The sequence below is a fragment of the Nuphar pumila genome, chromosome 9 (assembly GCF_984573655.1).
Source record: "Nuphar pumila chromosome 9, dmNupPumi1.hap1.1, whole genome shotgun sequence".
Classification (NCBI taxonomy): Eukaryota; Viridiplantae; Streptophyta; class Magnoliopsida; order Nymphaeales; family Nymphaeaceae; genus Nuphar; species Nuphar pumila.
The window spans coordinates 112925757-113214114 of NC_143257.1; the positions used below are offsets into that span (position 1 = coordinate 112925757).

Below are 288358 nucleotides of genomic sequence, written 5' to 3' on the forward strand. Positions count from 1 at the left end.
GGAGTTGGGATTAATGGGTCCTATTAATTATTTGATTTTAAATATCACTTTATTATTGTTACTACTATATCTTACATCCGAGAGGGTTAGGCAAAAAGGAAAGTGGGGGGATGGGATTGATGAAGACTACCAACAACCCAGATTCGTCCCAACAATCAGAAAAAAAAATCTTTGGAGTTAGGTTTCTCCTTTTCTAGGGTTTGTATTTTTTTTGTTCTTTTTTGGGGAAATAGTCTCTCTCTCTCTCCTGAGTTTTTATTAATCAAGTTAAACTTGGCTGCCCGAGATGGTAGCTTGAAGTTTTTTCCCACCTTTTTATTTTTGTTGTTTCGACCAGGTCCACATGAAGAGAAGGGGCTCTGATTGTATGTCAAAGGGCATATATGGAAACTGAAAAATATTGGCTCTCACTTTTGATCAGAAAATGATGTAATATTGGATTAGAAGTTTATTATTATTTCATTACCTTCACTTGTTTTTTCCTTCATTAGTTATATTTGTAGAGATTTTTTCTCGTTGCGTTTTTTTTTTTAATCTCGTTAATTGCTATCCGACTCCTGCATTGGTTTTTATTTATTTACTTGATTATTGGTGCTAAATGGATGTCGAATCTGGTGCTGATTCGTGCGTTACGATAAAGCGCGGGTGTGGTCCGTCTTGGGTCGAGCATCCTTTTTGACTCCTTGACATTTTCTGGATCCAGGGTACAACTTGGAGTCCTTAACCAATCCATTGCGACCCGGCCCATAATGGTCAACCATTCACTGCTTTCGTTTTTCGGGGTCCACCATTTATGGTTGGGTCGACCCATAGCTTTGCGTCCCTAGATGAGGGTAAACCTGATATTATTAGAAAATGGCCAACGGTGTCCCTTTTCACGGGTGGGCCCAGCAATGTCCTGTCCTGGGATGCCGGGACCATTTTCTTTTGTCAGGCTAGTGCCTAATATTTGGGTCCAGTGGGTTCGATTCATACCGGGCTAATTTTTGTGTGTCAGGCCCCGGGACTGTTTGTAAGGCTGTGGACGTGGCTGACCAACTTTGGTTCGATCTGTGGGTTCAGGGTCAGGACCAATAAAGTCAGGTACATTGGGCCAGCTGGTGTTTCTGTCCCATTGGTTAAGCCTCGTGTTGAAACTTCTGAGTTCTGCCGAAAGTTAGGCTCACGTGGGCCTTGGTCCGGTTCGAACTAGTCGAACACTTTTCTTTCGTTTTAGTTTATTGGCAAATCTTTGCTTCTTCTTCATTGTGTGTGTGGGTGGTCTACATTATGAAAGTCTGAGTTATTATTTATCAGACCTGATCCGGTCTGGCTAATGTTTAGAATCCCAATTTGACCCTGATTCACGCCTAGGACAATTGGACCTCGTTCCTGTTTCTGATCCATATGAGCAGATCATAATCCAACAGTCCTCCAACCTTATGTTGTAGGGTTTAGTTACTGTCATTTTTTGTACGAGTCTACTTGCGGTGGAGTCGGACACGTGACCATGTGACACAAGCTCAGGCTTGAGAATAAGCATAGTGAAAAAAAGTTTAAGATAATTATGTGGTTATTAATGTATCACAAGAAATTGAATTGTTTCACATTGTTTTTTTTTTTTTTGAATTTATAACCCGAAGAAATCACACTCCGCAGAAAGACCTGGTTGTGCTGGCTCAGCCTGCCATACCTACAGTCTTCGTGCCAGCAGCATAAAACTTCGAGGCTTGGACTCCGGCCTCGGGGCCTATGTTAGTTGGCTTGTGCAGAGGGACGATGCTCATGAGAATCGAACCTTGATTGCCTGTCTAGCAGCCCAAAGCCTTGTTTTACATTGGTTGCAATATTATTAAAGAAGTAAATAAAGTTTTAAAAATATAAATAAAATATGACATCTTTTACCTATAAAAAGTAAATATCATTTAATTTACAATTAACAAAAATATAGCGGTATTTTAAGATATCATGATATTTTGGTCGTTTAAAGTCGGTGAAAACAGGTTGCAACTAGGGATGCAAATGGGTCGGACCCAGGATAAAGGATTTGTAAGTTTAGCCAGTTCGGGATCTAATCCAGATCCAACTTTCCATATTATTTAGCTATCCCGTTTGCATCCCTAATTTTTACATTTTCATGGTATTATTTGAAACTTATCGTGATATTTGTTACTGTGGGTATGACTAGGATGCGGATATTTTAAATGGGTTTGACAATGCTATAAAACCAACTTGGGATGGTCTACGACCCGATTAGTCCCGAACCAGATCAGACCCGACATTGACAATTGCCTGAATAAGGATCCTGAATAGGGACACTTTTGTCATGTTCCCGAAAGATGTGTACCCCTTTCCCGAGCATGGCTCGTTGCCGTAGGTGAGGCAGAGATGGTGACCTTTTTTGTAGGGTTAGCGTTTTGGTCAAACGCCAGATCCGTCATTTTCCCATACCGTACGTTTGGTCCCAGATGAAAATTTGAACGTTAGTGTGTGGTTAAAACCCTAACCCTGGTTAGCAGTTTAGTGAGGTTTGTAGGGGATGGTCAGTAGACGTCAGTCACGCCACAGTTGCCCCCTTCCCATGTTGCCTAACCTAATCTGTACGGTATTATATCCACAGTGGATAGTGGACACCAAGATGGTCCAACTATGGTTGGACCACTTACCCGACCCGTTTAGACAAATCTTGCTGTACAGTACTGGAGAGGAGAGGACAGTGAAGGGGTGGGTCCTTCCACCGTCAGATGGCTCAAGACAGGTCCTTCCACCGCTAGATACCGTTAGACCGGTCGACGCCGCGAAGATCAGTTCCGAAGCCGAGTCCAGTGTTTCTGCTCGGGTCTGCTGGGACGACGACCTGACGACCCCCAAATCGCTCGATGACGATCGACGACTATCCTTCCATCAGAGATGATGATCTTCAGGCCTCTTTTCCCATTTTTGGTTTTCTAGACTTATTTTCGGGTTATGAAACCCTAGATTCAGATTTTTTCAGTTTTGGATTTCCTGATTTCGAGCAATTAAGAGTGAATCCTAAAAAGTATTTATGAATCCATCAAATTTACCTCTTCAAACCATAAGGCTAGGCATAACAAGAAAAATCTAACATATATATTTCTCTCTCTCTCTATCTCTCTCTCTCTCTCTCTCTCTCTATATATATATATATATATATATATATATATATATATATATAAGTGCTATCCTAGTACCACTCCATTTAAATGGATTTATACCACAAATGCAAAATCTAACATTTGAATCTATGATGTTTTTATACCAAAAGATCACCATCATTTTCATATTTACTATTTGCATGTGTATTATATATATCCTTGATTTTCAAAGTCTTAAAAGTAGGATTGTACAAGACATGATAACAATTTTGTAGCATTTGGTAGTTGGATCCATACAAACATGACGTGTATCATTATAAAGTGTTATGGTACAAAACCATCACATATTTTTCCTATATATATAAAAATATATATAATATATACAATAAATGTGCAAAACATATGTAATAAAACAAGCCTATACAAACCGAGTTGAGCTGAGCTTGCCATGTTCGTGCTCAGCTCATTTAACTAAATGAGCTGGCTTGTAGGTCGGCTCACTGAGCTCAATTTCTGAGCCAAGTGAGCTTCACATGAGCCGACCTGAACAGTGAGCTGCTCGTTTCGTTTTCCAGCCCTAGCCAGGGGTGCATCTGACCGGACCCTGTCTCTTGAGCAATTCATGTTGAATGATGGTAACATGTGAGGTCCGGTTTTCCTAGCTACCAAGTTGGACTCTTCGTTGGGTCACCTATCATTGTTTTTAAAATTAAAGGTTTTCTTTATAATTGCCTTTATCTTTTGAGCAATTAACAAATTCATCCCTGCCTTATTGCCATTCATTCCAACAAGCCATCTCACCAACATCTTTTTGGTTAATTTTCTCTTTTTTTAATGACGAAAAACCCTTTTTGAGAATTAGTCCACTTAATGGATCCGCCCTCTATCCAGCCGGACCAGAGACCATTTATTTTTTTTAAAGGCAAGCTGCGGTTAGGCAGACCCCTACCAGTCATACAACTATATCATTCTGTTTTGAACCAGCAACGTCCCAACACAAGGTGACATTCACTAGCTGCTCCTACCATACAAGCGGAGCCCCACCCCCGCCCCGCCTCAAGATTTTATCCTCCATCTCCGGCGGGGAATGGATTTTATCCTCCATCCCCGCCTTCATCCCCGTTTCATGTCCTTCATCCCTGGTTCAAACGGGGATGAGGCGGGGCGAGGCGGGGATATTGCGGGGAAAAGTGGTCGGGGCGAGGTTGAGGCGGGGACGGGGCGGGGCGAGGAAAAGTGCACGTCCATCCCCGCCTCCACCCCCGGACGGGGATGGATTTTAACCTTCGTCCCCGCCTCCATCCCCGTTTCATACCCTTCATCCCCGGTCCAAACGGGGCGAGGCGGGGCGGGCCCCGCTTTCCCCCGGTCCACTGCCATCCCTAACGTCACCTTGTGTTGCGACATTGCAAGTTCAAATCCCAATGGTATAGTTGTATAACTGGGAAGGGGTCTGCCTAACCCAGTTTGCCTTTCAAAATAAATCTATGCTTGCTGAATATATCCATCTTTAAAGATGATTTTGAAGAAGAAAAACCTTCAAAATGGCGACCAATGTGGGAGAAGAGATATAGCAGGGGCTGTTTTGTCTATCATTCATAAGACATGACATAATTATTAAAAAGAGTTCGCATCTATGATTATGAAAAAGGGTCCTTGAAAGATAAGGACGAATTTGAGAAAAGAGATGTGACAAGAACATATTTGTCTATTTTCCCATTAGATAGGGACATGTATGTAAAACCCTTTTATTTGTTTTATTTTCTTATTTTTAATTTATTTTTGTTAAGAAACCAAGGATCATAGACTCAAATGCTATAAATCAATGCAACCAACCAAGTAGATGTTCAAGAATCAAGACTCTTGTCAAACTTGGCTTTATGATCAGGCTGCCTTCTGCCAAATCACACCATGAGATAGGTCAAGTCAAATGACACAGTCTAGTCCATGATTTTATGGGTAACCAGTCAAGTGTGTGGGGGAAGAGAAGAATGAGGAGAGAGTTTTGCAGGTCAATGGAGAGTTTATCTGGGTAAGCCCACATATACAGAAAAATGGGATAAGCCAGGGTTTTGTGCTGTGATCCATACTGCAAATTCCCAGATTTTCAAGTTATCCTGGATACCTAGATATATATGAACATCTCCTAAGGTTTCATGCACATGTGTTTAAATAATCTTGGTTCTGACCTTGATGCGTCTGGTGACGACGGTTGTAAAATATAATAAAATATTAGTATAAAATTAAAATATAATAAAATATTAGTATAAATTATTAAAATAATGATACGAATGTTGGTGCCCATGTTGGCATGTCTGCTCGTACCAACAGGGTGCAATAGTCCTCAGTAGGAAATGAAATGGGAATGTCGTTGTGATATTTAATCCCAACATAAGATGTAATATAAGAGGAGTCTCTCTTAGCAAGGAGAGTTCTATTGGGCTTGTAACATGGGTTGATTATACAACGAACTTCTCTATCCCTTTGAAAAAATGTTGAGAAAGAGACAGTGAGCAGTTCATCGTGGATGTAGGTTCACCGGAACCTAACCATGTAAAATTGTGAGCCATGTGTGTGTGTGCATGTGTTTGAGAGTTTCTAACTTTTACATGGTATATGAGCCATCGGGTCCTAGATGGTGAGATATTTTGCGAAAGCTCACATTTTGTTCACACTACAAGAAAACCGTGGATTAGCGACGGACGCTATCCATCGTTAATCCATCACTAAACTGTTTAGCGACGGAATGACAATAGATTAGCAATGGATAGCGTTCATCACAAATTTTTGGTCGCTAATAAGCGATAGAACTTATTTGTTGCTAATTTCGTCGCTAATTTATGACAGATTAGCGACGAACATGATCCATCGTGAATCCGTTGCTAAATAAGTATAGATTTGGTTTTACGGCGGACATTATCCATCGCTAATTCAATGCTAAATTTAAAAAAATAAATAAAAAAAAAAATTTGCTCCCTGCCGAGCAGTATTCCGGCAGTAATAGGCCAGACTTGTACCGCACCATACAGCCACTACGGGGTCTTCTGCACAGAACCAGTGTGCTCTCTAGTGCCCTCTCAACCTGGTTCCCCACTTGTTCGGCTCGGCCCACCACTGCAAAGAAAAGCAAAAGTCGTATCTCATTCATAACGATACATAAAAAGAGAGAGAGAGAGAGAGAGAGAGAGAGAGAGAGAGAGAGAGAGAGAGAGAGAGAGAGAGAGAGAGAGAGAGGCGCACACACCTTTCAGCATCGACATCAGAGAGGACGTATCCGGTGATCTCGCCCACCTCGCTCATCGCCTCCCTCTAGCCCTTCACCTCCTTCCCTTCGGATCAGACCTCATGCACCTGAAACGTCGTTTCAAAGGGTCTGTTCTGGCATCGAACGTGGGAAGTATCGACGCGGTAGAAGACGAAAAGGATCTTGACAACATTTTTGCACTGTGCGACCACAGCCAGACCCACAAGGCGCCGCTTCGAATCTGTGTAGGATCCGGTGATGATGGGGATGCAGACGACCAATCCCTTCGCCCTCTCCCCGCCACCATCCGATTCCTCTGCGAGTGTGCGGACGCCCTTGAGATGGAGGGCGTCACATAGATGCACCGTAAAGCTCCTGCCGCCACGGCGCCCCTCCTCCTCCCCCCTGCTGAAGCTGAGGAACACTCGTGGCTCCGGTGATGAGCCCATGGAGAGCTGCGGATCGTCGATTATTCTGGCGAGAGTTCTCTCGTCTAGCGGACCTCGGCGACCTCAGATTCCATCTGTCACCTGCGAGGCTTCTCTGGGAAGCCAGACGATCTGAAAGAGAAGCACGTCATCCAACGCTTTAATCAAACAATTAGTTTAAATTTTGCATTGGGAGAGAGATAAAATTTCGTGCCCTAGATGGGTCGATTTAAATCGAAAAGTAGCGACAAATTAATTCCGTCGCTAATTAGGGATGGATTAAAGATGAAAAAATTTTCTCGCTAATTAGCATTTTTTCTTGTAATGTTTGGCGATGGAAAAATGCCATCGCTACTTAGCGACGGACAGTTTTTCGTCGCTAAGTTGTCATAGAGTTTGAGACATAATTTTTCCGCCTGAATCCATCGCTAATTAGCGATGGATTCATGGCATAATGTTTTTCATCGCTAATTTCACAAATATTTTGAATGTTAGCGACAGAGAGTTTTCTCTGGCTAATCTGTCGCTAAGTCGTGATGAAAAAAATATGTGGCAATTTTTTGTCGCTAATTAGCATTTTCTTGTAGTGTCAATACTAGTTTGATGAGGTTCTCTTATTGTGGTTGTTGCTATGATATCTTTGTCCTCTTTGCCTGTTGTTCCCAGTGCATTCCGTCTAGTGGAATGCCTTCTCAAGTCATGTGTTTTTATCAAGTTGAACATAAGCAATTATCAATTATGCAGCTTCTCCACGGTATGTTCGGTGCTCAAAGAAAGGAGAGCTTACCATGAATCCTGAGTTTCTTATATAGATGAGATCAAATCAGCTGGTGATAAGCTGGATCAAAGCCACTGTGACTGAGTCTGTACTAAGTTAAATCATATACGTCACTACAACTAGAGAGGAATGGGTTGCCCTTTGGATAATGCAATTGAAAAAAGAGATTCAAGATGTCGTCAAAGGCAACATGTCTATGATTAATAATCTAAACCATGTCAAATTTTTAGTTGATTCCCTATAAGTTATGATTGAACCAATTTCAAAAAACAGCCTCATTCAATACACGCCCAATGAAATCTCTCATGAGTATGAGAGATTTGTCATCAGTCACCACCCTAAAGAGCCTTCTCTTGTTATCTGAAATATTTGATATACTGATAAATAAGGAGAAACACAACCAACTTAAGAAATAGTGGTTTGCAACTAGTGAGATTGCAGTCTTAACCTTTTTTGCCCAGAAAGGTCATGGTAGAGGTAGCAACTTTCCTAGAGGGGGTCGTGGTAGAGGTGGCTTAAATGGTGGGCATTTTTAAGGTGGTGGTAATAATCTGGTGAACGACCCATCACCTAATAATCAAGGTGGCAATCAAAGTGTTATCGGCCAATTTTGCACGGGGAAGGAATCACACTGCCTAAGAATATACTAAAGGCTTTCATGGCAGCACTAAACATGAATTTGAGAGACCCGAATTAGTATCATGACATAGGATTTGCTCATCATAAGACATTATCTGATGCTTCCATGTAGAATAAAGTTGAGATTCATGACTCAGATTATGTTGTGGTCAGCAATGGAGCATGTGTGCTAATGCTCAATATAGATAAATATGGTTCTGACTTTAAGTGGTAAGTTGTTTTCTTTAAGGAATGTCTTTCATGTTTCACATATAGGGCATGTTTGGAAGCAAGAAAAATTCTCACATGATATTTTTTTTGCTTATAAGAAGTTTTAATATGATAAAATTTTAAATGATTTTTTTACTTATTTGTGTAGCATGAGAAAAACAAAATGAAAAATATGAGAAAAATGAGAGGAGGTTGATCAACATAAATTCACATAATTCATGTTCAGTAGGATGACCATACATGTATTCTACATAAATTCACATAAATCATGTGCACGAATGCACAAACAATCACATGCATGTATCCACCCATTCAACAAGAAGAATGCTGTGATCAGACCTAAGATCATGATTGTCCCCTTAAATCGATGCCTACTTGCATGTGGCTTTGTCCCTAAGGAGTTAACCCTGAGAATCGTGCCTCCAATTTGCGACCAAAACCTCCATCGCCCCTGCAGAATTGAGTCTATAAACCACTAGGCCGTGGCAAAATCAAGCTTTGGGAAGACGATTGTCAGCTCCTTGACATCGAGGTGATAGTTATGGCATTAAAGGAAGAGGACACCCTAACATGGCTGAATTGAGGATCCACGTCCTCTAGTTCGACTTCATCCGCGCCAAGATGATCAGAGGGCTGATGGAGATTGATGGTTCCATATGAGAGAGAGAGAGAGAGAGAGAGAGAGAGAGAGAGCTTTTGATAGGAAAAATTCCTTCACCCCACAAAGTGGAGGAATTTTTCTTATAGAAAAATATACTTTATAGAAAAACTTTTTTTTTGAAAAATTTTCTCTCGTTTGAAACGACTGAAAAAGATGTACATTTTTTCTTTCCTACTTTCATTTTTTATACCATTTTCTCACTTCCAAACATTCCCATAAAAAAAATCATCTGTCTTTTGGTCGGTTTATCAAGAATAATCAGCGCATGTTTGAGTTTTATTCTTTCCATTTTTGTGTTAAGGATTTGAAGAATGAAACAATGCTCTTGAGGGAAAGAAAGAAATATGGTATATATACGTAGCTAGTTATTGATAGGAAAGCAAGAGCTAACATGGTGTGACATGGAGCTCAGGACTCTTTTGAAAAGTGGCACTGCCATTTTGGAGTCTTGGACACGTTAATAAAGATATTTTAATATTTATGCATGAGAAACATAATTTAGTATTTGACGATAAACCTATGTTTAATATTTGTTCTAGTTTCATAGTTGGTAAAGCTTATAAGTTGCCATTTGAAAATTCTTCTTTTTTTGCTAATGCTCCATTATAAGTTATACATGCAGACTTGTGGGGATCAGCCCTAACTTTGTCCAATGAAGGATGCTTCTTGTTGATGATTACTCTTGTTTTTTTGTCTTTTTTTTGTGAAAAAGTACGACACTTACAAATATTTTGAAAATTTCAAAAAATATTGTTGAAAACAAGCTTGAAAAATTCATCATGATTTTTCTTAGTTATGAAGGAAGAGAATTTATGAGTGGCATTTTTCTCATAATTTTTGGACCAGTGGCATAAAGCAGTGGATTTCTTGTCCACACATTCCTCAACAACAATATATTGTTGAGATTAAGGATAGACATGTGGTTGAGGCCAGCCTCAACATGTTTGCCTATGCTTTATTAGATATAAAGTTTCGAGTAGATAGCTTCAGAATTACTGTATATTGGATCAACAAGGTTCCTAGTTCAAAACTTGGTTACAAGTCAACTTACATTTTTCTTTTGAGTAAGACTCCCAACAATAAGGATCTTGGCTATGTATGCAAGCACCATGTATGGATTAAAGCAAGCTCCGAGAGGTTGGTTTGAATGTCTAAATATTTATCTTATTCAGTTGGACTTTGTTGAATTTCAAGCAAATAGTTCTGTGTTCATTAACCGTCTGAAAAAAATATGATTTTTGTGCTTATCTATGTTGATATTAACATTGAACTCTATCGATGAAGTTCAGAAGTTAATTGGTGATTTTGAAAATGAAATTTTCATTAAAGACCTCGAGTCATTATGATATTTCCTAGGTGTAGAAGTTTGTTTCTACCGATAATAACATAATTCTATCACAACATAAATATATTGTTGACATTTTGAACAGGTCCTATATGATAGCAGCTAAACCTATGGTGATAACGTGTCCCTCTCAAAATACATGAGAGAACCTTTTGAAGATGCCATTCATTATCACAATATTATCGATTCTCTGTAATATATTATATTCACATGGCCAAACATAGCATATTCAGTTAACCAAGCTTGTCAGTTTATGCATAAGCCAACTCATGATCATTGGAGTCACGTGGAACAAATTTTAAGGTATCTCAAGGAAACGGTTATGTATGAGCTGCACATACAAAGGTTGGACTTGGTTTAGCTTGCTGGGAAAGCAAATGCAAATTGGGCTGGATGCCAAGATGACAGATGGTCAACTAGTGGTTATCTCATGCTTCTTGAGCCAAACTTATTGTCCTGAATTTTTTTTCAAACATAAAATGGATAAATCTAGTATAGAAGCATAATATAAAACACTAGCTAACATTGCTTAGGAACTCATTTGGCTAAGCTCTTTGTTGAAAGAACTTAAGGTTCCACAACACAGTACACCTATCATTTGGTGCAATAATTTGGGTCCCAATATTTCATGCTCATACAAAGCATATAAAGATTGACTTTCATTTTGTTTGAGAACAAGTCAGAAGGAATGAGTTAAAAGTTCAATTTATATTTTTTAAGGAGCAACTGATTGACATTTTGACAAAACCTCTTTCACGTCCACAATTCAACGATATCGGGTCTAAGCTCAATCAGATTGGCTGAGAGTTGAGTTTGAGAAGGAGCGTTGATGAGGGCCATGGTAGTCTCTCACACGAAGATGAAGTCTCAATGAGATGTCTAAGAGGCCTACGTAAAAAGGAAAACCTATATCAATTAGCAGTGCAGTGTGGTAGTCTCACGTGAAAAAGAAAACCCATATCAATTAGGAGGGCAACATGGTAGTCTCCCGCATGAAGAAGGAGCTTCATTGGGACACCCATGATGCCTATGTGAAGAGGGAGACCAGGAGAAGATGTGCCCAGCTCACCAGAGGTCTAAGAGTCCTATCTGTTGGCGATACCCTATAAAATCAACATGGTCAGGGAGCGTACCTGAATTCGCCATTGTTCGTGTAGGAAGTTCGGCGTTCTCCTCAGCCGGTCGACGCCCACAATGAGCTTAGGCCTTAGGTCGACGGTGAGCAGGACCCTATTCCGCTAAGTCTGAATGCGGAACCGAATTTGGGCAGGATAATGGCTATGAACACTCATCATCTTCGTAGCCCCTAACCCCTTATTTGTAATGGGAGATTAGGCAGTTACGTGAATGTGGTCTCTCCATATTCACGTAACTCCCACCCACTATCTCCATTACTTGGCCACTTACGTGACCCACTAGTAGGTGTCAAACCAGGTCAGACTGTGGGTTGGACCCGTAACCTAAAATGTCCAATATTCTCCCACTTGACCCATTGACACCAAAAGTGTACTAAATCGAGGTATATACTGTTATCTCGATTTAATTCTTCATGTGGGTTCACATGCCACCCTTTATCACAAGGATGAATCGTATGAGTCAAGGATATGAACACTCCTTTATGAAATGTCATATTTCCTTGTACTACACTACAATTCACCTTCAATGCTTAGGCATGTAAAGAAATTACCTTTATGAATAGGTTGGTCTCTCACCTATTCTATTGGTCCTTTAATATTGTTATTCTGCTATTCTCTCTAACCCATATGAGAGATTCTTTATGCAAAATCAACAATAACACAAAACCTTAGAGAATCAAAACATAAACACAAATGTGATCACATAATGTATTGTCATACATCAGAAGGAATAAAAAAGACCCATCCCCTTTACATGTTGGGAATACAATCCCGGTGCTAGCCCTTTAGTAAGGGGATTCACAGTCATTTCCTTCATGCCAATTGTATAAATACATACCAGATGATTCTCAGTCTTTTCTTTAATAACAAAATATTTTAACTCCATGTGTCGACACGGTGTTGAGCTCTTGTTGTTATTTGAAAAGCACACAACTGCTTCATTGTCACAAAAGATCTTTAGTGGTCTCTCAATAGAGTCCACTATACCAAGACCCATAATGAAGTTTCTTATCCAAATGGCCTGTGACATAGTCTCGTATAGAGCAATAAATTCTGCCTCCATGGTATGAGCAGCAGTGGTAGACTGCTTTTCACTTCTTCATGAGACAACACCACCCGCTAGAAGAAAAATGTATCCAATAGTGGATTTTCTACCGTCAATGCACCCTCCTAAGTCTGCATCAGAGTATCCAACGATCTCTAGGTGGTTAGCTTTCCTGTAGGTCAACATATAGTCTTTCGTTCCTTGTAAATAGTGCATGACCTTCTTCGCTGCCTTCCAGTGCGCAATGCCTGTATTTGACTGATATCTACCAAGCATTCCCACAACAAATGCTATATCAGGTCGAGTGCAGGTCTGTAAGGTCCCAACTGCTGAAGCATATGGGACAACATCCATCTGAGCCTTCACAATATCATCCTGAGGACAGTCCTTCAAGCTCAATTTATCCCCTTTCACTATAGGTGCCGAACTAGGAGAACAATTCTCCATCCCATATCTTTTAAGAACCTTAAGAATATAGGATTTCTGAGATAGGCCAAGGACACCCTTAGTTCTGTTACGACAGATCTCGATTCCAAGGACATAAGTGGCCTCACCCATGTCTTTCATATCGAAATGAGAGGAAAGAAAGTCTTTTGTTTTATGTAAAAGACTCAAATCATTAGTTGCAAGAAGAATATCATCAACATATAAAACCAAAATTATGAACTTACTCCCACTAGTCTTAATGTAAATACACTGATCAACAATGTTTTCAGTGAATCCAAAGTTCATTATTACCTGATTGAACTTCTTATACCACTCGCAGGAGGCCTGTTTAAGTCCATAAATTGACTTATTCAATTTGCAAACTAAGTTATTTGAGTCATCTATACTGAAACCAGGAGGTTGTTGCATGTATACCTCCTCATCCAGATCTCCATTCAGGAAGACAGTTTTCACATCCATCTGATGCAGCTTTAAATCAAAATGAGCTACGAGGGCCATGATTATTCTCAATGAATCCTTAGTTGAGATAGGAGAAAAAGTTTCATTATAATCAATGCCCTCTATCTATGTGAAACCTTTTGCAACAAGCCTAGCCTTGTACCTCTCCATATGACCTTTAGGGTCTGTTTTGGTTTTATAAACCCATTTACAACCAACAGGTCTAACTCCATCACGTCGAGGTACACGATCCCACACTTGGTTCTTTGCCATAGAGTCAAGCTCTTCTTTCATGGCATTAATCCAATGTGTTGATCTTTCACTTTCAATGGCTTCTGCAAATGTGAAGGGATCTTCATCAATGTCTATGAAATCATTTGACTCTTGTAAATGCACCACATAGTCCGGATGTATAGCAAATTTCCTAATTTTGGTGGACCTCCATACAGGTGCTACAGGTGGTTCAAAATGATCCTCTGTATCCTGTTGTTGTTGTATATCCTCATCAACAACCAGATCTAGTTGGGATTGATATTCATTGACTGGACTTTCTCTTACATTACTCGAAGGAACAATGATAGAGAAAATCGGGTCTTTATCCTTAGCAGGTGAGAAACTTGAATCCTGCATTTTCTCAAAATTAATATTTTGAGACGCATCTATCCCAACAAAACCATTTTCAAGAAATCTTGCTTTATCTGTTTCTACTATCTGTGGTGTATGAGATGGACAATAAAACCTAAAGCCTTTCGATCTTTCTGGATAACCAATGAAGAAACCACTAGTTGTTCTAGGATCAAAAGCTTTTATATATGGGTTATACCATTTAGCTTCTGCTGGACATCCCCATATGTGCATATATGATAAAGAAGGTTTTCTACCTATCCATAACTTGTAAGGAGTCTTTTGAACAACCTTCGTAGGAACCTTATTCAAAATATGCACTAATGTCCTAAGAGCTTCACCCCACAAGGTCAAAGGAAGGTTTGAGTGATTCAACATTGCTCAAACCATTTCTTTAAGCGTACAGTTTCTCCTTTCAGCTACACCATTCTGGTAAGCACTACCAGGCATGGTATACTAAGGTACAATGCCTTCCTCTTTTAGAAACCGTGCTAATGGACCTTTCTTTTGTCCCATCTCAGTGAAACGACCATAATATTCACCACCTCTATCTGACCTGACAACCTTAATAACTTCACCGATTTGTTTCTCTACTTCTTTCTTGAAGTCCTTAAAAACCCGAAAGACCTCTGATTTTTTAGATAATAAGTAAAGATACATATACCGTGAGTAATAGTCTATAAAGATGATAAAATATTTTTCACCCGTATAACACGGTGAAAAAGGACCGCAGACATCCGTATGCACTATTTCTAACTTTTCATTGCTGCGTTTGGTATCTTTCTTATATGTGTTAGACTGCTTAGCCTTTTTGTAGTCAACACATGGCTCTATATTTATAAAATCAAGGGATCCAAGGATTTCCTCTTTCACGAGTCTTTGGACTCTCTCTTTCGAGATATGTCCTAATCTTCGATGCCAAATCAAATAGGATTGATCATTCTTTAGACCATGTTTATTGCCAATCATTGTGTTCTCAATGGAGTAAGATTCCTGAATTTGGAGTTTGGTTCTTAATCGATACAAACCATCACACATATATGCAGAACCTATATTCATTGAATTTTTCATAGTAATAAGTTCAGATTTTTCAAATTTAAATACAAAGTCAAACTTATCAAGTTTTGAAATTGAAATTAGGTTCCGACTATAAGATGAAACATAAAAAGTATCAACCAAATCCAATATAAATCCCGACTCCAACACAATTTTGCAGGTCCCAACGCTCTTAACATGCGAACACATCTTATTTCCTGAGAAGATGCTTCTTTCATGCTCCGTTGGTTCCTTTTTGTTCAGAAATGACTGCAAAGAGTTGACAATGTGCACCGTGGCACCAGAATCAATCCACCAACTATGCAATGAAACATGAATTAGATTGCACTCATGAGAAACGAATGACCTATTACCTTTATTTTTGAGCCACTTCTTGAACTTCAAACAGTCCACCTTCTTATGCCCTTTCTTTTTGCAGAAGAAACACTTTATAGAAGGGCCTTCTAACTGGGATCTAGCTTTTGTCTGAGAGTTTGAACTCTCCCTAGTGGCTCTCTTCTGATTCTACCTTTTGAAGGAGCTTTTCTTTAGCCTCGACCTCTGTTTATCTTTATGAGAGGCCATATGTGCACTTGGCACCCTCTCACCCTTCAATCGCTCCTCTTCCTCAACACACTTAGCCAATAGGTCAATAAAAGACCACTCATCATTATGTGTGTTGTAGGAGATTTTAAAAGGTCCATACTCAGTAGGTAACAAGGTTAAGATCAGATGGACTAAAAAGGAGTCAGAGATGACGAACTTCATGTCATTCAGTTGACCCGCAATATTCCTTATTTCCAAAATGTACTGTCAGATGTGACTATCACCAACATATTTCATAGACACTAATTTGGACATGAGCGTACTGGCCCTTGCCTTATTAGAAGTGGCAAACTGAGCCTCAATGGCTCCCAGAAATTCCTTAACCATCCTACAATGAGGAATGACACCTCGAATGTTCTTAGCCACCCGAGATTGCAAAAGCAACATGCTAAGTTTGTTCGAGCGCTCCCACTTCTCAAGGGCAGCCTTCTGATCGACTATGCTCTGCTCTGTAAGAGCAGGAGGTTCGTCAATTCTAAGGGCCAGATTTAAATCCATATAGCCCAAAGTGAATAACACGATTTCTTTCCAATTAGAAAAATTTGATTCGTCTAAGATAAGAATACTACTTGAACCGTCGATATGGAAGGAACCTGATAAATCAAGGAACAAAAATGGAAAGACATTACTATTATTGCTCAGACGAGACTCGTGTTGAAAAGGTAAAAGTGAGACCCTTTATTTTCACCTTTTCTGAGACAAGCATAGTTGAGCCATTATTGTTTCACTTTGGTGAAAACGACAATACTCATAATTGCTCCGTCTCTTCAATTCTCAAGGAATTGACTTCAGTTGGTGAAACTAGTAGATCATGAATCCAGAGACAATTCAACACTGTACCTTTGGGTACAAACATTCTTCATGGGCTAGAATACACATCTATTATCACACCCTGTGTAAATTTGGAACACAACGACCTACCTTTGGGTAGAATCGATGTTTCATAAATTCACACACAATCATAATTATGAATCTTAATACGGTCCAAAGAATCCTTAATTAACACGATTCAGATCACTTTGGTGATTACAAGAATCAATCAATCAAGATCTTTTACCGAAAATCCTATTCGTATTATGGAGCACGCCCATGCACACATTTTAATGCATGTATATTCATGACATAATATAAGTTCATACTTCAACAAAAATGTATAAACTAATTGTCATAAATTTAGTTACAATTCATGCTTAAAATCATCATGCATAACTTAACCAACGCAACAACAACAACAACAACAACAACTACGCCTTCATCCCAAAACAATTGGGGTCAGCGATATGAACCAAAAAAGAAATTCATTTTGGGTCTTCCACATGAATCCTTTTCCTCCAATCATTTCTATCCAACGCCATGTCCTCGGTGAGGTTCAAAGCATTCATATCCTTTCCTATCATCTCCATCCAAGTCTTCCTAGGCCTACCCCGACCTCTTTTAACTAATATATTTTCCCATTTCTCCAACCTTCTAACTGGAGCATCATTAGGCCTTCGCCGAATATGTCCAAACCACCGTAAACGATTCTCTCGCATCTTATTTTCAATGGGTGCAACACCTACCTTCTTACGTATCTCTTCGTTCCGAATCTTATCTTTTATTGTATTTCCACACATCCATCTAAGCATCCGCATCTCAGCTACACTCATTTTTTGAATATGATGTCTCTTGGCAGCCCAACATTCCGTACCATAAAGTAAAGCGGGTCTAATAGTCGTCCTATAAAACTTTCCCTTCAACCGTAATGGCATTCTACGATCGCACAGCACTCCAGTAGCACTTTTCCATTTCATCCACCCAACCTTTATCCTATGATTTACATCTCCATCAATTTCTCCATACTTTTGAATGATGGATCCCAAATATTTGAAATAATCATTCACCGGTATATCTTGCTCACCAAGCTTCACTACACTCCCATCACTACTTCGTTGCTTACTAAACCGACATTTCATATATTCAGTCTTACTCTTACTCAACTTAAAACCTCTAGCTTCCAATGTCTGTCTCCATAATTCTAACTTAGCATTAACCCCAGCTCTAGACTCATCAATCAAAACAATATCATCAGCAAACAACATACACCACGGTACATTTTCTTGAATTGATCTCGTAAGCTCATCCATCACTATCGCAAATAGGAAAGGGCTTAAAGCAGATCCTTGATGTAACCCAACCGTTATCGGAAAATTGGTTGTCACCCCTCCACAAGTGCGGACATTGGTTACTACTCCTTCATACATATCTTTAATTATACTAATGTACTTGAGAGAAACACCTTTCTTCATCATTGTCCACCAGAGAACGTCCCTAGGTACTCTATCGTATGCCTTCTCTAAATCAATAAAAACCATATGCAAATCTTTGTTCCTCTCTCTGTATCTTTCAATAAGTTGTGTAAGAAGATGTATAGCTTCCATAGTTGATCTTCCAGGCATAAAACCAAATTGATTCTCCGATATCATGACAACCTTCCTCAACCTAGACTCAATCACCCTCTCCCAAAGTTTCATAGTATGACTCATGAGTTTTATACCACGATAGTTTGTGCAATCTTGTATATCACCCTTATTCTTATATAAAGGCACCAAAGTACTCTTTCTCCACTCATTAGGCATCTTATTTGTTCGCCAAATTAAGTTAAAAAGATTTGTCAACCATTCTAAACCTTTCTCTCCCAAGCATTTCCAAGCCTCGATAGGTATACCATCTGGGCCAACTGCCCTTCTTGATTTCATTTTCTTCAAAGCCTCTGCAATTTCTTTCTTTTGAATCTTGCGCATGAAGTCACGATTTATCTCATGAAAAGGAATGGAGAAGTCTCCAAGATCTTGAGCATGACTATCATTAAATAGCTTATCAAAATAATCTTTCCATCTCTCCTTAATCTCCTCATCTTTGACTAAAACCCTTTGCGTTTCATCTTTGATACATCTAACCATACCCAAATCCTTCGATTTCCTATCTCTCATCTTTGCAAGCCTATAAATATCCTTCTCGCCTTCTTTGGTATCCAACTTGTCATAAACCTCCTTATATACCTTAGCCCTCGCGTTTCGAACAACTTTTTTAGCTTCCTTCTTTGCTATCATATACTTCTCCAAATTCTCATTATCACGACTCTTACTTAGATTTCTATAACACTCTCTTTTAACCTTAATAGCTAATTTGACATCCTCGTTCCACCATGATGTATCCTTACCTAGTGGTGCACCGCCTTTAGACTCACCCAATACCTCCTTAGCTACTTTTCTCATACCACCCGCTATCTTATTGCACATTGATTCTGAATCCTCCTCGAGACACCAATCAACTTCCTTAACTACCTGCTCTACAAACATTCCTTGTTTAACTCCTTTCAGTGCCCACCACTTAATTCTAGGATCTATCCTATGTCTATGCCTTTTGCGGCATTGTCTAATTCTAAGATCTAAAATTAAGACTCTATGTTGTGTAGCTACACTTTCTCCTGGTATAACCTTACAATCGATGCAACAACCCCTATCTCTCTTTCTAAGTAGGAAAAAATCTATCTGACTCGTATTAACCCCACTTTTAAATGTTACTAGGTGAGACTCCCTCTTCCTAAACCAAGTGTTTGCTAAGATCATATCATAGGATAAACAAAAATCTAAAATCCTTTCTCCACTTTCATTTCTTTCTCCTATACCATAGCCTCCATGGATATTCTCAAATCCATCCCTACTAATGCCTACATGTCCATTAAGGTCACCGCCGATGAAAAGCTTTTCTCCATAAGATGTCTCTTGTACTACTCCATCTAAATCTTCCCAAAATTGATGCTTAATGGAATCATCTTAACCTACTTGAGGTGCATAAACACTAATAATATTAATAATATCCGTACCTAATACTAATTTAATAAGTAAAATTCTATCACCCTTCCTACGGACCTCAACTACATTATCTATAAACTGACGACTCATAACAATCCCTACTCCATTCCTATTCCTATTTATTCCTGTATACCAAATCTTATATCCCCAAGGTTCTATCACTTTAGCTTTCTCACCTACCCATTTGGTCTCTTGAAGACATAAAATATCAATCTTTCTCCTACACATAACATCTACTAACTCTACCAACTTACCAGTTAAAGACCCTATGTTCCAAGTGGCTAACCTAATTTTATGGTCTTGGACTAACTTCTTTACCCCCACCCGTCCAACAAAGCGAGGGAACCCTTGCCTATTTGACACCACACCCGGGCGCCGGTGTGACGCGTCGCTTCTGGGCGACGACCTAGCAACCCTTGCACATTTATCACTGCCTCCGGGCCTAGAGAGTACAGCGCGTCGCTCAGTAGGGAACACCCCAACGAAATTCTCATATTGGTTCATTTTCATAGGATATGACAAAGTTTTTATGCTGGCTGTCACAGGCCTACCGCAACCCTCCTCCTTTATCCGGGCTTGGGACCGGCAGTGTATAACTTAACCAACGCAAAATACATGAATTAACATGCATAAGTCATGCATTATTCAAAATAAATACTTTATAAAGCATGAAAAAATAACAAAAACATGCTCATATGGGTAAAACTCAGGGTCCACAAGTAGGAACCAGTCTAAAAAACACTCTGAACCGGTCTGAAACCGCCCTGAACCGGTCATCTAAGGGTCCGAACCGGTTCTAAACCTTATAAACCGATACTTAATATGAACAAAAGTTCATAAAACCCTATAACCGTATGCAAAAATCCTTGTATCTCTTTATATTTATGAAAACAAGGTCTCAGCATCTCGGAACCGGTGAAAAACTGAAAAGAACCGGTCAAAAACGGCTCCGAACCGGTTCCAGAAGGGGTCGGATTAGGTTCCTCATCCGATTCAGTCTTAATAGTGTTTGGATCATCTTACATTGATCCGACCCGGTTTAAATGGGATCCGAGTCTGACCCAACCCATAATTAATATGGGTCGAACCCAGCCCGAACAGAACCCGGGTTAGACCCGGTCCGAAACAGGCCCGGGTCGGACCCGGTCCGAAACAGGCCCGGGTCGGACCCAGTCCGAAACAGGCTCGGGTCGGACCCGGTCCGAAACAGGCCCGGGTCGGACCCGGTCCGAAACAGGCCCGGGTCGGACCCGGTCCAAAACAGACCCGGGTCAGACCTGGTCCAAAACAAACCCCGGTCGAACCTGGTCCAAAACAAACCCGGGTCGGACCCGGTCCAAAAACGGACCCCGGGTACGACCCAATCCATACCGGATACCGGGTTCGACCCGGTCCATAACAGAGCCGGGTTAGACCCGGTGCTAAATGGACCCGGGTTCGACCCAACTCTTAATGGGTCCGGATCGGACCCGATCCAAAACAGAACCAGGTTAGACCCGGTTCTAAATGGATTTGGGTCAAACCCGATCCGAGAGAAAGACCCGAATCAGACCCAGACCCGGTACCATTATGGATCCGGGTCAGATCCAAAAAATGAAAAGCAGACCCGATCCACCCAAAAGGGTTTGGATCGGGTCTCCTCGCCGGACCCGATCCGGTCCCTTTACAAAAAAAATAAAAATAAACAGAAACCCGATGGTTTCTGTTTCATTTTTAGGGAAACCGAAAAGGGGGTTTCTACCCTTTTCGGTTCCACGGCGACCCACGTCGCCGTCACGGCAACTGAGCCCAATGGCCGGCGACCTGCGTCACCCCACGGTGACGCCGATCCGGCGACAGCCCCCGTCAGAATACGTCGCCCCACGACGACGATAGTGGCTTCGCCGTCCGATGGCAGAAGACCGGCATCGCCTGCCAGTCCGGCGGCAGCCCCGGTGACATCAGCAAGGATGCCGCCGACCAATGGCCACCCTTGCCGGCAAAATGCCTCACGTCGAACCCCGGCGAACCCACCCCTTCGGTGACAGGTAAGGGTTAAACATTTTTTTTTATTGTTGTCGTCGGTTTTGCAGGTTACTCCGGCGATGGGGTGTGTAATCCGTGGCGTCGGCAAGACCGCCGCTGTCACCTGCAGTTTTCCGGCAAAAGCCCCTTGCCCGATGACTGAAATGGAAAACAAAGAGAAAAGGGGTTTTTAAACCCCTTTCGACATATGTCGGTCACATTATCAGGCGACGGCTCCGGCGATGATCCCGGCGACGGCAAAAACCTCCATGCAGCCCAACGTCCACATGTATAAAACGATATTTTTTTATGAGGTTTGCCTGAACCGGGAATTAGAAGTCGCCCTTTTCGGTGATAGTAGCCGGTGAAGACTGTCGCCTTACGACGACAATCTGCAGCTTACCGGTGGTTGTCGCCCCACGGCGACTCCACCGACCCCAAATCGCCGAAACGGCCTACACAGCCACACCCAGCGGAAATGCGTGGCAGAGTGGGTCCATAACCCAATGTTGGCGATACCCTATAAAATCAACATGGTCAGGGAGCGTACCTGAATTCACCATTGTTCGTGTAGGAAGTTTGGCGTTCTCCTCAGCCGATCGACGCCCACAATGAGCCCAGGCCTTAGGTCGACGGTGAGCAGGACCCTATTTCGCTAAGTCTGAATGCGGAACTGAATTTGGGCAGAATAATGGCTATGAACACTCATCATCTTCGTAGCCCCTAACCCCTTATTTGTAATGGGAGATTAGGCAGTTACGTGAATGTGGTCTCTCCACATTCACGTAACTCTCACCCACTATCTCCATTACTTGACCACTTACGTGACCCATTAGTAGGTGTCAAACCGGGTCAGACTGTGGGTTGGACCCGTAACCCAAATAGTCCAACACTATCAGCTTATCTTCTTTGAGTCTCAACATAAGATGCAATTTAAAATAATTTTCTCATAAAGAGGGTCTTATTGGGCATATAATATGTGGATTATATAAGAAACCTCTCTCTACCTTTGGGAAAAAACATTGAGAGAGAGAGAGAGAGAGAGAGAGAGAGAGAGAGAGAGAGAGAGTAATTCACCCTAGGTTCACCCCGAAACATAAAATCATGAGCCGTGTGTGCATGTGTTTGAGAGTTTCTAGCATTTACGTAACATACCCTAATAAGTCTTCCACAACCAAGGACAAATTCCTACAGTTGCCAAAGAGATTGAACATCACCAATTCATCCAACTAGTGGTGGACATTGGGCCGGCAGGCTCGACCCACTTATAATCGGGCTTGGGTCGAGCTGAGCCCTTTTAGCCCAACGCAATTAACAGGCTGGGCCTGTCGTGGGCCCGATCTGAATCAGTCCCTAGCCTGACCTGAACTAGGCTGGGTACCAGACAGCCTGCGGGCTACCCGTTCCGGTGTCCACCCTACATCCAAGTAATTGTCCCACCCTATTTAGTCCATCAGCTGCACAAGTGGCAAATAAAAATAAAAGGAAGCTCTTAAAAGTCCAACAAATTGCAGAAACAAAGTGGCAGTAGCAGAGGTACAGAAAATTTATTGTGGTTTTGAATCGCGATACTGTACGGTGGTGCTAGCGGGATCTAATCATACATATGTGTTTATCATGATTTATTTACTATGTTAGATGCTTTATTTATTTTCTGTATATTATAAGATTTGACAATGGACATCATAAGCAACTTGATTTTGATTTTTAAAACGATAAAATCTTAAAAATCATGATATCTTTTTTTTCTTTTTGCGAGGCAAGCTGTGGTTAGGCAGACACCCATCAGTTATTATTCAATCTTAGCACCGGGGTTTTGAACCTGCAACGTCCCACGATAGGTGGAGACGTTCACTGACAACTCCCATTGGTAAAATCATGATATCTTTTAATATCACTTATTTTTAAAATATTTAAATAACATCATCACCATATTAACACTTTTTAGCTTTTAGTTTTTATACTATATAATCGCGGCTTTTTATTTTTTATATGCTAATACTTTTCAAAACACACATATTTTAGATTTTTAGTATTTACCAAGTCTAAGCTTAAGATCATGCTTGATGAAGTAGAGCTCTAATACAGTCAATTAGAGACCTAATGTAAGCGCTCTGCACACTGGGCTAGGTGGGTCAGTTTAAGTGGTTCAAGCTGAAGGATGCCAAGAGTTGGATACCCGGGGTATGTGTTCCTTGCCGCAAAAATGAATCCATTTCCATCAACCATTTATGATAGTATGCCACCCCCCAAATTGGTCTTTTCTTACTCCCTACCAACAACACTAATAGCTCATTAACCTTTAGGTTAAGGAACAACTCAATTACGAGGACCCTCATTTATCTCTGATTCTCCTAAGGGGGTTTCAATCTCCGGTATGGTTGTTTTCTCTTTAAAAAAATCACCAACCCTTTTTTTGAGGGAGGATCAGGTGCAATCACGTTGCAGGCTTTGAGTGTGCTGCTGCATTTGACTGCCCTCCATCTCTGGGTACAACTTGTCAACTGTGAGACCTAATGAAAGATGAAAGGGTTGACAGGCGGGCGCAGTCAAGTGCAACATCACACTAAAGTGTCCCCCACATATAATGTTTTTGCTGTTGTCAAGTGCACATCTCCTTGCGGTGGAACATTGCACGTTCAAAATAACAGTGACACGTTGAATAACAGGTTTAGATTTTTTTTAGGCTAATCCAACAGTAAACCCCAACACGATCCTTATATTGGCTGGCCTTTGGTTGGTAAAACCCTTGAGGTCTCTCCTGCCCTCTGAGTAGTACACCCAACTTTGACCTTCCAAGGGATACCACCCCTGAGTTTCAAACTTTCGACATCCCATCAACTTGGTGACATTCACAAGTCGCCCCTACCAGATGAGTAGAGCCCTGTGGGGGTATGAGTTTTGATATATGTTAGGCCCCATATCACTAAATCTTAGGATTGCAAATGGGTCAGATTCAGGAAGAGGATTTTGTAAATTTTATACGCCCTGGATCTAAACCGACCGGACATTCTGATGTATTTTGGAATCCCAAATCCTGACCGTTTGCATCCCTATTGAGTCTGCTCTGCCATTCTCTGCATGCAAAATAAAATATAGTCTCTCTCTCTCTCTCTCAGACACGCACAGAGAAGGATAAGATCATAAGAAAGCCCTGTTTGCTTGCTTTATTTTATTCTCCTTTACCTCTGCAGTCATCATTGATTTTTTTTTCTTCTAACACTTTAGGTTCTGCTTTCCCCTCTAACACTTTCGTGGGTAGATTCTCCCCTTTAAATAGATCTATGAGTGAAGTATGCTACTGGCTCTCTTTTGATGTCCTCCTTACACTTTATTTTAATATCATCTTTCCTTATAATAACGAAGAACATTTACTAAAGCATGAAAATACCACATGTTTTAACCTCCATCCTTAAGTCACTTCCATCTTGACTTTTTTTTTTCACATGTCCTCTTCCATTTGATGCAAAAGTTATTAGTATAAATCTTTCCTAATATTTTTTGCATCTCTTGCTTTAACTTCTATTTGGTATTTTTCTAATTCTTCCTTGATAGCCTTGATTTTGGATGGAATATGACCAATATTTTTCTTAGCCCATTTCCTAAGACCATTTTCACTATCTTTAACTTGGGTATCAGTTTGTATATTAGGCATCCCACCACTCTCCTTTCCCATCATGATTTCACAATCTCTTTGCATCCAACTTTCATGGTCTAAAATCTGAAAAATTTGAATGATGATGCCACTTGATGTCTAGTGGAGCTACTTAGCAGAAGCCCATTATGATATGAAATAGTATAAGGCATGATTCTCATTGTAGTGTTGGGAAATCTATTGATCCAACAGTCGTTCACCAAGGGCCTTATCCAAGCGGCCTGCTTAAAATGGATTACCTTCTTGCCCATTTTGCAATGTAAACTGAGGCCTTGAGTCCTTCACCTATGCTAGCCAACATTTACAGATCATCTCATTAAATTGCTTAAGAGTCCAAATGTCCTGTGTGAGATCACTATCTTTTCTCTATCGCCCTGATGAAATTCCAATCACCAAGAACTACCTATGAATCCTCTTTAGGGTGTTGTTCGAACAAGTTCCACAAAGACTTTCTCTGACTAGCTTCATTTTGTCCATATACACCCATGATAAATATATTATCATTTTCCTGCTCCACCAGTATCGAAAGAATCTGGTCTGTGATACCACTTCCACTGAGACTTTCCTCGTGTTCTACATGCAAATTATCCTACTATTTGCCATAGCTTCAAAATTATATATCATGCGATCTTCTAAAAATTGTTTTTGTATTCCAGGCAAGGTTTCTAATGTAATTTTGGTTTCCAACATGAAGATGAGATCAACATCATGGTCCTTGACTATGCTTGCTATGTGCTTACGATCCCACCTTCTCCCCAAGCCTCTAACATTCCATACCACAATCTTCATAGATAGGGGTCTAGGGGGTGTTCATTGTCTTAAGGTTGACCATAAAGTCCCCCCTTCTCCTCTGACTTGTCCTTCATTCATATACTTTATTCATCTTCCAAGGCCCTCTTCTTCTTCCACATTAGGTATGCCAGTTGTGAGTGACATGGCATTTTTTTCATGCATATTACTCATATCTTTCAAGACTTCTTACCGATTCAACAAGGATTTCTTTTTGGAACTTGGTTTAAACCCTTAAAAAGAAAAACCTATACTTTCTTTTCCCACCGCCATTTTTTTTCTTTTGTTTCTGAAAAGTAAAACCTGAGGGTAGTTATAGTATTTTTGTCCCCGTCTTGGTTTAGTTGGGGATCACAGTTACTTGATTTGGTTGCCTTGGGATTCCACCATGGTGACATTAGCAGCCAACCCTCTGGCTTGAGTCCTGAGTTTCATGCCTTCTCCTTGCTGAGAGCTGACGGATAAGAATACGGTACCGTCTACCATAAGAACTCGTGGACTCTCTTTGGATAACAATACAGTTTGTGGACTCTCTCTGGATAACCCAAATGAGACATCAAGAACTCGTGGACTCTCTTTGAATAACAATACAGTTCGTGGACTCTCTCTGAATAACTCAAATGAGACATCAAGAAGTCATGAACTTTCTTTGAACAACCTAAATGCGACTTCACATGTTCAAACCAAATTAGGACACTTATGAGTCCACTGAATTCTTGGTGATTATCATTTTTTTATAAGAACTATAAAAAATGATAAACCGATATTATCATTTTTGGTAGTTCTACCAAAAGAAATAATTGAAGTTTATCTTTGCTTATCTTCAAGCTGTTTGTAACCGTGTACAACTGTACGTATGTGACTATAAATAGAATACTCAACCTCTCGGTGAACAAGAGAGAAAAATCTCAAGTTTATTATTCTTTAGCTATTCTTTCATGGTATAAGAGCCTAATCACTCCAATGAGTTTGCAATGGTTTTCTCATCGTCTCTTTCCTCCTCTATGACTCAATGGAATGCTATTGCCAACCTTGTCTCGATAAAACTAAATCGAGACAACCATTTGTTATGGAGATCTCAACTCGAATCGGTCATGATCAACCAGGATCTTCCCAAGTTTGTTGATGGCTCCTCTCTTCAATCAGATTTTTTCATTACCACAACTAATGAAGGTAAGATAGAGAATCTAAATTATCTTATTTGGATTTGCTCCGATCAACTGACCCTCAGCTGGATCAAAGCTATTGTATCTAAAATGGTTCATGGTTAAATCATAAGAACAAAAACAACCCGTGAAGCCTGACTTGTTCAAGAAAAATCATACGAGTCTCAATCTCCTTTGAGACTCATGTTTCTGAAGAAAGACTTGATTTTATTAAGAAGAAAAGTATGGATATGTTGTCTTATCTTGACCGCATAAAGTTCTTAGTCAACTCACTTGCAGTTGCCAATCACCCTGTAGAAGATGAAAAACTAGTTTAAAACAATTTTTCTCTTGAATACAAAAGCTTTGTGACCTCTGTCACCACTAATTCAGTATCATATACCTTCACAAATCTATATGATCTGCTTCTTAATCAGAAAAAACATGTGCTTCTAATTATGCCAAGCTTCCTGAAACATCAGAATCTCAACAAACTGCCTTCAAGGGTCGTGGCCATGGCCGCAGTTTTAATCGAGGTTGTGGTAGGCGATAAGGAAGAAATTTCTCTCCAAACACGACCAATAGTAACCTTGCATACCAACCTCAAGGTGGTCGTGGGGTAGTTACTTGTCAATATTGTAGAAAATGCAGACATACTGATAAAACATGCTGAGATATTTTTAAAGCTTTCTATGCCATGTCTCTTCAACAATGTACTGATGACTATTGGTATCCTGACACTGGCGCTATGAATCATCTTATCATGGATAACCAACAGTTCTCCCAAAAATCATAATATCATGGGAGTGAACTCCCCATCCTAGATCCAAAATTTCATTGTTATATTGTTTAACTATAATTTTCTACCTTATTACAATTTCTAAACTCTTTGTTTACTTGTTTATGATGTAATTATTTTGATTCTCTTGTGATGGGTGTATATAAATTTTAAACTCCGTTTGTTTACTTGTTTATGTAAATATTAGAAGTGTATATATTTATTGCAAGCTTGAAGAAAATGTAAGGAGTGTAGGGAGTTTGTATTTGAAATGTGTTTCTTATAGGCTTGAAAATGATACAATTTCTAAACTCTCATTGTTTACTTATGTGAATATTAGAAGTGTATATGTTTGTTGCAGGCTTGGAGAGAGGATGCAGGGGGTTTGTATTTGAAGTGTATTTGTTTCAAGCTTAGAGATGATACAATTTCTAAACTCTATATCTTTACTTGTTTATGTGAATATTAGAAGTATATATGTTTGTTGCAAGCTTGGAGATATGTAGGAGGCCTATAGGATTTGTCTTTTAAGTATGTTTGTTGTAGGCTTGGAGAGGATACAATTTTTAAACACTCTTTGTTTACTTGTTTATGTGAATAATAAAAGTGTATATGTTTGTTGTATGCTTGAAGATGATATAGGAGGTATAGGGGATTTGTATTTTAAGTGTATTTGTTGCAGGATTAGAGAGAATATAATTTTTAAACTCTCTTTGTTTACTTGTTTATGTGAATATTAGAAGTGCATATGTTTGTTGCAGGCTTGAAAAGGATGTAGGAGGTATAACAAGTTTGTATTTGAAGTGTGTTTGTTGTAGGCTTGAAGAAGATACAATTTATAAACTCTCTTTGTTTACTTGTTTATCTAAATATTAAAAGTGTATATGCTTGTTGCATGTTTAGAGATGATGTAGGGGGTGTAGCGGGTTTGTATTTGAAGTGTGTTTCTAAATTCTCTTTGTTTACTTGTTTTTGTTGAATGAAAGAGAAAATTTTGAAACTAATTTTTTATTTTTTGATTGTAGGTTTATAGCCTATAACAACAAGATCCCTGTCTTACCATTATAAGTAAGATTCTTGTTTTGCCAACCTATAACAAAGAGTTAATTCACCCCATTATAGCCTATAACATGACTTAATTCACCCCATTGTATCTTATAACGATGAGAGTACCTCACAGTTATAACCTATAGATAGCCTATAATGGATCTCTCCGTTAAAACAATCGCATCGTTAAAGATTGTCATACCATTATTGGTGTTCTCAGTTCTGACGAGATTATTCACTATTGTTGGTTCACCCTTTAACGATGAGTTATAAATGTTGCCATTATTACTAAACAAGGACTATTTTTTTTGTGTGACTTACCTGCAAGAATTCTCGCCATTATAGGCCTATAGCAATGATAAATAGGACAATAGAGGTGAGATATGTCGCTGCTATTGACCTGCACCCTTTGGATTATATTTTTATGACATAAAATATATATAATAATTTGATGCTTGAAATTTTGGCACATTGTGAGGCCATTGATTTTTATGCCCTTGGAAAATCTGCTTGCATGTTGCAAATACATGATCAAAATCATATTTTTTTACAAAACAAACTATGTAGATAATTTGCAAGGTTAGATCCATAAAAAAGTTGAAAAAAAGTAATGTTTTCTACTTACATTGTATATACAAACTACATATATAAAGGAAAACCCATATTTTTGACGTGGTGTAATACTGCATGACTTTTAAAAAAAAAACAGATTTAGCGGTGGTTTTGAACCACTGCTAACACAAAAAAATAATGCAGCAACGCCATTTGATCGCGCGCGATCAATGGTGACACTTATTCCAAAGTATCTTCAAACACTTTACATGTTAATTACCCTCTCTCTCTCTCTCTCTCTCTCTATATATATATATATATATATATATATATATATATATATATATATATAAGCACTTCTTTAGAAGAACAAGAAGGCTACATGGCTGACGTGTGGCCTGCCCTCCTAGATCAAGGTCTTGGCCCTCAGCTCAGCTTATTGGTGGGCCAGCCTTGACCGAGACTGACCTATCGCGCAGCCCTATTTCACGGTGATTAGAAATATTATGATTTTGTATCTTAGTAGGAGTAGGACCATGTCTTAGTTAAATACTTAATTTTTTTCATAATCATCCCTACCTTATCGGCAATGCCTAAATGCGTCCCTCCCTCAAAATCATCCTTACATTTCAAAATATTAGGACAAATGCACTTTCCTTATATAACATCTAGTTACCTCAAAGATCGTTTTGCCATGGTTGACAAAAAGGAGGAATGGTTTTGGGAAATGGGATGATTATGAAAAAAAAAATCTAAACTAAAACATGTTCATACCCACAAGTATTTCTTCTTACAAGATGTTAAGTAATAGGCTTTTAGGTGTGAGAGCTGCTAACGGTCTTCACCATAAACTGCCATATTCCCTCACAAATTCAAATTAACATTGTTATTTAATGCGTTAATGGCCACCAGTCTAGTTGCGTTAAGAATTATTAAAATGTCAGGCCAGACCCATTATTGAGTTAAATACAAAATTCAACTAAAATAAGTAAAATTAAAATATAATTGAGGACACTAACATTAGTACCCTAACATCAAACGGATTAGAACCATATTGAAACTATTAACTTTGCTTTTGCTATTCAAATACATATATAGAAATCCATGTTTGCTAAAGTTCTCTATCGCTCTTATATGTATATCCTAGTGATTACATAGAGCGATCTGTATATTTCAGACCATTTATCTCTCCAACAAACATACTTGCATGTGTTTTTTGTTTAATTTAAACTCATAGATGCGATCTCTATGTTTTATTTAGTAAAAAAAACATGCATTAGTTTAAGCATTTTTTATGTTTAGATGTGTTTTTGGCTCAATGACAAAATCAATGGTATATATTGCACCATAAACTTTATTAACTAAAATTAAATAATTTTTGTTAAATTGATTCAATCTAAAGCATGGTTTTTACTAAATAAGCAATGATAAACACATTTACAGGTTTCGATTACACAAAAGACTTGTGCAAATATGTTTTTCAAAGAGGTCTGTGACAATATGGGAGATCAAATGGTCTGAAATATACACATTACTCAATTTTATATATATATACAATATCAAATTTGAGTAATTCTTCATTCTTCTTTTAAGTGAAAATGAAAAAACAGCCAGTATTTGTGAATTTGAGAATGAAAGTAGGTGAGGCATCCTTGAAAAGTAGGAAAGCTTGTTTGTCATTTGTGCCATTGGCAGGATTACACCAAGAAAGGTCAATAAGAAAAAGACTGCACCAAGAAATGATATTGCTATTGCCATTATTTAATTGATAAATAAAATGTATGTTGGTGAGCTGGTTTGGTTATATTTATAGTATACATTACGTGTTCTCATATTAAGGAAACAAGTCCCTTTTAAACATTTATTCGGGCAACAGAATGCATCTTAGGACAATGTTATTTTATTAAAGATGTGACCTTTTTATTATTTGATAAAGACAAATGTCAATACCTAACCTAACATAAGAGGCATTATATGGCTATATCTTAATGACAAATTCTATTTGGACAGTCAACTTGTGGAGTAAAAAAAATATCAATATAAGAAACAGCATCTTAATTAAATTTTGTCAACATATTCGTACAGGAAAAGACAACCCTCAGCAATACTTTTTTATTGAAATCCTACCCCTACCTAGTTTTCTTATATATGTATAAAAAAAATGTAATAAACCATTTATCTTCATATTGAAAAATGTGGTACACAAGGGGGTTGAACAAGAGGTTTCGGGTTCAAATCTCATGAGGCTAATTCACACGGTTTGCTTATTAGAAAAAAAAGAGAGTGGGTGAACACCTCTCCAACTTTGCTTCACCACGCTAGCTGAGAAAGAATCTAATGTAATATATATATATATGGTTAATATTTGGTGCATTTGAAAACACTAAATTATATAGAATTATTGAGCTAAAAATCATAGGTTCAAGCTTTATCAACTCAATCTGACCACATAGATATGTTCAGGAAGGTCTAAAGATCAAGCCTTGGATTATGTTATTTTGATCCAAAAAATATATTTTTTTGAATCATAAAATTTTAGTGCATTGTATGCCGTTCATTTTTTAAGCCCTTAAAAAACCTGCTTGTGTTACAAAACATATGATTCAAAACTCATTTCTCACTAAAGAGACATTTAGATCACATCTATAAGCTTTAATTTATAAAAAAAACAAAAATGTATGATTTTCAGCTCAATAGTTTTATATAATTTGGTGCCTTCAAAGCACCAAATATTAACCCATATATATATATACTAGATTGTACCCACGATCTAGTTTGAATCTCACGATGAGAGTTGTGTTTTGACATAGCCACTCTCTCTCTATATATATACATAAAGAGAGAAATGTGTAAGTTTCATACCATTTGTCCCAAACCATCTCAGAACCCTTTAAAAAAAATGCTTTCACGTGTTTAATGTTTAATCCAAAACTGTAGATGTGTTTATCTTTACTCATTCACTAAGAACCAAACTTTGGATCGAATCAATTCAAGAAGAATTCTTGATTTTCTAGTTAATCAAGTTTTTTGTTTAATATAAACCATTGATTTTGTTTGTTCAGCTAAAAATACATTTAAATAAGAAAAATGTTTACATCAATACATGTTTTATACTAAATAAAACATAGATATCACATCTACACATTTAGATTAAGTAAAACACACACAAAAATATGTTTTCTAAAGCGGTCTGAGAGATAAAGGGTCAGAAACTCACACATTACTCTCTCTCTCTCTCTCTCTCTCTCTCTCTCTCTCTCTATATATATATATATATATATATATATATATATATATATATATATATATATATATATATATATATATATATATATATAATGACAAAGTTTTCTGCCAGATAATCTCCGGGTGGGGGTCACCAACAACCAGGCATTTATGAAGTCCACAAGTTAAAGGCACAAGCATACCCGGTGAGAGTTAAACCTGGGATAAAGGGTCAGTCCCTTCTCCCAAAGCCCGGCCGCTTTCACTCGAGTGACCCAGGCTGGTGTAGATCTAGTGCAATATTATTGCACATAAAAGTATGCCACTTCATAGCCTCACATGTATCCCCGTCAGATGTGGTCCCTACAAGGTTTAAATCAGTGCTGACATGTTTTCTTATCTGAATCAGACATGTGGCAAGCAAAGAGATGAGGCAGCACACTTGTTTGTACAATCACATGCTGCTGATCCCTAGTCATGCCTTTCCATGTGGAGATGGGAATCTGGGTTAATCACTCTGGAAAATGAAGTCATTTATCTGAAAGACAAGATTAGTTGCTCTAAGCTGCTGTTGCATCTTCTACCCTTAAACGATTGATGTCTGCAAAAATAGGGTTCAAACTCTGCTGCATGCATGCATGTGTAGAGGAGTTTTAACATTGAAGGGGCATGTTTTTTCAAGATTTGTGGATAACCATGTCACTGCTCTCTTCTCTTGAGGAAAAAGAACCAATGAGGATAAATAGATGGATAACATAACTCTACCGTGAACTCGAAATTTTATCTTGGTACACCTTTAACATAACATAACGTAGCTGATTACTGAATCAAGTCGCTCGTAAGTCGGCTAGATTTAGCTTGGGAAAAAGTGCCATAAGGTGGGATGATCCCTGCTCTTATATGCATATATATACACCATTGAGCCTACTAGTGGATGCCCAATCATCAGACGCTGTTATATACATATACACAGAAAAGGGTGATGTAGGGGTTCTTGAACAACGTTAAAGACTTGTTTTCCACTCAGGTCTTTAGCAGCGGTCAAGATCGCTGCTAAAACAAGTATTTGCGCAAAAAAAAGGAGCACCGCTAATCATGTGCACTATCAGCAGCACTCCTTCATCTGCCTCTGGTGCTTCTCCGGTGCTTCTTTTGCAAATCCAACCAACCGTGTAGATGGATTCGACATGATAAATTTGCTAGGAATCAACTGTTAGATCATGTATTTTGGTTGAAAATATGATTTTTGAATCCTTGAATATTTATGAATAATATGAACCATTGATTTTAAAGCCTTTTCGTTTATGCATCATAATCGTCCGATTAAAGAGCTGGTTCTTATAAAATCAAGCATATAGATTTAAGAGAAAAGAAAAAAATCATGAAAAAAAGGTTCACATGGTAGTTCTCATATTCTGGTGACTCTCTCTCTCTATATATATATCTATCTATATCTATATATATATAGATAGATAGATAGATATATATATATATAGAGAGAGAGAGCCTAAAGAAATTCAACATTACCACTCATGAAGATCAACAAAATGTTGAACCCATGAACTGAACAAGAGCAAAGTCAAAACAAATAAAGAAAGCAGAATAGAAAAAGAACATCAGATAGATAAAACGGGCTCACGCCGGAGCCGCTTGCCCAGATTGCGGCAAAAGAGCGGTAGCGTCAGCAGGAGGGAGCGGAAGATCACTAAGATGTATATGCAAGATCGCATAAACATCTACCAAGATTTTATGCACCAGGTTTTGAATGTTAACCAAAATTTGACGAAAATGAGCATTGTTTCGTGCCATCCAAACAAACCACCAAGAAGTAAACAATCATGTTCGTCAGATGAACCTCCACCTCGTGCTACGCCTAATACAATCCGGGCCCAAGATCAGATCTAGCGCAAAAAACTCCTCCTTAACAAACACTTCTGGATGCCTCCAGGTCCTGCTAAAGAGTTCCACAAATATTGGGCAAGACCAGAACAAGTGAAACGTAGATTCTTCTGCAGCTTGACAATAGCATTTTTCATTTAGCACCATGCCCATTTAGCATGTTCCCATCTCCCATCTCTCTCTCTCTCTCTCTCTCTCTCTATATATATATATATATATATATATATATATATATATATATAGAGAGAGAGAGAGAGAGAGAGAAACCCATATCCTCAAACGAGTTTTCCTTTGAACCATTCAAACGTGCTGTGTAACGTCACATCTTTTTTTTTTCAAAAAAAACTTTTAGCAGCGGTTTTGAACCGCTCTTAAATGTCAATTTTTTTCCTAGACTTTTAGCAGCAGTCAGGACCGCCGCTAAAAAATCTAACACAATCAACGACGACGCTGCGTTCAAAGTATCTTTAAACACTTTACATGTTTGAAGATACAAGTTATTAATATATATATATATATATATATATATATATATATATATAGAGAGAGAGAGAGAGAGAGAGAGAGAGAGAGGATGAGCGAATTGTCCACTATCAATGGACAAACGTTTATCACTAATCACACGTGGATCAGTGATGTACATTTTTTTACGTGAAAAACAAGAATTAGAGCTGCTCGCAAGCACCGTTAATTCTAGTTTCTCCTCTCAGACAATTAGTGTCGATAATTGTTGTGAATTAGTGCTGAACGCATGTCTAGCATTAAGCCCATCCACTCTTATGGGTTTTGTTATATATATATATATATATATATATATATATATATATATATATATATATATATATATATATATATATAGAGAGAGAGAGAGAGAGAGAGACACTACAAGAAAAATGTTAATTAGCGACGGAAATTTGCGACGGATTTTTTCCGTCGCAAATTAGCGACAGATTAGCTAGAGAAAACTTTCTTAATGAATCCGTCGCTAAGTAGCGACGGATTAGCGATGAAAGTTGTTTCATCGCTAATCCGTCGCTAATTAGCGACGAATTAACGACAACAAGTATTTCGTCGCTAATTCTCAATACAAGAAAAACATTTTAGCGAGGGATTTAGCGAGGGAAATTTTCCGTCGCTAATCCGTCGCTAATTAGCGACGGATTAGCGAGGGAAAATTTCCGTCGCTAATCCGTCGCTAATTTTCGATTTAAACCAAGCGCGAAATTTTCCCTCTCTCCCTGTTTGAAATTTAAATCGACCGCGCTCGATTTAAATCGACCGCGCTCGATTTAAACCGAGCGACGTCGGAGAGCTTATTGGAGAGCATGTACATGAGAGTGGAGGACGGTGACGCCGGAGGACAGTCGGCGATCGCTGGAGGACGTCGGCGCCGGTTGACGGAGGACGACAATGCTGATTCACGGAGGACGGCGACGCCGGAGGACGGTCGGCAATCGTTGGATGATGTCGGCGCCGGTTCACGGAGGACAACAACGTCGATTCACGGAGGACGGTCGGCGATCGCTGGAGGACGTTGGCGCCGGTTCATGGAGGACGATGACGCCGGTCCACAGAAGATGACGGCGACGCCGGTTTACGGAAGATGACGGTGCCAGTTCATGGAGGACGGCGACGCCGGAGAGCACCGGTTCATGGAGGACGGCGACGCCGGTTCGCGATGAGGCAGAGCGATCGTTATGTGCATGCAATGCCTGTCGGGTGCGGTATAAGTCCGGCTTAGTGCTGCCGGAATACCGCCTGACAAGGATCAATTTTTTTTTATTTTTTTTTTAAAATTTAGCGACAGATTAGCGACGGATAATGTCCGTCGCTAATCTGTCGCAAATTAGCGACGGAATTAACGACAGATAATTTTTTTCGCTAATTAGCGAGCAAAAAATCGCGATGGCCTCTATCCATCGCTAATCCGTCGCTAAGCCGTCGCTAAACAGTTTAGCGACGGCTTAGTGACGGATTAGCGATGGATAGAGGCCGTCGCTAATCCACGGTTTTCTTGTAGTGAGAGAGAGAGAGAGAGGGGTAGGTGCCTGATGTTTTTTTGTGCCTACCAAGCTTTGGAAAGATTGTTTTTATTTTTTCTAAAATCTGACCATACAGATGTGATTTACAAGATTTATTTTGTAAGAATCTACTTTTGGACCGTGTCCAATTCCAACACCAAGTTAGGTTTTTATAAGATTAAAAAATCAACAGTCTACAATTTAAAAAAATATTCAATGCTTACAAATCATTTTTTTCTCAAAAAAAACATGATCCAAATTTAATTTCCTAGTAAATCGATAGTGCAGAACACATATGCAGGGTCAGATTTTTGAAAAACAACCTGAAAACCTATCCAATCTCGATAGGCATGAAGTAGGCACAAAAAGCATCAGACACCTACCCTTTTCTCTTTCTCTATATATAAGGTTTTTCCTATGTATTACTTAAATCTGACCATTAAAATGTATTCGGCATGATGGATTAATTAGAAAATGACATTTGGATCATGTTTTTTGATGAAAAACATGATTTTAAGCCTTGAATATTTAAGAAAATAATAGACCATTAATTTTTTAAACCTTATAAAAATCTACCTAAGTATTAGAATCAGATCATCCAAGAGTTGATTCCTATAAAATTAAGCATGCAGAACACATTTGTATATGGTCAGATTTAAGAAAAACAAGAACCTTCAAAAACCCGGTTAACATGGCAGTTAGCTAGAAAACTGGTTAGCTGCTACTCTCTCTCTCTCTCTCTCTCTCTCTCTATATATATATATATATATATATATATATATATATATATATATAGAGAGAGAGAGAGAGAGAGAGAGAGAGAAGGTGGTAGCTGCTAACCACTTGTCTACGTAGCCACCGTGCTAACCGGGCTTTTGAAGGGGGTTCTCCTTGTATTTCTTAAATGTAAACAGACATATGTATTCGGCATGTTGATTTAATTGGAAAGGACACTTGGATTATGTTTTTTCAATGAAAAACATGATTTTTTTAAAGCCTTAAATATTTAGGAAATTCTTAGGCTGTTGATTTTTTAAACCTCATAAAAATATACCTGCGTATCAAAATTGGATGATCCAAGAGCTGATTCCTATAACATCAAGAATGTAGAATGCATCTATGTGGCCAAATTTAAGGAAAACATGAAAAAATCATTCAAAATCTGTTAGCATAGCGGTTAGCTAAAAAAGTGGATAGTAGCTACTCTCTCTCTCTCTCTCTCTCTCTCTCTCTCTCTATATATATATATATATATATATATATATATAGGAAAACCCATATCTTCAAATGAGTTTTCCTTCAAACTCATTCGAACACATGGTGGAATGCCACATGATTTTTTAAAAAACCAAAATTAACAGTGGTTTTTTAACTGCTGCTAATTCTCTATTTTCCCCTTAGAGATTAAGTGGCGATCAAGACACTACAAGAAATCTGTGGATTAGCGACGACCTCAATTCCTCGCTAATCCATCGCCAAACAGTTAGCGACAGATAACTTTCATCACAAAATTCCAGTCGCTAATTAGCGACAGAAACTATCTATCACAAGTTCCATCGCTAATTTATGACAAATTAGCGAATGCCATGATTCATCTTAAGGTCGTCGTTAATATGCAAAGATTTGGTTTGGCGACAGATTTTAATCCGTCGCTATTATAGCGACGGATTAAAATTCATCGCAAAAATATTGGCCGATTCACTTTTGCGATGTATAAATATTTGTCCCTAATCCGTCGCTAAATTAGACGTCGATACTAAATAGCGACGAATAATATCCATCGCTAATCTGTCGCAAACAATAAAAAAATTATTTTTTTTTAAAACATAAATACCGAGAAAAAAATTCTCGTGATATAATTTATATTTTCTGTGTATAAAAAATAAAATACGCATAATATATATATATATATATATATATATATATATATATATATATATATATATATATATAAAGCAACTAAAACAATTTATCGATCTACTATAATCCTGTCCAAGTTCTAATTATTTACAAGTGAACATTTACAAAGATTTTCTTTTGAAACAACAAGAAGGTACAAAAAATTCAACACATGAATCTAATCATTGCTAAGATTTTGTGCGTCATATTTTTCATTGTCTCGATCTGGCCCTTCAGCTCCTCTACACTAATTATCTCCAGCATTCTACAAGAGAAAAGAAAGGTTAGTATTGATAAACAAAATATAATGAAATAAATTATATGCAATGCACCTAAGTTAAGGCAATCAAAGTAACATGAGTGAATTACACATAATCTAGCTAACAATAAAGTGAAGGATATTAACAAAATTCAAATGTGTTCTAAGGCTGACATAAAAATTCATAATGATTCAATCATGCAAATATGTATTATAATCATGCATATACTAGCTTAAAATGTAACAACATGAAACAAATCACATAAAACTTTCATACCTGAGAGGCACCTGCAGACGAAGTTCTCCTATCCCGAAAAAAGCTGCATAACTCATTAGGGACAATGTCGGAAATTGTTTCATGTAAATAGTCACGCATTGTGTCCTTAACAAGCTGGCGGACATCATCCCAAGAATTAGGTGGGTCAGTCGGATGTTTGGAGCTGATGCTGACGGAAGAAGTCTGAGAGTCATGACTGGAGGAGGCAACGACTGGTGAGGTGTTCATATTACTCCCAAATTCGAACACATGACCCTTTTTGGGTTCACCTGTTGCAGTCACCCATGTTGTAGAATCAAAAGACGGATGTTGAGTGGAGTCATCACCATATTGCTCTACCATCTGTTGCTCGTATGACTCCTACAAAGTAATGATTACAATGTGGATTAATAATTAAGAATTATAATATTTATGATAACTTGTATATTATAATATTTATTAATACAATAAATACATATCGTTGTCGTTCTCACCTTCTCTGATACGAACTCCCCCGTGGTCTTACGTTTATGTGTTTCAACATAGGGGTGGCAATCGGGTCGGGTTGGCGGGTTGGCGTGTCAGCATACCTCAACCCGAACCCGACCCATTTATTAAACGGGTCAGCTGTGGCAAACACGAACCCGACCCGTTTAATAAACGGGTAACCCGACACGACCCGCCAACCCATTTAATAAATGGATTGGGTCGGGTAAACGGGTTTTCAGGTTCGCGGGTCGGGTTGGCGGGTCGATGGATCGGGTTGGCAGGTAGGCAGGTTGGCGGGTCGGGTTGACGGGTCGGGTTGACGGGTCGGGCAGACGGGTTGGCGGGTTGACCCACCCGCCTAACCCGTTTATTAAATGGGTCAGCCGGGTTGGCGGGTTGGCATACCCCCAACCCGAACCCGACCTGTTTAATAAACGGGTTACGCGGGTCGACCCGTTTATTAAACGGGTTGGCTTAAGCCCAACCCGAACCCGCCTAAGAGGCGGGTTGGCGGGTCGGGTTGGCGGGTCGTGTCAGAAATTGCCACCCCTATTTCAACAAATACATCCTTGTATGACACAATGCCTCTTTTTTCTGCTTCCTACGAAGTTAATGATAAAAAAATTATTTAACAAGTATGCAACAATACTTATAAAATTGACAATATATATATTGATGAGTTACCATTTTCTTCAGGTGGCTCCCAAAAGTCCTAGATCCACTTCAACAACACAACACAAATACCAACAAAGCTATTAAATGTCCATATCTATAAAATAAAAGTTCATAATGAAATAAAATAATATGCATATATATATAACTCACCTTTTGACCTAGCCTAGAAAGCTGATGCAAAAGATACCATAACCTCGTTGAAATACAATAAATTTTTTTAATGAGAATCACCGCAAGGAGAGAAAAAAATGTTGAGGGTTCTAGAGAAAAAGGGTTCAGATTCTTTTCAGAAATAAATGAAAAAAAGAAACAAAATAAACAAAAATGACTATATATATGATTCAAAAAACATGCAAATATAAAAAAAATTGCACACCAAAAAATTACACAGATCGTCCCATATTTGTGGATCTCGTTGAGGATCAATTACGAAGGAGATCCGCACAATTCTATGCAAATTTTGTACTATATATGCAAATTTAGTAGAATATTTATGAAGTTTTGACATATTTCATTTACAACTTCATTCTATATATGTGAATTTAGTAAAATATTTGTAAAGTTTTGATAGGTTTTAGTTACAGAAAGTTCATAGATTCAGTTACGCGAACTTCGTACTGTATATGCGAATTTAGTAGAATATTTGTGAGTTACAAAAAGTTAACAGATATGGTTATGCAAACTTCATACTATATATGCAAATTTAGTAAAATATTTGTGAAGTTACGATAGGTTTTAGTTACAGAAAGTTCATAGATTCAGTTATGCAAACTTCATGTTATATATGCAAATTTAGTAGAATATTTGTGAAGTTTCGATAGGTTTCAATTACATAAAGTTCATAGATTCACTTATGCAAATTTCATGTTATATATGCAAATTTAGTAGAATATTTGTGAAGTTTCGATAGGTTTCAATTACAGAAAGTTCATAGATTTGGTCATGCAAACTTCATGCTATATATATGAATTTAGTGAAATATTTGTAAAGTTTAGACAAGTTTCAATTATAAAAAGTTCACAGATTTGGTTATGTGGATTTCATAAGGTCTGCAAAAAAACATGAGAATCTACCTTTTCGTAAGAGTTTGTGATACCTGAAGAGCATACCGATATATCGTACAAACTTCAGGTGGTTTGCTTGTGCGAAGGCTAAAATGATCCTAAAAAAGTCGGACATTTGTGAATTTGAACATAGGGCAAATTTTAAAAATTATAAGACATTTCGAAAAATGTGTCATTTTGTCATACAATCCTAAAAAAATCAGACATTTGTGAATTTGAACATAGGGCAAATTTTAAAAATTATAAGGCATTTCGAAAAATGTGTCATTTTGTCATACAATACAATCATTTTCCGTATATATTGTGCCCATAGCAAAAGTGCAAATGTCAACAATATCCATGAAGAATATTATAAGGTTTATATAATTTTCCTTTTTTACTAATATTATGATGAACAATAAGAATTAATAATTATTACAAACGCAGCATTGAAAGGAAGGTCTTCCCATTTTCACATCAGGAATGTACTTAGTCTGCCAGGTGCAACAATTTCATAGCATATAATTTGGCTAGAATCCAGTGTTCGTGGTCAGCCAGGTGCAACAATTTCATAGCATATAATTTGGCTAACCTTGGATCAGTTACGTATTTGGAAGGATAAGCCACCTGAGTGGTTTCGTTCCTTGTTGGATATGTAATCTATCACTTCTTTTGTACTGGTAGGAGTCTACCTAACCCTAGATTGTCTATAAAAAAAAGGTATATATTCTTTACAGAATACATGATTACAACTAAAATAAGTAATACAAATTTTGAATAACATATATCTCAACTTTTCATTGGAAAAAAAATCCTATTTAAGAAAAACTTGCAAAAACTTTCTTATTCTGTCCACAAGGTCTTTGCTCGTCTAGTAGGGGTGACTTGTGAATGTCATCAAGTTGATAGGATGTCACCAGTTCAAAACCTATGTAGCATATCATTTGCAGCTAGATAAAATTTTGTTATATTCCGCAATGGGTAGGGGGGGGGGGCTCAAGGGTTTTACTAACCAGAGGTCTGCCAATGTGTGGTCAGAAATTGGGGGGTTTTCCCTTGGCCTAACCCAAAAAAAAAAAAAGAAATCAGTTCCACAAATTGAAATGCTAGTACAACTTAGCAACAGTGGCCTATACCGACATTGTTGTGGCATTTACGTTACTGCTGCTAAGCGCTTTTACCGACAGTTTAGTGGCAGATATTAATTAATGCGATTAAAGTCTATATTTTTTGTAGTGTGAAGATTTGTCTTTTTTTTTTTTCATACCCTTTGGTATGTGCGGTGTCCTAAAAATGATGAAGTTAAATCAAGATCTTTTAAATTTTGAGAACCAGATTACTGACTTTCTAGGTGATGTACAAGTGTATGCCTACTGACTTCCAGGTGAGAAAAGTAATATCCACATAACTTACCAAGTGCTTGGGTATTTAATATTTTCAGTTGAATCACTTGCCAACTGCAACTTTCAGTTATTGCCAACTTATTTCTGATGTTTTCCTGGGGTTGTTATTTAGGGAAGTTGGGGAGAGGTTTTTGGCCAATACAAGATATGGCAACAAAGATAGCTATTGATGTAGTGGCTAGAGTCATGATTTTCAAGAGGGCAGATCAGGTGCAACGTGATTGCACACTTTTGATGTGCTGCTGTACCTGATCAACCACCATCTGCTGTTGGGCCCCACAGCTGACATGCTGTATGGAGGGTGAGCAGCAGCACATTAAAAGTGTGCAATCACATTGCACCTGTTCCTCGTCTTTTTTTAATCTGGTATCTCATGTGCTACTCGCTTAAACCGGCCTCCAACTCATTTGAATCTTATCAGTATGATCCCCAAGTCAAAAACTCGCAAAAAACAAGAAAACACAAAAACACAATTTTAATGCAGTTGAAGGATAAGGAACCCACTTGGCCAAATGTCGCTGATATTTTGAAATATCATAATCTTTTTAATTTTTTTAATCCAAGAAATTGCCCAGGCCAGGCGCTGAGACCTAGCTGCGCTGGCTCAGCCTGCCGTACTTACGGTCTCTGTCCTGTCGGCGTAAAACTTTGATGGCTTACTCCTCGGCCCCAGGCAGTCGCCAAGCTTCAGCTTACACAAGGGGTGATCCCCATAGGATTTGAACCTAGACTGCCTGTCAAACGGCCAAGGCCCCATCCCACTACGCCAAACTCCTTGGATCATAAAGTATCATGATCTTAACAGTGATATTTTCAAAGAACAACATAATACCGAAAGAACACAACGTTTTTAAAAATATCACTTATTTCCAAAAATGTAAAGTCTTTAATTAATGCCATAAAATACTTTTTATCATTTTTGTATTATTTATACTTTTACTCATATTTTTATGTAATTATATACGCTGATATTTCCTCAAGAAAAATCAGTTTTTTCAAAGTACATGAACTGTAACAGTGTTTAGAGCTAAAAGATACTTTTGCATTTTTGCCATCTTGTCACCATTTTTATTCAATACAAGAATTCTACATTTTACTGGCGCACACTGACGGTAGTGCCATTATAAAAATGACTTGCGTCAAAGAAAAGGCTTACACTGGCACAGGAAAATCCAACGCCAGTGAAAAAATCTTTTCTGGCGAAACCCTACACTGCCCCAGAAAAAATAGTATTTCTCAAGCTGGAGTTTACACCTGCTTAGTTAATTGCGATCAATACATGTAGCATCAATAGAAAGGCACACAAATCATCATAAAAAATTGTCTAAAACTGAGAAAAGGAAAGAATTTCTAGCCTATGCCTTCTTTGGTTCAAACTATGTTAACCGGGACTTCACCGTCTTAACAATGTTGTTATATTTCCCGGTTACCTAGGCAACCACAAAATCTTCATAGAAATGTGGTTCTTTGAGCCTTTTCAGGTATGCAAGTTATCTAGTTAGTTTGCATTGTCTTGGATTCTGAAACATTTTAATCTTGATTTATTTGTTGATTATACAAACACTGCCTCCATTAGAAAAAAAGCCTTGCACTTGTTCCATTAAAAATATGACAAAAACAAACTTCAGTAATAGTCTTTTTGAAGCCATTGTTGGGTCCAACGGGGTTTTTCCGGCGACGGCAAACTATCCGGCCTCCCTGTAGCGATGGCCCTGCAAAACAAACAAAAGAAAAACAGAGCGACAGCGTACCTGAGGCTGCCATCGAAGATGCTGATCTTGCCGGAGAGGAGGTTTTCTTCAACTTAGCCGGTATGCAGCCACCAAGAGCGCAGACCTCCGAATGCTACCGGTAAGTCGACCTTTTTTCTCTCTTGTAATTTCTGTATTGCGCTCATGGAAAGGGTTGCTCATGAAACCCTTTTATAAGCAACGAAATGGGAACGATTGAGTAATCATTCCCTCTGATTTCAGGTTTAACGGAAGGAACACTTCATGTGGGGAAGCGTTACCCACATCGTGGGTAACCACCACCAACGTAGTGGTTTAACCCAACATTCTCCCACTTGTTCCGACGATAAACCCTTTAATCAGAAAACCTTATGGGAATAACTTGATGAATAGAATGACCTTTATATTCTATTCTAAAGGTCCTTAGTTGAATCTCTAATCCTTAGGAGATTAACAACAACCATAATGAGAATAAAAAAAACTGAAAGTGATCACTTTATTTATAAGCATATGTCAAAAAGAGTTTAATAATCTCATCCTCATTACATGTTCGGAATATAATCCCGGTGCTAGCCCTTTAGTAAGAGGATCAGCGATCATCTCTTTGGTACCAATATTGACAATATGCACTAGATGATTCTCCGTCCTTTCTTTAACAACAAAATACTTCAATTCCATATGCTTGCATGACGTAGTACTTTTGTTGTTGTTTGAAAAGGACACCGCAGCTTCATTATCACAGTAAACCTTCAGTGGCTTCCCAATGGAACCAACCACCTTTAACTGTGATATGAAGTTCTTTAACTATATAGCCTGCGAAGTAGCCTCATACAATGCAATGAATTCTGCCTCCATGGTGTGGGCAACAATGGTCGTCTGCTTTCCACTCCTCCAAGAGATCGCTCCCCCAGCAAGTAAGAAGACGTACCCAGTAGTAGACTTTCTACTATCAAAGCATCCTCCTAAATCCGCATATGAGTAGCCAATGACCTCGAGGTGGTCAACTTTATGATACGTTAACATATAGTCTTTTGTCCCTTACAAATACCAAAGACTTTCTTGGCAGCCTTCCAATGGGGTAAACCTGGATTAGACTGAAATCTGCCAAGTACCCCTACTGCAAAAGAAATATCTGGACGAGAACATGTCTGCGCATACTGCAAACTGCCAACAACTGATGCATATGGATAAGCACTCATCTGTGCTTTGTCAATATCGTTCTGTGGACAATCCTTTAGGCTCAGTTTGTCACCTTTTGATATGGGTGTAGAAGTAGGAGAACAATTCTCCATCCCATATCGCTTTAACACCTTTTCTATATAGGATCTTTGGGAGAGGCCTAGAAACCCTTTTGCTCGGTCTCGACGAATCTCAATGCCAAGAACATAAGCAGCCTCACCCATATCTTTCATATCAAAATGTGATGCAAGAAACTGTTTTGTCTCTGAAAGCAACTTTATATCGTTGGTTGCAAGTAAAATGTCATCCACATACAACATCAATATAATGAACTTACTCCCACTTTCCTTAAGGTATATACATTGATCAATAATGTTTTCTGTAAACCCGAAAGTCACAATGACTTGGGAAAATTTAATATACCACTGTCGGGAGGCCTATTTAAGTTCATATATTGATTTGTTAAGCTTACAAACCAAACGATCATTTTCAGAGAAACCAAGAGGTTGTTCCATGTATACTTCTTCATTCAGATCGCCGTTGAGGAACGTTGTTTTCACATCCATCTGATGTAGCTCTAAATCATAATGAGCTACGAGGGCCAAAATAATCCTCATTGACTCCTTAGTTGAGACATGAGAAAATGTCTCATTATAGTCAATGCCCTCCATTTGGGTGAATCCTTTAGCAACCAATCTTGCTTTATGTCTCTCTATGTTACCTTTGGAGTCCTTCTTTGTCTTAAAGACCCATTTACACCCTACAGGCTTTACTCCTTTAGGTAACGTGACAAGATCCCACACTTGATTTTTAGCCATAGAGTCTAACTCTTCTTTCATGGCTTCAATCCAGTGCAAAGATTGTTTGCTTTCAACAGCTTCCATAAAATTCAACGGGTCATCATTCATATCTATGAAATCACCAGGCTTATGAAGGTACACCACATAATCAGGATGTATGGCAGATCTCCTAATCCTTGTGGATCTCCAAACAGGTCGTTCCTCAGGCTCAGATGGAACCTGATCATCCTGTTTGTGCTCTTCCGCATTGTCCACAATAAGTTCACTTTGGATTTGTGCATTAACAATCGAATGATCAACCACACCATCATTAGGAATAACAATGTGGTATCTTTCGATGTTTTCCTTAACAGGTGATAAAACTGGATCCTGTATTTCCTCAAAACCAATGCTTTGAAGTGCACTTAATCCTACTGAACCATCTTCTAGGAATTTAGCCTTATTCGTTTCAACAATCTGTGGTGAGTGAGATGGGCAATAAAACCTGTACCCTTTTGATCTTTTTGGATAACCAATGAAATATTCACTGGTTGTTCTTGGATCAAAGGCTTTAATGTGAGGGTTATACAGTTTAGCCTCTGCAGGACATCCCCATATGTGCATATAAGACAGTGATGGTTTCCTACCTGTCCACAACTCGTAAGGAGTTTTAGGCACAGATTTTGTAGGAACCTTATTCAAAATATGCACAGAAGTCCTTAAGGCTTCACCCCACAACTTTATGGAAAGTGTTGAATAATTCAACATAGCCTTGACCATTTCTTTAAGTGTACGATTTCTCCTTTCAGCTACACCATTCTGATAGGCACTACCAGGCATGGTATATTGAGGCACAATGCCTTCCTCTTTAAGAAATCACACTAATGGTTCTTCCCTTTGCCCCATCTCAGTAAATCTACCATAATATTCGCCACCTCTATCAGACATGACTATTTTAATAACCTTATCGGTTTGTTTCTCTACTTCTTTCTTAAATTCCTTAAACATCTGAAAAACATCAGATTTTTCGAAAATCAAGTAGAGATACATATACCGAGAATAGTCATCAATAAAGGTGACAAAATATTTTTCGCCTGTGTAACAGGGGAAAACGGTCCACATACATCCGTATGGACTATTTCTAATATCTCACTACTGTGTTTGGCACCTTCTTTATATGTGTTTGTATGCTTAGCCTTTATGCAATCAACACATGGGTCATTGTCAGTAAAATCTAGAGATTGCAAGATCCCTTCATTTACCAGTCTCTTTATTCTCTTTTCAGAGATATGACCCAACCTTCGATGCCAAAGCATGTAAGATTTATCATTCATCATGCTACGTTTATTTCCAACTAATGCGTATTGAGAAGTCAAAGACTTCTGAGTTTGGATCTTCACATTCAATCTATATAAACCATCATAAACTGATGCAGAACCAATTTCAATTGAATTTCTGAATATGAACAATTTGGAATTTTCAAACTTAAAACAATATCCAAATTTATCCAACTTTGAAATTGAAATTAAGTTTCTACTATACGATGGAATATAAAAGACATCATGAAGATCTAAAACTACGCCCGTATCTAGAGTAATCCTGCAAGTTCCAACACCCTTCACATGTGAACGCATCTTGTTTCCCGAATAGATGTTTTTCTCATGCATTGTTGGTTCCCTTCTACTCAGGAACAATTGTAGACAGTTGGAAATATGAACAATAGCACCAGAATCAATCCACCAGCTATTTTCAGGAATTTGTAATAAATTACATTCATGAGAAACAAATGACAAATTACCTCTCTTTTCCAACCACTTCTTGTACTTTATGCAATCTATCTTTATGTGTCCCTTCTTCTTGCAAAAGAAGCACTTTATGAGAGCAGAGTTGGATTGCTTATCTTGGGATAACTTATTCCCAGTTGGCTTCTTCCTAGCATTTCTCTTAAATGCATTCTTCCTTGGTCCTACTTTGGACGTATGGGAAGCCATATGTGCACTTTGCACATTCTCACCTTTCATCCTCTCTTCTTCTTCAACACACTTGGACATGAGTTCATTAAATGTTCATTCATCATTATGTGTGTTGTACGAGATTTTGAAAGGTCCGTATTCCAAAGGTAAGGACGTTAGAACTAAATGCACTAGGAAAGAATCAGAGATAGTGAGCTTCATGTCATTCAGCTGAGACGCTATGTTTCTCATCTTCAAAATATGCTGGCGAATGTTTCCCCCTCCAGTATATTTCATAGATATCAGTTTTGACATCAGGGTACTGGCTCTGGCCTTGTTTGAACTCACAAACTGTGCCTCAATGACATTCATGAATTCCCTCGCTGTTCTGCATTGTGGGATAGCACTTCGAATGTTCTTAGCTACTTTAGATTGCAAAAGCAACAAGCTAAGCCTATTTGAGCGCTCTCACTTCTCAAAAGCAATCTTTTGATCAGCAGTACTCTGATCAGTGAGGGCAGCGAGTTCATCTATCCTTAGGGCCAGATCTAGATCCATATACCCTAATGCAAAAGAAACAGTTTCTTTCCAATCACTAAAATTGGATCCATCTAGAAAAGGTATAGTGCTAGAGCCATCTAAAATCACAGAACTAGAAACTGCATGACAAAAGACACGTATCAGGAAGCATTCATACGAGACTAAAAATTTAGTGGAAAAAGCAAAAAAATAATAAAGACCCTTGATATGCTTCTTTCCAGGCGAGTGAAGGGGGTCATCGAAGTCCTACTTTGGTAAGAGCTCCGACACACGAAACCACTTCGCCTACCGACCATATTCAATAAAACTAAGGTTCTTGTGAAGATATACCATCAACACAAGGTATCTCCGGATACACATGTGTGATGTATCTCGACACATTTACCTTATTCTACCCTACTTAAATTCCAAACACGATAAAACTACCTTTGGGTCGTCTATCATTTCATGAATATAAGTACAATGTGCATATCGGCTTAGGAACTGGATAATAGTATAAAATTCATTTATAACTCACGTGTATTCAGTCACTTTGGTGACATGAAAACACTGATTCATTTAACTATCCTTAATGCTAATATGCAAAATTATATCTTAAAATGGTCCGTAAACCGAATGAACCAGACATATGACTCTCGAAATGGTTCTTAAACTGAATGAATCTGTCATATATTCCACGAACCGGTCTTAAAGCACTCTGAACGGGTCTGAAATAGCCTTAAACCGGTCATCCAAGGGTCCGAACCGCTTCTGAACCTTATGAACCGGGTCAAATATGAACAAAAGTTCATTAAAACCCTATAACTGTATGCCAAAACCCCTATATTTTCTTATATTTAAGAAAACAGGGTCTTAACATCTCGGAACTAGTGAAAAACTGGAAGGAACCAGCCAAAAACGACTCCGAACCGGTCCCGAAAAGGGACTGGGTCAGTCCCTGATCCGGTTCAGGCCAAATAGTGCCTGGACCCTCCTGGATCCGGGTCAGATCCGACTGATCATTGGATCCGGGTCAGACCCGGGGTTATCTGGATCCGGATCAGACCCGATACAGTCCTGATCTGGGTCAGACCCGATTGCAACTGGATCTGGGTCAGACCTGGTACTGACCGGATCTGGGTCGGACCTGGTACTGACCGGTTTCAGGTCGGACCCGGTACTGACCGGATTCGGGTCAGACTCGGTACTTCTGGATCCGGGTCAGACCCAATATTTCTGGATCTGGGTCAGACCCGGTACTGACCGGATCCGGGTCGGACCCGGTACTCGCTGGATCCGGGTCTGACCCGGGGTTTACCTTATCCGGGTCGGACCCGAGTGGGTCCCCACCCGAATCCCTGATCCGATCTGAATCACCTTTTGGATCGGTTTCGAGTGGGCGGGTCCGGTTCAGAAAATGAACCCGACCCGAAAAAACAAAATGATAAGGGTCGAATTAGGGTTTTCTGAATCCTATTTCGCCCTTTTTAAAAAAATTGCAGGGTGTTGCCGCCGCATGCCGACAACCAACGTCGGCTCCTGCCGACGATCAACGCCGGCGCCAGCCGGCGACCAATGCCGCCGTCCGCCGGTGACCAACGCCGCCATCTGATGGCGCTACTTTTCCGGCGAAAGCGTCCATCCGCCGGCCATATCCGATGCCGCAGAAGATTTTAGAAATCCGGCTACTCAAAAGTCGTCGGCGACGGCTCCCGCAGCTATCTAATGGTGGATGAAGAAGTAGACGCCGGCGGGAGACCTCGCCGACAGGAAAAAACCCTAAAAAAAAAACAAAGGTAAGTATTTTTTTTTTAATCTGTCGCCCAACGGCGACAGGCGCCGGCGACCAGCAGCAGGGTCACCCTACGGTGACCTACGTTGCTGGTCAAACCGGAGCACACCCCGCAGCGAAAGCGGGGTGTGGGCCCATAACCCATTGTTGGGTCCAACGGGTTTTTTCCGGCGACGGCAAACTATCCGGCCTCCCTGTAGCGGTGGCCCTGCAAAACAAACAAAAGAAAAACAAAGCAACAGCGTACCTGAGGCTGCCATCGAAGATGCTGAGCTTGCCGGAGAGGAGGTTTCCTTCAACTTAGCCGGTATGCAGCTACCAAGAGCGCAGGCCTCCGAATACTACCGGTAAGTCGACCTTTTTCCCCTCTTGTAATTTCTGTATTGCGCTCATGGAAAGGGTTGCTCATGAAACCCTTTTATAAGCCACGAAATGGGAACGGTTGAGTAACCGTTCCCTCTTATTTCAGGTTTAACGGAAGGAACACTTCATGTGGGGAAGCGTTACCCACATCGTGGGTAACCACCACCAACGTGGTGGTTTAACCCAACAACTACAAGTTCTGAGCACAATTTGCATGATTTCATGCATTCCTGTTATTAATTTTTCATTTAGTTCTTTTCATATCACAGAAAACAAGTCATTTACTATGTTTGCCATCTGTAGAACAACAAAGAGAAGGGTCGTTTAAAGTATCTTTTACAACAGAGAAATTTTTGCACATTTTGCCAAAGGCGCACAAACTGCATCTGAGAAGGAACCAAGCGGCAGGTAATGTAGTTCATATATCACAAACTAGGCATTGACAGAGCAAATGGTCTGTTTGATTTTTTATGAGTCAATGAGGAACTTTTGTTGTCTGTAGTGAAAACCATCACCTATGAATGGATCAAAGTTTATCCTTGTATATTTTTTATTGTCACTGGCAAGCTCGGTATGTAACCTTATTATCGCTTTATTGATGCATTGACTAGAAGCTTACAAATTGTTAGCGACATGCCAACCATAGTATTTGGTGCTGACATGACACATCCTTCTCCTGGTGAAGATTCCAGTCCTTCAATTGCAGCGGTGAGAGTTAGCTATATGTCTTGATTTAGTTTTAAAAGCAAAAGAATTTGGTTTTTCATGCATGCCTTCTCACACTTCTATGCTTTAATGTGAGCTTGGTTGTGTCTTCCCTGAAAGTAGGCAAGTTGTGATTGCCCTCTTTTGATGTAAATATCTTTATCAATATGTTTGGTCACCGCTCATCAAAGAGAAATGATTAAAGATCTTTACAAAGAATGGGTTGACCCTGGTGGTTGGAGGCATGGACCATCTTGGTAAGACCTATTGCTGCTGATGCGGAGGTATTGCTATTTCTATAGTAGTTATTGTTATTGTTGTGATTGTTATTCACTCCATTTCAACAAATTGGAGCTTAACAACATTTCTGTAATTTGAAATTTTATTTGTGTTTTCTTCAAGCCTAATTGTACACAATTTTGGAGCTTTATCATGTGTTTGATCGTATTTTTAAAGATCATCTTGACGGCGGGTGGGGCACCGACTTTTCTTTTGTTATTTCTCTTTGATAATAATAGAGCCAAAATAAGGGAGATAACTTTTAATCTTTGCATGTGCATGTGTTAGAATGGGCTGGGCTGCTCTCTCTCTCTCTCATGCTTCCTTTAGAGTTTGTAATACTTATCTTAATATTAGTATGCAATATGATTAACAGTTACTAACATGTACATGAAATGCCTAGTGATACTTCTCTATGACATTTGTGTTTTGTTGGCTTACCCCATTTCAATAAATTAATTCTTGACTTTTGGTGCCATTTTTTCTTCTCAATTACTGTACTTTTTAATCTTTTCTTCCCAAGGTCAATACCTACATGTGAAGTGGCTCTTGTTCTGATGACACTACAAAGGTCAGTACCTGCATTTCTGTTACTAATGTTTCTAATTATGGCCAGGTGCATCGTCCTGAAGGAACTTGTTAGAAAGTCAATAAGTGAAACTCAGATAGTTTTTTTTGTCTTATCAATACCTTGTTTTTTTTTGTTGCTGCTATCATATACACATGCATTTTACATGATGTTTGGTACTGTAGAAATCAATTTTGGGTTCCATCCTTGAAAATTGCTGCCTATATCATAATATCATCCTGTCTGAATGCATATGGAAAAGTTCAAGTTCATAAAAAACTAATTTAAGGCTATAATTTGTGGTGGTTTTATTTCTGGTAATATGTTTAATAACTTCTGAAGATGATACTTGTTCATGAATAAGAAATATTATTTCTGATTTCCTAAAAAGTTTACCTTGTACTTTGGGCTTTTCGTTTGGATCAACTGTAAAAGCTTGGTCAGATCCACATGATACTGTCTTCATTTTATTTTCATGCAAAATTTTCACATTCTCTCTTTTGTTTTAAGATATTTCTTTCTATCTTATGAAGTTACCATAATGCTAATATTGATATGTAATACCTTTACTTTGTACGGCCATTGAACTTGGTTAACTTTGGTGGAGTTGGAGATGCCAAGTGCAACAGGTTTTAGAGAGAAATTACTTCCCAAAAGGTGAAGTTGGAGATGCCAATTGTCCCTAGTCTTCATTGGGATAATCTTTCGTAGATGAGTTGCTTGTTTTCCCAAGGATAAATTACTTCCCAATAGCTTTCTTCTCAAAAACTTTCCCTTTGTATTGTTATTTCTGCAGGTTCTTTTCTCCAAAGTTAAATATCTTAATAAAAATAGATGAAAATGTAATTTTAGGTTTCGTAGCTTATGCGCTCAAGTGTTTTTTGGTTGTGTATTTCATTTCACTTGATACTGATATACCATCTGGTTTGTTTTCTTATTTGGGAATTTTGAATCAGTTCCATGCTGATGCAGACTATGTTATTGAAAGCAATCACATCAGTCACTCGTATGATGAAAGAGGTAGAGATACATTAGAGTGAAGCAGAATCTGCCAAAGAGGAAGCAATCCTTGTCGGGGCTGAGGCTCTCCATAAGGTTGAAGACCTCAAAACAATGTTGGAAATGCGAATGAAGCAGATGACATGGTTGTGTAATAATTCTTCTTAAGCTGTAAGGATTCTTGGTAATAACAATAAACAGAAATGTTGAGGTTTTTCCTTTTTATGTTTTTTCTTTCCTTACTAACAGCATGCTGGAGAAGTTTATGGAGAGAAATCTATTTTGGCAACGGAAACACGGGAACTACAGTCACGGTTGTTGCATCTGTCTGAGGAAAGAGAGAAATTTCTCTCCATAATTGATGTGGTAGAAAGTTTGATCTTATCATAGCTAGGAACTATTTATGTTCTGCAGAACATGTTTGGTTTACTCTTCTTAATGCTTGTACTGGTGCATATTCTACCTTGAGAGGTTTCATCATTTTAGCCCTTAAAAAGATGGAAATTGTGACCACTATTATATTTATTTGGTAGTTTCTGAGCTCCTGTTATAATTTGAAGGTAATTTATGTTCTTTATATGCTTATCATTTCCAATATTGTATCATGTTATACTTAAATTTATGAAAATTCAAGTATAGGTTAAGGTCTATACCAAGAATACTTCTGAAAGATTGGAGAGAGTTACAAATTTTGGACTTATTGTTGCTGCATTTTCTACCTTTTTTGTTATAATTCTGCAACCTTTCATGTGTAAACATCCTGAGTATTAAGTTGCTATTCTATGCTTGTTTTCTGCTCTTTTTCTGTTCTTTTTAAGTTTTTTTCCCAACTTGGAGTTTCTGATACTGTCTAATATAGTATGTTTGTTTATTACCTTTTTCATTTCTTCTCAAGTTCTGTTCCCTACTTGGTGTTTCTGATACTGTCAACCATGACTTTCTGCAATTTTCGTGAAGACTAAAGCTGATTGGTTTATGCCAGAAAATGTTTTCATTGTCTGATTTATACATGGCCAACACACATTACAGATGAGCAGAGATCTTCAAGCCAGAATAGCTGCAGAAAATGCAGTAAAAGCAATAGCAGATCAAGTGAAATTAAAGGAGGAATCTACACGTAAAGCTCTAACTGAACAGGAACTGATGATGGGAAAAGTAGTTGCAGAGTCAAAGAAACTTTAGCAACAGGCGGAGGAGAATTCTAAGGTGATATATATATTTTTTACTATTTTCCATTTTTACTGGCGCTAAATTAGCGCCAATAAATGAATTTAAAAGATTCAGATTTTCACAGGTGCTAGGATTGCGCCAGTGAAAAAGATTTTCACTGGCGAATGTAAATTGCACTAAAAAAACCTTTACTGGTGCATTGATAGCGCTAGTAAAGACTTTTACTAGTGCAAAAGTTGTGCCAGTAAAAGTCAAATTTCTTGTAGTGATTGTTGAGAGAGAGAGTTTTGGGGATTTCACATCCAAAACAATTAGAATTGAATTTGGGTCTTTTTTCTGACGTTTAAAAATGGTTTGATATTGAGAAAATCTCAAATATCCGCCAAACTTATTTTTATGTACATTTCAATGCTTGTTACTATTGAAAACCTCAAATAGTCAGCTGATTTTTTAATGAAATTGCTTAAACAGGTCAAGGCTGTTACTTTACTATACTTATCAACTAAATAGCCCTAGCTAACTAATAAAAATGGTATTTCCTTATGTTCCCTCCAAACCATGGATAACCAAAGTCGCTTGTCATTTGTCATTGGGTAAAATCTACCCTCTCTCTCTCCATCGAAGTGGTTGCTCAAATACCAACATTCTGCACTTTTAGTTGTCGACTTTTTGGACATGTTGGTTGCCAATACGAGTAGGCGTAGAAAAAAAAAACAATTATGATACCAAATCCATCTTTCATAATCACATTGTCATCGTGTTTTGGTATTTGTAATCATGGTTGGTGGTGGTGGTGGTGATGGTTATGATTTACGATGCTAATATTTTATGTTAATGTTGTCAGTATGGTATCGGCCCTGTATCATTTGGCCATGATTCAGGTCAAGTGAATAGTTCTGAATCAGTCATAAAATAATTAAAAAATATTACATGTCAATCAGACACGTGTTAAAACCATTAAAATAATTTTAAGTAGTTTTTTTACATTTATTAAAAAATAGCCAATTCAGGGGGCGAAGTGTATCGATTTGATACTGACAACACTGGTTTTGCATGCATGCCATTCAACCTCATTGGTTACTGCTGTTTCTGTTGCAACCAACGTACTGTCCATATTGATGCTAATATTCCGGTGGGCACCTTGATAGTCAAGGTAGGTTTATAGGAATAGTTTAGGTTTGCTGTTGAAACATGTGTAGGATTTGCTTTGAAGTATTTGGTTGAGTTGAGAGACACGATACTAATATCATACCATGTGTAGCAAAAAGTTTCAGACTTTTTCTATACACTTGACATTCTTTTGAATAATAATATCATGGCAACCAAAATTTGCAGATTTCCACTCTTTACAAGGAATATTATCAATTATCTTGTCACCTTAACTAGGGATGCGAACAGTTTGGATTTAGCCATTACTGAGTCCAACCTAGTCGGATTCAGAATTTGTCCAATTCAGTTTAGGACTTGAATGCAAAACTTAATACTGAATCCAGATCCGATTATTAATCTGTTCCAAATTTGGCTACCAAATCCAACTAGTCGGATTTGGATTTGGGTCAGATGTCCGTTGTCATCCCTGGCCTTAACTGTGTCTTTCAGTTGTTTTCTATTTTTTCCACTTTTTTTTGAGATTTTTCTTTTTTGAGATTATACTTTGTTGGTTGACCCAAATTCACATAGCTCTATTCTATTTGACATACAGTATTTAGATTACGGCTTTTAATTCTGTTCAGAGTGGCAAATAATCTGAACTAAACCATGCTTGTTAGATCCATAGTTTGTCTCTTGACTATGGCGGCTAATTTCTACTCACTTGAACTTAAGAATATCTCTAAGTTTTCAACCAATTCCATGCAACTAGAGATGTTTCATTCCACGGTTTTGAATGGCAATTTGTTAACATGGGTCTAAAAGCTATTGACTCTTATACATGGACTATTTGTTATTTAGTGTGTTTAAGATGACACTGCAACATGCTAGAATAAAGTGTTGGGAAATTCAATCAGTTGGTATGGCAACTAAGCTTGAAGTAGGTAGGCTTGGAGGCACACGTTGAACAAACTATTTTAAACTATTTTTTAAGTGATAGTTGACCCACTTTGGATCAAGTCCTTAGTGCAATGGGTATTCGTACAACTTCACTCTTGAACCAGGTAAACCCTAGGCTCAACTAAGGTAAACTACTTCAATACCTAAATTTACTATATATATATATATAGATATATATATATATATATAGGGCTTAGAACGAGCTGAAGTGCTTGAGGGAGCTTGAGAGTTCAAGAAAAGAGAACTCATGAGAGAAGAGCTTGAGAGGTGATTGTGATGAAAAGAATGGGAAAGTACTTGAGTTTATATAGGCCCAGGCACAATGGCTAGAAATAAATCTCTAACGACTAGTAATAAAACTATAATGGTAAGCAATAAAGCTACAATAGCTAGCAAGAAGTAGCCTTAAATGGGTTGAATGGCTAAAAATATATGATTTTAGTGGATCAAATGACTTGTTAAATAGACTAGGTGCACTCAATGGACTAAAAGGACAGTCATTGTGGTGCAGATCGACCACAAGTCAGTTCGCTACCAAGATGTGGTACCTACTATTATATTGCAGAAGCTTTCAAATTGAGATTTCAGAAATATGACAGAGACTATCACGACCAGAATTCAACATAGTAGATCATGGGTTTTGAAAAAATATAGAACTGAGAAAATGCAGACGACAGAATGATCTTTCCAACTCACCAAAAATCAAAATTTTTTTATGTCGGGGTACGGAGATACGAAACGATTATCAGACCTAACTATCGAGCCAGTAAGACAGTCTCTCGAAAAACTGCTTGTTTTGTTCGGGTCCATTTTCAAAGACTGTAAGAATAGAATCTGTCAACCAACAAAACACGAAATTTTAAGATATATTCATTATATTTCTAACAAATCTGAGAATGCAAATTTTTAATGCTAAGGTAATGAGATATCACACAAACACCGAGATTGGCTGATAAACTAGAACACAGGCATGGAAATGACCGCGCTTTTTGTTCGGGTCTATTTTGAGAGACTATAGGTATAGAATATGCTGATAGACAATACATAAAAGTTGTTGAAATTTTTTTCAGCTTTTCAATGAATCCAATAACGCACAGATCTGATTCAAAATGAGAGAGATATATCCAAAATACTGTGATTGGATCAAACGTACCAGAATTCTGAAAAATCAAATAGTGAATACACACCAAATTATGGTATGATTTTATCTTTAGGTATTTAAAGTTCAACTTGCATCAAACACACTTCCAAAAGTGATTTCTACAATGTCAATATCCCTTCTTGATTAACCCAACTCTGGTTAGATTGAAAAAAATATAGACAACACACGAGAGATGATCAACCACACAAGCTTTCATAAAAATTATAACTTCATAAATTCAAATTATTTCAAAAGATGATCAAGTTTTAAATATTACAAACACATAAGAACTCAACAATAATTTGATGTATTCAAAAAACAATAACACTCAACACAAGTTCAGCAAAATAAACAAGTTTTTCTAGTCAAACAAAAAATGATGAAGATTGGTCGATTCAAGCACGACGTTCTTCCAGAATAATGGCAACAATGGAAAGGATACAGCCCACGACTGTCACAAGTTAACACCAACAACATAAGGGTTCATGGCAGCAATAAGGGTTCACCACGAATTTCTATAGCAGCAATCTCCACCACCTTTCAACTCATGCCAAACATTCCCTACAAGTTCCTCAAGAACCCATGATTTCCTCACTCATGATAAGACCAAACTCTCAAGGATTCAAGTTCACGTCACCTTCAATGTTAGCATTTCAACCATTTTTAGAGCTTCAAAAAATTACAAACAAGAGGCAAAAATCCCTCGGCATTTTTTTCAACATACTTTTATAGAGAAGTCAAAACTAGCATAATCGTTCATTGGCCATGTGGAAGGCAGCCACTCTTAAGGCCAATAAGAGACCTCAATTCAAAATATGCACTCTCATTGTACCACTCAATTGCCCAATAGAAAATCATCCTGCAAAAGAAGAGAAGGAAGTTGTGCGGCACCTCAGGAGGGGCCAATGGATGATTGGTGAGGTGGCTCAAGAGGGATTGGCTATAAAAGAGAACATCTCACCTCACATCCAATGAAACAAGACCACATGTAATAAACCTTACAACACAATGGATTCGGATCCACATTAGCCCAATAAATGCATCCTCTCAAGGTGGCCAATATAGATCCAAAGTTTGAATTTTGGATCCCTCTCAAAATCCAACTTGGAAATTGGACCTTTAACAAAAGAATGGATCTAAGGTTCAGATCAAAATTGGATAAAAAAATAAAAACTACCCATATTCTCCGCACACCTTCTAGTACCCAAAGTTAAGCTTAATTGATACTAGAACTATTCAGATCTATAGAATTCAGCACCTAAAAATAAAATAACAAAAAAATATAAACGAATGATTCCAAAAGATAGAAATGGAACTACATAATAACATTAATTTTATGAGATGGATGAAAAAAATCTTAGAAAATTTAAGCATGCAAAATGACCAAAAATTCCCTTGGACCCCTTTTTAGATCCAAATGGATCGTTTTGGCTTAGGGGGTCGCAAGGATGCCTTCCAGATTGGGTCCCGCTCCTTGTGTACAATCAGATTGGTCCAGATGCTCTACATCACATTGAGTCCAAAATGACTCTGAAAAGATTAAAAAGTCCACCAAAAGGGGTGGTCAATGGTCAACTACAAAGTTAAACACTAGGATATATTTTAGACCATTATGACAATTAAAAGGTGCATGCAAGGGTGTTGGATAAGTTATGACCTGGTTAAATAGTTAAAGTTGAAGTCAAAGTTCTAAAATTGTCAATCAAAGACTTAAGTCAAAATCATCCCAAGATAACTAAGACTAGGTTTCTTATAATTTTGAGACAACTATTCAGCAATCCTCCATGTGGATCAAAATTATAGAAAAACTCAAGAGGCTATTCGTGAAGATCCATTGCATAAATGAAAGTAACTTTTGGGTTTGAACCTCTATATTAGCGTTACTTAATTATAGCTAGTATGACACCCCAATAACATTAACTTTGAATTGAGAATCCCAATTTACTTTGCACACACATTTACACACACTTTCACTTTAGGTGATCATAGTGTGTATACTAGTATATAAAAATTGCACATTAAGAGTCTTATGTTGTATTCTAGTTTTATGAGTACTTTATAGAGAATACCCAAGTCTCATAAAATGTGACCCCACCTTCACACTCACATAGGTGAGTCCATTAAGGGTGTAAATATGTTTGAAGCATCCTAGCCATAAGGTTTATGGATCTCATTAAGAGTTTTGTTTGAACTTAACCTCCATACACAGGTTTTAAACACTTGAATCAGAAATGGGAAAATTATAAGGGTTTAAACCAATCACTTAGTGACTTGTTCTTCTCATTGAACCACTAGACTTGGTTTGACTCATATGATGTGGTTAGGTTCCTATCATAAGTGATTGTTTTTATAGGCTTTAGCATTTTCCCCTCGATGTCTTATAATCATTTTCTTGAAAAATTCCTTCCAACAAATATGCTATGTTTTGGTAAGATTTCAAGGAACACTCCACATGTGCATGCCATGTAGGTGCTTCCTTATTTGGGTTCTACCCAACCCATTTAGAAATGGGTTGTCCCAAAAATCCAAAACCCAATATTCCCTTGATCCCTTTTTGGGATCTCATTCAAGAAGGTCGAAATCCAAAATCCAATTAAAAATGTTGAGTTTCCTTATTTATTATTATTATTATTATTTTATTTTTTATCAATGCATTTAAATTTTCAACTTAACTTAATTTCCAAAATTTGTTTGTTAAATTAAGTGTAATAATCCACTAAATGGAAATTAAGCATAGTTTACAATTAGATGCATGCTAATTGGCAAATAACTACTAATTAATTATGATTAATAAATAAAAGCTTAAATCAATAAATAAATGTTTATTAATTAACAAATAAATACTAATTAACTCTAATTAGAAAATAAATACTAAATCACTATAATTGACCAATATTTGTCAATTAAATGTAAATCGAAATTGGCATAAAAAATTCTCTTTATATTTATTAAAAATTCAAAATTTACTTTTTTACAGATCTTAGAGCCCTGGTTTATGAACCAGTTTTGGTGGATAGAAAACTAGAAGAGTAGATAGAGCAATATGTGGGACATTATCTGCCATCAGGAAGAACGAATATCGATTATATGCAGTTTGATACTATTCAATTGTTAAGAACTTATCGCAGTAATCCTCTGGTAGATTGCCCTCATATAAAATGCATATGATCACATGTTCGTAAGGAATCCCACTAACTTGTCACTCTTCACAAGAACACAAGTGCTTCTAAAGATCAACATTATTGTTGTGTGATCGATCATGGGCTTGGTAATGATATCATAGCCAATGCAATACTTGCACATGTATTTATTGTGTCTTTTTCTTCAGCTCCACTACCTTTTCTTTTACATTGGGCACCACAACATCTATCATCTGTGAGTTCTTCCTCGTACATATGACAATAACTCTGTTATTGCAACTCTTTAAGAATTTTGCTTTATAGTTATTGTTGATTACATGATCTTTCAAAAACTCATGTCAGTGTTAGAAATCAGTAAACCTTTTGTTGAAAGCAATTTCTTGATTGTTTGAGTCTGGTGTTAGCCATTGAAATTATTAATAATCATTAAGCTTTTCATTATGCAATTGGTCATACAAATGAGATGTCTTTGCTTCAATAATTTTTAATTTTTATTTATTGTATGAGAATCTATTGAGCAAGAACATATTTAACCATGTTACATTAGTGTAAAAACATAAACAAGTTATATTGCCTAACAAATGTTCATATAATTATATAACATACCAAGGGTTCAACTTCTCCAATGTCATTGGTGAATCGCTTTCACCCACCATTATTTGCCTCATGTCATTATTGTCTTCATACTCTCCTATTGACATGGTATACTTATCATCATTGATATCATCTGATTCTTCGTTGTCAACTTGATTGTTGCTACCGCTAATTGATTGTTCAGTTGTACAAACTAAATTAAAATTCATTGTATCTATCACTTTATTTTCTTCTTGCATGCAATATTCTTGCATTTTCAACATTCAAGATTAACCATCAAAATATCACATTCATCATTACACCTACATCTCAATTATAAATTATATTAAAATTATAACTTGTACTTAGCTTTGTGTATGCCCAGAAAGGCTGCATATCATTCAAATTACTACGATAATGATTACTAACACTGGTTTGCCCACATGGTTTCACATACTTTACAGTGATCCTTTAATCATGTACAACATCAATATCATTCACTTTTTCAAGTAGTTGGATGATCAGCAAAGGATTCAGCTTGATAGATGGTGTCTCAGATAGACACACATTTTCCACTTTTTCTTTGGCTTTGCGAGCAACTAAGTAAACATCACTATGAAATAATATTGATTTCACATCATCATAGTCCAACATAACCATCCATATATGTTGGATATCTAGGTTCAAAGAAAACTATGAGGATTATTGACTCTTCCACATATCTAATTTTATGATACATCAAAGTCATAAATTCTATATAGCTATTATTTTTTGAGACAAATAGATATTGTCAAGTAGAGTAATCAGTGTTATGGTAATGTACTCTAACTATTTCAGAGTCCATCATTAACTGCCTACATCAACCACACAACATGTAACGCCCCAAAATTTCGACTTGTGATTTCGAAAACTTTATCGAAAAACCTTTCAAAGATTTGAAGTTTTAACTTTTAAAAATGGCAGCGGAAGACATTTAGAAAGGAACACAAGTCAACAATTCTGGGTACGTTAGCTGAAAAACCATCATTCACATGTACAACAACTTAAAGGAATTTAAAAAATAAGGCAATCGATTAAAATATGCAGTTTATTACAAAATGAGCATTTTATTCCAAAGTTCAATAAATCTAAGAAAACTCCAAAAAGTCCCAGAGCCAAGTCGCCAGCAGAAAGAAGATGAATCTTGATCCACGTTGCACCACGCCATCGGCCGCCAGTGAAGTCTTACTCCTCACCTGCCCATGAAATGGGTCAGTTTCATAACAAACCAGTAGGTGCACGAACAGATAGTTAGAATGAAATTAAAACAAGACATTCATGAGATAAACAGTTATGATATTTAAGCAATTAAAGCAATTGTAGTCTATTCTAACAAATGTAATAAGTGCAAAGAGTGGTTAGTTGAAGCAGTGTAAGTTTCAGTCATCTACATCTATTCATGAATATATTCTTTAAGTTCTGATATTAACTGGCTTGTGGGTACGCACAGACGCGAAACGTAGAAACAGCCGAGACCGATCCGAGGGTTTATTATGTTAGGTGTTTTCATTAACCCGGATGGCTGACTGAGTCCGCTCCTAAGGGGACGGTCAGTGACCAAGAGAGTAAATCCCCAAAGGCATTTGTGGCCCATGGATGCATCCAACTTTTGCAGAAGTGCCTGGGAGTTACCACCTAGGATAATTTATGGTAATTTCAATTCCCCTAACTCCGATGACTGGGGAAAACCGAGTCTTTTGCCCGTGGGGTGGTTGTTAACAACCTGTCCATCGGAGTCTTTGTACCATCCATCCTCTCCCTTGATGAACCGTGAAGATCGAATGGGTACGACGGGGGTTTCTTAACTGCCGCCCCATCCTACATGCTCTGGTCCATTAGACCCACTCGAGCATCTTGCCTGTGAAGGCGAATAGTCACCTTTTTATGTGATCTCAGCATTTTGCTAATTTTACTCATCGAGGTTGCCACAACCTTATCATCCCACCATCGTAACCCACATGGGACGTACTTGTCCAAAAGTACGATCGTACCTTCCTAAAGGTACAACTACGATGAGAGGGCAACATAATGGTTTATGATTCTTTTGGTTCCTACATGACATGTTTTGCTTTTCTGAGCAATTGGCCTGTGGAGGCCGATATTACCACATCAAAATCAGTAAAGTATAGATTTCACACTTCAATACCCTCCATGATCTTACATAAAATTCATACCGTACCTGCCTTAAGGTTCGGTTATAATAGCAATTACAGTGGTTTTGAGTCTCTTCACAAAGTCTATCTTAAGTATGCAATTTCAAAGGAATAAGCATGCATAATAGACAATTATGAGTTAAGTAATCGTACACGTAAACAGGCATGCCAAGTAAACTACTTGATTCTTTCTAGAATGAGTCTACCCAAATAATTTACATTATGCAATTTCAAAAGAATCACAAAGAGTAAAACATTGATCAACCAATACTTCTTCAGATACGCAAATATGCAAAAATAATTATTCTATCTCAGAAGTCTTATTTTATTTTGTTCATACACACTATTCGTGCGACTTTCCCCTACCTCGGGATGTCGTGCAGCTGCGTGCGTCTACGCGTGTAGATGATACGAGGCTCGGGCCGCGGAGCCAGTGCGGGGGTCCGATGCGAGGTCTGCAACAGTGTTATGTTAATTATAATGCGGAGAAAAAGAAAAACAAGCCTGCCTATAGGAAAAAGAGAGGCAGGAGGGGTGTGCCCCTGCTGGCCGAAAACCGAAAAACGACAAGGGGCGAGCCCTTGCCTGCAGACAGCCACGGGGTGACAGGGCTGAGCCCTTTGTCAAAAACAAATAGCGTGGCGGCAGGGGGGCAACCCCTGCCGACAGCCACCAAGTGGCAGGGGCTGAGCCCCTGCCGACAGCAATGAGATGGCAGGGGGCCAGCCCCTGCCGAAAGCACAGGACGACAGAGCCAACCCCTGCCGACAGCAAGAAGTGGCAGGGGCCGAGCCCCTACCAACAGCACACAGTGGCAGGGGCTGAGCCCCTGCCGACAGCAATGGATGGCAGGGGGCCAGCCCCTGCCGAAAGCACAAGACGGCAGGGGCCAACCCCTGCTGACAACAAGAAGTGGCAGGGGCTGAGCCCTTGCCGACAGCACGAAGTGGCAGGGGTTGAGCCCCTGCCGACAGCAAGAAGTGGCAGGGGCTAAGCCCCTGCCGACAGCAATAAGATGGCAGGGGGGCCAGCCCCTGCCAAAAGCACAGGACGACAGGGGCCAACCTCTGCCGACAGCAAGAAGTGGCAGAGGTTGAGCCCCTGCCGACAGCAATAAGATGGCAGGGGGGCCAGCCTCTGCCAAAAGCACAAGACGGCAGGGGCCAACCCCTGCCGACAACAATGAGATGGCAGGGGGCCAGCCCCTGCCGAAAGCACAAGACGGCAGGGGCAAACCCCTGTCGACCGCAAGAAGTGCCAGAGGCTGAGCCCCTGCCGACAGCACTGGACGGCAGGGGGGCCAATCCCTGCCAAATGCCACAAGGTGGCAGCAAAGAAAAGGGGGGTGTCCCAGGGGCCTTAGGTCCCCTGCCGGCACTCCGGCGAATCCCAGCGAGAGAAGGGGACGACAGGGGGCGCGTAGGCCACCTGTCGGGGCTCGGTGGCACAGGGAGGCGGTGGAAGGCCGCGGTAGTGGCTGTGAGCCGCCTGCCGGCCTCCCGGCGAGGTGACAGGGAGGGGGTGAGGAAGAGAAGAGGGAGGAGAAGAGAAGAGAAGAGGGAGGATGGCGTACCTGGGAGCGGTGGCCGGCGTCGGCGACGCGCGCAGCAGGGAGGAGACCGGCGTGAGGGGGAGGAAGCTCGAGAGGGGAGGCGTGCCTCCCCTCGCCCTCCAGCAATGCTCATAAAGGGGGGGGGGGGGGGGGGGGGGGCGATGAAAGGGGAAACCTCGGTGGGTTTCCCCAATCAACCCGAAAACGAAGGGGGAGAAGAGGGGTGGGTGCGGCGCTCGGGATCCTGCGTCGGGTTACTTAAAACCCTAAAATAAAAAGGGGCCTGTGTCGGGTCCGGACTCGACCCGGCCCGGGTCCAAACAGATATTTTTTTTAAAATGGGGTTTTACATCCTACCCTTCTTAAAAGAATTTCGTCTGCGAAATATTTATTACCTTGAAGAATCAAAATACAGGTCAGGATATTTTTCCCTAATATCGTTTTCAGGTTCCCAAGTACATTCGTCAATTCCATGATGTTGCCACCGAACCTTTACAAAGGAAATGGTTTTTGATCTTAGCACTTGGTCACGACGGTCGACGATCTCCACTGGTCTTTCTTCGAATGTCAGGTCCCCTCTAATGTCCACATCATCATAATGAATGATGTGCGATGGATCGTGAACATACTTCCTCAACATGGATACGTGAAAAACATTATGGATCTAAGCATACTGCGGAGGTAACGCCACGCGGTAAGCTGCTTCTCCAATCCGCTCCAGGATTTCAAACGGTCCGACGTATCTAGGACTCAACTTTCCCTTTTTCCCGAACCGAAATACGCTCTTCGTCGGAGATACTTTAACAAAAACCATCTCACCAATATCAAAGGTAAGCTCTCGTCGGCGTCTATCTGCATAGCTCTTCTGCCGACTCTGAGCGGTACGGAGTCGTTCCCGAATCATCTGCACTTGCTGAGTATAGTGTTGCAAGACTATAGGTGCCTCCAAACTTCGTTCGCCAACCTCGTCCCAGTAAACAGGTGATCGACATGGCCTCCCATATAAAGCTTCGTATGGGGCCATCCCGATGCTCGCATGATAGCTGTTGTTATACGCGAACTCCGCCAAACTGATGTGGGAATCCCACTCTCCCTTTCAGTCCATCATACAGGCTAGAAGCATGTCTTCCAAGGTTTGAATCGTACGCTCCGACTGCCCGTCCGTCTGAGGGTGAAACGCAGTACTAAACTTTAACTTTGTGCCCAACGCCAACTGAAGTTGTCCCCAAAACCTTGAAGTGAATCTAGGATCACGATCGGAGATAATCGAGACTGGAACACCGTGCAATCTCACAATCTCTCTAACATAGAGATCAGCGAGACTATCCAACGATTGGTTGAGACGGATAGGTAGGAAGTGAGCCGACTTGGTGAGTCTATCGACGATCACCCAAATCGCATCATGCTTCCTCCGCGTTCTCGGAAGACCGACTATGAAGTCCATGGTAACATCTTCCCACTTCCATAGAGGGATTTCTATCTGCTGCATGACCCCACCGGGTCTCTGGTGCTCGATCTTGATCTGCTGACACGTTAAACACTTTGAGACATACTCAGCCACGTCTCGCTTCATACCGTTCCACCAATAATTGCGTTGAAGGTCCTTGAACATCTTCGTGCTACCCGGGTGAATAGTGTACCTAGACTTGTGGGCCTCCGCCAAAATTTCATATTGAAGGATTGGGTCGTCAGGAACCCAAAGGCGCTCCTTCAACCATATACTTCTTCCATCCTCCTTCAGACAAAAAGGTGTCTCTGCCAATATCGCTTGAGCCTTCAACTTCTCGTAGCGTGCATCAGCTTTCTGCCCATTGATGATCCTCGCAAGCAGCTCAGGTTGAGCAACAAGGTGAGATAAGCCGATTAAACCTTGAGTGATCGCGAAAGGTTCCCATGAGGCTAGGTCTTCGACCAACCTCCATCCAGCAAATAAAGCATTAATCAAAACTTTCGGTGCTTTGCGGCTGAGGGCGTCCGCTACTACGTTCGCCTTTCCTGGGTGGTAGGAGAGGGTGAAGTCGTAATCCTTGAGGAATTCAAGCCAACGTCGTTGTCTCATGTTCAATTCTTTCTGCGAAAATAGGTACTTAAGGCTCTTATGATCGGTGAATGCCTCAAATTGCTCCCCATACAAGTAATGACGCCAAATCTTCAGTGCGAACACCACCGTAGCTAACTCTAAATCGTGAGTTGGGTAGTTCTTCTCATGAATTTTAAGTTGTCGAGAAGCGTAAGCGATCACCTTCCCAATCTGCATCAGCACAGCCCCTAGGCCTGACCCAGAGGCATTAGTATAAATCACGAATCCGCCTTTACCAAAAGGTAAGGTCAAAATAGGAGCATTGGTAAGTCGCTCCTTCAACAACTGAAAACTCGCCTCGCACTTCTCATCCCATAAGAATTTAGCCTCTTTCTTCAGTAACTTCGTCAGGAGTAACACAATTTTAGAAAAATCTTGAATGAATCTTCTGTAGTAACCTGCTAGTCCCAGGAAACTTCTGATATCACGTGCATTCTTTGGTTGTTGTCAACCAAGTACAGCCTCCACCTTTGCAGGGTCCACGGACACTCCTTCCTTAGAAATAACGTGTCCCAAAAACATGACTTCCTCGAGCCAGAATTCACATTTAGAGAACTTGGCATACAAACGGTCCTTTCGCAAGGTCTCCAACACAACTGTTAGGTGCTCTCGATGTTGCTCTCGACTTTCTGAGTACACCAAGATGTCGTCGATGAACACGATCACGAAGGTGTCCAAAAATGGCTTGAACACCCTATTCATTAAGTCCATAAAGGCTGCGGGGGCATTGGTCAGTCCGAACGGCATGACTGTGAACTCGTAATGTCCGTATCTCGTCCGAAAGGCCGTCTTAGGAATATCCTCATTCCTAATTCTGAGCTGATGGTATCCAGACCTAAGATCAATTTTCGAGAAAACCTTGGCCTTCTGCAACTGATCGAACAAGTCTTTGATACGCGGCAAAGGGTACTTGTTTTTTATTGTGGCCTGGTTGAGCATTCGATAGTCGATGCACAACCGCAAGGTCCCGTCCTTCTTCTTCACGAAGAGCACAGGAGCTCCCCAAGGAAAAACGCTGGGGCGAATGAATCCCTGATCTAACAACTCCTGCAACTGTTTCTTCAGCTCCTCAAGCTCAGCTGGCGCCATTCTGTAGGGTGCTTTGGAGATTGGTGTCGTACCTGGTAGCAATTCAATATTGAATTCTACCTCACGAGACGGGGGAAGTCCCGACAGCTCTTTAGAAAAAACGTTGAGATAATCGCGAACAACATCTAGCTCACCGATGAGAATAGGCATTGGATCCGACTGGATAACACTAACCAAAAAGGCAGTGCATCTCTTCCGCAAAAAGTTCTGTGCCTTAAGCGCCGAGATCATCCGGCTTGCTCGAACAGGTCTGGGAATTCTGAATTCTACTCTCGAAGAGCCTGGAGGTGATAAAACGACCTTGCCATCACGGCAAAAGATCTTGGCATGATACTTGTGCAACCAATCCATGCCTAGGATGATGTCGAATTCGGTCATCTCCAACAGGATAGCACAAGCAGGCAAGTGCCTCTCTGCCACAACTACGTCCAATTCAGGTATGAAAGTGGTGCAAACTGTGTTCTTCCCAACGGGGTTATACACGTCTAAAGCATTATCAAGTGTTTTTACCGTTATATGCAATTGTTTTACGAATTTTTCTGACACAAACGAGTGTGTAGCACCACAATCAAAGAGTGCAAAAGTTGCTTGATCAGCAACAAGAATGGTACCTTGAACGAGATCCCCTTTGGTCAATTGATCGACCGTGGCTGCACAAACTCGACCCGGCTCCCTGCCACTGCTTGGTTGTGCTCGTTGTTGCTGCTGATGAGGTGGTCGAGGAGGCTGAGATACGTTGCCGGTTCACTTGAGGTCATCTGTTGCTTTCTTCCGGCAGTCGCGTATGAAATGACTCATCTTGCCACAGTACATGCATCCGCCAGTGTCCCGCGGACAAGATTGTCCCACATGAGGTCTCTTGCACCTGGGGCAGTTATCTCCCGACGGTTGTCTGGGCGGTGGGTGGCCCTGCTGTCGTTGGCGCTTTGCTAGAGGAAACTGTTTCTTCCCTCCTTCAGTCTTCACTGGAAAAGGTGGTTGTTGCTCTGGGCCACCGGAAAAGGTCTTCTTCTGCTCACCACCTGACGCGGTTGACTTCTTGGCTTGCACACTTTTTGAACGCTCCCAATCCTCGTTCAGTAGGGTGGCTGTTGCTACTGCCGCAGAAAAAGTCGCGGGCATACTGGTGAGAACCCTATGCCTGAGTCCTTCCTTCAGTCCGCGAATAAACTTTCCGGCCCGCTCATGATCATCCTCGAATAGGTGAGGACAATAGCGCTCCAACCGTTGAAATTTTGTGATATATTCGTTCAAACTTAAGCTGCCTTGGCACAGCTCCAGAAATTCCACCTTCTTCTTTTCCCTCGCATGAGGAGGGAAATAGTTTCTGAGAAAAACCCTTCGGAAGGCCTCCCACGGAATCACCTCAGCACCTGGAAACTGCACCTCTCGCGTAGTGTCCCACCATTCGCGAGCGTCGTCCTTCAAACGAAAGGAACCGAACATCGTCTTCTTATCATCAGGAACGGACAACACTTGGAACACCCGTTCCACCTCTTTAACCCAACTCTCCGCCAAGTCAGGATCAACCTTGCCAGAGAAAGTAGGAGGGTCCAGCTTCAAAAAAATTTCATAGGTGGCAGTTGGTGCATTCCCAACAAGGGCACCCGGATCTTGATGGGGGCGACCCTGGTTACGAATCGCCTCAGCTAAGGAGTTGAGGGTATCCATCATGAATCCCCTCTGCTCACGCAACTCATCGACCATGCTGTGGCTTGAGTTTCCCGCCATCCTTAAAAAGCAACCAAGATTAACGTCAAAAATACGGAAGACGTACAAGTAGGCATAAGTATAGGAGCGAAAGCAAAAACATAGATTTTTATTACAGTTGTGCTGGTACATGAGCAAAAGTTCTATTCCATAATTATAAATGAGTTCACAGACTCCAACAAAACTGGGTAAGTGCTACCTCCCCTTAGGGACGGTTAGAGTACTTCCTAAGATATTCCCTTCTATTGCCTGTGCGCCTAAATCTGCGCTTAGGGGTGAAGGGAAGTGGCTCCTCGTAGGAGGGCTCCTGCCCGTAAAGGGGCGTCGCCGGAGTATATTCCGGTGAGCCAAGACTATAATCTGAAGAATCCGTCGCAGGTGTGTATGTGGGTGATACACCGCCCACTGGGTCTGCCGGAGGTGGTGGTTGCTCGCCTGCAGTCGAAAATGCGATCTTATCGTCATGCTCGGCCTTGTGGAGGCAAGCATCCACGGTGTGCCCAGTTTCTCCGCAGAAACCGCACTCCTCTGCTAACTCAGGGGGAACAAAATCTCCCGATGACTCCTGTGGTGTCTGATGGTGCACCCGAATGTGTGAAGGCGCGAAACCACCTTCTCGAGCATGCACTTCAACCCACGCTGCTGCCAAGGGTATCTGGTAGGCGATCGGTAGTGAGAAGCCTTGCTCATCCGTAAAAATGGGTAGAGGAGGGCGGTTAGCCCAGTAACCAGCCCCAAACATCTCATGTCCGCCCCTCTCCCTTACGAAACGGCCACGTACACTACGCGTGCTCCTACCGCGACTACCATTAGAACCAGTAAACGGATCCATATATCCAACGGTACTATGAATAAAATAAGAATATAATTTAGTCTAAACATGCTATGAAATATCAAAGACTTACTTACAGCGGGATGGGATACCAAGTTGTAACGCCCCAAAATTTTGACTTGTGATTTCGAAAACTTTATCGAAAAACCTTTCAAAGATTTGAAGTTTTAACTTTTAAAAATGACAGCGGAAGACATTTAGAAAGGAACACAAGTCAACAATTCTGGGTACGTTAGCTGAAAAACCATCATTCACATGTACAACAACTTAAAGGAATTTAAGAAATAAGGCAATCGATTAAAATATGCAGTTTATTACAAAATGAGCATTTTATTCCAAAGTTCAATAAATCTAAGAAAACTCCAAAAAGTCCCAGAGCCAAGCCGCCAGCAGAAAGAAGATGAATCTTGATCCACGTTGCACCACGCCATCGGCCGCCAGTGAAGTCCTACTCCTCACCTGCCCATGAAATGGGTCAGTTTCATAACAAACCAGTAGGTGCACGAACAGATAGGTAGAATGAAATTAAAACAAGACATTCATGAGATAAGCAGTTATGATATTTAAGCAATTAAAGCAATTGTAGTCTATTCTAACAAATGTAATAAGTGCAAAGAGTGGTTAGTTGAAGCAGTGTAAGTTTCAGTCATCTACATCTATTCATGAATATATTCTTTAAGTTCTGATATTAACTGGCTTGTGGGTACGCACAGACGCGAAACGTAGAAACAGCCGAGACCGATCCGGGGGTTTATTATGTTAGGTGTTTCCATTAACCCGGATGGCTGACTGAGTCCGCTCCTAAGGGGACGGTCAGTGACCAAGAGAGTAAATCCCCAAAGGCATTTGTGGCCCATGGATGCATCCAACTTCTGCAGAAGTGCCTGGGAGTTACCACCTAGGATAATTTATGGTAATTTCAATTCCCCTAACTCCGATGACTGGGGAAAACCGAGTCTTTTGCCCATGGGGTGGTTGTTAACAACCTGTCCATCGGAGTCTTTGTACCATCCATCCTCTCCCTTGATGAACCGTGAAGATCGGATGGGTACGACGGGGGTTTCTTAACTGCCGCCCCATCCTACATGCTCTGGTCCATTAGACCCACTCGAGCATCTTGCCTGTGAAGGCGAATAGTCACCTTTTTATGTGATCTTAGCATTTTGCTAATTTCACTCATCGAGGTTGCCACAACCTTATCATCCCACCATCGTAACCCACATGGGACGTACTTGTCCAAAAGTACGATCGTACCGTCCTAGAGGTACAACTACAATGAGAGGGCAACATAATGGTTTATGATTCTTTTGGTTCCTACATGACATGTTTTGCTTTTCTGAGCAATTGGCCTGTGGAGGCCGATATTACCACATCAAAGTCAGTAAAGTATAGATTTCACACTTCAATACCCTCCATGATCTTACATAAAATTCATACCGTACCTCCCTTAAGGTTCGGTTATAATAGCAATTGCAGTGGTTTTGAGTCTCTTCACAAAGTCTATCTTAAGTATGCAGTTTCAAAGGAATAAGCATGCATAATAGACAATTATGAGGTAAGTAATCGTACATGTAAACAGGCATGCCAAGTAAACTACTTGATTCTTTCTAGAATGAGTCTACCCAAAGAATTTACATTATGCAATTTCAAAAGAATCACAAAGAGTAAAACATTGATCAACCAATACTTCTTCAGATACGCAAATATGCAAAACTAATTATTCTATCTCAGAAGTCTTATTTTATTTTGTTCATACACACTATTCGTGCGACTTTCCCCTACCTCGGGATGTCGTGCGTCTACGCGTGTAGATGATACGAGGCTCGGGCCGCGGAGCCAGTGCGGGTGTCCGCTGCGAGGTCTGCAACAGTGCTATGTTAATTATAATGCGGAGAAAAAGAAAAACAAGCCTGCCTATAGGAAAAAGAGAGGCAACAGGGGTGTGCCCCTGCTGGCCGAAAACCGAAAAACGACAAGGGGCGAGCCCTTGCCTGCAGACAGCCGCGGGGTGACAGGGCTGAGCCCTCTGTCAAAAACAAATAGCGTGGCGGCATGGGGGCAACCCCTGCCGACAGCCACCAAGTGGCAGGGGCTGAGCCCCTGCCGACAGCAATGAGATGGTAGGGGGCCAGCCCCTGCCGAAAGCACAGGACGGTAGGGCCAACCCCTGCCGACAACAAGAAGTGGCAGGGGCAGAGCCCCTGCCGACAACAAGAAGTGGCAGGGGTCGATCCCCCTGCCAACAGCACACAGTGGCAGGGGCTGAGCCCCTACCGACAACAATGGATGGCAGGGGGCCAGCCCCTGCCGAAAGCACAAGATGGCAGGGGCCAACCCCTGCTAACAGCAAGAAGTGGCAGGGGCTGAGCCTCTGCCAACAGCACACAGTGGCAGGGGCTGAGCCCCTGCCGACAGCAATAAGATGGCAGGGGGGCCAGCCCCTGCCAAAAGCACAGGACGACAGGGGCCAACCTTTGCCGACAGCAATGAGATGGCAGGGGGCCAGCCCCTGCCGAAAGCACAAGACGGCAGGGGCAAACCCCTGCCGACCGCAAGAAGTGCCAGGGGCTGAGCCCCTGCCGACAGCACTGGACGGTAGGGGGGCCAGTCCCTGCCAAATGCCATAAGGTGGCAGCAAAGAAAAGGGGGGTGTCGCAGGGGCCTTAGGTCCCCTGCCGGCACTTCGGCGAATCCCAGTGAGAGAAGGGGACGACAGGGGCCGCGTAGGCCACCTGTCGGGGCCCCGGTGGCATAGGGAGGCGGTGGGAGGCCGCGGCAGTGGCTGTGAGCCGCCTGCCGGCCTCCCGGCGAGGTGACAGGGAGGGGTGAGGAAGAGAAGAGGGAGGAGAAGAGAAGAGGGAGGATGGCGTACCTGGGAGCAGTGGCCGGCGTCAGCGACGCACGCAGCAGGGAGGAGACCGGCGTGAGGGGGGAGGAAGCTCGAGAGGGGAGGCGTGCCTCCTCTCGCCCTCCAGCAATGCTCATAAAGAGCTCGGGGGGGGGGGATGAAACGGGAAACCTCGGTGGGTTTCCCCAATCAACCCGAAAACGAAGGGGGAGAAGAGGGGGGGGGGGTGCGGTGCTCGGGATCCTGCGTCGGGTTACTTAAAACCCTAAAATAAAAAGGGGCTCGGGTCGGGTCCGGACCCGACCCGACCCGGCCCGGGTCCAAACATATTTTGTTTTTTTTTAAATGGGGTTTTACACAACATATAATTCATCCAATGGTTGTGCATTTCATACATTCAATTGACATAACTACCTACAACAATCACTTTGAAAACCAACTACCAACAATAAACTCTTAACTTATTCAATGGTTGTGCACAGTAAACCCTAGCCCCATTATACCAATACACAAACATCAAATATTAACTAAAGGTCAAGAAAATAAATATAAATTATTTACAACAAACATAGTAAAACAAATATATATATCTATGAAAAAAACTATAAATATAGTAAATCCAATGGTTGAGAAAGTTGATGACAACACAGGGAAATATACAAAAAGCATCCATAGCAATAACCAAACACAAATACACAAGGGGCTACTAAATAAACAATATATATATATATATTGTAAAAATTGAAGTCACCTTTTGAACCTATAGATGGAGAAGTTGATGACAAGGATGATACCACAACCTCCTCGAAATGCAATGCTAAATTACAAAGAAATTGCCGCAAGAAAAGAGGAACATGCAAAGAATTCTAAAGGGAAGTTCTTTGCAAACAAACAAAAATAAAAATCCCTAGGTACAAAAACCAGTTTATATATGATTCACAAACTTTGCAAATAATAAGAAAACTCATATATTTGTAATAAATTTATAAATATTTATTACAAATATTTGCAATGTTGCGACGTTCAGTCTAACAGGAAGTTCGTACATATGTTTATGTGAATTTGTGAAGTATATGCGAATAAATAGGATATTTATGATTTTAGTCGTTTCAGTTTAACCGGAGGTTCACACAATATTTATGTGAATTCGTGAAGTATATGTGAATAAGTAGGATATTTATGATTTTAGTGGTTTCAGTTTCACATAATGTTCGTAAATAAATTTATGCGATTTTGTGAGGTTCACATAAGAAAATGTGTGGTTCTAAATTTAAGTGAGAGTTTGCACTAACCGACAAGTAGTACAATTTTATCGCAATAACACATCAATTCACAATTGCAAAAGGTAAAAAGATTCTAACGAGGTTGGGTATTTACGATTTTGGACATCAAAAGAATAGCGAAAATTGTAGAGTTTTTAGGAAAATGTGTCAAATTAGGTTTGACAAACAAGCTGAACAGTTAAACCAAGCTCAACCTCTAGCAGAGCCACGAGTTGGCTTATGTAAAAAATTTCCATATATTTTTTTTAAATTGTGAATGGCGGGATTTAAACATGAAATCTCTCTCTCACATGCATTCTATGTAAGCTGTTTTTTGTGATAATTATTACGCTTAAATACTATATGTTGCATTTTTACAACTTACATTAGCCAAACCAAGCCAGATACCCTCTTTTCATGTTCAACTCATTTATGCTTAACGAGCTGTCATGGCTCGGCTCTTCAGCTACGTACATTGACTGATCACGAACAAGTTCATGGGAAGTTGAGCCATGAGCTACTCGGTTTGTTTCCAATCCCTAGATGTGAACTTGTATTTTACATGCAACCATAAAAAATGGATCGGATTAATTGATCCAGATCGAACAGAAAATCTTGGCATGAATTAAGTCCGGGACTAAAAAGAGTCCAAACCAAAAAACACATTCAACGTCGATCCCTATCCCAAAATAATAGATTGGGTTTGGATCAGAGTTTTTTCATAAAACTGATCCGCGTGTACCCCTACAACAGGGAAGAACAAGGTTGTTAAATGCGATGAGGCGAAGCGAGGCGTTGAGCATGTTATGAAGCGAGACGTAAGCCTCGAGGCGTTGAAGCATAAGCTTCATGATCAAAATAATAAAATATATAATATTAATAAAATAGCACTGGTAAATAGTTTTTTAATATAAATATACATATATGAGTTTGTTATATACATATATGAATTTGTTTGATGGTTGATTTAGTAAATATAAGGTTTTTGAAGGACTTGAAAAATAAATAGCTCCCAATTTTTTTTAAATTCCATCAAAAATGACCTAAACAAAAAAAAAATCTTAGTGATGCATATAAATATTTTTTTCTTGGATATATCAAATGCATACATGCAATAGAACTATCATGAAACTATAGTTTTTCAGCAATGAACTATCATGGTCCATGTGCATCTGCCCCAATATAAGCAATAATTAATATATGAAACGTAGATTCACAAGGCACCTGCCCACGGTTTACAATGTCATCAAACAACTCTCGACACTTTGAATATTTCCGTTCCTTGCCCAGGTAATATGCTAGCTTGGTAACGACAGCAAAATCAAATTGAAACCAATGTTGCTGGACCATCCACTTATACACCTGCACAAGTTGCAGCATAGTTTCTTGTTAGTAAATGGTAAACCTCTGTACAGTGGAATTATGCATCGATTAGTAGAACTTCAGGAGAAAGAAATTAAGAAAAAGCATTCCCAGTTACTATGTATCACATATAAAAATTGGCCACGAAAACTAAAGAATATCATTTTGGCCTTTCAATTAGTTCAAAGGACGAAAAAAGCTCGATTATTTTCTCCTCCATCATAGAATACATTTTTATCATACTATCACAACCAGTATTTACCTTTAACTAACAAGTTTCAGCGCAAAACTAATACTATAAAACTTGCACAACAGAAAGCAACTATTTTTTTTCAGTGCTGCTATTGTCTACTCAAGTAATTTATAATGCAAATATGACTTAGAAGTCTTCAACTTGATTGCAAGAGGCCTATATTTTTGGTCAATACAACATCAATCATACCCCTCAAGTGAGTGCGTGCTCTCTCACATTTCTTTTCCATTTAGTATAGTTTATACCTGACTAGAAGCTTCCTACCTAATAGCGTCTGAAAAGCTTTCTCATCTTTTTGAGGTCGACCTCAAGGCAACTGTTCTTGTGTCTGCCTTATAACCTTAGTCAGGAAAACCTGTTTTGATAATACTCTGCACCTTGACTTACATACTTATGCAGAACAGGGAAGTTCCTAAGCCATGGGCTTATTCAGAATAGAGTGACAATTCATAAAACATTGTATTTCAAAGAATCCAATTGATGGTGTTCTAGATCAAATTATAACATCTCATAACGCATAAAGAAAGCTCAGAAGCTTTAAGGGTATGTCCTAACATCCACTGAAATCTTCAACCAGGCTAAGTAAATTACATTTTTACTAAAACCTGTGCCATTTAAATAAGTCAGATAGATTACATCTCGAACTCGAAAGCAAGCTGCACAAGAAAATTTAAGAAAGAAAGAACTAAAGAATTAGAAAAACATTAAAACACATAAATTCAACTTACTCTAACTCATAATGCTAAAACCCCAAAAGGCCTTTTTTCTTCTGAAAAGGTATAACATCTTTTTTGAATTCAACCAACTTAGATCATACCAACCAACCAAATTGAGATTGGGAAGTAAACCAAACGATGAATTTTTCCGCTTTAGTTAGCTCAGACTGCTTAAGCCATGAAATCAACAAATGGGAATTCAGACCATAAAAGGAAAGCAAGAAACCAACCCTAAAACTGGCATCGTTCTCACGAATCCTCAAGAAATGGACGATGATATACGTTGCATCCTCTTGGGTCATCCACTTTCGTTGAGAATTGAGGATCCTAATAAGCGTGGCGGGCTTGTGGGAGGGCAAAATCTTACAGAGCCAGACAACTTTCGACTGCCTCCATTGCTCGGGAAGCTCCTCCAGGTCCTTCACCTTCAACGGAGGGCCTGCCGGCGTCCAAACGTCTTCGTCCAAACCCGAAGGGTCAGCTCCGACGAACCTCTCACCCTCAACCTCATCCTCGGCGGTTCTTTGGTCCTGTAATTTGAGGGAAGAGGCGGGCAGAGTGCCGTGGAGGAGGAGGTGGCGGCGGTGTCGCCGGGAGGTGAGGTGGATTCTGTTGTGGTGGTGAATGTGGGCATGGGGAGGATCCCATTGACAATGGCGCCAACCTGCTCGTCACTGTCCCCGACGGTGGATTTTGGCAGAAAAGGGGCGGTTTGTAGAGACTACACAGATGTGTACGCTTTAGAAGCGAAGCACGTTTCGACTTGAGGCGCTTTACATGAGTGAAGTGTGTGTTTCAAGCTTGAAACGCCTCAATGCAACACCTCAATACCTTGAGTGTGCGCTTCGCCTATGAAGCGTACACTTCAGGTATTGAGGCGTACGCCTCTCACAACACTGGGGAAGAAGTTCAATTTTTAATACAATTTAAGGTAAAATGTGTGGACTCTTGGTCAGATTCAGTCCGGGTTAGTTGTACCAAAACCAGACCTGGAAACTGATAGCTTTGATTCAACTTGCCTTATCTAATTGGATAGTAGGCCAAACACCATGTAGGCTCCAAGCTGGCTCCATCCGAGACTTGTCAGGTTTGGATCTGATACAGTGACAGTAAGAGAGGGCTGTGAAATGGTCCTGGATCTGATTTTGACAAGAACCCGATACTGGCTATTATTTGGACAGGACAAGGCTTGCTCAGTGAACCAACTTGAAATCAACGACTTGCAACTCTTCAGAATTACGTTACATCTGGAACTAGCAAATTGCCAAGCTTAGGATTTTATCTATTTTACTTATTTTAGAAATGAAAAACCCAAGCATTTTATTGGACAATTTTTTATAAATTAAGGTTTCCTAAATATTTTCTCATTTTAGATTATGTTATGTTTATATTTAAAAAATCATGATGGTTGAACACCTATTTGAAAGTTTTAAGCTTAAGATTTTACTATTTTTTACTAATTCTGAAAAACACAATATTACTTCCAAGGTTTTTTTTTTCAGGTAATATATTGTAAAATAAGCCTTACTAACAGTTTCTCATTTTAGATTATGTTTTCTTGTGCTTCGTATCTACAGTCACAAACTCAATAACTGGCCAAACTGCCAATCTGCAAAACTCCTGATTTTGTTTGATCATGACACAAGGGTGGCTACTAGGGGTGGCAAAACCTGACATGACCTGCCAACCCGCCTCTTAGGCGGGTTTGGGTTGCGCAAAAATGAACCTGTTTAATAAACGGGTCGACCCGCCTAACCCGTTTATTAAACGGGTCGGGTTCGTGTTAGGGGTATGCCAACCCACCAACCCGACTGACCCCGTTAATAAATGGGTTAGGCAGGCGGGTCAACCCACCAACCCGACCCGCCAACCCGTTTACCCTACCCAACCAGTTTATTAAGCGGGTTGGCGGGTCGTGTCGGGTTACCCGTTTAATAAACGGGTCGGGTTCGTGTTTGCCACAGCCGACCCGTTTAATAAACGGGTCGGGTTCGGGTTGAGGTATGCTGACCTGCCAACCCGCCAACCCGACCCGATTGCCACCCCTAGTGGCTACCAACGGGGGCTCCACTTGTCTGGTAGGAGCAGCTAGTGCATGTCGCCTTCTGTTGGGACGTTGCAGGTTCAAAACCTAATGGTTTTGTTGTATAATTGGTAGGGGGTCTGCCTATCCCCAGCTTGCCTTTGAAAAAAAAATCACAAGGGTGGCTAGGTGGGTCTGCTTAGAGTACTGTTCAAGCCAAGAACCTCAAGAGTTTGATACCTGGGGGTGACCGATCCTTGCCAATTGAGATCAGATGCAATGTGATTGCACACTTTACGTGTTCTGCCTTACCTGATCACCCACCATCTGCTGTTGGGCCCCACAGCTGACAGGCTATATATATCTCAAAGATGGTGGGTGATCAGATACAGCAGCATACTAAAAAGTGTGCAATCACATTGTACTTGATCCTCCCTCAGGGGGAGGTGGTGGTATATATATATGGCAACAAAATTCTATCACCATCATAGAAAATTAAACAATTCTTCAATTAAGCAAATTTGTCTTTATTTACCTATGGGCCATAAAAATTTTATGCAAGTTTCCTTGTTCATACATAGGACCAATATCTCATTGCCATCATACAAGTTAAATAACCATCCAATTGGTATTAAAAAAAATTAATTTTATGGACTTGGTCAAATTTCACTTCATGACAATAATGATCCAAGAGCAATCTTGCTTTTAATTATGGGGCTTGGTGGAACATAAGTTTTGGTTTATTCCATTGGTATTGCAAATGTTTGAGATATAAAATCCGATCCAAATGGAGAACCCGATCCAATCTCAACTAATGAAGCAAATGGCGCCAAGAAGATAACCATCCACACAAGTCGTGAATCCAAGACTAGAAAGAGATCTTAAAGATTTCAAACTGTTGTAACTTCATCTAAATCTAAGGGACGCTTTGTAGAAACTATAGGTGGAGATGTTCCATTTAAAGTATAAAGAAATCCTTCCATTCATTTGAACTTCTTTCTCTGAGATTGGTGAGAGAGGAAGATATAAACTTACCTTCCATGGGCGTAGGCCTCACCAGCCGAACCACGTATGAGTGTTTTTGTTCCTGTGTGCTCTTTTGATGTATTCTCATATTTGTTATGGTATCAGAGCACAACTCTAATCCATTGGCATTTCGTTGCTAAGCTCTCTGCAACTCAATATTCTTGTTTTCTTGGTTCATTCTGATATTGTTCAACCTATTGGTTGTTGTAACGTTCTGCAATATTGTTTTTCAGAAGAAAATTATATGCATTAAAATCAAAGAGTTATGTTAGACTTTAGTGAGTATGATGAGGTATCACACTCAAACCTAAAGATGGGGCAAAACAAAGTAAGACTTGAAGGAGAACCCAAGGTTGCCAGACTAGGAGTGATGCATTTTAAAATGTATAGGAAGCGGAAAGCGAGGAATAAAAAAATATATATATAATAATTGAATGTGAATCATAATGAAACACAAATAAAAACTAAAATAAAATAATTTTTTAGTGTAAGAATTAAATTTTTAACAAAATCTAAAAATGATGATTACCAGTTTAGATAGAGAAAGGACATTGAAGTGAGTGAGAAGAGTGAGAGAAAACACAAAAAAATATGAAAAGTTGAGTAAGAGAACATATAAAATGAATAAATGAAGTGTGTGGAAAGTATAGAAGAAGCGTGGGGGAATCGAGGTTCTCATCAAGTTTCGGAAGCGAGGAGTATCGCGCTTCCGAAGCGAGTGTCCGGAAAGCTCACTTCCCACCTATCTAAGAAGCTTCCGGTAACTTTGGGAGAACCCCAAAGAAGAAATGAAAAGCATCAATAAAAATAAGAGAAACAACTGATCTAATAGAAAACTTTGTTCTAACCAATCCAGAGAATGGGTTGATCATGCTACTTCCTACGTGCCCTGCAAGAGAGTTCGTCTTCTGCAGATGTTTTCGAAAATCCGTTGACTCTGCTCCATCCACACTAGCTTCCAAGTCGTCAACACCGCCACAAAAATTTTCAGTTTTCCTTTTGAGTGAAGATGGCTAGCAACAAGTACCGTGTTAGGAAATAAAATGTTAGCCCAACTGAAAGACATCTAAAGGATCCCTTCTTAATACAATCTCTCATTCATTCGAGGTTTGAGACCAGTTTTCATGCACCCTACCATACTTTGTACATGCATGCTGCCTAGTACAAATGAGGATATACGTCCCATAAAGGTCACTCTCCCATCCACACATCATGCCAAAAGAGGGTGTTGCCCCCATCACCAACAACAATCTTTGAAAAGAAACAAAACTCTTCAATAACCAGCGTCCAACCCTTTCATATTCACAAACACCCTTTCCATCTATATGTTTTCACACAATTCCATGGCCAATCTACTAAACCATATTTTTCTGAGAAGATAATGGACAAGCTTCCTTCCTTCTTGTAAAATACTCATAACCATTTGGCAAGAAGGGCCTTGTTGAATCGGCCAAGGTGATGCAACCTGAGGCCACGCACGTACACACATTGAGAGATGATTTCCCAATGCACTAATGGCCTTGACCTCCCTTCCATGCTTCCCCTCCAAATAAAATTTTGAAAAATCAAAACCAACCTCTTTTCCACTATTTTTGGTATGACAAATATTTGCAAAAAATGAGTAATCATAGTGGAGATATTGTGATGTACCAAACTTATGTGTCCTACCTTAAATAAAACCCGAACTGCCTATGATTGGATCTTCACGCAAACATGAGTTTTTACCTTACCTTAATGCAACTCATGGGAGACGCCCTAATGGAGTGGGAGGCCTAAGAAGTCGAACAGGAAAGAACCAATCCCGCATTTGAAAATATATGAAGCCCTTGTTTGCACCTTACTAGTAAAGTCATTCTTGATTAAGACTTACTCTTCACCTCATTCATATGCAGCCCCAAAATTTCCCTGGAACCCTTTAAGATAGTCCATAATGTCCACATGTTGTCATTTGTATCCTCCTCAAACAACAAATGATCATCTGCATCCTTTGTCCAGGTGTTGGAGCAGCCAACATTTGTGTTGGACTATCTGATGTGGATCCGACAAGGGGCCGATTCACGATCCAAATGAATGGTTTGGACTGATAGTTTTCAATGCACAGTTCTTTGGACCCTGTTGTACACCAAATTAAAGAACAGTGCCAAAGCAGATTCTGTAGGCGACATAATCTTCTTTCTAACGATTTTGAAAACACAAAAATTTAACCATTGATGGTCGAGATACAGACCGGACACCAGACCAACTGATTGGTGTTCACAGATGGGTCTGCTAGAACTGTTCAGTATGAACATGCCAGAATGAGACTATTTCAAATGGATTCAGACAACAACCCAAACATCAAAGTTGTAGAAAATTTAGTTTTGAACTCAGAGAAACTGAAATCATTCTAATCGAACTTCGTATGACTCTGATACTATTCAAGTAATATGGCAGACTGATACAATTTTAAATAGTCACCCATGGGACTGTTCTGTCCATTCTATAACACTTTTGACCATACAGACGATTGATTCAACAAGTTTGTCAAACAAAAAAGTTGAAGAAAATTTAATTATGAATTAGAGAAACAAAAATCACTTGAATTGGAGTCTGTATGACTCTGATACAAACAAAACAATCACCCGAATGAATCAGAAAATATATTAAAAACATAAGTTGTAACCATAGATGTTAGCCTTTCAACAAGCTATCATACATAATTTTTTATAGAATAGAATGAGAGTTATGCTTCAAATGGTGTGACTGTGTCTAACACACAGACAGTCATAGAACCAAGTTATGTTTACACGGTTTAACATTATTTTAGTTTTCTCTAATTTTAATATTTGGGGTTTATTGTTCAACTTGTACACAGGAATACTTCTAATCGTATATTCTCTAATGTCAAAAGCTCTTCCACCTTATCCCCAACTTTGGTTAGTCTAATAGAAATTAACACAGTTCAAGTTCTAAAAGCTAACAAGCAGAAATTTTTTACATGATTCAAATTCTGGAAATGTAATTTTTTTATCAAACTAGATGCTAGATCTACTGAAAAATGAGTGAATATATTTTCAAACCATATTTGAAAAGAGTTTGTCAAGATCCTTAAACAGGCCATGGTTCATCGTAGCAATCACACGCAACATTCAAGAGAACTTGCCCAAGTGAAAGAAGACACAAGAGGTCAACAACTTTGGCAAGGATTTGCACAGGGCTTGGATAAAATGTGGTACAATCCAGCAACTCGATGGAGAGGTCTTCAAACGAATCTTCAACAGTTCAGGGATGGTTCTTAGCAGCAATACAAGATTTCCAGCAACACAGAAGCACAATCATAAGTTAGTTATGCTCCTTTTCAACAACACAAGACACAATTTTGTAACTTTCTTCTTTAGCTTCAAAGGCTTCACATGACCCAAGCTGAACCTTCACAGCAGTTGGTCCTTTATAGAAGATGTAGCAACAATGTTCACGCAAGGAGTGGACTCCAGTTTCTTGATAAAAATCATCTAAAAGAGGAAGCCTTCCTTTCTTCTTTCCTTTTTTTGTTTCAAATTTTTTTTAATCAAGAGATAATGGGTTCACGATTTTTTTGGGCTCTTTTATAACATGAAGAAGGTAGCATGGCTTATTATTGGTCACATTGGAGGCCACCTACCCTTGTCCAATGCATGCCTTATTTTTAAAGGGGTCATGAATGCTCCCAAGACCATCCTTTGAAGGGCCGATGAGAGAACATATTTTGAATGAAGTTTTGTTCTTTTCTCAACAACCACAAAAATGTAGCCATAGCTCTACATGACTTTTGTGGACTCCCTCAAGCCTTCACATGGTCACCTCTCAGACCAATGAGAGGGCTTTATTTGAAAATTTTAAAAAAAAAACCCTCATTTTGAAAAATTCATAAAGCCTCATTATGACTATATCAACCACTTCTCTTGAGTCCATATTGGTCCTTTTATAAGGGTGCTAATATGGACCCATATCCGAAGAATTGAATTTTGGGTAAGATTCGATGCTTCAAATGGATCTCAAAATTATCTAATATTGTTTTAGATAAAAAATAAATTTATAAAAAATAAAAATCTACCTGATAACCTCATACACTCTCTAGTGCCCTAAAATAATCCTACTGGACACCAAAACTATTTGGATCCGTAAGATTCGGCACCTAAAAATAAATAAATAAATAAAATACGCCAACAATTCCAATATTCACAAAAATTGAAATTACCACAAAAGGTAATTTTTAAGAAGCTAAAAATAAATTTCTCAGAAATTAAGATGTGCCAGAAAAATGGATTTACCTAAGAGATCCATTTGGAATCGAATGGGCTTGAGTGGAATTGGATCTTCTAGGGTATCATATCCTGAATCGGGTCTAGTGAGTTGGATTTGCATTCAACTCGTCTTCAATGCTCTGGTTATCTAGATGCTCTGCATTATCTCCCCCAAGTTGAAAAGGCTCCATCCACAGAGCTGGATCCTTGTCAAGCATGCCGCTATGGTATTGCTCCAAATGCTTGACATTGAATACATTAAAAGTCTTGAAATGTGCTGGCAGCTTCACCCTGTAAGCATTATCATTTATAACATTAGTAATTTCATGCATATCAATTGGCAATCTTTCTTTTGTTAAATTAACCCACACAAGATTTTTTGTTTTAAAAATTACCTGTCGGCACTTCTTATCATAGCTAAATTTGTACTTATCGATGCTTTCTTGTAGCCTTTGATGTATCTGCTTATGAATATCTTGCAGAAAAGAAATATGATCTTGTACAAAATTTAAAACGGGTTAATTTACAGAAATAGGAGCTAAATCTACAGGAAAACATGGGTTACAACTATATAAAACAACAAATGGACTAAAACCAATTAATTGAGTCACAGACTTATTAAATGCAAATTCAGCTTGCACAAGAATACATAGCCAAGACTTAGGTTTGTCATTTATTAAAGCTCACAATAAATTTCCTAATGACCTATTAACAAATTCAATCTGACCATCCGTTTGGGGGTGATGCACAATGCTAAAATGCAAAGAAGTGCCTAGCTTTTTCCAAAGTTGTCTCCAAAAATGACCTATGAACTTAACATTTCTATATGATGTGATAGTTTTAGAAAAGCCATGTAACTTATATATTTTCTTGAAAAATAAGTTTGCTATATGAGATGCATCCATGGTCTTCCTAAAAGGTATGAATCTAGCCATTTTTTAAAACCTATCTACTACAACAAAAATTGAATCTAATCCATGCAAAGTTTTAGGCAGTCCTAATACAAAATCCATGGTTATATCATGTTAGGGCTTCTCTGTAATAGGTATAGATAAATATAAACCTACATTGGTAACATTATCTTTTTCTATATGACATGTATGATACTTTGTTATAAATCTATATATATCTTTTTGCATGTGGGGCCAAAAATAAGTTAGAAAGCTAATTTCATAGTTTTTTCTCTACCAAAATGTTCCTTATGTAATTTTAAAATTAATCTAAGCCTAATAGAACAATCAGGTATACGAAGCAAATTTTCTTAAAAAAAATATCAACCAAAAAGAATTCATCATGATTATTTTCATTTACTTCATTAATAATTTTTGAAAAATAGTTATCATTGGCATATATTGAAGTAAATTCTTCAAAACCTCAGACAGTTAATTTCATGGTAGAAAGTAACATATTTTTTCTACTTAGTGCATCAGCTACCACATTGTCCTTCCATACCTTATGTTTCAAAAGAAATGTGAATTCTTATAAATATTCGACCCACTTGGCTCTACGTGCATTCAATTTGTATTGACCATTGATATACTTTAATGCTTCATGATCAGTATGTAGGATAAATTCTTTATGTGCTACATATTATCGTCAATGCACTAACGCCCTAACTATAATATAGAAGTCTTTATCATAGGTGTTATATTTGAGCTTGGCATCATTCAACTTTTCGCTAAAGTAGGCAATAGGTTTTCCTTCTTAACTCAACACAACTTCTATGCACACGCCAGATGCATCACAAGATAATTCGAAAGTAAGTTCAAAACTCGGTAAGGTGAAGTCAAACATGGAACAAAGATAAGATTTCAAAAGCTGGAAAGACTTTTGGACTTCAGGATTCCATTGAAAGGTTTTCCCTTTTATGCAATCCGTCAAAAGGGCAACAATACTGATAATCAATGGAAGCTCCTAACCGTAGTGATAGAGTTTAGCATGGGTCAATCTTTAATAGATTCAACTTTTGATGGGTCGATAGAAATTCTTAATGTCGACACCACATATCCTAGAAATAAGACTTCAGTGGCGAGGAACACACACTTATCCGCAGAGGCATAAAATTGTTCCTTCCTAAGCATGTCAAAGACTAATCTTAGGTGTTGTAGGTGCTCAGGTTCACTCTGGCTATAGATAAAAATATTGTCAAAGTAGACAACCAAGAATTTTCTTATATAGGGTCTAAAAATTTGGTTCATTATTCTCATGAAAGTAGATGGGGCATTTGAAAATCCAAAAGACATCATAAGCCACTCATAAAGACTATCACGAGTCTTAAAAGTTGTTTTCCACTAATCCCTGGGTCTAACTCTTATTTGGTGGTATCCGCTTCTTAAATCTAATTTAGAGAATATCTTGGATTTTGTCAATTGGTCTAATAAATCATCTAATCTAGGAATTAAAAAGCTATACTTGACAATGATAAAATTGATAACTCGGCTATCAATACACATTCTTCAGGTACCATTTTTCTTAGGTACCAACAGGGCACAGATAACACATGGGCTAAGACTTTCTCGCACATGTTCCTTCGCTCAAAGTTTTTCTACCTGTGCACAAAGTTCTTCATACTTTGTAGGACTCATTTTATAATGTAGGGCACGAGGTAGGACAACTCCTAGATGAAAGTCTATATGGTGTTGGACATCCCTAAGTGGGGGTAGTCCAATTGAAAGTTCTTCAAAAAAATTATCTTGAAATTCTTTCAATAAAGGTGACACTTTAGAGTCAATGGCAGGAGGGCTAGGCTCACTATGATATGCATCTATAGACAATAAAATATAAGACACTGGTCTATTCTAAGGCTTCTTGAAGTTTGTGTCTCACCATTAATGCACTAGACAGTTTAACCTTTAGTGCAAGCTTCTTACTAAAAGTATGGTGGGATTTGCGGGTGGCAGATGAAACTAAAGAAGTAGAAGTAGATGGTATAGAGAAAGATGAGGATAAACTCAAGAGAGGTAAATCCTTAAAGGGCAACAACTGGATTTTCTTTTCCACAAAGGTGAAAGAATATGTATTAGTTTGACCATTATAAATGATCGATCTATCATATAGACATGGTCTTCTTAAAATGACATGGCTCGCATCCATGGAAAGCACATCACACCAATCTTAGTCAAAATAATTATTTTCTATTGAGAATTTGACTAAACACTGTCGGTAAATAAGGACATCTACGCTCTTTTGGAGCCACGACATTTTATAGGGTATGGGATGAATCCTAGTGCCCAACTTTAATTTTGATATGGCTTCTACAGAGTTAACATTTTTGTAGTATCCCGAGTCTATGATGAACCTATAAACCTTACTATCAATAGTACAGGTAAACTCAAAGATATGTGTCCTACTTATCTCGAGATGAGAGCCACTCCTCTATGAGAGCCTATCCTCTATCGGGCCACATCAAATCTTCTTCCTTGTCCTCCACGACTCTTTCTTTAAACTCCTCATTTTTTGGATCATAAACATGATCAGATTTGGGATCAAATCCCAAGTCTTCTTTCTCATGAATGCCTTCAGTAAATAGAGCTTTTTCATGGAACTCTATGAACTTATGATCGGGCTTCCCACAAGTATAACACTTAATGGGGACACTGGAGCTAGTAGACCTAGAGTGTGATGCCACTGGTGCATTTTGGCTGGCCATACTAGGCTGGGTAGTGGCTTAAGGTGCCGGTAGGGTGGGATTGTTCTACTATTTGGGGCCACTAGCGCCCGGATAGTTATCTTAACTGGCTGACCAACCCTAGTCAAAGCCTTTGTTTGGGAAAACTTCTCCTATTGTCGCGCTCTCTAATGAGGCTCTGACATAGTCCAACACTTAATGAAGTTCAACATATCTTATAAATAAAAGTTTAATCCTCATATATATTTGGACACTAACTGTTCTTCGCTTTCTTGAATATCATTTCGAGCGACCAAATCATGAAACTCTTTAGTGTACTGGTCGATAGACTTCATACCCTACTTTAAGTTTTGATATTTCTGACAGAGCTCACGATGATAGTTGAGAGGTAGGAATTGAGCACACAGTTTATGTTATATATGCTCCCAATACTTGATTGATATGCGACCTTGATGCCTACATGTTTGTTTGAATTGTTGCCACCAGGTTACAGCTCGTCCCTTTAAGCTAAGGGCAACTAACCTGACTCGCTTTTCTTCGTTGACTTCCTTAAATTCAAGAATTTTTTTTAATCTAGTTTATCCAGTCCAAGAATTTTTTAGGGGTACCCGATCCCTTGATTTTTGGAATTTTAAACTTTAGGCTGGATTTCCAATTCGACCTCCTAGGCTGGTTTGTATTTCTATTGACATTTGTTTGCCTATATGCATAAAACTCACTATCTGAATCATACATGCTAGTTTCATGGCTTCCTTTGGATCCGTGCATGCTTTGCTTATATTCTTCTCTTAATCTAGTGAGTTCTTCCATTCTCCTATTCAATTCTTCGACTTGACGTTACAAGTCATAGTTTTCATATCTAAGGTCATCGTTCTCATTTTTGAGGTTGGTTTCACCTCAACCACACCCATTCATTCACCAAGATATGGCAAAAACACTTCCAGGGTTATTTTAGGATTAGAATAAACCCTAAATCTGACTTTGATACTAAAATGATATGAATCCGACAAGGGGTCAATCCACGATCCAAGATTCAAATGAATTCTGAGGTGCGAAAGCTGGACTGACAATTTTCAATACAGAGTCTTTTGGACCTTATTGCGCTCTAAATTGAAGAACAATACCAAAGTTGATTCTGTAGGTGAAAAAATCTCCTTTCTAACGATTCTAAAAACAAGAAAATCTGACCACTAATGGTCGAGATACGGACCGGACACCAGACCAACTGATCGGTGTTCACAGATGGGTCTACTAAAACTGTCCAGTATGGACATGCCATAATGAGACTGTTATGAATGGATTCAAGCAACAACTCAAATATGAAAGTTATAAAAAAATTAGTTTTTAACAAATAAAAACTAAAATCACTCTAATCAGACATTGTATGACTTAGATACAACTCGAGCAAGATGGCAGACTGATACAGTCCTGAACAGTCACCTATAAGATTGTTTCATATGTTTCATGATACTTTTGACCATACAGACGATCGATTCAGTAAGTTTGTCAAACATAAAAGTTAAAGAAAATTTAATTATTGAATCTAAGAAACAAAAAATCACTTAAATCAGAGTTTGTATGACTCTGATACAAACCAAGCAAGGAGTCGAGTTGGACTGTTACAGTCCTGACAATCACCTAAATAACTATTTTCTCGATTCTAGATCAATTTTAACAATCAAAATGAATGCATCAGAAAATCTTCTAAATATATAAGTTATAGCAATCGATATTAGTTTTCCAACAAGCTATCATACGCAAATTTACATAGAATCGAATGAGAGTTATGCCTCGAATGGTGTAATTGTGTTTGATGCACAGACAGTCACAGAACTGTGTTATATATACACAGTTTAACATTATATTAGTTTTGTCCTATTTTAATCTTTGGGGTTTGTTGTTCAACCTGTACATATAAAAACTTCTAATCGTATATTCTCCAATGTTAAAATCCCTTTCACCTTATCCTCAACTCCGGTTAGTTTAATAGAAATTAACACAATTCAAGTTCTAAAAACTAAGTAGCAGTCATTTTCACATGATTCAAATTCAAGAAATGCAATTTTTTTATTAGTCTAAATGCTAGATCTACTGAAAAATGAGTGAATATATTTTAAAAACATATTCAAAGAGAGTTTGTCAAGATCCTTAAATAGACCACGGTTCACGGCAACAATCACACGCAACATCCAAAAGAACTCGCCCCAGTGAAAGGCGACACAAGAGGACAGCAACTCTGGCAAGGATTTGCACAGGGCTTAGACAAAACATGGTACAATCCATCAACTCAATGAAGAGGTCTTCAAATGAATCTTCAACAGTTCAGGAACAGTTCTCAATAGCAATACAAGATTTCCGGCAATACAAAAGCATAGTCACAAGTTAGCTATGCTCCTTTTCAACAACTCACAAGACACGATTTTGTAACTTTCATCTTCAGCTTCAAAGGCTTCACACGTCCAAGATGAACCTTCACATCAGCTGGTCCTTCATAGAGGATGCAGCAACAATGTTCATGCAGGGAGTGGACTCCAGTTTCTTCAGAAAAATCATCCAAGAGAGGAAGCCTTCCTTTCTTCTTCTTTTTTTTGTTCCAAAAAAATTTTAATCAAGAAAGAATGGGTTTCACAATTTTTTGGGGCTCTTTTATTGGATAAAGAAGGTAGCATGGCCTCCCATTGGTCACATTGGAGGCCACCTCTCATTGTCCAATGCAAGCCTTCTTTTGAAAAGGGCCATGAATGCTCCCAAGACCACCCTTTGAAGGGCCAATGAGAGAACATATTTTGAATGAAGTTTTGTCCTTTTCTCAACGGCCAAAATATGTAGCCATAGCCCTACACGACTTTTGTGGACTCCTGCCGGCCTTCACATGGTCACCTCTCACGTGACCAATGAGAGGGATTTATTTAAAAGACTTTAAAAAATCCTCCTCATGTTTTGAAAAATTCATAAAGCCTCATTTTGACTATGTCAACAACCACTTCTCTTGAGGTTCATATTGGTCCTTTCATAGGGGCGCAAATATGAACCCATATCTGAAGAATTGGATCTTGGGTACAATTCAATTTTTCAAATGGATCTCAAAATTATCTAATATTGTTTTAGATAAAAAATTAAATTGTGAAAAATAAAAATCTACTTGATAATCCCATACACCCTCTAGTGCCCTAAAATAATTCTATCGGACACCAGAACTATCCATATCTGTAAGATTCAACACCTAAAAAAATAAATAACAATACATCAATTATTTCAATATTCGCAAAAATTAGAATCACCACAATAGGTAATTTTTGAGAAGCTAAAAACAAAATTCTCAAAAATTAAGATGTGCCTAAAAAATGGATTTGCCCCAAAGATCCATTTGGTCCCAAATGGGCCTGAGTGAAGTTGAATCTTCTAAGGTATCATATCCTGGATCGGGTTTGGAGAGTTGGATTCGCATCCAACTCATCTTCAAATGCTTTGTTCATCTAGATCCTCTGCATCACTATCCAATTGAGGTATCACCTCTTGCAAAGCCACATAGATGGTAATGTTCAATTCAAAATCCAAGATGGCTTCTCGACTAGTCAAATGGCTTCCTATTACTTTTGTTGTGACTGATTTTCCTGCATGCTTCCAAATTTTTGTTTTTCATGTGTTTGATATTGCCACCAATCACATATACCATATTAACAAGTTCCTTTTTATTTTTTCAAGGCTATGAATTTGGGTTGATCCAAGGGAACAATCTTTTTTATTGTAATTTGATGGGTGCTTGAACGTGTTTGGTTCACTTGAAGTATAATGGACTGTTTGGCAAAAAAAAAAACTCTTCCAATTCAGACATGTGAGGTATTAGTATGTTGATTTTGGGCCTACTAGTGCTTTGACATTGAAACCTTTCTTTTCCTTATATGCTTTATTAATCACAAAAGTTCTGCACTTAAAATTGATGTGCTTGTGTGCATCCATGTGTCTATAATTCTGTCATATTTCTGTATGATCTTTGGTGTCAGAGATCAGCTTTATATCCTTGTATGTTCTTTGTTGTTTTGGTGCTGCAAGGTTTGCTAGGTTCTTTTCCTTGCATTTTCAGCTTAAATATGGGCTTTTATGTCAACTAGTTCTTCTCTGGCTTCATGGTGGATGCTAAGGGTGTTAGTAACATTATCAGAAAACCAGAAACACAAATACCAACAAACAAGTTTTGCTTTTTTATCATATTCTAATTTTTTGTTCCTTTTTTTTCCTGTTGATTGAAAGTAACATTTGGCTATCATGCTTGGCATATCTACTTCTAATTTTAGCTGTTAACTGTAGGCCAGTGTCACTGATATTGAATACCTGAAGTCAGTCTGCTTTGGACAAGAACAACGTTGGTAAACAATGTCATATTTTGTGCCATAGCTTAATGACGACTATTAGTAGTATATGAATGTCTTGTATTATGCAGGTATCTCTTTTCTTTACAGAGTCTTCATCTAATCCTTAACTTCGTTATATGTGTGTCATTACTGGTGCTGCTGCAATTCTGTTCACTAGGATTTATGTGATGGTCAGTCCTCACTTGTATTTATGTCCTGTTGTACTTCGATCAGTGTTAGAAAAGATTGGAGTTTCTCCTACTACAGGATTTTGATCGTGTTACACAAAAATTGAACAATATGAGATGCAGTGATTCACATATCTCGTTTATGTGTAATATGTTATTGATGGAGATTTCAGACATTTAATCCTACTACAGTATATTAATGTCTTGTATTATGCAGGTATCTTTTTTCTTTACAGAGTCTTCATCTAATCCTTAACTTCGTTATATGTGTGTCACTGCTGGTGCTACTGCAATTCTGTTCACTGGGATTTATGTGATGGTCAGTCCTCACTTGTATTTATGTCCTGTTGTACTTCGGTCAGTGTTAGAAAAGATTGGAGTTTCTCCTACTACAGTATTTTGATCGTGTTACACAAAAATTGAACAATATGAGATGCAGTGATTCACATATCTTGTTTATGTGTAATATGTTATTGATGGAGATTTCAGACATTTTCAAATTTATTTTTTGTTTGCAAGAGTATATACTTGTTTGTTCTATATTGCTATGTTCTACTTGAATGTCTACTTCTCATCAACTTGTTTCATCTTAAGTTCAGTCCCTACCTATTATACTTGTTCACAGTATCACTTTTGTTGAATTATGACTGAAAACCATGCCCTCCCACATTACTTTTATATTGCTGGTGACTATAATGATGACAGTTCATGGCTTTGAGAGTAAAATCATTGCTTGAGGCTTAGTACTTAACAAACTAATCAGCCCATGCAAGCAATAAAAACTTGCTATACGTGACTCACACGAAACATAGAAAATCTCTATGTGAAATTGTTGTGAACCATGAGCATCTGTTCTGTTTGGTGTGGCAATTTTTGGTGTTTGGAGTAGCTGCGCATATTGATTTTCTATTGCTTGTGTAGGTCGCAATGTTGTGCACAATATTTTTCTATTGTTTATATGGATCACAATGGTTTTCTATGTTTCTTATGAATTGTGTAGTGATTTTCTATTGTTTGTGTAGGTCGAGTACTTTGTTAAGCACTTGGCCCCCGAATGCTAGATCTACTTTCTATGGATATAGTGATCATGTGATGCACATTTCTCATAACAATTTCTTTTCTATTGTTTGTATGGATCACAATGATTTTCTATGTTTCTTATTGTGTGTAGTGATTTTCTATTGTTTGTGTAGGTTGAGTACTTTGTTAAGCACTTTGCCCCGAATGCTAGATCTACTTTCCATGGATATTGTGATCATGTGATGCATATTTCTCATAATTTATGATGATTATTATATGAAATGAGAACGTTCATATACCTAAGCTTTTTCTTATTGAATTTGATAGCATTACAATAACCATGTGCACCGAGGCGCAATATACCGAAGTGATAGAGGAGATATTAGGAGGGATGTTGATATTTCATTGTGATGATAAAAATTGCATGTCAACATTCTATTGTAAAACTAAAAATCACTTGTTGATATTCTATTGTGAAGGTAAAAATCATTTGCTGATATTCTATTGTGAGAGCAAAAATCATCTCTCGATATTTGATGCAATGCATATGGGCGAGCCGGAAAGCATGTGCGTGCCCAGCTTGAACCAAGCCACTAGGCGTAGTTTTGAGATTCCAGAATTTATTTTGAGCATGTGCAATATTAATTTTGTTCGAAAACAGGTTTTTGAATATTTAGATATTATTCTATAATTTTTGTAACTTAAAATTTTATGTTTTAAGTTTTTTTGAAATTCACCTTGTAGATTTGGATTTAGATCCAGTAGCCCGTTAAAATCTATTTAAGATTAATAGAATGTGTTTGGGGTTTTGGGTAGAATTTTTATTTTTATTTGGATTTTTCTCTTTACACTTTTGTTTTGGATCTTAATTTCTTGATGTCAAATATAGTTATTGTGAACCTATAAGGCCTATTGGGTCCCCACTGGACCTCTATAATTGGGTTCATGGGTAGTGATGGCATTGGACTGGGGCGGGGGCAGGGGACAAGGTTTCCACCCCCGCCCCGTTTCAAAATTTGAACCTTCAACCCCGCCTCCATCCCCGCACGAGGATGGATTTTAACCTCCACCCCCGCCTCCATCCCCGTTTCATGTCCTCCATCCCCGCTCCAAACAGGGGCGAGGCGGGGTGGGTCCCCGTTTCGCCTTAGTCTATAGTCATCCCTTAAAGGATTGGGGATAGGATGGGATGGGATGGGGTGGGGCGGGGATTGGGATGGGGATGGGGCGGGGCAGGGAAAAGCGTAAGTCCATCCCCGCACCAGGATAGATTTTAACCTTCATTCCCGCCTCCATCCCTGTTTCATGCCCTTCATCCCCGGTCCAAATAGGGCGAGGTGAGGCGGAGCCCCGTTGTCCCTCGGTCCACTGCCATCCCTATTCATGGGGCAGCGACCCTGGGGCTCCTCCTTGAGATAATGTTGGGGTCTCTCTCTATTTGAAGCCCCCACACATGAACAACAACAGCTGTATGTTTTTTTAAGAAAAGAATCCCTCTAAAGTGTACGTGAGAATCGAGTTCTCCCTCCCACTCGTATTTCATAGTGACCGTCCTGAATGTGTGCCTACTGTGAAGTTGTTCGGCTGGGCATTGACCGTCCACGATAATTTTTTGTGTGGAACCAAACTAGATTCCCACCATTTGTCTGTCACTTGTTGGACGCTCACCAACCATTCGATGAAACGCCCCAAAGAAATGTTTAGGATTCTAGCAGCCAGATTTACATAGGGTGTGTGATATTGGGTATGAATGAGAAAACAGTCCATTAGTATCCCTTTGAGATGCCCTTCAATTGCGATATGGTGGAGTTTGCGTGAAACTCCCAAACCGGCCTCCATTGTGATGCCGCTTCCGCGATCCTTTGGTTCAATATAACAACAATATTTAAAGTTATTAACAATTCTATTTTGAGGTGTTGTTATATACGTAATTTTGTCATACACAGTGGGCATCACTTGGTGTCCCACCTTGTAGGCGCCATCAGGTTGGTATCAAATCTCAATTTAGCACGGTTTAACATATTTTGATGCTTAGAGGAATAGAAGCAGATCAGGTCATGCTGAACATGAGCGTTTTTGCTTATATGGCCCAAGTTGTGATCCATTGTCATGCTGCAGCTCGGATAAACATAAATGCTTTAGGAAATAACAGTTTCAGACCAATTGGAGGTTCTGCTTGTTTGGTAGGAGAAGCTGGATCAAGTCACCTTGTGTTGGGAAGTTGCAAGTTTGAATCCCAATGGTATCATTGTATAACTGGTAAGGGTCTGCCTAACTCCTTACCTGTCAAAAAAAAAAAGTCATGTTGATAAGAGTCACCTTTTTGGCACGGCAACAGCTGAGCAGCTCATGACTTGGCTTGGTTTGGTTCATCTGAAACTCATTCCTGATCATCAAGTTGGCTCAGCAAGCTGAGCTGTGAGCAACTCGTTCATTGTAAATTAATGGAGTACACCCAGCTCACAAAGTTCATTGGTATAAAACCCAATGTCTTCCTTGCTAACAAACAATCAAGGGATTACACCCAGCTTCAGCCTTGAGGACGTGCCTACTACACTGGTTTCAAACTTGAAATGCTTCTTGCCTCTTCAACTTAGTGATATTCACAAGTCACTCCTACCAGATGAGTGCAGCCTTCACGGCTATATGCCTTTTTGTTAATACTTCAAAAATGACAACTAGCGCCTAGCAACCAATAGGGATGGTAGTGGATAGGGGAAAACGGGGCCCGCCTCGCCTCGTTTGGACTGGGTATGGAGGACATAAAACGGGAATAGAGGCGGGGATAGAGGTTAAAATCAAAACCCATGTGGGGATGTACTTACGCTTTCTCAGCCCCTCCCCGTCCTCATTCCCACCTTGCCCCATCCCATCCTCAATCCTTCTTTAAATATGGCAATGGACCGAGAGGAAACGAGGTCTCTCCCCGCCTTGCCCCGTTTGGACCAGGGATGGAGGATATGAGATGGGAATGAAAGCGGGGATAGAGGTTAAAATCAAAACCCATGCGAGAATGGAGGTGGGGATGAAGGGCAGGATTTTGAGACAAGATGAGGGTGGAGACCTTATCTCCTGCCCCGGTGCACTGCTAGCAACCAATTTAGACACATATATAGTATCAAAAATCACAAACTCAATAATTTGGCAAATAGCTGATCGGACAAACAAAAAAAAAAATGACTCATTTTTGTTTAATTAAGAAATAATCAATTATATACTTATTTTTTATATGAGGAAACTAACACCGTGAGCTGAAAAGTCCTGCCTAACTATAGCCACCTCTAGGGGTGGCAATCGGGTCGGGTCGGGTCGGCGGGTTGATGGGTCGGGTTAACATGTTGGCAGGTCAGAATACCTCAACACGAACACGACCAGTTTATTAAACGGGTCGGATGTGGCAAACACGAACACGACCCATTTATTAAACGGGTAACCTGACACGACACGATTAACCCGTTTAATAAACGGGTCGGGTCAACACGATTACACGCCACGGTGACCCGTTTATTAAACGGGTCGACCGATAACATAGACACGATAACCGTTTCGAGTAACCCGAATAACCTGTCTAACCCGAATAACACAATTAGAAACACACAAAAAAATACATATTATACTTTTTTTCTGCAAATCTCAATATGGAATTGTACTACCAACATTAACATAAAACTTCAACATAAAGTCATATATATAAACGGGTTGACGGGTTCGTACCAACGGGTTGACCCGCCCGCATAACCCATTTATTAAACGGATTGGCAGGTTGGCATACCCCTAACACGAACACGACCCGTTTAATAAACGGGTTAGGCGGGTCAACCCGTTTATGACATGAACCCGTTTAAGCCAAACCCTAACCCGGCTAAGAAAGCGGGTTGGTGGGTCGAGTCAGATTTTGCCACCCCTAGCCACCACGTCCGATGGGGTAAAACCCTGAGGCGACCTTGAGAACAAATAAGGTGATTTGACAAAACCTAATTTTTTGTGATTTGAAACCTCCACCGTTAATCACCACCATCTGTTGTGAAATAATGACATCAGCATTTTTGGTGGGCCCCACTGCACAAAAAAAATTATGTTTTTGTCTCACCCACCATGGAGTGCTGCTTGTGCCTTGCAGCAAGAGATGCCCAACCCGGGTTATCGACACCTCAACGGTCCTTGTTTAATATGGAACAAAATCACATCACCATCATACAAAATTAAATAATCACTCAATAGGCAGAGAAACATGAACTCGGCCAAGTTTCACTAGATGCCAATCATGACCTAGAAAATAATTTTGATTCTAGTTTCAGCATTAGTAGTTTCTTGGGGACAATATCTCATTACCAGCATGAGAATTAAATAATCACCTAATTCGGTATTTAATCACATTTTCAGCTTAGCTAACAAAAACACATTTTCATCAATTTCATTTGGGTTATCATTTACTCAAGTTGAATTAATAGAATAATATTACTGATTAACCATCAAAACAAATTTTTTTTCTTGAAATTTTTTTTCCATAACATACCTAAAGTTTTCATAATAATAGAAAACACACCTAAAATTTGGCAGTTGTGGCGCATATTTAGAAGCAACTCTGATGGAAGTAAACCCTGAACTTTTTTAATTAACCATGAAAAAATTTAGGTATTTTTTTAACAAAGTGAAAATTTAGGTATTTTTTTAACAAAGTGAAAATTTAGGTATTTTTTAACAAAGTGAAAACTTATGCGTGGTTTTTATTAAAGTTTAGGTATGTTTTTGAAAATGTCTCAAAATAAAAAAAGGGATTGTCTCACTATTGCAGTAATGTAATCACTGATGATGAACACTATTGGGATAATTGGTAACATAATCGTTAGAGATTAAACGATATAACGCCTAAGCTGGCCCTCCATGACGCAAGATGCGATTTAAATGCTCTGATATTAAAGAAAAAAGCCCCAAGGGCGCCAGTTAAAGCTAGAATATTAAAAAAAAGCCACACTTAAGATCAAGTCCTTTTGGATCTAATCCACTGTTTGGTAAAATATCAAAAAGTAAGCAACACATACGTCTTGGAACAATATTGAATGGTTATTTCAACAGATATTGTAAGATATAGTTTTTTTACTCGGAGAAACCGCCCCAGGCGCAGAGACCTAGCTGTGCTGGCTCAGCCAGACGCACTTATGGTCACTATCCTGTCAGCGTAAAACTCTGAGGGCTTACCTCTGACCCCAGGGAGTCGCCAAGCTTCGACTTGTGCAGGGGCTGATGCCCATGAGATTTGAACCTACACTGCCGGTCAAACGGTCTAGGCCCAATCCCACTACGCCAAACCCCTTGGGTCTACTCAACAACCCAAATTTGACCGTCAACCTAGATATTGTAAGATATTGTGACTATGCATAATTGGCAAAATCATGCACCTTTGCATTATAATATTCATGAAATTATCTACTCAACAACCCAATTTTGAATCACTTGATGATGTTTCCGTTGTGGCTGCTGAAGATTATGAAAGTAATTGATGATTAATTTTTGGAAAACGATCGTATTATCCTTGTAAAATGTTACGACTTGGGAAATGCTTCAAAATTTGCCAAAATTTTGATTTCTGAATTTTTAGGATATTTTTACCCTTTGTACAAGTGAACATGCTGATGTTCATGCAATAGATATGTACGTCGTCCAAAGGTCGTAACATCTCAATAAAAATGAGATTTCAATAAACATTTTGCAAGCCTGATGCAATTTGCATAAAGTATTTGCGAGCATGGCTTACTTGAATCCTAACACAAGAGATTTGCATCTGAAATGTGTGGATCTTTTAAGATTTGCAAGCCCAATGTAAACCTTCTAAAATTTAAAAGTTTGAGCTCGAAAGGTTTGCTTCATACATTTGCAGTAGTCTTGACTTCGCATAAATGTCATGCAAACCTTATTTAACTAAAAACTTGGTTAAAGTTAAGGTGTACATCCGCAAATGTATGTCCAACCTTCGCAAATATCTATTGTGAACACCTTATCTTTACATATTTTCTTATTCGAGCTCGGCAAGTCCACATCACATATTTGTGAATGTCATGACCTTCGCATAGATACCATTTAAACCCCCTTTATCTTAAAAACTTACATAAAGTCTGGACATATGTTCACAAAAATGTGGGTCTGACATTCACAAATATGTGTTATAAATGTCATTACCTTTATATATTTTCTGATTCGAGCTCGGCAGGTTCACGTCATACATTTGTGGATGTCACGACCTTCGTGCACATAACATGTCAACCACCTTTAACTAAAATCACATAAAATCTGTATGTTCATCCTCAAAATTCAAACATTTACAAATGCTCTTACCTTCATATAATTGCATCATGCATTTGTAGAGTCCTCCTGACATTCAAACAAAGGACTCGCGAGCATGCTTCATGCATGAGAAACTTCTTACCTCAGTTGTAGACATTGAACATTCTCATATTCAACATGTGATTCACAAATATTCTTATGAGGTTTCTGCGAATCCTCTAACCTTATGCATAATGTTTGTAAACCTCAGTATGTACATTAAGTGTGACTTTGCATTCTCTCTTTCACATTTGAGGACTATTTTAAATAACATTAGGGTTCCTTAGCAAGAGTTTCATGGTCCCCTACATGTTTTCCCTAATAAGTTTTTCCAGTGAAGTGCCATTGTTTTGCCTGATCTCCATTACGTGGCGACACATCATCGACAACGAGATTTTTTGGTAAACACAAGTTTCACTCCTAATGGTTGAATCAGTTATTTTTTGAAATAGTAGCATGAATCAATTATTTTATGAAACAATGTTATGGTTCTCAAGTTCTTTTTGCATATTCAATAGCTTATTCTATTTTTTGTTTAATTCAATTTTATGTGAGTCTCCTTTGCTCATTTTTTTTTATTTGGTATGCCTCTATTCTTGAATTTGGTTGTTTATCTTGTATTATAAAGATGGTGAAGGAACAATCACACGATTCTCATGTAATTTTTTATTTCACTAGTTTATTCTATTTTTTTGTAATTCGATTTCATGTATGTCTCATTTGCTTGTCGGTTTACCTCTATCATCAAACTTGGTTGTATAGAAATTTGTTGTTCTCGTATTATAAAGATGATGAGTCAAAAAAGTGTCATGAAAGCACCAACACTTACTTGTCTATCACGAAAACAAGTAGGATGTTGGGTATGTACATGCTACAAATAGACCTAATGAAATTTTTTTCTCTACTATAAACCTTATGTAATATGTTGAAGTTACTCTCTTGAATACTATATTTTTTAAAAATAATACTCACAGACTAATGGTTCATATTATGATGTACGGGAGAAACTTGATAAGTGGACTAGGTCAAAATTGTTGTAATCAAATAAGAAGCCTCATACCACACTAAAAAATGAGTCTTTTGTACAAAAATTTAAAAAAAAAAAAAGGTTGATGAGTTTGTGTTCACATTCATATCTCTCATCCAAGAAATATCTAAAGAGAAAAATATTAGTGAGTAGTGGATAAAAAGTGTAAGGATCTTATAAATTTTGATTCACCAATTATTGTTAACCTATAGGTTGGATTGGAAGAAGCAGAAAATATAACCACTTGAAGTGGTAATCATGTGATAAAGAGGGAGAGAGTGGACACCTTAAGGGTAGAGAGGGCGAAGGAGAAACCTTAGCAAAGGGAGAAGGCCAAAGCTGAGGTGAAAGATAAGGCTAAGAAGAGAGAAGATCTGACTCAAGCAAATAAAGAGGTCAATGTTGAGGTGGAGAGTGAGAATGGGTGATAAAAGGATAAAGGAAGAACCACAACAAAAGGAGGAGGCAAAGGCTAAGATAGAGAGTGAGAGTGTAGGTAGTGATAGGGCAAAGGAAAATCCTTAGCAAAAGCATGAGGAGGCTGAGGTGGAGGAGAGGGTGGAGAAGGGTGAGGGAAAAGATTATCCTATGGAGGAGGAAGTGCATGCTCCCATGAAGAGGTTGCAGCGGGTTCAATACTCATGAACAAGTACTTTCTAAATTTGTTGATGTGTATGCAATAGTAGATCAATTATTTATTAATGTGTGCAGTTATAATTAGTAAACTAAAATAAATTAATTTTAATGTTATATTCAATGATTAAATTATGATATATGAGTTTGTTTGAAGCATGCCAGTTATATATTATAATTCATGATCATTTATTCAATAATTGATGTGTATGCAATAGGGGATCAGTTATTTGTTTATGTGTAACTAGTAACTAAAATGAATCGATTTTAATGCTATATTTAATAATTAAATTATAATATGTGAGTATGTATGAAGCATATTTGTGAGAGAACTAGTTATATATTACAATTCATGATCATGTATTCAATAAGTGATGTGTATGCAATATTTGATCAGTTATTTATTTATGTATGCAATTATAGCTAGTAAACTAAAATAAATCAATTTTAATGTCATATTCAATTATTAAATTATGATGTGTGACTGATTTTATGCAAATTCTATTATCATTACAAGATCCACAACCACAAATAACATAGAATCCATAATGTTTGACACATCAGATCTATTGGTTGTAAGCACACAAGTGGTTTGTAATGCTACTGGAGGAGAAAAAGAACTGACTGGATCAAATGCACTTTTGATGATTCCTGAAAGTTGAAACATAGACTATTGGTTCTAGTCTTGTAGATTCCATGATGCAGTTTTAGAATCCTACTATGAATAATTTTCAATTGTTTAGATTTGAGCTCACCATAACCTTGGAACACATGGCATGCATCACATAATTAAAGTGCAATAGAGATCTAGTAAATGCACCAAGGTTTAAAAATTTTAAGTATGAATATAAAAGTTTATTGGGAGAAATCGATAATGCATTTAAATGTGAAAGATTCAATTTGTCATGGTTGTGGAGGACATATAACAACAACAAAGTGATGAGGCTAAAGGGTAAGATGCCTTGTGTGAGAGGGAAGGTCGGGCACACACTAGACAGGGAGTTAAGGGTATTCTTGTTGTATTTCTTTGGCACATGTGTATTTATCGATATTTGTGGGAAGACGGTTCATGAATCTTATATGCAACTTGTGCATGACCTAAATCGTGTTGATGACTTTGCATGGGGGTAGCTTTACTTGCACACCTATATGCAAGTTAGACTAAGGTGAAGCAAGGCAGAAAAAACTTACCTGACATGTTAGTTTTGTTGGAAGTATGAAAAGTAATATCTTGATTTGATTTGATTTATATGAAAACATGAATTTGTGATCATTGTTATAATCTATGTAGCACAATTTATTCACTTTGCATGTTTTGATATGGGTGCACATATCCATTGAAAGGCCCTTTAGATGTGACCCAATCTAGGAGTTTTCACGTATGAAAATGTAAAGCAGGTCATGTAAGGGAGAGAACGAAGACTAAAAGAAAGAAGGTGAGGGAAAGGATTGGAAAGTGAAAGGTCATTTGGTGTGCGAAGTTGTGCTTACTAATTAAAACTTGAGTGAGTATATATAAAAGAAGGGGTTCTTGATTTTATAAATAATGCAATATACTTATTAATGAATGGGACTTCATTATGTAGGTAACATGGTTTCCCTACAGAGAAAATGAAGATAATGTGGTTGTGGTTGTCCATGCAATGAAGCTCGCTAAAAAGGATATATAGTTGCACAACATGAATGAAGTCAAACAACAATTGGCGAGATGAGTGGTTTAGTAATTTGGCTATGGTCAACCACCACCCAGTCACCCTCCCTCTATGAGTAAAAGTGTTTTATGTTGTTTAAAGAATTTGTTGAATGTACTATATAGCACTTTCTTTGTATGTTTTTGTATACGTCATGCTTGTTTGTAACTAATCTCCATACCTTCCTTACGATTTATATCATTAATGATTTCTCTTAGTCATCTTCAGGATATCATGCAGGTGTTTGAGAATATCTACAATCCATATATGAGGGACTTTTTTCACTCGAAGGTTGCCTAATGAACCACCAGATATATGCACTTTTTTTGTACGTTCTCACTTGAAAGAACATTGCTCCATACACCTTTGTGCAATGGATCTTTGTGAGAAAATAAGACAGTTTGTGGGTTTTTTCTCATTCATACAATAATCACTCTATTACTAGAATTATAATATCCAAAACGGTATAGTCAATATTATCATTCGATCCTCCATTGTCTACATGACTACTGGTACCACCAATTAGTTATTCGGATACACAAACTAAATCACAATGCATCATATTTATCTCTTCATTTGATTTCATGGATGCATCATTACTGTATTTTCAAATTTTATAATTAAACATAAAAATAACAATACATATATCATAACACTTACATCTCAAGCATAAATTACGTCATCCGCCTTGAAAGGCTAGATGTTATCTGCAGTTAACATCAATAGCACTAATTTGTTAATGTAGTTGTACATTCTCTGCACACATTTTTTAATCATGTATAACATTAATTATTTATGCAAGTTGTTAGTTTCCTGCACGTAAACATCTATATCCTTAATTGGTTAGGAAATTGCATGCCCTCTATATGCTTGTTATGAATATCTATATTGTCAACTATTTAGAAGAGTTTGATGGGTTTCATGATTGCCCTTAATAGGTATTGTTTGAAGCATTGTTTCTTCGATGGTTATTTTGTTCATCAACTGTTGCTTGAATATCACTTTCAACTACTTCTTCTTTAACTTTGTCAAGCAATACAATAGAAACAATTAAGTAAACATCACTACTAGATAACATATAGTATATATCATCGTCATTCATAACGAGTATAGTTAATTTTATAACTTTTATGTCTGCAGAATAAATGCATCAAAAACTCAAATACTCTTCGATATATATGATTTTATGAGACATCAAAACTATAAATTCCTTAAAGCTACTAATCTTTTACACCATTATAGATCTTTTAATGAAGGTCATCAATGTGACAATAGCGTACTTGAACCTTTCTAAGGTCATCAGTAATTTGCTTATAATAACCACACAACATATCATGCATCAAATGAAAATAGTATGTAATAAAAGGTCATCTATATAGCTTTAATACATTCAATTAACACGTCATACACCAACCACGGTTGTTGTCTCACATTGAAAACCAGTTTATTCAACCCTAACCCCATTACCTCAATTGAATGTTTGTGCACAGTCAACCCTAACCCCATTACCCTAAAACAAAATAACCATAAATGTATAATTTGGTGCCAAATATTAAATAAAATACAAGCACATACACATAAATCATCCACAGCAACAACAAAAAATAAATACTGCAAGGTCAACAAATATATAAATCTATAAAAAAAATCTTAACCTAGCAAGAAAACATATAGAACTCATTTTTCATCCTCCTAAGCTTTTGGGGATCGAAAGACGGGGACAGTTGACCAAACATAAATCATCACACCAGAATGCTTCAAGATGAAATGCCTACGAATCACCGTAAGAAGAGAGGGAAAAGGGTAAAAGAAAAAATGTTAGGATTCTAACAATAAAGAAAAAAAAAAGAATTGCCAATGATTTTATATATGAATTAGAAAGCATGTGAAGGTCATGTTAAAATATATTAGCATTGCATTAACAAAAGGTTCGCAATACATATTTATGAAATTCAAGCCATACATTTGCGGATATATGTCTAGTATTTATGTGAGTTTTTAGTTAAATGAGATTCACATAATATCTACACGAAGGTCATGATATTCATAAATGTGTGATGCAAACCGGCAATAAGAAAACATGCCAAGGTAAGGATATTTGCAATACATATTTATGAATGTCATACACACATTTGCGGACGTACGCCTAGACTTTATGTGAGTTTTTAGTTAAAGGAGGTTTGCATGGTATCTACTTGAAGGTTGTGACATCCACAAACATGTGACACAAACCTATTGAACACAAATTAGAAAACATGTGAAGTTAAGGACATTCACAACAAACATTTGTGAAGGTTAATCATACATTTGCAGAGGTACATCCTGACTTTAAGTGAGTTTTTAGTTAAAGGAGGTTTGCTTGATGTCTGTGAAAATGTCAAGATTGTCCCAAATGTATAGAGCAAACCTGTCGAGCTTGAACTTTTAAATTCTAGAAGGTTTGTATCGAACTTGTGAATCTCAGAAGATCTGCACATTTCATATATGAATCTTCTGTGTTGGGATTCAAGTTAGCCATATTCGCAAATACTTTATATGAATTTCATCAGATCTGTAAAATATTCATGTGAATTTTTTATTGTGATGTTGTGACCTTCCACTACAAGAAAAATGTGTATTAGCGACGAACGCTATTCATCGCAAAATCTATCGCTAACATGTTTAGTAACGGATAGCGTCTGTCGTATAATCCTAGTCGCTAAACTGTGACAGAATTTATATGTCGCCAATCCATCGCTAATTAGCAGTGGATCATGTCCGCCGCTAATCCATCGCTAAATAGGGACTGATTTGGTTATACGATAGAATTTAATCCGTCGCTAAGCTGTAACGAGGGATATGTATCCATCGCTAATGTCCATCACCAATTTGGCGACGGACATTAGCGACAGCTTAAATTCCATCGCAAACTATCTACTGATTTAAATTGGCGACGGATTAGCGATGGATAATATTCAGCGCTAATCCGTCACTATTCGTCGCTAATTTAAAAAAAAAATTGAAATATGAAACTCAAGAAAAAATTCTCATTATATAATTCATATAACATGCTTATAAAAAACAAAGTACACATAAAAATATATATATACAGGTGAAATAAATTTAACACAAGTTCTATGTTAAACAACTTTAACAACCAAATACAGTCTTTGCCAAGTTATAATTAGTTACAAGTATGTCAAACAAATTAAATGCATGAATCTAATTCTCGCCAAGATTCGGGGCATCATCCTCTTCAATTTCTCAATCTGCCCCTCCCTCCATGCCTCCATCAGCTCCTCTGCGCTGATCATCTTCAGCATCCTACAAGAGAACCAAAATGTTAGTATTTATAAACAAAATATAATGAAATAAATTATATGCAATGCACCTAATCTAATGTAACAAAGTAAATGGTTGAATGACACATAGACTACCAATAAACTGAAAGACATTAACAAAATTCAGATATGTGTTCTAAGACTGGAAAAAAAATTATAGTGATTCAATCATGCAGTTATATGTTCTAAAGTTGTCAAAGAATGTCAAGTGATTCACGTATGCATATAAGGTTTATACGGTTGTCAAATAAATGTGTTATGTATCAGAATCATGCATATATGTGTTACAAGGCAGTCAAAAAACTTTCATAGTGATGAAATCATGCTAATATGTGTTCTAAGATTGTTAAAAAACTTTCATAGTGATTCAATCATGCTCATATGTGTTTTAAGGCAATCAAAAAACTTTCATATTGATTCAATCATGCTTATATGTGTTCTAAGAAAAATTTTATAGTAATTCAATCATGCACATGTGTATTCTAAGGCAGTAAAACAATTTCATAGTGATGAAAGCATGCTTGTATGTGTTTTAAGGTTGCTAAAAAACTTTCATAGTGATTCAATCATGCATATATGTGTTTTAAGGTTGTCAAAAAACTTTTATATTGATTCAATCATGCATATATGTGTTCTAAGGTTGTCAAAAAACTTTCATATTGATTCAATCATGCATATATGTGTTATAAGGCAGTCAAAAAACTTTCATATATGTTAATATCATGCTCACATGTGTTATAAGGCAGTAAAAAAACTTTCATAGTGATTCAATCATTCTCATATGTGTTCTAAGGCAGTCAAAAAACTTTATATGTGATTCAATCATGCATATCATGTTCTAAGGCAGTCAAAAAAATTTATAGTGACTCAATCATGCATATATGTGTTATAAGACATTAAAAAACTTTCATATATGTTAATATCAGGCTTATATGTGTTTTGAGGTTGTCATAGTGATAAAAGCATGCTTGTATGTGTTTTAAGGTTGTCAAAAAACTTTCATAGTGATTCAATCATGCATATATGTGTTATAAGGCACTAAAAAAATTTTATAGTGATGAAATCATGCATATATGTGTTGTAAGGTTGTAAAAAAACTTTCATAGTGATTCAATCATGCGTATATGTGTTATAAGGGTGTCTTAAAAATTGTATAGTGAATCAATCATGCATATATGTGTTCTAAAGGTGTCAAAAAAATTCATAGTGAGGCAATCATCAATATATGTATTTAATCATGCATATACTAGCTTGAAATCTAACAACATAAAACAAATGATATGAATCTTTATACCTGACGGGCACCGAAGCTCATGTTGAATGCAGACAAAGTTTTTATGTCCCGAAAATAGTTGTACAACTCATTATGGACAATGTTGAGAATGACTTCATTAAAAAAGTACTGCATTTTATCCTCAAGACACTGACAGACACCATCCCAAGATATAGCAGGGTCAATCGGACGTTGGGAGTTAATGTTGGTGGGAGAACTCTTACAACCATGGCTGTAGGAGGCAACGACTATTGTGGTGTTCATGTTACTCCCAAACCTGAACATATGACCCTTTTTGGGTTCACCGATTGCAGTCACTCATGCTACAAGATCAAAAGGCGGATGCTGAGTGGAGTCATCACCATATCGCTCTATCATTTGTTGCTCGTATGACTCCTACAAAGTAATGATTATAATATGAATTAAGAATTAAGAATTACAATATTTATGATAACGTAATTCATAGTAACTTATATATTATAATGTTTATTAATACAATAAATACATACCAATGTTGCTTTCGCCTTCTTTGATACAAAATCTCCCATACTCTTACGTTTATGTGTTTCAAAAAATACATTCTTGTAAGGCACAATGTCTCTTTTTTTTGCTTCCTGCAATGTTAAATGATAAAAAAATCAATTAATAAGTATGCAAAAATACTTACAACTTTGACAATATATATATATATATATATATATATATATATATATATATATTGATGAGTTATCATTTTCTTCTAGTGGCTCCTAAAAGTCCTAGATTCACCTGTGTGTAGATGGGCATCAGGCATCTTCGTTCGGTTTTGTGCAGCCTTTGTTGAGCGGTTTCAAAATTCATTGCTCGCCCACTTGTCGCACATGCCCTCCCAATAATCTCTTCTGATAGTAGAAGACCCATGACCCTTCCACTGCAGAGGATCATCTATCCCACCAGATGCTTTTTTTACTGCAGTATTCATATTATGCAGCATGTCGGCAAATCGATTGACAGTCACCTTCTGCCACACTACCGTCGCGTTTTTCTCCTCATTCACAGTCGCGAAGTGATGAAAAGCCTACAAATACTTTCAGAAAGTTAGCACACATGAGTATAACAAAAAATTAAACATGAAACACATTAGTTATGATAAACGATTGCATACCATGAATAATGACATTAATTTGTCCAACACCTCCGCCGGATACTCTTTCATTGCGCGACTGGTCCTGGAAGATGCTGCAGTAGTGACTTCCTAATTTTTCGTATTACTTCTTGCTACTTGAACCTCACACTGCACATGAATTGATACATATTAATAATCGACTGTTGATATACAATATTTATAAGATAAGTATTAGACAAATGACAATGAAATACTTACGATCGACTATCGATATACACTATTTGAATGAGTCATCGTGTGTCACACTGAGAAGACCCTATATCCAGCATTGTCTTGTGATGTGTATAAGTAGTTGGTGTAGGTCACCCATGTGTAGGCGAAACATCACCTATAGAACAATGAGTTAAAAATTCACATAATGCATATTTAAACTAATCAAGTATACAATTATTTAAATGATATACCTATTGAAGCTATGCCTGAAGATGAAGATTGAGACTGCCTATCACTGAGCTGGGATCCTATAAAGACGATTAATAAGTAACAATGTTTATATCAACATATAAGTAAAAACATAATGAATGCCTATATTTGAATATAACACAAAGTCATTTACCTAATGATGTCCCACGGCTTCCACTTGGTCCTCGACCACTGTGACCTCCACGAACCATATTCTAACAAATAAAAATGTTATTTGAATCAGTTATATGATATGCAATTTCATAGATGCATATTCAAATCGAAAATAACTTTATGCAAGCATGTATACAGTCACATCAAACGTGACAATACATTCATATCATTCATAGCATATCAATGTCAAATATGTACCTGCAACAAACACATCCAATATTCCGCTAACTACTACCTCATTAAACATGGCAATACATTCAAATCATTCATAGCACTCAAACATGTATTTCACTAGATCGAGTATGCTTCATCATCACTTGTTTCACTTTCATATTCTTCTTCTTCTTTCTCCTTTTCGTTTTCTTCTACATTGGGCACTCATCCACTTGGTTTATCATTTGGATCACATTCTTCCATACGTGTGTCATCAGACAATAGAGATGTGACATGCATATCATGTGTGACATCGTGACCATAAGAGAAGTCATGCATATCATCTGATTGATAGTATTTAACCTCTTCAACAAACTTGTCTTCTTGTAACTGATCATACTCGGGATATAGTTTAGACTTCACCTTGCAAACCACATCCACCCTCTTCAACAAACTTGTCTTCTTGTAACTGATCATACTCGGGGTATAGTTTAGACTTCACCTTGCAAACCACATCCACCTGTGCATCAAAATTATTCTAAAATTCTTCACCATGAAGCATCCAATTTTGTTAACCACTAACAAAACTCTTTCTGTATAGGTGATGTCTAACGCCATGAGGTTCTACAAATCGATTGTTCTTACACATCGTGCAGGGGCATCTGATCTGATCGGTGGGATTCACTGTACTGACACTTTCCATTGCAAATTCAATAAAACTGTCAACATTATCCATATATTCATGCAACACCTCATTATCAACTATCTTACGATACATTCATTCACGGTTTACAGTCATTTTGTCCTATAATGTTACCGATATTAACATCACCAGTTAAAAGAGAATCATAATAATGCTATGATGAAAAAATATCTAATTTATCTATTAATTCTTATTTGGTGATTATTTGTGAGCAATTTTTTTGTTTCAGTTAATGCATAAATTTTCTTTTCCTCTAGACCACAAACATGCTTAACATAAAATGCAATTTCATGAACTATTATGCGTGCATTGATAATTCAATATTTTTGTGTGTGACACCATCACATCATATTTTTATACATTACAAGGATATTTAGAAATATGAAATCACATTCCATAAAATAATATATTCATTTAAAGCATGTTTTTATGATATAATTTCACATAGAAGGCATAATCAAATGGAAAATAATATTGCAATACATTGCACAATTTCACATAGAAGGCATAATCAAATAGAAAATAACATTGCAATACAAGCATAGATACAGTCACATTAAATATTGCAATATATTCAAATAATTCATATCAAAATAAAATCAAACATGTACCTACAACAAACACACTTCAATATCTCGCTAACTACTACCATGCCTAGCATGGAATCCAAACTCCAAAAATAAGAACACTTCTATTTTCATACAATAAAATCATGCTCAACGTGATCTTCAAACTCCATCAAAGCAGTCCTAGTTATCCACAACTAAGTGAGTGTGTGAACAGAAAAGTGTTGCATCTAAGAAATTAAATAACATGTGATGCACTTACTCACCATGGATATTTACCTGATTTGCATTTTATTTGTTTATTTTCGCATAGCATTTTAAGCCACATGCGATGCTTAGCTTTAAGCATCGCGCATTTTGCTCTCTTACACACCTGCAATGCACATTACTCTTGCCCGCCAAAGACAAAGACGCAAGAAAGTACCATCCCGACAGAGCAAACACAACGGCAGGGGGCGGATCCCCCTACCGTTGTTGCTTAAACAAGGGCAGGGGGCGAGAGCCGCCCGCCTAAAAGTACCAGCGGTAGGGGTGCAGGGCCCCCTGTCAGTCCAGCAAACACAACGGCAGGGGGGAGGATCCCCTGCCACTGTTGCTTAAACAAGTGCAGGGGGGCTCCACCCCCTGCCGAAAAATACGAGCGACAAGGGGGCTCCGTCCCTTGCAGGGGGGCTCCCACTCCTGCCGATCGAGCAAACAAAACGGCAGGGGGGGTGGATTCTCCTGCCGCCCTTGCTTAAACAAGGGCAGGGGGGTGGCTCTCCTGCCAGAAAATACCAGCAGTAAGGGGGGTGGATCCTATGTCACCCTTGCTTAAACAATGGCAGAGGGTCCGCCCCCTCTGTCGAAAAATAACAGCGACAGGGGGCTCCGGCCCCCTACCATAAAATACCTGCGGCAGGGGGGCGGGTCCCTTGCCGACAAGTTAGAAAGAGGGACAAAGGGGAGGCGCAGGTACGGAAGGAGAGCTCACAGACACACTTTTCTGTCGGTGGGTCACTAGAGAGCGAGAGCGGTGGGCGAAAGAGCGGGGGGCGGAGATGGCCAGGGCAAGCAGCGCGGAAAAGAGAGAGAGAAACAGAGCAAACACAAATTCGCGCCCTAGATGGGTGTTTTACATAAAAAATTAGTGACAGATTCACGACAGCATAATTTTGTCGCCAACACCGACGCTAATTAGCGACGGAATAATATTTGTCGCTAAGTTCTGACATATTTTTATGACAGAATAATATATGTCATTAATCCATCACTACTTAGCGATGGATTATGCGACGAAATGGTTCTATCGCAAATCTCGCAACTAATTCCAAATTTAGGGATGGCTTATTTTCTCTCGCTAATCCATCGCAAAATTGCGACAGATTTTTTTCGTCGCTAATTGTCGTTTTTCTTGTAGTGTTCAGACAATGTATCTATCACGCGACCATCAGCAGGTTCGCTTGTGTGAAAGGTAAAAATGTTCTAAAAAGTTAAAAATTTAAATTTTGGACATAAGAAGAATTTTGGCAAATTGTGAGGCATTTCTGAAATCGTGTCATTTTACAGGGACAATACTTATTTTCTGAACGCATAAATACTTCGTCACCAACCACACGTTACATGTAGATGGGCAAAGTTTGATGATGATCATCATATTATGGTAGGGGCAAAAAAATAAAAAGAAGAATGAAGTTTAAGGAAATAGTAATTATATGTAAAACTGAACATGCAGTTTTTCTTACCACTGATTAGGAGTTCCTTAGGGTGTGTTTGGATTTGGAGAATCAAGTGGAACTCGAATCCAATTCACTAATCCTACAAAATTCCATTGGCCATCTTTTAGCCACAAAGAGGATTTCAGTGGCATTGGATTTCAATCAATTCTACTAAGTTCCCTTAATCCAAACACACCAATTGTAAAATAGGAAGATTGTGCTCATGTAATATATTCCAATCCGCACACCAGCTCGAGTCCCAATGGCCAACCACGGTTGAAAGGTAGAAAACTGTACGACTAAAACGGGTTGGATTTGGTTCGCACCCAGGTGGGACCAAACTCAGATCTAATTTGAGATGTTGGTACCAGGTCTAGACCGGGTCCAATTAGAACTACCATAAGAGAAACTATTCCCAGATCCTATAAGGATTACATGAACCGGACCTGGATCATACCAGGAAAAATACTATTTTTTATCCTTTTTACATTGAAAAATTGCAGATCTTAGTCAGAACTCGGGTCTGGCCCAGGTTTGGTGTGAAATTTTACAAACCATACCTATCTCCATATATTAATCAGACCCTTCGAGTCTGACCATGGTTCTAATCGGATCTCCTTATTTATCATTAAACCCTGACCTTATAGGGTTTGGTACTTGTCAGGTCCGGGTCAAACCCGACCCATTGATACCCCTATTCTTAAGGCTTTTAATGGGTCTGAGACAGATTCATCCATATTCAAACTGGGTCCAATCAGACCGGACTTATGCATGACAGTACTTGTCTCGCAAAAACCAAGCCCAGGTTTATTCACCTGAGATTTTTAATGGATCTCTAGTAAATCTCAGTTCTGGTTTATGAACATCCAAACTGGGTCAAGGTCCGGTTACTAATCAGACCTTGCGTGTCAGACCCAATTATCTACTTGGATCTGCTTTGGCGGATCAAAACCCTTTTGTTATCGGGTCTGTGTTGAGTAAGACCCGGCCGTTGCCAACCTTGATTGTGGTGATTTCGCAAGTTCCTCTCATTCCCAACCTGTGTTCGTAAAATGAAAATTGTGTGGCATAGAGTAGGGGTGCAAAGGGATTGGATTTGGTCAAAACTCCAATCCGATTAGATACATTATTTTCTAAAATAGACCTTAGCATAGAACCTAAATGAATTTTTGGATTGGATTTGTATTTATAGGGTTAAACTTTTACATATTCAGCCACATATCTGGATCTACCTTAATTTTTCATCGGTTCCATCTGTGTTTGGATCGAGACCAACCCAATCTATTGTACTTTTTAAATCTAAAATACCATACAAAATCCAGATCTGGATTTCAAAACCACTGGTGATGGATATATTTTAGATTTGGATTCAGATTCGAATATACAACTTAAAATTAGATTTTGATTTGTTCAACAATCATGGTCCAACCCATATATGATCCAGATTAGTTGAAACTATTCTCTTGGTCCAAAAACTTTGTTCAGGTTGTTGAGGGGAGGGGAAAGGAAGATGTTGGAAATTGGTCAGTAAACCTTAGCCTGACCTAAGCTTAGAACAATAATTTGCCTTTGAAAATGCTGGATTTTGGTGCAATAAAAGCTTACACTGCAGCATCTTCACAAATAATAAAACAGTCAACTTGCCTTGGTTCCCTTAAGACAATAATAACATTCGTTAGATTTGTTCACCTACTTGCTACCAAGGAAAATTATTTAGGGACAAAGGGCCCTTTTTTCTCAGGAAAGTTGAACCATTTTCATATGAAAATGGTCGTTTTCCTGTGGCAAGTGAAGCGATCTGGGTGCCCTCTACTCATCTGACAGTGGCAACTTGTGAATGTCACTAAGTTGATAGGACATTACAAGTTCAAAATCCACAGGTGTCATCCCTTGCCGCAAGCAAGGTCCAAGCTGAGTGTACTCGATCCCCTCCCCCAAATGTCACTAAGTTGACAGGACATCACAAGTTTGAAATCCAAGGGTGCCATCCCTTGCCGCAAGGTCATTTTGCCTGGTTGGGGAAGCGTTTTCCCTGCAGAAGGGTCCATGCAGTATGCCTAGTTGCTTCTTGCAGGCGTGCCTTTCTTATGAAACTTCCTGTGGGCAACTTGGGCTTGATTTCTATTCTTGGCAATCTCATAACCACCCACTTGGATATTATATACTAGTCCGGACTAGTATATAATATCCACAAGATGGATCAGATGTGTAAGGCACAATTTTTTGTGCCATCATATGGCATCTCATCCGGACTCGTTATATAATAAGGGTGCAAAATGCCACGATGCAGGCTGGCTAAATCATGGTAGATTTGAATTCAAATCCAAATATCGGGAGAAGAGTTTGATTCATTTTCCAATAAAGATCTGACAAGAAGAACCAATCAAAACTAGAATCCAAGACCCAAAAATCCAATCATTTAACTTGATGAAAATTGCGTGTCAGGTCTAGATTAGAGGTCCCACCAAATCCAACCCGAACCCTAGAAAAATGCCCATATAGGGAATGGCTTTTGTAAGTTAATAATTGGTTTCATCATTGACGAATGATATCATCTGTTTATCAACATGAAGCGCTTTAATGTAGTTGGTTAGCATTTATTAAATGTAATCTGACCATTAGCATCAATCACTTTCATAATCTTCAACTTCTTAGTTTTTTTCTTTTTCTTTTTGTTTTTCTGCACCATCATGCTGACACAAAATAAGTGGTAGATAAAATCAAAGTAGAAAGATTGGTTTTTTCACTAAATTATTCCATGGATGTGATGCAAAGTTGGATTAATTTGTGCACAATGTTACGAAATCTGTTGAAAGAACCACTCAATATTCTAACAAGCATGTGCCAAAGAATTATTTTCTTTTTTGGCATGCAAGTATTTGGCAATTCTGCCAAACAGTTCATAAAAGAATTTGATCTTAATCATGGCTTTTAATTTAGTATTTCCTTCAAGTGGAGTCTTTTTGGCTTTTCTCTCACTTTTTCTTCATCTCAAAACTTCACATTCGTTTCAGTGAGTCAGTTCTGTCTGATCCAAATTCATTTGTAGGTTATTTTAGAATAAGGTTCATAAATTAATTTTTATAATACCAAAAACAATGAATTAAATGAAGAAATAATTTAGTTATTTTTTTATATTTTTATATAACCAATGCAACTAATTAGGTAAATAGTAATAGTTACCAAGTTACTATGCAACCAGCTACTACAAATTTTATTAGATATCTCAAGCCCATCGGTTGAACCATAGCAGAATGAACCAAGAAAAAAAGAATACTGAGTTGCAGAGAACTCGACAAAGAAATCCCAACGGATCAGAGTTCTCTGATACCATAACAAATATGAGAATACATCAAAGGAGCACACAAGAACAAAACACTAGTACGTGGTTTGGCGGGTGAGGCCTTATACGTCCATGGAATGTAAGTTTCGCTCTTCCTCACTAGGGGTGGCAAAACCTGACACGACCTGCCAACCCGACCCGCCAACCCGCCTCTTAGGCGGGTTCGGGTTGGGCTTAATCCAACCCGTTTAATAAACGGGTTGACCCGCCTAACCCGTTTATCAGGTTGGGGGTATGCCAACCCGCCAACCCAACCTGTCAACCGACCCGCCAACCCGTCAACCCGACCCACCAACCTGACCCGCGAACTTGAGAACCCGTTTACCCGACCCAACTCATTTATTAAATGGGTTGGTGGGTCGTGTCGGGTTACCCGTTTATTAAACGGGCCGGGTTCATGTTTGCCACAGCCGACCCGTTTAATAAACAGGTCGGGTTCGTGTTGAGGTATGCTGACCCACATACCCGTCGGGTCGACCCGCCAACCCGACACGATTGCCACCCCTATTCCTCACTCACCAATCACAGAGGAAGAGGTTTGAATAAATAGAAGGATTTCTTTATACTTTAAATGGATTATCTCCACCTATAGTTTCTACTAGGGATGGCAGTGGGGCGGGGCGGGGGACAAGGTTTCCACCCCCGCCTCGCCTCAAAATTTTATCCTCCACCCCCGCCCCGCCTCCGCGGCGGGGATGGATTTTATCCTCCACCCCCGCCTCCATCCCCGTTTCATACCCTTCATCCCCGGTCCAAACGGGGATGAGGCGGGGCGGGGCGGGGATATTGCGGGGAAAAGTGGTCGGGGCGGGGATCGTGGCGGGGCGGGGAAAAGTGCACGTCCACCCCCGCCCCGCCTCCGTGGCGGGGATGGATTTTATCCTCCACCCCCGCCTTCATCCCCGTTTCATACCCTTCATCCCCGGTCCAAACGGGGCGAGGCGGGGCCCCGCTTTCCCCCGGTCCACTGCCATCCCTAGTTTCTACAAGTCGTCCCTCAGATTTAGATGAAGTTACAGTATATAAAAAATCTTTAAGATCTCTTTCTAGTTTTGGATTCATGACTCGTGTGGATGATCATCTTCTTGGCGCCATTTGCTTCATTAGTTGAGATTGGATCGGGTCCTCCATCTGGATCAGATTTTATATCTCTAATATTTGCAATACCAATGTAATAAACCAAAATTATGTTCCACCAAGCCCTATTATTAAAAGCAAGGTTGCTCTTGGATCATTATTGCCATGAAGTGAAATTTGAGTCCATGAAATTATTTTTTTTAATACCAATTGGATGGTTATTTAACTTGTATGATGGAAATGAGATATTAATTTGTCCTATGACCGAACAAGGAAACTTGTATAAATTTTTTATGGCCCATAGGTAAATAAAGACAATTTTTCTTAATTGAAGAATTGTTTAATTTTCTATGATGGTGATAGGATTTTGTTGTCATATATAAACAAGTAGACTGTTGCGTAGAAAACATGATTGAGTTCATGAACTCCAATGTCCAAAATAGCAGTAGAAATTACGTTAAAAATGGGAAAGTCCCACCCATATCGTAGGACCTATGTCACAAGGACACGGTGAAAAGGATACGGGACATGCAATCTTTGTATAATTTCTATTAAAAATAATATAACACGAGCATCTACCGGTGTATCCTTGCAACATAGCCTAAGGCCTCCATGGTTGTTCTTTTCTATTCGTTTGATGCTTATATGCTCCACACTTTCAGCTACCATTTTTTTTAGGATTGGCCATTTTTTTGCATGATTCTCAAATGCCCTTTGCGGCCTTGAAGCGATTTCCATGAAACAAGTATGTTCTAGCTTTTACTTTAAAAAAAATAAATAATAATAATAATAATAATAATAATAATTATTATTATTATTATTATTATTATTATTATTATTATTAGATGCCATCAAGATAAGATGCCAAAATCGTGCAGTGCTAATGGAAACATGAAAAGTATGTTCTAGCTTTTACTTTAAGGAAGAATTGTTATTGTTATTGTGATTATTATTATTATTAGATGTCATCAAGATAAGATGCCAAAAACATGCAGTGCTAATGGAAACATGAAAAGTAGATACATGGTTCCTTTGAATTTTTTGGGGTTGGGTAAAATAGGGATAAATATTTGTTAACAATCTAAAAAATTGTAGGTGCAAGTTGGGTCCACTCAATCTGACCACACAAATATGTTTAATATATTTTGTTTGCTAGAAGAAAGCACACGTTTGATCATATTTTTTCTGACATAAAAATATGGTTTTGATTCATCAAATTTTGGCACATTGTGTGATATTGAATTTTGAAGCCATTCAAAAAGTAAAGACATGATCCAAAACCTATTTTCTACTAAACAAACAATGCAAATGTGCAAATGGCAGCCGTAAGGTTAGTTCCACACACAAAATAGAAAAAGGTTGAAAAAATGATGTTTTCTATTAGATTGTGTGTACAAACACCTTTAACAAATATTTATCCGATAAAACCAATTGGGGCTATGAGTGGATGGTAGGAGCACGTCACCTTGTGGTGGGACGTTGCAAGTTCAAAACTCCAATGGTATGTTGAATAATAATTGGTGGGGATCTGCCTAACCCAGCATGCCTTTCAAATATATATAAAGAGAGAGAGAGAGAGCCGAAAAACGATCAACATTACTTAAAAATGAAACTCAACAAAACGTTGAGTCCCACAAACACAAATACAACAACACTACATGAAAACATCATATACACACAAAACAGAAAAACCCGAACACAAAAAAGAAAACTCATTAGATGAGGATCGGTTGGAGGCAGAGGCAGGTCTTTGAGATATATGCGTAAGATAGCATACACATTAGCCAAGACCCTACGAGTCAAACTGTTAAGGTTGAACGGGACATCCCGAAAAGTAACATCATTTCTGGCCATCCATATGAACCACCACACTGTAAATAACCAGACTCTCCAAATAGTCCTCTACTTCTTTTCGCGTCTAATTATAGCAGGGCCAAGGATAAGATCTAACGCAAAGCAGCCCTCCCGCACAACAACTGATGGAGCCCTCCAAGTTCTAGAAATTAATTCCCGAAACATTTTTTGAGAGAGAGAGAGGTATGCACTAAATGAATCGTGCTAAATGGGTTTTTCTTCTCTTTCAGTATTTGTTTTTGGAGTTTCGACTTCATAAATGTGTTGGGCATGTTGATTTATGCATGTTGATTTATGAGAAATCCACGCGTGGATCATGTGTTTTTGATTAAAAAAATGATATTTGGAGCCTCAAAAAATTATGAAGATTTTGGACCCTTGATTTTTTGAACTTAATAAAAACTCACTCATGTATTGAAATTGAACACTTCAAGAGCTGATCCCTATAAAATCAAGTATATAAATCACATCTATACGGTCAGAATCTAAAAATAAAATAAAAAAAACCTCAAAAACTCATTTAACATATTTCATTTAGCTCATACCCATTACTCTCTCTCTCTCTATATATATATATATATCTTATAAATAAAAGTGACGCTAATGCCAATTGGTGGTGATTCGCCACTTTTTTTTTTTTTTGTAGGCATAGCCTAGTGGATTGTCATCCTATCACTCACTGTCATGTCCCAAAATTGAAGTGACAATGCAATCATTGCTATGCTTTTATGATTTCATAGAAGTGTATGATTTTTTTTTTGTGGATATTTATTTTGGGAAACCCGGTTCAGGTGGTGCCCCCCGAGAGAAAATGACCGCTCTGTCATATGGCACGCCCCCAAGCCATTAAACCACCACCTCCCCCGAAGAAGAATTAGGTGTAATGTGAATTATGTGATTGCACACTTTTTAGTGTGCTGCTTTACACCCATCGTGAAAAGATCAGGTACAATATGATTGAACAAATATTTGTGCATTATGTACCTGATGACCGTCCATCTTGGGACAGGCCTGTCAAGTGTGGGGCCCAAGACCAGATGGAGGGTGATGGGGGTGCTTAATGCATAATTTTTGTACAATCCCATTGCACCCCATTCGGACTCCACCCGGTCACCCACCATCTTTGAGATATATGATTTTTTTTTTTGTGGATATTTAATCAGGGAAACCTCAGGTGGTGCGTCCCAAGAGAAAATGACCGCTCTGTCATATGGCACACCCCCAAGCCATTAAACCACCACCTCCCCCGTAGAAGGACAGGTGCAATGTGATTGCGCACTTTTCAGTGTGCTGCTGTACCCGATCACCCACCATCCTTGAGATATAATGTGTCAGCTGTGGGGCCCAACAACTGATGGTGCAGGTACAGCAGCACACTTAAATTGTGCAATCACATTGCACCTTATCTCAATTGGCAACATGGCTCACTCCAGGTATCAAACTCTTGAGGTTCTTGGTTTGAACACACTCTAACTCTAAGCAGACCCACCTAGCCAACCTTGTGGGCAAAATCAAGGGAATTATTTGATCAAATAAAATCAGGAGTTTTGTAGATTGACAGTTTGCCAAGTTATTGAGTTTGTGACTGTAGATACACAGCACAAAAAAACATAATCTAAAATGAGAAACTGTTAGTAAGGCTTATTTTAGAATATATCATCTGAATAAAAAATACTTGGAAGTAATATTATGTTTTCCAGAATTTGTAAAATTAGTAAAATCTTAAGCTTAAAACCAATTTTGGAGGGTTAGTAACCAATGTCCGCACTTGTGGAGGGGTGACAACCAATTTTTTTATAACGGTTGGGTTACATCAAGGATCTGCTTTAAGCTCTTTCCTATTTGCTATAGTGATGGATGAGCTTACGAGATCAATTCAAGAAAATGTGTTGTGGTGTATGTTGTTTGCTGATGATATTGTTTTGATTGATGAGTCTAAAGCTGGGGTTAATGCTAAGTTAGAATTATGAAAACAGACATTGGAAGCAAGAGGTTTTAAGTTGAGTAAGAGTAAGACATAATACATGGAATGTCGGTTTAGTAAGCAACGAAGCAGTGATGAGAGTGTAGTGAAGCTTGGTGAGCAAGAAATATCGGTGGATGATTGCTTCAAATATTTGGGATCTATCATTCAAAAGTATGAAGAAATTGATGAAGATGTAAATCATAGGATAAAGGTTGGGTGGATGAAATGGAAGAGTGCAACTGGAGTATTGTGCGATCGTAGAATGCCATTGCGGTTGAAGGAAAAGTTTTATAGGACGACTATTAGGCTCGTTTTACTATATGATACGGAATGTTGAGCTGCCAAGAGACAACATATTCAAAAAATGAGTGTAGCTGAGATGCGTATGCTGAGATGGATGTGTGGAAATACAATAAAAGATAAGATTCGGAACAAGGAGATACGTAAGAAGGTAGGCGTTGCACCCATTGAAAATAAGATGAGAGAGAATTGTTTACGATGGTTTGGACATATTCGGCGAAGGCCTAATGATGCTCTAGTTAGAAGGATAGAGAAATGAAAAAATATATTAGTTAAAAGAGGTCGGAGTAGGCCTAAAAAGACATGGATGGAGGTGATAGGAAAAAATATGAATGCTTTGAAGCTCACCGAGGATATGGCATTGGATAGAAATGATTGGAGGAGAAGGATTCATGTGAAAAACCCAGAATGATTTTCTTTTTTGGTTCATATCGCCGACCCCAATTGTTTTGGGATGAAGGCGTAGTTGTAGTTGTAGTTGTAGTTGTAGTTGTTGTTGTAGTAAAATCTTAAGCTTAAAACTTTCAAATAGGTGTTCAACGATCATGATTTTTTAAATATAAACAGAACATCATAATCTAAAATATGCAACTGTTAGGAAGGCTTAATTAATAAAAAAAAATCCAATAAAATACATTTGATTTTCATTTCTAAAATAAGTAAAATGGATAAAATCATAAGCTTGGGAATTTTCTAGTTCCAGATAAATGTGACGTCATTCTGAAGAGTTGAAAGTTATTGATGATTTCAAGTTGGTTCACTGAGCAAGCCTTGTCCTGTCCAAATAATAGTCAGCATCGGGTCCTTGTCAAAATCAGATCCTGGACCATTTCATAGCCGTCTCTTACTGTCACTGTATCAGATCCAAACCTGATAAGACTCCGAGGGAGTTAGCCTGGAGCCTACATGGTGTTTGGCTTACTATCCAATTAGGTCAGGCAAGTTGAATCAAAGCTATCCGTTACCAGGTCTGGTTTTCGTACAACTAACCTTGACAGAATCTGACCAAGATTGGACACATTTTGCCCAAATTTGTATTAAAATTTGAACTTCTTCCTGTTGTAGGGGTACATGCGGATCAGTTTTATGACAGACCTCTGATCCGAACCCAATCTATCATTTTGGGATAGGGATCTTCACATAGACGCCGAGTGTGCTTTTTTGGTTTGGACTCTTTTTATTCCCGGACTTGAATTCATTGCAAGATTTTCTGTTGGATCTGGATCAAATCCCATCCATTTGTATGGTTTTCCATGTAAAATACATGTTCACAACTAGGGTTTGGAAACAAACAGTAGCTCGTGGCTCAGCTTCCCATGAACTTGCTCCTTCGACCTTGTGGCAATGGGAATGACAGACTTGGATTCAGATCCAAATGTTTAATTAATACATGGACCCAGGTATAGTTTGCAAAATTTTATACCAGACCTAGGCCCGACCTGACTTCCGATTAAGACCCGCAAATTTTCAACGTAAAAATGATAAAAAATATTGGTTTACCGGATATGATCCAGATCTGGTTGATGTAGTTCTTATTGGGTTCAGGTATGGTTTTTCTTATAGTGTACCCGATTAAGCCCAAGTTCAGATCCGATACCATACCCAAAAACTGGGTCCAAGTTTAGTACCATCTGGGTCTGAACCAAACCCAACCCGTTGACACCCCTAGTTGAGATCGTGTGTCAAGTCATAAGCACCTCTGGCTAGGGATGGCAGTGGGGCGGGGGACAAGCTCTCCACCCCAGCCCCGCCTCAAGATTTTATCCTACACACCCGCCTCCATCCCCGGTGGGGATGGATTTTATCCTCCACCCCCGCCTTCATCCCCGTTTCATGTCCTCCATCCCCGGTTCAAACGGGGATGAGGCGGGGTGGGGATATTGCGGGGAAAAGTGGTCAGGGCGGGGTTGGGGCAGGGATGAGGCGGGGAAAAGTGCACGTCCATCCCCACCTCCATCCCCGGACGGGGATGGATTTTAACCTTCGTCCCCGCCTCCATCCCCGTTTCATACCCTTCGTCCCCGATCCAAACGGGGCAAGGCGGGGCGGGGCCCCGCTTTCCCCCAGCCCACTGCAAAATTTGGTCAGATCCAGGTCTGGTTGCAAATGGGTCAGATCCAGGAAGAGGAATTTGCAAAATTTGGCTGTCCGAAATCCAAACTGACCTGACTCTACAATGTATTTTAGGATCTGAAACTCGACCCGTTCGCATCCCTAATTCTAGGCCAGCTCAGTCAATGTTGGTGCTGTAAACTGGGCCCTTTTCTCCCACTGGACCATGTGTTCACTGTTAAAAGAACCTGTATCCACATGATCAGATCCATATCAAGCAACCACGGAGGTGGTATCCCATGTGGTAAGCGGGGTCCTGTGTCAAGCTTAAGGCCCAGGTTCGAATCCCTCTGCCACATGGGGCTTAAGAGATATCTGGTAGGGGTCTGCCTAACCCCAGCTTGCCTTTGAAAAAAAAAAGGATCCATAGCAAGCAAAAGTCTGAATCCAATTGGATCCAGAGAATCCGACCCGTCACGACATGCATTGTGTTGGCGGTAAAAAGATTTCGAGCGATTTTGGAAGGAGATGGAGGGAGGGTCTTTCATCACTCCAGGCCGTCGATTTTTGGAAACTGACGGTCAAGATTATTCGATCGTTTGTGTGTTTGCTTCCAGCGTGCGCGAGAACGAACGTATGGCTCTGATCGCGATTCTGTCGATCTAGTCGCCGGAATTTCTGACTCGGAAGGGGCTGAACGCCGCACCAGACCGTCGGTCCGGCGGGACCTCTTCGGTTTACGGAGAGGATGAGGCCGGAAGCGGACCGGATGACCGACCTCCTCTAGAGATTTCCGTCGTTCGGTTTCGGTGACGATCGAGATCTAGGATCCGTCTTGGTGCTCGAAATGCGAGATTTGTGAAGAAAGGGGCGACGGAGGGTTTTGATCGTAAGAAATTGGGTTGATTTGGTGAGGAGATTGCATGATGCGAGGTTCCTACGGTAGATCCGGAAGAATTGGGAATGAATTGTGCTGGATTGTCTTTGGAGTAGAGTTTTGGGGCGACTTTTTCCCTGAAAAAAGAACAAATTCCGCAAAATTCCGGTTGTGATGACGCAAAACTGGTTTTTTTAAGGGATTTAATTCGTTTTTTTTTTCTAAAGAAGAAGTATGGAGATCTCTCGTATTGGTCCGGCCGATCTGAGAGAGACCGCGGTAGATCAAGCGTGAAACGTTCATTAGACTGAGATCGGATTTTTCCTTCCACCCGTAGCGGGAAATTGTTGAGAATTTTGGGAATTGACGTCCATTGGATAAGCAGATGATAAAATATGCATCTTTTTTCATGCTCAGGTGTTTTCTGCGAAGAAATTGTGCTCAATCAAGTTGGAGATTTGGGAATTTATGATTCTCTCTTATGATTATGATAGAAGATTTCTGTCATCTTTGGATTTTGAATGTTGTATAAATTCAGCCAGATTTGATCGAGAAATTGCATGATGTCGAATTTCTTCAGAATATGCAGAGGATTATCGTCCATTTCTGGAGAATTTGGCAATTCCCAGACAGAGAATTATGGGTTTATTAGAATAGGGCTCTCGGATTACATGAAATCGAGGATCTGGATCGCAGGCAATTTTTTTTTTTCGATCAAACAACCGAAGAAAAAGCAGCAGCACAGGACGGATTGAGCTTAAAACGCATAATTTCTCGGGAGAATCCCGAACAATTCATGCTGGTTTCGTCCAGAATCCAAAGGGATCGTGTGGCGTTTGCTGTTCGTTTTCGGATTAAGGGGTATGTGCAAAAAGATCGATAGAGAAATCCCACATCGATGGTCCCCCATAAGCCGAATTCTTTTCATTTCTCGAAGCCCTACCGCCGGAGAATCTCGTTTCTTTTGTTTCAGGGACAGGAAGAATAACCAGATAAAGGAAGATGAAGAAGAAGAACGAAAGAAGGGACTTTGCTTTTCCCAAAAACTTGGGCGATTTGGACTCCCACTGAAACACTCAATCCTCCGTCATCAATGAGCAACTCTTCATGGGTTTCATGAGAGGTTAGTCGAGGAACAATCAAAACTCGGATCCTGCTTTCTTCCTTGAAGATATCAAAGGTACGGTTTTGTCAAAAAACGCGTTTTGTCTGTTTCCAGGAAACCCCAAATAATTTTTTTTATTAGATAAATTCGTTTTTGCTTTTTATATTCGATTCCAGGCATCGTCTGGTTCCTTCATTATCCGAAGCGGGTCCATCTCTTTAATCGTCCATTTGGCTTCCGGGCAAGCATGGGGCGGAGAAGAGCGGGTCGTCAAAACCAGCAGCGAGGCAGCTTTCCTCTGCCTTCTCTCTTAATAGGTAAGCAATCACAGAGCTTTCTTCGTTGGAAGGTTGTCGTCCTGGGAAGTTTCTATCGTTGTCTTGCAGACCAAAGCGGAGAAACCGGGCCCTTTGGAATCGTTTCCTTCTGCATTTCTGCAGATTCTGGTATGCTAGGCTTCATATCATTTGTGGGTTACCCTTTTTTCGTTTGGTCATGCGTCCGGGATGGTTTCTTTTGGGTACTTCGAGTGAACCAGTCATCAGTTAATGGGGTCCATTTTTACTGTTTACTTTGTGGGCGTTCAGAATTCATTATTCTTCAGTTGGCTTCCGTGGTGGGCCCCATGGAATAGTTTTCTCATAGTGGTTTCATCTGATTCACTGCAAAATTTTATGCAGTGGAGGTCTGTACTGAGGAAAAAGGAGAGGTGAGCAAGTGTTCTTGGCCCTCCGTGCTTATACTATTAAAGGCTCGCTTTGTTACTTTGTTCGTGGTCTTTGAGGGAGACAACTTGCATGCTAGTGTTAACAAGCTTCATGAATCGGCTGGTGCAACTTTGGATGCCTGCTGTGTGAGGAGGTTATTTGCGTGTATTACTTTTACTCCTGTGATGTGAATGAAGCAACACACTGGCATGGAAGTCATGTCAGATAAAGCTGGTCGATCTCCACCTGCAAAGAGAAACAGAAGTCCCTTGCATGTTCTCTTTGAGGATGTCAGGTAATTGGTTCGTTTTTTTCATCTTCACTTGGTTTGAAAATTTGATCAAATTTTGGCTTTAGAAACGAGGACATGGATTCCTGCATTTCCATTGAACCAAATCTTCAGGGAAACTTTAATGAAGGAAAAACTGGTGAAAGTTTATGAAACCTTTCATCACTTATTTCTTCTTTCATTTTGACCCTTTTTAGCAGTTGACCGCATCTGTGTTTTCTGAATCTTTTTTTTGTTGGGTAGCTAGTCTGAAGCATTGAGATAACTGACATGGCATTTGTTTCTAGTCTTTGATAGATTTTTTCTCTCTCTTAATTTGAGCATATGTGCTTCTCTAAATGTTTATTTTTCTTGTCAGGTTTATTTTTAAGATGGACAAGCTTGGCGTGGAGATAGCACATATTGCATTTCCTGCAGCACTGGCTTTGACAGCTGACCCAATTGCTTCTTTGGTGGATACAGCATTTATCGGTCATATAGGTTTGATTCTGTTGCTTATGTTAGTATTTTTTGGCTTCCACCAGCTGATCCAATGGCTTCTCTAGCTTAAAAGGCATTCATAACAAGTCCTTGAATTGTCAGACACTGTCCATGGTTTTCTTCATCTTTATATATATTATGTTTAATGGTATTTAAATTGAGCAATATTTGATGAAAGTTTTTACTTTTGAAATGGCATCCCATTAGCAGGTTGTGATTAAGATTATCTTCTGAGATGAAAAAAGGAAAAAAATAAAATCTACTTTTGCTCCCTTGTTTTCTAGTAATGTGCCGGGAAGTCTTGTTTGTGCATACGTGAATAAGTCGGTTGCCCTTACACTTGAAATTGTTCACTTGATGCTTAGGACATGCAGTAATGTTTCTAGTCAATGTATTTCTATGTTTTCTACACAGTCCATGTTTCTACCTGCTAGTTATTAAATTCTTCAGACTATGTCCTCATTTTCCTTTGGTCAATATGCCAGGCCCAGTAGAACTAGCTGCTGTGGGAGTTTCTATTGCAGTATTTAATCAAGTATCACGGATTGCAATCTTCCCACTTGTAAGCGTCACCACATCCTTTGTTGCAGAAGAAGATGCTACGTGTCAAGCATCAACTGATGAATTAAGTAACTCAGAATTGGAAAATGGAATAAAAACAGAAGAGATGAAAGAGATGTTGCCAAAAGTAGGTATGTCATGAATGTTTACTTAATTTACTAATAAAAGGATGTGTAGACAGCATGGAAATATGCGTTAGTATATTTTTGTGTATGTGGGTATTATTATTTTTCAATGGAATAATTGTACTTACATGCAGTTTATGTTGTCTATTTTCTCTGCGCTATTCATTGCTTCAGGCTCTGGGGAGGTGTACAAGTCTTCATGCATCACCAGTCTGAATCAGAAAATGCGGTATGAGAGAAGACGCTCCCCATCTGTGGCTTCCGCATTAATTATTGGTGGAATTCTAGGCCTCCTTCAAGCTATACTTCTTATTATTGGAGCAAAACCTGCCTTGAATTTCATGGGTGTTCATTCTGTAAGTAAAATTTTTAATGGATGTTGAAGAATCAAAGCTCTTTTATGGTCCTCCTCTCTCTGCTATTATTTTGTATCTCTTTGAGTTCTTTAAAGATTGTATCCTTTCTTTGCTATTAAAGATTGTATACCACTCCGAACAATTTCTTTTTGGGATCTCACAAGAAAATTTTGCTCTTATGATCCACTGGTTTCAGTTGCCTGTAGGAAACAACTATGCTTTGTATTAACTATTTGGACCAATTTTTCATATAGTAGTGAGTTCTAGTGAAAAAGTGGTCTCGAGAACTCTAATAATAAGATAATGTATTCCTGAAAAACTGCCTTTACAAAGTGCTAGTGCAGGAAAAATAAACAACTACAAATCCATAGTTACTTGCCCGACTGTTCAAATTGTACTTTGAGTGAAAGAAAAATACCTTAATCCAAGCAGGTTGAGGTCTACTGTATTGAATGTGACTGTTTTCTAACTCAACTATCGTCATGACCTTATAAATCTCCAGAGGTGATTTCAGTTAAGGTCTATACTTGGAAAGATGTGCTTTTGTTAATAAGTTCTCAATTATTAATTTTCTTTTCAAGTATCCACATGCCCCATTGTTCAAAACGGTTCTTGTTTCTGACAAGTAGAAATTTACAATTAGTGAACGCATTACTGCATTATTATATTTCCAATGGTTACATCATGTGGATGATGAAAGAGAATACTTGGTTGCCAAGCTTGCGAACAATAAAGATGCACATTTTTTAGTCTAAAGCAGCTTAGATATGGTCATATATAGAAGAAAATTGTTGCTACACTTGAGCATATCATGGGTTGTTATATACTCTAGCCTTTTTTGGTACCATCTGGCCTCAGTTTTCCTGCCAATCAGACATTGGAATGATGCCACTCAAAAAGAAGGGTCTGTTTTGTCAAATAAGGTCTAAATTTGAGTCATCTATTGTTGCAAAAGGCATTTGTTGCTCTTGCTGTTTTTCAGCTGAAAAAGGACCAGATATTGACAGGGAGATTAATGTCTTTCATTTTGGGGCCAATCCCACGAGTTGCCACCATCATCACTGCCTGAAATCATTAGTGATGGGCTTAACTATGTACTTAAATATACAAGATAAGCCACTGTATGTGTAACGCTCCCGAATCCCGGACTTGTAACTTTTTAAGAAAATTTTGAAAGCCTTGTAATCATTCCTTTATCAGAGTTTAAAATAGCAGGTGTTTGAAATAACAAGTCAACGGACCTTGGGCGCATTACGTTTGACCTTTTCCATTACACAACGGATTTGTAACTCCGTACATTCATTGAAATCAAATAGATTCAAAACGAGGTTTTACAGTTTATACGAAAAGTGGAATTTCAAAGAAACCTTTATACCAAAAATGTCCTCAAGAGCAAAACGTCAGGGAAAGAGTTTCATCTTGATATCATCACGCCATCGTGCCATCTCTTGTCGTACCGACCTAAACATCACCTGTACCCATAAAACGGGGTCAGATCGATAAAAATCTGATAGGTGTATAGATATAACAATTTGAAACAAGACTAACATATGTATTGCTCCTTTCGTGATGTGCAGTTCAGAATAAGCAAAATGAGCATAATGAGCATGCTAACCAAATTCAGAACCAAACTAACATATACGTTGTTCCTTTCGCGGTGTGTAAGTCAAAATAAGTAAAATGAACATGATAACTTTGTTTCGATATTAAACTGTCCTGAGGGTACGCACAAGAGAAATGTAGAAATAATTGAGACTACTCAGGGGTTTGTTATACTATGTATTTTGATATTTCGTACAACTAGCTGAGTCTGCTCCTAAAGGGATGATCAATGAACGAGAGAGAATTCCCTAGATGCCACTCGTTCAAGGGGATGCATCCATACTTCTGCAGAAGTTATTGGGACCTACCACCTAGGATAATTTTTGATAGCCCAGACCCCTAACTCTGATGACTGGGGACACCAAGTCATTTGCTCGAAGAGTAGTTGTTAACAATCTGTCCATTAGAGTTTTTGTACCATCCCATTCTCTCTCTTGACGGAACCAAGAGACGAATGGGTACGTCAGGTTCTATTTTAACTGACGACCCATTCTACATCCTCTGGTCTTTCAAACCAACTCGAGCATCTTTGCCTGTGAAGGCAATGATCAACATTTATGTGATTTTCATTTTATCATTGTGCATTTGCACGATACGGGGTTACCATAAACCTCTCATCCAATCATCGTAGTACTAACATGACGCGCATGTCTGATAGTACCACTATGATGAAAGGGGTATCAGTTTCTCAACAAGAAACCCCAACATCATTAGAAATTTCAATGTTTCATTTATCACTATCTATGTGATTTCCTTTTTATCATTTTGTATTTGCATGCTACGAGGTTACCATAAACCTCTCATCTAATCATCATAGTATTAACATGTTGTGCATGTCTGATAGTGCCGTTACGATGAGAGGGGTATCGGTTTCTCAGAAAAAAACTTCATCATTCTTTTGAAATCTCAAGTCTTGTGCTCTAGGTCGGGGATATTCGAGTCATTCGGATATCACAACAAAAGACTGTATGTACCTCTTAGGGCTACACAAGGTTGAGGGAAAGACCTGGTTGCGAATAGGCGACCACCAGATATTTGTTTTTGCTTTTCAAAACAATAATTTTTTCAAACATTGAAATCTTGCATGAAATATTTCTTTTTTTTAAAGCCTGGGCAAGCATGTGCAAATCTACTTCTTAAAAAGCAAGTGTAAGCCTGTGCACATTACAGCTCGGCGGTCAAACATAAGCTTGTGTACATTATAGTGCGGCGGCGTAGTACATGTATATCAAACATAAGACTGTACACAATGTAAATGACATAAAGTGAGACTCGATGTGCGAAACCACACATCGAGCTAAATAAATTGCGTAAGCAGTGCATGATATATGAAACCGTACATCAGCTAAATAAATTGCTTAAGCAATGCACGATGTACGAAACTACACATCAGTTAAATAAATTACGTAAGCAATGCACAATGTACGAAATCGTACATTGGCTAAATAAATGCATAAGCAATGCATGAAGTACGAAACCATACCTTGGCTAAATAAATGCGTAAGTAGTGCATGAGGTAAGAAACTGTACCTCTGCAAAGTAAATATGTAAGCAGTAGTCTGTGCACGTAACAGCGCGGCGGCAAAGTAAATGATAAAAAGCAAGACTCGATGTGCGAAACCACACATCGAGTTAAATAAATTGCGTAAGCAGTGCACAATGTACGAAACCGTACATCGGCTAAATAAATTGCGTAAGCAGTGTACAATATACAAAATCGTACATCGGTTAAATAAATTGCGTAAGAAGTATCCTGTGCACGTAACAACGCGGCGACAAAGTAAATGACATAAATTTAAATGGACAAGGATAAGCAAAACTGCGTCCTTGAGTTAAAAGCATACACACACACACACACATATATATATATATATATGTATATATATATATATATATATATATATATATGCAACTTTCCCCTACCTCGGAGATGGTTGAACTTGTTAACGATTCCGAGTGTAGGTCTTTAAAGGCTTATTATGCCTTGGTGTGTGTGCTGCGTCCGTTGCGCCGATGGGGTGCGCTAAAGTATTCGTCGTACTGCAAAAATAAGAACAAGAAAATTCCTCTTTTAAAAATCATGCGTTAGTGTTATGTTTATGTCGTAGAGGCCGAACCCGACCCTGGTTTGGGCCGCCTGGTTGAGCTGGGTCTCGAATCGGGGCAAAGTCACGCTGGGACCCAAGGTTAGCCTGGCTCAGCTGAGTCTGATTGGCTGCAAGTGGGGAGGGGCCGAGTTGGGCACGATAAGGACTGAACTCAACTCGGTCGAGTGGGCCGGTTAGGCCCCAACCGAGCCGAGCTCGGTTCCGACCAAAACAGGAAAAAGAAAAAGAGGGGAAGGGGGTGGGCTTGGCTGCCAGGCCGAGCCTGGCCCCATCTCTGGACGGGACCGGGCTTGGTCTCGGTCCAGCTGAGATAATCGAACCTAGCTAGGCTAGCATCAGACCGAGCCCAGCTTAGGGTGCCCTCTCAGCTACAGCTGAAAGGGTTCAAAAAAAAACCACGGGGGCAGGAGGACCGCCCCTCCTGCTTGCGCAAAATAGAGGGAGGCAGTGTGAAGAATCCTTGCAAACAATCAAGTTTTCAAATAACTTGATACTTTAAATACTCAATAAAATAAATGCATAGTGTTTATAAGCTTTACACCACAAAAGAAGTGCAATAAATGCACAGTGTTTATAAGCTTAAGGAGACAACTCCTTACTCTAATACACACCTTCAATGGGGTCACATAGCCCTTATTTATAAGCACACTTAAAGAGTCGTTGGGCTATTCCCAACGGCTCTTATTAGAGACGTTGGGAATCTACCAAACGTCTATCTTTTTAAACAGTGTACAACAGTCACTGGTTGACTATTGTACACTGTACACAGTCAACCACTGACTGTGTACAAAAACATTATATAAAAAGAACAAAAAAAGAAATGAAAAAATACAAAAAAAAATAAAAATAAAAAGGAAGAATTACAATCATATTCAAAAACATGAATATGCGTAAAATGTGGAAATGACTAAAATACCCCTACAACTAATACAAAAAAGAAATATATATTTTATAGTAGATGAATACATATACATATATATGAAATATATATATGTATATGTATCTTCTTTTATATATATAAAATATATATATATAGAAAATACATTATCTTATGAATTACAATTTAACACCCTCCCTTAAACTTAGGGCAAGATGATTGAAAGTTTGCCAAGGAGGAAATTGAACCACGGAGCACACAAAGCTTTGGTGAAGAAATCTGCCAACTGATATTTTGAAGTTACATATAGAAGATCTATAACTCCTTTTAGATACGCTTCCCGAACATAGTAACAGTCCATCTCAATGTGTTTAGTCCGTTCATGAAAAATATGATTTTTGGCAATGTATATTGCACTCTTGTTATCACAACATAGCTTGGTGAGTCCTATTGAGATCCCCATGTCTTCTAATAGCTGATGAATCCATACAATTTTTATGGTAGTAGTCGACATGGCACGATATTCAACTTCTGTTGAGGATAGAGACACTTTTTCCTGCTTCTTACATCTCTATGAAATCAGCGAGTCTCCTAAAACACACAAAAACCAGTGCTGGAGTAACGGTTATTTGGGTCACCTCCCAGTCAGAGTCAGTATAAGCAATTAATTTTAATTCAGAAGAAGAGGATAAAAATACTCCCTTGTTTAGTGTGCCTTTTATGTATCTCACAATCTGCAAGATGACACTCATGTGAACTGATGTTGGTGTATGTTGGAACTGACTTGCAGTATGAACTGCATGAGAGATATCTGGTCTAGTAATACTGAGATACATCAAAGATCCCACAAGCTGTCTGTAGGGGGTGGGATCGGAGAGAGGAATACCATCATCAATCTTCATTTTGGCTCTTACTATAGCAAGAGTTTCACAAACCTTATCATCCGTAATACCTGACCTGTCAATAATCTTAGAGGCAAGTTTAGTTTGAGATAAAAAATACCCTCTATGAGAGTATGCTACTTCAATACCAAAAAAATAAGTTAGAAAATTCAAATCAGACATTTCAAACTTATCCTTCAAAATTGATTTCATGCTTTTAATCCCTTTAGAATCACTTCCGGTTATAAGCATATCATCCACATATAAGAGTAGAATGACAATCCCTGCATTGGTTTTTCTAACAAATAAGACAGTGTCAGTGAAACAGGAAGAAAAATCATTTTTTAACATTACAAAGTTAAATCTATCATACCAAGCCTTGGGCGCTTGTTTTAAACCATAAAGTGCTTTTTGAAGGCGAAGCACTTTCCCTTTGGGAGTCTTCATTCCTGGTGGAACATCCATATATATCTCTTCATTCAGATCATCATTTAGGAAGGCGTTTTTAACATCCATTTGATAGATGTTCCATTTGTTGATTGAGGCAACGATAATGAGACATTGGACAATGACCATTCGGGTCACAGGGGCAAAAGTTTCTTCATAGTCAATCCCGTATTCTTGACTATATCCTTTTGCCATTAATCGAGCCTTATATCTCTAAAGAGATTCATCGCTCTTAGTTTTTACTTTAAATACCCATTTACACCCAATTGCTTTCTTACCCTTAGGAAGATCTTGGAACTCCCAAGTCTTTGCCCTGTTGAGAGCTGAAAGCTCACATTCCATTGATTCAGCCATTCATCATTCTTTTTTGGCTTCTTCGAAGTTTTTGGGTTCTATATAGGAATGAATAGCGCTAAGGCAGACTCTATGTTTAGGAGTAAACGAATCATATGAAATAAACCTAGAAAGCATCTTTCTACTTCTCTCAGTTCTTCGTAGGTTTTCATCATTTGTTGAATTGGACCCACTAGGTTTACTGAATTTTTCAATTGCACTCCTAAAACTGTTTCTATATCTATGGGTATATGTTATAGGATCTCTCAATGCTCCTTTCATTTCTATGTTGGGATATAGGTGGATGGGAAGAGCCATCTTCTTTATCATTGACGTCATTATGAATGAAATCGTCATCACTATCATCATCATGTGCTAACATTTCAAATAAAAAAAAGTAATCCATGTTTTCTTCACAGGGTTCACTCCTTTCAAAACCATTAACATTTTCCAGAAAACTCACATTTCTGAAAACATATAGCTTGTCATTCTTAATATCATAACAACAAAACCCTTTTTGGGTTTCGGAATATCCAAAAAAAGTGCAGGCAATAGCTTTTGGTGAAAGCTTGTCGTTCTTGTCAGTAAGAATGAAGCATTTACAACCAAAAATTCTCAACCGACTATAGTCGGGTTCTTTGGTATACAATTTTTCAAAAGGCGAGATATTGTTCAAGTTTTTAGAAGGTAGTCGATTTATCAGATAGACAAATGCTAAAGCCGCTTCAACCCAAAAACCTTTTAGGATGTTTTTAGAAACAAGTAATGTTGGAGTTGTCTTTATTATATATCTATGCTTCCTTTCGGCTAATCCATTTTGTTGAGGGGTTTTCGGACAAGATCTCTGGTGAAGAATACCATGACTTTCAAGATAATTTTTGAATTCACTTGAAAGGTATTCTCCACCAAAGTCGGTTCTAAAAATTTTTAGATTCCCATTAAATTGTTTTTTAATCATCATATGATAGGTTTTAAAAATTGAAAAAACTTCATATTTGTGTTTAAGAAAATAAATCCAACAATATCTCGTGTAGTCGTCAACAAAAATGACATAATATGCAAATCCTCCTTTTGATAGGACGGGTGTCAGTCCCCATACATCCGAATGGATAATTTCAAAAGGTTTTGTTGTAAACATAGATCTTTGACAAAAAGGCAATTTTTTTATTTCTCCAAGAATACAGTCGTTACAAGTGAAATCACTTTTACATAGACTTTTAACAAAAGGTAAATGAGAAATTTTTGCAATATTTGGATGTCCAAGTCTCTTGTGCCGCACATTAATATCCTTTTATTGGACAACATTACAAAACGGGTTCTTCGAAATTTGAAGGGAATCGACATAGTATAGATTGCCCTTCCTAGAGCCTTCCCTAATCAATCTCCCGGACCGACAATCCTGTATCCAACATTTGTTAGATGAAAACTTTATATCACACCCATGATCTGAGAATTGAGAAACAAAAAGCAAATTTAAATTTAATTTGGGTATAAATCTAATTTTTGGAATAAAAAACCCTTGTTTTTTCAAAATTTTATATTCCTTTTACTTCAAGAGATGTTTCATCCGTAGTTGAAACAAAAGATGGAGAGGGATTTTTTGAGTATTCGGAAAAAGAACTAAAACTTGGGGTCATGTGAAAAGAAGCACCCGAATCTAAAAGCCAAGAAGTCTTACCGGGAGGAGAAGAGGTTGACATGGCGGCTCCAGAAATAGCCCCTTTTAGAAGAGATTGAAGTGCATTCACGATTTGTTGCAATGAGAGAGTTCCATTTGAAGATGACGAGCACTCTTCCTTTTGAGGTTGGGATGTAGTAGCCATGGCAAGTAACTTTTTTTACTTTGGGCAAATAGGCTTGATATGCCCCGATTCCTTACAAAAATGGCATAAAAGTTTGCTATAATCCTTCTTTCCTCGACCACTTGAGTTTTGATTCTTGAAGTGAGGAGGCTTGTAGGTCCTTAAGTTGTTCCCCGGTCTTGAGACAACATTAACTCCTTAATTTTCTTCATTATTAGAAGGTGTAGCTAGAACACTTGGGTTGTTCTTGCTTATACCCATGCGAGTCTCTTCCCCACTCAGTTTAGTAATTACATCTTCAAGAGAGGGGGAAGTGAAGGCGGATAAAAGAGAAGACCAGATTTATTCGAATTCAGGCATAAGCCCATTAAAAAAATTAAAAAATCTATCTTCTTCCAATTGTTTATGACGAAGCTCTATGGCTTCTCTACTCCACTTGGGTTCGAGCATAGCAAGCTCATCCCAAATAGAAGAGAGTTCGGCAAAATACTCCCTTATAGTCATCTCTTCTTGATAAAGAGTTAGCGCCCTCTTTTGGAGGTAATATTTATGGGTCAAGTCCCTAGAGGTGTACATCTTCTCAAGGTACTCCCACGATTGAAAAACCTTTTTAAACTTGATAATATTGGCATTAATTCTTGTTTCTACGAATAAGAAAATCCATGAGAGGATTTTAAAATTCCTCATCTCCCATTCTTCATGTTTTTTAGTGCAGTCTTCAAGAGCCGTGGCTCTTTCTTTGCTTTCAAGGATTTTTATTTCTCCTTTCTCCATCAAGGTTATCTTTGGCTTTGGTTCGGGAATCGAGCCTTGAACATAGCCCCAAAGCCCTTTTCTTTTAATATGAGCTTTCATGTTTCCGGCCCAGACGTGATAGTTGGACCCATTGAGTTTGAAGCCGAGAGAAAAATGAGTCTTTTTCACCTAGTAGAGAGGAGAGATGATGAAAAAGAATACGTATCAGAAAGGTTTTTTAGACCTTTCTTAATAGAAGAGTCTTCTAAAATATTGGATGAACAAGAAGATCCACTCCAATCATCAAAAAATCGAGGGCACACTTTTCAAAGCACCCGAAAAAGTGAGAATCCACACGATCTTTCTTTCTCCAACCTTGCTCTGATACCATGTGAAGAATCCTTACAAACAATGAAGTTTTCAAATAACTTGATACTTCAAATACTCAAGAAAATAAATGCACAATGTTTATAAGCTTTACACCACAAAAAAAGAAGTGCAATAAATGACAATGTTTATAAGCTTTACATCATAAAAGAAGTGTAATAAATGCAGAGTGTTTATAAGCTTAAGGAGACAACATCTTACTGTAAAACACACCTTCAATGGGCTCACATAGCCCTTATTTATAAGCACACTTAAAGAGTCGTTGGGCTATTCCCAACGACTCTTATTAGAGACGTTGGGAATCAGCCCAACGTCTATCTTTTTAAACAGTGTACAACAGTCAATGGCTGACTGTTGTACACTGTACACAGTCAATCGCTGACTGTGTACAAAAACATTATATAAAAAGAAGAAAAAAAGAAATGAAAAAATACAAAAATAAGAAAAAATAAAAAAGAGGAATTATAATCATATTAAAAAACATGAATATGCGTAAAATGTAGAAATGACTAAAATACCCCTATAGCTAATACAAGAAAGAAATATATATTTTATATATACAAGTAGATGGATACATGTACATATATATGAAATATATATATATATATATATATATATATATATATATATGTATATGTATCTTCTTTTATATATAAAATATATATAGAAAATACATTGTCTTATGAATTACAATTTAACAGGCAGGAGGACTGGTACCCTCCTATCGGTGCCATACCGAAAAGGGGGAAAAAAGGCAGGAGGGTCGATGCCCTCTTGCTGGTGCCATTCAAAGCAAGGGGGAGAAAACAGGAGGGTTGGCACCCTCCTGTTGATGCCGTCCCGAAGATAAGGGGAGGTAGGAGGGTCGGCACCCTCTTGTCGGCGCCGCCCAGGGAAAACGGGAAAAGTACTCAGGGAGATAGGGGATGCAGGAGGGTCGACACCCTCCTGCTGGCGCCGCCCAGGGAAAACGGGGAAAGTACTTAGGGAGATGGGGGAGGCAGGAGGGTCGGCACCCTCCTGCAGGCGCCGCTCGGAGAAGAACATAAAGAGGGTGAGGCAGGAGGGTCAGTGCCCTCTTGCCAATGCCACACACGGAGAACAGAGAGAGGGTGAGGCAGGAGGGTCGGCGCCACACAGAGAAAGGGGGAGGCAGGAGGGTTGGTGCCACTTAGGGAGGAGAGAGAAGAGGAGAGGAACAGGGGAGTTGAGGCGAGAGGGAGCGTATCTGGGGGTTCAGGTGCCTTCGGTGAGAAGGTTGGCCTTGTTAAAATGTAGTCTCTCTTTTATATATATTCATATATATATATATATATATATATATATATATATATTCTCAAACCCTCTAAGGGTATTTATGTAATTTCATGTGTTTTACGCATATTCTCACTTGAGAATATGTTTGTACTTTTTCCAATTTCTTTTTTGTATTTTTCATTTTACTTTTTCTTCTTTTTTTGTTTTTTGGATTGATGTGACATGAGGGGGCCCTCAATGCACATGTTGGAGCCCCCTCCAACTGTTATATTTCTAACCGTTGGAGGGGCTCCAATATTGGAGCCCCCCCATGTCTCCTTTACATTATAAATAGAGGTGATCCCCTTTAGCTTTTGTCATCTTTTTGTAAAGCCCCTTTTGGGACCCAATATATTGAAGTTGATATTTTTTATGCTTTTGTGCATGTGTATCCGTGCCTTTGTGCACTTGTGAGAGTTCTCCTTTGTGCGCACTTCGTGTTTCTAGCATTGTGTTTATACACAAAATCTCTTTTATAGAGATTTTTACAGGCCTTTGACTAAGGGGGAGACGCAAGGGGAGAGAGGGAATCAGGGTGAGAGAAGGGGCACAGGTCGTGCCTCGGCAAGACGGGGAAGAAGACGAAGAGGGAGGAGGTCGCTCAAGGGGAGAGAGGCGATGGGAGTCGGGGGAGGCTAGGGGGTCAGGGCTGCGCACGGGAGAAATCGGTCAGAGGGGGGGGGGGGGTAGACCCAGATCTGGTCGGATCCAACCTAGGTCCAAAACTAATATATATATATATATATATATATATATATATATATATATATATATATATATATATATATATTATGAGTGTTACAGTGTGTGTGCATGTGAGTGAATGTTTGCAATGGATGATATAAAACATAGAAGTTTAGGACTTCATGTACGAAAAAGTGGTTCTTTTTTGTTTTTTCATTTTAATTTAAGGGCTCAATAATAGAGTAATGGATTCAGTGGTTTCAGCAATTGTGTCGAGAATGAACTTTTGAACTATTTTGCAGTACACTGGAAAGTTCAGTGGATTCTGTGACCATGATTTGGATGTTAGAGTCATCTAAAACGTCACTAGGTGCTTTTAGCTGAACTTTTGACAATACATATTTATTTGTTTTTGTCAGTGCATATCTCTAAATGTAATGTTTGATACATGAATTTTTCTGTATTATACACATTTTCTTTTTATATGAATGTCTTCTAGATGAGCCCCCAAAATATTAAAGAGGAACTGGTTGAGGAATATTATTTGTGCGTTTCTATACTTTGGATTATTCACTTGTGATAGAAATAATACTGGCAAGTAACATATGGCTAATGCATAATTTCTTTCTTTGTGGGACATTGGTTATTGGTTAACAGAAACTATCAAGATGTATAATGAAAGATGATATGGATGTGTATTTTTTTTCTTTTTTTAACATTGTGGAATCTTAATCTCTTTTCTCCTATTTCGTACATGTGAACACACTTGGAATAGTTATATTTTTATTTTTTATTGATCATTTATGTTTGCTGACAGGTTGTTCTATTGATGTAATTTGTATGTGTAATGATGCTTCTGTTTTTTGTTTTTTATGACAGGGATCACCTATGTTAAGTCCAGCGCGTAGTTACCTGACTTTAAGATCACTTGGTGCTCCTGCAGTTCTTTTGTCTTTAGCCTGTCAAGGGGTGTTTCGTGGTTTCAAAGATACTAAGACCCCTTTATATGCCACTGGTAAATCTTAAATTTATGACAAGTTTCTTATATGGGTCATTTATTATTTGGTTGAATCAGGTTTAACAACCACCTTTCATTTTCTAGACCACAAAAGTTTAAATTTGATTGTTAGAGAATGCAGAATCATAGCAAGAATATTCAGAACGCTCCGTGGCAGGGCTATGAAACAAACTGACCAGCTCTTGGCTTGGCTTAGTTCAGCTTGTCCTGGACTCATTCGTGATTAGGTTGTTTAGATGGAGAGCCAAACTACAAGTAGCTTCTTTACCTTAAACGGTTCGATCATGAAAAGAGGGTGTTTGGCTCTGCTCAGCTCAGCTCATGTGGATGTAATATATAGGTTTTCACTGTGATAAAAATGGCACAAAAACAATATGGTACATGTAATTAGAATACGTGGCTGTCAAATAGCAGATCGAGTGCTCGAATCTTATTGTTTTCACTCTCCAAAATGCATATAACCCTTTTTACATGAGCCAGCTCAGGCTCAGCTCTTTTAGCTTTGGCTTGTCTTGAGCTTGAGCTCGTCTCGGCTAGATACAAGCCCAATCTGCATCCTGGTGGTAAATGAATCGAGCCTGACCAGCCTATTTTTGGTTGATTCAGCTCATTTACCAGCCCTAACCAAGACTCATAATTGTAACTAAAAGAATGTCTAAGGAGGAAAAAAAGAAACCCAAGAAGCCACTGTAAGAAGGATCCAAAAGAGCACAAATCCTATACTGAATTGCACTTTAAGCGGGGAACTCTTAAAATAAGATGCCTAACCCTTTTATAGAGAAGGTAAAGATGCCCAAAGTACCTAAATTTGTTTCCAGAATCCAGATTATCATCTTCGACGATGAGACCTACTAAGTAATTCATAAATATACCCAAAGTACCTAAATGGGTTTCCAGTTTGTCAAACAAACATCATTTCAACAATGGAACATATAGCAAACTGAATCAGCCATAACCAACTTCAAACCTGAGGAGTTCACAAATTTTGAGATCTTATTTTTGAAATGATTAGGTCCTTTTGTAACGCTCCCAAAATCTCGGACTTGTAACTTTTTAGGAAAATTTTGAAAGCATTATAATCATTCATTTATCAGAGTTTAAAATAGCAGTTCAGCGAAAAAAGGTGTTTGAACCAGAGTTGCCAGTCGCGGGAGCGGGAAGCGAGACACTTCTAAAATTTTAGGAAGCAAGAAGTGCGGGACGACTTAGGAGCGAACCAAGAAGCGACCTAGGAAGCGAACCGGAAGCGACCTAGGAAGCGAACCGGAAGCGACCTAAGAAGGAAGCGACATAGGATTCGAGTGAGAAGCGAAATGAAAGCGAATAAGAATCAAAAGGGAAGCAAAAATATAAATATATATTTTTATTTTATCAAAAAATAAGATTCATGTCATCATTGACAAAATAAAACATGTATCTAAGACAATAAATAATATAAGTTACAATTATCTAACAAATGCATCATATTGCAACTGTCAAGCATTTAAAAAATAATACATCGAGAGAAGATCATAATTCACATTCTTGTTGCAACCATTTAACAAATGCATGCAAACACTAAATAATGCATTAAGAAAACAAATAAATTTGATTAAAAAACGTATCTTTTTCAACAAAAGAATCAAATGACTTGTTATTTGATGTTGTGATTGTTGTAAATCTTGTGATCTCTGCAACATAGAAAATGAGAAATCATTAAACTCAAAGATTACATAGAGATATGGTTAAATTTTTAAGCTATAAAGTTCTAAACTGTAAATTATAAGCTATAAAGTTCTAAACTGTAAATTATAAGCTATAAAGTTCTAAACTATAAACTTAAAATTAACATAATCCACTACTTCACTTCATTATGCAAGGTTCAAAATAAAAATACATATCAAACCAACAAAATATTACAAGACCATTACAAAAAAAGTAACATAAAAGATTCTAAGTTGGACTACTCCAACTACATCATTAAAATAATAATTAATAATTCAAAAGTTCATTAATTTGTCATCTTTCTCTTCCCCTTTAAGTCAGCAATAGATCGATAACTTTCTGCATCATCACGTGCTTTTTGTCCTCCATGACCATGCTCACCACCTCGGATATTGGATTGAGGTTCATCATCAATATTTATTGATACGTGATGGGTTTGGATCTAGATCACAGCTTTACATCACGTCCCAGCATGTTATATTTCGGTGTGTTATATTATTTTGTCTATTTTACCCCTATTAATTGTTGTTGCTTATGTATGTGAATTAAGGGCATATTTGTAACATAAAAATATGATTATGTTGATTAAAAGGAAACCCATAACCCTGTCGTGTGTGGGAAAATTTTCGATGCAACCCCTTTGTCTCGCCTTTTCTCTGTTCTTCTCTCTAGTGTTTCAGGTGACGTGATCTGATTTTCATGGTATTAGAGCATGGTTGGAACTCAATCTTCTCATTCAGGTAAGTCTGGAAAGATCTAATTTACTTCCTCTCTCCTTCCTGATCTTTTATTCCCTTCTCATTCTTATCGCTTTCTCCTTCCTGATCTTTTATTCCCTTCTCATTCTTATCGTTTTATCCTTGTCGATTTGGTTCCAAATCGATTTTGGATCTCTGAAAAATCACAATCACAACCATCAGTCTTCTTCAACTCTTTCAGCCAGTTTTCTAAATCAACTAGTTTCTAAAAAAGTAAATTCTTTGAACTTTCTCATTTGGAAATGGCAAATTCTACCTTTCATCCGTAGTCATGATCTTTCTGGGCACCTGGATGGGTCGATTAAGATCCCACCAGAATTCATTTTGCGGGAAGAAAATGACGAAAAAGGGGTTGTCATCACTACAGTATCTGTTCGAAATTCAGATTATGTTTCCTGGATGAAGCGTGATCAATCAGTGATGGCTTATATCACGTCCACTCTGTCACAGGAGGTTTTAGTGAGCATTCCTGATGACTGCACAACTATGGAGCTATGGGCTAGGCTGATGCAAACCTATGCACAAGTTTTAGAGGCAAAGATCATGTTTTTAAAGAAGGAATTCTTGAATCTTAAAAAGCGCTCTATGTCAATCATGGAGTACCTTAATGAGATGAAAGAAATTACAGATCAATTAGCCATGGTTGGATATGAGGTTCTTGATAAGGACAAGGTGCAACAAGCTCTCAATGGATTAGGACCTGATTATAATGTTTTCTACACCACCTTGTCGTGCTTTGATGAGCTGCCTACCTTTGAGGCTTTGCACCCAAAATTGCTTCAGTTTGAGATGAATCTGACAGGATTGACGAAGCACTCATCAGCCACAACGGATAGTCATAATGTGCAGCAAAGGAGGCATACGAGGTGAACGGGGAAGAGGTCGAGGAGATAACCAAAGAGGTCGTGGGTTGCTTCCACTCCCTAATACTCTTCCCATTCCTTGTTAGGGTCTAAAAAAATAGTGTTTTCTTTTTTCTCAAAAAAAAAAAAACTTTAAAAATGTGATACTTTCATAAATATTCTAAGATTTCAGTGACTAATTCTAACTTTAGGCAGGGGTGCAGTAACATGAATGCTTTATGCATTCATTATAAACACTAATCTGTCAAAGTACTAAACTAACCTGCTCATATTTCAGCTTGATATTTATCTGTAGTCAAATGACATGGTAAGCAGATCCATCAGTCCTGAATAAAATATGTTTGTGCATCCTAATAGGCAAGAAAGGTGCATATCAAAATTGTCACATTTATTCTTCTTCCTAGGAAGCACAGATGCTTTAAAGAACTTCTATGCCTTAAAATTTCTTAAGGAAATTTTCTTTGATGCTGTCGGATTTTCTTATACTGATTTTATCATTATACCCTCCTTCTGCATATAAATTGCTATACCTTTCATTATCTCATTTGCCATCCTTAATTTTCTTGCCTGGATCTTCCTATGGTTACTAGTATTATTATTTTTGTCTTTTTCCCAAATGGGTCTATATTTTCTGCTCTGCCCATTATTTCTTTCAAGTACTTACATATTCTTGTACTTCTTTGTTGCTGACAAAATTTCTTTTCTAGTGGCTGGAGATGTGACAAATATTATTTTAGATCCAATTCTTATCTTCGTATTTAGGTTAGGTGTTACTGGTGCAGCAATTGCTCATGTTACTTCTCAGTAAGTATTGCCTTGGAAGTTTGGAACTATTTTCTAGTAACACTAATCAATTTTTTGTGCTTAATGTGAATGCACTTGTACAACAGGTATTTGATTCTATTTGTATTGCTGTGGAAATTAAGCATTCAAGTTGAACTCTTGCCAGCTAGCATCAAAGAACTAGAATTTGGTCGATTTCTGAAAAGTGGTAAGGCATATTTCTTTTCAAATATCCTTTTTGGAAATTGGTGTAAAGTTTTGACAATATGCTTTTTGTAATTATCAAGACCTGCAACTCTATACTCCTTTTGAGTACTGGTAAGATGTTTTTCTATTAAAGAGTATCTATGTACTACAAAGTTTCAAAACGTTTGCAGTTTGCACACAATACACGGCCCTTTTTTCGTTTGAGAAAACACGTGTTTTCCGAGAAAATGTTGTTGGAGTAACTTTTACTGATTTTCAAAATGGGTTCACTTCATTCACCAACCACAAAAGTATGATACTAGATTTGGAGATCATGAGCTATATACATGTTTAACCCTTCATTTGGGAAAGGGAATGTGTAACATATTATCAGTTTTTGGTACTTTGTAATTGCTTAAAATGGCCAAAGCTTATAGATAGTATTTGCATGATGTGGGTACTTCTTTGTGGAGACTCTGGAAAAGGTTAGCACATGCAACCTTACCCAACACATACAGGGACACCGTTTGGTTCTTCAAGCAAGTGATGTTCTACAACCCTAGTAACCTTAATTGTCCTTTCCTCATGCCTGATCCTTTCTTGTTGAAATAAATAAAAAACAGACGCACACATGCATACCTTTCCTTATTTTCATTATCTTTACTTTTTGGACATTAAGATTATCAAAGCACCATTCATCTGCACTGTGTTCGACAAGTTCCCCTAATCCTGCTTTTTGGTGTGTTAGTAGGTTTTCTACTACTTGCCAGGGTAATAGCTGTAACATTTTGTGTTACATTAGCATCCTCCTTGGCTGCACGTGAAGGATCAATTCCAATGGCAGCATTTCAAGTCTGTTTGCAGATATGGTTAGCAACTTCACTCCTTGCTGATGGTTTAGCTATTGCTGGGCAGGTAAGCTCTATGCCTTTCATTGAAGCATATAGGCACTGCAATTGTTGCGGCCAAAAAAAAAAAACACATGCATATTCCATTCAGGTGCATTTTTATATATTGAACTATTTGTGTTTGTTTGCTGAATGGGAGGAAAGTAAACTGTTGAAATTTAACAGCTCTCTCTCTCTCTCTATATATATATATATGTATATATATATATATATATATATATATATATATATATATAGAGAGAGAGAGAGAGAGAGAGAGAGAGAGAGAGAGAGAGAGAGAGATGGGTAGGTGCCTGATGTTTTTTGTGCCTACCGCGCGCCTACCGAGCTTTAGAAAGATTGTTTCTAGTTTTTCTAAAATCTGACCATACAGATGTGATCTACATGCTTGATTTTGTGGGAATTGACTTTTGGATGGTCCGATTCCAACACCAAGTTAGGTTTTTATAAGATTAAAAAATCAATGGTCTACAATTTTTAAAAATATTCAATGCTTAAAAAATCATTTTTTTCTCAAAAAAACATGATCCAAGTATGATTTTCTACCAACTCGATCATGCAGAACACATCTGTAGGGTCAGCATTTTGAAAAACAACCTGAAAACCCCTATCCAAGCGCGGTAGGCACCCAACGTTGTCTGACTCTGACCATAATTTGAATGTTAAGCTAAGTTATTTGCTTAGTCACTGTCGTGTACACTTTCTTCTATTGCATACTGAAACTGCTCTTTGTTTCAACTTCCTGCTAGGCAATACTTGCAGGTGCATTTGCCAAAGGAGAACATGATAAGGCAAAAACCGCTGCATCCAGAATTTTGCAGGTAAATTGAATTCAGAAATATCATCAATTTATCATGTTTTTGTTTCAGTGCATATTTGTTGGCTGATAACGATCAATTCAGATAGCAGCAGGGTCTTAGCTTTAAGTCACAAAACTTGTTCAATTGATAATCAATGTTCGCCCACATGTTACCTGGATATTCCACCAGCCAGTTGTGTAAATGTATGACATTTGGCAATTCTGATCCTTGGGCGATTCTCAACTACTGTTTTTGGCTCTTAAAGTATCCAACATATTTGGATAGATCTAAGCTTTTGAGGCATCTATACCCACTCATTTGCAATTTTTACTAAAGAACTCCTTGGCTTCCTAGATTAAACGTTTTTCTTGTTGTAGTTAAGTTTGTCTACAATTCTAAATATTTTAGAAAATTTAAATTTGGATATAGTATAAAATGGTTTTATATGAATTTTTAAAAATGCGAGTATTTTATTGACTTTTAGTCTCTCATGCATTACTACTGGTATGACATCCCATCTCTTTGTGGTTCAAAGTTCATATTACTGTTCTTTTTTTTTTGTGTGTGTACAATATCTAGGAGCTTCAGTGTCTGATGGATTCAATTCATCAAGTTTTTCCTTATTTAGGACTTCTTTGTTTGTAGCTTTATAAAAAATAATAATAAGAAGAAATATAGAAAAACCACAAGCCTGAGATGCTGCACTTTTCCAAAAGGTGGAAATGACAATCTGAAACCTTGTTCTTTGTAAATGAAAAGGGATTCAACTCTATGCTGTTAATTTCCAGCCTTTATTATTTTTGCTTCCACTTTCTTGTTTAAATGGGATGAATATTATATCGCCAGGAGTTGGAAATTGGCCTAAGGAATTCATAGAAGTATTGAATTTTGAGCCAACTTTCAACCTTAAAATGTTGCCCTGGAAACTGCGTACGTCCAGCTCTGAATGCTCACTGCTTTCTTGTCATGATACTGCAGCTGGGTTTTGTACTCGGATTGATTCTATCAGCAGTTCTTGGAGTTGGCTTACAGTTTGCATCTAGATTGTTCACGAAAGATCCACATGTTTTACAGCTTATGCGTATTGGGATCCCGGTATGTATAGATTTTGCAATTTGCTTTCTCTTGCATTTGAGAAATTGACTGCTTGCAAATCGGCTCTATTTATACTGTTGTGTGCCAGATTTTGGTGTCTTACGACATGTGGTCTGTGGGATTGACCATGATGCATGGTTTGTTCCCACATGGATCACAGCTTCATTTATATCCATGTATACTTTTTTTTTAGAGATTAGAATAATGGACCTGAATCCTAAGCGTTTACATCCTAATAGCACTAGATATTTTTTATGACGAGCTTAAAACTACAGAAATGGATAAAATGGGCTGGGTTGTGTGAAACCCAGTTGACTCATACCCCGGAGTACCCAGTACCAATACAGATACAACACCTGTGCAAGGGTTGGTTGAAGTGCCTATGTTATATGGATTGTCAGATTCTGTCATCCTCAGGGCACCAGGTCTGCCACCGTGCCTGTGATCTTATTTTATGTAGTAGACTGACTGAACTAAATTTGGTCCTCATGCCAAGAGTTGGATCATGTGATTTTTTTATGTTTCCTTCACCTATGTCATTGGGCTTTACACTAACTTCTTACAATGATCAGTTTGTTGCAGTCACTCAACCAATTAATTCAATCGCTTTTGTGTGTGACGGAATCAATTTTGGCGCATCTGATTTTGCTTATTCAGCATACTCCATGGTGAGTTATGGCCACGTATATATATATATATATATATATATATATATATACTTGGACGTTAACAATGCCCAAAAGAATATTTTAGCAAATGGAATACTCTTGGACGTCAATTTTGGTACTGTGCCTGTGTGTTTATTCATCTAGTAATGTATTGAAAATTGTTCTTGGTTTTCAGGTTACAGTATCCATTTTGAGCATCTTGTGTCTGCTAATTTTGTCAACTCATGGATTCATTGGCATCTGGATTGGGCTGACAATTTACATGAGCCTTCGAATGTTTGCGGGATTCTGGAGGTTCGTCAATACAACTCTCTCTCTCTCTCTCTCTCTCTCTATATATATATATATATATATATATATATATATATATATATCTGGCATGTAACAGTTCTTCAATCTTATGAAAGCAAATAAGCTTAAGAATACTCGTGACTTTGGTGTAGGATCGGGACAGCAAGGGGACCTTGGAGCTTTTTGAGGAGTTGATTGTCCGTCAAAAATTGTAATTTGTGTATGCAGTTACACATTGAGTAGTGATATAGCGACCAGCATTGGAGCTTAAAATCAAGTCTAGATTGTTGTGCTGCCTCATGTTGGGGATTATCAGGACTAATGAAGCAGGCTTTCGGAGAAGGGAAAAAGAACAAAAGAAAAAGCTGACTACCCCTGTGCCCGTTGCAGGTGATTTCCCGGGCTTATGCTTCAATTTCAGAATCAGTCACAAAATGTTTTCTCACAATGACAATCAAAATGTAAGCATGTTCTTGCATGTGTACACATGCAAAGTTGACTTTGTATATTTAAGCTTGAGCTGTAAGCATATGATGCCCAAAGAGAGAGAGAGAGAGAGAGAGAGAGAGAGAGAGAGAGAGAGAGAGAGAGAGCTTGTTATGAATCAGTGGCAAACGAGATCTACTGCTTGAGGTTAAAACTGTATGGCCAGCTTTGCATTGGCTGTGTCTAGTTCTCGAGGGAAAGGCATGCTATTTATCATTTCTAATATATTACTTGCACCGAGCTTGACAGCACTTAAGCAATTCTGGTTCCTGGCTTTCGTTGTGGGACAGTCTTAAGACGAGAATTTTATCAAAAATGTTAGGAAGCAAATTGACTGCGCTATAGCAGCAGTTGAAATGCCAGTAAAGCTCCTATGAACAAAATGAAGACTTTTGGGTTTCTTATTTCCTCTCTTCGGATTTTGGCTTGAAAGACAGAACCAAGAAGGTTCATACATGTGAGACGGGAGTAACGTCGAACAACGTTACTGTGTTGAACGAGCGGACGCACGTATGATCAGCGGTGGGGCCTTGTCCGATGACCTTGTCCGATGATGAGGCATCCGACGATACCCCCATCTCATACACGTTATCGAATGTGTTTGTCATTTTTATCTTGAAGAAAACCACCCCAAGGCCATTGGGGTGGATTCACGGGACTTCAACTTAAGGGCATGTTTGAATCGCTGTACAAACCTGTGCAGGGGACAAAGCGGTCCTGCATACGGTATGTACTGTTTGATTATTCTGGACAATCCACGTTGCACATCGCGTGCAGTGTTATTTGGTGGGATTCACCAGTCAGCGGGTCCAGGAAAACACCGTGCAGCATTTGTCCTATGATGCAAGCGCACCCGAAGGGTACATGTCCAGTCTTTGAGGTGCTTCTTCTAGTCTGTGTCTAAACTGATCCAACTTAGGCAGAACTAGATTAGGGTACGATGCAAAAAACAAAAAGCAGGTCCAGAACACGGAAAAATGCAGATCATAATACCAACGGGGGCTCTGGTTGTCTGGGAGGAGCAGTTAGTGCATGTCACCTTGTGTTGGGATATTGCAAGTCCCAACCCCAAATGGTATGGTTGTATAACTGGTAGGGGTCTGCCTAACCCCATCTTTCTGTCTAAAAAAAAAGTGCAGATCATAATTGGATTTGGGTCAGACAAGGGTGTCAATTTGAGTTATAAATTAAACCCAGACCATATACTACTCTGGGTCGGGCTCCATTAACTCATGAGACCTACTTCGTTGAGCCTGAACCAGCATCCATCAGATCCAATTTGAGTCAGATTTAAGTCACGTCCATTCCATGGACAGCCCTAACCTCTGCAAAAGATTAGAGAACTCTATCGTGCAAATTACAATTTAGAGAGAGAGAGAGAGAGAGAGAGAGAGAGAGAGGATCAACATTATCACTCATGAAGATCAACAAAATGTTGAACCCATGAACCGAACAAAATGCTAAAAGGACATGGAACACGTTATCTTTCTGTAATTTTGCATTACGATGAACAACATAGACAGAGGAAAATTAATTAGAGTATCCCTGAGACAGCCCCAAGAATTGTAAGAAAATGGTCAAAAAGGAAATCTTGAACTTGGACGAATTGGTTCCTCCTACTATTGATATGATATGGATGTACTCTAACCCCACGGGTGTATTCTACATTATCCATTTGCTAGAAATCAACTGGATCGTGTTTTTAGACGAAATTTTTTTATTTTATGAGCTTTGAAATTTTATAAAAGTTTTGGGCCATTGATTTTTTAAAAGTCTTTCAAAAATCTGCTCAGATCTCGTGATTGGATGATGCAAGAACTGATTCTTACCAAACAAACCACCTAGACCACATCGTCAGATTCCAAAAAAAAAAACCCAAAAAATGAAAATTTTGAAAAATTAAGATTATCCATAGCATCTGGACAGGAGGAGGATCCAATTGTAATGAAACCAAGAAATTTTCTCACACCTCAAACAAGCAGCCAATACAAAGACAAGAAAAAGGGAAAAACCACAATAGCCACTTAGAACAATAAAAAATATATTCTTTATTTCACTTAAAATGCACACAAAATGCATAGTTTTACAAGGGGTTTAATCCCCATGTTTATACGCAAAAGAAGAGCGAGGAGCTCCTCAAAATATGATTGTTGAAGTTTCTAACAATTAGATTTCTTGTTGTTGGAGTTTCTACTCGTTGGGGGAGCTCCCACAACTAAATTTTTAGCCATTGAAGAGCCCCAACAGCTATATTGTTGTTATATTATTAAAGACAAAAATGCCTTTGACAATATAACATATTATAATAGTAAAATACAAAAGCTTTTAATGGACAAAAATTACATTCGTCAAAAGATCAAAATACCCTTAAAGGGTAATACATATTACAATAATGTTTTTTAGGGTTTTCATTTGGTGTTTTTATATTTGCATAAATGGATAGTTTATGGTTCTATGATTTTTTGTGTTTTTTTGAATTACCGTTAAGCATGAATCAATAAATATTGTGTGATTTGATTTTGGTTAAAATATTAGGCTTTTTTTATTAATTAACTTGAATTATAAATTTTTGATGTTTGTGGGACTTGAGGTTTTGATTTTTTTTTTAATGACATAATATTTGGTTATGGTTTTAAGGTTTACCTGTGTTTTTTTAATTATCATTAAGCATGAACCATGAATATTGCTTGATTTTGGTTAAAATAGTAGGGTTTTCCTATCAATTAACATAAATGCATAATTAATGATGTTTATAATTATAAGCGTTTTGATTTATTTTTTTTATAATGACATAAATGTTTAGTTTATAGATTTAGGGGTTTTTTGTGTTCTTTTAATTACCATTAGGCATTTACGCAAATTTATTTTGATTAAAATATTAAGAGTTTTTTTATTAATTAGCATAAATACATACTTATGATGTTTCCAAGAATTAGGGTTTTGATTTGAACTATCTAGAAGAACATAAATGTTTAATTATGGTTTTAGAGTTTGTGTTTTATCTTTTGTAAAATTATCATTAGGCGTGAATCCATGAATATTACGTGATTTGATTTGGTTAAAAAAAGTAAGAAATTTTTTATCAATTAACATAAATGCATAATCTATGATGTTAGTAGGAATTAAGATTTTGATTTGGGTTTTTTTAAAATGACATAAATATTTAGTTGTAGTTTTAGTTTTTTTTTGTATATTTTTAATTACCACGAATATTGCTTAATTTGATTTTGGTTAGAATATCAGAGTTTTTTTTATCAGTTAGCGTAAATGCATAATTTATGAAGCTTGTAGGATTAGACTTTTGATTTGTTTTTTTTAATGTCGTAAATTATTATAATTTATTGGTAATTCTTTTATTTTCTTTTGCATTTGTAGAATCCTGGCTCCCCCCCCTGCTTCCAGCCGATTAAGCAAACTGAGGGAGAAATCAGAAATGAAATTTCAACCTGTTAGATCTGATTCTCGTTCTGGAATCGACTTCTATGGTTTCCGGAGACTCCAATTCCACCACCATGGAAGGTGTTCCGGAGATCCTCTATGAGACGGGTTACCACGCGACGGATTCATCTCTTGAATCGGTAATTTCGTCTCTCTCTCTCTCTCTCTTTAAATTCAAGTTTCAATTTTCTGAGTTTGGTTTCGGAAGTGTCTCCCGATTTTGAGTTCTGGTTCTGTTGGTTGACTCCTTTTTCGGATTGGGAATTTGGCAGAGTGAAGGAGATGGGTGGGGGATTTCGTCATTTGTTCCCGCTCGAGGTAATAGTTGCGATTTAGTACTAGCTGCCACAGAATTTTAACACAGGGAAAAATATGATAGTAAAATTGGTTATATCTTAGTTCATGCACTAAATTTGCACGGTTGATTTGTGTACAAACTGAAGGGCACGTCTGTTTTACATGATCACACATGCTTCCACACTTTTAAAGGTACTGGTCAGTGTAAGGTATATCGGCATAAGAACAATATGCCATTGACGTGTTTTGTTTTGAAGGGTTAAAGAAACTTCGAGAGAAATGGAGCAGCCATTCTCTACCAAAATCGTTGAAGAAAGAGATATCACTTTTTGTTTCTCCTAAGAGTGAATATGTTGCCGTGGCTGCTAGGAACCAAATAACAATACTGCACAAGGATGATAAATTCATGGATCCATGCGGCTTCTATACTGGTATGACTTCCAACACGCTGCTTCTACAGACGTTGAATTATGAGCTTATACAGGTTCAGAAATGAAATGTAAAAGGTGGTATGAATGTAGAGAATGTGTTTCCTCAATTTGCTTGAATGTTCTGGCTAAATAAGTGATCTGCGTTTTTTGGAAAAATCTGAAGAGTTATTATTATGCAAAAAAGTTAGTTTTTCCGACTTCAAATGTTTAGTTAAATGGAGCTTATTCTTGGTTTAGCTCATGGAGAGTGGGAATTGGGTTTCCTCCTCATCTTCTTTTGAACAGTTTAATTGTATTTGGTTTTCTTGCTTATGCATAACTCAGGTGACTTCTTCTCAATCTTGTTATCATTTTGTATAGAAAAATCCTCTCTTCATTTTGATCCATTTAATTTTAATTTTTATGCCTCTCACAATCAATACTATGCTCCTACATGTCCAGTATTTTTTTTCTGTCTTGCCTATTCTTAGGTTTGTTCGGGGATAAATTCTTGTGTTGTCTTTATGGGGCTAGTTGCTAAATTTAGTGTTTCTCTCTCCAAGCAATTCGATAACTCTGTGTTTGTAGTTTTTCTTTTAGATTCATTTATGAGGATATCTCTATATCTCTCTGTTTGGTTGTGTCATTGGAAGGTAATTCTGTGCATTATGTTACAATCCTTCTGAAGCGTTGTTTGAATGAAATTTTTCTCCTTTGCTAATGATGGGTTTACTGCTTTCATGCCCTCTTCTGGATGCTTGCAGTAACCAAAAAAGTTAATATTTTACGTGGTATTCTTGGTTTTATTTCATTTCATACTATTTTATTTCTTGGGGTGTATAAGTTGGAGACATCTTCAATGCCAAAGTGGCATCAAATCTTCTGCAACTGCCTGCAACCACCATTGAAGCTGTAAAAGATTCCCTGGTAGAGAATAGAAGAATTTTGAGATCTAGTACTACTTTCTTGTTGATGGTCTGCTGCTGCTTTTATTCATTAACTGCCACTAACTTTACAAGTTGCCATTAGATGTGCCATTTTTTACTTTTCATTTTCCTTTTTATTCTACACTTTTGGCTAGTTTTTACGATTTTGATATTCAATCTGCAGTCACTTGCTGCGTTTTTTCTCTTCTACAAACTGTGTTTCTTTCTGATTCCTTTTCTAATTATTCCATGTCTAAATCATTTAGTCAGTAGCCGGTGATTTGAAATATGCAACACACATTCACATGTGGTGCTGTTTGTGCCAATGATTTATATATTAAATTGTTACGTGTGATCTACTGGTTCAGGATCAGACAAGCTAATTACCTTCACTTATGGAGCATGGTCAGATTCTTGTACTCTTCTTGGATTAATTGATGACAAGAATAACTTTTATATTGTCAAACCAAATGGGGTGGAAATAATAAAGATGACAAAATTACAGTCCAAAATATCAGCATCTGCTGTTGGTCTTTTTGTTTTGGACAATGCAGATAACGAAAGTTCCTACATGTAAGTATTTTTACCAAGTTTCATTACCATACAAGTGGATTTTGGAGTGTCAAGAGACATTTGATGCCATTAAGGGAATAAAGTTATCCTGCAGGTGTGCCTTTAACATCCTTACTTCAGATGGTTTGGTTCACCAGATTGAGGTCAACCAGGAGCTTACTGCATCTGCGCCATGCTTATCCATATCCAGCAATCAAATTATACTGAAGAAGCAGTATCCAATGGGTGCATCATGCCTGGACTTTGATCAGAGGCTTTCTTTCCTAATGCTAGCTGGTGCTGCTGGCATTACTGACAGTCATAGAGGAAATGCAGGTAAGGAAGAACCATTTTTTATTATTTCTTAGTTTTTCGGTTTTTTCTATTGCTTTCAAATAAAACTGTTTGCTATTGTGGAGAGGAAGTCACCGTTTATCAGTTAGCACTTTTTCTCTACAGCATGTATGCTACTTAGTCAACTCTTCTCCTTGTTTCAGGATGTTCCCTTTCTCTCTGGCATGTGTCTAGGAGTTCAGAGTTGCAGCTGTTGTTCTCCTGTCAGTATGAAGGCTTCTTTTGCAGTGTGGGAAGTCATGGAGGACCTCTCACAACCCCAAAAGTGTTAATATCACCACAAGGCAAGCATGTTGCTGTTCTTGATCTGATCGGAAACTTAGATGTTTTTAATTTGGATAGTGAACATCATTATCTTTCAATCGCTGCATTCAGTGAGAAATGCTACAGGGAAATGAGCTTTACTACTTTACCTGGAGGGAGAAAATGTATAAATGGTATCACAGATGTAACATGGTGGTCTGACAGTTCTCTTGTTATTGCAAAGAGGAGCAACAGTATCACCATAGCCAATGTCAACCATGGTGTAAGACTTTTAGAGACTGATATTGTGTTCTCTTCACCTGTTTTAGGAAGGGTTACACACTATCAGGGATTTGTATTTCTGCTTGAAAGCAATTCAGATGTGAAGGATTTTGGACAGATGATTTATGACAGACACAATAAACAAGAAGTTGGTGGGATGATGTGGAAACTAATCACTCTCTGAGCGCTCTGTTTTGGAGATGTACAAAATATTGCTCAATGCCCAGCAATATAAGGCTGCCTTTGAATTTGCTGAGTGCCATGCAATAGATAAAGATGAAATTTTCAAATCACACTGGTTGTCTTCAGATCATGCAATGGATGAAATTAGTAGCTTTCTGTACAATGTAAAGGATGAAAGCTTTGTACTCTCAGAATGTGCAAGTACATCTGGGCCAACTGAGGAATCTACTAAAGCTTTACTTTCATATGGGCTCCATATAACTGACAAATATAGATTTTTAGAAATAGAGAATAGTGAAGACAGTCGAACTTGGGAGTATATGATGGTGAGGCTTCAGTTGCAATCTAGAGACAGGCTGGATACATTTCTTGGGATAAACATGGGCAGGTGAGTTATACTGACTGAAATTTATGCTTGTGCGCTCTCTTGGGTGTGTGTGTGTGCATGTGTGTATGCATATACACCTGTGTGGTGTGTGCGTGGGTCTATGAGGGAATGTAGTGGCCATTATCCAACTGTGGGAATGCTTATATGGGTGCCTAAAGATGGTTTGCTTCGCCCTTAAGCAGGCTGCACAATTTCCATTGGCAATATGACGCATATATATATATATATATATATATATATATATATATATATATATATATATATATATATATATATATATATGCAGCAGTTATAACAATCATCAATTATAACACACACACACACACACGTGTGTGCATGTGCGTATGTGTGTATCCTTGTACACGTGTGTCCATGTGTGTGTGTGCACGGGACTATTAGGGAATGTAGCAGCCATTATCCACCGAGAGTTTGCGTAGGAGAAAGTAGAAACGAGGGGATGACAAAGCTTTGGTAAGAAATCTGCAAGTTGATACTCTAAAGTGATGTATGGCAGTTGAATAGTGCCACGCAAAAATTCATTCCGAACATATAATGATAGTCCATCTCGATGCGCTTTGTTCTTTCATGAAAGGTGTAACTGCAGATGACACTCTTGTTGTCGCAACACAACTTCGAAGGAAGAGAGATGAGATGATGACTCCCATATCTTTGAGCCGACTTCTTAACCAGACAAGTTCTGTTGTAGTCGTGGTCATCACCCTATACTCGGCTTTCGTGGAAGACAATGACACATTTTGTTATTTTTTACATCTCTAAGAAATTAATCATTCTCCAAGGAAACTACAATATCCTATAATAGAAATACGATAATTGGGGTTACCACCCAATCAGAGTCAATATAAAGAATTAAAATGAGAGATGAATAAGAAGATAAATAATAGTATTTTTGTTATTGTTTCCTTCATATATCTGATAATTCGCATAATAACACTCATATGAATAGAAGTAGGAGCATTTTGAAATTGACTTGCATTATGAATGACATGAACAATATCTGGCCTGGTAATAGATAAATATGTTAGTGATCCAATCAACTGACGATAAAGAGTGATATCTTCTAAAGGAGTTCCATCATCGATTCTCATCTTAACATTGATTACTTCTGGAGTCTCCACTTTCTTTTCATTAGTCAAGACATACTTGACAATAATATCTTATGCAAGCTTTGTTTGAGACAAAACATATCCTCTAGGAGAAATTGTAACTTCAATCTCTTAAAAATGCCTTATAAATCAAAGGTTAGACATATCAAAATTATTGTTAAAAACATTTTTAATAGACTCAATGCTTATTTTATTATTCTTGGTTACAATCATATCATACATATAACAACAAAATGGTTACATGATCACCTGCATTCGTAACAAAAAGAGCAGTATCAATATAACAAGAGGTAAAACCATTATCAAGAGCAACTTTACTATAATGGTCATACCAAGCTTTTGGAGCTTGTTTAAGACCATAAAGAGCTTTATTAAGCTTAAGGATTTTGTTTTTCAAACTCAAGACCCTGTAGAGGATCCATATAGACTTCTTTAAAAAGATTCTCATTTAAGAAGATATTTTTGACATCTAATTGGTTGATAGGCCATTGTTTAATAGATGCTAAAGCTATTAAAGTTCTTACACTAGTCATCATAGCAATCAGAGCAAAAATATTCTCATAATCAATTTCATACTCTTGTGCATAACCTTAAGTAACTAACCTAGCTTTATATCTTTCTAATGACCCATCACTTTTAGTTCTGACTTTATAAACCCATCTACACCAAATAACTTTTTTTTCTAAAAGAAGATTTACGATTTTTTCAGTGTTAGCTTTGTTGAGTGCTTTTAATTCTAATGACATAGCTTCTATCCAATGAGAATATTGCTTAGCTTCTTTAAAGTTGGAAGACTCATGATAGGAATGAATCATCGTTAGGCAAGTTCTATAATTTGGAAAAAAAAATCATATGACACAAACTTTTGAGGAGGTCTACTACTCTTAGAGGATCATCTAGATAAGGATTCCTCTAAGGAATGATTTTGCAAATACATGTCAAAAGCGTTTTGTTGTTCATTTCCCTCACTCCGAGTATACACATGAATATCATTAGGATTCTTAGTAGGAGAATCATTTATTTGATGAGAATGGTTATCATACACAATTTTATTATCACAAATTGTATCATTAGATTTTTTAGAGTTATTTCTAGGTAACAAGTCAAATAAGAAAGAATAATCATCTTCCTTGGGTTGCTGATGTTCCAATCCATTTTGTTTTTCAAGAAAAATCACATTTCTTGAAACATAAAGTTTATTATTTTTAACATCATACCATTTATATCTTTTTTTATTTTCACCATAGCCAATAAAAGCGCATTCAATTGCTTTTGGTGAGAGTTTATCTTTTTCTTGAAAAAGAACAAAACATTTGCAACCAAATATTCTTAATCTTTTGAAATATAGAGATATTCTAAATAATCTTTTAAAGGGAGAAACATTTTTTAAAAATGAGGATAACATCTTATTTATAAGATATACTGCGAAAATAGAGGCTTTGGCCAAAAAATTCTTTGAAAGATTTTTAGAAATAAGAGTTTTCGTGGTTTCAATAAGATGCCTATGCTTTCTTTTGGCAAGGCCATTTTGTTGAAGAGTTTTAGGACAAGATTTGATGAATAATGCTATTTTGTTTAAGATAATTTTGAAATTCTTTTGACATGTATTCTCCTCCGAAATCAGATCTAAAGATGGCTATATTATTCTGAAATTGATTTTGAATAAGGGTTTGAAATTCTTTGAAGATAGAAAAAATATCGGATTTATTTTTAAGAAACTAAACTAGTGAAATCATCAATAATAACAATATAATATGAGTATCCTCCTTTAGACATGATGGGTGCTGGTCTCCATACATCCGAATGCGCTAGCTCAAAAGGTCTTTTCAAAATGAACTTACTATGTTGAAAATGAAGAGAAATGCATTTTTTCAAGGATACAGTCATTGCATGTAAATGCCTTTTTGTTACAAATTTTTTCAAAAAGAGGAAAGAGATACATCTTAGAGAGACTAGGATGTCCAAGCCTTTTGTGCCAAGTGGCAACATACTTAGTTTGAACATGATTGCAAAAATACTTAAATGGTAATGACAAAATATCTATATAGTATAGGTCTTCTCTTCTATGGCCTTACCCAATCCACTGCTCGGACTGAAGATTCTGCACATAGAAATTTAAAGATGAAAAAGAGACAATACAACCTAAATCAAATATTTGAAAAACCGAAAACAGATTCAAGTTAAGTTTAGGAATAATTCTAATTTTTGAAACAAAGATTTTTTTGTCATTATTCAAAATTGTTTAAGGAGTTCCTATCCCTTTAATATCCAAAGATGTATCATCGGTGATAGAGACAAAAGATTTAAAAGAGTTAGTGCTTGGTTTAGTTAAAAGAGATGCATTTTGTGTCATATGAAAGGAAACACCCGAATCAAGAATCCAAGTAGACAGACTGAGAGTTGACAAAACCACGACACCAGAAGTAGAAGGTGAGTTGTTTCTCACAAATTGTTGAAATGCTTTCGCAAGTTTGAGCAATGGAGTCCTTGATGTCTCTATCCCTTTTTTTATCTTCATTTGATGAGATATCTTCAATGGAAGCCACTTTTCTCTTAAGCTTAGGACCAGTGTTATCAAAAACGCGCCTTGAGGCGCAAAAGGCGCACCTCGCCTTGAAGCGTAGCCCTTTGTGCCTCAAGGCGCAAAAAAAAAAATAAAAAAAATTTTACAACAAAATTTTTGAGACATAATCAGCAATTTTTTTGTAGGTTAATCTCATATATTTTCCAGTTATGTGATAAGTTTCTTAGTATATTACTATATTTTAACTTTTGTTGGTTAATCTCATATATTTTTTAGTTATTTCAGTCATGTAACTAGTTTCTTAATATATTTTAACTTTTGTTGGTTAATCTCATATATTTTTCAGTTATGTAATCAGGTTTTTAGTTACTTTTATATGTTAATCTCATATTTTTTAGAAATTTTTCATATATTTTAACTTTTGTAGGTTAATCTCATATATTTTTCAGTTATTTTAGTTATGTAATCAGTTTCTTAGTATATTTTAACTTTTGTTGGTTAATCTCATATATTTTCTAGTTATATAATAAGTTTTTAGTTACTTTTATATGTTAATCGCACATGTTTTAGAATAATTTCATATATTTTAATTTTTGTAGGTTAATCTTATATATTTTCCAGTTATTTCAGTTATGTAATCAGTTTCTTAGTATATTTTAACTTTTTTTGGTTGATCTCATAATTTTTCTAGTTATGTAATTAGTTTTTTAGTTACTTTTATATGTTAATCTCATATTTTTTAGAATAATCTCATATATTTTAACTTTTGTTGGTTAATCTCATATATTTTCCAGATATGTAATCGGTTTCTTAGTATATTTTATCTTTTGTTGGTTAATCTCATATATTTTTCAGTTATGTAATCATTTTTTAGTTACTTTTATATGCTAATCTCATATTTTTTAGGACAATCTCATATATTTTAACCTTTTTAGGTTAATCTCATATATTTTCCAGTTGTTTCAGTTATGTAATCAGTTTCTTAGTATATTTTAACTTTTTTTGGTTAATCTCATATATTTTCCACTTATAGTTTTTAGTTACTTTTGTATGTTAATCTCATATTTTTTAGTACTTATTTGAGATTTTCTATTTCTTATTGGTTGTTATTTCATCAATAAAGCATTTCTTTATTTATTTGTATTTTTAGATATTTTTTTTATAATTTTTTTAAAGTTTTCAAAAAAAAAATTGAGGCTTACGCTTTACGCCTTGCCTCGGTTTTTGGTGGAGCGTCTCTTTATGCCTCAACGCTTTTCATAACACTGGTTCTTAGATATGAGGGCTGGAAGTCTGTACCAATGTTATCAAAAACACGCCTTGAGGCGCGAAAGGCACGCCTCGCCTTGAGGCGCGACCCTTTGTGCCTCAAGGCGCAAGTTTGAAGCGCGAAAAAAAAAACAATTTTTTTTTACAACAAAATTTTTGAGACATAATCAACAAAGTTTTTGTAGGTTAATCTCATATATTTTCCAGTTATTTCAGTTATGTAATAAGTTTCTTAGTATATTATTATATTTTAACTTTTGTTGGTTAATCTCATATATTTTTCAGTTATGTAATCAGTTTTTTAGTTGCTTTTATATGTAATTTCATATATTTTAACTTTTGTTGGTTAATCTTATATATTTTCCAGTTATGTAATCAATTTTTAGTTACTTTTATATGTTAATCTCACATTTTTTAGAATAATCTCATATATTTTAATTTTTGTAGGTTAATCTTATATAATTTCTAGTTATTTTAGTTATGTAATAAGTTTCTTAGTATATTTTAACCTTTTTTGGTTAATCTCATATATTTTCCAGTTATGCAATCAGTTTTTTAGTTACTTTTATATATTAATCTCATATTTTTTAGAATAATCTCACACATCTTAACTTTTGTTGGTTAATCTCATATATTTTCCAGATATGTAATCGGTTTCTTAGTATATTTTATCTTTTATTGGTTAATCTCATATATTTTCAGTTATGTAATTATTTTTTTAGTTACTTTTATATGTTAATCTCATATTTTTTAGGATAATCTCATATATTTTAACTTTTGTAGGTTAATCTCATATATTTTCCAGTTATTTCAGTTATGTAATCAGTTTTTTAGTATATTTTAACTTTTTTTGGTTAATCTCATATATTTTCCACTTATATAATCAGTTTTTAGTTACTTTTCTATGTTAATCTCATATTTTTTAGTACTTATTTAAGAATTTCTATTTCTTATTGGTTGTTATTTCATTAATAAAGCATTTCTTTATTTATTTGGATTTTTAGATATTTTTTTATAATTTTTTTAAAGTTTTCAATTTTTTTTTTAAGGCTTACGCTTTACGCTTCGAGGCTTACGCCTCGCCTCGGTTTTTGGTGGATTGTCTCGCTACGCCTCAACGCTTTTCACAACAATGGTTCTGAGGGCTGGAAGTCTGTACCAGTGTTATAAAAAACTCGCCTTGCGTGACCCTTTGTGCCTCAAGGCGCAAGTTTGAAGGGCAAAAAAAAACATTTTTTTTACAACAAAATTTTTGAGACATAATCAACAAAGTTTTTGTAGGTTAATCTCATATATTTTTCAGTTATTTCAGTTATGTAATAAGTTTCTTAGTATATTATTATATTTTAACTTTTGTTGGTTAATCTCATATATTTTTCAGTTATTTCAGTCATGTAATTAGTTTCTTAATATATTTTATATTTTGTTGGTTAATATCATATATTTTTCATTTATGTAATCGGTTTTTTAGTTACTTTTATATGTTAATCTCATATTTTTTAGAATAATTTCATATATTTTAACTTTTGTTTGTTAATCTCATATATTTTCCAGTTATGTAATCAATTTTTAGTTACTTTTATATGTTAATCTCACATTTTTTAGAATAATCTCATATATTTTAATTTTTGTAGGTTAATCTTATATATTTTCTAGTTATTTTAGTTATGTAATCAGTTTCTTAGTATATTTTAACTTTTTTTGGTTAATCTCATATATTTTCTAGTTATGTAATCCGTTTTTTAGTTACTTTTATATATTAATCTCATATTTTTTAGAATAATCTCATATATTTTAACTTTTGTTGGTTAATCTCATATATTTTCCAGTTATGTAATCGGTTTCTTAATATACTTTATCTTTTGTTGGTTAATCTCATATGTTTTTCAGTTATGTAATCATTTTTTAGTTACTTTTATATGTTAATCTCATATTTTTTAGAATAATCTCATGTATTTTAACTTTTGTAGGTTAATCTTGTATATTTTTTAGTTATTTCAGTTATGTAATCTGTTTCTTAGTATATTTTAACTTTTTTTGGTTAATCTCATATATTTTCCAGTTATATAATCAGTTTTTAGTCACTTTTATATGTTAATCTCATATTTTTTAGTACTTATTTAAGATTTTATATTTCTTGTTGGTTGTTATTTCATCAATAAATCATTTCTTTATTTATTTGTATTTTTAGATTTTTTTTATAAATTTGTAAAGTTTTCAAAAAAAATTTTTGAGGCTTACGCTTTATGCCTCCCCTCGGTTTTCGGTGGAGCACCTCGTTACGCCTCAACGCTTTTCAGAACACTGCTTAGGACAATCGGGTCTAAGATATCCCAGTTCATTATAATGATGACACGATTTTTCTTCCACCACCATTGTTGTTATAGTTATTTTTTAAAAAATGAGGAGGTTTATATGTCCTCATATTGATGTCTGGTTTAGAAATTACATGCACTTCATCAATGTCCTTTCTTATAGCCAAATGAGTTTTTTCTTGTTATAGATCGACAAGAATTTCACTAAGAAAAGTTGAAGTCCTATGATGTAGGGATCCTCTTAGTTCAAATTCAGGCCTAACCCCATGAATAAATTGAAAAAATCTTTCTCTCCATTTGCTCTTGTATCATAGTAATAACACTTCGTTCTCATTGAGGTTCAAGGAGAGCAAGTTTATCCTATAAAGCGGATAAAGTACTATAATAATTTCTAATACTCATATCTCTTTGCGTGGTAACTCTCACTTTTTCTTACAAAAAGAGATGCTTAGCAAGGTCTTTTTGAGTATACATATCTTTCATAAAGAACCATGCTTTATTTGCCTTCTTGAATTTATCAAGATCAACACAAATGTTGATCTTCACATTATTCATGAACCATGCCAATATTTTGGCATGCTCACTTTGTCAATCTTCAACTCTAGATTGGGACTCTTGAATGGCCTTGGCCTTTTCTTCTCCACTCAAGGCTTTTTCTTCATCTCCTTCCTTCTTGGTGAGCTTTGGTTGAGGTTTTGAAACTGTGCCACATACATACCTACAAAGTTTTTTTACCTTTGAGGTTGTTCTCCATGGCGGCTGCCCACGTCCTATAATTAGTGAAAGATCAATCTTTCAGCCATTATGTAAGAAAAGAAGAAGAGAATACAATAACAAGTGTGTAAAATACAAACACAAAAAAAAATAACCAAACAAGTCCCAAGAATGTCTAAACACCTAGGGGCTCTGATACCATATAATGGAATACTAGAGGAAAGAGCAATGTCACAAAGTGACAACAACGAATGCACAAGCACATAAATAAGAAGACACTAATGGGCAAAATACAATAAGCCAAAAAGGGCTAAGCACCAAACACGTAAAATGTGAGAGAGAGAGCTTAAAAATATAAAGAACAATGCATTGAAATGCTCCTAAAAGCTTTAAAATTAAGGGGGAGAAAGTGTTAAAAGTTGTATATATATATATTCTTAAATATAAAAGAATATATATATTGCCCAATAGGGGCATTTTTGTTATTTAACATTATGTAACTAGGTTAGTTAGATAGCTCTTTACTTTTTCATTAAAATGTATTTTATTTTCTTTTAAGGGCTTTTTGGGAATACCCATAGGCACGTTGGGATGCTCCCAACGGCTACAAATATAGCTGTTGGGAGCTCTCAACGTCCCTATGGGAGCTCCCAACGTCCCTATGGGAGCTCCCAAGGCTTCCCTCTCTTGCTTTTTGTTGTGTATAAATAAGGACCTAGGGTCCCCATTTCCTTATGCTTCTCACTAAGCATTTTATGAATAAAAGTCTATTTTTTACAAGTCCTAGTTGGCTTATTGTGTTACCCTTAAATGGAGTTGTGGTTATCCACGTTATATTGTGTATTTGTATGCCCTTAGTTGGCTTGTATTTGTTTCTCACTCATTTCATTACATGGTATCGGAGCAATAGGGCTCTCGATCTTGAGGAGAAGTGTTTGGGTTTGTGAAGAAGCATACAAAAGTGTTCGTGAGATTGTGATACTTGCAAGCGGTCGTTCTTTTCTACATTTCTTTCATTCTCTTCCTCTATCATCCAAATAGGGCATGAACAAAAAATTGATCTTTTATTCAAACTCAATAGTACCAACTACTTGATGTGGGCCTCCGCTATGAAAAACAATCTCAAGGGAAAGAAGCTTTGGGAATATGAGATGAGCACGATTCTCGAACCTCAACTCAAACTTACCAAACTTGAAGGAGGTCTGGAAGGAGATGTTCGGTCCAAAGCCATTGAAGATCATCAATAAAAAATAGAAGATGGAGAGAGTAATCATTGCTAAGATCTTTCCATGGTTCATGAACAATGTGAAATAAGAATTTGTGCTAATATTGCCAAGTTTAGAAAAGCAAATGAAGGTTGGTTGTTTATGAAGGGCATGCACACTCAAAAAGATTTTGCAAGACAATATTACTTGCAAGAAAAACTTAGAACAACCAAGCAAGGGGGCTTGAGTGTCCGTGATTTCTTTAGTGTATTATCTCCTCTTTGAGATGAATTGGCACTATTAAAGCCTAAGTGAGTGGCCATCAAAGACGTGAAACTTAGGAGGGAAAAAATAAAAAAAGAATATTTTTTTCAATTTTTGTATGAATTACGTTTGAAGTTTGAACAAGATCTTCTCTTTTTCATGAGACATCTTCACTTCCCTTCAAAAATGCCGTTGTCGAACTATGCCAAGAAGAAACTCGTCTTGGCATGGCCAAAAGAGGAGATGAAGTAATGATTGTATCTAGGTCCGGAAACAATGTTAAAGCATATAGACCTCCACAATTTTGGAGGCAAAATGGCTCATGGAACAACTATGGAGGATAAAAAAAGTCTATTTGTCACTTTTGCAATAACCCGGGTCACATTAGACCTCTTTATCTAAAGCTTAAAAACAAGGTGACTTTCGTAGAAGAATCCACACAAAAGAAAGAGGAAGAAAACAAAAGTAGAGGAGAACTGAAGGACACACTTTGTCAATTAACTATGGTGCTTCAACAAATTCTCAAAACTTCATCCTCTACATTGGGTGCTGCCCTTGTCTCTTCTTCATATCTTGGTGAGTGCTCATAGATTCTTGACTCGGGAGCTTCTTTTTATTGACCTTATCTGACATATGTACTAACCCAAATTTGCCTTGTGTGTCCACTGCTTATGGAACACCTTTAAAAGTTAAAAGTATTAGAAATTTGGATTCTCAAAACTTTTTTGTTCCAAAGATTATGATTGTTCTTAAGTTAAATTTAAATCTTTTTTTCGTTTCTCAAATTACTGACCATGAATGTGAAATATCTTTTTCATCTAAAAATTGCTTTGTGCAGGATCTCCCATTCAGGAAACGGATTGCGCAAGGCCATAGGAGGAGAGATCTTTATTTCATGGACTCTTTATCTCTTCCACCAAAATCTTTTTGTAATTATGTCCAAGATAATGGTATTGAAACTTGGCATAAAAGACTTGGACATCCAAGCTATTAAAAAATGTATCTATTTTCTTTTAAAGAAAAATTTTGTAAAGAAAACAATATGATGTGCAAAGATTGTATACTTGGCAAAATGAAATCTATCCCCTCATGCTCCCTCTTAATCTTCTTGAGATACATGACTTCTAGTTCTGTTATTAATTTCCTTATCTGAATAATCTTCAGCTTAACATTCAGTGGTATGAATCTCAAAAACCTTATCTTGAATCTTTTTTTCAACTGTAATCCTTACCTACTTTTTTCCTTTTTTTTTTTCGGAATGGCCTTTTATGTGTACCAAATGAATCATTAGCATCATTATCATATCCTCATAGATGAATCATCATCATCAATAGCACGGCATTGTGATCAAATGACTTCATGATTTCGATCGTGATCATTATTGATGCTTTCTTGGTCATGACCATTATGAATATTATTGTCACCATCATAATCACCATTGGTTAATAAATCATCCTTAATAAAAAACACTACATCATCGTCATCTGCCTTCGTGATCATTGTCATCATTATCAATATCATTGTCATTATTATTTTCATACCCTCACTAACCATCATTAATCAAATGCACCCTTAATCTTAGGTTGCCACATGATGTGGGTCGCAACCAAGCGGCCCAAACTTTGGGTTCCTCGTGGTGCCTAGCAAATCATATATATTTTTATAATTACAAGGAGAAACCACCCTCAAGATCATAGACCTAGCCGCCCGCGCTGGCTCTGTCTGCCGTACTTACGATCACTGTCTTGGTAGTGTAAAATTCCGTGGACTTGCCCCTTGCCTTCAGGATATCTAGCTATATTTAAAACCTAGGCGGCACTTTTATATGCACTTCTATGACATCCTTTGTCTTTGTGGTGGTGATTGCTTGGCTTTTATGATGTGAGTTGGTTTTGATTAGGAAAGGTTTTGATGCTTGCCAGCTTTCTCTCTTTTCTTGGAAAAATGATTCCATGACCCAAGCTTGAGTTGAGAAAATAAGCCTTAACAAAAGATTGCTGCCACCTCTAGGTTTATGAAAACTGCTAGATGCCATGTTGGACCCGGTTGCTCTTGTTCAGTAAGAAGCCCCACAAGTAAAACCATTTGCATTATTCTTAATTTTCCCTTCCTACAATAAAAAGTGATAGATACTTCAGAATCCATACAGCTTAAATGAACACTTGTTGCATTCTGTTTGGTTCAACATCAATACGATTTTTGATCCAGCAACGTTGTTAAAATCGAATTGAATCAGCCTGAATCGACTGCATTCGAACTGAATCGATTCAATACGAATTTCATTGAAATTGGTATGAATAATTTTTTTTAAAATTTTGACAATTGTAATATTTGTTTGTTATTATTGTACTTTAGAATTTGATTGAACTTACAAGTGATCATTTATTTTTTTTTGTATTTCCCTTTTTTAAATATTTTTCCTCAACTTTTTTGATATTTTGGGTTTTTATTCTTTGATTTAAAAAACTATTTTTTTTTAATACAACGATCCTATTCAGGCTGATTCTCTAAATCGTTTTGAGAAATGACTACATTGCGATCCATGAATAAATTAAGACCAGTGGGCTATAAATCCTGGGTCTCCTGCTTCTGAGTCAGGAATCGACTAAAATGCTGAACCTCGCCCAGCTGGTATCTGGTGCAATGTGATTGCACGAAAAAATGAGCTTCCCTATCTACTTAATTAACACCTCTACAGTTTAAACTGTAGGCCCACAAAAATTGAAGTGAACTAGAATGTCATTCAAAGAGATAAGGTGACACATTTTTTTTAGTGCAATCACATTGCTTACAACTAAGGATGTAAACGGGTTGGATTTAGGCATTACTAAATCTGACTTAATCAGATTCAGAGTCGAATGGAAAAAGGTAAAACCGAACCCAGATCTGAGTAGCTCAAAATCTGATATTTACACTTAATTGGTTTGCGTTTTTAGTTGGATTCAGGTTTTAGTGGATTCAGCTTTGAGTTTAATAGGGATGCACACGAGCCGAGTCTGGGCTGTTCGAAATTGGCTCAGCTCAAAATCACTTTGTCCAAGCTCATTTCGAGCTCGAAGCCGAGCTTGTAAGGCATTGTCTGAACTCGGCTCGGTTCCGAGCTCGAGCCAAGATTAAAAAAATATTTGCAGATGAGAGATTTGATCTCCCGACCTCCTTAACGTTAACCAATAAAGGAGATTTGCATATGAAATGCGCAGGTCTTCTAATATTCCTAAGCCCGATGCGAACCTTTTAGAATTTAAAAGTTTGAGTATGGTTAGTCCTTTAACTAGAAACTCACTTTGTACAAACATCATGCAAACCTTCTTTAAATATATTATCGACCTTCATAAATGTTTGTTGCAATTTTTTTTCGCATGTTTTTTTATTTGAGCTTGATAGGTTCATGTCACATATTTGCAGACTTCACAATCTTCACAAAGAAATCATGCTAACATTCTTTAACTAAAAAACCGCTTTAATTCTGAACGTACGTATGTAAATGTGTCTTACATTCACAAATATGTGTTATGAATGTCCTTACCTTTACATGTTTTTTAATTGTTGGTTCGCATCACACATTTGTGGACATCACAACTTCCTTTGTTGGGATTTAAGTTAGCCATGTTCGCGGACTTTATAATATGTATATATGTTCATTGTTCAAATGCATGTATGATGTTAAAAAATGTATGTAAGTATGATTTGTATCTAGGTTGATGGTTCCAATACATTTATGATGTTAAAAAATACATATAAGTATAATATGTATCTATGTTGATGATTCAAATGCATGTATAATATTAAAAAATGTATAAAAGTATGATATATATCTATGTTGATAGTACAAATTCATGTATGATATTCAAAAATACATAAAAGTATGATTTTTATCTGTGTTGATAGTTCAAATGCATGTATGATGTTCAAAAATCTATATAAGTATGATATGTATCTATCTTGATGGTTAAAATGCATGTATGATGTTAAAAAATACATATAAGTATGATATATGTCTATGTTGATGGTTCAAATGCATGTATGATATTAGAAAATACATACAAGTATGATATCTATCTATGTTGAGAGTTTAAATGCATGTATGACATTTAAAAATACATATAAATATGATATGTATCTATATTGATGGTTCAAATGCATGTATGATATTAAAAAATGCATATAAGTATGGTTTGTATCTATGCTGATGATTTAAATACATCTATGATGTTAAAAAATGCATATAAGTATGATATGTATCTATGTTGATGGTTCAAATGCATGTATGATGTTTAAAAATGCATATATGTATGATTTATATATATGTTGATGGTTTAAATGCATATATGATGTTCAAAAATGCATATAAATATGATACATATCTATGTTGATAGTTTAAATGCATGTATGATGTTTAAAAATGTATATAAGTATGCTATCTATCTATATTGATGGTTCAAATCTATGTATGATGTTAATATATATATATATATATATGTTAATGGTTAAAATGCACGTATAATGTTTAAAAATGCATATATGTATGATATGTACCTATGTTAATGGTTAAAATGCATGCATGATGTTTAAAAATGCATATATGTATGATATGAATATATGTTGATGACTAAGAATGCATATATGTATGATGCTAAAAAATATATATATGTTAATGCTTGAAAATATATGTATGTTGTTAAAAAATGCATATATATATATATATATATTGATTAAAAAATGTATATATGTTGATGCTTGAAAATGTATGTATGTTGTTAAAAAATGCATATATGTATTATATTAAAAAATATACATATGTTGATGCTTAAAAATACATGTATATTATTAAAAAATGCATATATGTAAGATGTTAAAAAATGTATATATTTTGGTGTTTGAAAATGCATGTATAATTGTTAAAAAATATATCTATGATGATGCACAAAATGCATGTTTATATATATATATATAGTTGATAATTTTCTACATCAAAATAGCATGTGATTGTAAATGTGATTATTGCTCAAGTTTGGACGACACGAGAACATACTACTTTGGCTTTGATCAAATCTAGACTTCATGTGTGAATGAGTATCCATAAATTTGGGATTTGATTTATATTATGGATGAAATTATATGCAAGTGTTGGTGGTATCAAAAATATATTTTTGTTGTCTTACTGTTATTTAATGTATACTTGGGCATGACATAGTCATAAACCTTGTTGATTTGAAATGTCACATGACATTAAGGTTATATTAATACATTAAGGAAATTTTATGATGCTTTAATATGTATCTATTGTATGTGGTATGAAAATTACATTCTTTTTATCGTATTGTAAGCCATCTAGCATGCTTGTACTATTGCAACTTATGTGCGAGCTTGGGTTTAATGAGAACCCTTGGGTGCAAAATGAATGCACCATATTATTGATAATAAATGCCTATACTTAACTTAGGATCCGCCTTCACAGGCAAAGTGCTCATATGAGCTAAAGGCGCCAGAGCAAACTGAATTGGGTTGAGTAAATATGAATACAATTGTTACCCTAAAAGGGTATTTGCGCTATGGAGCCCAAACTTTCCTAATGGTTTAAGGCACACGTGATTATGAATAACTTAATAAAAACCCAATAACTCATTTAGATATTTATGGTTTACCTTGGAGAGAGTAGATAATACAAACCTTGAGTGACATGTTATATTTTATGAGAGCAATGATGTCCCAGTTAGTCTCTAGTCACTAATAGGTTTAAGAGATCAAGACTGTCCACGTATCCTATGTGATAGATCTTAACTACTGCAACTGGTCCTGGATTGCAATCCTATTCTGAATGTTGCTTTTGCGAGAACTACTTTTGATCATGAATCACTCACTTTGGATATCTGGTTAGTTAGACACTTCAAGTAATAAAAAAACACATTGCATAATAAACACTCATTGTAGTCACAATTATTTCAATGGTAGATCCCCGAGTACCCAAGAGCGGTAATTAAGAGAAACAAACTTATTGACATAACTTTCAAAATTGTTATTGAATGATGAGATACATGCTTGATATCTTGTTTAAATGTATATGTTTGATATCTTGAATGATGAGTTACGTGTTTAGTACTTATCCTCCTTAAGATATTTTATGAAATGTATCTTGCATAAGTGTGATATGTCTCTTGCATGATTATGATGCACATGAATGTGTTATGCATGATTATGATATACATGAATATGATATGCATGATTATAATATACTTGATTGTAACATATGATTTTATGTTTGTTCAATCCTTATGTAGTTGGTATATTCACCTATCAGACTTTCATGAGTTTGGCCCTTTTATGGGATATGATCAGGTGAGCAATAAAGGATTGTGCGATGGCATGATGTAGTGGTGAGGTCGGGATACCATATTCTATCAACTCATGATTCTAGGATGCTTTTGGATCTCAGTTAGACTGAGATGATTTTGACTCTTTGCATTTGAACATGTTATTGTTAAATGTTGATACATTATGGTTTAATTTGGAATGATGTTACATTTTGTTTCAATTTATGTGGAGTTGAATTCCCAATGGAATCATTTAGTGTGCAGACTTGGATCCAAGTCCAAATGAGAATGTGATCCGGTCTAGTTTAGTGTTTTGATTTCTATAACTCGCCCAAAGTTGTCTAATTCAAACAAAAATGATTTCCATTGTGTACCGATTCGCTCATTCGAGTTGGATTATATTTCAAAAAAAATAATGGTTGAAAATCTACACTTATTTTTGGGTTAGAAATTTTGGGGCATTATACAAAAAATACCCTTAGAGAGAGTAAGCAACTTTTATCTTAAGAAAATATCTAAAAAAGTCAAGATCTTTCATAGCAAAGTATTTTTTAATAACATCCTTGATATGACTAACTCTTTGTTTATCACCTCTTATGATAATCATATCATCTACATAGAGAAGCAAAATAATTATATTTGCATCAGAGGACTTAACAAACAAGGCAGTATCAGTGTAACAAAATCTAAATTCTAGTTGAACTATCACATTACTAAATTGATCATACTAAGCCTTAAAGTTTGTTTTAGACCATACAAAGTCTTTCGTAAGCAAAAAACTTTTTTCATGTGCCAAACCTAACCCAGGTAGAGGTTCTATATATATTTCTTCATTAAGAGTTTCATTTGAAAATATATTTTTAATATCCATTTGAAAGATAGGCCATTTTCTAATAGATGCGATGGTAATGAGAGTTTGAATTGTAGTTGTCCTAGCTACTGGAGAAAGGTATCCTCATAATCGATTCCGTATTTTTTACTATACCATTTACCTACTATCCTACCTTTGTACCTTTCTAGTGTTTTACCACTTTTAATTTTATAGACCCATCTACATCCTATGATTTTTTTCTATAGTTAATTATTAAATCTCTCAAGTTTTGTCTTTCTTTTAGACTTTTAATTTATTATTCATGACCTCAATTCATTCATGTTGATTTTTTGCCTTATTACAGGAGAAGGGTTCCACATAGGAGTGTATGGTTATAAGACAAGCTCTATAGTGGAGTTCAAAAGACTCAGGATACAAACCTTTTAAGTGCTTGGAATATTATCGTAGATCTTCTAACACTAGATTTATCTGTCTTAACTTTGGATATATCTTTCTAATTCACATGGTGGTTGGTCTTGTATACGATGAGAGTATGTTTGAAGTTCATTGTGAGATTCAACAATAGTCATATCACCTTCATGTGCATCATAAGTATTATCATTGACACTCCCATGCATATCATTACTTTCATTTACATCAATATTATTACTTTCATTAATAGTATCATCATTATGCTCATACATTAGATCAAACAAAAATGAGTACTCACATGGTTTCTTAGGCTCAATTTTTCCAAAACCATTTTCTTTTTCAAGAAAAGTTACATTCCTTGAAACATAAAGTTTGTCTTTCTCAATATTATAATACCTAAGTCTTTTTTTGTTTTCGGAATAGCCTAAGAAAATACAATGAATGGCCTTAGCGAAAAACTTATTGTTTTTATTGAAAAAAAAAATATTCACAATTTTTTTTCCAATCTTAAATAATCAAGAGATATTTTAAATAAAATTTTAATAGGAGAAGTATTTTTAAGAATAGTAGAAGGCATTCAATTAATTAAATAAACCGTTGCAATAGCTACTTCAGCCCAAAACTTTTTTAAAATATTTTTGAATATTAGAAAAGTCTTAGTGGTTTTAATAATGTGTCAATGCTTTCTTTCAGCCAGTCCACTTTGTTGTGGGGTGTAAGAGAAAGATTTTTATGAGTAATCCTTTGTTGATCGAGAAAACTTTTAATTTTCTTTTATAAAAACTCTCCATCAAAATTAGATCTAAATATCTGATGAAGATTTTAAATTCATTTTTAACATAATTATGAAATTTTAAAAAACACTCAAATACTTTGGGTTTGTATCTAAGAAAATAAATCCATGTGTGCCTACTATAATCATCTACAAAAATTACATAATAAGAAACTCTTTCTTTAGACATAACCGGTGTCGGTCTCCATACATCTGAATGTATTAACTCAAAAAGTTCTTTAGATATAATTGACTATTTTCAAAAGGTAAAGATTTCATTTTTTCGAGTTTGCAATCTTCACAAATCTAATCCTTTTCATTACAACTTAAAAAAAAAGAATAAATACATTTTTGGTCTATTTGGATGTCCTAATATCTTATAAAAATGTTCAATAGTTTTCTTTTCAACAAACTTACAAAATTTTTGATTTAATAGTTCCAAATTATCCATGTAGTAGAGGTCACCTGTTCTATGGTCTCGCCCAATCGGCTTCTTGGATTGAAGATTTTGTATCAAGCAATCATTAGATGAAAAAGTAACCTTATATTCATGGTCGGTAATTTGAGAAACAAATAAAAGGTTTAGATTAAGTTTAGGTACTACTCTAATGTTTAGGACATAAATTTTTTTATTATTTTTAGAAGAATTTTTCAAAGTACCAAAGCTTTTGATTGTTAGAAACGTTCCATCAACAGTTGAAACATAAGAATTATTGGAGTTAACGAGATATTTGGATAATATGAATTCAATAGGAGTCATATGAAAAAAGCCACCAAAATCAAGAATCCAAGAATTCTTGTTGGGGTCCATGCATGTTGATACAGTCACACATGAGAGAGAGGAAGATTGGCCTTTGATTAGTGGTTGAAGGATTTTCATGAGTTGAGCAAATGAAACATTTTTGGAGTCTTCATCTATACCATTTCTTTCACTTGATGATTCCATAGAGGTTGTTTTCTTTTGATTTCTCTTTTTTAAGCAAAATGGTTTGATGTGATTAGGCTCTTTGCAAAAGTGACATTATCTTACCATCTTTTTTGTATTCATAGTCACTTGAATTTCTTTCATAGTTATTTGAGCTCTTCCAATAATCGTTTGAGCTCCTTTCATAGTCATTTTGGCCTCTTCCAAAGTGAGAAAGCCTATATGCTTTGGTATGATTTTAAGGTCTGGAAATAGCAAGCATCGATTGTTCATTTTTGGTAGGAGAGAATTTCTTTAATCTATTCTCTTTCATAATTAGTTCTTCTAAAGTTTTTACTATGAAAAGAACATCATCTCTATGAAGAAGGGTCAATTTTGTTCCTTCAAATTTGGGCCAAAGCCCATTATGAAATGACAAAAATGTTGCAAGTTGATTTGTTTTTTCCGAAACTCTATGTCATATGAACAATGTCACTTAGACTCTAAAGCAACTAATTCATCTCAAAGAAAAGAAAAAGCATTGTAGTATTCTCTTATACTCATATTTTCTTCGGTCATTGTTCTTTATTTATTTTGGAGATTACATACAAGAGCTACATCCTTTAGAGAGTAAATATCTTGAAGATATTTTCAAGCATCATTAATAAATTCAAACTTTGCTAAGCTAAAACATCTTTTTATTTCAACACTATTAGCGAGTCATCCCATGATTTTGGAATGACTCGTCTTCGACTCCTTCCATCTCTTTTCATAGTCAACAATGGCTTTATTCATCTTTTCTCCTTAAATACAATTTCTTTGCCATTTTCACTCTGAATGACTTTTTTCTCAGATCCATCTACCAAGCCCCATAAACCATTTTTCCAAATATTGTGATTCATTATGAATGCCCGCATCACATCGTTTGTGTCTTGAGTCTCACGAGTATAGTGACAATCACTTCTCATTCATCCTCAATAGATACAAGAAGAGAGAGGAAGATAGAGAGAGAGGAAGAAAGAATATATAGAAGCCGAATACTTTTGACCACCATGAGTCCATGGTCTCACGCCTACACAAGCAAACTTTACCACGATCAAGGTCTCGATGACTCTAATACCATGTAATGAAATAAAAAACTTTTCACACCTCAAACAAGAGGCCAATACAAAGCTCACAAAAAGAGCAAAAGCAAAATAGCCACTTAAGGGGCTTAAAAGAACACAACAATAAAAAGTTAATCTTTATTTCACTTAAAATACACACAAAATGCATAGTTTTACAAAAAGTTTAAGCCCCATATTTATAGGCAAAAGGGGAGTGAGGAGCTCCCCAAAATATAGCGGTTGGAGCTCGGTTAGATTTCTAGCAATTGGGGAGCTCCAACCGCTATATTATTGTTACATTGTCAAGCAGAGAAATGCTCTTAACAATATAACATATTTCAAAAAATTACATTGGTTAAAAAGCCATAATAAGACCAAAATACTCCTAAAGGTAATACATATTACAATCATGTCTCGTATATATATACAAGTTACAACCCACGTTCTAACACCAATCACTCCAGTAACTTTATTCTAAATTGGTCTTTGTAAGACATAAAAAAATATAAAAATTAAAGTAGGCTATTGCGGGTTTATGTGGATGTATATTATTATAAATGATTGCTCAAAAGAAGCTCATGTTACAGAACTACCATCAGTACTGGTAGAAGAACTATGCAACCCAGATCGGCCATCCCCCATGACAAAAACCAATGAAACAAAATTTACAAAAATGGTCTTAGTGGTCATAACCATTAGAAAGAAGCAGCAGCCTTCTATATTGCTCTGCCTCTGTAATGCCGTCTTCTTCCTCTTCTTTCTCGTCCAGGTGTTGCTGACGGAGGTCCTACCATGTTCCTTCCGGTGCTTGGATCCTCTTCGTCTTCACTAGCTTCGTCCGACCTCCATCTTGGCCCACGATCCACACTCAACACCGCTGCATCATCATCACCCCTGAAGTAGCAAAATTGGAAAACAAGGGAAGGCGGCAACTCAGTATGCAGAACAGCTAAAACTCAATGGAAATAAAGGAGAAGAGTGTATCAATAAAAAATGAGAATACACATTACCTATCATTGAAACCAACAGATTCGACAGGAAAAAACCGCTTTCCTGAAATTAAAGAGGCTGGGGAGCGAGCTTTGTCTCTGTTTATGGGGTACCCGCTTGGCATACTAGTCCAGTCATCACTGCCTCGAAGCTCACTTTCCAGAGAGTGGTTGTAGTTCTCAATGGTTGTGCCATTCAATAAAGATGGATGGGAATTCTCAAGCTGATTCCCAAAACCATTTTGATCAACAGGGTAAGCGACTTTTCCACCGTGACATGATGGATCTTCCAAAGAATTAAATTGGAACTTTGACGTGCCTCTGTTGCTCTCTTTCAATGGAGTCAAGTCATAACCAAGATTATATCTTTCAGGAGTATCATCAAGAACTCTACCTTTTCTGCCTGAGAGACCTAGGTCGAAGTTGCGCTTGAATCTTGGCTCAGATGATTTATCTAGAGCAGGTGAACCTATATGATTAAAAAAACTTGGATTCCCAACAGAGGCAAGTGATTGCACATGGAGGGTAGCTAATGCCTGACGCCCAGTGAAATTCAGTGGGGCGCCACTGCTAATGTCTGGTGAGCCAACATATGTACCGGAAACAGTTGCTTTCTTAGAAGAGAAAGGAGTACTATCCATTGGAAGAATGTGAGAAGTAACGGTTGAATTAATTGGCAGGTCGTTTGATGTTGGTTGCAGGATATCAAATAAATCAGCCTTTCCAGACAAGCCAACATCCTTATCAGGTGAGGAAAGAACATTGGTTATGCTTCCATTTTTCAATTGCTGGCGTTGCACCTCAGGTAGCAAGTCAGCACATTTCTCCTGAAAAATGAAATGCAGTATCAGCAGATTAACAAAATCTACCAACAATGGCTAGTCAATTAAAACTGGCAAGTGTAAATATAGACAAGCAAGAAATATAAAAAAGCAAAAGGGAGGTCCATGTTGATGGCTGCCTGAACCTTTAGTCCTATGCTACGCACAAGCTTATAAAGATCAAGAGCAACATGCTACGAGATATGACATCTGATGAATACAAATGAAAGTTTGTCTGAGGAACATGTCATCTCATGATATATAGGTTTCATGATTGCAAACTGGGGGTTGGTTTCCATTGGGATTCAAGCAAAAGGGAGACTCCTTTAAGCTAGCTATTATTATGAAGGTGGCATTAAAGTTGCCGCATTAGGGTGAAAATGAATGTCTCAGTATGTAGTCTGACAGTAGAAAAATGCATGTATCTAACGAATGAACATGCCAAGCATCCTTAACGATCAGAGATTCCATGCAAACCTGCAAAGTTTACAACATATCATATGGAGAGAACAATTACCATCAACAGCTAAGAGCATAGTGGGCTGGATTAATAAAGAATTAAAGACTTTGTCTAGGTCATGGCCTCTGAGTTGCAATTTGCCAATATGCCAGAAACTCCACAAAGTAACTATAAGTTATGGATCATCAACAGGAAACACAAAATTGTATAATAGTGTAGAGAAATAATTTTACTTGCTACTTATTTCCTACAGTCAAAGGATGGCTACTCTGTCATGACAGGACCTGGTTCTTTTTCTGGCATCCAATTCATATGCAGAGAAAGAATTTTACTTACAACTTAGTTCCTACAGTCTCACAAGGGTATTTTGATCTATTTACATGTACAGTCACAATAATGTATATTTTTATTTTTCTATTTTCCCCTTTTCCCTTTTTATTGTAAAACATGCTTTTGTAAAGGGCATTATTGGAATGCTCCTTGGAGCCGATGGAGGATACCCAACGGCTATATGTCTAGCCATTGGGCCCCAATGGCTCTGTAGAGCCCACATCTTGTATATAAAGGGGTGAGCCCCTCCTCTCCATGTACTCTTTCTCTTAAGGGTTTTTCCCTAACACAACTACATTTTTTTTATGAATGTTGAACCCTTAAGTGGAGTTTAGCCCATAAGTGGCTGATTGAAGAATAGCATTGTTTCGTGACAACAATCACTACCTATAAAAAAGAAGATTATAGGATGATGGTGAGTCTTTAAGGTTAAGGCTAAAGGAGACGGATCCTTAAAAAGATACAAGGCTAGATTAGTAGCTAAAGGTTACTCTCAAGATTATGGTATTGACTACGTATAAACATTTGCACTCGTAGCACATATGACTAGTGTAATGACTTTTATTGCCTTAGCATCCATTAGGAAATGGTTTGTCTACCAACTAGATGTTAAAAATGTCTTTTAAACAGAGGCCTAAATGAGAAAGTGCACATGAATCATCGCCCCAGTTGTGAGATCGAGAAGGAAAAAGTTCTTCGATTGAGAAAAGCTTTATATGAGCTTAAGATCTTGTTATACTGACACTCCTCTTTTTGTCAAAGATATAGGTTCTAACATTGTCATTCTTCTATTGTACGTGGATGATATGATGATTACTGAAAGTGACAAAAAGGGAGTTGAAATTAAAATTATTCTTAAAAAACATTTTGATATGTTTAACTTTGGTTATTTGAGATATTTTTTAGGTATAGAAGTAATACTACTCACCCAGATGATATATTCGATCTCATACGAAGCTGGTTGTAGATATTATATTCAAATAAGAAATCTCAGATAACACAAAAGCAGATACGTTGAAAGTTGTCAATGCAAAATTAAAACTAGAAGATGGAATTATTCTTAAAGATCCAACGCCATATCAATAATTGATTGGGTCTCTAACATACTTGTCCTTTACAAGGCCAGACATAGCTCATGTTTCTCATTCAACAATTCAGTTTCAATATGCACCGACAACGGTGCATATGAGTGTTGTTTTGAAAATAAACAGATATATAAAAAATTCTATAAGTAAAGGGTTTTTCTTATCCTCTTCTTTGAAATTAATTAATGCAGACTAAGGAAAAAACCATAATGATAGATTCTCAACTACTGAATTTTGTATTTTTTTGGGACTCTTTGATATCTTGGAGATGCAAGAAGCAACAAAAGGTCTCGTTAAATTGAATAATATGCCATGACAATGACAACTATGGAGCTTATTTGGTTGAAAAGCCTTCTCAAAGATATGGGAGTCGTCATCTCCAATTTTTCGAAGATGTGTTGCGACAACAAAAGTGTTATTTACATTGCCAGCAACAACTTTCATAAACAAACAAAGCATATAGAGATGGGTTGTCACTATGTTAGAGAAGAATATTTTAGATAAACAATTGAGTCGCCCTATGTGATTTCTGAGTGTCAATAGACAGGTTTTTTCACTAAGGGCTTACCTTCTCAAAGATATGGAAGTCGTCATCTCCAATCTTTCGAAGATGTGTTGCGACAACAAAAGTGTTATTTACATTGCCAGCAACAACTTTCATAAACACAAACAAAGCATATAGAGATGGATTGTCACTATGTTAGAGAAGAATATTTTAGATAAACAATTGAGTTGCCCTACTTGACTTCTGAGTGTCAGTAGACAGGTTTTTTCACTAAGGGCTTACCTTCACCTCGTTTCATTTCTCTTCTTAGCAAACTTTCAGTTATCACACCGTAAGTTTGAGGGGGAGTGTTAACTTGTATATATATATATATATATATATATATATATATATATATATATATATATATTCTTAGGGTTCCTAGTATTTTCCTTTTCTTTGTATTTGTAATAGGTCAATGCCCATTAGGGGCATTTTTTCTTTCTTTTTTGTAATAGGTCATGCTCATTATGGGCCTTTTTGTACTTTTTATTTTTTACTTTTTTTAATCTATTTTAGCCGTTGGGACTAGCCCAATGGCTAGTTGGGATAGCCCCCTTGCTCCCTTTATTCTCTATATATATGGGGTCTCTGCCATATATTTTGTATGCTTTTTTTAAGCATTTATAGTGAATAAAATATTATTTTTTTATTGTTTGTGTTATTTTGTGTGCAATTGTGAGCTATTGTAAGTGTGCCCTAGTGGCCTTGTATTTGCCCATTGGTGGCTAGTGTATTGCCTTTGTGGCCTTGTGCTTGAGCACTTTCTTGTATGCTCTTAGTAGCACTGTGAGTGTATTTTTATTTGAGATTTCATTACATGTCTTATCAACATCAGTCATTTTTCTTACTTATAAACTATTTCACGAATAATCTCACTTAAGGAGATAATGATCTATTTATTTTGGAGCATAAGCTTCAGCCATCAGATCTGAGAAAGGCATCTTCGAGATTGAATGCTGTTAGAATCTGCTATATAGCTAAAGCTGATATCATACTAATCTGGAAATTGGTTGCAAGAAAAACCTACCACAAGTCCAGTTCTCCAATGACTTATGGATTTTATCTGTGACACCACTCCTTCATCAATGCTCTTTGAAATAATATCGTCTTCAAGACTTTTAAGAGTCTGGTCAAGCTGATATGCTTCAACATAGCGGCATCGCTGAAATGTCAACAACACAATTACACCAGTCAATGAGAAGACAGCCCCCCCCAAAAAAAACAATTGATGATCATTGTACAGTATCAAACATCACATGAAAGAAAGAAGATGCTTGAAAAGAAGCAGAACAAAAATAAGACACGAACAACATCAGCTATTCATTAGTTAGGGAGATATGCATGTTCCACTATGGTTGCACCATCCTGAGCTCACATATCGGGATGAAAAAAAAACTGTTAAGCATATGTCTGCAACCAAATCATTGCAGAAAATTAATACTACAAGAGGGAATGGAAAAGTGATAAAGCTACAGGTTATCTCCAATCCTTGATAATGTCAATGGTGTTTCCAGAAAGGAAATGAAAAAACCATTCACATTCATTGATTTAAGAAGCCTGCTCAATAATAGAATTGCTTCAATCTCTTAGGAGCCCAAAACAGTTAGTCCATGAACATTGAATAGCATCTACAGCCAAACATGAAGAGACATATGCATTGTCTAGGGATTCTAGTGGTCTGTAGCTTTGTATGTACATTTGTAAACTAGTCTGTTGATGATGAAAAACAACACGAGCAGTTCATAATAGCTCAGAATCATCCACCTATACGAAGTAAGAACCTGGATCGCATGTTTGCTTCGTGAAAATGAAAGCACATTGCATAGGATCCCCTTATAACATTTTAAGGATTTAAAACTTTTGCCCATCCTAACAACTGGCTCTAGTTGTGCACACAGTGATTAACATTTGGAACAGCAATTTTCTTACCATGAAATCCTCATGAGAATTTCAATTTTTTTATTTTTCTTGTGTTTTAAAACTTAAAAGAGACTTAAAAATAAATAACTTTAAATATTAAAAAAATATAAAAGAATAAAAACATAAAATATTTTTTGTCAAGGTGTTACCAATAAAATCACAGACATCACAATATTTGTTTACACATAGGTAAGGGTGCAGGAACAGGATATGACGGTGGAATTTCTAAAAGGATGGGTACAGGGGTATGTCTACACACATACAAGCACAAGTACATAGAAAAATACAAAATTATAATATACTTTACAAAATGACCTACATATGAAGTTATAGACTGTTAATTACGAACTGAAAGTTTAAAACACGTCAAGGATATATAATTAACTAATAATTAATACATAAATAAAGTATATAGTTAGATTTGGATGCTTTTGAGCAATGAAAACAAAAAAAACATATTGAAAAATATATAGAACACATATAATCATATATCATATGTATGCACAATATGCAGTACATGTATATGCAGAAGCACCCTAAAGCACCTGGTACCAGCACCCTGAAGTGCTAGTGTCAACAAGGGTATGCTATTCAGTTTGAGGTACCCATGTAGCATAGTTCATCTTATATCTTCCTTCAAGGGGATAAGATATTAAGAAAATTACAAAAAATCTCTCTCAAAAAAAGAAAAAGGAGAAAAAAATGATGGCTATCCTTCTCCACAATAACCACTATCAAACCCAACTCCTTCAAAAGGAAGATTTTATAACAAAATGTTACATAGATTAAGGTAAAAATAAAGCAACTCATATACAAACAACAATAATAAAATAACTAAAATTCTCCCACATTTGGATCCCTGTTAGTTAAAGATCATAACAAACTTATTTCATAAAAAACTACAATAATAGCAGCAATACAAATTGCTTGAAGTCCCAACATGGGTTTGAACCAGATTCGAGCCCTGTTATGGTTCGGGTAATAGTTCCAGAAAAGACAGTCTAGCCAGATTCAGGCCAGAATTGGGTAAACAAATATAGTCGGATTTGGGTCAAATTTGGGTCACTAGATTTTACATATTTTCAAAGATTCAAGTCATAGGTGCTCGGATCATAAGTGGATCCAGGACTACACCGTGAGAACTAACTCAGATCTAGATCTGGCACTAGGCCTACTTTACATAATTCAGATCTCAAGCATGACCAGACCCATTTTCTTTCTTAAGGTTAGGACATCAAAAGTTACATGCATTAGAACTGTTATTTGTTTGATTACTTTTACAATTTGCTACGGACGCCATGATATCCAAGATTTTATGCAGACCAATAGACTGATGCATGTGTATGTGTGTGTGAGAAAGAGTATAGATCAATCAAAGATGAGTTTGATTCCACAGAATTAAATTCAGATACCACAAACAACACACACACACACATGTGCAGAAGGATACAATAACATTGCAAAAAGAAAACATGGATTACTTGACCACACAAATATATTGGACATACACAGTGAAGATGAAACTTATTGATAACATGAAACACAATGCAGAACCAAAACCAATCGTATATACTTGCAGTATACTTATGTTTGACAGTCCTAGTTCTGCAATCCACACACACACATACAAAGAGAGAGAGAGGCTAATAAAAGATCCCTGAGGCAAGTGTAACTCATTCATGTGAACACAAGTGCAATAGTGCTCTCTCGTAACCCATACAAACATTATCTTGATGACATAACAAGCCTGTTTCTCACAAATAATGCAATGCCAGATTCAACACGGATCACCAGCATCATTAATGTATCCAGGATGTGTGGATCAATTAGGTATAGTGAGTCCACTACCAAATTCGACATCTAGTCACAAGCCAAAATTTTACAAAAGAAGTCAATCATTCTCAAAAAATACCTGCAGATAGTACACAACAAGAAGGCTACCGGAGGTTGTTGACAAGTCCTGAACAGCACTGTCAAGGAGGCACTTGTGTAAACACTTTTCTTCATCAATATTCCAAGGTAATTCAATCATTCTATCCACCAAGTTCCTCCGAGTACACAAAAAACATATTTCTGTTACCAAAACCTCCATCTGATCCCTCCAACCACAGCAGCCATTTTCTAGATTGTTAACAAAAGCAGATTTATGATGCAGTTCCTCTTCTTTCAATCTAGAGCAGTGTGCTCTTTGGTACATAAATGCTTGAGTCAAGAGCCCACACTCAATTCTTACACGAACTGCAGTTACAGCTTCACAAAGCGGGACCAATTGAGTTGCATCATGCACAGAATTGGTATATGCACTCAAGCCATCATGCCCAGAACAGCGTAAAACCATCAAGGCAGCGTCTGGCATTTGCCTTTCGAGTAGTACTTGAGCAATCTTTGGATGTGTTCCAGGACCAGCAATTTCTGGTAGGAGACGGCAGGCTTCCTGCGAAAAAGTACAAGTGATAAAAAAGAAGTATCACATCAAACAAATAATGACAATAATTACACAGCAAACAAATATAAGAAAAACCCTAGCCCCACAACAACAAAATGAATTAGGAAACATTAAGGCAACCTCTGGTAGAGTAGTTAGAAATTCTAACTTATGTACGCTGAATGCAAGCATCATTTCAAGATTTAAACAAAATACCATAATCAATCAGTGCAGTGCAGGTTGATAACATCAGACCACATTTTTGTCCACCTTTTTTTTTGAGAAGAATGTTTATCCAAATATGTATGCATATAGGCATGCATAAACACCATTTTTAAGGAAGTTCTAGTTCCAACTAAAAATGGATTTCAAAAAAGTGTGGATCGACCAACCCATCTTTAGTCAACTACCTTAGGTCCAAGCTACCAGATGTGCTTCTAAGTCAACCAAAATCACATAATTTCAGTTAGAGAATCTCACTCAAACTTTCCAATTTAATATCAAACTCTTGTAACTCCCAAAATGAATAATAAAGAAATAGTCCGCAAAAATTATTGCAACTGATTCAGCTGGGACACTTAATCTAAACTAGGAAACATTTGAACTTGTATGCAGCCTTGCATTTACTTTTAAAGTTTTCCTGATGTGTTATTGCACTGATATTTTTATGCATGGGACTAGATGGGATTATTTTAATTATTTGAACGAATGCACTTTTTGTTGCACGCAAAATTCAACAGTATGTGTTTTATGCATTTAAACTTCATACTAATGTTGAACCCAACAAAGGTAACACTTATATGTAACAAGGTACACAGCCAAATTATCATGATTTATTAAAGGCTGTTGCTAATATATGAAAACAACATTATAAAGAAAACACTGCAGAAGTTCTGTTGAATCCATATAATTAAATATTATTGGAAATTCTTCAATTTTCTTAACTTTTTTTTGTCCCGGTTGGTCGTGCCCACTCCCAAAATCTGAACGTAAGCACGGCTAAGTCTGCTCAAGCCCAAGTCTGATCAAGGTCCGCCTAGGTCCAAAATCCCAACCTAGACCTAGTATAATGCCCACCCATAATTTTAAGGATCAGAATTCAGAAATAAACTGTTGCATATGGACAGAAGATCTGATCAAATATGATCCATTTTCCACCTCTCACAGCACAAATTGTTTTTACTCTTCATTTATTTGTTGTGTTAAATATTTTACAAAAATGAGCCAACTCCAAAATATTGCAGTAAATTGATAAAAGCACCAAAAATGAAAATATCATGCTAAAGTTACAGAATTATCATGATATTTACTTGAAATTTCTTTTTGAAACATTTTTTAACTTTTATTTATTTTTATTTTTAGTAAAATCTCCAAGATTTTATGACAAAAACCATTTCTTTTTTAACCCTCTCAAGAAATACCTTCTTTGGTATTATCATGAGATTGACATTTGTGATTATGGTTTCCACATAATATTTTTTTCACATGTAGTTGTACAATTAAGTGTTTTATAAAGATTATAGAAGGGACCATAAATATTGGAAGGTGAACCCATGTTGCTCTGGTTTCCATTGGTTATAGACAAAAAATATAGCTTAATAACCAACACTGCATCCTTTCAAAAAGGGAAAAAAGGGCGTTACAATAAAAAATAAGGAAAAGAAAGCTCATAAACCACATAAAAAGTCAAAGAATTTGCTCTCATAAATGCATAAAATCATGAAAACAATTCTTAAATACAGCTAATGTGATTAATTAATGCGACATAAGATATATAGCCATATGCTTGTGTATACTGAAATATAAATGTCCTCTGAGCCATGTCCAAGTATGTCCCTTTTAGAAAATTTCAAGGCTGCACATTCACCCACAAACTTCACAAATACCCACAAAAAATAACTACCATGCTTGTGCATGCCATGGGTGAAATAAATGACAAAAAAGTATTAGGATAGTGTTTGAATGTATTTACTGCTACTAGTTATTTATTTTAAACAATAAATAATAGTTGGTAGTCATGCTTCTGTTTAAACAGAAACAACCTCCATTCTCAAAAACAAAGGGAATGGGTTCTTGTTTTCCTTATTTATGCATTTAGCTTTTGTTTATTTTTATCATTCTTTCACGGCTTCCCATCAACCTATGTCACATGGGTACGGGTAGGGGGCGGAGGGTAGAATGCTGTCATTTTAAAAATTGTGGATACGGGGGCACGACTATATATATATATATATATATATATATATATATATATATATATATATATATATATATATATATATATATATATATATATATATATATATATATATATATATATATATATATATATATATATTAAAACTCGTTGTGGTTGGACTTTGGATCGAGTAAGATCCAATCTGTAGTGTATATATAGAGAGATAGATATAAGAAGATATTTTAGGGAGATTTTGGGGTTTGAAGGATTTTTTTTAAAAGGAGGGATTGGTTTGATATTTTTACTTAATACTTTTTTAAAGCAAACGGTCTCTCTCTCTCTCTCTCTCTCTCTCTCTCTCTCTCTCTCTCTCTCTCTAGAAAAGACCAACTAATAAAAAAACCAAAAAAACTGGGTTTCAAATCAAGTCTTGGTTGAACCCGACCCACAACATACACATGCCGCACCCGGTGCCCATACCCAGGCATGTCGACATGGGTATGGTGGGTTATCTGTCGTGTCTGTGTTACATAGCCATCAACCCTTCTTCCACTCCACCATCTGACCTCTTCTCCATTTATTGGTGTCTCATTGCCACATGAGCAAGGTATTCAACCCATAACCATTGAATTGTTCAAGCGGTAATGTAGTACTTTTGTTGCTCTTCTTTCTCTTATACTTTTATGAAAGATGGGTTCATAATAACAGTATCGCTCATTCTCTCTGTCTTCTTGATGACAGAATCTAGGGTTTGGATTTGGGGATTTACATGGAAAGAAATAGGCATATCCAGATATTTTCTCCAAGTTTTTGGTTGATAGATATAACTAAAAAAACAGTAAATGTTGCACATATTAATAGTGTCAAATGGCTTCCTTGTTCTCTCTTGAATTTACATAGATTTATGGCATTTTAAGCTGTGGAAATGAGCATATATGTATGGCAATAGCTATTAGTATTGCCACTCTATATACACATTATCCTTTGTATGTTGAGATGATATCTTGCCTCCTGACCAAGAAATGCTCCTTGTTAAAGACAAGGGATAGTTTTGTACACCTTAATGATATTAATATTATCACTAAGGCTACCTTTAGGTGGCATGCTTCTAACCTATGTCACATGGGTGCGGGGGTGTGGCACTTTCAAAAAACTTGGGTGCGGGGTGCGGTATATATATATATATATATATATAAAGTCCAAAAGTTGGACATAAATGACCCTGGGTGCGATCAACGCACCCAGGGTCAGGTTGATCGCACTGGGTGACGGGTGCGGCACCTAGTTGGCCGAGTCCCTGTGACCAAGGTTTTAAAACTCGTCGAGTCAACTCGGTGACTCGGCTCGACTCTCCAACGAGTCAACCCGGCAAGGTAAACTCGTTTTGCGAAAACGCGGCCTTGACTCAGCATGACTCGGGCGAGTTTTGGGCACTTTTTCTTTTTTCATTTTTCAAAGGCTATGGGCAATTTTTTCATATGTAAGTGTTCATTTTTCAAAGAACAAATAGCATAATAACAATAGGCTTACCAACTTAATATAAAATCACAAAATTAGTAACAGTCTATGGGCAATTTTTTCCAATTGCCATGCTGCTATACAATGATTAGAGTGCAATACCTTTGTTCTAATAAAGCATGTAAAAAAAAGGTCATGTTCGGTTACATTCACCATAAAAGATAGAACACCTGATTGCAGTGAAAATGTGTTTTATATGTGATTCCACACCAAAAAATGATTTCTCAAAAATGAGGTAGTCCTCAACAAATTGGCTTTTGATTGATCTTTAAGAGTAAGTTGTTGACAAATTCAGTCACAATGCAAGTGCCTTTTTGGAAGCATTCATCTTTTGTCACTATCTCTGATTTTCAAATCATCTGTAACAAATGCCAAAACTATCTAAGTTCCCTCACTCTATGTTTCCTGTCATAGTTTTCTTCTCTAAGTCGTCGATCTCACGATGGTACCACTTATAATACAAAAAATCCACTTTGCAGATTTTATTGACAAGTTTTTTGCTAAGTAATGTGATTATGATTCTTAATTGTCATAAATAAATATTCATTTTGGCTTTTCATTTATCTGGGAATAAGTCTTCAATTTGCAGATATTGCCACCAACGGCTAAAGATTATTTGTAAGAAAATTTGAAAGACGTGTTCCTGCTTGTGTAGTTTCTTTAGTAAATGTGAGATTTGAATTAAGAGCAGTATTACTTAAGGTTTTAAAACTCGTCGAGTCAACTCGGTGACTCGGCTCGGCTCGGCTCGGCTCGGCCCTCCAACGAGTCAACCCGGCAAGGTAAACTCGTTTTGCAAAAACTCAGCCTTGACTCGGGCGAGTTTTGGGCACTTTTTTCTATTTTCAGATATGTTTATTAGTGCATATGAAAATGATCTCACATTTAGTGCATATGAAAATTATCAGATGTGTTTATTATATTTGCTAAGAAGCACACAACATTAGAATGAATAAAAACTTCATTGGAAACATATAAGATTGAAATTCTTTTTTTTTAGTTTTTTACACAAAGTTATGCTCTTAAAATCTATCAATTATATTCATGATTTCAAATTTCATCAACCTGGTATCTATGTTAAGACAATGTTCTAATGGCTAATTCATATAGATGCAATAAGGCTTGGCAATGTTGCTTTGTGGTGTTTGTGACGATGATAAAGACCAAAGATTCAGGATTTATGATCCATAAAAGGCCAAATTCAATTCATGGTCTGTGTTCTGTATTAACTAGTGCTATTCATTCAATTGACTTGCAAATTGCAAAATAATCTATATTCCTACTTGTATTCCATGCTTTAATGTACTTATACTTTTGGAAATCCTTCATAGGGAACATGTTGAGGCGATTTATTAGGGGCATATTTCTATAATTTCCAATGTCTGGGAAGACATTTTTTTAGATAGATGCTAAGTGGTTAAGATTATCTAGGTCATATTCTCTGTTGTTTGTCACTAGTAATGACAATTTAAATGACAAACCTTTATATATTTTTACTAGTCGCTAGTAATTAGGTCAAATCAAAAGTTAACAAAACCCGGTCCGAGTCACCGAGTTGACCCGCCGAGTCACGAGTCGAGTCCCGAGTCACGGGTTTTAAAACCTTGGTTTTACTTGATGTTATTTTACTTATTAATCAATTAAACTAGTAATTAAGTCATTCTATAAACCTTTATATGTTTAAATGACAATTTATATATTGTATTTCTTTAAAAATCAAAAGTTAACAAAACCTAGTCCGAGTCACCGAGTTGACCCGCCGAGTCACGAGTCAATAAAGAACGAGTCGAGTCTCGAGTCACTGGGTTTTAAAACCCTGCTTGTGACATAGCTTCTAACTATTACAAATGTCGACTGAGGTTTAAGAATGAAAGGGTGAAAACCAATAACAACATGAATGTTGAAAGACAATTCCGGATCCAGAACAACGGGTTGTGCCACTTCATCCTTCATAATGGAAGTAGTAATGAAATTTTGATTTGCTTCTAAAGTGACACCCTAATTTGAGCTGATTAATACAAGTACAGGACTAAAGATGTAGCCCCCCATCAATCAAGAAGATTAAGGGGGGTCATGAATGGTATAGTTGACTTATCCCTTTTTATTCTTCTTCTAACTTCATTCTTCTCCCAATACCACTGGTTGATACCAAATATATACATCTTAATCACCACTGAATCATAACAATGAAATCCACACTATAAATTTTAAAATATCTCGCTTCCGCTTCTCATTTTGTTTCCCGCTACTGCTTCCTAGTCTGGTAACCTTGTGATAGACTACCTTAAAACTCATATACATGAGATAATAAAGATCCATAAAAATTATTGGATCATCATATCAAACTAAAGCTAGCAACACATACACATGTACACAAGTGGGCACACACACACATACACACAAATGAGGGGGGAGAGAGAGAGAGAGAGATGAAACTCATTTTTGCAATGACCAGGTGGAAAGTAGTTGTTTCCTTCTGGTGTCTAATACAATCGTTTCTTTCTGGGACAAAAGGTCAAATGAGGATCCCCCTGAAATGCAAGAATTAAGATCTTGTACAGTGTAATTAAAAATGCGCCTCAAGGCACAAAAAGCGTGTCTTGCCTCAAGGCGAGGGGCTTTATGCCTTGAGGCGCGTATATAAAGCGCAAAACCCTTCAAAACTGAACAAGAAATGTGGATATCAACTTAAAAGTTTATAACATTATTCAGTTCTATGGAACCATGTACAATTATCTTATTAATCAGAAATTTGAAACAACAATACCAGTGCAAAAGACTCTATCCTGAACTGAAGCCTCCTACAACAAACAAAGAAGTGCATACCTTCAAGGCCATCTCTGTGTGATCATCCAAAAGATAGAAAGTCAAAGATTCTACAGCAGAGTGTCTCCCAATGTCAAAAGTACTAGCATAATCATCAACCACTTGCCTCCATTCCCCATCAGGGATGGTCCAATGACGATCAAACAAGTAATACAGCAACTGGATTTACATCAAGGAAACAAAAGACAGGCTTAGAAAGAAATTTGGAACTAAAGGTTGCCAGGATACAATGGCCCGCTTTGCAACAACTAGATCAGAACTTCCTCGTAGGAAAAGCATATCGATAGCAGCTCGCAAATTTTCAAAAGGGTAGCTTCCTGTCATTCCATCTATTTTTGATCTGCTATCTTTCTGGAGACATGCAACTTCAAGTTCTGATCTCTCCTCGTATCCTTGTTCAATCCCAAGATTTGACAAAGCATCCTCAATGAACAAAGTAGATCCAGGTTGTGCAGCAAATTCAGTAACATTACTTATGAATTCAGGCCAGGAGCGCTCACGGGCAGCAGATTTCCTTTCATTAACTACAGAGCGCCATGAGGAAATAGTTGGATAACGTGATGGCATATGCTCAAGAAACTGATGCCTTAAGCACCATTGCATAACTTCCAAATGCTGAAATGGCAAAAAAGGAAAAAAATCAGAGAAAGAAAGTGAAAAATGTAATTTTTCATTGAAATTATACTGTATCCATTTTCTTTAGTCATGGAAGACTAGAAAATAATAGAAAACAAATGAAACCAGCTTAGCCATCGATCACCATTTGGTAATTTTTATTAATTATAAAAGACTCCATGAAAGCATCATTTTAGGACAAAAAAAGCACTTATCATTTAGTAATAACCATCAAATCACATGGTTACATTGAAAAATTCCACCAACTAAAAAGGACATGCATACAACTAAGACAATGTACAATGAGTGAATCAGGAACACACAAAACATTATTTATCATCAACATGCAAAAAAACCGAAAGATTGTTAACTCCAAAGCAAGATAAGGAAGAATCCGCATAATAGCTTCTTTGGTTGTGCTCATATTTCGATTTTTTTTTTCCAAATAGCTTGGTAGGATGAGATTGTGCAAGTAACAAAGATGCCAGTCTAAGATCTCTACTTCTAGCTCCTTCGGCAAATAAGGGGAAGACGCAAAGATGAAACCGTGAAGAACAGCAGGACGTCTCACCCTAACTGAGTGACGTCTTTTGATATTTATATGTTGCCTACAGTTACAATAATGCCCCTCTCTCTTTATGACGTTTTTACATAATGCATATCGGTATATGGATCCAAAACCCTCTATATTCTAACATGCCCCCTCAAATTGAGTGTGGCCGATGACCATGGACAGTTTAGATTTTAGATTCCAGTGACAACGAATCGTAAGAGCCTTGGTGAGAAGATCAGCCACCTGGTTTTCCCCTCGAATAAGCATGGGGGAATTTGATCATGCATATTTTAGTCATATTTTTACATATTTCTATGCATGATCTTGCGCATATTCAAGGTTTAAAAGTCCGTGTTTAGTCTATTTTGATGTGTTGTCGTACAGGACAGCTTTGTGTCGAATTCCGTATCAAATTTGGAGTGAAAAATGAGCAAATTGGAGCAAATGGAAGTGTTTTGGATCTAGCCCGATAAACGAATCAGGTAAAATTTTAAAACTCCAGATTTGACCCACTTGTGTTTGAGAAATATCTTAGTTTTTAACATGTTTTAAAAATAACATCTTAAATTGAGGCATTTTGAAAATCGCTGAAATTAAGAGTCTTTTTGAGAAAGTTTCTAAAAAAAAAAACTTCTAACCCTAACCCATGTTATAAAAAGGATTTTTAAAAAAAGGGGAGGCGTCTTTCTCCCCTTGGAATTCACCCCCCCTCTCTCTCTCTCTCTCTCTCTCTCTATATATATATATATATATATATATCTTCTTCTCTTTTCTCTTTCGTCCTCTCCTCTTTCTTCTTCCTTTATTCTTCGTCTTCTTCCTTCTCCTCTCTTGGATTAAAGCTGACCTCTAGAGGTGCGTGACACGTTTTAGAAAAGAGAGAAGGCCGCTCTTTCTCTCCCTAGTCCGTCGAAGGCAAACCCAAGGTGAGTCTCTTGTCCCCCTTTTCTTTATATTTTTATTTATTGTAGTTTGCTGCATATAGATTAGTTTTCTTTAATTTCTGCACGCATTAGTTTGTCTTTTTTCTGTTAGTTTGCTGCATAGGTTAGTTTTTCTGATTAGATTATTTCCACATTATAGTTTAGTTTTTTTTTTACTTGTTTAAACAGAAAACAACAAAGGGGGGGGGGGGGGGGGGGGGGGGAAGGTTATTTTTATATCAGAACTGCCGACCAGATCAAGCCAGCAGGTTAGACATCAATCAGTAGAACCAATCAGGCCAGACCCGATCTGCCAACCAGATTTGCTGACCAGATCTGTCAGCAGACCAGGCCAGCCGACTTCCAGCCTGATCAGGCTGCCGATCTGCAGCTTGATCAGTTGACTGATCTGCCGGTCTGATTGCCCATTCTGAGTTGCTGACCAATCTGCAGGTCATCCTTTAGAAGGGCAACAGCTTAACCTGATTCATGTGCTTTAATTTTTTTTTATTTTTGTTAGTTAGTGATAGATTAGTAGTTTATTACTTTTCCAGTATTAGATTAGCATAGTAGCTCACGGTTCTGCTGCATATTGAGTTACAAATAAAAAAAAATCTGGTTTTGGAAATCGCGATTTGGCAAACCGTATGCTAAATAATATTTTTTAGTTTTGACCTTTCCTTTCCTTAGATTTAGATACATATAGATTTTTATTTTTAGATTCAATTCAATTATTAGTTTATTGCAACTCACCGTAACTAGAATAGGTAGTTTAGTTGCTTTTGTTCTTGTGTGGTTTTGAGTTCTGCGGGTGGGCGTGAGCTTCTTGATTTCTATTGAAACGCGACAACAATAAACATACCAGGGCCATACACGCACGAATAACAAGAACTAGATTGAGATTAAATGAGGACCTGCGACTTTTATTTTCTTATTTTTTTAAGGATTTAGGCCATTTAATTAATCTGGGTTGTAATAATTTTATTTCCGCTCAGACACTTGTAATAGGTTTAATTGGGCTTTGTTTACTTTTAAGGTAATAAAGATTGTTTTGTTTGGAGTACGAGGTTTTAACCCATTCCCTGAGTTTGACCCGGACTTCATCACTAGTGTGAACCAGTTATTTATAATTTGATGCTGACAATTTTTCTTGAAAGTACATTTTAAAATACTTTTAAGAAAAAAAGTTGCATCCAAGGTTGTTAAATGCGATGAGGCGAAGCGAGGCGTTGAGCATGTTATGAAGCGAGGCGTAAGCCTCGAGGCGTTGAAGCGTAAGCTTCATGATCAGAATAATAAAATATATAATATTAATAAAATGTTTCTTTCTAAATTATTTATTATAACTAAATTAATCATATAACTATAACTTTTTTTTAAAGGCAAGCTGGGTTAGGCGGACCCCTATCAGATCCCATGTGGGGGATTTGATCCTGGGCCTTGGTCTTGACACTGGGCCCTCCATTGGTAACCGTATAACTATAATTGTTCTATATATTACAAATTATTATTCAAGTCCAATTCAATACAAAATTATAATATATAGTCTCTCTCTCATATGATTTGGAGCTTGACCCACCAAAGTGGTCAAATAGGTTTACTTGGTTCAGCCGTAGAACTTGGGTTCCATCCCATTGCGCCAAACCCTTTTGGGGCGGATCCTGGGTAGGTTGGGCCAGAGCAGCTGGATCTAAGAGATGCGCCATGCTCCAACTGTCTTTGACTCTCATCAACAACTGTATTTTCCAAATCAACCTTTTCTGTCTACAGGATATAATTCCAATTATTAGACCAATCTGTTCACTGCTGAAGTTAGAAAATGAAAAAAAAATACATAAGATATCTGAGTTGAAGTTATAAAGTTCTTATCCTTTTGTGCCAAACAAAATGTTGTCATAAACACAGAAGAAACTGGACATGCTAAACATGAAGAAATGCCATACAGCAAGCAACATAGAGTAATTTATGCACAAATACTGGAGCGAACAAGTCATCAATCTGAAGTTCTTAGCATTGGTTCTTTTTTCTGTTTGGCCTTGGGTGAATGCTTCTTACTTTCTCTATTTTGTAGTTGTTCCCAATTTTCTCATTTTCAAATTGCCTTGCTTAAAAAAAAGCTAAAAACTTTGGAAGTATTTTTTAAAACCAGACATAATGTCAATCCAAAATCCCAAAATTTCCATGTTGTTGTGTGTGTTCTATAGCTAACAAATGAGGGGAAATGTCGCTGGCCTGCTTCAACTTAAGAAAATTAGCTATAAGATTAAAGTTGACAAGATGAACCACACATGGGTCAGGCGTTCAAAAAAAAGTTCAGAGATCATTTTGCATTACATAGAGCTTGTTAAATGAAGTATTCAAGGATGGTATTTGTTTATCACAATAAATTATTCTCTCAAGTCTAATACATTGCAGAAACTAACCTTATGTAAATACCCAACCCTTGCACTCATAATCAATGGTAGATACTTGACGAAACACTAAATACAGAACTGAATTACATCTCCAGTGAGGTATTTCATGGGGAAAAAATCCATGAATCAAAGAGCCAAAACACACATGGAATCAATGAAGCTCTTTGTCATCACATCCAAGGACCATGAAAATACAAATCAGAGCAAAAAACAAACATATTAGACAACACCAATCTGCTATGCATTATTGAGTCCACAATTTCCAGAAGTGTTCCTGAGGAGATGAATGCTCATGGCCAAACATTAATCTATGCTCTTCACAAACTCATGAGAAGCATGAATACTGATTTGGATGGATTTATGTCCTCTGTACATAGATTTGCTGTGAAAGAGAATTATGTTTCTCTCCAATACAATCCATATACACGTGCAGAGTTCAAATTCTTCAGCCGTGCTAATTGCTGCTATAAGAAAATGATACTTTGCTAAGTACAAAGAATTAAAAAAAAAAAGATTCACTACAAAATACACTAATTGCATCTTCTTGGGTGATTCATCTCATAAGATCCTCCGCCACTTTTTCCCTAAATTTCCAATAATACTGTCCTCATTTGACCTCTTTACGAAAGATGGAACTGCTGACTTCCACTTCATATATCTTCTTGTGCTTCCAACATGATTCCCTCTAGCTATTCCCAGATTTCTGTTGAAGTTTGACTCGTGTCACTGGTCCTCTGCTTGAGAGTCAATGATGACTTCCACCTATGTATGGTGTCCATATTCCCTTCCTGCTCTACCAGCTTTGGTTAGAAGAACAACAAATAATGATGGGAAAGGTAGGGTCAAAATGACCATGAAAAACAACTAACATGATGCAAAAGAAGGTGCCTGAGTCCAGACACTGGAATCTCAGTATCAACAGAAAAATTCTTCCTTCAAGTGGAGCCTAGTTGATAGCATGGCAATGAGTTCCATATCAATAGAAACCAAAAGGCATATTTAAGGACTTTAATTTGGACTTCATTTAAGTTGCATTTTATAGGCCATCTAATTTTTTGAACTTGAGTACTGGGCTGATGTCTCAGAGCTTTATACATAGTCTAGGTTCTCAAACTGCAACCTGATTCAGTCAGAGTTTAGAGTCTTCAAGACCTAGAACTTTGAGTACCAAGTTGAGATATTCAGTTCAAATATCAGGATTATGAGCCAGTACCATTTACATCAATAACACATAATAGATTTATGCCTATTTGTATCATGTAGCGCATAAGGTGCAAGTACCCATGCTCAAATATTCAAACAATATATGACTAGCATGGGAAACCTCATATGAAGTTAAACTTCGTTTGTGGAAGTGGAAATCAAAGAGTCTTTCAAATTTTGATGTTTACAGATTCCTCCAAGAATGTTAACTAATTTAATTAGAAATATGACAGTATGTCGAATCGATCGAACACAGGCAGCAGGGGCCGTCGCCCCTACCGGCCTGCTGAAAAAGAAACAGAGACGAAGAAGACAAGGATGAAGAAGAAGAAGAGGACATCCATGGGGGAGAGGGGGGTTACGAATAGAGCAGGGGTGGCAAAGAGCGCTGCCCCGTGCCAGCCGATCTTCCGAAAAAGCACGGCGAACCAGAGAGAGACGGAGCAGGGAAGGGGGCAGCGCCCCTCCCCTGCGAGCCTAACACAGAGTGAGAGAGGAGGAGAGGTCACCTGAGAGGGATGGATGCGCAGGGTTCTTCGGCGAGGGTCGTCGACGAGGTTGCCTGCGTCGATCCCGGCAAACAGAAGAAGGGGATGAAGGAGAGGAAGAACGAGAAGAAGAAGAAAAGACAACACAGGAAGAGGGGGTTACCTGCGAGGTGGAGCCCATGGACGGATGGGTGTCGGGAGAGAGAGGTGGAAGCAGGGACTCAGGGAGGTGCTCGTCGGATTGAGCCTACCGGCGAGACGGGGCTCCGACGAGGGCTCGAGGCAGGGTGGGCTCGAGAGTGAGGGGGTTCAGGCAAAACAGCGAGAGAGAAAGGCAGCGGGGATTCGGAGGGTACCTAGGGGTTGCCCAGGGGTGTCCCCGACAGCGGATTTTGGCAGGAAAGGGGTGGTCTACACAGATGCGTACACTCTAAAGCGAAGCGCGTTTCGACTTGAGGCGTGCGCTTCACATGAGTGAAGCGTGCGTTTCAAGCCTGAAATGCCTCAATGCAACGCCTCAATACCTTGAGCGTGTGCTTCGCCTATGAGGCGTACGCTTCAGGTATTGAGGCGTACGCCTCTCACAACACGGGTTGCATCACTAGGCTTGTACTCTAAGATCATATCAAATTCTGTTAGAAAACCTTGCCAGTCGGCTTGTCTTGGACTCAGCTTCTTTTGAGTTTGAAAGTAGCTCATTGAAACATTTTCGGTGTGCACAACGAATTGCGACCCCAAAAGATATTGTCTCCATGTGCGGAGACAATTCACGACCGCCAACATCTCGCGCTCGTGCACAATGTATCAATGCTTGGTGTCATTTAGCTTTCGGCTCTCGAATGCAATGGGATGTCATTCCTGGAGCAACACCCCTCCAATTGCAAAGTTAGACGCGTCAGTCTGCACTTTAAATGACTGCTGACAATCTGGCAAACTTAGCACTGGTTCTTCTATCAGGGCGCACTTTAACTCATCAAAAGCTTTTTGACATGCATCAGAGCATAGCCATGGTCTGTCTTTCTTCAGCAGATCAGTGAGTGACGCAACAATCTGTGTGAAAAAGTCCATTTGTCTATGTTTTCTTTACTTGTATTTGTTATTTTGTATTCCGGGTCTGAATAATATATCAGACCCGACCCATACTGTAAATGAAGGATATATATACATGTTGTAGGTCATGATTTCCACAACCGCACCTCCTCCTTTCTCTTTCATCTCTCCTTTCACGTGATACAGATCCTAGTGAAATCTGACATGGTATCAGAGCAGAGATCCATCTAGGGCTTCGAAGCTGCTTCCAGAAGGTCTGACCTAAGAGATCGACCTGCATCCAATCAAGAGGTTTTCTTCTTCTACACTTTTCTTCCATCTTCTTCTTCTTTCTTTCATTTACTCTACTATTCTTCGTGCCTGAATATTCAGATTTAACGTGAATCTGCGTTAGACCTAAAAGGCTTCAGTTCTTTTTTCTATTTTCGTCTCACGGTTTGTATTGAATATTCAGATCTGATAGTGTACATGCGTCATATCTGAAATATTCAATCCTTGCGTCAGATCCCAAATTTTCTTGATCGTGCATATTCACCATCTCGCACTTCCTCATTCTGTCATATCTGGAATACTCAGATCTAATCGTGAATATTCTTGGTCTCGCAATTCCTATTTCTGCCAAACCTTGTCTGAAACAATCGGATCTGATCATCCATCAGTATCAGATCTGGAATACCATATTTCTTGATTGTTGAATCACACAAATCAATGTGCCTACAAATCGTTGTGCATGAAATACACCTGTTGTCAAATTCCATATTCACGAAACCCTTTGTTCTTGAACCATCATAGTTCCCATATGCGATTTATTAAAGTTTGTTCAGCGTGAGCCGTTCAAATCCCTTTCCTACATTTATCACAGCAAAAAAAAGGACAAAGGCAAGAAGGGACGACCAACAAGTTTCTCAAGCAGTGGACTGTGCATCTCGTGAATACCTTGTTAACTTTTAAGCTATTTTACAGGGACTCGGCAAACCGGGTGTCGCACCCGCATCGATGCGACACGGGTGCGCGTGCGGGTGCGGCACCCGGTGCAGTCAACCCGACCTTGGGTGCGTTGACCGCACCCAAGGACTCGCACCGGGGGAGAGCCCCCGGACCCCCATTTCTGCAAGGGCAAAAACTCTGAATCAGGCTCCACAACTCATCAACTCGACCCCTCCCCTACACAATATATATATATATATATATATATATATATATATATATATATATATATATATATATATATATATATATATATATATATATATATATTGCCACACTCCCGCACCCAAGTTTTTTGAAAGTGTCGTACCCCCGCCCCCGCACCCATGTGACATAGCTTTTAAGCTATAGACTCCTCCCATTCTTCCCAATCTGGTCTCTCTTTGAGTTTTCTCAATCAACTTGTTTCTGAAAAATTGATCACCTCAAACTTCTTGATTTGGAAAAGACAGATCATTCCTTTTATAAAGAGTTAAGGTCTCTTAGGTCATCTAGATGAAACCACTTCAGCTCTACTGGAATTTGTTGCGCAAGAAGAGAAGGATGATAAAAGGGGCAATCTCAATTGTGTATGTCAAAAATGCAGAATATCTCAACTGAAAAAAGAAAGATCAGTCAGTGGTTGCGTACATTACCTCTACACTCTCTCAAGAGGTACTTATTGCAATTCCTGACAATTGCACAACCATGCAACTTTGAGAGATACTAGTTCAGACATATTCACAAGTTTCTCAAGCAATAATGGTTTTTCTCAAGAGAGAATTTCAGCTACTGAGAAAAGACTCCATGACTATCATGGAGTATCTAAACAAGATTAAGACTATCACAAATCCATTTGCGGTTATAGGATGTGCAGTGAGCGACGGTGATATGGTGCAGCAAACCATGAGTGGATTGGGATCAAAATATACCATGATTGTTACTTTATTATTGTATTTGCCTGCTCTTCCCACCTTTGATGAGCTTCGAGCTAAATTAATTCAGTATGAAATGACTCTAAAAGGCTTTTCTGAGGATAATCACACTCATACGAATACCCAAGAGATCTTTGCCATAGGAATGACTTATGGTCGAGGACGAGGGCGAGGAGGACAAGGGTAAAATGGACATGGGGGACGTGGATTACTTCCCACTAACACCGTTACTCAGGGATCAAGACCCATTCCCAAATGTTTCTTTTGCAACAAAAGGGGGCATATCAAGGCGAATTGTTGGCATAATCTTGAAAATAAAGGAAAGTCCCATCAGGCAACATCCAAAAAGAAGTCCATCAACACCAAAAATAGTGGAGAGATTAAAGAGTTGTTAATATTTGCCTTGTCGGGATTGAATCTAAAGCAGAATGAACAAGGAACTTGGTTCGTTGACTCTGGGGCAGCAACTCACGTGACCGATGATGCAAGTAAACTTTCAAACCTATTCCTTATTTTGGAAAAAGTAAGATTGTCACTGGAGATGGATTTTACCACCCTGTTACTCACATTGAAAAGTCTATCAACCCCATGTCACATTCTACTCTTAAACTCTCCAATGTCCTTCATGCTCCTAATATCAAGAAAAATATTCTCTCTGTTTCTAAACTTGTTGATGATAATCATGCTTCAGTCGAATTTACTCCCTTCTCTGTGCAGATCAAAGACCTTTGCACGAGGGAAACATTCGTTGAAGGAAAAAAACAAGGCAATATGTATGTCTTTCAAGAAGATCCATGTCATTCGGCCTGTCCTGCTCACCCGGATTTGAAGTCTCCATTAGAGTTATGTCTTTCTAAAAATGTTCTTAGTATTTCTGAATGTAATAAGTCTTCTCTATTGCACAATCGTTTAGGACATTGTGGGAGTCATTTTATTGAGAAACTTGTTTCTAATAATCTCATTCCAAAAGAAAGTCTCAATGTGGAAAAGAGAAGTCAAAAGTGTTCCAGTTGTCTTTTATGCAAGTCATGTATTACCTTTTTGTTTCATTAATAAGAGAGCTTCAAAGCCTTTTGAGATAATATGTTCTGATGTATGGGGGCCTGCTCCAGTGATCTCTGGATCTGGAAGCAAGTACTATCTAATTTTTGTTGACAGTTACTCTCGATACACCTGAATATACTTCATGAAAAATAAGTCTGAAGCTTTCCTTTTGTTTCAGAACTTCCCGTCCTTAGTAAAGAATCAATTCTCCGAATCCATTCAATTTTTCCAATGTGATGGAGGAGGGGAGTTCACATCCAGTGACTTCATTTTTTTCTTCAAAATAATGGGATAGGAAGAAGAGTGTCCTACCCACAACAGAATGGGATTGTTGAGTGCAAACATAGGCATATTGTTGAAAGTGCGATGAGTATGCTTCATGACGGTCATCTTCTCATTAATCTGTCGACAGAAGCCTTTCATTCTGCTGTACATGTGATAAATAGACTGCCCATGGTTGTTTTAGAAAACAAGTCTCCTTATTATTGCCTTTTTGGAATTCATCCTGATTATCATGACTTAAGTATTTTTGGATGTGTTTGTTATGTGCATATTGATCAGTCTTTGAAAAACAAGTTTCAGGATAAGGCTCAGAAGTGTAGATTTGTGGGATATGCGGATGACTACAAAGGATACAGATGTTATGATCCCATTAGCAGACACACCAAAATCTTGAGAAATGTTGTTTTTGACGAGCTGGACTTCGATCATAAAATTGGCATAGGTGACATGTCCTCTACCTCAGTTGAAGTTTATTACCCTTGGCTGAATCCAAAGCTCTTTGATAGTTCGAATGAAGAATGTCATTCAGACTGTGTGCAACACGAAGAAGAGAGTCTCAAGATCATTGGTACATCAGAATCGCAGAACTCTGAAGCAGCACCACTATTGGAATCAGGAAGATATAAGGCAGAGTTACCGAAAGCGCCTATGTAGTAGGGAAAGTGCGCTTCCCCACGTGTTTCAGAAGTGCAAAACATCACGCTTTCGAAATGCATGGGGAAGCGTCCCTTTTTTTGGGGAAGCGTGCTTCCCTTTTATGGAAAATGTGCTTCCCATACACGCTTCCCTCTTTTTTTCATTATTTTTATTTTTTTCTTCTTCCTTTTTCACTTCCCCCTCGCTTCCTAGGTCACTTCTGCTTCGCTTCCAAGACAGTTCATGATTTGCTTCTAAGTCGTTCAACGCTTCCCGCTTCTTAAAATTTTGAAAGTGCCTCGCTTCCCGTATCGCTTCCCACTCCCGCTTCCTCTACTGGCAACCATGGTATAAAGGCATTTCCTACACCAGACAGAGAAGGGTTGCTTCAAGACTCCTAAATCGGGCTCAAGAGGCTGCACCTACCTCCTCACACACCCTTGACGTCAGAAGATCCAATCGCATGTGGCATCCTATTGATAGGTGGGTCAGCTACAACAATTTTTCCATGGATTTTCAACTCTTTTTTACTTCTCTCAACAAGGAAGATGTGTAATGAAAAAGGGAGGAGCGACGGAAGCACCAATAAAGCAAATCACTCTTCAAGAGTGATTCCAAGAGCCAAGAACACAACACTAAAAGTGTATACAAAAACCCACAAAAGGGAAAAATGACCAAAAGTCATAAGTTGGATATTATTGAAGAAGGAAAAAAGAGGGTAAACAACCCTTACAATACAAGAGGAAAACCTCCTCTATTTATAGAGGAGGGAGCCATGTAGAAGGGACCACAAGGGGCTCCCATGTAGTCGTTGGGAGCCCCAATGACTACATCTGTGGGGCCCTTGTGGTCTTACAAAAAGGTAAAAAATAAAAAAGAAAAAAGAAAAAAAGGAAGAAAGGAAAAATAGAAAAAGGGAAAAAGGGGTTACATGGGATTTTACCAAAATACCCCTATCGGGTATTTTGAGAATCAAAAAAGAAAAAAACTGTATATATATATACATAATTTAACATGCCCCCTCAAACTTTACGGGGAGAAGACCGAAAGTTTGCCAAGAAGAAACATAAATCGTGGAGTTGGAGCCTTGGTGAAGAAGTCAGCCAGTTGATATTCTGAAATGACGTATGGTAATGTGATGGTTCTTCTGAGGTATTCATCTCGATATGCTTGGTCCGTTCGTGAAACGTATGGTTGCTTGCAATGTAGATCGCACTTTTGTTATCACAGCAGAGCTTGGTGGGTGAGGAAATGAGGACACCCATGTCACCAAGGAGCCCTTTGAGCCACACGATTTTCATTGTTGTCATTGTCATAGCCCGATATTCAGCTTCAGTGGATGATGGAGAGACATTTTGCTGCTTCTTGCACCTCCACGAGATGAGAGAAAGTTTACACGGAACAACCACCTGGATACTATGAGGAAGATTGTAAGACAAATGTATGCAGACTAAAAAGGGCTATCTATAGCCTAAAGCAAGCATCTCACTCTTGGTTTGATAACTTCTCTCTTGAGATTCAAAAGCATGGCTTTGCTCACTCCCTACTAGATCACTCATTGTTCATCTTTAGAGGGCAAAATGTGATCACCTTATTGCTAATTTATGTTGATGATATTGTCATCACAGGAAACTCTGAAGATCATATCAAAGAAGTAAAGAAACTACTGAGTCAGAGATTCAAAATGAAAGACCTTGGTGCCCTACGTTATTTTCTTGGAGTTGAAGTTGATAGCCGAGATGATGGGATGACTCTCACTCAACACAAGTATACGATGGGCATTCTAACCAAAGTAGGTATGAAGGATTGTAAACCTCTAGGGACTCCAAGTATTCTTCACCAAAAATTGAGTGCTCAAGATGGAGACTTGTGTGAGGATCCCACCAGGTATCGCAGCCTAATAGGGATGTTACAATATCTCACATTCATTCGACCTGATATTGTTTATTCAGTCAATCAGGTGTCTCAGTTCATGCATGAACCGCATACTGGGCATATGGAGGTTGTTAAAAGGATACTCAGATATCTGAAATGAACAGTTGGGGATGGATTGATATATTCTCCAAAACCATCTGGCAAGGACATGTACGAGATTACAGTATATTGTGATGAGACTGGGCAGGGGATCCAGATGAACGAAGGTCTACATCAAGATATTGCATCTTCATTGGAAGAAACTTAGTATCCTGAAGCAGTAAAAAACAAAAGGCCATTGCTAGATCAAGTACTGAGGCTGAGTACAGATCCATGGTTGCCGCTACGGCTAAAGTCACATGGGTCAGGTATTTGCAAACTGAAGTGGGAGAAGTGATATCTCAGTTTGTCTTGTTGTGCGACAATCAAAGTGCTCTCAACATGTCATTCAATCCGGTTCATCACAATCGTGCCAAGCACATTGAGATAGATCAACATTTTGTGAGACAAAAGGTTGAAGAAAAGGAGATTGAGCCCGAATTTGTTAACACTGAAAGACAAGTTGCAGACATATTCACAAAAGGCTTGACCAAGGATCGTTTTTGGACACTTAAAAGGCAAGTTGTTCATGGTTCAAAACCGTGATCAACTTGAGGGAGGGGTGAAAAAGTTCATTTGTCTATGTTTTCTTTACTTGTATTTGTTATTTTGTATTCCGAGTCTGGATAATATATCAGACCTGACCCATACTGTAAACGAATGATATATATACATGCTTTAGGTCACGATTTCAGCATTGGAAATCGTGACAACCGCAGCACCTCCTTTCTCTTTCATCTCTCTTTTCACGTGTGACAGATCCTAGTGAAATCTAACACTGTGAATATCCCTTGATGAATCACCGATAATAATTGGCAAGTCCTAAAAAAGAAGGCGGTTCCCAAGCTTGAATAACTTCAATCTTCTTATGGTCCATTTTCAGTGTGCCTCCTCCTACAATATGACCAAGGAAGTGAACTTTCTTCTGCCCAAATAGACACTTCTCCCTCTTGACGTACAACTCGTGGTCCTTCAGAGTCTGAAACACAATTTGAAGGTGTTGAATATGCTACTCGATAAAGTTGTTGTACACCACTATGTCGTTCAACTACACGACGACAAACTTATCAAGGTGCGAAAAGAAAATTTTGTTCATCAGGGTTGAGAAGGTTGCGGGCGCGTTCGTCAGGCCGAATGGCATAACAAGGAATTTGAACGCCTCATATCACGTTACATAGGTGATTTTTGGTTCGTCCCCTTCAGCAACTCTAACTTGCCAATAGCTTGATCTCAGGTCCAACTTAGAGAAGGCCTTTGCCTTTTCAAGCTGATTAAACGTCTGTTGCACCTAGATGGACATGCGAATAGGATGAGGTTGTTGCTGAACGGAACCAACGTAAGTTGCATTATTTGATGGCTAAAATGAAAAACTACTAGTAGGCGGATTGGAGGTGCTGCTGTCAACTAATAAAGGAGGATCTACAGTGTTGTTGACCACCTTTTTTATTAGAAACTTGTTTAAAAAAATTGAAAATGTGGTTGTTGTTCATGTACTGGCTGAGTATTATCAGCATCAACTTTGTCGATAAAAGCATGAGTTTGTTATGTGGATGATGGCCAAAAGAAATGAAGCGAAGTACTGGTGATTTCGGATGCAGCCCCTCATTAAAAACAATATGACGAGAGATAAGAACCTTATTGGCAGCATGATCAAAGCATCTATATTTCATGGTCCAGCTGAAGGTGGAAAATGCATGTTGACGGCCCATAGATGGTTACGTTGAAAGTTTATCTGACCAAAACCAGCACTAAGCGCATCTAAATCATGAAAACTTGTGACCGAAGGAGGATAGGTATTGGAAGTAGCTTGAACAACTTGGGGAGCTTGAACAAAATTCGTTAGAGCACGTGGACCTGATCAACATGGTGCGAATGCTAGGGCAGCGGCTGCAAGAGCCCTAAAGCGAGCGAGAATCGATACCGTGGGCGGCCGATAAATAGGAACATATCGCCAATAACAGTTGGAACACGCAACATAGTGCACCGTCGATCAAAAGGCGGGCAAGAAACTGTACTAGTATAAACCGTGATAAGCATATTATATTTCTGCCCAAGGCCTCTAACAATTATTGTGTATATATCCTCATCCGACAACAAGAGCCTATGGCTGCAAGCTCATCCACCAAAACCTTGATCTTGTTGAGATATTCAGCAATATGTGAATCTCTCCTTTTTAGTTATGCGAAATCTGCCTTCAACTGATAAATCCTGGGAGTAGAAATCTCTTCATACCATTTATGCAAAGTATTCCATAACTCTTTTGCTGGAACTCCAGATGGAATGTAAAGAAGAACTTCACGGGAAAGAATGATCGTGATAAATGCTACCGCTGATTGATCATTCATGTACCACAAAATAAAATCTGGATTTCTAACCATACCTTTGAAGACTTTTCCTGCGCTTTCATTCTGCTTTGAGATTGTTTGGGGAATGAACTCTAAGGGTACCAAAATCGACCCATCAAGGTGCCCCATTAGATCATGACTACTAAGGAAAGGGATGATTTGTTTCTTCAAGATAATGAAATTGGAAGAATCGAGTTTCTCAGTGACTAGGTGACCGAGAAAGGAAGCATTGATTGCAGTTACCAGAAGAATAAAGGAAAGAAAAGAGAGGAGTGACAAAAAGAATAAATAAGTAACTGACAGAACAAGTAGTCTACGCTCTGCGTGAGGGAGTTTTCTAGTCTCCTTTTTTTTTTCTTTTTTTGAAAACGATAAATCAAAAAGGAATCAGAGAATAATCTCTGGCAATATTGATGCACATAAGAGGCCAAGAACCGATGACATATACATATTAGAGTGTGAGGTTTGATGAGGTCAGATCTTAAACTTATTCCAGATCCATATCACTCACGTCATTGTTCACGACGTTAATGTTCACGTCTCCTAGTTCCCTATTGTATTTCATTATATATTATGTTCCTAAAATACCTTTTATTAGTCTTATTGTATTTTGTATTAAAAAGGGTGTTTTAGTAAAGATGTATTTTAGTGTAAAGTGAATATAAACAATCATAATGAGGCACGTTTTTCCCATGTTGGGAATAATGAGAGTTCAACCCAAACCTTTCTCGTGTCTTCTTTCTCTCTGCCGAAAACTCAAGAAACCTAATTCTAACATTGTATCAGAGTCGTGATCCAGAGTAGGGCTAGAAAAAATAGGTGACCTTCAAGATTCAATCTTTCTTTCTCCAGGTACCAGTTGAGTCTTCTATTCTTTTCTCTCTTCCTCTCTTTTCTTTCTTTTTTTCTCAAATTTGTGTATTTTCTCTTGGTTCTTGATTCTTAAATCATATTTGCGTATTTCTTGATTCCCCAATCTCTCTTTATCTTCGTTTTCTCGTTATTTCTTCACCTTCAATTCAGATCTGTGTATTTCTTGACTCTTTCTTTTCTCCCTAAGATCTTGGATTTGAAATCTCTTTTATAAATTTTGGCTCGTTTGTGTTTTGGGTCGCATCTTTTTGGCCAAACCAGATTTATCGGACCAGAAAAATATCTCAAATATGAAAAACAGATTGATGTGACCTAAGGCCAGTGATTGCTGTTTTGCGTCATTCATAAAAAAAAGGGATTCCAAGTTGACCTTGGCACGTGATTTCATTAAGAAATTGTATTTGCAGTGGCATATCTGATTTACTGTTCACATACCTTTCTACAAAAAAAAGAGGACGTGACTATTATTGCTGCCAATTACTGTCGCTAATTTTCTGCATTTTGGTTATCGATTATATCATTTTCTTCTTTAATTATTTGTTGCCATGTTTTGTTCCTTTTGCGTTGATTCCTTATTCACCTGTTATGGATTCAAGTTCCTCTTCAGGATCAATCTCTCTAACTTTCTTGGACAATTAATTTCTGAAAAATTGAATAACTCCAACTACCTTACTTGGAAAAGACAAATTATTTCTTTTATTAGGAGTCAAGATCTCGCTGGTCACCTCGATGGATCAATTGCTGCCCAATCTGAGTTTATTATGCAGGAAAGTAAAGATGGCAAAGGAACTGTAACTGCAACGAAGACCGTTAGGAATCCAAATTTTGTCAACTAGATGAAGAAGGATCAAGCCTTAGTGGCCTACATCACTTCGACCCAATCTCAAGAGGTATTGGTGGGAATTTCAGATGATTGCACTGCGATGACGTTATGGAATACATTATGATAGACTTATTCACAGATTTCAGAAGCCAAGATCATTTATTTGAAAAGAGAATTTTAGATGTTTAAGGAGGCATCCATGTCTATTATGGAATATTTCAACAAGATCAAGTGCATTATAGATCAGCTAACGTTAATTGGATGTCAAGTGTCAAAGAAGGACAAAATTCAACGTCAATTGTCATATAAGTGCAAGTGTGGGTGTGGGTGTGGGTGTGACATGTCAATTTCAAAAGACTTGGGTGCACGGGATGCAAATACAATGATACATACACATACATAGTTGGCAAACTCAGCGAGTCAACTCGTGAGTCGGCCATGTTGACTCGTATTGGTCCTAACTGAGTTAGAAAAAGAGTATGACCCAGTTAAGGCAAGACTAGGCTGAGTCAGCTAAAACTCACTAAGTTGGCCAAGTTTTTTTACACTCTGCCGAATTAGCTGAGTCTCATCTACCTTGTTTTTAATAATGAATTCAGCCACTTTTTTAAGACACCGCCCCTTCACCCAATTAAACATAACTTAGTCACTTTACTTATTCGGTTGCATGTCATTCACATTTTTTTAGAAAATTTTATTTTCTAATCAAGTCCATCTCCTTTTAAAATGTTGGGCACTGCCTCTTACACACAATTGAGCATGCCTTCTGACATTCTTTAATGGCTTCACTTTTGTATGTAGTTTATGTTTTTTGGGTAGTTTTACTTTGTAATTAAGTTTATTATTTTGAATAAGCTTAGGCATTGTTCCCCTAACCCAGTTAAGCATGCCTCATTTTGCTTCTTTAACTATCCACCACTCCATTTGCCAATCACAAGCCTAAACATTACTCTTTTTCACTTTTTTTTTCCAATCATGATTTTTTTTCTCATTTTCTTTATCATATTTATTACCTATAGATGCAGACTCCTTTTTTCTGTAACTGAGGAACATTAAAAATTTGACATTACATTGTTTGTTCTATATATATATATATATATATATATATATATATATATATATATATATATATATATATATATATATATATATATATATATATATATATATATATGAGAAATCCATATTTCAAACTAATATACTTAGTTTTTGTACTTATAAATTGTATATTTATATAAATGAACATATATATATATATGCATATTATATATATTTATATACCATATATAAAAACACTTATCTAATTTTTTCTAGTTATATGTATTATTATTATTATTATTTATAATAAAACACAATTACACGCTAGTTTTAATAACAATACAAATAAGTGCTGTATTTCAATTTGCATATTTTTCATTTAGTTTTAATAAATTGAACAAAAACCATGACTTTCCTGAGTCACCGAGTTGCATATGGTCGATCTGGTTCCAAGAACGCCAACCATGTGTGTGTGTGTATATATATATATATATATATTGGGCGCTTTTGTGGTAATACTGTGGTACACACTTGATTTACATAGATCTAAGCGCTGCAATATCATTTTTTTATCAATATTAAAGGGGGGGGGAAAGGCAAAAAGCAAGATAAGGTGATGATAAGACTTTGCCCAACCATGGGCCTAGCACTCTGTGAACAAGAGTTTTGTATCTCTCCTACAAGACTTAATTAAGATGTACCACATAAAGACCTCAATCCATTGACATCCTGCCATCATTACCAACCCAAAATGAAGAAATAATGTACATGATACAACATTTTCATGTTGATTCTGGACTGCAAACAGCAGGAAAGCCTAAAATGATATTTCAAGTTTGTCCAATCAAGTCACTTGAAAGTTTATCCAGTACTACCATCTTTGTCATAAATATCTCCAATGTAAAGAACAAACAATGATTATCCAAAAAAATTAGTAAGAAGAATCTGAAAGCAACACAATATTCTTAAGTATTTAATATATAGATAGGATGTTGATATCAAAGTATCACCCAATTTTCATGATCTTGTAATATTGAAAATAGCACAAAATGTCAAAATTTTCCCTTGTTACAAAAATTTCACTAAAAATTGAAATTTTTTTAACAACCCAGTTATTTTCTTACCAAAGTTTTCCAAATTTGATATTTCCGACAGATTACTAATCATGGTTTTCCTAGTGCTATACTGCCATCTATATAATCAGCTATGAGCAGTATCTAACAGCACCTACCAAGAGCACTAGACTAATGTCCCATATATCTCATACTCACACATGGGCAAGCACTATGTAAACCTAGCAATAAAATCAAGTTAATAATTTAAGTTCTCCAATTTATGGCGTTAGATTTGAACTAGATTTATGTATAAATACAAGCATGTAACATGCCTGCTTTGTTCTTAGCACATTTTCAGAAAGATGGTGCAGGTCATCAAGTTGCAGAGACTGGGCCCCCTGGAAAGATGCCTCCAAAACCTCAAGCACATTCGCTACTCCAGTCAGCAGCAGCATTGATTTTAGCAACAATCCAAACTTTCTGGTCATCTCTTTCACTCCAACCTTATCTACATCAGATGTTAGTACAAGTAAGAATTAAGCCAAACATGAAAGGAAACACAGTTGAAGGATAAATTATTTTCAAGAGGTCTGATAGCTGGTAGAATACATATTGAATGCACATCCGGCAGGGTACTTCTGAATGTCCTCTTGCACCACTCTGTCACAACAACTTCGTCTAAAAGAATGGCCATAACAGGATCACTAGACACAGCACTTTCATCCATGCATACATCAGTAATATCTAAAAAATATGTAGGATAACAAAACATATACGAAAATGGTTCATAAATACTAGAACAAAAAAAAATGAACAATAGAGCTATCTGAGCACCTAGCCACCTAAAATCTTACATTCCACACTCATAATATTGCTCTCAAGGATTTGTCCCACTCAACAGCATAATCAAGAAAATGAAAATGGAATCTGGAAAAGGATACAGTGACAAATCAAAGAAACCAAATTGTTCTCTATGGCTACGTCAAACAAAGAATAAAGTCGTTGCACATCAACTGTTGAATGCTTTCCTTCTTTTCCGTGAGACTGATCACCATGCTTCCTAGAAATTAGACCAGCCTCCAGGCATTGATCATATAGGCGCAACCGAGATATACTGCCATTCTTTGGTATCATAGTCCTGCATATCGGGCATATATCACATCTTTGACTGCATTCTGCACATAAGGATGCATGTCCACATGAGTTCAGGACGTGCTGAACATAGCGACCACAGCTCCTCAGATCTCTAGTGGACCGACATAGTTCTAGTTTTGCTTCTTTGCATAGCTCGATTGGATCAATAGAGGCAAAGTGTTCTAAAGCATTCTGAAACAGAATTACAGTTAGGAAGAAGGCTGATCATAATTCGGTTAAACCTAAACACAAATTAAAAAATAAAGCAGTGGACATGGAAGAATGACGTTCTACACCCATATATATTGTGTATGTGTGTGTTTTAGAGATAAAAAGAGAAAGATGAATATACACATGTGCATGCCCCCAAACTAACCAAGCACATCTCCCCTAATCATGAGATTTTGGGTCATAATTCTGCAACTCACTAGAATACACATAACTCTTAAAGGCCTTGTTCTACATTTTTAGGTGTTAAGTGTGTGTGTGTGTGTGTGTGTGTGTGTGTGTGTGTGTGTGCAAGTCATGTGAGAGGGATGAGAGATGTAAGAGGGTAGAATGAAGAGAAGAGAGGAGACGATGATGCAGGAGAAAAGAATTAGGGAAAAATAAAAAAAGCACTTCATTATGGGTCTCATACGACCTTATAAATAATACATAAACCCATGACAAAAATGACCCTAACAACAATGACATGTTTACAACTGTATATAACAAGCAAAAATAAAGGAAAAGACAAACAAGCCCATAATAACCTAACCCTTTAACACTCCTCCTCATGTTGGGGAGAAGATATCAATCATCCTCAACTTGTTAGTGGTTTTTAGGAGTTGGTCTCTACTAACGGCTTTGGTCAAAATGTCGGCTCACTGAGAATGAGTACACACATGAATAATTTCGAATTTCTTAGCTTCTACCTTCTCCCTTGTAAAATGGCAGTCCATGTCTATATGTTTAGTCCTTTCAATGGTGCACAGGATCCAAAGCAATCTGAATGGCAGCTCTATTATCACAATACAAGGGTATAGGTATTTTCACACTTAATCCCAACTTTGTAATTATAGACTTAAGCCACATCCCTTCACACATTCCATGGGCAATAGCTCTGTACTTTGTCTCTGCACTCGATCGGGATACAACTGTTTGTTTTTTTCTCTTCCATGAAATCAAGTTACCTCCAATACCGTCTCTCAAAAAAAGTTACCTCCAATACAAGCTATGTACCTTGAAGTTGACCTTCTATCCTCAAGTGCTCCTGCCCAATCTACGTGTACAACTCTATGCCAAAATGCCCAAGATTAGCATATAGAATACCTTTTCCTAGGACTTGTTTTATGTATCTCAAAATGTGATACACAGTGTTCATATGAGCTTGAGTGGGAGCATGCACAAATCTACTAACTATGTTGACAGCATATGTAATGTCAAGTCTTTTGATAGTGAGGTAAATAAGCTTTACCACCAGTCTTTGATACCGCCTGATGTCTTCATATTTGTCACCAGTTTGCAGTCCCAGCTTATGATTTTGCTCTATAGGGCTATTTGCACCTTTACATCCAAGCCTTCTAGTATTCCTTAGTAAATCAAGTACATACTTTATATGTGATAAGTATATCTCCTTACTTGATGTAGAACTTCAATGCCAAGAAAGTAGTGTAGTGGTCCAAGGTCTTTAATATCAAATACCTTGTGCAGGTACTTCTTGAGTTTTTCAATCTCTTCTTGATCATCCCCAGTAATCACTATGGCATCCACATACACAGTTAGTGGAGAGATTTTTTTCATGCCTTATGAAGAGCGCTTCGACTATATCCATACTGGATAATGACCAAACTAAACTTCTTAAACCATGCCCATGGGGAATGTTTGAGCCCATAAATTGCCTTATTTTACGCACATCTTCTCCTTCCTGTGATAAAGAGAACCTTGGTGGAAGACACATATATACTCATTTAATGCTCTATGAAGAAAAGCACTATTTACATCCAATTGATGAATATCCCATCCTTTATGTGCTGCAAGACTTATGAAAATCTGAATTATGGTCAACTTTGCCACTGGAGCAAATGTTTCATGGCAATTCACTCCATAAGATTGACTATATTCCTTGGCCACAAGTCTAGCCTTATGCCTCTCTATGGTACCATATGCTTTTAACTTAATTGTGTACACCCATTTGCAACCCACAGGCTTTCTTCCAAGAGGAAGAGAGGATATCTCCCATGTGTGATTTCTCATCAAGCAACCATCACACTCTGCATTGCTTTTCTCCATTATGGGTCTTGCATCGCCTCATCCACATTCTTGTAAATTGGATGTGATTCAAGGTTGGTCACCAAAACTTGATAGGATTTTGAGGTTCGGGTATATGAGACAAAATTACACAATGGATGTGAGGTACAAGTCCTTTTTCCTTTTCTCAAGGCTATAGGCAAATCAATGTATGCAAGAGTGTGAGTAGGAAGCACTATACACTGTTCAGGTGGAGTTACGTCTTGCTTTGACTCTTGAGTAGGCTCCATAGGTGTGGCATAGAGAGGACTCAACATAATGACATTTCTCTCTCCTTTGCGTAGGTCTTCAATTCCTTAGACTCAGTTAAATTTACATCATCACCTATGTCACATGGACTGTTCTAACAGGGCACCGTACCCGTGTCACACCCGCACCCAGGCGGGTGCGACACTTGGACACATCTTCCTTTGTGTAAGGTGAAGTCAACCACATTGAGGTCCATTTCTATCCAAAAGTAGATTCAGTTAACCCTAATCAAGTTCATTTTTATCTATATATATATATATATATATATATATATATATATATATATATATATAAAATGCACAGACATACACAGTGTTAACTTAAAACTGTTAAAAATTATATATATATATATATATATATATATAATATACTTATACCCTCCCCGCACCCAAGTTTTTTTAAAGTGCCGCATAGCTGCACCAGCACCCACACCCATGTGACATAGATCCTCACTTTCATTCATATCCAAAGGTGTCAAAGGCAGACAAGGAATAGGTTCTAACTCCACTTCAGACAACTCCCCCTCACGTTGAAAGTAGAGATTTGACTAAAAAAATGTAACACCCATAGTAACATATCTCTTTTTTCCTATAGGATACTTATACCCTTTTTGAGATGTGGAATATCCTAAAAAGATGCACTTGACTGCTCTTGGATCAAGTTTATCCCTAGAGTGAGAGAAGACATGAACATAATATACACAACCAAAAAATCTTGGGGTAACATAAAACATCTTTGCTTTTGGAATTGGATCTAAGATCCTTAGAGGTGCCTGACCACACGGTAAGAATACAGTCTCTGGGGAAGACGTGGACTCTAGTGGTACTATTAAATGATTGTGATTGAGTTTGAGTAATCGGCTTGCTTCAATTGTATGATTTCATTTAGTATTCCTGAAAGTGAAGGAAACGAATTGGGGAAAAGCACCATGTTGTATTCAATGGGAATTCCGAGAATACTTCATTCTTACCTGCTCGTATCAGATCTCCAAAAAAAATACTTCCTTCGGTTCCTAGTTGGAATGGTTCCAAAACGGGAAACAAAGAGCTATTGGTTATCAGACTCCATATCCACCCCAACTTACTCACTTCACATCAAGGCTCTATACTATCAACAACTAGTACGTTCTCATATGATATATCTATTTCTCTGACAAGGAATGCAGCAGCTTGCAGCTTTCTGGGTTTTTTTTCTCAATGCTATCTACCATACTAAAAACCCTTAAACCGCGCAATGCAAACCACCACAAGCTCAAAATAAGAGAGAAAAACCGAAAAAAACAAAGAAATTCCCGCGACAGATCAAACCAACAAAACCACCAAACCGAAAAAAACCCTAAAAAAAAAGAGGACATACCTGCACACCGCTGTTTGAATGAAGAGAGGAGAGCTTCGCCGTAAATCCCTCACTCGACCCGATCCCCATCTTGCCTCTCACCTTAATAAAGACAATGCCCGATGAAATTGAAAAAAGAAACCCTAAACTTCCCGAATAGAAACCGCCGAAAAAAGAAGAAGAAGAGAACTCGGAGACAATCCAACTCGAAAACGTCGGAGAGGACAAAAGGAGCCCTACAATTTGCAGACGACGATGGTGAAATTCTTGGCTTGGGAGGAAGCGATCGCGGAGAGAGAGAGAGAGAGAGAGAGAGAGAGAGAGAGAGAGAGAGAGAGAGAGATGCCCTAAATTTGGCGCTACGGACCTTTTAAATTGTGCTGAGCTGATTCCCTTTTTTTATTTGATTTTTTTATTTAATTTGTGGGGGAAATTTAGAACGAATAGATTGCGAGAGAGAATGCTTTTGGAGAGGATGCCGCGGAGCGTGTGTCGGTGGGTAGGGTTTCAATGGGTCGGGTTTGACCCGGATCCGACTTATATCAGACCCTATAGGGTTAAGGTTTGTGGAAGCCCCATTAGAATCTGGGTTGAACCTAAAGGGTCCGATTAAAATCTCTGTTTCGACTAAGATCAGTAGTTTTTAATGTAAAAAAGATAAAAAATTTATATTTTACTGGGTATGGTTCAGATTTGGTTCATGTAAACCTTATAAGATACGGATATGGTTTCTCTTACGGTGGATCGGATTGAACACAAGTCCAGACTCGGTATCATCATCTCAAATCAGGTCTGGATCTGGTTTCACTTGAGTCTGAAACAGACCCGATCTATTGACACCCCTATTTGTGGGGGACGAGGGAGTTTTTTTGGTGGGTGCATACGGATATGCACGATGAATTAAGTTTGATCCAATCTAAATCCGAATTCTGGGCACTGGATTGGGCTGTCAGCTGGTCGAGTGTCCAACCCGTCATGGCGCATCCAAAACGCATCCAAATAACGAGTTACTGGATTTGGGTTCGGGTTTGGGTTCAGGTTTTGCTGGGTCAATAAAATGAAATTCTAAACCCAAGTTTATATAGTTTCAGAAGCTTACATTTACTAAAAATGCATATAAAATGCTTGGATCGGGCCAGATATAAAATATCATAATCCAAACCCAATAATCAGCATCTTTTATACCCATTCCCAACAAAAAATCAGGTTGCGTCATCCCATGAGGACTCCACGGTCTTTATGCAATTTGTGGACGGTGAGAATGCCAAATCATTTTCTTTAAAGTGATTTAGTATATCACCTGATCTGCTCTCATTTTTCACACAGACGTTTGTTTCACAAGCCCTATTTCCTATGAAAGGCATTTTTGTGTTCTGTGGTCGGTGATTTCATTTTCACCAATTTTCAAGTAGCAGAGGAAACAAAAACACCCATAAATTCCAGAAGAAGGAAATAAAAAGGAGGAGGAAGAAGAAGAGGAGCATCAAAGAGAAGGATGGCTGCAGCACACTGCCTCCGTTCTCGAGCCCGCGATCTCTTATCTCGGCCCCTGAGGGAGATGGGTTTGAGCCCCCTGGCCGCCTCCCTACGAAACCACCACGAGCCGACTCCCCGCGGGTTCCACCACGGCGCGACCAGCAACCTTTGGGGCGCCAACAACCGAGCAATCGGCATCGAGCCCAGCAATCAGGTCCTCTCCCCCTCCCTTCGCTTCATTTCTCGATGTCTTGAACGAATGGTCTTCTGATCGACGGTTTCCCGATTCTGGAATCTGTTATGTGTTCGTTTATCTCCGAATTCGATTCCTGATCGGTTCGTATTTGGTGGATGTGTATCGTTTTTTTCTCCCCAGTTTGACGGTTTTTAGATGCACCCACTTGTTAAAAAGACTAGGATAAACCGGGATGTCCTTATTTGGCAGAGGTGTAGTTTTTGTTTCAGTTGGGTGGTGTTTAAATCTATCCACTTATCCAGGAAAGTGGGGTAATTGGGTTTTTGCATCATGGTTTATGATGTAAATATCCCCACTTTTTTTCAGGCTTTGGATTGACAGGCTGAATCTGTTGTTGCTTTTATCTTCGATTTCAATTCCCAATTGTTTTGTATTCGGTGGAGGTGTGTATTGTTGTAAATTTCAGTTTTGTGGTCTTTGGTTGCACTCACTTATCCAGAAAACTAGGAGAATTTTTTTCCACCTGTTATTGTTTAGATTTTAGAATGCAGATGTCCCAACTTGTTCCAGTTTTCAGGTTAAGAGGCTGAATCCAAGCACCCCCTTAAGTTTGTAATTGGTTTGTGGTTGTCTGCTGTGAATGATGATAGTGTTGGATTGAGGCTATCGAGCCCGTGAGATGTGTTTTTCCTTTTTGTTTCACTTTAGGAAATGTTAAGAAAGGAGACGAGACATTAAAAGAGAATAATGAATGTGCAAATGGTCGGAAGTCTGCGTGTTTGATGAGGCCGTTGATTTACCATTAATGATTTGTGAGTACCTTAGTTACTGATTTGCTCACATGTGGGGTTTGTATGTATCAAGAATTTGATGGAAATTGTGCAAGTTCCTAGCAAAAGGTTATGCGCTTTGATGAGTTGATGTCATCATTATAACTGCCATGTGCGAATGCAACTTGATTAAAAGATTATGATGCACATGGTGAATGGCTAGGTGCAGCATTTGGAGGAACCTGTGAACTGCACTTGCTTCTGGATAGATGTATGGGACAGAGGCCCAAACAATGAATAGATAGGTCTGGGCGGTGTAAGTAACATGAGGGCTTACTGTCCATTAGAACGAGTACTTTTCCACTTAGTGAATGAGGTTAGAGGACATAGGTTCCAAGCTCGATGCATTGTATCTTGAAGAGAAAGAAAGAATGTTGTCATGCCAGTATCTATATTTGCAATGCATTCCATGTGATCACTAAGGTAACAGTAGTGGTATAAGATTGGCTCAAAGGAGAACCTAAACAAAATAGATTTTTTTAGTAGGATAAATCAGCTAAAAGGGAATATTTGCGTGAAAATGGAGAGCTTGGGCAACATTCAACAAATCATGACACTTATGTTCGATAACCCCATTTTTTTGTATCATTGATACAAAACTGTGTTGATGATTGATGTCTTTATGATGACGATATGATTCCATATCATTTGAAAAATATTTAGATCAATTATCGTTTCAAAAGTTTCGAACGTGAATATCAAATTGAATTTTGACCATGGAAACAAAGCATTGAACATGAGTATATGTTTCAGATTTGTATCACATTAAATACACCCATCTCCCGATTTCACAATGAATCAATTGTAAAGTAGCAGATGTAGAGATAGAACTATTTGAAAATGGTACCTTAGTTTGCTTAGTTAGAGGACAAATAAAACGTTTATTGACAAATACACAATCATCAACGTTATTTAATGTAATTAAGTCTCATAGTCTATTATTGGACAAATGACTAAGATGACAATGCCAAAGTTTTGATGAACAAAGAAAAACAATATTTAAAGCAACATCATCGACATTCATTTCAATAACCCTAGAGTTTGTTTTGTCGCTCCAATCATCTTGTTTGAGATTGAGTCTTAAAACACACATAAACCTTCATTAAATATAACAATGTATTTTATGTCATAATAGATTTTGTTAACTGATATGAGATTGAGAAGGAAGTTGGGAGCACGTAAGACATTAGATAAAAACATATCAGGAGATAAAAGTGTAATGAACCAAGAGTGCACAATCACAATGCCAACTAAGGGCTACACAAGTGCACAAATATGCCATGGGCTCTAATGGACCTATGACAATCTCATAAAAGAGATATACAAAAGCACGAATTCAACAAGTGCACAAAGGTACAAAATCCACAAGAGCACAATATAAAAATAGATTTTGTATTAACACACAAAATTCTTTAGAAAAAACATATTTTACAGAGGGGCATGCCTTGAAGGGGTCCTTTTGAATTGACATAATAAAAAAACAAAAATAAAGAAAACAAAAAAGACTTTACAGTCCTTATTAGATTGTATTAAATTACATATTATTAAATGCCCAAAATACTCTTGATATACGTATATTGTATAAATATACGTATATCAATTAGGTATAAATATATACACAATATTTTAACACTCCCCCTCAAACTGACGGTGAAAACATCGAAAGTTTGCTAAAAAGATACAAAAATCTTGGTAGAGAAAGAGCTTTGGTAAAGAAGTCTGCAATTTGAAACTCGGACTGAACATATGGTAAAGTAATAGTCTCTTTCAAGTATTCTTCTCGAATATAGTGACAATCCTTCTTAATATGTTTCGTTCGCTCATGAAATGTGTAATTACTGGCTATATATATGACACTTTTGTTATCACAACATAATTTTGAAGGTTCTGAAACATCAACACTCATATATGAAAGTAATGATTTCATCCACACGACCTGGGTTATTGTTGTAGTCATCGCCCTATACTCAGCTTCCGTAGAAGATAAAGATACTTTCTGTTATTTTTTGCATCGCCAAGAAATGCGGGAATCACCTACAAAACACACAAAAACCTGTAGTTGAGTGACGGTTATTGGGATCTCCTCACTAGTCAGAATCAGTATAAGCAATAAGATTTAAAGATGATGAAGAAGATAAGAATAACCCTTTAGATATAGTTTTTTTGGTGTATCAAACTATTCTTAATACGACACGCATGTGAATTGATGTAGGAGCATGTTGAAACTGACTTGCAGTATATATTGCTTGTACAATGTCTAGCCTGATAATAGATAAGTACATTGATGATTCGATAAGTTGGCTATAAGGAGTTGGATCATCTAATAAAACTTCGTTATCAGCTCTTATTTTAACATTTATCACTTCAGGAGGATCAACATATTTTGTGTTTGTGATTCTCGAACGTGCAACAATATTAGCTGCAAACTTGATTTGAGACAAAATGTACCCTCTTGACAAGTATGCTACTTCAATTTCTAAAAAATATCTTAAAAAACCAAGGTCAATCATATCAAAAGATTTTTTAAGCATAATTTTAATTTATTCAATTTCCTTATGATCATTCTCAGTGATGATTATATCATCAACATACAAAGCAGAATGATAAGTGAGGTACTTGTAAATCTTACAAAAAGTGCAGTGTCAGTATAACATGATTTAAATCTAAGTTTCAACTCAGTTTCACTAAACCGATCATATCATGCTTTAGGAGCTTGTTTAAGCCATATAAAGTTTTTTGAAGATGAAGAACCATTCTATTTTCAATAGTCAGACCAGGGGGAGGATTCATGTAAACTTTTTCATTTAAATTTTTATTTAAGAAAACATTCTTAATATCTAACTGATATATAGGCCATTTTCTAATGGATGCTATGCAACTGGAGCCCTAACTGCAGTCATGCGACCTACTGGAGTAAAAAAAAATTCATAATCTATTCCTTATTCCTGGAAATGTTCTTTTGCAACTAATCTTGCTTTATATCTTTTTAGGAACTCGTCACTCTTTGTTTTAACTTTAAATACCCATCTGCATCCTATTGTCTTCTTTTTCTTAAGAAGAGATTTGACTGCCGAATTATAGGCCTTTTGTAATGCATCTAATTCTATTTACATAGCTTTTACCCATTTTTTTATGTTTTTAGCTTCTTTGTAGTTAGATGGTTCATGATATGAATGAATTGCTAGAAGACAAGCCCTATAATTTAAAGAAAAAGATTCATAGGAGACAAACATAATTGGATGCCTATGTATCCGTTCAAATCTTCTAACACTAGATTCTTCAACATTTGTTGGTTGACTATACGTTTCAAAAGTACATGGATGCTCTCCATTATCTGAATGCGCTCCATTATCTCGTCTAGAGTATTATAAGAGGTTATGAGTTGATTCTCTTTCTTCACTTGGTCCATTAATAGACTCAAAATTATCAATATCATTATTATCAATAATTTTATTATTTGATTTAGGTAACAAATCAAATAAGAAGTTATATTCGGATTCTTCCTTAGGTTTTCCAAGATCAAATCTATTTTCATTTTCAAAAAAATTTACATTTCTAGATTTATAAAATTTATCATTTGTTGGATCATAGATTCAACAACTTTTTTTATTTTTGGCATATCCAAGAGAAACACATTTTATAGCTTTAGGAAAGAATTCGTTATATTTTTTAAGAAACACAAAGCATTTACATTCAAAGACCCTTAGTCATTTCAAATTCAGAGAGATTTTAAAAAGATTTTCATTAGGGGATTTGTTTTCCAAAGTTTGAGAAGGCATTCTATTTATTAGATATATCGCTGTGAGAGCGGCTTCAACCCAAAAAAAAATTGAAATTTCTTTTGAAATGAGTAGGGTCTTAGTCATTTCAATAATATGACAGTCCTTTTTTTCGAAAATACCATTTTGTTAGGAGGTCCTAGGACAAGATCTTTGGTGTAAAATGCCATGAGTTTTTAGATAGAATTGAAATTCATTTAAAAGAAACTCTCCCCCTCAGTCGGAGCGAAAGATTTTAATATTAGTTTTAAATTGAATTTTAACGAGATTATAAAAATTTTGAAAGCACGAAAAAACTTCTGATTTGAGTTTAAGGAAGTAGATTCAAGTATGTCTACTAAAATCATCTATGAATATAACATAATATGAATAACCACCTTTTGACATAACAGGAGCGGGACCCCATACATCCAAATGCACTAATTCAAAGATTTCATTAGTCAAGGGAGTTCTAGATCCAAAAGGCATCATTTGCATTTTTTCAAGTATAAAATCTTCACTTACGAATTCTTTATCCTTACAAAATTTTTTCAAAAATGAAAAATAAGATAATTTGGATATACTTGGGTGTCCTAATCTTTTATGCCAAAGATCTAAATTAATGTCTTTGATATGATTACAAAAAGAGTTTTTGGATAAACATAAGGAATCCATATATTAAAGATCGCCTCTTCTATGGCCTTGCCCAATCAGCATCCCTGGCTGGAAATCTTGTACCCAACAAGCTTTAGATGAGAAGAATACTTTATACCCATAATCAAAAATTTGAGATACCGAAAAAAGGTTTAAATCTAATTTTGGAATAACCGCCACATTTGGAACAATTTTTTTTTTTAGATATTGTTGAGGTTTCTTATACTTTTAACTTTCAAAGAAGTACCATCAGCAGTTGATACACATGAAAAATATGAATTAGTATAATCGGATAATAGAAACTCATTATGAGTCATGTGAAAAGAGGCTCCAAAATCCAAAATCTAAGAAGACTTACCCAGAGGAGAAGAAGAGGACATGGCGGCACTGGATGTAGAAAGAGTGGCTTTAAGAATTTGTGAGACGGCCTCCGCTATTTGGGCAATTGTTAAATCATTGAAGTTGTCCCCTTTCTTTGATTTTTGAGGTTCTTCACTTACGACGACCACTTTCTTGAGCTTGGGACAATCCGGTCTTATATGCCCCGGTTCTTTACAATAATGACGAGTAATTTTACCTTTGTATCCTCCCCGATTATGTCCTTCTCCATTGAATTTTCTTTCAAAGTGAGGTGGTTTATAAGTTTTTACAAAATTTTCAGGTCTTGTTACAGCAAGAACTTCATCATTAGACTTGTGCATTTCTAGTCTTGTTTTTTCTTGACAAATTTGAGCAAGAGCCTCACTTATAGAAGGAGTCGAAGTCTTATGAAGCAAGGAGGACCTAACTTGCTCAAATTCCGGTCGGAGACCGTAAAGAAAAGAGAAAATATCTTCTCTTTCAACTTGTAATTTTCTCATTTCAATAGCTGGACCTTCCTATTTTAGTTCTAACATAGTTAGTTCATCCCAAATATAAGATAAAATACCATAAAAGTCTCTTACATTTTTATCTCCTTGTTTTATATTATGTACCTTATTTTGAAGATAATATAGCTTAGTCATATCTTTTTGAATAAAGGTGCTTTTTAGTAAGATTCATACATCACATGCCCTTTTAAATTTGATGATGTTGGTGGCGATCTTGAACTCCATGGAATTCATGAACCATGAGAGAATTTAAGCATTGCTAGCTTCCCAATCCTTCAACTTGTTTTGGTATTCTTGCAAAGCTTTTTCTTTTTCTTCTTCGGATAGGGCTTTGACTTAATCTCCTTCTCTTCTTGTTAATTTAAGTTGAGGTTCATTAGTGGTTCAACTAACAAACCCCCAAAGCTTTTTACCTTTGATGTGATTTTTTATAGCGATCGCCCATATCAAATATTTGTTTTCATTGAGCTTGTATGAGGTGACGGAGGCAGAATCACTTTCAACCATAATGAACAAGACTTGTGTTTGAGGACTAAAGATTTAAGAGCACCACCACAAGGAGAGTAATACCAAGATAGCTTTCACCACTTCAAGAGCCTAGCTTTGATACCATGTAATGAAACAAGAGTACACGATCACAATGCCAACTAAGGGCTACACAAATATACTATGGTCTGATGACAATCTCATAAAAGAGATATACAAAAGCACGAATTCCACAAGAGCACAAAGGAACAAAATCCACAAGAGCACAATATAAAAATAGATTTTGTATTAACACACAAAATGCTTTAGAAAAAGCATATTTTACATAGAGGAGTGAGGCTCTATTTACATGCCTTGGAGGCAGTCCAACAGTCCTCTTGAATTTACATAATAAAAAAACAAAAATAAAGAAAACAAAAAGACTTTACAATCCCTATTGGACTATACTAAATTACATATTATTAAATGCCTAAAATACCCTTGATATATGTATATTGTATAAATATACATATATCAGTTAAGTATAAATATATACACAATATTTTAACAAAAAGAACATTTATGATATGAAAAACCAAAGTGGTCATCCCATCGGGTAAACCAATGGGAGGACAAGAAGCTGGGATAACTGATATAAAATTAAATAATGAATGGGTCATATGATTGGTGGAACCTGTATGTATGACTCAAGACTGGGAAATGAAAAGAAGAGTCGAAGGATTGGGAATGTGACATGCTAAGTTCAAATGTGGACCTTGGTTACCTTGGGATATGAAGGATAAGAATATTTGATATTGCTCTTGAGCTATGTCACATGGGTGCGGATGCGGGAGCGGGTGCGGGTGCGGGGATGTGGCACTTCCAAAAAACCCGGGTGCGGAATATATATATATATATATATATATATATATATATATATATATATATATATATATATATATATATATATATATATATATATATATATATATATATATATATATATATAGACTTATAACCAGTTTTTGTTGGTGTGTTTGTTTGAAGACTTGTTACCCACGTTCTGCTTGTTGTGTACTTTAGCGCAACGAGACAAAATTGATGAACCGAAAGGATTGGCAATCTGATCGACTCAGACTGTTGTGTTTTGCTGACTGTCATGATTCAATCATGTCTGAAACTCCCTGGTCTTCACGAAAAAAAAATATAAGTGAAAGGTTTGATGTGGTTTGTTGGAGAGAGAGTCTTCACGAGGCCTACGGCTCCACCGCCACTACCACGCCACTGCCTAGGGTTCTTCAAATTTCATTTTATATACAGTTGCACACAGATCTTCGGTTTGGACTCTGGATGACAGCTAAAAGAAATTTATTGGATTTGACATGTGGAAAACAGAGGTCTATACCAGGCTACGGCTAGAGCACCCATCTCGTCAGGAGAAAAGTGAATACTAATAGCCACCAAGGCTACCACCACCATTATCATTTATTATGGAGAGAGAAAATCCTTGACGAAGAAAGATCTGGATGGTTGAAGGATAAAGACTTCAAAAGGCTCTTGAATTTTGGTTTTAATTTTTGAGGAAGATGGATCATCATTTCCAAGTTAACAGTATGTTTTCCAACATTGTGAATTCATTGTTTGGAGGCAGGAATAGCATGGGATGCCAACAAAGCTCGTCAGATGTTGTGGACACAAGTGCCCCTTTATAAAACAAGAGCAGCAGCAACAAGCAGGCATCCACGCTTCGGTTGTTCCGTCCTTTCATTCTCTCATCACTACCTGCAGGGATCCAGCAAGGGGTGGGGAGAGGTGAAGAATCTGGAAGTCCTCGTCAGGGAATAGGCAACTCTAAAGAGACAGAAGCTATCAAGGCCAAAATCAAAATCAAAATCCAGCAAGGGGCGGGTCCCGCTGCGTGGTCAGCTGTCAGCAGATTTTTTTTTAAATTCCGCAGCCCATTTCATAGGGCAAAATTTTAAAAAAAAATCAAAAAATTGGACCAAAATGACCCTGGGTGCGGTCAACGCACCCAGGGTCGGGTTGACTGCACCCGGTGCCGCACGCGCACCCGCATCGCGTCGCATCGACACGGGTGTGGCACCTGTCTGGCCGAATCCCTATGACATAGCTCTTGAGTGAACTGGGGAACCATTCAGCTATCCCAACCACTCCTCCCGTTGGTTGACCCGATGGGATGACCACTCTTGTTTTTCATATCGAAGATGTTCTTCTATCTTCTAATACATCTTTATCTAATGTCCTATTTGTTCCCAACTTCTGTTTCATTCTCATATCAGTTAAAAAATTCTTTATGACTTAAAATGCATTATTATATTTAATGAAGGCCCATCGGTGTCTCAGGACCTAATTTTGAAGCGGACGATTGGAGCGGGTAAGATGCAAAACAAGTTATACGTTATTGAGATAAATGGTGATAATGTTGTTTTGAATGCTTCTTCTCTTTCCATATCAAAATTTTGACATTTTTATCTTGGTCATTTACCTAATAATTGACTTCGAGACTTGATTAAATTAAATAAGATTGACGATTGTGCATTTATCGAAAATGTTCTATATGTCATCTTGCTAAGCAGACTAAGCTACCATTTTCATAGTTCTATTTCTATGTTTGCTCCTTTCAAATTAATTCATTGTGATATATGGGGACGATATCAAACGTTGTCCTTGTTGAGAGCACATTATTTCCTGACCATTGTCGATTTTAATCGATCTACATGGGTATATTTGATGTGATACTAATATGAAACATATACCCATGTTTAATGCTTTATTTCATGGTCGAAAATCAATTTGATACTCATGTTCAAAAATTTTGAAGCGACAATGAATCTGATTTTTTTAAAATAATATGCAATAGTATCTTCGTCATAAGGCATCAATTATCATCATAAATGTGTATCGACGCCACAACAAAAATGGGGTCGTCGAATGTAAGCATCTTGATTTGTTGAATGTTACCCAAGCCCTTTGTTTTTAAGCAAATATTCCTTTAAAAAATTGTGGGGAATGTGTTTTAATGGCTATTTATCTTATCAATAGGCTTCGTGTACTCCTTTGTCAGGAAAAACTTTCTATGAAGTTTTGCATAACAAACAACCACAATATAATTACCTTATAATGTTTGGTTGTCTTTTTTATGCACACAACATTCATTATATGCACAAATTTGTTTCTTGTGCTCGACAATACATTGTTATAGAGTACCCATATGGCCAAATTGGACACAAGTTGTATGAACGTGACAACCATGTCGTTTTTATTAGTTGGGACGTAAAGTTCCATGAAAGTGAGTTCCCATTTCATGAATAATATGCTCTAGACAAGGACAATAATATTGTTCTCCCATTACCCATTTCAAAATCATCAACTATGGATTTTCAAAAACCCATCCAAAATCCAAATCTAAGTCTTATTAAGAATATATATTCAAATTCCATCTATGATCCAATCCAAGATCCAAACTCAAATTCACATTCAGATTCATCCCAACTAGGGGTCAGCAACATGCCAGCCCGATCAAAGTCTGGCCCATCAATTGACGGGCCAGGTCTAGGCTCGGTTTAAGCCGGCCCATTGAAAAATCTTTGGCCCACGGCCCGTGGTCCTAATTGGGCCGGGTCGGGCCAACAAGAAACCCAAGTCAGGCGTTCACTTAGGCAACTATCACAACCAAGTTATCTCAAGGACTACAAGTGTTACGTCGCAACGCCTGTTTGGCAATCGGATTGCTTGAGTGATAGTGTTAAAAGGTACTCTTCATCCTCTTAGCTAATTCCTTTGTTATGAAAAGTTTTTACAGTCACCTGAAACTCATAACCAAAAGCTTTCACTCAAGCGACTATGACAACGAAGGCCCGTGCATTATAAGAAAGTAATACTTGGATGATAACTAATTTACTTGCAAGAAAGCAACTAATTGGTTGTAGATGAATCAAAAAAGTCAAATATGGATATGATGTATCAATTGAGTGTTATAAAGCTCGGTTAGTTGCTAAAGGGTATATCAAAATTGAAGGTCTTGATTGCCATGAAACATTTGTCCCGGTTGCTAAGCTCATCAATGTAGGATGTTTGGTTTCCATAGCTGCAATGCACAATTGATGTCTATTTCAAATAGACGTCAACAACGCCTTCTTGCATGGTGACTTAAACAATGAAGTGTATATAAAATTGTTACCGAGATTTGCTCGACAAGGGGAGCAACTAGTTTGTTGCTTAAATAAGTCCATCTATAATTTGAAGTAGTTATCGTGAAACTGATTTTCAAAATTTTCTTACTTCATTTAAGCAAATCAGATTCATCTTGTATTATTCATTATTTTCAAGGATAAGCAATGACATGCATATTTGTACTCGCCTATGTAGACAATACCATCATTGCAAGAGACAATATCAATCACATTGAGGCTTTGAAATCATTTCTTAATGACAAATTTTGTCTTAAAGATTTGGGTCTTCTTAAAAATTTTGTGGGGCTCGAAGTGGCTAGATCGAAGCATGGGATTTTTCTTTTGCACTGCAAATACACGTTGGATATATTAGAAAACATGTGATATCTAGGGGTCCAACCTGTTGATTTCCCTTTGGAACAAAAATTGAGACTTACCAACAATGATGGAGATCTACTTCGTGATGCCAGCCAATACAGACGTTTGATTGGTAGGCTTATTTATCTTACCATCACACATCCTGACATAGTCTATGCTATACATAAGCTTAGTCAATTCATGAGCCAACTGAGAATGCCTCATATGGATGCAGCCTTGTGTCTCCTGCGTTATCTTAAGGCCACACCAGGACATGCTATTTTGTTGTCTTCATCAAGTGAATTACAAATTTTTTGGATATTGTGATTCAGATTTGGCTGCTTGTCCAAGGACCAGACGTTCCACATCAAGTTATTGTACGGTGATAAAAGATAGCCCCATTTCATGGAAATCCAAAAGGCAAACCATGGTTTCAAGGTCATCGGTAGAAGCAAAATATCAATCTATGACTTCTGCAAGTTGCAAACTCACATGGTTAAAATATTCATTGAATGACCTTGGAATTCAACATCCCCAACCCATGATTTTATATTGTGATAATCATGCAACCCTCTATATCACTGCTAATTCGTTTTTTCATGAGCGTAGTAAGCACATCGAAATAGATTGCTACATCATACGAGACAAGGTGCAGAGTGGCTTAATTCAAACTCAATATATTGCCGCTTTAAATCAATGTGCAGATATTTTTACCAAGGTGCTGGGACGTGATCAATTTGCCAAGTTAAAAGGCAAGTTGGGCATACTAGATTCCCATGCTCCAACTTAAAAGGCAAGTTGGGCATAGTAGATTCACATGCTCCAACTTGAGGGGAAGTATTTGAATTACATGAATTACACGAATTACACTTGGTAATTCATTTATGGTAAATGTTGTAAAATATGGCAAAATGTTATAGTAAATTTTCAATTTTCCAAGGTAAATCCATGATTTTGATTGGTTATGTCCTTTGGATCCATGCTATAGCTTTGAGACTCAATGAATTGGCTAGTGTTCGATTGCCAAGGATTACATTTGATATATAAGACTGCTTCTACTTTCGTTATATGGTTTGGATAATCATGGATTGTACATCCCTTTGTTCTCTTGAACGGAACTCATGGTAAGATATTGATAATATTGTGATTTTATGCCTTGTGAATGCTTTATGTAACATATGAACATCAAAGGAAATTTCGAAAAAATGCATCTAGCTTTTAGGCGATAATAAAAAATGCACCTAACTTTTGAAAAATGTGCACACACCTAAGTTTTTTCTCTGTTATCGCAAAAGGAACTTCCATCAAGATAATTTAGGTTTGTTAACCCAAGTTTGGTTATGAAACTAAATTTACCACTCTCTCTCACCAATTGTTTATCGCTGATCCATCTAAGCTCCTGTAACGACATGCTGCCTCCTTCAACTGCGTCAACGTAACAAGGCCACTGTTAGAGCTGTTGCATTATAAAACACTCCTTGGCATGTCTACCTGCAGGTCATGAAGTCAGTTCAGCATTTTTATGTTTTGAGAAAACAAGGACTCTCTCTCTCTCTCTCTCTCTCTCTCTCTCTCTCTCTCTCTCTCTCTCTCTTTCTCCCCATAGTGGCTGATTCTCACAAAATAAATGAAACACAAGGCCTGATTTTTATCCAGATATCAAATCCTAAGATGGCCAAATCCTTTGCTAGCTTTATATGGCCTTATGTTCGGATGCCGTGGAATATGTGCCTTTTAGGGTTTTCTCTCATTGAAAAATTTAAATTAATCCAACCAAGAGTTGCAACCAATCACCCAATCTATTCTTTGTTTCAACAAGTCCAGTCCCATACTTGGACCTATGTTCAGTAGTATGTCTTGATAAACATAGCGACTCAAACATGAACCCAACAAACATGCAAGAAGCTCGAACACAATCATGTATGATTGCAATGTAGTTAATGAAGCATAATTAAGTGCAACAATGGTCTAATCCCATAGTCCATCTAAGGATTAGAAATTTCGATCAAAGTCCAGAAGAAAGGAAAAGAAAACTTAATGCATTAAAAACATAATCATTTGGATGTACTCAAATTTGATAAAAAGAAGAAAAAGTGAGCACCGATAAACCAAAAAGGGAATTACCAGAGTGGTGATTGACTGAGAACAAGTTGGAAGCACTTCATAGTGCAAGAAATATTGAACCAGTGCTCATATAGAGAACTTGTGACGTTGCCTACTCCAACCACAACTTGTGGCACCCCTTGCTGACAAATTTAGGTTTTCACCTGTTATCATTGAGCATGATGACAAATTTATGCATCAAAATGAGTCAATGCGTCCTCAGGAGAGTCTAAAAGGCTCATATCTTGGAGAACACACCATTTGCTGTCATTTACTCCTTGTAGTTTTGTTGAATCCATCCATTGTAATATCTTAATATGTGAAAGAGATAAAGACATTCAAAATTTTTCCATTAGTTGAAGTGTTGTAAGAACCATCTATAGTAGACCATTCTCAAGTGATAATCAAAAGTGTGATGCATTCAAACTTGTTCCACCAAAGTCATCAAAAATTTCAGATGGCTTAAGTGGAATCAATGATACTTTATTGAAGACAAACAATTCCAGCTTTCGGGCATACAAACTGATCGACTTTTATTGGCTTCTAACTGATACATGTCCAACTTTTATTTATCTTGCTCACCTATTTTGCTATACTTATTTTACTTGTAATGTGACTTTTGTTTTCCTTAAAAATATCATTCCATCCCATGGCCCATATAAATTGATCATTTACAAAGCATTTCCTTTATATGTTAATATAATAGATAATATTCGGCTGAATAATAATTTTCTTTGAATGCCTGCTTTGAAAGTCATTGGTGGTTATACATGCTTATACAACATAATTGGTAAGCAGAAAAACAGTTATATGAAACCATTCTCATCTATTGTCTGAAGTCATGGAAAGTGGACCTCCTTCACAGCTTTAGCATTCCTTTTATGAGCCATCTGGCTAATTCTATGTGTGGAGGATCAATATTGCTTCTCAGCTTTGTCTCTTTAAATTTATTGTTCATCGCATGGCTTGACACTCTGGTTAGTTAGTTTTCATTTTTTTAATGATTTATCAAAAACTTTCTATGGCCTTGACCATAGCAGCATTCCTCATGTTGAAAATTACTGGTCAGAAATTTTCATGATATATCATTAATTTTTTATGCAACTTTCCAGCTATTTTTATGTGGTAGTATATCCAAAAATTTGATTTGTCTTATAGTTGTTTAAAATCGTGCTGCATAGTGAATTTAAAATTTTACTTAATTATGTGCTTACCTCTATTTTTGGTATTTAATCAGGTTTACTCAAAGGCATAAACGTTCTTCTTTTAGTTTGGGTTTTGGGATACATCTAAGTTTCTAACAAATCCATGACTGTTAGGGTTCCTAGCCACATCTTGAAATGCTTTGCAACCTTGAGTTTCTTCCTTCTGAGGAGTGCTTTATTTGCTTTTCATTATTAAACATCTCTATTTGACATTTACGTTTAAAAAGGGATTTTAAATTGAATGATTATGTGGTTAAACTTGTTGAAGGTTGCTGCTGTGCTATCTTTACAAGGTGGACATAGATATGGGCTTTCATTTGGCTCACGATTTTACTCTACAAGCATAGGTACAGAATTTTTTTCTCTCACATAAATTATTTGAATCCCTGTTGTTTTTGTCTCTGCAGACATGACATTTTAAGGTGACCTGCCTTCTGTTGCAAAATATCTTCATCAAAGTCGAATACATTATTGATACAAATCCAACTAGATGCTTGTTTAGTCTATGATAAGAAAATACCAAGAGGACATGGTGATGCTAACTCTTTGAAAGTTTGAATGTTTTAAGTTAGAGAAATATTGGAAAAACTGTTCACATCATGTGTGTTTTATCAAGTTGTGCAAAAGCGGGTTGAATCATGTAGGAACCTGTGTTTGAGAAACATTTTTGCATGAGTTATATGACACACTCCACGAAGCAAGCTTGAAAAATTGTGTAAGTGGTTACAGGTTTTGATATAACCTGTATCTTAGTTTTAGTCTATTTTCTTTCCTTCATGTGACAGAAAAGGAATACTTGATCATTCAGTATTGGATAATAGGTCAGAAAAAATGAAAGAGGGGGAAGGGGTGATGAGTTACCAACCACAATAAACTTTAGCAAATAAAAAATCACAATTTTGAAGCTGAGAGAACCCTATAAATAGCACTCTCTTACTGTAGGAATATTTTCTACCATGAGTCCAAAGAATGTAAATTTGATTTATTCTGATTATGGACATGAATAGAGGATTTCCATATTCTTACTTCTGTTGAAGAATCTTGTATTCTTTCAAGCCATCTAAACCACCAAGATGCAAAGAGCAACTACACATGCCATAACCTATTTTTCCGTACTAATTCTGACCTAGCCAAATTAAGATCATGCTCGTGTTCTCTTCACGTAATTGATGGGTTTTCATGTCATTGATGAGATAAAAAATTGGCTACCACATAGGAAAATTTTAATTTACATTAAATGGACATAAAAAATGATTTCTTGCATAAATATCTCAAAGAAGTGTACATGGAGCAACCTTCTAGTTATACTCAATGAGATCCACAAAAGAAAGTGATTTGACTCAAAGATGACTATATATAGCCTGGTTGTCCCATCTCATGGGTTTGTTTGTAGCATTTTTGGTTATCCATTATTTATTTCAGCTAGGTTACATGGCATAATGTTATCTTATTAATATGTGGATGACATCATGATTATTAGTAGCAGTAAAGGTCATATTTCGCAGGCATTTTTTTTTTTGCAGGAATAGTTCCAAATGGTATTTTTGGGATCACTGCATCACTTTCTGGACATTGAGGTTTACAAGAGGGCTAATTTCATGGCTCTCACACAGCACAACTATGCACTTGACCTACTCAAGCATACAAGTATGATTAATTGCAAACATATGCAAAGCCCTATAACCTTAAGGATTAGACTGAGAGACGATGCTGGAGAGTTGCTGCAGCATCCCAAGGAGTACAGAAGTGCAGTAGGTGCTTTCTAGTACTTAAGTTTCATAGACCCACTATAGTTTATTCCATGAACCCGTGTCATAGTTTATGCACTCGCGTGGAACCTCCCATCCAGATGCAGTTAAGAGGCTTTTGGTTTATATTGGAGAGACCTCCACTGGGAGACTTATGTATAGACAATCTTCATTTGTTTCAAATCAGCCCAGCTCACCATTATAACATATTTTGATATTGATCAGATTGGAGATTCCAAAACAAAGAGGTCAGTTTCAGCCTTTCAGGATACTGTGTCTACGTGAATGAACATCCAGTTTCTTGTAGTAGCAGGAAAAAAAACTATGGCCAGATTTTGAACAGAAGCTGGATATTATGCATTTATGACAGTTTAAGTTCTGTGGATTGACATTTCCTTCTGTCTTTGTAAATCTATACTTTATTGTGCTAAACGCAATGCTATTTCTATCTCTAGGGTTCTTGTACAATATAATAAATAAGACAAACCAAACATATTGAAATAGATAAACACTTTGTTCAATAGAAGCTTAAGAAATTGAGCCAAAGTTCTTTGGTACTAAACTGCAAGTTGTTGATATCATGATTCATGACTAAAACCCTAGCTCCTATTTGACATAACTTCATTAAAGGCAAACTCTTGGTGTCCTTAGATCATGTGTAAGATCGAATATAATTGGCATTTTCTGTATTTTCCACAAGTAATATAGTCATGTTATGTACGTAAACTGTTTTTGTATTTTTTTAGCAATTTAATAATTTGGCATACGGACACCCAAGAGTCCTACTATAAATAATACTCAACATCCCAACTGAATCAGGCCTTGGGACTTTTACCGGCTCTTCATCTCCTCTTTCTCTCTTTGATTCCTCTTCTCTTCTTCTTCATGCCTTCTATGTGCAGCCATTGTCGAACACCAGGTACGTAGTCAGTTCTGACACGTGGCTGCCACTGCAAGGTTCTAATCAATATTATGTTCCTGCGAAGTGAAAACTCAGCTGCATGATAATTAGTCAAGAGAATGAGGGTGTGTGACAGGCAGGGTTGGAAGGGCTAGAAGGAACCGCTGCCACATTGTCTGGTATTTCAAATCATGATACATCAAAAAATGGGATGAAACATAGACTAAGATTATGCTTAGGAGATGAGCTATTTGAGAAACAAATGTGCATAATGGAGGTTACGATTATTGCAGTTGCAGATGGAGTGATGTTATTAGATGGACTCAAGATATCATTAGTTTCTAAATCACATAAAAAGATGCAACATGTGTATAGGGTGGGAGTTGATAATGGTCTTGGTTGTGGCCTTGCACTCCTTTCTCATGCAATAAATCTCTTTACCTTAACAATGCTACCTTTATGGATGTTGCAGACCTGAGAAATAAGCATCTCATGTTACTTGTAGTCATCAGTTAACTGCAAGATCTTGGAATGGTTATGAGTTTCCTGCATTCTTTGTCAGCCATGTATTAGATGTTACAAAGATGTATAACATTCAATATAAAGAGATGAAGGAATATGAGTATAGTTATTTCCAACTAATAGTTATTACTTAAGATGGAGAACAGTACCTGCCTATTTCATTTTTCCACTTTTGTGTTTATCCTGAGACTGCCCTGCTTTGGTTTGGATCAAGAACTATTGCTGCTTGTTGCCTTGGTCAAATGTTTTAGATGTCTTTGTGGGGATTTTTAAGTTTTTCAACTCATCTTTATGTTACCTAAAACTTTAAAGGGGGAAGAATTTGTAGCCGTTTGATCAATTACTGAAATTTATCTTTGTCTTGATTAACTTGCAGACTAAATCAGGTCTAGAGGGATCAGAGTCTTGCAGTCTAAATCAGATCTAGAGGGATTAGAATTCTATGTAGTGATCCACTTCTGATGGCTTTGTAAAATAAAAAAATGTTGCTTTAAAACTAGTCTATGCTTGATGATTTTTGCATGTCACAAGCACAAAAACTGGTTGATGTAAGAAAAATGGAAGGTCCAGCATAGGTCTTTGAAATTGTCTTTGTCTATGCGAGCTTGATTACTTTTAACATGAAGAGGCTTGTTTCATGGAATTGATTTCTAGATTCAACTGAATTAAAACAATCAATATAATCAGATGTTGAGCCATTGTCATTAATTAGACCTGTAGCAATCCAGGTAGCTATTTTTCTGCCTATCCCCTTGTTAGTTTTGTAGGTCCAGAAATTCATTTGGCCATTTACTTGCCAAGGGACAGTGGGGTTTTGAGTTCAGTTGCCAGTTATACTGCTTAACTCAGCTATGGAGACCTCTCAATCAAATATTTGTAAGCTGCTGCTCAGTGCAATCTGAAGTATCTTCTCATGGAAAGCTCTTGAAATTTATACATATTCGTAGTGTTAAATTTGGTCATCAGTAGCCACGACATCAGGTAGCATCAACATAAGATCGTATCTCAGTATGAATCATGGTACCGTTATCAGTCACAACAATATCTTGGCGATACTATTTCTTGGGCTATTATAGTTTTTCTGTAGATTTTGGAAAGATCTTGGCAAAACAGGAGAAAAGAAAGAAATTTTATTTGTCAAAATATTAGGAAGAAATCTAAATTCATCAATAACATAGAAAAATGTGATCAAAGTAGAATACTTTGTTTATGTTTTTTAAATACAATATGCTGATATTGTTCAATATTGTCCTGAGATTTTCTGATATTTCCTTATATTTTCAATGTGGTGATATTTTGAAAATATCACGATATTCTTTTTCAATTTTTTGAATCTTATAAAAATGCAATTTTCCTGAAATATCACTCATATTTGTGATTATGACATGAATATAAGAAATCTTCTTTTACAAAGCTTTGTTTTAATATTTGAAAGTTGATCAATTGTTCTACCTCAACTCTATATAGTATATAGGTGTTTCAAATTTAATTGCATCAATATCTTATTTGGCATTGTTGCCAGTACCATGGTTGTGTGAAAATAAAAATGTTTCACCACTCAATACGACTGCTTAATCCTGAATTGGCCAGGCATATAGTCAAATGCAGCAGCATTTACTGGGTCTAATGGAAAACATGAGTTCATTCATGCATCATTCTGACAGCTTGGGACTCTGTTCATCTATTGTTGATAGCATGCAGAACTTAGTAGTATGATGGCAAGTAAGGTGTTTATTTAAACTGTATTCTGGTTCCTCTATTTTCTTTTTGATGGAAAACAAAATTTACTACTGGCCTGAATATTAAATTTGACATTGACTTAACATTTCATTGGTACATGTTCATATTTCCTTCCATTACCTTGTTATGGTTGTTTTGAGGATGACTTTGGTTGGTTAGCTCATTGGTGGTAAATATTGTCAGCTCTTACTCTTAGAAGGCTGGATCTTCAGATGCATCTATCTTAGACTAATTTTTATAGGGACAAATATTGAATAATGTAGCAAAAGGATTTTGACTGAGATGCTATATATGTGCATGTTTTTTTGTTGTTGTTTTAGATGACGAGGAAAGAGAGAAACTGGCAAAGGAGATCTCCAAGGATTGGAGTGCTGGTAAAATACTTGATATAAATAATTTTGTTTGTTCCTCTTGCTGAATGTTTACTGATAAAATTGTCTATCTTGCAGTTTTTGAGCGGAGTATAAATACGTTGTTTTTAACTGAAATGGTGAGGGGTCTAATGCTGACACTGAAGTACTTCTTTGAGAAGAAAGTTACTGTAAGTCACTTGGGGCATTTCTACACACTTTTTTTTATACTCTTTTCTTGTATCTGGTGTTGATCATGTGATGGTTTACAAGTTTACTCTTTCTTCAGATTAACTATCCATTTGAGAAGGGACCTTTGAGCCCTCGTTTTCGTGGAGAACATGCACTGCGCCGCTACCCAACAGGAGAGGAGCGTTGCATTGCTTGCAAGCTTTGTGAAGCGGTAGTTCCTTTTTTTTTTGTTTATCTTTTTCGAAAGCAAAGCTTGATTGATGGCTTTATTCAGCTATGCTTACATGAACTGAGTTATATTTTTAGTTACAAATACACGCTGCTGGTGTTTTAAAGTTGGTAGTCTCATTTCTTTTTCTCAAGATGGATTTATTATTTGATCAGATCTGCCCAGCTCAAGCAATCACAATTGAAGCTGAGGAACGAGAAGATGGCAGTCGTCGAACAACCAGGTAGGAGTTCAAGTGTTTCCAAACACTAACATGGGATGGAGTGATCCAATTGATTCAACTGTGGGGTTGCAGGTATGATATCGACATGACAAAATGCATTTACTGTGGATTCTGTCAAGAGGCTTGCCCTGTTGATGCCATTGTGGAAGGACCCAACTTTGAGTTTGCTACGGAGACACATGAGGTGGTGTTTGGACCTTATGTATTGTTCTTTTGATTTCCAGTTTCTGTTCTTTTGTTGGTGGCATTGTGTTAACTTTCCAAACATGCATTGTCGCAGGAGTTGCTTTATGATAAAGAGAAGCTTCTGGAAAATGGGGATAGATGGGAGACAGAGATAGCAGAAAACCTCCGATCCGAGAGTCTGTATCGGTGATGTCAATGAGGACGCATTAACAGTTTACCCGTCACTTAAGAGGATGGGATGAAACATGAAATAAAAGTTTTCCTCTTCTCCTCTAAAGGATCTCTTTTGATGACTTAGTATCTTTGTATTACTTGCACTAACTTGACCATCCTCGTTTTATTTGCCTGCTGCTGTGGTTAAACCTCTGATCTCTCTGTTGAAGAACAAACTACATTTCGTAGTAAAAAGTGCAACATGGTTGTTGGTGTGTGTGTGTGTGTGTGTGTGAGAGAGAGAGAGAGAGTCTGCTACTCAAAATTACTCAATTACGGATGCAGATTGCATGGGTTGGGGTGGACGTCTTACTGACCAGCCCATATCTGTTTAATTGTGTTGGGTAAAGCGGGGCTCGGATTTAGTTTTATGATTTTACATCCGCATCTGAATCTAGCTCTGAATCAGTGTACATCTATCTCCAATTGCATGTAAATTTAGATCAGATCAGGTAAAAGCTTTCTTCATCTTTCTCTGAATCTGATTAAGCTACACCTAATTATATCAAACTCGAGTCTGACCTGTTTAAATACCTACAAAATATATCGTTCTAACCTATGGGAAGCATTGTTTTAGTTTCAAACATGTCATTGCTTAAAATAACGCCTGAATTCTGTATTTTATATAATTTGCAATGTTGATTTTTCTGAAATAGGCTGTCGAACTTGAGACCCTTCAGTTGTGATAAGTGGGATCTAACCATGCAGTTATCTGGTATGCTTATAAATCTTGCTCAACAACTCTTTTTTTGAAAGGCAAGCTGGGGTTAGACAGACCCCTACCAGTTATACAATGATACCATTGAGGTTTGAACTTGCAACGTCCCAACACAACGTGATGTGCACTAGCTGCTCCTACCAGACAAGCGGAGCCCCTGTTGGTAAATCTTGCTCAACAACTCCCCAGATACATATCAGATCGCAACGAAATCTTGCTAAACTCCCCAGGTCAGAAGATTACCACACCTTTTAAGTTTAGATTTTGGTCCAAAAGGGAGGAAAACTGTAAGATTGTGCAGGAATGTTGGCTTCTGAGGATTCGAGGATGCACAATGTTTAGGCTAACAACAAAGCTTGATGCAATTAAGAAACAATTGAAATTATGATCGAAAGGCTCCATAGGGTACATCTCTGGTCATATTAAGGGGTGCTCAAGGAAATTGAAGCATGCCAGTCCTTGAGTAATGAGGGTCTTCCTGATGGAATCATGTGCGAAATTCACCTCTGAGATGAATTGAAGATGCTTGAGGATATGGAGGAGAAACTCTGAAGAGAAAAGGCAATGTGCAAATGGTTTCAGACGGGGATCAAAACACTGTTTTTTTTTTTTTCATCGAGTAGTCAATAAGAACGTGATGTAGAAGAAGATTCTTAGATTGGTCCACTTGGTTCTTACGCCACCAACTCGAATGAGATCAAGGAAGAGGCTGCCAAGTATTTTGAGGATCTTTTTAGGAAAAGAGTGAAATATCGATGAATTAAGCAGGCATAATGGGTTTCGAGGTCTCAGACATAGTGACAAGTGACAAACGTTAAAAAGGGCAAAATCTCATTTTTCAAAAACTCGTGAGAATTTGAAAATTTTCATAAATCTTGCATTTTTTTGGCAAAAACTCGGCAATAAAAAAGTAAATTGAAAAATAAAAAATTTATTTTTTATAGGAAAATATTAATAACAATTTTTAAAAAATCAAAATACATGCTTTTTTCATGATAAATAGCCGTTTAAAACTTAAATATCATGTTTAAATCACGGTATTTATGTTTTTTCATAACTCTTGTGATATTTTGAAAATCTCGCGAGAATTTATCGTTTTAAACTTTCAGGCAATTTCTCGCGAGATTTTCATAAATATGGTCTCATAGAATGAGAATTACAAAATCCTTGAGGTCATAGAAGCGGAAATTCAACGAGTCGTTTTCGAGTTGGATGTTGATAGTGCATCGGGACCTGATGGTTTCTCGAGTGTTGTTCTCTAGATATATTGATAGATTATGGGTGACTTTTGCATAGCTATAAAGAATTTTTTACTCTGAAAATATCCTTCGGTGAATTAACTGCATGAACATTGTTTTGATTCCTAAAACAAAAGGAATGGAAAGTCTTGGACAATTTAGATCAATTAGTTTATGCACCTTTATTTATAAAGTAATGACCAATATTACAATGATGTGTATGACGCCAATCTTGGAGAGAATCATCGAGCAAAATCAACACCGGGTGATAGATCCAAGATTGCATATTATTAGCGCATGAGATGATTGACTTTATGTTTGCAAGCAAGAAGAAGTCGATGATGATCATGATCAGAGTTACTGGAAGCTTCTTAGATAAGTGAGAAGCCTGCTTCCCACAAACTCGCTTCAGAAGTGTTATACTCCTCGCTTTCGAAACTTGATGGGAATCTCGATTCTTTCTCGCTTCTCTATGTTTTTCACACACTTCATCTACTCTTCTTATATGTTTTCTCACTCTATTTTTCTTGTTTTTTATGTGTTTCCTCTTAAGCTTGATTTTGGATCCTCTTGAGATCCAAATACTCAAATCTAATAATTTTCTTTAATGAATTTATGGTCTTTTCGCGATCCAGATCCAGATAAATCACACTTACCTAAGATAATGGATTCTAGATCTTTCTGAGATCCAGATCTAAAAATCCAAATTCAAATGGATTTTAAATTGCAAACTTAAATTTCAAGTTTTAAATTCCTCAAAACCTTTAATTTCAATTGAATTGATATTTTAAATTCCTCTTCAATTCTGAACAATTAAAAATTCAGAAATTACAGTAGAATCATCTTTGATTTATTTAAATAATTATAAAAATGTTACGGCTTCTCAATTTGGTTGTCTCACCTTGGGACGATCCCTCTATTTGGCTGCCCCACCTTGGGTCAGCCAAACACTTTACCCATCCCATGACTCGAATGCGGGGATAAGCCAAATGACTTATCTCTATCTGATTCTCCTCCTTTCTGCACATTTTTTAGGAGGGAAGGACTCTCTTAGATGAGCCTTATCCCCTCAAAGGGATAGACTTAGAACCATGAGTCAAATTTGGATCTGAAAAGTCTAGTGATCTAAATCTCGTTTGAAACTCTATAAACAGGGCTCACCTCTAGAGTCTAATCATTTGGAAATCATATACCTGAGTGCTGGTCTTGCCAAAAAAGCCTATCCAAGCTCTGCCTGCACTTTGTCCCGGTGCCTATAAAGAACTCTTATACCTACACAAATGTGCAGATGAACCAAAAGGAGCTTAAAAGTAATTGAACGGATCCTTGAGTCAGAAAAAGGTATTTTTCAGATCCCTAATCTGTTTATTTTAATTTTATTTAATCTTTTGATTGGTGCTTATACACGTTTTCATTTTATTTGTATACCTGAATCCGTGACAGTGTGATTTGAGCAACGAAAATTGGAAAACTTATCCAAACTTTACATTTCTTTTAGTCAAAGGATGATCAAGACTCGTATACAACATTCTCATATATTTCAAAGAGGATTTTGCGAATTCAGGTAAGTCAATCTTCCCAACCTTAAAATTTTTATCAACAGTTTTTTGCAGTCACGATGGGACCCATATTTTTTTTTGAATTCTCGTAGTTAAAATTGCATTGCCATAAGTATTTGAGCCCTAACAAGCACAAAAATCTCCATTTTCATGTGTGTTTCTCTGTTCGAACGGCAAAACCCATCATTGTCGTCCTTCCCCATTTTGTTGTCTGACCCCTGTGCTATCCGAAAGTGTCACCATTTGCGGACCCCTAGTTTGCAGGATTTTGGCCATCTTGGAGACAACCAGTCTGTTGGATTTTGCTTTCTGCAACTTTGTGCCATCTTCAAACTTAGTTGTTTATAGAATCAACCATTCGACAAGGTATTACCGTCTCTATTTTGCCATCTCTGTAGGGTTTGGTCGTCTGAACCCTCAGTTGCCCAGTACAGAGCCCTATAGAGCTTGTCTATTCGGTCCCTTTGCACCCTGCACTTTGGTCATATGTAGGGATTGGCCATTCGACCCCTTGTTGGTTGTTTGAACCCTCTGCGGCCCGACAATTTGGTCGTCTGTAAACCCAGGTTTGCAGGGATTCATTGGCTGCAAACCCTTGTTGTTGTTTTTATATTTGGCTACACTTTCCATGAACAAGGCCAAGTGTGTTCTCGAGTCTCCCTTCCCATTGGACTTAAAAAACTTGAAGGGAGTGTCCTCATCGTCCTTATCACACCCCTCGGACAAGAAATCCTCTAAAGATTATTCTTTTTTATCCAGATCCATGTACTTCATTCAGGCATTGAAGTTTTAGACCATGTCCTCTAGAGACTTGATTTTCTTGTTTGATTCTGAAGTTATGGTTTGGACCGAGCAAGTCAACTGGGGTCTATGAATTTTCCTCTCCCAATCAAACACCTGGGACTCAGTTTACTGGTTGTAGCCATTTTTTAAATTTAACTTCTAAGCCCATTTGTCCTTCTTGTAGGCATGTGTTTCTTCGTGTTTTGACTCTTGAGTTTTTCTAACCTTTCTGTTGGCGCGTGTCTACTCTTGTTCTAGCTTCTCTTGAAGCTCTCTCATTTTCTCCTCTATCTTTTCTATGTTCTGTATAACTTGTGCTAGCACATCCCTTTCTTTGGATCAGACTTTGAAATACGAGGTCCTAGCCTAGTGGACTCACCTATGCTAGAGTTGTTCATCTCGTAACTCGCATGGGGATCTTTACGAGATTGATGATGGTGCTTTTTTTTTTACCTAGCTTTGAAATGTGAGGTCCTTGTGATTCATCTTTTGATAGACTCATCCATATTGGAACTACTCGTCTCGTAACCCGCATATGGACCTTTATGAGGCTGATGAGGGTATCAATGCTAGTTGGACTCAAGGAACATCAAGGCTTTTTTTTTGTCAGCCATAAACTTATCAAAAATGTCAGTATGGGTCATTTCTTTTGGATCCTCATCGAATATGATGTTTGGCATTATATGGGGTGTCATACCATATGTAGAATTAGCCAAAGGTAGTTCCTCTAGGATATATTGGATTTAGAGTTTTCGTTTTGGATCGAGAATTCATTATACCCCAAACAATTATTTAAATAGAAGCCCAAATAAGTAATATGAGATTTTTAAAAGCAATAGATTCCCTAGTTCTCCTTGAAATCAACTCTATGGATCTGTGAAGCCTCTTTGAGTTCTATGGATTGAGGCTCCCTCTTGGATTTACTACCGATATACCCAAGCTAATTGCTTAAAACTACTGACGAATGGATTATTCAGCTCGATATACCCAAACTCACTAGTTAAGAGTGCTAGTGAAGGGATCAAAAGATCTAAATGATAGGAAAATATATATTTTTTAAAATATTTGATAAAAGAAAAGGCTTTTATCCTAGGAGAGAGATAAAAGTCAAGAGTACACAAAAGAGATCTAGCTAAGGTCTCAAATAAACCCTAACTTTGCTAGAGGTTATATTTTTTCTTGTTTTTTATGTGACATGTAAATCTCTAGCAAGAGTTTCTAAAATGTGATAGGCCTAAATTTTCATACAACTAATGCCAAAAAGACCTATATTCGAGGTAAAAAGAAAACCCTAAAACAAATAAAATCTATGAAAAGTAAGTTAAGCGATCATACATAAGGAATGATGGTGAAACTATCGGACAACAAAGGGGTCAGATGGCAGAGCTCTGGACAGTCCTCCCTAGGATGGCAGAGTCCAGGATGACAAAAGCTATGGATGACAAAGCTTGGGATGACAAACCCTGTGATCAATTGTTTCCCCAAGAGTCTAGAGGGAGAGGCTTTGGAATGGTTTGCCACCTTAAACCTCTAATAGGTTAGAGAATTCAAGCAGATTATGAACTTAATTATAGATCATTTTTTCTTTAATCTGGAGGCCTTTCCTACTGTAAGTTAGTTATATGACCTAAAGAAGAAGAAAGAGGAAGGTGCCTAAGAGTTTATCAACAGATGGTGGTCCATGACCAGCAATATGAAGGAGTCAATATCAGACTCTCATGCCCTAATAATAGTTATAGACAACTCTTCTCAACCTCTGAGGATCCTCGTTAGTATGGCTCAGGTCGAGACCTATGCTGAACTCATCAAGAACGCTATCGCCTTTGAGGTAGGCATCAAGAGAAGTGTGTATGACAGTTTTCTGAAGAGCAACAAGGACAACAATATCAGTAAGAAGTTAGACTCGTTTAAGGGGAGGGTCAATGTTGTCTAAACCTCAAGACAAGGCCACCAGAAGCAGAGCAATCAGGGTCAAAAGGCAGGTAACCAGAAAACCATCCCAAAGAAGGTGAACTTCAATGGAAATGGGTATGATGAAAACCCAAAGTGGACCAAGGAGCAGAGATTCACAAAGTTCAAACAATCTTGATCATATGATCTGAAACTTGGCCTGGTGAAGTTACTCAAGGTGTCAGATCCACCACAAATGAAGGATAAAGACCCATTCAAGTATTGTCGATATCATCGAGCGGTGGGCGATAACACTGAATGATGTGTCATCCTCAGACATATCATATATAACAACACTGAAAGCAGAGAGTTGCTTGTTGAAGAAGAGCAACCGAATCAAATCAATAATAACATGGGCATCTTTAAAAGGCCCTTTCCTGATCACAATGCAGAAGAAGGGGTCCAAGTCTGCGAATTGAAGGAGAAGTGACTTCTAAAGAAAGTCATTAAGCAAGGATCACCCACCAATGCAGTGGTCTATATTCCTCAAGTCTTCACTGGCAACACCAATCCTGATTAATTGCCTATGGTCCCCCAAATCTGTTATCAAGGAGAGATGAGGGTACGAGGAAGGCAGATTCCAGAGAAAAGCCAGAGAATTCGAAGAGAGTCTCTTAGATAAGTGTAATTCGTTTGGACCCTCCAGACAATAATTATACTAAGGTTTTTATTCCAGTGTCCCAGTACAAAGGGTTCATCATAGAAAATCATGACCTCCTTGTACAAACCGTGTTGTCCCAATCTGAGGGTCCAACAGACATGCCAACTGTTTGATCGAAAGAGAAAACCACCCCATCCTCTAGCTCAATTGTGAATATGACATCATCTAGTTCAGGCCAAGTGTCAGTCAAATACCTCTCCAAATGGCCCAAGATCTTCAGGCTCAAAGGAAGGATAAATGACTCACTTCAAGAGTCACCTCTTATATCAACATGTGCAAAAATGTGTTAATGGGTGAAGAACCGCCTTACACACGGGGTACCAACCTTTTGAGGGACTGACAAAAAGCCAATAAGTCATAAGAGAGCCTCTCCCAACAGTGTTCAAAGAAAAGACCCAAGGTCTAGGCTACAAAGGGCTTGAACAAAAAATGAGCAAAAGAAAAAAACTCTCATGGGTCCTGAATGATCACTTCACAAAGGGATCAACCATCATCAACTTATTAGGGGGTCCCATCACACTAGATGACAGAAGATTGACACTTCCTTTGCATCAATTCTGCTTGTGCCCACAAAGGTCAAACAATAATTTGGATCATTTCATCTCTCCTTCTGAAAAAAATCATCGTGCTTAGAACAAGGTGACTATAAGTTAGGGCAAAACCACAATGATATAGAGGAGAAAAGACAATATCCCACGACCTCAAGTAAGCCTTCAAAACCTAGATTCTGGAAAATAACTTAAAAAAAAATCCCAAAAAAACAAAAAAGTTTTCAAAATCCAAAAAAGTGCAAAAGTTTTGAAAACCCAAAAAAATAAAAATATTTCAAAAATAATAAAAAAAATTCAAAAATCTCAAAAAATAGGAAAAGTTAAGAAAATCCAAAATATTTTTTTCTCTCGGGGTCTAGGCTATACTTTTCATTTTAGGAGCATGATATTCATGTTAATAAGACTAAAAAAACTTTTGTCAAACCCCTTTCTTTGTTTTTTCTAGTCATTCATAATGATGCATTTCTATCAAAATCATGTAGGGACATGCCAATGAAGTATGGACCTATCTAAAAACTAAAAATAAGGCATTGTAAAGCCATCCAAAGTCCAAATCTCTTAGGCAAAAAGGAACTTTTAGCAACCAAACATATAAACAGTCACTCCTAAATTGGCCTGACCTTATTCGATGAGACCCAAGTGGACTTGAAAGCCCGATTTACCTCTAGACACTGATCCGACCTCATTTGACGAGACCCACAATAATATCTATATCTCAATTATCCTGAATACTAGCCCAACCTCATTTGACGAGACCCACAACGGTCTTCACACCTCAGTTGTTCTTGAACTGGTCCGACCTTATTTGACAAGATATAGAATGATCTTGACAGTCCAGTTCACCTAGACTCCAACAATCATATAAAGCGTATAGAGCTTTATCATGATGCAAAGTATATCATTAAAAAATCATTAAAGGTCAAGGATCTTGTCCCAAAATAGATCTAGCTCTCTTCAAAATGATCATTCTCTCATGTATGTTCCTACACCCAAGAGTCTACCATATAAGACATTCAAGTCTTAGAGAAATATAAGGAAGTAACATAGTGAGGCCAAGGTATTTTAATCTAATAATTCTAGCCTATAAGTCTATAATAATGAATTACAGGGGTACAAGATTATTATCAATGCATGAATATAGATCCTATGCAAACCCACCTAGGCAACAAACACTTCAAGAAAAGGGTTGGGTGTCAAATACCTTTGATGCTAATCTGCTTCATAAGTTGGCCACCTGAGGAGCCTATAGTTTTATCTCGATAGAGAAAAACATTAAAAAAAAGTAGAAAAAAAGAAGAAACGTGCAAAAAGAGAAGATACCAGAAAAAAGAAAAACACAAAAAAAAAATAGTACATTTAGGCTGACACGTACTTCGAGCCCATGACAAGGTGGCACGCTCCGATCATGAGATTATCTTAAGGGTAGAGGTTAAAATAGAAAATTGTATGCTATAAGAAAGCCAATACTTATCTCTAGACCTATAATAAGATCATATAACCTTTTGGAGGCAGATGTTGGATAAATAGTGACATCCCTCCTGAACCAGGAAGCCATGAGACACATGACTGCCAGACTTCAAGTCAAAGGATGGCAAAAGTAAGAAATAAACCCCTTTTAAGCTAAAAACAAAGACTTCATAAAACTTACATAGGAGCAGAAGATACATCTAAACACATTCTCATCAGGCTTTAGTCCTTTAGATTTCAAGCCTTACTGAGGACTGTTAGACCTAACATGAATGGTGTCAGACCTAATCTCATGTCCCTATTACTAGTCGCTTGAAACCAAGGCAAAATTATAGGAGAAAAAACACAGTAAAACTGAGTGTCGCTATCTTATACCAACCTGAGAGGAGAAAAGTCTAAAGGGTAGGCATTTCAAGTACAGAAATCAATTTGTCGTAATGGTTATAATCTTTGAGAAATGGAGAAAAGAGAAAAAAACTTTGACCCTAGAAGATCAATCTTTCATGGTTATCATAGGCTACCAACTCTGCTACAAATACATGAATCTCACAAAATACCATAAAAGTTTATTGCATGCACCAAAGAGTCTAACCACAAAGATCTTGAGTCTGAGTAGTACATAGAAAGCCCCATCCTTTTTTCTTGTGCCACCTAACCAGAGTATGCATGATTTCCCCCTCACTGGGGCAAAAAGCCTCATGTCTAAATTAATCATCCTACGAATGACACCTTTGCCCTAAGGTTTTATTGAAGCAACTCTATCATATCCATGAACCCAGAAGATGTGTAGGACTCCTGATATTTGCCCCCATAAATTATTAAAAAGAAAATCAACATAAAGGTATTAAATATTAAAATGGGCTTAAAAGACATGAAAGGGAGCTACATACTTCTTGTGCTACTCTCGCCCGATGTCTAATATTTTATCCTCTCATGAATAACATTGTCGATGGGAGTCAAGAGTCATTGTAGGTTTTTACTAAATCAGCAATATCATGACTCATCAAGTGGTACAACATGCCCAACAACCTCCAGTTCCTGAAAGAAGCCCAGATTAATACTTGGTGATCTTCCAAAAATACTGGCCAGATCTCGTTCGACGAGACCCAAATGATTCCTACAACTCAGCGGTTTTCAAACTGGCCCAACCTCATTTGGCGAGACCAAGCATGGTCTTGGTAATGCAGTTTTTTTTCAAAATCATTGGTTTGATCTAGTTTGTTGGGACCTAAACGGTTCTCACAACCTAGTGGTTTTCAAACTGGCCTAACGTCATTCAGCGAGACCAATCATGGTAACGATAACACAGTTTTCTTGCCAAAAATACTGGTCTGACCTCGTCCGACGAGACCCAAATGGTGCTCGCAACCCTGTGGTTTTTAAATTGGCCCGACCTTGTTTGACAAGACCAAACACGGTCTTCACAACCCAGTTTCTCTCTAAATATTAGCCCGACCTTGTTCGGTGGGACCAAGCATGGTCTGAAAACATAGATGTTTAAAATTTTGGGTGTGTCTTTTTCTTTGTCATAAATCGAATCATATTGATTAATGACAAAGAGGGGCATCCGTAGACACCCAAAATTTTTAGAATGCCCCAAACCCCAGAAAGTCCATTTGTCCTACCCTAGAATGACACACCTGAGATGTTAACTAGACCCTAGTCCTATTTTGGGATGGCACACTTAGCATCATCCGCTTGTCCAATCCCTTTGTCCCCCAGGACAAGACATTGGCCCCAGGGCCAAGATGTCCTGCCGCAAGATGAACATCTCCCTTTTTGTCCTGGGTATGGGATGGGATGACACCACTTTTGTGTCGTCCTGCCCGTCCCATGTCTACCTTTCTCAGTTTCGGGCTGAGATGGCACATGGTGTGTGCCACCTGACTTGGGATGACACAAACAATGTTGTCCCAACCGTTTTGTCTATTGTGTCCTGCTTTGGTGATCCAGACCAAGTCCTCCCACCTTGGGATGACCCACCTGTCCTAGCCATCCCACCTTGGGATGGCCCACCCGTTGTAGCCACCTTGTCTGTTCTGCCTTGTCCACCCTGTCTTAACCATCCTTACTTAGGATGACCCAGTGTCCAAGCCATCCCACCTGAGGATGGCCACCCTATCCCAACCGCCAAGTCCAGGTCCTGTCCTCCTTGGGACGACCTCATGTTTGGCCATCCAACTTTGGGATGACCTCATGTTTGGTCTGTCCTAGTTTGGGATGGCTCGGGCATCCTGCCTGGTCCAATTGCGTCACCTCTGTGCTGCTTGTCCCACCTAGACCGACCTTGGGACGATCCCCAAGCTTGGTTGTCCCACCTTGGGATGTCCCCCAAGCTTAGTTGTCCAACCTTGAGACGACCCCCACACTTGGCCGTCCTGTCTCATTCCGCTTAGTCTTCCCCAATCCTTCCTGTCTTCCTTGGGATGACCCCAGTGCTTGGTCGTCCCACCTTGGGATAACTTCAGTATTTGGCCGTCCTAACTTGGGATGGTTTGACTGCCTTGCCTGGTCCAACCTATCCCCACCTCATTCCTCCCTGTTCTCCTTTGGATAACCCTACTATTTGGCCATCCCACCTTGAGGTGACTTCTCAGTTTGACCATCCCACCTTGGGACAACCTCTTTGTTTAGCCGTGCTACCTTGGGACGGCCAAACACTTTAACTATCCCATGACCCAAATGTGGGGATAAGAAAAATGACTCATCCTTATCTGATTCTCTCCCTTTCTGAGCATTTTTCAGGAAGAAAGGACTATCTTGAATGAGCCTTATCCCTTTTAAAGCATAAAGCCAGATCTATTTGGGTCGGATCTGAATGTAGAAAGTCTAGTGATCTGAATGTCGTTCAAAACTCTATAAATAGGGGATCACCCCTACAATTTGATCATTTAGAAATCACATACCTAAGTGTTGGTTCTGCCGAAAAAGCCTATCCAAGCCTTGTCTGTATTCTATCTCGACACCATTAAAGAACGCTCATACCTACGTGAAAGTGTTGATGGGCCAAAAAGAGCCTAAGAACTAAACAAACCCTCGAGTCTGAAAAAATATATTTTCAGATTCCTAATATGTTTATTTCAATTTTATTTAATTTTTTGATTGGTGCTTCACGTTTTTATTTTATGTGCATACCTGAATCCACGACGGTGCGATTTGAGTTACGGAGATTGGAAAACTTGTCTGGACTTTACCTTTCCTTTGGGTAAAGGATGATAAAAACTCGTAAAAAATTCCCCCACATATTTCAAAAAAGATTTTGTGAATTTGGGTAAGTCAATCTTCCCAACCTCAAAATATTTCAAAAAGCCTTGCTATACCCCTCTCTCTCAAGATGTTATACCTATGTAGAGGTGTTGTCAAAGCTACTGCAACGACCCTCGTACCTGTGTGAAGTGGCTGCTAGACCGAAAAGAAGCCTAAAAGCCAAAATGGACTATCGAGTTTGAAAAATGTATTTTTCAGATCCTTAGTTCGTTTATTTTGATCTTTCAATTGATGCTTATATACGTTTTTATGCCTTTGCATATTCAAATTTGTAATTCAAATTGCGAAAATCGAGAAACCTATCTAGGTTTTACCTTTCAATCGAGGACAGGACGATCAAGACTTGCAAACAGTATCTCCACATATTTGAAAAAGGATTTTGCAAATCCGGGTAAGTCAATCCTTCCCCCAACTACAAAATTTCTATCAGCAGTAGTATACACAACCCCCACATTTGACCCATTAACCAACAAAACGGCCCCAATGTGTGGCTGACACAATACATGGTTTGTTTAGCAAAAAAATATGTTTTGTATTCTCTAATTGTGTTTTCTATGAACCTTTTTTAAGAGCTGGAGAAATTGATGTAAACAATGCACTAAAATTTCATGATTAAAGGTTCTTTTTTTACGTCCAAACTGCTTGCTCCAAAATGCGGTTCTTAATGAACCATTATGCCTGGACACATCTATGGGGGTAAATTTATCAAACAAGGCTCAGACCTATTGTGTTGTGTGTATGTGCATAATTACCAAAACTCCATTTAAAACACATCTTTTTTGATAAAACTTTGAGAATGAAAGAAACAAGTGAACCATCGTATTTTTCAAAAAAAAAAGCAAAAAAATGCGTTCTTTTGAGAGACATTTAGAACACAAAAATTTATGTTTACAAAAGATACTGTCAGAAAAAAACTCAATTATAGATCCAATTGGAATGGATCTTGAGTTCAGATCATAATGATTCTTATACCCCAACTTGTTTTTGAAGGAAAAATTTCATATAAATAATATATATATATATATATATATATATATAGAGAGAGAGAGAGAGAGAGAGAGAGAGGTAGCTGCCTACCACCTTCTTGGGGAGACCTGAGTGAACGCACAACACATGTCCCACGCATCAAAAAAAAATTTTCTGCTCAAAGGGCTTTAGCAGTGGTTGCAACCATAGTTAAAGGCGCTTTTCATGACTTTAAAGCGTGTGACCGTTAGAGCATGCACGATCTAGTGGTTGTCGGTGGTTCGTTGCTGTTTTGCCAAAAATGTGGTAGGCAACTGCCACACACACTCGCTCTCTCATGAAAAGAGTGATTTCTACTCATTAGTTTCGTACCTTCATTAGTAGCAAATATTCTCTCTCTCGCTTTATATATATATATATATATATATATATATATATATATATATATATATATATATATATATATATATATATATATGAAAATTGAAAACCTATAAAATGAGCACGATACTAAATAAAACATGTTAATAGATTTTTGGCATTTTTTAAAATTCTGACCATACATTTGTGATCTATATGCTTGTTTTTATAGAAATCACTTCTTGGAACATTTGATTCTGATGCATGGATATGTTTTCATAAGATTTTAAAAATCGATAGCTTAAAATTTTAATAAAATTTAACATTTTTTTCATCTAAAATGCAAGATCCAAGTGTTGATTTCTAGTAAGTCAATCATGGTGAACACATCTATGGGGTCAGAATTTCAAAATAAAAAATAAAAAATGGTTTCATTTAGCACCATGCTCATTTTGTAGGTTTTCATTTCTCTATATATAGGGTAAATATTGGCTACTAAAAGAAACTAATCATATTTTTTTTCAAGAATTCTAATTTTTTGTTGATATGTTACAAATGTGATTTAAATGGTTTGTTTAGTAAAAAACTTATTTCAAATCTTGTAATTATGACAAGTAATTAGGTTTTTATAGGGGAAAAAAAATCAACGGACCACAATGTGCCAAAATTTTATAATTCAAAAGATCACATTTTTAAATTAGAAAAACACTATCCAAGGCTTGATCCTTAGCAAACATACCATGTTGAACACATCTATGTGGATAGATTGAGTCGATACTATTTGCACCTATGATTTCTACCTCATTAGTTCTGTACCTTCATTAGTAGCAAATATTTTCTCATATATATATCTATATATATAATCACTAGAATATGAAGACTAAAAATATGGGCATTTTCAACACCTTTTTTGCAAATCCAACAATGTGGATGTGCTTGGCATGGTGAATTTGCTAGGAATCAACCATTGGATCATGTATTTTTTATGAAAAAATGAGATTTTTGAATGCTTGAATATTTATAAAGATTATGAGCCATTGATTTTAAAGCCTTAAAAAAATCTAGTTTATGTATCAAAATTGGATGATTCAAGAGTGGGTTCTTATAAAACCAAGCAAGTAGATAACATCCGTAGAGTTAGATTCAAGAGAAAAGAACAAAAAATTTATAAAAACTGCAATTCACACATTTGCTCTCTCTCTCTCTCTCTCTCTCTCTCTCTCTATATATATATATATATATATATATATATATATATATATATATATATATATATATATATATATATATATATATATATATAAGGTGGTAGCTACTAACCATTTTTCTAGCTAACCGTCATGCAAATAAGAGCTGTGAAGGGTTTTTTCATATTTTTCTGAAATGCATTCTACATGCCTGATTTTATAAGAATCTACCCTTGGAGCATCTGGTTTCGACACACATATAGGTTTTTATATAATTTAAAAAATTGACGATTTCAGAGTTTTCTAAATATTCAATGTTTTAAAAATAATGTTTTTCATCAAAAAAAACTTGATCCAAGTGTCATTTCTTAGTAAATTGATAGTTTAAAACACATATGAAAGGTCAAATTTAAGTGATACATGGGGAAAACCATACAATAGTTGGTAGCTACCACCTTCTCTCTCTCTCTTTATATATATATATATATGATCGTCCAACCATATAAAGGTCCAAAATTTACAACTGATGATAATCAATGACATTTCTTCTTTAATGATCGAGTTTTTCATTACTTTACATATTGGATTTTTATCGTTCATTTAGTGAGTGACATGTTTTGTATTATGAATTTTCGATGTTTAGCAACGGTCCACAATGCTTTGTATTGTAAAGTTTTAAATGCATTTTAAGTCGTCAATGTTTCACATTTCAAAAAACATGCCTATATGTCATAAAGTCATGGTGTAAAGCATATTTCTTACTAAATAAAGTATAAAGAACAAATATTGAGGTTCAATCCATGAGATGCTTAAGCATTAAAAAAGGGCAGCCCTCTAATCGCCGTTGATTCTAGATTTTGGACCTTCTGGTGTCCCTTTATTATATATATATATATATATATATATATATATATATATATATATATATATATAGTATAGTGTAGCTGCTTAATCAATAGGTGCTTGAGTACCTACTTGATCATGTTAGCCATCAGTCGCGGGCTTGATGGATGCTAAGCGCAAAAAACAAAAAATCAATGTCAAAAATGAGATTTTGTGCGCAAAATACCCTTTAGCGATGCTTTTTGAGCGTTGCTAAAGGGTTAGGGATCCGCACACGTTATTACAAAATTGTAATGATGTGCGCATCCTTCTGGACATTTAGTGGCGCTTTCGTAGTGCTGCTGGGACCTTTAGCAGTGCTCATAAAGCACCGCTAATGCTCCTTTGGCATTTTTTGACTGGTTTTGAGTGTGTTTTGATCAAATTTTTATGGGATTTTTTTTTGTTTTTGCATTGGCTGTTCATCAATCACGCGATAGGCGATGGACAACCAAGCATGATCAAGTAGAAGCTCAATCTGATCAAGCAGCTAGTCTCTCTCTCTCTCTCTCCTCTCTCTCTCTCTCTCTCTCTCTCTCTCTCTCTCACCCCACCCCGATGGCTTTCCCCCTTCCCCAGCATCCTTAGCTCCGGTGTCCTATGCTCCCACCGGCCTCTCTCTCTCTCTCTCTCTCTCTCTCTCTCTCTCTTTCTCTCTCGCAGGCACAACACCCTCTCACCGTGCCTGAAGGATTCCGTTCAATCCATCAAAGCCCCTTCGAGCTGAGACCTAACCCCTTTCTCTCTCAAACTCTCACAACATCACTCTCACCGTGCCTGAAGGATTCCGCCGTGGTGCTGTTGTCCGGTCAATCCATCGATCAAAAATGGCGTCCACATCCTCTTTGTCAAGCCCCATTAAGATGATGGGGATACTTTTTCAAGGGAGCGCCCGATGAAGGGTTTTCGAGCAAGTCCAGAGATCATCTGAACCCATCGCTTCCATTTTCTGCTGATATCGCCTCCCTTATCTCCTGTTCTGCGGTCCATCCCCCACCTTCCTCCACACTCAGCTATCGTTTTCGGCATCAATGACATGCTCGAATCCTGAAGGAGTATTTTCTTCTTCTCGTTAGGGCACCACCCTCCTCCCCTCTGGTTCAGCCGGCGACCGGTCTCTCTTGTCGTTCGGCATCTCTCTCCCTGAGCAGCAGCCACCAGCCGACAACCCCAACTCCGCTCCATTTTCTGTTTGCTGCTGACACCAACTCGGCGTCGCCCGACATCCACCATGCCTGAGCTGCCTCCCTTCGCTCACAATGTCTTGTTCTTCCCCTGATTGTTTTTTTCCACTGACGATGCACCACCACTGCCTCCATTTCGGCGACCCCACTGTTTTCCTTTTCTTCTCAATCCCAAGTCGATCCTCTCGGTGGGAGCTCGTGTTTGCTTGAGCCGTGTAGCCGCACATCCAGCCGCTTCAGCCTTCCTCCAGTTTTGGGTTTGGCGAGCAGCGCGGTGCCTATTGCTGCATAACCCGTGGGAGCCACAGTTTCGTTTTTCTCTCTTCTCTCCGGTGTCGAAGGGAAGGCCGATGCTGCCATTTTGAGGCTAGGAACCGCCGACGTTTGCCTCCGGTGGTTTTCCAGTTTCGTCGAACGCTGCAGGCTCGAACGGAGGTTGCCCTTTCTTGTGCTGCGTTGGTTGGTCGTGCCGATCACCACCGGAGCCCCCGACCCTCGCAGGTGTGCCTCTATCTTGTTTATTTCCTTTTTCAGAGTTTCGTAGGCTCCTTCATCGGTGCCTTTCGTCTTTCGGTTATGCGCCCCTCGTCTAGCCGTTTTTGGGGACTTGCTCCCGATCTCCCATTGAGGGTCAACCAACGAGCCCTACATTTCATCAAGGAAGCAGTGAATGACTGGGGTGCAGCTTTTGTGCTTCGCCGATGGGGATTGGATGTTGTCTTGCCTTTCAGACTCAATCGTTGGTTCTTCTCTAAGCTTTCGGAGTCCCTCCGATCATGCCTCTTCGCCAGCTTTTGATGGCATCTCCCAACCTTTGCAAGTTCTGCCAGGGGTGGGCCCCAAAAAAATTGGGTCTGCCATCAATGCTTCATCTCTTGGAGATTTGCTGCTCACTATTTATAATGCTCAGAGCTCGACGTCTGATTCTTTTAGCGCTTATTCTCGTGGCGGACTGATGGCGCGGTTGGGTAGGTATGCTCGTGGGAAGCAGAGAAATTTTTTGCCATCCTCGTCATCACGAGCTTTGTCTAGGGTGAGCCCACAAATATTTGACCATGATAGCAATGCTTTCTCTAATGGAGTTTAGTCGTCAGCTTTTTCTCAAGCTCAGGGCCTGGTATCTACTTCTCTTTGTACCAATTGCCATTTCAGCTTGGAGGCGCGGTTGGGCAGGCTTGCGCGTGATGGACAAAGGACGAATTTGCTATCGTCCCTTATTATTTTTCCCTCCAGACGCTATGACTATCCGGTTATCAATCTTATGGCGTTTAATGTTAGAACCAACATGGCAATCAGATGCATGGTGCTTGGCTCCTCAGTTCCTCGTCCTTTCCCTGTATCGCATTATGTCTCTGAGGTTTTTTCTTCTACCAAATCTTTTGGTATTCCGCCAGACGCGGTCTCCTTTATTAGTCCAGCACAGGGTCAGCAACATTCTATTCCACAACCCCTGGGTGTCACAGTTGTCGATGCAGCTAAGTTGTTGGATCTCTCTCTCTCTCATCTTCACAACTGCAAGCGATAGCTGTTGATATGGATTCAACGATTTCAGATATTTCTGCGATTATTGGGGACTCTCTCTGCAACTCTGGTGGAGCAGTTTGCGAGCAGTTGGGCATTTTCGATGGTCACTTGAGGTCGTCTGTCAGTGCTGGTGGTCAGCGAAGAAGAAGGAGGCCTTCGTTAATTGTTTCGGCTACCGATGCTAGGTCCCCAAGAAGGTCATCTCGGTGCCACCAACCACGGGTTTTTCCAGATTTTGTTCCATGAGGACTGTTTGTTGGAATGTTAGGGGCTTAAATTGTCCCACTAAACGCTTGTTTCTGGCTAATTGGGTTAGGGAGCAAAAGCCCGACCTTCTTGCTTTATGTGAAACTAAAATGGAAGTCATCTCGCTCGTGGTCGTTTCTAGCATCTGGCAGGGAGCTGACTATTTCAATAAGCCAGCGGTAAATCATGCAGGCAGTATCCTTATCTTGGGAAAACAGTCTTTAAATTTATCGCAGCTGGATGTGGGTCTTTTCTCTTTGTCTGTTGCTTTCAATTTGCAGGCAGTTGATAGAAGAGTAGTGATTTCTGTTGTTTATGGTCCTAATCTCGCCGCCATGAGGCCCGCTTTTGGGGATAATTTGGATAGGGTTGTCGTTTCCAACGCGGATTGTCACCTTCTTATGGGGGATTTCAATTGTTTGTTATCTATCCATGACTCTAATAACCTCGTAATTCCCAATCCCTCTATGCGAGGTTTCCAAGACTTTGTTCACCGTCATTTTCTCTACCCTATTCCTTTAACCGGGGAGCGCTTCTCTTGGTCGAATATGCGGTCCCGTCCGTGCTGTAGGGTCCTTGATAGGGTCTTTGTCACACCTAATTTATTGGACCTCATTCCCGACGTTAAGTGTGTGTTGTTTTCTCCCTCTATCTCGGATCATGGGCAGATCATCACTCATTGGGGAGATGACTTTCAACCCACTAGGAGCTTTGCGTTTGAAGAATGGTGGCTTCAGGAGCCAGATTTTCTCACGGTTGTTACTAATTCTTGGAACAAAACTGTTGATGTGCATTGGGCCGCGCTACGTGTTCAAAATAAGCTTTCTCGTCTAGCTAAGGATATCAAAGCTTGGCTTCATAGTCGTAAGGTGGAGAAATTTCAGCAAATAGCCGCATGGGATCAAGAGATTTCTGAGTTGTATCAGTCTATGTCTTCTCCTGACTCTCTTTCTGATTTGCAACTTCTCAATCTTCAGGCCAGGTCCTTAGAATTAACCATGCTCTTGAAAAACTGGAGGATCAAAGAGGAAATTCGTTGGAAGCAAAGGTCTAGGGTGAAATGGCTTGCGGCTGGTGATGGCAACACTAAATTTTTTCACTCATATGCTTCCCATCGTCATAGGAGGAAGGTTGTTCCTTCTATCTCCATTGAGGGGGTCTCTTATCTCAATCAGCACGTTAATCCGACAGTCTCGCTATACTTTAAGGACTTATATTCTGCTTCGTTAACTGCGGAGGGTGTCTTTGGTAATTTCCTAGTTGGCTCAATTCAGCTTGAGCAAGCCAGATATATGCAAAGAAGGTTCTCTGAAGATGAGATTTTTTCGGCCATTAAGGATCTATCGGGTTGGAAAGCGCCTGGCATTGACGGGTTTCATGTCGACTTTTTTAGAATATTTTGGGACTGTGTTAAATCAGACGTGGTGAGTATGTTCGATGAGTTTCATCGTAACTCCAGACTGCCTTATCATTTGCATGTTGCTATTATTTCGCTCATTCCGAAAGATGATGAGGCCAATGATATTTCTCGATTCCGACCTATCTCAGTTATGAGTGCTCTCTATAGGATGTTTGCCAAAGTTTTGGCGAATAGGTTGAAATCGGTGGCTAACCAGATTTTTTCAGACTCTCAGTTCGCCTTTATCCGTAATAAGAGGGTCCAACACTCGTTCATCATGGCGTCCGAGGTGGTCCATTCCTTGCAGCATAGCGGTCAACCTTACTTTGTCCTTAAATTAGACTTTCATAAAGTTTTTGACTCTGTGCATTGGCCATTCTTATTTCAAATGTTAGCAAATTTCGGTATTGGTCGTCGTTTTTCTGGTTGGGTGAGAGAGCTGGTCTCAAATGCCCAGGCCATGTTAAATATCAATGGTATTAGAGGAGACCGGTTCAAGCTAGGAAGGGGTCTGCGGCAAGGGTGCCCCCTATCACCTTTGTTGTTCAATGCAGTTGCTGAGGGTCTTGTGGTCTTGCTAAAGCGGGCTGTTGTATCGGGTTTCATTGATCCTTTGCAGGTTTTCGACTTCCCGGGTCATATTCTTACTTATGCTGATGATATGATCATTTTTGGTCGTGCAAATGTTCAACAGATGCTCAGGTTCAAGCTTATCATTCAGTTCTTTCTCTCAATGTCTGGGCTTTCTCTAAATGAGACCAAATGCTCTATTACCATGTTCAATGTTAATGCCAATGTGCTTGCAGCTGGAAAGAGAATTTTTAATTGCACTACTTCTGACTTGCCTATTATGTACCTTGGCTTCCCGTTACAAGTGAAGCCTCTATCTTCTGCGGCTTGGGCTCCGACGCTTCAAAAAGTGAAGCGCAAATTGCTTTCGTGGCAGTCGTCTTATCTCTCTAGCGCTGGACGTCTAACCTTAGTCAGACATGTTCTTTCAACTATTCCAGAATTTTTCATGTCTCTGTTTGTGATGCCTGTGGGAGTAGAGAAGCAGCTGACGCGCTTGCTGGCAGGCTTTCTTTGGTCTGGGTGTAAACTCACAGGTAAGCGTCACTTGATTGGTTGGCGTTCTGTGGTTCTACCTCGGCGTATGGGTGGTTTAGGCATCCCGGTGCCCAGACTGCGAAGCATTGTTCTTGTCGCCAAGCAATGTTGGTTGGCCCACCAACCGGATAACCCTTGTGCTAGTTTTTTTCTTGCTAAATATGGGGATCCAACTCTTATTCCGGTTCGTCTGAGACCCGAGGTTTGGCGCTCTCGCACTTGCGTAAATCGTGGTTGAGGGCTTTAGCCTGCTTTAGAGACCATTTTGAGGTCTTCGGAAATTTTGGTCAGTGGTTGCAGTGGGCGTTGGCACCAAGCGGAGAGTTTCTCACCAAAAAAGTCTATAGATCGTTGCTACCGCCAGGGGCTGATTGGTTGCCCGAGGATGTGCTTTGGGCGAAGGGTCCTTCCCCCCGTTCGTGAGTCCTGGCTTGGTTAATTTTGCACGATAGGATCCAGACCCACAGTAATTTAAAGAAGTGGGGCATTCAACTCCCGAGTTGGTGCGTGCTTTGTCAAGCTGCAGAAGAGTCTATGTTTCACTTGTTCTGGTCTTGCCCAATATTTATGGAAATCTTTAGTAGGACCTGGAGGCATCCAGAAGTTATTTGTTAAGGAGGAGTCCTTTGCGCTAGATCTGATCTTGGGGCCGGTTTGTATTAGGCGCAACAAGAGGTGGAGGTTCATCTGGCGGACGTGGTTGCTTACCTCTTGGTGGTTTGTTTGGATGGCGCGTAACGATGCTCATTTTCGTCATATTCGAGTTAACATTCAAAACCTGGTGCATAAAATTTTGGTAGATGTTTATGCGATCTTGCGTATGCATCTTAGTGATCTTCCACTCCCTCCTGCTGATGCTAACTATCCTTTGTCGCAATCTGGGCACGCGGCTATGGCGTGAGCCCATTTTATCTGTCTAATGTTCTTTTCTCTTGTGCTTTCTTTTGTTTTGGCTTTTGTTCTTGTTCAGTTCATGGGTTCAACATTTTGTTGATCTTCATGAGTGGTAATGTTGAATTACTTTCGGCTCTCTCTCTCTCTCTCTCTCTCTCTCTCTTATATAAGGCAGTGGTGAACTCGGGGGACAAGGTTTTCACCCCTGCCCTATCTCAAAATTCTGCATTCCATCTTTGTTTTCATCCTCGCACGAGTTTTGATTTTAACCTCCATCCCTATTTTATGTTCTCCATTCTTGGTTCAAATGGAGCGAGGCATGACATAGCCCCGTTTTCCCTCGGTCCACTGCCATCCCTAAATAAGGAAGTTGAACCGTTGAAGGGTATTTTAATTATTTTATTAAAGGAGATCGGTGATGGGGTGGAGGAGCGCATAAGTCCATCCTGCACTAGTTTTGATTTTAACTTTCATCCCCGTGTTTCATGTCCTCCATCCTTGGTCCAAACGGGGCGAGGCAGGGCGGGCTCCATTTTTACTATATATAGAAGCGGATCAGGTCAGGCTGAACATGAGCGTTTTTGCTCATGCTGACATCATGGCCGTCCGATTTGCCCCATATATATATTACCGAATTAAACACGTTTGCCGATTTTTTAAACTTGTTTTGGTATGAAAATAGGGTTGCCACATTTAATATGTGGGACCCACACCTCCGTTCTCGGGCGGTCCATGTGGAAAAGAGTCTTGATGAAAACAATCACTAGTGCCAATTTTTAAAAGACATATACTTGTAAACAGGGCAGCCTGAGCACTCTTTAACATATCCCCAAAGAAATGATTCTGCCCATATCTTATAAATGTCCCAAATTTCATCAATATCCATCAACAAATCCAAAATCATCCCTCCAAATTTTCTCTGTCTACCATTCAAAATCAAGCACCACACTCCCCAACTCTCCCCCTTGCCTTCCCCACAACACCCAACTTCCATTTTAACCACCAACATAGAGCACACTTATAGGAACTTCTGCCACCTTCTCCAGTCCATCATCCCGACTAGGTCACTAAGCAAGGGCCAACAGATCCACGCCCATACTATCAAGTCCGGATTGCATTCTGTGATCCTGTTGACCAACCATTTGATCAATTTGTATGCCAAATGCGACCGTATCCAAGATGCTCAGAAGCTGTTCGACGAAATGCCTCAACGAGCCCCGGCCACCTGGAGCTCATTGATTTCTGGGTATGCTCAGAATGGGCTCCCGGAGTATGCGCTTGACTGTTTCCGGTGCATGCACCGATTAAAGGTGTTTGCGAACGAATACACGCTTGCGAGCGCTGCCAAGGCTTGTGGGGCAGCGGCAGATGCGCTTAGATATGGCCTCTTGGTGCATTCTCTTGCTGTGAAGACTGGGTATCACATGGATGTGTTTGTGGGTAGTGCTTTAGTTGACATGTATTGTAAATGTGGCGAGATTTTAGGTGCACGCAGGATGTTTGAAGAAATGCCTGAGAAGAATGTTGTGTCCTGGAGTGGCATAATTGCTGGGTATGTGCAGAATGGATTGGAGGAGGAGGCCTTGCAACTTTTTAAGCAGGTCTTGGAGGAGGAGGACTTGAGCCCCAATGATTTCACATTCTCAAGCATCATTCGTCTCTGCGGAGAGATGACAGCTCTCGAATTGGGCATGCAGTTGCATTGCTTGTGCGTGAAGTCGAGTTTTGATTCTTCGAGCTTCACGGGGAGCTCGCTTGTTGGTCTGTACTCAAAATGTGGCATGTTTGGAGATGCTAGACAAGTGTTTGATGAGATGCCAGAGAGGAATGTGGGTGCATGGAACTCTATACTTATTGCGTGTTGTCAGCATGGACATACTCAGGAAGCTTTTGAATTGTTCAAGGGGATGAGGGCAGCAGGATTCCGCCCGAACTTCATCACCTTCCTTTGCATACTCTCTTCTTGCAGCCATGGGGGGCTTGTGGACACTGGAGAGTACTACTTTGGTATTATGGAGAGTGAGTTTGGGGTTGAGCCAAACACTGAGCACTATGCTTGCATGGTTGATATGTTTGCTCGAGCTGGTAAGCTTGATGAAGCACTTGATCTCATCAAGAGAATGCCCTTTGAGCCAACTGAGTCGGTTTGGGGGGCATTGCTTGCTGGCTGCCGCATGCATGGGGACATTGAGAAGGCCCGGTTTGCAGCAGAGAAACTATTCGACATGGGCTCAAAGAACTCTGGTGCATATCTCTTGCTTGTGAATGCATATGCATCTGCAGGAAAGTGGAGAGAGGCTGCTTTGGCTAGGAAGGCTATGAGGGACGAAGGAGTGAAGAAGGAGACAGGACTGAGTTGGGTGGCAGTTGGGAACAAGGTTCACACATTCGTCGCTGATGACAAGTCGCATGTGCAAACACGAGAGATTTATGCTAAGCTAGAAGAATTAGAAAATGAAATAAGAAAGGTTGGTTATGTTGGGGTTACCGGGTTTGCTTCAACGGATGAGGTGAAGGAGAGGGTGGTGGGTTACCATAGTGAGAGGCTAGCAGTTGCATTTGGGCTTATAAGCATCACTGGTTCAAGGCCTATAAGGGTGATGAAAAACTTGCGAATATGCGTGGATTGTCATGCAGGCATCAAGTTGGTGTCGAAGTGTGCGGGTAGGGAGATCATACTGAGGGACAACAATCGTTTCCATCACTTCAAGGATGGTGTGTGCTCCTGTGGTGACTACTGGTAAGTAACCTGTAGAAGTGTGTACACAGTTGTCTGTGGCAGTGTGTAACAATTTTGGAAAAATTAGGACAGAGTTGGTTTTGTTAGTCATTTAGAATCAACATTTATGGAGAAAATTGTCTAGAAACAGAAGTATAATAAAAACAAAGCTGATTTTCGTTACTGAAACGCTGCATATTACAATGTCTCTATTTCTAAGTTTGGCTGGTAGCCTGTGATATGGCTGCACATAAAATTAGACCACAATATTACTATTAAGATTGGTTGGTGTCCTTGCATTGTCAATTTGACCATAAACACAAAGGTATTTTGGCTTTGTGAAGACAACTATTGGCAGAAAACTTGAAAAAGATATTCATATGCTGAGATTGAGATCCAAACTTCCATTCACAAGAATTTACAAAAGTAGTAACATGGTTAGATATTATAGAGCATAACTAAGAGAAGCTTACAGAAAACCTCAGAAGCTCAGTTCTTGGCATGCTTTCTTCAGAAGTGCGAAACTACATACATCTTTCATGCATCCATAAGTGTATGAGAAGCTCACTTCTCCCCTTATGAAATTGAACTTTCATTGATATTAGAAATGCATTTTTAGTATTAGAAGATTTTTTTACTTTTTAAACATTATATTTTATTGTAAAGCCTACATATGATGGGTACTTTGGGCAAAAGGCTTAAAAGACACATTTAATAAAAACATACATCAATTCCTACTCACAACTATTACCATTTCTTATTTCCTCTTTTCTTACCTGCCTCTTACTCTAGTGAATAAGTTATAGCCAACTTTGATGAAAATTCTTACATTAGTAGAATTGTTTCTGTGTACATATGAGGAATTGTTAGGCAATATGATCAGGTACTGGTCTTCAGTTCCAGGCTCTGAAGCTGAATGACTCCAGAAAACTTCACACGTGCTGCTTATACTGGTGAACACCCACTCCACCTGTTTTTCGGGTACAGGCGATCAGCCTGCTACGTTAATTTAGTCAGTTGAACAAGTGCATGATCATAGCTCTGTAGTAGATAGTCAATTGATAATGGATGGAAACATAGAATTCACAAGGACCACATGTGGATGGAGGGAGCAACATTAATTATATATGGAATGACAAAATATTCATGAATGGTTTACTTAACATCTCATTTGAATAGTTGTGATCTAAGGAGAACCAAAAATGGAGAGATCCCAACTTGGATTATATATAATTATGGGATTGAGAATCCTGATAATTAAGTGCAGCTCATTATGAATCAGGTCAATGTTGACATAAAAATAAAATAAATCTTATTCTCTATTACATGTAAAAGTAGACTAAGAATAACCCAAATTCAGATATAAAAGGAAGATCAATTTCTCCCAAAGGTTGAATGCCTGCTCAAAATATTTAAAAATGTAACTCAAACATTCTTGTACTTATGCTACGCATGTACCTTCTCAGATGCATACTAGGCCAAGGGTGATTCGAGATGTGCCGACAATTGGCTCTTTAAGACATTACAAGCAATGAATGGCCCATCCGGAACAAGAGTATACTGTTCTACTTGGTCAGAGTTTTTCAATAGAATGCATTTTCCATATGATATTGCTTGTCTGATTCCTAAGAAGCCTATGCCAAAATATCGCATCCATCAGCATCCCTTTGCTTGCCTTACTTACACTCTGAATCATGAGTTTTAGACTATGTTTAGGAGCATGCCAAAACATAACAAAGTCCTTGAATTCTGCCTTTCCACTAGTAATGCCAACTTTTTTTTTTTTGGATAATTGGAAAAAGCCACCTTACTCAGTCATGAGTTCATTGGTGTAAAAACCCCAAGTACCCTTTGACCACCAGGGAGTACATCCAGCTTCAGCCTTGTGGTAATACAAACTATGCAGAGTTCGTAGATATGTGGTGAAATGTGGGGGAGTTTTGGCTTTGAACCCTGTCCTTTTTCTGTGTAGTAGAAAAAGTTTGTTTTATATTAATATGATTACGATTTTTTCCATATGATATATAGGACCCTAATTACTTATTACTTTATTTATCATTAATTTATTGTGGAAAGTGAGACTTAATCCATATAATTAAATGCTTAAAAAGATGGTGGACATAGTCCATGTTGGTAGGGAAGAACCCAAGCCCATTACCTATTGTCATCTGTTCCTCTGTGATCAAAGCCAAAGGGAATGGTATTGTTTGGTTCTGTTTGGACGATTCTTTTGAACAGTGACATTGTCCACTACTTATGTGTCCACTGTAAGTATATTTCTAGTAACAAAATCTCTGAACAGTCACCAATCCCTTAAGCAACCAATGTGCCACAAAAGCAACATATGGACAGTCCTTTAACAAAAAGCAACTATCATTAGACACTTTAAGGGTGATGAATAGTAGCCTCAGATTCTGCATAATAAAACTGGACAAAAATATTCATTGAAAATGCGACTTGGTTTCTTTTTGTCAGATTGAAGCTACACATCCAACTGTACAAAATTCAATTTTACTTTCATTTGAAGGACTCATCCTAATTCATCAATTATTGAATATAGAGTATTCTTTCTAAGCCATAGCTGCCAATACTAAAGAGCATATTAAGGGTTGACAGAAGAAAAAACCTACTGATTTTAGAAACTCAGGTTTAGGTTTTTGGCACATTTAGTACGCAAAAATTTGTCTGTTTTGAATCTGGATGATAAAATATTGAAAAGTTATTTTTTTTTTTTGAAAAACTTGCCCACTTCTATTTTATAATTTAAGTACATACCTAGAAAAACCATTTATTCAAAGGCATGCCCTAGTTTTCTTATGGTAAACCAAAATAGTCCCTGTGTTAAGTAACAAGGGGAATGATTTCTGTCTTCTTCAAAGCCGTCATTTTATCTTAACATTATCTTAAAGGATAAATTTTCCCTTCAGATTAAGAATCTTTCTCTTCCCTATTCATTTCTTTATTCTATTCTTTTGATAGTGCTGTTCAACCATTGCAAAATAATTAGGTTTGGGCTGGTTGGCTATACCAAACACTAGTATTTATTAGATAGTTCTTTTTCTTTTTTTTTTTGGGTCGAATGAGATAACTGGATGGTTAAGTCACACTATCATAATTGAGAGGTGTCAGCTTCGAATCCCACGGGGGTTATCCCCCAGCCTGCCTATTAAAAAAAAAGGGTTCACTTTTTTTTAGCATGTATTGTGAAAAATTGAAACTAGGTCGTTTTCATCCCTAAACCTTGTTTGAATTTTCTGAATTCTTTTCTTGTCCTAGGGCCTCGAACATCGTTGCCCATGGTGTAAAAAAGCCAGAGTCAGGCTCACAAGGGCTCTGATCATTTGGTAGGGGCGACTTGTGAATGCAACCAAGTTGATGAGACATCACAAGTTCGAAACCTATGGGTGGCATCCCTTGCCGCAAGGTCAAAGCTGAATGTACTCCCCGGTGGGCAGGGGAGTTACCAACCGGAGGCCAGCCAATGTAAGGTCGGTAGCCCAAAATAAGCCACATGAAGAATAATACTGGGAAAGCAAATAAGATGACTGCTTAGGTGAGGCATCAAATCGACTGTTTTTGGTATTCACTTAAAAGGGGATAATTTTAAATCTAAAATGAAGTAAAAGACAACCTCCAAAATGTGAAAACAGTTTTCTGGTTTTGTAAAAGGATCATTTTATTTTTAGTATAATTTTTTCATATGCTGGAAATCTTGAGGTAAATTTTGCATGAAGCATAAGAACCGTCAAAAGAAAGAGATGGTTGTTGAGTTGGGTGGGTCCAGAGAGAGAGAGAGAGAGGTAAATGAGACAGGGACATGCCATTTTGGTGATGTCTCTGATGACACTACCGGACAGTCTGACACGTGGATATAAACACCAGCATGTACAATCAATATTTTAATGTTGTTTTAATATTCTTAATATTTTAGTATTTTTGCTATAAAAATATCAAAAAAATAATTTTTATTAATTAAAATTTTGGTAACACATGTTCTATTTTGCAAAAAAAATCTTTAAACTTGCAAGTGGAATCCTCGTGTCTACCTGTCTTTGTAACATAAGGTAAAGGGAGAGAAATTCAATGAGCACAAAACGGGTAAAGTTATTATCTTTATTAAATAAGGAAAAACTGCCCTCCTAACAAAGGGTTTAGATCAAAGAAACCACCTTTCAACAAAAAAAAAATTACTATTTTACAAGTGATGAATACAGGAAAGATAGTATCGGAAAGAACAATCTCACTTTTTATGATCTTTTAAATTTAGGACTATGGTAACACATTCTGCGTTTCTAGAATGCCCTTAATCTTTATTACTTCTTAAGGAGATGGTGATTTAAGCTCTTGAGAGTTAGAAAATGCCTATAATTAAAAAAAGTTACCCACGAACCACCTGCCCACACCTAGTCATTATTAACCATTATTTATGGTTTATTTTCTTGCATTTTAGGGTTTTGTGATTTATTTATGTTTTTTGCATTCATATATAAAACATATGAATTCCTATTTTTCTCAAATTACCCAAAATCTAAACATTTTTTTCGTATTTAGATCCAGTTTGAGATCCATATTTGAGGCTAAAATCCATAAATTTTTTTGATAAACTTTCATAATTAGATCCAATATAATATTGATTATAGCATATATATATATATATATATCAATTCTTATTTTTTATCAAATTACCTAAATTTTAAATATTTTTAGATTTTAGATCCAATCTGAGATCCATACCCGAAGTCAAAATCCATAATAAACATGTTAAAACACTCATATGGTTGGGCTGATCGAGTTCTATGATCCAAAATGAAGTTATCCGTCCCATTATTCATATCATCCAAGCTGTCTGTATAACATAAAAATTAAACGCTGGACACAAGGAACACAACTTCTCCAATCGAAACAAAAGTTGAACGTAGTACAATTGTTACAAAACAGACAAAACATGCATTCTGTCTGTTATGTCAGAACATGCATTTTGTCTAATATGTTCGATGGTTCAATCTAATCTTGGACGAGCCATCAAACATACCCTAAGGGGATGTGGTTATTCAAAGTAGATATGCAAATAGGTTGGATCTACGATAGAGGTTTTGCAATTTTTGACTATTCCGAATTCGAATCTTCATTTATTTAGCTGTTCGAGACCGGAACCGTTTGCATCCCTAACTCAAAGGTTTTACATCCATGAGAGTCGATTGGCAGGGAAAGGATGAGGCCCTAAATCCTTACCCAACTACTTTGCCTAGATAGTTTTCCTAGTTATCTAAAAATGCAAAGTCAAGACAATTATGGTGTGTATGGATTTGGATAAGCAAAGAGAAAACTGACCATACCTTTGGATTTTGTGTATGTATTTGTAAATGACCTTTAAAAAAAGAAAAACATTCTATCCATTTTCCAATTGGACAGCTGGAAATTTAAAGGAAAAAAAACAAAAGATTCCATTAGGTTTTCAGCCAACCACTGGAACTAGGTTTTGCCTAAAAATCAGGTTTTTTAAATTTGGCAAAAATATTTTGCTTGTTTAGATGACAAAAATAAAAAAGTTAAAAACAAAAATTTTCAGCCATTTTTCAATTGAAAAATAGTTTGGCTGGTACCATCAACATTAGACTACATCTATCCTTATAGATGTTTTCTGACTAGTAGGAGACCAAAAAATGATCGGACCATCTAAAAAAAAAAATAAAAGAAAAAAACACTCCTGCTATCTTCATTTAGTGGGTGGTCGAAAAATGACTTAACCTGAAATTTGGAAAAAAAGAAATACTTTTACTGATCCGGCCAATGTTAGATGCCATCATACTTATTTACTAAAGGCACATTGCATTTCTGCAATGTGATTGCACCTGATCCCAACTCCTTATTGAAGGGGAAAGGTGGGAGGGGGAACTGGCAACCATAGTGACAAACATTTTTTTCGGCAAAATCTCGTTTGTCAAAAACTCGCGAGAAATTGAATTTTTTTCATAAATCTAACATTTTTTGGCAAAATCTCTGCAATAAAAAAATAAATTAAAAATATAAAAATATTTTTTATAAGAAAATAATAATAAAATTTATTTAAAAATAAAATACAGTTTTTTTCATGATAAATAGCCGTTTAAAAAGTAAATATCGCATTTAAATTGCGGTATTTATGTTTTTTTCATAAATCTCATGATATTTTGAAAATCTCACGATAAATTGCCGTTTTAAACTTTCAGGCAATTTCTCGTGATAGTATCGCGAGATTTTCATAAATCTCGCGATATTTGTTATAGAGTTGGCAACCCCTCTCCCTAAACCAGGTTCTCCATTGAAAAATCTAGGGGGAGAGGGGTTGTTTTTATTTACTTTAGCCTGACACAGAATTCCTATAAAACTGATTTTAACGCATCCAAATGGACCACCAGATTTGGTTTTGATAAGTTAACCAAGGTTGATCCTCCCTAAAGAAGCAATTTTAAAAGTAAATTTGGAAGCAAAAGACATACAAGAGGAAAAAGCAAAAGAGAACTTGAGTAATTAAGCAGGAAAAATTTAATCCAGTTTAAGAGTCAACCAAAAAAAGGAAAGGAGAGCTAAACTCATGCTAAAAAGCTTGTTTGAGTATTTGGAAAGTGCACCAAGAGAAGCAAAGTGTATCTCTTGTTTTGGTCCACACAACTTGATTTGTTGGGGAAGCTTCTAGAGAGTACGGTTGAAGCATTTAAAAGCATCCTGTAGTTGATAAGTTGAGCAAATACAGCTATTTTCTTCAAGAAATCTTCCAAAAGTTTCTCAAAAGTGCTGATCAAGAAGGAAAATAGTTCATCTTTCATAAATATAATTTACCACTTCATTTATTTCTTGTGACATTCAAAAATAAGATCCAACAATTTTATTGTGAACACATTTTTTTTTTCTTAAATCATGATAAACTGAAAATTTCCACTTTCCTTATAACAATAATTGGCATCATGATGTAAGTAAATCCATGGTCAATGATAGTTATGTAATCGTTTTCCAACTCTTTGGTAGTAGTCAACATCATGAGATATTCAAAATGATCACCACAACTGGATCAATGTAACCTCCTTTTTTTTAATTACAATTGTGCACATTTAATTTTATGACTTTAAGATATGTTTCTTTTTCAACATTAGATAGTAATTAGCATCATTTTAGATTTACTTTGACACGCCATCATATCATGGAACTCTTCTGTATCTTTTGGGAGTCCGGATCGGGTGCAATATGATTGCACAAAAATTGTGCATTAAGCACCCAATCGCCCTCCATCAGGTCTTGTGCCCCACACCTGACAGACCTTGTCTCCAAGATGGAGGGTGATAAGGTGCTTAATGCACAAATATTTGTGCAATCATATTGCACCTGATCTTTTCACATCTTTTGCTGGTATTTAATGTGATGATATACTTGACTACATAAACTCTTTTATCTTTTTAAGGTACTTGTTGGTAACTATTTTTACATTTTGAACTAGAATTTAACAAGGTACCTTTTTATCTGATCAAAGGAAAAAAAATAATTACTTTTAGTTTTTTTTTGAATTTATAACTCAGAAACTTTACCCAGCATGAAGACCTGATCGTGCTGGCTCAGCCTGCCATACCTACACAGTCATTGGCAGCGTAAAACTCCGAGGCTAGGAATCCTGCCCCGGGGCCTATGCTACCCATTGGCATTACTTCTAGTTTTTATATAGACGTTGTTATTATAAAGGTAACTTAAAAAAATACATTGTTTTTTATTGCAATGTAGTAGGTGACATGATATATCTCTCTACTTCTCTCATAAATAAAGGTTGGCTGTTTATCTATTTCTCTTGATAAATGAGAGCGTTATACATTCAATTCCATAACTCATCCCCAGGTGCAACCTTTTCAAGATGTTGCCACTAAACAACGTCTCTCTTTCTCTCTCTCTCTCTCTCTCTCTCTGTATATATATATATATAGTTAATATTTTAATATTTGGTGTTATTGAAAACACAAAATTATACGAAACTATTGAGCTGAATATCTTCAAGCCAGGGGCGTAGCTAGGAGGGGGGGGGGGGGGCGAACAGGGGTGTAGCAAAAAAAAAAATGGTGTGATAGTCTGGGGTTCGGGGGCAGTTCACCCCCAACTTATTTTATAAAAAGCAGGCTTGAGTTGCTATAAATTAGCAGTTAACAGTTGTGCATACTTGCATTGAAGCATGATAGCGCCAGCTGAAATAAGGTGGGTTACACTGAAGTTTGGTCCCAGCTTTAGTACCACTTGATGAGTGGTTGATCCGGCGAAGCAAAAATCCGGCAGGCAGGGCTTCCACGCTCCTCCACCAGATTGGGTTTCGACTGGATAGAGATCCAATATTTAAGACCCAAATAAATATCCACAAAATACGAACCAATATCCAGAGGTGACGAGTGAGCATGCAGACGCAACGATGCGCAGTAGCCGAACCGAACCTTGGATGAGCCAAGCTGAACATGGATGGGCCAAACCGAACCCAGTTGAGTGGACACGAGCGAGCACAATTCTAATTGCTCATGTAGTGCAATCGAAAGAAGTTTCATTAATTATTCAACCAAACTACAATACAAATCACTCGTACACATTCTTAATTTCACCAACTCTCGGGTCACTCAACACACACTATCACCCTCACACACTAACTCACTTAGTGAGTACTCACTCCACTCGTCACACACAACTGATTCTCTCACTGGTACACCCATAACTCATGAAACACTCAACTCACTCGATACACATGCACATACCCCTTATTTATAGATGTACAAGGGAGGTTCTCCACCGCCGTAACACCATTATTGAAAGGTGGGAGATGGTTGGAATGCAGCCATTCTTTTTTATATTTACATGAAGAAACCGCCCTCAGGATCAGAGACCTGACCGCGCTGGCTTGTCCTAACATCATAAAACTCCATGAGCTAAGCTTGGGCTTGCGCAAAAGATGATATGGGATTTTAACATAAACCGCATGCCGAACCGCCATCCCACTGTGACAAACCCCTTTAGGGCAGGAATACAATCATTTTTTTTTTTTTTTATAACCCGAAGAAACTGCACTCGGCACGAAGACCTGGTTGAATTGGCTCAACCTGCCATGCCTACGGTCATTGTGCCGGCTGCGTAAAACTCCGAGGCTAGGACCCCTGCCCCCGGAGCCTATGCTAGGCATTAATTGGCTTGCGCAGAGGGGTGACACCCATGGGAATCTAACCTTGGATGGGGTGGTCTCCATCCCTAGGAGCCACCAGTCTCTCTCTCTCTCTCTCCGAGAAAGTTTTAGTGATGCACATATAATAGTTTTGCACCTTCTCTAGAGGAGCAAAAAAGATGAAATACGGTTCACATCAGAAATGCAAACAGTAGATTAGAATCCTAGTTTGATCTGAATCATATAGGATTGAATCTAGATTGTGCACCTACTCTACAAACCTAAGAAAGAGAGGCAGTTTCATATTACCAAAATAAGATAAATCAGACAGGCAGTTGGTTTGAAAGTTGAAACTGTACTCCATGGACCTTAGAATTGTGTCGTTTGAATCTTTATCAAGGCACCATACGTGGTAGGGGTGACTTGTGAAAGTCACCAAGCTAAAGGGAACTCATGATTTTGAAGCCCATGGGTGCATGTTCATTGCTGAAAGGCTGATGTTGTAAGCGATCTAGGGATGTGAACGGTTCGGATGCAGATTGGATGTGGTCAATAGTACCATATTCAAGTAGTCGGATGTCAGCTAAACATATTCAAATTCCGATGATGAAAATCTTATATCAGATCTGTTTTTGTTACATGTAAAATGATTTTGATATCCATCGAATTTGGATATTTGTCAGATTCAGTAGCAAAAAAAACAAAAACAAAACAAAATCCGCTTATAATGGGATATGGTTTTGGCTTACCAAATGCAACTAAATGGAGTCAAATTTGGTTAAATATCAGATAAAAACTGATTCAATTCATTGACATCCCTAGCGTGCTCCCTGGTGGGCAAGGAGACCAGAGGTTTTCACATCAATGAGCTCAGAGAGAGAGTGAGAGAGAGAGAGAGAGAGATTTTATGGTTTTATTGTATGTACATGTAGACCAAGTACAACATGGAAGAAGGAAAAGAAGAAGAAAAAAATACTTGTATCTACTCATGTCTCGCTTTTCAGCAGATGTTTCTGACTCTCTTCGCTACATTAATCTCTTTTCTTCCCATGATTGATTTCGTACAAACCAATCTAACAACATTAGCATTAATGTGATGTTCCACCAATTTAACATTGTCAAATATACACGCTTCACATAAAAACACAAAAAATAAAAGATAGAATTCAAGAACTTGATGCCCTTTTTCCAATGACGTACCAAACCTTTCTTGAGAATACACACCTACAAAATCATCATATTTTTATACCTGAAAAAAAAAGATTAATTGAGTAATTTTTTCTTCTTCCATGCTAAAAATTATGTAGGCAAGGAACTAGCAGCACTTGGGAGTAGAAAATGTAAACAATACTTTTTTTGATGACAAGGAACCTTGCCCGGAAAACCTCGGGTGGGGTCCACGACCGCCCTGCCTTATGTGGCCCACCTCTGAATGCTACGGACATACCCATTCACCACTGGGGTTTGATCCGGTGCCTTCACTTCAGCATCTTCACAACCATCCCGCTGGTCACCCTGGCGACCGGTGGTAGAAAATGTAAACAATTTTTTTATTCACTTTTTTTTTTCAAGAAAATTTATTCTCCAAAAGGCTAGTAGCAAGGAATTAATGAAAAAAAAGTATTATGCCTATATTAAATGGGGATGGGACCATAACTTTAGGTTGCACTGTGGGCACCACCAAAAGTTTCTAAAGACTTTTCAAGTGGGAAATCAAGAAAAGGGTAAGAGATTGATGCATCTTCAATCAAATCCTCCAATTCCCAATCCCTCAACTTCCATTGATCTTCAACCCAGTTGTTCTCATCACCAACACAATTGTTAGTACAGCTGTTGTTCATGTTGGTTATGGTGGTGGTGGTAGTATTGTTTTCCTCCATGCTAATGTTTTCTAAGGCTGACACAAAGAAGTCTCCACCCATGCCTTCCATGATGAGATGGTCCCCAAAACCACTATTCTCAACACCTAAAAAAGGTCCTAAATCAACCCCTAAGGTGTTGTTGGGCATGTGGAGATGACCTGCTAGTTCATTCATGCCATAACCAGATTCTAGCAATGGTAACCGATAGCATGGCATTGATAATTGCATGGATGATGATGATGATGATGAGTCCATGTGCATGGTCATGTCAGGTTCATGCGTGGACATGAATCCCCCCATGTGTATCTCATCTTTAGCATCTCTACCAGCACTTGGCTTTGTTGTTGTTGTTGATGATGCTGATAATGATTGATTTTTAAGCCTTTTCTTGATGGTGGAATTCCAGAAGTTCTTGATCTCATTGTCAGTCCTGCCGGGAATCCGAGCAGCAATCTGTGACCACCTGCACCAGTAGATCTCAATGTTAGGAGCCTCAGTAGCAAATCTGTAATAATCTCTTTTTGCTTTTTAAATTTTATTTTTTTGCACTTTCTATGAAAAAGCAAGGCTTTCTATGTCAGGTGCACGGTTAGCATGTCACTACATAATATGGTTCTTTTGATAAAGAGCATTTCACACTCATTGAAAGCTAAGCATATACGTTATTCTTGGTTTTAGTAAGGTGATAAACATAGTCAACCATCTTAATAATTTAGTTGGCACTAAGTAATCATGTAACATCACAATTATCGTATACTAATTGACCTCTCCCTAACCAACACATTGAAAGGAATCTCAAGCCACCTAATCAATTTCACACACACACACACACACACATGCCTAAATTTGTAGCTCCTAAATGGTTTTATCTCCAAACTGTTCTAAACACTTAAAAAATATAGTTGCAGGTGTTTTTTATTTCCTTGAAACCTTTGCATGTGTTTATTTACTAAAAAATCTAATTTGGAACAAAACAACTTAAGAGAAATCTGAATTTTTATCAAAATTTTCCTTCTGGATAGGTCAAGAAAAACTCCTTGAGCCCCCCTGATCACTGGGGAGTACACAAAACTTTGGCCTTGCAGCAAGGATGCCCCTCATGAGTTTCAAAAGTGAGTTGTCCCATATCAATTAACAAACCATGGTTGCTCCTTGCTAAGAAGGCAGAGCCCTTGTGGGCTGCTCAAGTTTTATAGCAATCTAAGCCATTGATTTTTATCACTTTAAAAACATATCTAAATAAGAAATTAAGCTATTTCAACTAATGATTGCAAATTTCTACTAAGCAATATAAAATATATTTGTAAATTTCAATTAAACAAACAACTCCACAAATGTTTTTTTAAGCCATTTAAGATGATTTAAAAGATAAAACACACACACATGCATGAACATAGGGGATATATTTGCGACAATTATTTGTATATAGAATCTAGTTGGGATCTCATGACGCAAGTTGTTTTGACTCAATATGGCATTGCAGACATATTCAGCATGGTCAATTGGTTTGGAATCGACTCTTGGATCAATTTTTTATGAAAATATGTTTTTATGAATACATTTTTTTTAACTTTTTATGGCCTTTGATTTTTGAATTGTTGGGAAAACCCACAAAAATGTGGGAATTCGGCAATCCAAATTTCGATCCTCACAAAACAGGCCACGGAAATCATATCTATAGGGTACATAAAAAAGAAAATGATTTGCTAAGTCGATTGTGTATATATATATAGTTGTGGTATTGAACTACCATAACTAATAGTGGTACACACTTAATCTACATATATCTAATCTCTAAAAGTTGTATCTAACCTTTGAATCATGCTTATCGTGTTCAATTTATTATTTTCATGTGTTAAAGTTGACTCCAACACGATGTTTTATAGCATTTTGAAACCACCTTTATCTTCATGAGTTGTGAGCCATTGATTTTTTACCATCGGAATTCATATTTGTAGTGTATTAGACATGATAAAACCTTTTTGACATAGTAAATACACTTTAATTGCTAAACACATCTATACAGTTGGATCTAGCATTTGGGGTTAGATCCATACAAGAGTGTGCACCACTGTAAGTTATCCTAGTTCAGAACCACCATATATTTTCACACACACACACACACACACACACACACACACACACATATATATATATATGTTCTTGTAAAGACTAAATGGTCCAAATAATACTCGAGTTTTACAGTTTGCACAAGTTCAGAATAATAATCACAAAAAAGAAATGCTCGCTCTCTCTTATATGCTATTATTATTATTATCTTTACTCTTATCCTGCTTTCTTATGCTTTCAGATTACGTCAATTTGCACTAAAATGTCCAATAGAACAATGGCAAACAAAGAGAAAAGACGCATTAAATTCTCCTCCCTAGGGTGACAATAGTTGCCTTCAATTTTTCCCCATTTCCAGAAGATCGTTTAGAGGAGAACCGACCCTATCATTTAATGTTATTTTCTGAACTCAACACAACCATCTAAGCCTTCCTCATATGGAAAATAAACCACTATGCAACAGATATTAGTTGAAAAAAAAGCAATCAAAACTAAGAATGGAGAAACCTGTGATGTGTATGTAAATCTATTGTCACTTTAATATTAGAAAAAGATGCTTCAACTTTTATCGAATTGTTACCTACTGTTACTTTATATAGATCTTGTCTGAAATTTGCTGAATTTCAAAAGTTCTCCACTTTAAGAGAAGTTTGGTAATTAATGTGATTTGAACACTCCTAACATTAACCCAAAGAGATTAAACTGATCCCCCACTTTTCTGTAAAATATTATTGGCAAGTTAGAATTTGCATAAATAAGATTCCGACATTGGCCACAATCAAATTCAAATAAACACGGTAGCATGTAATTGTTCCATAATTTCTTATATACGAAAAAGCATAAGCTTCTTGTTAGCAATGACATGATCTCCTGATGTAATTGCTTCATTGTTTATGGTGTAACTGGTAGGGGTCTGCCTAACCCGAGCTTGCGAATCCAAAAAAAGAAGAAACGACCTCCTCAAATGATGAAAAAACAATCCAATCAAATAAAATGCAATCGTATATTAAGAAACATTAAGTTAAGCAAAGTGTGGATAAATAGACCTTCATTCCTAAACCCAGAAATCTTCCAAAACAATGTCACCATATATATTTTTTGAGAGGAAACAATGTCACCATATAATCAATATCGTTAAACTAATTGTAAATTTGAGAGAGAGAGAGAGAGATGGTTACTGCTGCAAGATTTCTATCGAGATGTTGGGGAGTTATATATTAGAATAACTAGATTATTAGATCCAAGTATTTCTAAGAGAGCAAAGCAACACCTTTACAGCTATGTTAAAACCATATTGTTGCATATTTGCTAAATTGTTTGAGAGAGAGAGAGAGAGAGAGAGAGAGAGAGAGAGAGAGAGAGAGAGAGAGAGAGAGAGAGAGAGAGAGACCTATTGCCGAGGATGGAATGTAAGTGGATGATGAGGTGCTCTTCTTGTGGGGAGAAGGCGCCGCGCTTGAGGTCAGGTCGCAGGTAGTTGATCCAGCGCAGCCTGCAGCTCTTGCCGCAGCGCTGCAGCCCAGCATTCTTGGCGACCTCACTCCAGCAACCCTGCTCGTTCCTCATCATGTAGTTCATGAGCTTCTCATCCTCCTCCGGCGACCACAGACCCTTCCTCAGCTTGCTAATACTGCTTCCACTATTTGAATGTGGATCTGGTTTTCTCATGCTGATTTTAGATTGAAAAATTTAAATTTGGCCTATCAATCAATATGTCCTCACTGGTGCTGGATTTTTTCTCTTTCTATGGATGGTATGGGAGTTTTAGAACTGGTGCTGGTATTCTTCTATTTCTGTGGATGGTATGGGAGTTTTATACGTGAGAGAGAGATGAATGATGAGTGATAAGTGAGAGAGACACCAAGTTCTAGTTTACTTGAAAAATGGAAGAAAATGGGAGGTCGATATCGTGGAGGTTGCTCGGTCGAGTGGGCATTAAAACGGTTTGGAGGGGGACTCTGAGGTGATGAGGGCGACGGTTGGTCTTCTTATCTTTGACTCCAGCTCTTGTCTTCTTTTTCATCTTTTCTTCACTCACAAGGTAATCATCGTCACATACAAAGAGAGATGTACAATCCAAGCAATTTCATGTCATAATTGCGAAACTCTCTCTCTCTCTCTCTCTATATATATATATATTAGTGGATCCGTGCTAAACCCATTTGGTGCTAAACAGCGAGCTAAATAGGTCTTTCATGCTTTATTTTATTTTATTTTTAATTTCTAATCATACAAATGTGATCTGTGTACTTGATTTTATAGGGATCAGTTCTTGATGCATTTGATTCCAACACATGGGTGGGTTTTTATAAAGATGGAAAAATCAAGTCCAAAATCTTTGTAAATTTTTGAGGTTCCAAACATCATTTTTTCATCAAAAACACATGATCAAAGTGTGGATTCTTACTAAATCTACCATGCCCAACACATTTATGAGGTCAAAACCGCATAAAAAACACTGGAGAAGCCCGAAAAAGCCATTTAACATGCAGTTTAGCACCAAATGAGTTTAACACGAACCCATTTTCCTATATATATATATATATATCGATGGATAAGTACTTAATGAAATATGCTTAATGGGTTTTTTAGGTTTTTTCATTTTATTTTTAAATTCTGATCGTACATCTATAGGCATCAACTTTTGAAGTGTCCAATTCTGACACATGGGTGGGTTTTTATAAGGTTAAAAAAATCAATGAACCAAAATCTTAAAAATTTTTTAGGCTCCAAATATCATTTTTTTCATCAAAAATACATGATCCAAGTGTTGATACCTCGTAAATTGACCATGCCCAACACATTTAGAGGATCAGAACTGCAAAAAAAATAATAGAAGAGCAGAAAAATGCATTAAGCACGTATCGTTAAGCACCTACCCATTTCTCTCTCTCTCTCTCTCTCTCTCTCTCTCTATATATATATATATATATATATATATATATATATATATATATATATATATATATATATATATACGGGAACTGGACATATTAGACCCCTTTTCTCATTATGCCCTATAGTTTGAAGTATTTCATGATAGATCTGAACAGTTAGATGTGTTTAGCATGCTCAATTTAGTGGGAATCAAGTCTTGGATCATGTTTTTTCTGCAAAAAAATACAATTTCATGAGCCGGAAAAAATTGATGGTTTCATAGCCATTTATTTTGGATCAAGGGAAAACCCTATATACAGTTCAGATTCCGATGATCCAAAAGCTGGTTCCACTTAACAAAACTTATAGATCACACTACAATTTTTGAAGGAAACCAACGGTGCAGAACCAGAAAAGGGGGCAGCACCAACACATGGTGCATTTGCTTGGGTTTATATTTCTGTGCATACCAGTTTACATATTCTAATTACCCTATATATATATAGGGCTTTAAAAGAGTACTTAAAAAATTAAGCATGCTACGGTTCATATATAAATGGACACTTGTGACTGGCGGCATTGTTTATATTCAAATAATGAAGGCCATGGTAGACCACGTAAGCCGTAATCGATGTTGGCGACATAATAAGCAAAGTATACGTTCTCTCTCTCTCTTTCTGTTTGGTTCTATACGTAGATGATTTTACTATGGCTCCCTCAAAGGTACCATATCCCCAGCAAATATATATCAGTGGTGTATTTTGAAAATATTGTATGATATTTTGGCCACCATTTTTTTTTTTTATAACTAAAACCCTAGCCCAGAACTGGATTACTTAATGGGTCACCTAAGCCCTTAGTAGCTCACCAATTAAAGGCACTCACACACCCAATGAAAGTCAAACATGGAACAAAGGAGTCAGCACCTTCTCCAAGGTTGCTGCCACTCTGGTGACACGGGCGGGTGTATATTTTGGTCACCACTTTAAACTATCGCAGAATATATTATTGTTTTAATGAAAATATCAATGACTTTATCACAATATTTGTGTTTATATTGGCTGTATTTAAAAAAAAAAACAGGTCATGTTAATTAATTTTTTACTTTGCGTTCTTAATTTAAATTTAGTTTTTTTTTGCTTATAAAAGATATGCAAAAATCAATAAACATTCAGTTCTCTTGAGAATTTGCATGGCTGTCATTATTTTGTTCTTCTAGACTTTTTGTCTTTATGCTCTCTTGTAGGAATTAAGGATCGTAGGTACTATTTAGTTAACCGATGTGGATATGTTGGCTATGGCTTGTCTAATAATATATATATATATATATATATATATATATATATATATATATATATATATATATATATATATATATATATATATAGGGTAACTGAAATATGTAAACCAGCAAAATAGGTAAACGGGTATGCATTGAGATTTTTATAGTTTTTTTTTTTCAAAAAGTTTACCATACAGATGCCATCCAAATGCTTGATTTTATAGAAACATACTCTTAGATCATCCGATTACGTTATATAAAAAAGATCTTTTAAGGCTTAAAAATTGTTATAAATATTCAAGCATACAAAATCACATTTTTTGATCCGATTAGGATGATCCAATAGTCAATTTCAAGCAAATGAACCACACCAAATACATCTGCAGGGTTAGATTTATACAAAACCCTATAAAAATTTCAGTTCATACTAGTTTACATATTTCAAATTCTCAGTCTTTCCCTCTCACTATATATATATATATGAGTAATGCACAAGTTCTGCCCCAATAGGCCCACTGAAAAATTATAATTTTTGGTATTTCTTCTCACATCTAACACAATAGATGTGATCTATAGGTTTTGTTTAGTAGGAATCACCAGAATCTAGAATCTGACATGTATACTTGTTTTCCTGGTGATCCAAAATCAATGGCTATGAAGGCATCAAATTTTTTTGGCTCATAAAAATATATTTTTTCATCGAAAAATATGATCCAAGAGTCGATTATCAATAAATTGAGCATGCGAATCACATCTAATGGTTCAAATCTGTCACAAAACACTTCAAACTATGGGGCCTAACAGGGTTGAATGAGAAAAGAGGGCCTAATATGTTCAGTTATCTCTCTCTCTATATATAGGGTACTTCTTACATAGATCTAAAATCTAAATGCAGAATCTAACCTTTGGATCATTTTTAACATGTTCTATTTACTATTTTCGCGTGCTAAAATTGATTGAAATATGATGTTTTATAACACTTTTAGACTACCCTTATTTTTATAAATTGTGAGCACGTTGATTTTCATGATCTAAAAATATGATCTTTTGATGTATTAGACATGATAAAACTTTCTAACATAAAAAATAAATCATGTTAAACACATTTGTACAATTAGATCAAGCTAGATTCATACAAACAAGAGTGTGTACCACCTCATGGTATCATGATACAAAACCACCTTATATATATATATATATATATATATATATATATACTAAAACTATGTTTATGAATCAACATTTTCATATTTTTTTTGTTCTCCTTAAATCTCATGGTACATATGTGATTTATATGCTCGGTATTATGGGGACAAGCTCTTTGATTGATCAATTATGATACATAAGCAAAATCTTTTAAGACTTTCAAATCGATGGCTCAAAATTCTCATAAATATTTAAGCATCCAAAAATTATATTTTTTAGTAAAAAATACATGACTCAACAGTCACACTTCAAGGATACAAGTCAATAGCGGTGATATATCTCACTGCTATTACCCTATTTCTTGTCGCTATCGGCCTATAATGGTGAGAATTCTCACCAACAAGTTGTCTAAAAAAATTAACCTTTGTTGAGTAATAACGACAATATTTATAGTTCATTGTTAAAGGGTAAACCAACACTAGCGAAGAATTTCATCGAAACTGAAAACACTAATAGCGGTATCACAATCTTTAACAGTGATATAGGATATAACAGTGAAATACCTGACTTACTGTTATAGGTTACCTATAGGTTATAACAACAAGGTACTATTCACACATCTATAGGCTATAGGGATTTCACTGTTATAGGCTATAAACCCGCAAACAAAAAACTTAAAATTAGTTTTTTAAAATTTTTTATATTCAAAAGATGTGCAATTCCAACCAATATATGAATTTAAAAATTTCAAAACTCAATCCTCTACTTATTCTGAGTGCTCTGCCATGTTTCAAGTAGTCACATATGAATGTGCATTTTCATCCAATATATGAATTTGAAAATTTTCAAACGTATTTCCCTGCTTACTTTGCATGCTGCTATGCTCCAAATAGTGTCACCAATAATCATAAATAACATATCACTTTGAAAAATAACAATGAAGAAATGTGAAGGGCTCCAAGAAATGGTAAAAGGCACAACCTATCAACCAAAATGCTTATTGCATGCATATGTAACTAATCAACACTGTCGAACAATGAGGAAATTTGTTTATAACTTTGTTACTCATTGGATCCTGTGAAATAATAGTAATATCGTACTCGATAAAGAGAGATCCCATACCCATGAAAAGCAAAAGCACAAAGAAAACTCTGTGTATATAATGTCAAACAACAAAAATATTAGTCAACATAAATATAATGACTCATCTTTTTTTGTGATTCAACCAAAAGTATCATCAATTCTTACCAAAGTGGACACTCATGCAAAGCAGCAAAACCCACACTAAGGGCCAATTTGCTTAACATAATCTACCCATTTGTTCATTTATAGCACGTCACAACAAGCACCAATTAATAAATTAATAAAAAAGAACATGCACATCAACAAGAAGATAGCCTTTATCTAAAGGGAAAACCAAATTGTTCTACTTTATACAAGCAATATCAAAACTGAAGATGCAATCTTGGTCTAACAACCTCTTATATTGTCCGTGGTGATACATGTCCATATCATAAAAAAAAATCCATAACAGAATGTGAGATGGTATCAAATCAAGATTGATCTTCGCCAATGTTGAACTCATCCACAGTATGCAAAGAATAAATCAAGTAACTGCTATAGGATCACTTGATATTTGAATATATAAAATAGTATCAATATTTGAATATATAGGAGCACTTCATCCCACAAGCACATGGATTTTTTTCTCCTTTTCTTTCTAAGAATCGAAAAGAAATGTATGAGCATTGCATGTCTGTGAGGAAAAAGAAGAGAGATGTTAGTAACAAGAATTTATAACATTGCTTAATAATATAACTAGTTGACCATAATAAATAACAAATGCAGATATGAATTGTCTTATAAACTCAGTCCATAATCAAACAACACATGATGGCACAACCCAAGCCTTCCTTCTCAATCATATTATGGCACAACTCAGTCTGTAATCAAACACTCATCAAGTTTCTTACTTAGATACTACACAAGTTAGAAAGTTTTTGTTTGTGCACATCCATAAAGGCCTTCATCTTCTTTCTGAACTTCTGAGTTGCTTCTCTCTCTCGCTTCATTTTTTTTCTCGCTCCCTTTCTACTCTTTCTCACTCACTTTTTGCTTTTTCTTGCTCTAATTTTTTTTCCATCCTTTGTTCTTCTCTTAATCTTTGATCAGTGGGATATATTTACATATAAGTTTATATATATATATATATATATATATAATTAGTTTATATACATATAAATCTAATTTAAGGTGAGCACAAACACATTCGTCGTCTACCTGGTCAAGCGGGTTGACACATAACAAAGAGAGATAATTTATTTTAATTAATTAAATAAAAAATTTAAATATTAAATTAAATGTTTAATATTGATTGACTTCTACACTCAATTTACAAACATCAAACAACCAATAAATTAAATGCTCCTCTTATAGAATATGGCTTCCTCCAATTTCATTGAAAGACGTTTCTTTAAACAACCAATACATTCTTTTCAACTTGCTTGTCGATAGTAAAGAGAGAGAAATATATATGAAATTTAATGAGAAATTTAAAAAAGTATTGATATAAAAAAATATTTTATAATTTTGTATGCACTAAGGGATTTAAATCCCTGCATTTTACAAGTGTGCATGCGTATTGACTCTTTTTTAATTCAAAGTGGACTTAGTGGCTTATTATGCTAATTGCAATGTAAAAGCTCTGAAAACATCCTCATTACATGGAATTATGAGTCCTATTTTGAGATGAAAACCATAGTCCTCTTCAGCCTTCCTGAGCAGTTCTTCAAACACAGAACTCTCCAAATAGGATGTTGGAATCACAAACCATTTCTTATCTTCTCCAACAATGACCCTTAGAGATATCAATCCCTAAAGTTGATTTATTAGTGCCAAGTGCATGTTAAAGAGCCTTTTTAGCAAGAACCAATTGTGGCAATTGAAGTGCCATAACTCTAATGATGAAAAAGAAACGAGAGATGAAGATGATGATGAACCAAGTGACTTGATGATTCAAATATTCATACTCACTAACATTATATAGAGCACAAGTTGCATTTTAAGAGAGTGAATGAGAGCAATATGTAGATCATGCTACGAGACATGTTTCTACATAAGCATGTGCTTATTTGTAATACATGCTTATGCTTATGCCAACTTTTTTAGACCTCCCTATATATAAGCATTGTATGAGTTGGTCAAGTCTGGCATAAATGAGGAGGTGCCCACTAACAATATACCATAAGGCTCACCTATAAAATCAAGTGCCTAAGTGCCTATCATTTCAAAGAGATGGACAATGATTTCCCATTTGCTATGGGCATCACATGTCCTTGTTGTCAATGGATAGGCATGGCAATGTCATTTGAAAAATCAAAATAAAAAACCCTAAAACCTTAAAACTATAAAACTCTAAAACCCTAATTAAACACGTATGTTATTTGCAAGAACCCAAATGAATACCCTAAATCCTAAAAAAAATCATGCACTTATGCTAATTAAAAATATCTTAATATTCTAATGAAAAGCAAACATTCATTGCATACCTAATGATACTAAAAAAATACAATAAACCCTAAAAACCTAATTAAACATTCATGTTGTTAAAAAAACAAACTAAATCAATAACCTAAATCCTAATAAATTATGCCAATTGAAAAAAAAAACAAATATAACCCCTAAGATCAAAACACACACTCATTTATGATTTAAAAAGAAATAAAAAGGAAGAAGAAAACCTAGCGGCTAGAAATATGTGTAAAAGAGGAAGAAGAGGATGCTGGAGGTCCACCTAAACCGACGGTGGTAGTGGCACTGAACGACAGATGGGCCACACAATATATATATATATATATATATATATATATATATATATATATAGAGAGAGAGAGAGAGAGAGAGAGAGAGAGAGAGAGAGAGAGAGAGAGAGATTGTGGGGTCGTAGGGAGGGCCGATGTCGATGGTGGAGGCGGCCCACAAATTGAGAATAGGAGTGAAGGTGGTGGCTGACGGTCCGACGTGTGAAGGGATTATAGAGAGAGAAAAATAAAAAGGGCCCATCAAATACTTTTTATAGACATCACTCTATAACGATGACAGTTATGTCTATAAAAACTCTATAACGATACGATTCATATCTCACAGTTATTGATCTATAACAATGAGATCTTTTGGTCGTTAAATATAGCTATTAAAGTGTTCTAACGCTCCGAGAATCTCACCATTATATATGTCTTAAATGACGAGACATGTGCAGGGGCAAGGCATTACCGGGGATATTCAGCTCGTGGTTATTGATAAAGTTAATAGCGGTGAGATTCATAGCTGTAGTGGAGTAATAACGGTGAGATATTTATCTCTCTATTAACTATCAATTAGCAAGGATAAAAAACTTTGTCTCGTTGAAAAAGAGTCACCACTATTGACATCCTTTTATTGTCAATTCCTTGCAAATAGACAATGTAGAATGCAAATGCAAGTCAGATTCATGAGAAAAAAAACATCAAAAATACCTAATTCACGTTGTGGTAAACATGTTTCCAATAAACATATTCTTGTAACTCTCTTTATATATAGTGATGAAAATATAATAAATCAAAATATGCTAAATGGTTTTCTTTGTTTAATTTTCAATAATTTTCAACAATTCTAACCCCATAAATGTGTTCATTATGGTCAATTTTCAACGTGCTTGTCATCGATAATGAGTATATTGACGATGATAAATATCGTTGGAGATATATTTAAGGTCGATGATATTATCATCATTGTTATTCATCTAAAATAATATAAAAAAGGATGATAATTATCATAGCCAATTTATTATAATCAATGATATAATATCATCGATAATTGACTGCAAACGACGATAAATATCATTGCATACGTCTTTAAATTCGATGATATTATCATTGTATGTTTAATTACATAAAAAATAATATTATATACTAAAATAATTATTGTTGTCGAGATTATGAAAAGTATAAAAGATAATGAGAGACAATTAATTATCGTCGTACATTAAATTCGACGATAATATCATCAACAATATCTAGCCCCCATCCATCTTTTACATATTACTATTGATATTATCGATGGGATAAGAGTGATGAAATTATGTCCTTTGCTATAAATATTTTTAGTACGACATTGTATATCGTCGACATTAATTTATTATTAACGATGATAATTTATCATCGTGATTTTTATGGTCGATAATGATGTATTTTCTTGTAGTGAATCATTTCTTGAACCATATTTTTCTAATAAAAAATATAATATTTAGGGCCTAAAAATTTACAAAGATTTTGAACCATTTTTCAAACGTTATAAAAACATATCAGAATCAAACACTTCAAGAGCTGATCCCTATAAAATTAAGCACATAGATCACATCTAAATTGTCAAATTTTAAAAATAAAATAAAAATATAGAAAACCAATTTTGATATATTATATTATATATTTATCTATGGGTTTAGAGAGAAAGAAATCTTGGTATTATTCCACAAAAGGATAAAAGGGAAGAAACAAAGAATCCATGAGCATAGTCGTGTGGACACCACGATTTTGTCGTTCTACCAACGACCCAAAAAACGTGATGAAATGGTGAGAAGCCAAAGTCGTACTTTATTACGCAATAATGATGATGCTTCAGTCACAAATCAGCCATTTTACATTAGGAAGCAAAACATTAAATCACCAAACCAGTTGATTCCTGGCAGGTTAGCACAAACAGCCAAGGAAAAAAAGGGGCCAATGGAGATGGAGGCCTTACCAGTAATATAGCTCATTACACACGCGCCTTCAAAATGAGCTTTTAAAGCAAAAGTCGCCTTCAGAATGGTTCGACTAAATGAACCGGATCCAACACGTTTTTTTTCATTTTCATAGTAAAAATTATTTTGGTCTGGGTCATACAAAATTGCAGGATCCAGATTAGATTTGATTTCTTAATTGGTGCATAGTGCCAATCGGAACCGATAATTTCCTCATTGCACATCAGTCCAAAGGTTCATGTTGTTTCCTGCACATTTTGAATCGCGGGATGCACTCCAGCGGGGACAGACCGGTCCCTGATTAGGCGTTGTCCTGCGTTTGATACGCTAGAATCAAGCGGTCCCGACATGGACAGTTTTCTTCTCGCAGCTTTATATATAATTCAAAAGTAGTGTGATGGAACCTGGACAAACGCCACCCGATCGATGTGTTTAGGTGGCGTTTGTGATCCAGTGAATCAAACGCAGCCTAAAGGTACGTTTGATTCACTGGACAAACACTGCCTGGGTGGGGTTTGTCTAGGATGCATGACTCACAACCCTCCTCGCACACACATGGTAAAACGTGGGCCACAGGATGCAGTTTGTCCAGCTATTTCCTGCATATCAAACACTGGACAAAGCTGCACAGGGAGTGGTGTCCTCGTGTGGTGTTTGTCTCGCGAAGGGGGGCATGCTTATCGTATTTTAAATTGTAATGGATTTTCTTTTGAAGATGATAATTTAGAATGTGAAATTCATATGAGATCCTAAGGGGGCATTTGCGTGTCACCACCCTCTTCCACCCTTTCCTTTCCGCGAAAAAGGAATCGGGCCAATCCCCACAGGAACCCTTTTTGCTGAAAGTGGAGGGTTCTCATGGATTTTGGGCTCTTTTTTCACAAGGAAAAAAAGTGCCCAGTTTGTTTGGTCACAATGGGGCTCGCGAAAATGCACGCCCGTTGATGCGTTTCTGCGAAAAAGTCTCAGTTTATGTGACATGCAAACACCCCTTAAAGCATGTGAAAAAGTGGGTGTAAAAGAGAAAAAAAGAGGAGAAGAAGGGGAGAAAGGTGGTGGATGCCCTACCCACCTTGGGAGCCTTATTGGAAGCACTTTGAAGTATATTTGAAGAGCAAAAGAGGATTGCATGTTGAAGCTTGAAAATATTGAGAAAAAAAGACCATTGCAATGGTGGTGAAAAAAGGATTTCTCATGAGATAAGTTGTTTTGTTGATTTGCTTACCAAGGTATATGTTCAAAGATCATGTGTATTTGTGTTTGATGCTTAAGATTAACATATAATGAATGTGATTTGAGTTTATGCTGGAGATTTGAGTTTATATTGGAGATTTGAGTTTATGCATTCCTCTTCTTCTTGTACATTTATTTTGGGCCCATAATTTATTTGCTATTATTTTTTCAGTATTAAATGCATATTTTAGAATTGGATTGAACCTCTAAGTCACCATTAACTTTATTTTGATTATTTCTATTTTCAGATATTTTATTGATTTATTTTATTTTATTTAATTACCCAAAAAAATTAAATAAACTGATTAAATTTGAATCAGGCAAAATTTTCTAATTCTGTTTGGAAATGATTAGGTTCAGAAACCAATTCTAACAACATTGCCTATAGGTGGCTGGAAAACTTGGCAATCTTGTGGAGTTTCTAGGCCCTACCCACTCCAACTCTATGAAAACCGTGCCAGGTTATGCTCATCTCATAGGGGTGACTTGTGAATGTCACCAAGTTGATGGGACTCACAATTCGAAACCATTGGAGTGTCTTCTGCTGCAAGATCAAAGTTGGATGTACAACTTGATGAGCAGGAGGGATGATGTAAACTGAGAGGGCTTGATTTACGAGAAAATCTATGTTACACTATTTTTAAGCATGAAAACCGAGAAAAACATGAAATACTACAAAGAAATTACATAAACTCAATGGAAATAAG

The 288358-nt window shown here is 37.4% G+C and overlaps 9 protein-coding genes across 9 annotated transcripts in view; 6 read left to right on the forward strand and 3 right to left on the reverse strand.

The window, feature by feature from the left end:
* The window catches only part of LOC149828914 (zinc finger CCCH domain-containing protein 30-like), a 4046-nt gene extending 3578 nt beyond the window's left edge, over positions 1–468 (forward strand). Inside the window, exon 2 of the mRNA XM_090017799.1 lies at positions 1–468. This exon is cut by the window's left edge and continues 2437 nt beyond it. The gene's annotated coding sequence lies outside the window, so the exon portion shown is untranslated.
* Positions 469–6431: 5963 nt separating this feature from the next.
* Positions 6432–6788, reverse strand: LOC149828915 (TMV resistance protein N-like). Its single transcript, XM_090017171.1, has one exon. It carries the CDS (start codon positions 6786–6788, stop codon positions 6432–6434), a length of 357 nt encoding a protein of 118 aa, XP_089873297.1.
* A 119230-nt stretch (positions 6789–126018) lies between these two features.
* On the forward strand, positions 126019–149029 carry LOC149828916 (protein DETOXIFICATION 42-like). Its single transcript, XM_090016997.1, has 13 exons — positions 126019–126758; positions 127111–127232; positions 127718–127924; positions 128093–128274; positions 140306–140441; positions 144477–144573; positions 144660–144760; positions 145490–145653; positions 146396–146467; positions 147425–147541; positions 148114–148209; positions 148385–148503; positions 148653–149029. The coding sequence occupies exons 1-13, from the start codon at positions 126655–126657 to the stop codon at positions 148693–148695; spliced, it is 1560 nt and encodes a 519-aa protein (XP_089873123.1). The 5' UTR covers positions 126019–126654; the 3' UTR covers positions 148696–149029.
* Positions 149030–152413: 3384 nt separating this feature from the next.
* Positions 152414–154634, forward strand: LOC149828917 (MAG2-interacting protein 2-like). Its single transcript, XM_090017172.1, has 4 exons — positions 152414–152564; positions 152697–152742; positions 152979–153152; positions 154426–154634. Exons 1-4 carry the CDS (start codon positions 152469–152471, stop codon positions 154632–154634), a joined length of 525 nt encoding a protein of 174 aa, XP_089873298.1. The 5' UTR covers positions 152414–152468.
* A 147-nt stretch (positions 154635–154781) lies between these two features.
* LOC149828918 (MAG2-interacting protein 2-like) lies at positions 154782–155913 on the forward strand. The gene is made up of 2 exons (XM_090016998.1): positions 154782–154945; positions 155107–155913. The coding sequence occupies exons 1-2, from the start codon at positions 154852–154854 to the stop codon at positions 155670–155672; spliced, it is 660 nt and encodes a 219-aa protein (XP_089873124.1). The 5' UTR covers positions 154782–154851; the 3' UTR covers positions 155673–155913.
* Positions 155914–176339: 20426 nt separating this feature from the next.
* LOC149828919 (E3 ubiquitin-protein ligase HOS1-like) lies at positions 176340–215479 on the reverse strand. The gene is made up of 10 exons (XM_090017800.1): positions 215198–215479; positions 211108–211492; positions 210776–210910; positions 210499–210674; positions 191139–191525; positions 190911–191069; positions 183875–184396; positions 181070–181204; positions 176821–177626; positions 176340–176704 (listed from the first exon to the last, which is right to left on the reverse strand). The coding sequence occupies exons 1-10, from the start codon at positions 215264–215266 to the stop codon at positions 176527–176529; spliced, it is 2952 nt and encodes a 983-aa protein (XP_089873926.1). The 5' UTR covers positions 215267–215479; the 3' UTR covers positions 176340–176526.
* Positions 215480–216590: 1111 nt separating this feature from the next.
* Positions 216591–237781, forward strand: LOC149828920 (uncharacterized). The gene is made up of 8 exons (XM_090017801.1): positions 216591–216866; positions 231551–231629; positions 236514–236567; positions 236643–236734; positions 236833–236946; positions 237120–237187; positions 237260–237371; positions 237468–237781. The coding sequence occupies exons 1-8, from the start codon at positions 216672–216674 to the stop codon at positions 237561–237563; spliced, it is 810 nt and encodes a 269-aa protein (XP_089873927.1). The 5' UTR covers positions 216591–216671; the 3' UTR covers positions 237564–237781.
* Positions 237782–260344: 22563 nt separating this feature from the next.
* MEF1 (mitochondrial RNAediting factor 1) lies at positions 260345–262456 on the forward strand. Its single transcript, XM_090016999.1, has one exon. It carries the CDS (start codon positions 260390–260392, stop codon positions 262271–262273), a length of 1884 nt encoding a protein of 627 aa, XP_089873125.1. The 5' UTR covers positions 260345–260389; the 3' UTR covers positions 262274–262456.
* A 10604-nt stretch (positions 262457–273060) lies between these two features.
* LOC149828922 (transcription factor MYB46-like) lies at positions 273061–277002 on the reverse strand. The gene is made up of 2 exons (XM_090017173.1): positions 276725–277002; positions 273061–273727 (listed from the first exon to the last, which is right to left on the reverse strand). Exons 1-2 carry the CDS (start codon positions 277000–277002, stop codon positions 273061–273063), a joined length of 945 nt encoding a protein of 314 aa, XP_089873299.1.
* Between the last annotated feature and the right edge of the window lie 11356 nt (positions 277003–288358).

Coding starts and splice junctions, on each gene's coding strand:
- LOC149828919 (XM_090017800.1), bottom strand. CDS start 215,266: ATGGGGATCGGGTCGAGTGAGGGATTTACGGCGAAGCTCTCCTCTCTT. Junction 210,675..210,775: donor GCCGGATGTGCATTCAATAT/GTATTCTACCAG, acceptor CATCTGATGTAG/ATAAGGTTGGAGTGAAAGAG. Junction 181,205..183,874: donor TTGTTGTGTACTATCTGCAG/GTATTTTTTGAG, acceptor TTGACATTTCAG/CGATGCCGCTATGTTGAAGC.
- LOC149828917 (XM_090017172.1), top strand. CDS start 152,469: ATGGTTTCCGGAGACTCCAATTCCACCACCATGGAAGGTGTTCCGGAG. Junction 152,743..152,978: donor GTCATTTGTTCCCGCTCGAG/GTAATAGTTGCG, acceptor TTTGTTTTGAAG/GGTTAAAGAAACTTCGAGAG. Junction 153,153..154,425: donor TCCATGCGGCTTCTATACTG/GTATGACTTCCA, acceptor CTACTGGTTCAG/GATCAGACAAGCTAATTACC.
- LOC149828920 (XM_090017801.1), top strand. CDS start 216,672: ATGGCTGCAGCACACTGCCTCCGTTCTCGAGCCCGCGATCTCTTATCT. Junction 231,630..236,513: donor ATTTTACTCTACAAGCATAG/GTACAGAATTTT, acceptor TTGTTGTTTTAG/ATGACGAGGAAAGAGAGAAA. Junction 236,568..236,642: donor CTCCAAGGATTGGAGTGCTG/GTAAAATACTTG, acceptor TCTATCTTGCAG/TTTTTGAGCGGAGTATAAAT.
- LOC149828922 (XM_090017173.1), bottom strand. CDS start 277,002: ATGAGAAAACCAGATCCACATTCAAATAGTGGAAGCAGTATTAGCAAG. Junction 273,728..276,724: donor CATTCCATCCTCGGCAATAG/GTCTCTCTCTCT, acceptor CTACTGGTGCAG/GTGGTCACAGATTGCTGCTC.
- MEF1 (XM_090016999.1), top strand. CDS start 260,390: ATGTCCCAAATTTCATCAATATCCATCAACAAATCCAAAATCATCCCT.
- LOC149828916 (XM_090016997.1), top strand. CDS start 126,655: ATGAAGCAACACACTGGCATGGAAGTCATGTCAGATAAAGCTGGTCGA. Junction 128,275..140,305: donor ATTTCATGGGTGTTCATTCT/GTAAGTAAAATT, acceptor TTTTTATGACAG/GGATCACCTATGTTAAGTCC. Junction 144,761..145,489: donor TGGTCGATTTCTGAAAAGTG/GTAAGGCATATT, acceptor GTGTGTTAGTAG/GTTTTCTACTACTTGCCAGG.
- LOC149828918 (XM_090016998.1), top strand. CDS start 154,852: ATGGGTGCATCATGCCTGGACTTTGATCAGAGGCTTTCTTTCCTAATG. Junction 154,946..155,106: donor CAGTCATAGAGGAAATGCAG/GTAAGGAAGAAC, acceptor TCCTTGTTTCAG/GATGTTCCCTTTCTCTCTGG.
- LOC149828915 (XM_090017171.1), bottom strand. CDS start 6,788: ATGGGCTCATCACCGGAGCCACGAGTGTTCCTCAGCTTCAGCAGGGGG.